The 277,403-nt window shown below is 37.9% G+C and overlaps 39 protein-coding genes across 77 annotated transcripts in view; 23 read left to right on the top strand and 16 right to left on the bottom strand.

Moving 5' to 3' along the window:
* Nucleotides 1–9,791, bottom strand: part of LOC103986568 (beta-adaptin-like protein A) — a 10,472-nt gene extending 681 nt beyond the window's left edge. Inside the window, exons 1-10 of the mRNA XM_009404588.3 lie at nt 9,617–9,791; nt 9,001–9,517; nt 8,740–8,864; nt 6,570–6,768; nt 6,205–6,433; nt 5,928–6,094; nt 5,608–5,817; nt 3,251–3,361; nt 2,953–3,129; nt 1,156–1,599 (exon numbers count right to left, since the gene is read on the bottom strand). Of these exons, the coding sequence (XP_009402863.2) occupies nt 1,156–1,599; nt 2,953–3,129; nt 3,251–3,361; nt 5,608–5,817; nt 5,928–6,094; nt 6,205–6,433; nt 6,570–6,768; nt 8,740–8,864; nt 9,001–9,517; nt 9,617–9,672 (2,235 nt within the window). The 5' untranslated portion in view covers nt 9,673–9,791. The remainder of the gene's footprint in view (nt 1–1,155; nt 1,600–2,952; nt 3,130–3,250; nt 3,362–5,607; nt 5,818–5,927; nt 6,095–6,204; nt 6,434–6,569; nt 6,769–8,739; nt 8,865–9,000; nt 9,518–9,616) is intronic.
* A 2,950-nt stretch (nt 9,792–12,741) lies between these two features.
* On the top strand, nt 12,742–14,357 carry LOC135628490 (mitochondrial import inner membrane translocase subunit TIM17-2-like). Its single transcript, XM_065135167.1, has 2 exons — nt 12,742–13,574; nt 14,013–14,357. The coding sequence occupies exon 1, from the start codon at nt 12,873–12,875 to the stop codon at nt 13,566–13,568; it is 696 nt and encodes a 231-aa protein (XP_064991239.1). The 5' UTR covers nt 12,742–12,872; the 3' UTR covers nt 13,569–13,574; nt 14,013–14,357.
* A 1,651-nt stretch (nt 14,358–16,008) lies between these two features.
* Nucleotides 16,009–17,007, bottom strand: LOC135628491 (late embryogenesis abundant protein Lea14-A-like). Its single transcript, XM_065135168.1, has 2 exons — nt 16,583–17,007; nt 16,009–16,498 (listed from the first exon to the last, which is right to left on the bottom strand). The coding sequence occupies exons 1-2, from the start codon at nt 16,786–16,788 to the stop codon at nt 16,222–16,224; spliced, it is 483 nt and encodes a 160-aa protein (XP_064991240.1). The 5' UTR covers nt 16,789–17,007; the 3' UTR covers nt 16,009–16,221.
* Nucleotides 17,008–19,634: 2,627 nt separating this feature from the next.
* LOC135628130 (UDP-glycosyltransferase 88F3-like) lies at nt 19,635–21,341 on the top strand. The gene has a single exon (XM_065134606.1). It carries the CDS (start codon nt 19,673–19,675, stop codon nt 21,104–21,106), a length of 1,434 nt encoding a protein of 477 aa, XP_064990678.1. The 5' UTR covers nt 19,635–19,672; the 3' UTR covers nt 21,107–21,341.
* Nucleotides 21,342–23,694: 2,353 nt separating this feature from the next.
* On the bottom strand, nt 23,695–24,658 carry LOC135628546 (late embryogenesis abundant protein Lea14-A-like). The gene is made up of 2 exons (XM_065135281.1): nt 24,235–24,658; nt 23,695–24,150 (listed from the first exon to the last, which is right to left on the bottom strand). The coding sequence occupies exons 1-2, from the start codon at nt 24,438–24,440 to the stop codon at nt 23,874–23,876; spliced, it is 483 nt and encodes a 160-aa protein (XP_064991353.1). The 5' UTR covers nt 24,441–24,658; the 3' UTR covers nt 23,695–23,873.
* Nucleotides 24,659–26,898: 2,240 nt separating this feature from the next.
* On the top strand, nt 26,899–28,609 carry LOC103989463 (anthocyanidin 5,3-O-glucosyltransferase-like). Its single transcript, XM_065136034.1, has one exon. It carries the CDS (start codon nt 26,957–26,959, stop codon nt 28,361–28,363), a length of 1,407 nt encoding a protein of 468 aa, XP_064992106.1. The 5' UTR covers nt 26,899–26,956; the 3' UTR covers nt 28,364–28,609.
* A 3,839-nt stretch (nt 28,610–32,448) lies between these two features.
* LOC135628467 (UDP-glycosyltransferase 88B1-like) lies at nt 32,449–34,199 on the top strand. Its single transcript, XM_065135128.1, has one exon. The coding sequence runs from the start codon at nt 32,519–32,521 to the stop codon at nt 33,950–33,952; it is 1,434 nt and encodes a 477-aa protein (XP_064991200.1). The 5' UTR covers nt 32,449–32,518; the 3' UTR covers nt 33,953–34,199.
* A 1,972-nt stretch (nt 34,200–36,171) lies between these two features.
* Nucleotides 36,172–38,010, top strand: LOC135628920 (hydroquinone glucosyltransferase-like). Its single transcript, XM_065135907.1, has one exon. The coding sequence runs from the start codon at nt 36,237–36,239 to the stop codon at nt 37,695–37,697; it is 1,461 nt and encodes a 486-aa protein (XP_064991979.1). The 5' UTR covers nt 36,172–36,236; the 3' UTR covers nt 37,698–38,010.
* Nucleotides 38,011–42,097: 4,087 nt separating this feature from the next.
* Nucleotides 42,098–45,543, top strand: LOC135628588 (uncharacterized). The gene is made up of 4 exons (XM_065135333.1): nt 42,098–42,427; nt 42,944–43,304; nt 43,974–44,101; nt 44,813–45,543. Exons 1-4 carry the CDS (start codon nt 42,344–42,346, stop codon nt 45,245–45,247), a joined length of 1,008 nt encoding a protein of 335 aa, XP_064991405.1. The 5' UTR covers nt 42,098–42,343; the 3' UTR covers nt 45,248–45,543.
* A 2,825-nt stretch (nt 45,544–48,368) lies between these two features.
* LOC135583446 (DEK domain-containing chromatin-associated protein 4-like) lies at nt 48,369–56,474 on the top strand. Of its 2 annotated transcripts, XM_065137029.1 has the most exons (5): nt 48,369–49,403; nt 52,243–52,885; nt 53,729–55,097; nt 55,205–55,291; nt 56,029–56,474. In XM_065137029.1, the coding sequence occupies exons 1-5, from the start codon at nt 48,752–48,754 to the stop codon at nt 56,407–56,409; spliced, it is 3,132 nt and encodes a 1,043-aa protein (XP_064993101.1). In that variant the 5' UTR covers nt 48,369–48,751; the 3' UTR covers nt 56,410–56,474. The 2 variants fall into 2 exon arrangements, with proteins under 2 accessions (XP_064993101.1, XP_064993102.1); XM_065137030.1 differs by lacking the exon at nt 56,029–56,474 and having other exon boundaries at nt 55,180–55,291.
* Nucleotides 56,475–58,415: 1,941 nt separating this feature from the next.
* Nucleotides 58,416–62,488, bottom strand: LOC135583442 (protein SPIRAL1-like 3). Of its 3 annotated transcripts, none has more exons than XM_065135388.1 (3): nt 62,359–62,488; nt 59,523–59,762; nt 58,416–58,731 (listed from the first exon to the last, which is right to left on the bottom strand). In XM_065135388.1, the coding sequence occupies exons 2-3, from the start codon at nt 59,742–59,744 to the stop codon at nt 58,651–58,653; spliced, it is 303 nt and encodes a 100-aa protein (XP_064991460.1). In that variant the 5' UTR covers nt 59,745–59,762; nt 62,359–62,488; the 3' UTR covers nt 58,416–58,650. The 3 variants fall into 3 exon arrangements, with proteins under 3 accessions (XP_064991460.1, XP_064991462.1, XP_064991459.1); XM_065135390.1 differs by lacking the exon at nt 62,359–62,488 and adding an exon at nt 62,209–62,288; XM_065135387.1 differs by lacking the exon at nt 62,359–62,488 and adding an exon at nt 61,228–61,387.
* A 709-nt stretch (nt 62,489–63,197) lies between these two features.
* Nucleotides 63,198–71,724, top strand: LOC103986654 (alpha/beta hydrolase domain-containing protein VTE7). 10 transcript variants are annotated; one of them, XM_065135514.1, is made up of 11 exons: nt 63,198–63,434; nt 64,649–64,743; nt 65,182–65,279; nt 65,433–65,482; nt 65,995–66,090; nt 69,000–69,089; nt 69,273–69,368; nt 70,271–70,366; nt 71,090–71,155; nt 71,284–71,385; nt 71,522–71,724. In XM_065135514.1, the coding sequence occupies exons 1-10, from the start codon at nt 63,270–63,272 to the stop codon at nt 71,365–71,367; spliced, it is 936 nt and encodes a 311-aa protein (XP_064991586.1). In that variant the 5' UTR covers nt 63,198–63,269; the 3' UTR covers nt 71,368–71,385; nt 71,522–71,724. The 10 variants fall into 10 exon arrangements, with proteins under 10 accessions (XP_064991586.1, XP_064991587.1, XP_064991585.1 ...); XM_065135515.1 differs by having other exon boundaries at nt 71,507–71,724; XM_065135511.1 differs by having other exon boundaries at nt 63,199–63,434; nt 71,245–71,385.
* Nucleotides 71,725–73,312: 1,588 nt separating this feature from the next.
* On the bottom strand, nt 73,313–85,228 carry LOC103986677 (uncharacterized). 3 transcript variants are annotated; one of them, XM_009404753.3, is made up of 8 exons: nt 84,913–85,228; nt 79,787–82,452; nt 79,573–79,694; nt 76,974–79,115; nt 76,808–76,856; nt 76,478–76,725; nt 76,152–76,259; nt 73,313–73,816 (listed from the first exon to the last, which is right to left on the bottom strand). In XM_009404753.3, exons 2-8 carry the CDS (start codon nt 82,034–82,036, stop codon nt 73,588–73,590), a joined length of 5,148 nt encoding a protein of 1,715 aa, XP_009403028.2. In that variant the 5' UTR covers nt 82,037–82,452; nt 84,913–85,228; the 3' UTR covers nt 73,313–73,587. The 3 variants fall into 3 exon arrangements, with proteins under 3 accessions (XP_009403028.2, XP_009403046.2, XP_018682899.2); XM_009404771.3 differs by having other exon boundaries at nt 79,787–82,030; XM_018827354.2 differs by having other exon boundaries at nt 79,787–82,018.
* Nucleotides 85,229–89,967: 4,739 nt separating this feature from the next.
* LOC103986700 (pentatricopeptide repeat-containing protein At1g26460, mitochondrial) lies at nt 89,968–94,793 on the bottom strand. Of its 2 annotated transcripts, none has more exons than XM_009404788.3 (7): nt 94,044–94,793; nt 92,329–92,545; nt 91,664–92,143; nt 90,777–90,983; nt 90,526–90,663; nt 90,253–90,441; nt 89,968–90,100 (listed from the first exon to the last, which is right to left on the bottom strand). In XM_009404788.3, exons 1-6 carry the CDS (start codon nt 94,658–94,660, stop codon nt 90,259–90,261), a joined length of 1,842 nt encoding a protein of 613 aa, XP_009403063.1. In that variant the 5' UTR covers nt 94,661–94,793; the 3' UTR covers nt 89,968–90,100; nt 90,253–90,258. The 2 variants fall into 2 exon arrangements, with proteins under 2 accessions (XP_009403063.1, XP_018682906.1); XM_018827361.2 differs by having other exon boundaries at nt 89,968–90,133; nt 94,044–94,784.
* Nucleotides 94,794–96,323: 1,530 nt separating this feature from the next.
* Nucleotides 96,324–99,834, top strand: LOC103986708 (F-box protein At5g39250). Of its 2 annotated transcripts, none has more exons than XM_009404809.3 (2): nt 96,324–96,489; nt 98,893–99,834. In XM_009404809.3, exon 2 carries the CDS (start codon nt 98,997–98,999, stop codon nt 99,723–99,725), a length of 729 nt encoding a protein of 242 aa, XP_009403084.2. In that variant the 5' UTR covers nt 96,324–96,489; nt 98,893–98,996; the 3' UTR covers nt 99,726–99,834. The 2 variants fall into 2 exon arrangements, with proteins under 2 accessions (XP_009403084.2, XP_009403076.2); XM_009404801.3 differs by having other exon boundaries at nt 96,325–96,489; nt 98,910–99,834.
* A 3,854-nt stretch (nt 99,835–103,688) lies between these two features.
* Nucleotides 103,689–106,277, bottom strand: LOC135628338 (tyrosine-protein phosphatase DSP3-like). The gene is made up of 5 exons (XM_065134956.1): nt 106,060–106,277; nt 105,843–105,936; nt 104,188–104,245; nt 104,022–104,065; nt 103,689–103,919 (listed from the first exon to the last, which is right to left on the bottom strand). The coding sequence occupies exons 1-5, from the start codon at nt 106,275–106,277 to the stop codon at nt 103,689–103,691; spliced, it is 645 nt and encodes a 214-aa protein (XP_064991028.1).
* Nucleotides 106,278–109,043: 2,766 nt separating this feature from the next.
* Nucleotides 109,044–110,773, bottom strand: LOC135628517 (signal peptidase complex subunit 1-like). 2 transcript variants are annotated; one of them, XR_010492887.1, is made up of 3 exons: nt 110,618–110,773; nt 110,064–110,424; nt 109,044–109,871 (listed from the first exon to the last, which is right to left on the bottom strand). XR_010492887.1 is itself a non-coding variant. In XM_065135227.1 (2 exons), exon 2 carries the CDS (start codon nt 110,422–110,424, stop codon nt 110,140–110,142), a length of 285 nt encoding a protein of 94 aa, XP_064991299.1. In that variant the 5' UTR covers nt 110,618–110,773; the 3' UTR covers nt 110,005–110,139. The 2 variants fall into 2 exon arrangements, 1 of the variants encoding a protein (XP_064991299.1); XM_065135227.1 differs by lacking the exon at nt 109,044–109,871 and having other exon boundaries at nt 110,005–110,424.
* A 563-nt stretch (nt 110,774–111,336) lies between these two features.
* On the top strand, nt 111,337–116,322 carry LOC135628516 (ABC transporter I family member 11, chloroplastic-like). The gene is made up of 10 exons (XM_065135226.1): nt 111,337–111,605; nt 111,823–111,877; nt 112,311–112,390; nt 112,487–112,538; nt 112,635–112,768; nt 113,629–113,743; nt 113,963–114,049; nt 114,156–114,204; nt 114,498–114,582; nt 115,958–116,322. Exons 1-10 carry the CDS (start codon nt 111,520–111,522, stop codon nt 116,034–116,036), a joined length of 822 nt encoding a protein of 273 aa, XP_064991298.1. The 5' UTR covers nt 111,337–111,519; the 3' UTR covers nt 116,037–116,322.
* Nucleotides 116,323–118,280: 1,958 nt separating this feature from the next.
* Nucleotides 118,281–118,646, bottom strand: LOC103986752 (protein RALF-like 33). The gene has a single exon (XM_009404848.3). The coding sequence runs from the start codon at nt 118,644–118,646 to the stop codon at nt 118,281–118,283; it is 366 nt and encodes a 121-aa protein (XP_009403123.2).
* Nucleotides 118,647–121,446: 2,800 nt separating this feature from the next.
* LOC135629707 (plant intracellular Ras-group-related LRR protein 3-like) lies at nt 121,447–125,239 on the top strand. The gene is made up of 3 exons (XM_065137516.1): nt 121,447–122,266; nt 124,240–124,406; nt 124,481–125,239. The coding sequence occupies exons 1-3, from the start codon at nt 121,547–121,549 to the stop codon at nt 125,127–125,129; spliced, it is 1,536 nt and encodes a 511-aa protein (XP_064993588.1). The 5' UTR covers nt 121,447–121,546; the 3' UTR covers nt 125,130–125,239.
* Nucleotides 125,240–125,864: 625 nt separating this feature from the next.
* LOC135583422 (uncharacterized) lies at nt 125,865–127,567 on the bottom strand. Its single transcript, XM_065137517.1, has 3 exons — nt 127,390–127,567; nt 127,174–127,302; nt 125,865–126,222 (listed from the first exon to the last, which is right to left on the bottom strand). Exons 1-3 carry the CDS (start codon nt 127,426–127,428, stop codon nt 126,043–126,045), a joined length of 348 nt encoding a protein of 115 aa, XP_064993589.1. The 5' UTR covers nt 127,429–127,567; the 3' UTR covers nt 125,865–126,042.
* A 325-nt stretch (nt 127,568–127,892) lies between these two features.
* On the top strand, nt 127,893–132,000 carry LOC135628181 (cytochrome b-c1 complex subunit 7-2, mitochondrial-like). Of its 2 annotated transcripts, XM_065134720.1 has the most exons (5): nt 127,893–128,069; nt 128,158–128,315; nt 129,192–129,239; nt 129,836–129,903; nt 131,772–132,000. In XM_065134720.1, exons 1-4 carry the CDS (start codon nt 127,973–127,975, stop codon nt 129,860–129,862), a joined length of 330 nt encoding a protein of 109 aa, XP_064990792.1. In that variant the 5' UTR covers nt 127,893–127,972; the 3' UTR covers nt 129,863–129,903; nt 131,772–132,000. The 2 variants fall into 2 exon arrangements, with proteins under 2 accessions (XP_064990792.1, XP_064990790.1); XM_065134718.1 differs by lacking the exon at nt 129,836–129,903.
* Nucleotides 132,001–138,396: 6,396 nt separating this feature from the next.
* Nucleotides 138,397–149,730, top strand: LOC103986819 (4-coumarate--CoA ligase-like 7). Of its 7 annotated transcripts, none has more exons than XM_065135988.1 (10): nt 138,397–139,470; nt 143,990–144,176; nt 144,278–144,423; nt 144,498–144,565; nt 144,946–145,048; nt 145,132–146,051; nt 146,156–146,255; nt 148,565–148,761; nt 148,836–148,921; nt 149,336–149,730. In XM_065135988.1, the coding sequence occupies exons 1-6, from the start codon at nt 138,433–138,435 to the stop codon at nt 145,255–145,257; spliced, it is 1,668 nt and encodes a 555-aa protein (XP_064992060.1). In that variant the 5' UTR covers nt 138,397–138,432; the 3' UTR covers nt 145,258–146,051; nt 146,156–146,255; nt 148,565–148,761; nt 148,836–148,921; nt 149,336–149,730. The 7 variants fall into 7 exon arrangements, with proteins under 7 accessions (XP_064992060.1, XP_064992057.1, XP_064992056.1 ...); XM_065135985.1 differs by having other exon boundaries at nt 148,459–148,761; XM_065135984.1 differs by having other exon boundaries at nt 148,134–148,761.
* Nucleotides 149,731–150,232: 502 nt separating this feature from the next.
* On the top strand, nt 150,233–154,007 carry LOC135628954 (receptor protein kinase-like protein ZAR1). Its single transcript, XM_065135981.1, has 2 exons — nt 150,233–151,868; nt 153,181–154,007. Exons 1-2 carry the CDS (start codon nt 150,284–150,286, stop codon nt 153,861–153,863), a joined length of 2,268 nt encoding a protein of 755 aa, XP_064992053.1. The 5' UTR covers nt 150,233–150,283; the 3' UTR covers nt 153,864–154,007.
* Nucleotides 154,008–156,125: 2,118 nt separating this feature from the next.
* On the bottom strand, nt 156,126–168,297 carry LOC135628955 (uncharacterized). The gene is made up of 10 exons (XM_065135989.1): nt 168,121–168,297; nt 167,823–168,007; nt 166,953–167,061; nt 164,989–165,391; nt 161,694–161,763; nt 161,529–161,596; nt 159,429–159,544; nt 159,243–159,349; nt 158,566–158,705; nt 156,126–156,873 (listed from the first exon to the last, which is right to left on the bottom strand). Exons 1-10 carry the CDS (start codon nt 168,199–168,201, stop codon nt 156,605–156,607), a joined length of 1,548 nt encoding a protein of 515 aa, XP_064992061.1. The 5' UTR covers nt 168,202–168,297; the 3' UTR covers nt 156,126–156,604.
* A 458-nt stretch (nt 168,298–168,755) lies between these two features.
* On the bottom strand, nt 168,756–169,695 carry LOC135628835 (calmodulin-like protein 3). Its single transcript, XM_065135764.1, has one exon. It carries the CDS (start codon nt 169,420–169,422, stop codon nt 168,970–168,972), a length of 453 nt encoding a protein of 150 aa, XP_064991836.1. The 5' UTR covers nt 169,423–169,695; the 3' UTR covers nt 168,756–168,969.
* Nucleotides 169,696–171,173: 1,478 nt separating this feature from the next.
* On the bottom strand, nt 171,174–178,952 carry LOC135628834 (flavin mononucleotide hydrolase 1, chloroplatic-like). The gene is made up of 7 exons (XM_065135763.1): nt 178,669–178,952; nt 177,382–177,457; nt 175,086–175,137; nt 172,929–173,043; nt 172,784–172,854; nt 172,149–172,236; nt 171,174–171,455 (listed from the first exon to the last, which is right to left on the bottom strand). Exons 1-7 carry the CDS (start codon nt 178,890–178,892, stop codon nt 171,332–171,334), a joined length of 750 nt encoding a protein of 249 aa, XP_064991835.1. The 5' UTR covers nt 178,893–178,952; the 3' UTR covers nt 171,174–171,331.
* A 1,511-nt stretch (nt 178,953–180,463) lies between these two features.
* On the bottom strand, nt 180,464–185,346 carry LOC135583399 (protein FAR1-RELATED SEQUENCE 6-like). Of its 4 annotated transcripts, none has more exons than XM_065136782.1 (7): nt 185,236–185,346; nt 182,331–184,459; nt 182,084–182,194; nt 181,650–181,760; nt 181,392–181,460; nt 181,151–181,261; nt 180,464–181,064 (listed from the first exon to the last, which is right to left on the bottom strand). In XM_065136782.1, exons 2-6 carry the CDS (start codon nt 184,437–184,439, stop codon nt 181,220–181,222), a joined length of 2,442 nt encoding a protein of 813 aa, XP_064992854.1. In that variant the 5' UTR covers nt 184,440–184,459; nt 185,236–185,346; the 3' UTR covers nt 180,464–181,064; nt 181,151–181,219. The 4 variants fall into 4 exon arrangements, with proteins under 4 accessions (XP_064992854.1, XP_064992856.1, XP_064992855.1 ...); XM_065136784.1 differs by lacking the exon at nt 185,236–185,346 and adding an exon at nt 184,928–185,225; XM_065136783.1 differs by lacking the exon at nt 185,236–185,346 and adding an exon at nt 184,979–185,224.
* A 509-nt stretch (nt 185,347–185,855) lies between these two features.
* Nucleotides 185,856–189,497, top strand: LOC103986877 (uncharacterized). Its single transcript, XM_009405016.3, has 2 exons — nt 185,856–186,120; nt 189,117–189,497. Exon 2 carries the CDS (start codon nt 189,129–189,131, stop codon nt 189,324–189,326), a length of 198 nt encoding a protein of 65 aa, XP_009403291.1. The 5' UTR covers nt 185,856–186,120; nt 189,117–189,128; the 3' UTR covers nt 189,327–189,497.
* A 1,108-nt stretch (nt 189,498–190,605) lies between these two features.
* LOC135628425 (F-box protein SKIP16-like) lies at nt 190,606–194,329 on the top strand. Its single transcript, XM_065135061.1, has 5 exons — nt 190,606–190,886; nt 192,061–192,780; nt 193,526–193,738; nt 193,877–193,983; nt 194,103–194,329. The coding sequence occupies exons 1-5, from the start codon at nt 190,674–190,676 to the stop codon at nt 194,179–194,181; spliced, it is 1,332 nt and encodes a 443-aa protein (XP_064991133.1). The 5' UTR covers nt 190,606–190,673; the 3' UTR covers nt 194,182–194,329.
* A 2,072-nt stretch (nt 194,330–196,401) lies between these two features.
* LOC135628637 (uncharacterized) lies at nt 196,402–203,292 on the top strand. Its single transcript, XM_065135432.1, has 5 exons — nt 196,402–196,863; nt 199,617–199,726; nt 199,810–200,181; nt 200,809–201,523; nt 202,883–203,292. Exons 1-5 carry the CDS (start codon nt 196,620–196,622, stop codon nt 202,951–202,953), a joined length of 1,512 nt encoding a protein of 503 aa, XP_064991504.1. The 5' UTR covers nt 196,402–196,619; the 3' UTR covers nt 202,954–203,292.
* Nucleotides 203,293–205,128: 1,836 nt separating this feature from the next.
* On the bottom strand, nt 205,129–209,665 carry LOC135628219 (uncharacterized). The gene is made up of 2 exons (XM_065134785.1): nt 208,800–209,665; nt 205,129–205,950 (listed from the first exon to the last, which is right to left on the bottom strand). The coding sequence occupies exons 1-2, from the start codon at nt 209,567–209,569 to the stop codon at nt 205,305–205,307; spliced, it is 1,416 nt and encodes a 471-aa protein (XP_064990857.1). The 5' UTR covers nt 209,570–209,665; the 3' UTR covers nt 205,129–205,304.
* Nucleotides 209,666–211,813: 2,148 nt separating this feature from the next.
* LOC135629680 (probable glycosyltransferase STELLO2) lies at nt 211,814–216,286 on the top strand. 2 transcript variants are annotated; one of them, XR_010493304.1, is made up of 4 exons: nt 211,814–213,898; nt 215,252–215,378; nt 215,466–216,002; nt 216,093–216,286. XR_010493304.1 is itself a non-coding variant. In XM_065137422.1 (3 exons), the coding sequence occupies exons 1-3, from the start codon at nt 212,157–212,159 to the stop codon at nt 215,940–215,942; spliced, it is 2,346 nt and encodes a 781-aa protein (XP_064993494.1). In that variant the 5' UTR covers nt 211,814–212,156; the 3' UTR covers nt 215,943–216,286. The 2 variants fall into 2 exon arrangements, 1 of the variants encoding a protein (XP_064993494.1); XM_065137422.1 differs by having other exon boundaries at nt 215,466–216,286.
* A 3,330-nt stretch (nt 216,287–219,616) lies between these two features.
* On the bottom strand, nt 219,617–221,550 carry LOC135629455 (serine/threonine-protein kinase-like protein At3g51990). Its single transcript, XM_065136824.1, has one exon. The coding sequence runs from the start codon at nt 221,468–221,470 to the stop codon at nt 219,845–219,847; it is 1,626 nt and encodes a 541-aa protein (XP_064992896.1). The 5' UTR covers nt 221,471–221,550; the 3' UTR covers nt 219,617–219,844.
* Nucleotides 221,551–225,272: 3,722 nt separating this feature from the next.
* LOC135629454 (protein CLT1, chloroplastic-like) lies at nt 225,273–236,464 on the top strand. Its single transcript, XM_065136823.1, has 10 exons — nt 225,273–226,087; nt 226,971–227,116; nt 228,201–228,238; nt 228,327–228,442; nt 229,542–229,641; nt 229,721–229,756; nt 229,892–229,942; nt 230,011–230,134; nt 232,461–232,586; nt 236,138–236,464. The coding sequence occupies exons 1-10, from the start codon at nt 225,288–225,290 to the stop codon at nt 236,296–236,298; spliced, it is 1,698 nt and encodes a 565-aa protein (XP_064992895.1). The 5' UTR covers nt 225,273–225,287; the 3' UTR covers nt 236,299–236,464.
* A 3,009-nt stretch (nt 236,465–239,473) lies between these two features.
* LOC103986941 (protein STICHEL-like) lies at nt 239,474–248,826 on the top strand. The gene is made up of 7 exons (XM_018823956.2): nt 239,474–241,975; nt 242,544–242,763; nt 243,563–243,806; nt 243,880–244,070; nt 245,890–246,640; nt 248,218–248,287; nt 248,379–248,826. The coding sequence occupies exons 1-7, from the start codon at nt 239,996–239,998 to the stop codon at nt 248,478–248,480; spliced, it is 3,558 nt and encodes a 1,185-aa protein (XP_018679501.2). The 5' UTR covers nt 239,474–239,995; the 3' UTR covers nt 248,481–248,826.
* Nucleotides 248,827–251,919: 3,093 nt separating this feature from the next.
* Nucleotides 251,920–253,927, top strand: LOC103986949 (zinc-finger homeodomain protein 4-like). 2 transcript variants are annotated; one of them, XM_018824046.2, is made up of 2 exons: nt 251,920–252,863; nt 252,947–253,927. In XM_018824046.2, the coding sequence occupies exon 2, from the start codon at nt 252,996–252,998 to the stop codon at nt 253,773–253,775; it is 780 nt and encodes a 259-aa protein (XP_018679591.2). In that variant the 5' UTR covers nt 251,920–252,863; nt 252,947–252,995; the 3' UTR covers nt 253,776–253,927. The 2 variants fall into 2 exon arrangements, with proteins under 2 accessions (XP_018679591.2, XP_009403385.2); XM_009405110.3 differs by having other exon boundaries at nt 251,938–252,347; nt 252,670–253,927.
* A 2,421-nt stretch (nt 253,928–256,348) lies between these two features.
* Nucleotides 256,349–271,813, top strand: LOC135629321 (uncharacterized). Of its 10 annotated transcripts, XR_010493195.1 has the most exons (14): nt 256,349–256,672; nt 258,727–259,542; nt 260,329–260,489; nt 262,138–262,312; nt 263,390–263,501; nt 267,132–267,322; nt 267,435–267,529; nt 267,619–268,035; nt 268,749–268,857; nt 269,234–269,508; nt 269,633–270,003; nt 270,952–271,082; nt 271,155–271,234; nt 271,671–271,813. XR_010493195.1 is itself a non-coding variant. In XM_065136523.1 (13 exons), exons 3-12 carry the CDS (start codon nt 260,470–260,472, stop codon nt 271,074–271,076), a joined length of 1,890 nt encoding a protein of 629 aa, XP_064992595.1. In that variant the 5' UTR covers nt 256,349–256,672; nt 258,727–259,542; nt 260,329–260,469; the 3' UTR covers nt 271,077–271,082; nt 271,155–271,512. The 10 variants fall into 10 exon arrangements, 8 of the variants coding, with proteins under 8 accessions (XP_064992595.1, XP_064992594.1, XP_064992590.1 ...); XM_065136523.1 differs by lacking the exon at nt 271,671–271,813 and having other exon boundaries at nt 271,155–271,512; XR_010493194.1 differs by having other exon boundaries at nt 256,350–256,672; nt 270,952–271,234.
* Nucleotides 271,814–272,524: 711 nt separating this feature from the next.
* Nucleotides 272,525–277,117, top strand: LOC103986996 (RING-H2 finger protein ATL58). Its single transcript, XM_009405169.3, has 3 exons — nt 272,525–272,976; nt 273,063–273,148; nt 276,535–277,117. The coding sequence occupies exons 1-3, from the start codon at nt 272,722–272,724 to the stop codon at nt 276,920–276,922; spliced, it is 729 nt and encodes a 242-aa protein (XP_009403444.2). The 5' UTR covers nt 272,525–272,721; the 3' UTR covers nt 276,923–277,117.
* The last annotated feature ends 286 nt before the right edge of the window (nt 277,118–277,403 follow it).

Below are 277,403 nucleotides of genomic sequence, written 5' to 3'. Positions count from 1 at the left end.
AAATTTTGAGCCATTTCAGGTGTTAAGCACGAGAATCTACAGAACATAATGGATCGATGGAACTCAATGGAGATTGCATATCTAGCAAAGTCTATGCTACTGATCGATTCCCAGGTTTAGGTCGTAATCAAGTCAAAATTCCAGAATTTCTTTTGTCACCTAATGTCCTGTGGATCTTTTCCTCTAATGTATCCATTTATGTCGGAGAATCAATTATAAAAACGACAGCACAATGATTCACAATCAGGTCACAACTTGGAAGTGTAATAAAATGATTTTGCAGTCCAAGTGAAAGGAAAACAAAAAAACTTAAATGGAGTATGCAAGTGCAGCATTGCAGGCAACTTTCACAAACCCAGTATTTTTTTCACAAAGAACAACATAAACCAGTGTTCTTCTAGTAAGCAAAACATACGTAGCAAAGTAAGGATCCAATGCCCACATGCAGAAGTGCATGAAGCTTATTCAATGAGAAAACTAACAAATATCCAGCAAATACTCAATTTTAATTTTCTGTTTTTACAATAATATATAGAATGCTAGAACAAAAAATTACAGACTGTTGAAATCGGGAGCAGTTAGTATTTTTCTCAAAAGAAATAGACCACTCAGGCTAGGAGCAAAGGATATGTGCTTTAGGAAAAACAAGCTGTTGTATTGTTAGACACGAATCAAGTAGGAACTTGGATCCATAGCACTCTACCGGGTTCAAGTAATATGCATTACTCTACAAGGTTACAGTAGTTAATACTCTACCGGGTTACAGGAATATACATTTTATGCAACCCTCAACTCTACTGTGTTAAAATAATAACTTTTCAATGTATTTGCTAATCAAGAAAATTCTTCTTTTTCAAATTTTTTCTGTAGAACATACCTACAGTGAATATACTTGAAGCAACAAACCTTGCTAGAGGTTTGTAAATTCACATCACCAGAAGCTTCAACTAACCTTCTATCAATATCAATAAATAATCAAATCATGCAAGCTATATGGCTAGGATGAGAAGTAGCCAGTATGACTGTGTACTAGTTATACTATTTATACAAAATATTAATCAATCTTCACTAGAGAACTCTACTGGAAAAAATTGAGAATAATATATTACAAAGGGCTTAACTTAAAATCAAATTTAAAATTATATAGGAATATACCTGTGAGATGGATACTGCAAGTTGGCCCCACTTCCTCTGGAAAGTACCAGGATCCAAGGCTGCTTTTGGATTAAGCTTCAAGGATGGAGGAGCAGGGGCAGCAGACACACTCAACCCAAGAAGATCATCAATGGCAAGGGTCATCTGAGATGTATATTTTGGCATGCCAGGGTCTGAAATTGCTGTCTCAGATTGTGTCTGTGAACTAAGAGAAACTAAGGAACTGTTATAGTCAGTTGGAGCACTATATCCAGAAGCAGCAGGTCCATTGGTACTTGGACCCCCATTTTCTTCTCTTTCTGATGTACTTAGCAAAAGATCTTTGTCACTCTCATCATATCTTGGAGAATTACCAACAGGCTCTTGCCCCAGAGACAAATTCCCAATTTCTTCTGAGAACTCAAACGGTTCTCGGTGTTCCTTATCGGTAAACATGTAAGACGGCTGCAATTTTACTTTGATAATCAGATATGAGTTTGAATACATACTAGTAATGGGAAACCAGTCCAGAAAACACAGAAGAAAATGCTCAAATATGTAACACATCAAGCATTTTTTTTAAATCCAAGTGTTCATGAGAAGCCAATACATAAAACATGGAAGCCAGATTGATAAAAGGCTTTATCATTAGATACTTGAGACGGAAATTACCGATGTGTGCACTAGTGATCCAAATTAGTTATGCATACTGCAAATTTATATGGCATTTAGGATAGAATCAACCATTGCACATAGATCAAAAGCATTGCTATGTATCAACCCCCTGATAGGATTAACCTTTATCAAAATGTTTTTTAATCAAATATAAGAGACTATTTAGATGTCCATATTTGATTCATAAGCATCAAGCTCTAGAAAAGCTTAAAAAGGTGGCAAATTATCTTGTCGATTAAGAACTAATAACATTATTAAAGAAGGCTTCCATGAGCTTCCTCTATCAGCTACCTTTTCTCTTTGAAGTGTGGAACTATGTTTGCTCCTTCCATCTCAGCAAATGCCATAATGATTCTTCTCTTTTGTTGTTTGCCAACCACCTGCAACACTTGTATTCAACATCTATTCCTTTCAATTTTTCATTTAACATTCACCTATCATCATCTTACTCATAGTGTTCCATATAACCATCATGTTTTATTTTGAATTCACCTATTATAGTAACATTTGAGATCCTGTTTAGTCCAACAACACTATTTTGCCCAGAGATTTTTGGACCTTGTACCTGGTATTTTAGCAGTTATTATCCAGATTTTATAGGGAATTTAAATGTGTTCATCCACATGAAATTTTAAATCATGCTATGCCTTCAATGCCTTGATAATCATAAATAATAGTTCTTTTATCTGATAAAATTGATTATAAGATTTCTCCTTGGTTCAATCTGACGCATGAAAACTAAAATGCATCTATCAAATTTAGTGTTCTATGTACCCAATAAAGAACCGAAATAAAAAGGAAACTGATATTAGCACTGGAAACTGGAGATGCAACACCTTTTAAGTCATGGAACAGTCATTAAAAGAATTGGAAAACACCAGATTAAAATAAAATTCAATTGACTGGATTCATTATTTGGATCTGTTCGAACTGAAATAGAAATGTTTCTTTCAGATTGTATTTGGCTGGCCACAATACTGGAGACGTTCAAATAGCAAATTAAAGAATCATCAAAATGACTAACAGTGACTTGATGCTCGTTAGTTTGAAATTATTAGAATGAAATCCACTTTGCTTTACGTTCATATGAAGAGAACCAAACAAAAAGATAAAACAACCAATTCATGAGGAAACTTTATGTACCTTCTGATAGACAACAGACAAAGAGTTGAATTCATCAAATATACGATCCTTGATTTCACTGCTCTGTGTATCAGCAAAGACTGAAACAGCTTGCTTGGGAGGGTTCACCACACGTTCTGCAACTGACACATCATATTGTAAAAGCCTGTAGTAGAATAAGGCCCGATCATGAACATCCTGCAATCAATTGGTCATTCATGAAGATTGAGGCAAGCTCTTCTCTAACTTATGTAACTTGGAGAAGCTCCAGCTGGATAAAATTTTCAGGCATTGAAACATCATACAAATGAAGCCACACCTGATGGGAATCAGCCAGACCAGCAGCTAAAGCAGCTCCCAAGGCCTTTTGTGTTTCTGGTGGCCTCTTGAAGAAACATTTCATTGCAGCAGTGAGAAGATGCAACCTAACCTGTCAAAAAACAAAAAGTCAATTATACATAATATGACCTTGCACTTAACTGTATATGGGATCAATGCAAAATCAAAGACAAAAAAGGAAAATTTTCCATTCATAGAAAAAGAATGAAATTTGTCTGTTTCTAAGTCGACCAACTAGCTACGAAAATATCAAACATGCAATTCACGCAGTTCTCTTGAAATACAATTTTTAGTCATGAATTAAAATTTGTGCAGGTACCCAAAAGTTAATATCCCATATGTAGAATGACCAATAAATGTCCTAATATTGAATAAACATTTATTTTTTTATAATTATGCAGTAATTATTCTTACTACTAAGAGTGTCCTTCACAAATTTATTCAACAGATTATCCTAAAATGATACATGAACTATCAATACTAAATATTCAAATGTACTAATTGGGAATGATTTATCACTGGCCCCAAGTATCAGGAACACAATTTCAGTAGCTCCTGAAACCAACAGGGAAGCTACAACAAAAAGTCAGATAAGTTCTTATGCAGTAAGAAGCAGATACATGGCTTACTGCTTTGCTCTATCACAATTGCTTGCTTAACTGAAATATAAGGTTTGACTGCAAAATGGTATACTATCATGCATCTCTTGATTGAAGTTAGATTTAGAAGCATAAACAGGACATATAAATATAAAAGAGATCCATTATCTATATATCTAGTTTGCGACAACAGTTGCTTCTGTTTCATATTTATTCTAACAAGTGCAGATTTATGAAGATCAAAGCAACCATTTGGAAGGATTTATGAGGTTGCAGACATGTGAACAGATTTGAAGCATGAAGGATAATAACTATAACCAGCTGAAATAAGAGTCCAATAAAAAAGGCACCATAAGGAGAGCAACTACCACCTTAAGAATCACAATCACCAGCCATGTATATATATTAAAAGAAAATCAACCTTACAAAAAACACACCACTGTCTAAATGGCAGGTTGATATCAGTCGAAGCTTTCTCATTTAATTGTACCAGTTGTGTATTATTAATTGGCAAAGCTGATTAATTTCTTGAGAAAAGACAAACTTAAAAAGGGAAAAAATAACATAAGTTTATTAACTCCAATCTCAAATGAGATGTGAAGGAAATTGTACTTGTATTAAGCCTGAAATTTGCAGAAATAATCTATCATGAAAACTCTTCTTTAATAATTTTTCCAAAGATGCAAACTCAAATACAAGACCAACTTTAAGTCAACAAAGAATGCAGTCTACATCTTACCAAACATGATTTCTAAATCTACATTTAGTAAGTTCAAGTTTTTGTGGACTTTCTTGAATATAATTTGTAACAACGAATAACAAAAACTACAAATTCATAACTAAAACATAAATGAATAGGTTCGAATCCATTGCATCCAAGGTGTCGAAGATTCAAAACATGGAAACCAGCCTATATATTTGCAAAAATAAGGTTCAAACCAACTTTATGCATCCTTAAAACTTTTTATATATGTCTCTTTGTTATATGGTTCATAATAGGCCTCAAAAACATACATAGATTCATCGTTTAGGCAATAAAAATAAATTTTAATAGCATTTTAAGGATTAAAAACTAGTACTACTGGTATCAACGGTGGCAGCCATGCCAACACATGGTATGATTATCATCCTGGTCCGACCGATGCCGGGTATTGGTACGGACTGAGATTTTAAACCTTGTTTAAACCATTTCCTACCCATGGCCACCTCAACTTTCTCATCACTATTTGTAAACTAACTTTTAATCAGTAAACAATCCTTATTCTATAATTGTGAACGATAGCAACCACAAACAAGAACATATGCCATGAAATTGTGACAATGGTTTACTTATCTATGACCAGCCATAATACGTGGGCTCCTTCGGACTAAAAATTATGGGAAAACCTCCTGAAAGCTTATTATTCCTTTCCAATAATAGTAATGGATCAACTCTCAAATGTCAAGCAAAGATTCAAGTTAAAAGTATATCTTTCTTCTGGAACTAAGGAGCTAAATCAACCATTCATAAAGAATATTGATAGCTATTGTCACAAGATTGAAATAACAAAGAGTTATTTGTATGCTAAATTTACTTCATGTCAGTGTCAATAGGGATACCATAAGTACAAAAATTTCAAACAAAACTTACAAGCAATAAAATATACAGAAGCAATACATTATTTGGCATTTTAAATTCAAGAGGAGATATTAATCCACACTGATAACAGAAATAGACTTGGCTGTAAAATTCTAATACCTCAGCAGCATTCTCCTCATCCCAATTTTCAATAAGACTCTCCAGGATGTAAGGGGCATCTGGCATGTCTTGGGAGTACTCTCCCAACATCCATATCAGTGCTGCTTTTGCTTTTGGTTCTTGAACGTTTTTGCTGCTAATATTACCAACAACAGCAATACAGTCATGACTCCACTGTGGATATTTCCTCAGAAGATCTTTCACAAGAACCTGGTCGATGATTTGATAGCATGGATAAGAATCATAAGCCTTTCAAAATCATCTGCAAAATCAGCAAATTTGCAGACATACAGAAATTTTATGCCTATTGACATACTAACCAGAGTTTCAGCAGTCACATAGTCCTTCTCCATCTCCAGAAACTGTAGAAGCCTGTCGACGATAGCATTGACATCATACTGCTGCAATGCTATCTTTCCAACTGCTCGAATAGACTCCCTCGCAATGGGTACATCAACATTTCCAGCATATTCACACAACTCGGTCACTGATGAAATAAGCCATTAATTTAAAAAATGTTTTATTAAAAGTATGTAGCAGTCAAAAACACAGTGAGGACGAGAGATGAGAATTGAACTTAGAGAATAATGATCATACCAATTTCATATGTATTGCTCTCATTGGCAATGGCAGTCAACATCTCAAGTTTGAGTTTCTTAACATATGATGGATCACTAAACTGACAATAAAAATGTTTGTAGTCAGAAGAGAACAGCATGGGAGCACGCATAACCAATAGATGCAGGTGACTCAAAACTGCATATGATTGTTCAGAACTTCCTGATCCCACTAAAGTGAGTAAAGGTGCCTTGATGCGCTCATAGACCTAAGAAAACAAAATTCAAACAACTGAACATGATTAGCAAAAAAAGAACTATGGTAATCATTCAGAAAGGTCGATTTAAAATTCTGGACTTGGCAAAAAGCCAAATACAAAACAAAATGAGATTGTTGATAGGCACCTGCTGATGGACATCAGTCATTGACATTGTCAAATGCAGAAACACCTTGATTGTAGCTAAGACAACAGCTCCATTTGCATGCTGAAGTCTGTCCTCAAGAAGATTCATTATATCAAATATATCATCAGTATCAGAGGGTATATACCTTGCCACTAGCTCAAGAACAAGGCACTGTGCCCATTCATTGAATTCTTTGATCCTGTAAAATTAACATACCATGATTAGATAGTATCCCCCAGAATGAGCAGAAGATAAATGATCAACAAAATGTTAATTCGTAGAGATAGTTATTCTTCCTAACAGAAACTTGTAATAGACGTTTAGAACATCTTAGTACATAAACATGGAATAGATGTTTATGACATCATTGGGCTTATTTGCTATCAGAGAAAGATAACTATAAACAATTGATTTACATTTGAAAAAGACTAAAAACCAGCAATTTGGTGCCGCAGATATAACAATAAGGAACTCAAGAGTTCAGTTGAAGAATGATATACAACTCATAATGAATTGCCAAAAGTGCAAGTAACAAAAGGATGGGACAGGATAAGACTATTTCAAGAACATCTAAAACCACCATCAAGAGAAATATTATATACGACAGCATAAACCTATAATCTCCACAGTAACAATTCTGGAGTATGTGTGTTCATCTAATTCCATCCGGTTACTAAACTACCAAATTGGACATGTTCAACTAATACAACTTGCTATCATGAAATACAACTACAAAACACACTAATAATGCAATGCATCCTCATCATTTCAAATATTTAAAGAAATCAGAAAAGAAGAGGAAGAGGTTGCCACTACTCACTTGTCCAGTAATCCAATAATCCCCTAATAACAAGAAGGGGAATAGTAAGTGAATAAATCTGATATGTTACATAGAAATGCCGGAACAGTATAAGACAGAAAAGAGAGATCATCTTTCCTATCAACTTCCTAATCCCTTGCAGTAATAACATCATCCATAAGATCTAAAGATGCTTCCAGCCCTCCAGACACATTTTGTTTACGAGGCCTCAGTTTGAAACCCCAAGTACTGTGATCTCAATGTACCAACACCTTTTCACCTAATGAACTTATCAAGTAATGCCAATATACAACATTAACAAAATGCAACTTTATAATGATCCATAAGTATATTTACCTAATGATACACAATTATTAGGAAAAGTGGTGCAATTTTTATAGTTTTTAAGATCTTGTTGATGAAAAAGAATAGGATTTTACCAAAAAAGTGTTTGTTGTATCTTCCAACCAATCAAGTTTAACTGCCTAAAACTTATCTTCAGCACTTACTGTTTGAGAAGTCATAGCATTATCATTCATGTAGCCCAATGAATCACTGTGTTCCAATTATGCTACCAGATGCAATCTTCCATATCAAACATCCTGATAGAGTTGATAGGCATCTCAGTCTTTTCATTTGGAACTGGATCGCTAACCACATCAAAGAAAATGACCCTCGAGAGTGTTCTAAACAAACACTTTGCAGTCCTTCCACCTCCCCAAGTCATTAGAGTTCAGATATTTGCCAGCTTTTCATCAATCACTATCATTTCAGCACAGTAATGAGCAAACAATTGAAGTAATTGAAACATTAGGCTTCTACTTTCCTACCCATTTAGAGAAGAATGTCCATCGAGTGAGGAGGTAAAAGGTCAAAGTGATGTCATCAAGGAGTTCTATTACCTAAAAAGGTGAGGCAGTTCTTAGCTTCCAATCATATGTTCGGTGTTACTATTAGACAAGAATATATTTGTTTTATCACTTCCTAAGCATACATTATGCAAACAAACCTCCAAAATAAACATAACATTGTCCAATAGTTTGGACTGCAGAACAGTGGAAAATGTAATAGAAGGATTTGCAAGATTGACTCTACAATAACTCGCAAACTGGATCTTTTATTGTGTAATTTTCCCAGCTGCTGGTGTTCCCAACAACTGTTAATCAAACATAAGATGATCAAGCTAGAAGGCAAAATAATTGAACAAACAGAGCCATTCAGAAAAAGAAAAGAGAGAAGTCTGAATATCCAGTCAGATCCAAGCCATTCTGAATGATGCAAATTCCCATATGGCTACTCGGAAAGCAGTGAAAGAAAAGTTGGTCACTAAAAGATATCAAGTAACTCATAATTAGCCAACTAGGAGCATACCGATTCAGAATATAGTACACAATCTTCTTGCTGAGAAGGGTTTCTCTTTCTCTGGAGGCTTCCTCTGACTTATTGGCCTCCAAGTTCCATATCTCCTGCAATACAAACAGGCAATTCGCAACCACCTGCCAAGAGAAACAAACAGGTAAATCACACTGGAATGTAGATCGTAAACAGTTCTTTGTTCAACGAGTGACATCACAGGATCCCATTTTTCCACCAAAATTCATTACAGATCTAAGCGTGTGATGTATATCATACCTGTGCATCGGGATCGGTGAGCATAAGGCTCTTGAGCACGGCAGGAAAATCCGAATCTAAGCAGGTAGCAGCCGATATGTGATATAGCTTGAGGACCCCGACAGCGGCAACCATCCGGACATAGGAGCTGCCGTCCTTGAGCCCAGCGCCAAGAGGGGCGACGAGGTATTCCACGAGGTTGGGGACGCGGAGGGAGCAAAGGCTGCGGAGGGCCAGGCCACGGATCATGGGGTCCTCATCGTGGCAGTCCTTCTGGAGGAAGTTGATGGTGAGAAGGGCGAGATCAGGGTGGCACCGGGCGTAGTTGCCGACGTAAAGGTAGCACATCTTTTTGAGGACGATGTCGGAGGTAGCAGAGCACATGACCATCTCACTGAAGGCGGCCGAAACGTCAATCCCCACCGTCATGTACGAGATCACGCGCTTGAAGAGGTCGCGCTTAGAGTCGTCAGCGCCCGGGGCGCGGCTGCCGGCGAGCTGCCGCAGCTGCAACTTGAGGTCGGATACCTCGCTCTTCCTGGATCGGAGAGATCGCGATTATCCAGAGCTAGGATTAGGGTTTGGCGAGGTCACGCCGTTGCGGGGCCGTAGAGGGGGAGAGAGAGAGAGGACTTACCCGGAAGGCTGGGACGGCGAGGGGGACTTCTGCGGTGGAGCGGGGGGAGGAGCCATGAGCGGATCTTCAAAGGCGGACGACCGAAGACGAGACTGCGACCGGGCTTTCGATCCAAGGAGGAAGAAGACGACTCCCTACTCCCTCCTCTCTCAGGGTGAAATCGAGAGGACAGACGAGGCATATGTTATCGTTGCAAACGTGGTCAACCTATGTTATCTTTACAGGAAAAATTACTCGATTGATGATTGGGCAGAGCGGTGGAGCCCATGTGTGGCTGTAACCTTTATGCAGGTGGACACCGGGGGGCAGAAGAAAATGGTTGCTCTTTAGATTCTGCTCGCTAGCGGGAGGAGTTTTATGTGACGGCAAATGCTGGTCACGCAGTTAATATTTTCTGCCTAATTTTTTAGAAGTTTTGGATCTAATTTATTTTGAATTTGGGTTGATATTGAGATGAAGGCCTATTTGATACAGTAGTAAAAATATATATGTTAGTTTAGATTATATATCAATTTTGTTTCAATTTTATTACATAATATAAACAAAAATATTATGAATTATAATCTCATAAATAATTAAATGATCAAATACCCCTTCAAATAATGAATTTATCCTTCCAACAACTTAATAAACAATTAATTAAATGAAATTATAAAAAATAAACAAATAAAAATATATGGTTTTGGTTCCACTTGCAACTGATTCAGTTTTGATTCTAAATTTTAGATTTTGGAAAATCCTGATGAGGCTACGTCATACATTAAGTCAAGATGAAAAATATGGATTGTATTTTACTTGTTGCTATTCAATAATTAAATGATAGCGATAATGAATTGGACTTTTTTATTTTTATATTTGCTTGACGCACTTAAATTGGATTCCATTTGTGATGCCTTAGCTAAATCGCACACTTCAAATGAGAGAAAAATTATATGAGTTTAGAAGGTTAGATGAGCATATTGCTTAATTTGAACTCAAGCACTTATTCTAGTATGGTGAAATTAATATGCCAATTCTTCCATTGAATGAAAACATATGACAATTGGTTTTAGAAAAAATTTGATTAATAATCAAGAAAGGTGGTCTCACATATTGTGTAATATATATGATTTTATTATAAGAAGATATCATTCACATCCTAGTTAGCTTAACACGGTTCTAACTCAAAGTAAAAATCCTAATGTGTCACATGTACGGAGATCGAGGTCGAAAGAGATTTTTCAATTCGATCATTTGAATGCCTAAGTTAATTTTTCGAGAATGATAAAAAATGATCATTCTCCGTAATTATATTAAAAATAAGTTTTTATATATAATCATAAAAAGATAAAATATTTTATGAAATATTCTATGGGGAGATAAGCCTCAATCCCTTTTAACAATTTTTCACTTGCTTTCAACAATATGAGTAGATATAACTTAGACCCTTATCCACATGGACAAACTAGTGGAGGATAGCATCTATCTCTTTTTTCTAACTAAAACGTCGTTTGAAGGTCACATATCGATAAATGATTGATAAATGATATTCTCCCCCATCAGATTTTAAGTTATGAACCAAATATTAGACTTTGATAAAAATAAAATATTATAATATTATATTAAATTTGATGTTTTTATTTAATTAATTTAGATAAAATAGCTCGTCCTAGTGATTATGTTTTAGGTAAAATATGAATATTGATTATCTTAATATCTAGCCTTGTTAGTATATCATTCTTTCAAAATAATAAATTATATTAATTAATTTTAAGATAATTTATTAGGAAATAAAATTATTTATTTTGATAAAAATTTAATTAACATCCTTTAAAAAAATAAAAAATATTATCTTTTAGAAAAAGGGATGCTGCAAGAATTTTTGAAAACCATAACACTAACTAAAAATTTCTCAAAGTTACATGGTTTTTTCGAAACTTGCTCTTAATTTTAATTTGTTCGATATATAGTGTATTGAAATCATTCCTAGTTGATCCAAATATTTCCTATGGAATCCTGTCGGTTCAATCAAACACCTTATAGATTTCCTATGTAACATATCAAGATTTACAAAATTTTGAATGTCCCACTGAAATTTTTACACCAAATTCAAGAGAGAGAGAGAGAGAGAGAGAATTTTATTTTGTGTTAGGCATTGAATCTTTATTTGAGACAGCGTTTGAGATTCCAAATCGCCGGACCAAACCGGGCCCAAAGAAAGCTGGACCGGACTCGGGGCAGCGGTTGGGCCACAGGTAAAGAACGAGGGGGTCGTGCGTGGTGTGACCGTGGCGGGCGACGTGAGCGTTCTCTTCCTTGCCCAACAAGTCAAGAGAGGAGGGCGATGGCACAGTTTTCTGCATCCATTCCTACCGAGTTTTGAAATAACGAAATTAACCTTATAAATTTATTGCAAAATGTATATGCCTTCAATTATTAAACATATAAGAACCCAAATGGACAATCAGTTACTTGAATTTTAATATTTTTTATAAGATCGCAATAAAGATTAAATATAGGAAATATTTTATTTTTATCAATATAAGTTAAAGTAAAATTTAAGAAAACTCATATTTAAAATATTAATTTGATGATAATGTACTAGATTCATAATTTTATTTGATATTTTACTTTAAATATTAATTTAATAATAATATATCAAATTTATTTATGTTATGTAAATATATTATTAATATCCTAATAAATTCGAGGTGGTCTTATTCCCTGTGCGTGATATTGTTCAATATGAAAATAATAAGCTCATAAGGTGAAGACTAATATCAAAAGAGATTTCTTTGACCTAATTTTTTTGATATCTTAATTAATAATCTGAAAAATTGAGTATAGTGATGAGCAATAAATATTGATCATCTTTAGTAATTATATTAAAAATATAATATTATGTGAAATATTTTAGACACTCAACAATTGTTTGTCTTGTCCGCATGAAAAGATCTATGAGAGCAAATCACATTATATCAAAAATAATTTAATGTATTTTTACATGTAAATAATCATACATCATATCTATTTATTAAATAGTAAATATTTAAAATTTCATTTAATATATTTTAAAAATATTATCTAGCTTAGTTATTATGCGAGCCGCATCGATGTCTCATATCGAACGGTCAGGAAACTCCAACGCCAGCCATGCGGTGATACTGAACTCCGCCCACGGGTTTCGATTCCTACAGTCAACCTCGGCCGCCTGTCTCCCTTCCCCTTCCTATTTACCGCGGCTGGGGGTTTGTCCTCCTCGTAATATTCTTGATCGATGGCGACGCCGGAGACCTCGAGGGAGCCGTGCCCGGACCGGATCCTCGACGACGTCGGCGGCGCCTTCGGCATGGGGGCCGTCGGTGGCTCCGCTTTCCACTTCATCAAGGGCCTCTACAACGCTCCCAACGGCGAGCGTCTTGCTGGTGGCGCCCAGGCCGTCCGCATGAACGCCCCCCGTGTCGGCGGAAGCTTCGCCGTCTGGGGCGGTCTCTTCTCTGTCTTCGACTGCTCCATGGTCTATGTCCGCCAGAAGGAGGACCCATGGAACTCGATCTTCGCCGGGGCTGCCACCGGCGGCTTCCTCCAGATGCGCCAGGGCGCCCGCCCCGCCGCCAGATCCGCCCTCTTCGGGGGCGTCCTCCTCGCCCTCATCGAGGGCGCCGGGATCATGCTGAACCGGGTCCTCAGCTCCCCGCAGGACATGCCGATGTTGATGGAGGATCCCACTGCGGCGGTTCCGCCTACCGTGGCGGCGGCTGCAGGAGCCGGAGTGGTCGGTGGCGCCGCCACGAGGATCTCTGCAACACATGGTGCGGCGGTGGAGGATCCTGGAGTCTCTTCATCTTCTTCCTGGTTCGGAGGAATTTTTGGAAAGAAGAGGCAGGATTCAGCGGCTGGAGGCGAAGGCCGCAAGACAGAGATCTTAGAGAGTTTCGATTCACCACCAATCCCTAGTTTTGAGTATAAGTGAGTTTAGGTGAGCTTCTGAAGTTTTACAATACAATCAGTGTTTCCATATCCTATCAACTTGATTGATTGTTTTATCGTAATGCATGGTTTGATTTGATATCCTGACAGGATGATTGTTTAATCACATATGAGTATCACTGGTTAGTGGCTTTTAATTGCTTGTCAGACTGATGGAGAAGATGCATTTTCATGAATGGATTGGGAACTAAGACAAACATGTTGCTTGAATTATAACAAGTGATCTAAGAACAAGTTTTTGTGTTTCTCCCTTCCTCATCTTTGATACCATATGATAGTTGCATTGGTCTAATCTTGATGCCATGATAGGATGATTGTTTAATATTTGAGTAACACTTGTTTGCTTGTGCCTTAGTTGGGTTTTCAATTACTTATTAGACAATGTTGGAGAAGATGCATATCATTTTTTTCATTGTTTTGGCAAAAGGTAAGTGGTGAAGGTGGGTTTTGAATCCGGGACCTTGTGGGGATTGACAAAGCCAAGCGAACTAGCACCTTCAGAAGCTGGATATCATGAATCGCTTGGAAACTAAGACAAACATGTTGCTTGAGTTATATCAAGTGATCCAAGAACAACTTCTGTCTTTGAAACTTGTCATTTCTTCCTTTTTCATGTTTAATGCTATACAACAGTGGCATTGGTCTAAATTAGACTTTAAAATATCTTGACAGCATGATTGATTTGTTTGGATCTAAGTTAGACTTTTTGATTACTTAGCAGATGGTTGTTGTAGAATATGCATTATGAATGGCTTGAAAACTAATACGAACATATTGCTTGAGTTATATAGTCTGATCTGAGAACAACTTTGTCTTTGGAACTTGTCATTCTCCCTTTCTCATGTTTGATGCTATATGACGGTTGTATTGGTTCAAGTTTTGATATCTTGACAGGATGATTGTTTAATAACATATGAATACAACTTTTTTTAAATCGAAGATGCACTTTTTAACTACATATCAGACAGTGTTGAAGAAGATGCATATAATGACTTGGAAACTAAGACGAACATGTTTTTTGAGTTGTATCAAGTGATCTAAGAACAATGTTTTTTGTCTTTGAAACTTGTTGTTCTCCCTTTCTCATGTTTGGCGCTATATTACAGTTGCATTGGTCTAATGTTGATATCTTGACAGGACAATCGTTTAATCACATGTGGATAAGACTTCATTGTTTGCGTCTTAATGGGGCTTTAATTACTTGTTGGACAATGTTGGAGAAGATGCATGTCATGAATGCCATAGAAACTAAGACAAACATGTTGCTTGAGTTACATCAAGTGATCTAAGAACTTCTCTGAAATTTGTCACTCTTCCGTTCTCATGATCATGACAGTTGCATCGGTCTGATTTTGACATCTTGATAGGATGATTGTTTAATCTTCATATGAATTACAGTTGTTTGCTTAGATCTAAGTTAGGCTTATATTTACTCGTCAGAAAAATGTTGGAGAAGATTCATGTGATGAATGGCTTGGAAACTAAGACAAACATGTTACTCGAGTTACATCAAGTGATCCAAGAACAACCTTTTGACTTTGAAACTGGTTAATCTTCCTTTCTCGTGTTAATTTTGATATCTTGACCGAACGATTGTTTAATCCCATATGAAAAAACTCTTGTTTGTTTGGGTCTAAGTTAAGCTTTTAATTACTTATCGATCAATGTTGGAGGAGATGCATATTATGAATGTATCGAGAACAAAGTGAAACATGTTACTCAAGTTATATCAAGTGATCTAAGAACAACTTGTTGTCTTGGGAACTAGTTATTGACCACAGTTGCATTTGTCTAATTTTGATATCTTGAGGGGATGATCGTTTAATCCCATATGAATAAAAAAAACTACTAGGATACTAAGACAAACATGTTGCTTTAGTTATATCAAGTGATCTAAGAACAACTTTTTGTCTTCCTTCCTCTCATGTGTGATGCTATATGACAGTTGCATGGTTCAATTTTGATATGATGACAGGATGAGATGCATATCATGTTAGACTTGGAAACTAAAACATGTTGTTTGAGTTGTTTCAAGAACAACTTTTGTCTTCCAAACTTGTCTTTCTTTCTTTCTCATTGTTTAATGCTATGTAAGAACTTAGAAGCAAACCAAATCTTAAATCTAGCGAATTTATTTGTAGGGTAATTGATATGCTGTCTGTCAATAATTTACATTGAGTTGTTGCTCATCATCACCACTAAAGTCTCACTTTTCTCTACCATTCTTCTTCGTTTGATGGGATTAAACACTTAATTTAGCATCGGAGTAGTTTTGTTGGACATAATCAAAATATAGTCTTTCACAATGTTATGTATTAAAGGTGCACTTTTCTCCATCATAGTCAATAATAATCACAATCAAAATTGATACTAACAACAATACATAATACATAAAAGAATAATATAATAATGTGGGAAGTTAGTTGATTGATAAAATATCAAAATATTTCATCCAAATCAGATTCGAAATTAATATTCATTCCAAATAGGCTGCAATAACATGAATTATAAATATAGTCTTTCACCATCCGATTCATATCGGATACAAGTGACCTAAAAACAACACTTTTTTAGCGTTGACTTCCATTTTCTTAATCACATTAACCAAACGGAACACACAAAAGATGGAAGCTTGCTTAATCATCTCCGCCGCCGCCGCCGCCGCCGAAGAGGTCGGAGAGGGTGGGCAGCTTGATCTCGCCCTTGGTAGAGAGCGGGATGGTGAAGTCGCCGATGATAGGGAGGTCGATGGTCAACCCCACCTGCATCTCATAGTCGATGTCCCAGTCGCGGCCGATGTCTCTCATCAAGCTTATCAGGAAGTCGTAGGGGACCTTCACCGAGACCTCCAGCTTCGTCTCCGCGCTCGCCGTCAGCGACCCCGGGTCCGGCATCGTCCCCGACGCCACCTCCCTACAAAGATACACCATCATCGTGAAGAAGAAACGCCAAAAGTTGGAGGAAGAAAGAGTAGGAAAGGAAGGAAGAGACGGCAACCTGCCGGCGCTCTTGAGAGCGTAGGAGAGCTGGCAGATGGGGATGGAGTGGGAGTAGGGGTTGAGGACGGCGACTTCGCTGTGGAACAGGATGGAGTCGCGGGTGAAGCTCTTTATGGACAAGCTCTCGAGGGAGGCCTCCGGCTTCGGCATCTTCGCTATCTTCTCTGCCACGAACTCCTTCGCCTTGTCTATCAAACTCGACATCGCTCCTTGCAAGGATTTAGACACACACCGAAGCAGAAGCCTATGAAGACGAGGCGAGGTCAGCCTTCTTTGGCTCGTCTACATATATATAGAAGGAAGGAGAGAGAGAGAGAGTTTGCGTGCGGGCAAATCCGGATCGCGGGGTGCGCCGCCTGTGGAGGACGCCAACCACGATGGGAACGTCGAGAGATCCCATGCCAAAGGGGTCGGTGCCGGACGCGACGGGGTGGAATCTTCATATTAACTCATTCGAATAATGTCAATAAATAATTTTTTTTTATCTAAATCGTATGATATCCTTACGATATATCTATTAATTTAATATATTCATAATTTTGATAAAAATATATTTAAAAAATAATTAATGATGAATGAACGAACACAATGATAATCTCTTGAACAACGCTTTATTGACAATGTAAAATCGAATGATCAATAATGATATTAGTGTCATGGATTTAGAAAATATTTTTTTTCAAATAATTAATATTTATTATTAATTATTAAGAAAAAATAATTTATATATATTTCTCGATAAATAAATAGAATTTCGAAAGAAAATATTTAATGTTTATGAACGGAGTAGAATGAACTTAATATAATATTCATTTTTAGAATGAAAAATAAATTTGGATGAATGATTGATATTTAATATTTTTAAGAAATAATTAATATTTAGTTTTTAGAAAGAAATAAATCAGACGAACAGATTTAATTTTACAAAGAAAAAAATTAATAGTATTTTCCAAATCAGAAGAGAAAAGAAAGGATAGAATGAATGGCGTTGGATGGCGGATTCGTGATTAGGTGATCTACGTGTCAATTGTTATTTGGTTGAGATCCACAATGATTTGGAGGAAAAATGAGAGTTTATGGGAAGAATGTTGGAAAATAAGATGATTACGCTCTGAAAAATAAATAGATATACACAAACCAATCGAGCATATGCTTTAGCTTCCAATGGAATCAGAGGAACAGGTAAATGGATTCCCTTAATCTATACTAACTTGCTTTTTGCAATCTGTCTTTCTATATGGAGTGGGAGACAACGAACAATCTAAAGTATAAAAAAATTGTTTTGTTAATAAAGATCTAAGGTGCAAAGAATTGATCTAAAGCACATGATATGTGGCATAAGATGAAAGTTATATTCATTGGAAGGTAAAAGGGCTCGTCATCATCATCTCGCATTTGTTTATGAATCGACTTAGCTATGTTTAGCTATCGTATGGCTGTCAATTTAGGGATTTCCCTTTAGTGTCGGGTCTTATCTTCATTGTTGTTAAGAGAATTTTTGTGTACAATATGAAAGTGGAAGGAGGATCAAAAGAATAGTTTCATATTGTTAATGATCGAAAGAATCAAATGGCATATATTGAGTTTAATATATAAATTTAATACACTTATTTTTTATATTTAAATTATTGAATTGTTCTACATAATTATGTTAATTTTAAATAGTTTGATTGATATAGTTGAGTTTTTATAATTTGATTATCGATTGATCTATCAACATACCTTATATTAAACGACTATAGCATAATCCTAAAAGATTTTAATGAGTGTTAGGAGAAAATATTATTGACGTCTGAATCAGCCCGATGTGGTTCGGACTCATATACGTATGAATGTCCGAGACATCTCTAAGGTAAAAATACAATGCTCCCATGGTGAAAATTCTATGATCTCGAGATAAAAATATCATGTTTATGAGGTATCACATGCATGAAGACGAGATCGAGATAGGTACTTGATTCCTCCAATGTATACGTTAGTAATCCAAGATTCCTAAATGTGAAGAGTAGTTTCAAAAAGGAGAGAGCTACAGTCTGCTTAAAATATATCTTTATATCTTAAAGATTTAAATAAAATTTGTGATTATATTTGTTGTCGTAGAAGAAGAAAAATGAGTTTTCTTGCTTGTTAAAGATAATAATAAAATTTATGATTACATTTCTTATGTTTTCTTAAATCTTTATCAAGTAGGCTAATGACTTAGATCTCATATGACGATCCTGTATCGATTGACGATAGATTTCTTGTAAAAAATAATTTATCTATAAATATCTTCTTGCACTATTTCCTATCATATGTCATTGCAAATGCAATTGTCTTAATCATATCATGCATATTTGCAGCTTTATATCTCACCTCCAAGTTTAAAGAGACAAATCTACCCACGCAACATCTAGAAACTTTGAGATCCAAATCATTCTTCCATCAACAAGTAATATTTATCTAAGCCCCCACCACATAATGCAATGTTTCATGTATTTCCATTATTTCCATCATTCATTCTTATCACATTTGTTCTCCGCACTGTTTGACTCCTCACAAAATGATCCTTTGCCACCGACATACACACACACAAATTTATTTTTTAAAATATTAATTTGAATTTTTATATAAATATATTTTACTTTTATTCTAAATAAATAATTGATAAAATATTTCTCATGTTAAATATGATCGATGTGCCATTATTTGATTCATCGGTCAATGTTTATTCCAATTATCGTTGTCATCACCATAGGCGACGACGAACTCGATGACATCTTCTTTTATGTGGCCCAGTGTTGACTGATAGGTGATTGAATCATGTGGATGTGATGGAACTCAAAATCAAGTGGCAGTATTGACCTCTGTGCTCGAACTCGTCCGGAGTCCGATTTCTTAAGGCATATGTGAAGATGAGGTAAGCGCTTCTGTCATCCACCTCGACGGTGAAACCACGACGGTCGGTGTCGCTCTTTCCCACACGACCATATTCATCAACTGAGTCATTTCCACCACCCGTTGGTATAAAAGTGGCCTCATATAATTCGAAGATGTCGCTTCGGACCAGAGAGAGAGAGAGCGAGAGCGAGAGGGAGAGAGAGAGGACATGTTTCCTGCGGAAGAGAGGAAGCGGGGAGGAGTGGTGCTGTACCCGTCGCCGGGGATGGGCCACCTGGTGTCCATGGTGGAGCTCGGTAAGCTCTTCGTCCTGCACGGCATGGCCGTCACCGTCGTCACCGTCGACCCACCTTACAACACCGGCTCCACCGCGGCCTTCGTTGCCCGCGCCTCCGCCGCCAATCCCTCCATCACCTTCCACCGCCTCCCCTCCGTCGCCCTCCCCCCCAACCCCTCCCCCCACCAAGAGGCCCTCGCCTTCGACCTCCTCCGCCTCTCCAACGCAAATCTCCTCAACTTCCTCCGCGACGCCGCCCCCAGAGCCATCGTCGTCGACATGTTCTGCAGCTTGGCCCTCGACGTCGCAGCTGAGTTCTGCATCCCCTGCTACACCTTCTTTACCTCCGGCGCTAGCGTCCTCGCCACTTTCTTCTACATCCCGACGTTGCACTGCACCACAGTCAAGAGCTTCAGGGAGCTCGGCAGCGCCCCGCAGCTGGTCCCCGGGATCCCTCCATTGCCCGCCGACCACATGCTGCTCCCAATGATGGACCGCGAGGACGAGGCCTACAAGGGGTTCCTCCACGTCTGCTCCCGCTTGCCGGACGCCCATGGCATCATCGTCAACACGTTCGACGCGCTCGAGCCGCGGGCGCTCGAAGCCATCGCCGCTGGCCGCTGCGTCACGGACGGCCGGGCGACTCCTCCCATCTACTCCATCGGACCTCTGATCAAGTCGGACGGGAGGGAGAAGGCCAACAGGGCGGAGTGCTTCGAGTGGCTCGACGTTCAGCCCCGACACAGCGTGGTCTTCCTTTGCTTCGGCAGCCTGGGCTTGTTCACAGCCGCGCAGCTGAAGGAGATCGCCGCGGGTCTGGAGCGAAGCGGGCAGAGGTTCCTGTGGGTGGTGCGGAGCCCGCCGAGTAACGACCCGGCGAAGCGTTACGAGAGGCCGCCGGAGCCGGACCTGGACGCGCTACTGCCGGAAGGTTTCCTGGAGCGGACAAGGGAGAGGGGTCTGGTGGTGAAGTCATGGGCGCCGCAGGTTGAGGTGCTGAGCCACGATTCGGTGGGGGGGTTCGTGACCCACTGCGGGTGGAACTCGGTGCTGGAGGCGATCGTCGCCGAGGTGCCGATGGTGGGGTGGCCACTGTACGCAGAGCAGAAGATGAACAAGGTGTTCCTGACGGAGGAGATGCGGCTGGCGGTGGCGATGGACGGATACGAGGGGGAGATGGTGTCCGCAGAGGAGGTGGAGGCCAAGGTTCGTTGGCTGATGGAGTCGGAGGGGGGCCGACAGCTGAGGGAAAGGACGGCGGCAATGAAGGAGAGAGCGGCGCAGGCGCTCAGAGAAGGCGGCTCGTCGCATTCGGCGCTGGCGAAGTTGGTGGGCCAATTGAAAGGCGACGTGTGTGGCAGCTGAGTAAAGGTGGACCTCGGTCGTCGTCAAATACTTGCCGTTGTCTTTGACGGTGACAATGGGTTCAGTCCTACCGCAGCGAATAATAATGTGGTAATAGTCATTGGATTTTGGGTGGCTGTTGTCGTTGTTCCGTGTTTACTGTTGTCCATTTGATCTGTGTACCGGTTCTGAAGTTGTGGTCCTTCGTATGAAGTTGCGGAACCTGTCGGTATTCAGACAGCGTGCAATTATTCCATACACAATCCAATGGACCATGATTCCTGACCAAAGTAGACGCAGTGCCGCGCTCGGCACATTACACCCGTACTGGGTGTCTGCTGCTCTGGAGGCAACAGCCGATTACCCATCGTTCATGCTATGCCAAAGAAGAAACGGCGACATCAGAAAACGAAACACCGTCCACCGTTCGATCTGACGGTTCTGATCGCATCTCCTCAGCCTTCGCACTTCTGATCCCTAGAAAAGCGTATTGGTACCGTTGCAAGAACCATTATAATTATAGTAAATCTTAATCCAACCACCTAAGCTATTATAATTAGAAACTTTGACACGCCCAATCGTGAATCATTCAGACCCAACCTAATATATTTCTAAGAAGTGAGTCATATATTGTGCTGTCTTAAGTTTCAATGGAGCAGAAAAGATGTATCGTAATGCCTGGAAAGGGTACATTTTGAGCTGCAATGGGACAGGAAAGGTTTTCTGTTCTTCGTAAGTTTTGACTGATTCCATCATGAGAGCAAACAATCGGAAAGAGAATCCATGTTTTTTGGATGTCATTTAAAGCATATTATCCACTTTGTAGCGTATGTATAAATCGACATCTTTATGTCGAATCTTCAACAAATGTAGCTCTGAACAGCCAAAAGGGAAATAATTTAATGTCATGCAACTCTTATCCAACATGCAAACCAAAGGAAAGAAAGAGTGACAAAACATGGAAGAGAGATGACACTCACAAGTTTCTCCATAAAGCAATGGCACTGTACATGGTCTTCATCACCATCTCGATCTTCTTCATGGCCTTCTTCTCCATCCACCCTTTGAGCTGAACTCCCTAGGCTCGTCTGAGAGATTTGGGAGCTGCTGGAGAAGGGCAGCACCATGACATGCCTGTCAAGGATGTGGCAAAGGGAGCTCAGCTCAAAGGAGTCATACAATACAATGGGCTTCTACAGTCCCAAACAAGCAACTTCTGCTTTTCTTTACTTTTTCTCTCTCTCTATATAGCTCAAAACGAATTATCCTCTTTTGGTCGACTGATTGAGTCGCCACGATATCTTTTCCTGATTGACGTGAGAGAATTGGAAAGGTAGGATCGAATAGACAATTCGATTGGAAACGGTCTTATAGATGAGGACCTGGTTCGGGATGATTGGGTACGCAATTTATGATCTTTCTGGATGCAAAGTTTTTTTCTCGAGATCGGATCGTTCGAATGTCCCCGAGAGATAGTTTGTCTCGTGTTTATGTGGTTACATCCTAACAATGGGGTTGTCTCTTGACAGCCAATGATCCTGCATGATATGACAACGTCACGAGTCCGACACACCCCTTCGATGTTTAAGTTAACGAAAAGGAAAAGAAGTAATGTAAACTATGCAGTTAGATTAGTGTGTCGAGAGTTCCCCACACCCCCCCCCACATTGCACACTAACGCGATTAGGTTAGTGTGTAGTGTAAACAAATGTTATCAACGCGAGCTGATGGATTCTTTTTATACTTGATCACAGAGCCTTCTTACTGATAAGTTTGAGATAATATTAGGTGAACTACATTATCATTCTCCGATGTTGATAAGGTAATGTGAGAATGTGGAGTCCTGCTTAGATATCGACCTCGATGAGCATATGAGCTTACATGGAGCAAAATCGTCCATATCAACTATGATGGTTCTGAGAACATATGAGGTTAAATTGGATGATTCTATAGTAAGGAGCGAAGACAAATTACTTATATATTTTCACTCAATCGTATTAAATTTTTTATTGGTTGCTCGACTTGAATATCCTAATCTCCGTAATTAGAATCTTGCAGGTGATTTACATACATCTTTTATCATGTATATAAACTCCATATTGAGACAGTTTCTATCTCCCAAAGAAATGAGTCGGTACAAGAAAGATGAGACCAGCATCATTAAGCATAAATGATCAACATTTATAAATAATTAGATTTAAATTACTTGGATAAGTTATAATTAATCTTGGTGAATTAAGATTAAGATTTGGATTAAGAATCTAAGTTGGGAGAATGGTTATTGATGAATTAGGATTTGCTCTAATTAATACATTCTCAATATTGTGATGAGAGTAAAAAAGTAAAACAAATAATTAATATATTCTTGGAGTTTTCTGCAGTAGATCTAAAGAAGATTGAGAGAAAAATTCTTCATGATTTATCTGAAAAAATATATAATGATTTTTGAGACTTTATTTTGGATTAGTTCAAAAGAGAATGATTATTTATATTTTATTTTTCTTATATAATGAAAAATTCGATATTTTTCAAGTTACGCAGAGCACATATCGGTTGATTGATGAAATCAAGTTAATTGATTGATAAAATATCAAAATATTTCATCCAAATCAGATTCGAATTTAATATTCATTCAAAATACGCTGAAATAACATGAATTATAAACATAGTCTTTCACCATCCGATTCATATCGGATACAAGTGACCTAAAAACAACACTTTTTTAGCGTTGACTTCCATTATCTTAATCTCATTGACCAAATGGAACACACAAAAGATGGAAGCTTGCTTAATCATCTCCGCCGCCGCCGCCGCCGCAGAAGAGATCAGAGAGGGTGGGCAGCTTGATCTCGCCCTTGGTGGAGAGCGGGATGGTGAAGTCGCCGATGATAGGGAGGTCGATGGTCAACCCCACCTGCATCTCATAGTCGATGTCCCAGTCGCGGCCGATGTCTCTCATCAAGCTTATCAAGAAGTCGTAGGGGACCTTCAGCGAGACCTCCAGCTTCGTCTCTGCGCTCGCCGTCAGCGACCCCGGGTCCGGCATCGTCCCCGACGCCACCTCCCTACAAAGATACACCATCATCGTGAAGAAGAAACGCCAAAAGTTGGAGGAAGAAAGAGTAGGAAAGGAAGGAAGAGACGGCAACCTGCCGGCGCTCTTGAGGGCGTAGGAGAGCTGGCAGATGGGGATGGAGTGGGAGTAGGGGTTGAGGACGGCGACTTCGCTGTGGAACAGGATGGAGTCGCGGGTGAAGCTCTTTATGGACAAGCTCTCGAGGGAGGCCTCCGGCTTCGGCATCTTCGCTATCTTCTCTGCCACGAACTCCTTCGCCTTGTCTATCAAACTCGACATCGCTCCTTGCAAGGATTTAGACACACACCGAAGCAGAAGCCTATGAAGACGAGGCGAGGTCAGCCTTCTTTGGCTCGTCTACATATATATAGAAGGAAGGAGAGAGAGAGAGAGTTTGCGTGCGGGCAAATCCGGATCGCGGGGTGCGCCGCCTGTGGAGGACGCCAACCACGATGGGAACGTCGAGAGATCCCATGCCAAAGGGGTCGGTGCCGGACGCGACGGGGTGGAATCTTCATATTAACTCATTCGAATAATGTCAATAAATAATTTTTTTTTATCTAAATCGTATGGTATCCTTACAATATATCTATTAATTTAATATATTCATAATTTTGATAAAATTTATATTAAAAATATAATTAATGATGAATGAACGAACACAATGATAATCTCTTGAACAACGCTTTATTAACAATGTAAAATCGAATGATCAATAATGATATTAGTGTCATGGATTTAGAAAATATTTTTTCAAATAATTAATATTTATTATTAATTATTAAGAAACAATAATTTATATATATTTCTCGATAAATAAATAGAATTTCGAAAGAAAATATTTAATGTTTATGAACGGAGTAGAATGAACTTAATATAATATTTATTTTTAGAAAGCAAAATAAATTTGGATGGATGATTGATTATTAATATTTTTAGGAAATAATTAATATTTATTTTTTAGAAAGAAATAAATCAGACGAACAGATTTATTTTTACAAAGAAAAAAATTAATATTATTTTCCAAATCAAACGAAAACAAAGGATAAAGTGAACGGCGTTGGATGACAGATTAGGTGAAGTCAATTGTCATTTCGTTGAGATGCATAATGTTTCGAAGGAAAAATGAGGGTTTATGGGAAGAATGTTGGAAAATAAGATGATTACGCGCTTGAAAACAAATAGGATATACACAAACCAATCGCGCATATGCTTTAGCTTCCAAAGGAATCAGAGGAACATGATTCCCTTAATCTATACTAACTTGCGTTTTGCAATATGTCTTTTTATATGGCGTGGGAGACAACAGACAATCTAAAGTATAAAAAATTTGTTTTGTTAATAAAGATCTAAGGTGCGAAGAATTGATCTAAAGCACATGATATGTGGCATAAGATTGAAAGTTATATTTGTTGGAAGGTAAAAGGGCTCGTCATCATCATCTCGCAATTGTATATGATTCGACTTAGCTATGTTTAGCTGTCGTGTGGCTGTCAATTTAGAGATTTCCCTTTAGTGACTGGTCTTATCTTCACCGTTGTTAGGAGAATTTTTATGTAAGATATGAAAGTGGAAGGAGGATTAAAAGAATAGTTTCATATTGTTAATGATCAAAAGAATCAAATGGCATATATTGAGTTAAATATATAATTTTAATAAACTTATTTTTTATATTTAAATTGTTGAATTGTTCCACATCATTAAGTTAATTTTTAATAATTTGATTGATATAATTGAGTTTTTATAATTTGATCGATCAATCCACATATCTTACATTAAAAAGGGTTAGGGCATAATCCTAAAAGACTTTAACGAGTGTTAGTTAAAAATATTGTTAATATCTTGATTAATCTGATGTGGTTCAGACTCATATATACCGGAATGTTCGAAATATTTCCGAGGTAAAAATACCGTGCTCCCTCCAATGTGGAAATTATAAGCTCTCGAGATAAAAATATTATATTTTCGAGGTATCACATACACGAAGACTAGATCAAAACAGATTTTTCAACTTGATCTCTCCAATGTATAAGTTAGTAATTTGAGATTCCTAGATATGGGTTAGAATAGTTTCAAAAAGGAAAGAGCGAGAGCCTTTTTTTTTCTTGTTTAAAAAATATATTTTATACCTTAAAGATAAGAATAAAATTTATAATCATCTTTTTTGTCATAAAAAAAAGTTTTAGATTGTCTTTATCGTTAAAAATAATAACAAAATTTATGATTATATTTTTTATGTTTCCTTAGATTTTATGAAGTTGACGGATGATTTAGATCTTATATGGCAATCACATGTTGACTAACCTTATATCTCACTTCCAAGTTAAAGAGACAAATCTACCCACTCAACATCTAGAAACTTTGAGATGTAAATCATTCTTCCATCAACCAAGTAATATTTATCTTCGTCCCCACCACATAAATAATCCACGCAACATCTAGAAACTTCGAGATCCAAATCGTTCTTCCATCAACCAAGTAATATTTATCTTCGGTCAATGTTGCTTCCTATTTTCGTTGTCATCACCACAGGCCACGACGAACTCGATGATCTTCGCTGACGTGGCCACGAGTTGACTGATAGGTGATTGAATGATGTGGGTGTGATCGACTTCAAATCAAGTAGCAGTATTTACCTCTGCACTCGAACGCAGTATTTACCACTGCGGTCGGTGTCGCCACCCTGTGCTATAAAAGTGGCCTTATATAATTCGAAGATGTCGCTTCGGACCACAGAGAGAGAGAGAGAGAGAGAGAGAGAGAGAGAGTGCGAGAGGAAGAGAGAGAGAGAGGATATGTTTGCTGCGGAAGAGAGGAAGCGGGGAGGAGTGGTGCTGTACCCGTCGCCGGGGATGGGCCACCTGGTGTCCATGGTGGAGCTCGGTAAGCTCTTCGTCCTGCACGGCATGGCCGTCACCGTCGTCACTGTCGACCCAACTTATAACACCGGCTCCACAGCGGCCTTCATTGCCCGCGCCTCCGCTGCCAACCCCTCCATTACCTTCCACCGCCTCCCCCCCAACCACGAGGCCCTCGCCTTCGACCTCCTCCGCATCTCCAACTTAAATCTCCTCAACTTCCTCCGCGACGCCGCCCCCCGAGCCATCGTCGTCGACATGTTCTGCAGCTTCGTCCTCGACGTCGCAGCTGAGCTCTGCATCCCCTGCTACACCTTCTTTAACTCCGGCGCTAGCGTCCTCGCCACTTTCTTCTACATCCCTACGTTGCACTCCACCACAGTCAAGAGCTTCAGGGAGCTCGGCAGCGCCCAGCAGATGGTCCCCGGGATCCCGCCATTGCCAGCCGATCACATGCCGCTCCCATTGCTGGACCGCGAGGACGAGGCCTACGAGTGGTTCCTCCACGTCTTCTCCCGCTGGCCGGACGCCCACGGCATCATCGTCAACACGTTCGACGCGCTCGAGCCGCGGGCGCTCGAAGCCATCGCCGCTGGCCGCTGCGTCACGGACGGCCGGGCGACTCCTCCCATCTACTCCATCGGACCTATGATCACGTCGGATTGGAGGGAGAAGGCCAACAGGGCGGAGTGCTTCGAGTGGCTCGACGTTCAGCCCCGACACAGCGTGGTCTTCGTTTACTTCGGCATCCTGGGATTGTTCACAGCCGAGCAGCTGAAGGACATCGCCCTGGGTCTCGAGCGAAGCGGGCAGAGGTTCCTTTGGGTGGTGCGGAGCCCGCCGAGTAACGACCCGGCGAAGCGTTACGAGCGGCCGCCGGAGCCGGACCTGGACGCGTTGCTGCCGGAAGGTTTCCTAGAGCGGACAAGGGAGAGGGGTCTGGTGGTGAAGTCATGGGCGCCACAGGTGGAAGTGCTGAGCCACGATTCGGTGGGGGGTTTCGTGACCCATTGCGGGTGGAACTCGGTGCTGGAGGCGATCGTCGCCGAGGTGCCGATGGTGGGGTGGCCACTGTACGCAGAGCAGAAGATGAACAAGGTGTTCCTGACGGAGGAGATGCGGCTGGCTGTGGCGATGGACGGATACGAGGGGGAACTGGTGTCAGCAGAGGAGGTGGAGGCCAAGGTTCGCTGGCTGATGGAGTCGGAGGCCGGCCGGCAGCTGAGGGCAAGGACGGCGGCGATGAAGGAGAGAGCAGTGGAGGCGGTCAAAGAAGGCGGCTCGTCGCATTCGGCGCTGGCGAAGCTGGTGGAGCAGTTGAAAGGCGACGTGCGTGGCCGCTGAGTCCAGGTGGACTGGCGTCGACCGCCGTCCTGATCAAATATGTGCCGATGAGTCATTGACGGTGACGATAGTTCAGTCCAACCATTATGAATAATAATGTGGTAATAGTCGTTGGATTTTGGGTGGCTGTTGTCGATGTTCCGTGTTTTTTATCGTCCATTTGATCTGTGGACTAGTTCTGAAGTTGTACTTGTTCATTTGGTCACCGTTTGAAAAAATTAAATACCATTCCTATTATTCTCAATATATTTTTTTTTTCTGCACTCACAATTATTCTTTCATTCATCTATTTTAGAGGAGAAATATATGTCTTCAGCATTGTTAGGGAACCTCAGGATGTGGCCAATGGATCAGCATAACTTGGTTAAATCTTAAATGCACAAGATCGCCTATTTGATTACTCAAATGGAGGCATGTTAGGTTTGGTCCGGGCTTCGTCACCAAAATAGTTCCGAGATAGAGCAAGGAGTTGCGCTTCCTCTCCTACCAAGTTGTTGCTCCTTCCTCGTTAAGTTCCTGCACACAAGCCGAAGTTGAGAATGGGATTTTCCGACTCAACTCATCTGAAGCCCAAGTCAATGTTGAGTGGTGTTCGAGGGAGTTTGAGTATTCAAAGTCTCACCTTCTGGCTTGTACATGGTTTGTTAATGATCTGTTAATAACTATCGACTCCTCGGGTAACCGACTCATACCTTCTCTACGAGTCCTGATCGACATGTACGGATCGACGCCGTGTGACACCATTCCCAACTTTCTGGAGCAACTCTGTACTATGCTATACTATCTTGTACGACCTCGGACAACGCGGGAACAAACGATCGTCCCATCCAAGTTTGAAGTATCGCATCAACGTAATGTATCATATCAGTCTTGAGAATCCACGTTGTCACCGATGTAACTACCGATCGTTGTTGTGAGAGTAATATCAGAATATGTCCTATCAAACTTTAAAAAAATATTTTTAAATGAGTGATATAATCATATTGTACCGTCTTGAACTTATCATAATTCCTGAAAATGTCCAATTTGAGCTGTAATGGCACTGGAAAGGTAAATTTTTACTAATTCAATCATGAGAGGAAACAATCGGGAAGAGAATCCATGTTTTTTTGATGTAATTTAAAGCATATTTTATCCACTTTGTAGCATATATATAGATCCACATCTTTATGCCAAATCTTCAACAAATGTAGCTCTAAACAGCCAAAAGGGAAATAATTTAATGTCATGCAACTCTTATCCAACATGCAAACCAAAGGAAAGGAAGAGAGAAATCACTTGGAACACAGATAGCTCTCACAAGTTTCTCCAGAAAGCAATGTCACTGCACATGGCCTTCATCTTCACCTTGATCCTCTTCTTGGCCTTTTTCTTCTCCATCCACCCATTCCCCAAAACTCCCTTCCCAATCAGAAACTCCTTGGCTCATCTGAGAGGTTTGGGGAGCTGCTGGAGAAGGGCAGCACCATGACATGCCTGTCAAGGATGTGGCAAAGGGAGCTCAGATCAAAGGAGTCATACAATACAATGGGCTTCCACAGTCCCAAACAAGCATCATTTTCTCCCTTTTCTATTCCTCATCTTTCGTTGTGACTTCTACTTTTTCTCTCTCTATGTAGAACTCAAAACGAGTTGTACTCTTTGATCGGCTGATGAATCGACTGACATAGAGATTTTGTGAGGTGAGATTGTATGGGCAACCCGATCATAAGCGTTCGTACCAGTGATGACCTGATTTGGGATTATTGGGTAGGTAGTCTAGGATCTTTTTGACTGCAAGGTTTTCTCTTGAGTTTGAATCGTTCAAATGTCCCCGAGAGATGGTTTATCTTAACGTAGTTACGTCCTAACAACGGGATCACCTCCTGATCATCTATAATCCTGCATGACCGATATCGAGAGTTGCCCGACATGCTCCTCTAATGCTTAAGTCAGCGATGAGGAAAAGATAATAGTGTAAACTACGTGATTAGGTTAGTGTATCGAGAGTTCCGCCCTTTAGTATGAGCTGATGAGTTCTTTTATATCCGATCCGAGAGTCTTCTTAATAATTCGTTTGTGATAAGATTAGGTGAATTGTATGATCATTCTTTGATCTTGATAAGGTAAGATGGTAACCTAGAGTCCTACTTAGATGTCGACCTCAATGGGTATATGATCTAACATGGGTCAAAATCATCCCTATCAACTATGATGGTTCCGAGGAGTAAAGACAAATTGCTTCTATATCTCACTCAATTAGATTAAATTTTTTTATTGGTTGCATAACGTGAATACCGTAATATCCATAATTAGAATCTTCGCAGGTGATTTATATACATCATTTAGCTTGTGATGGTTTCTATCTCCTAAAGAAACGAGTGGGTGCAAAAAATATGAGCCCAGAATAATTAAACAAACACGATTAACATTTATAAATAATTAGATTTAAATTACTTGGATAAATTATAATTAATCTTGGTGAATTAAGATTTGGATTTGGATTAAGAATCTAAGTTATGAATGGAGTAGAATGAACTTAATATAATATTTATTTTTAGAAAACAAAATAAATTTGGGTGGAGGATTGATAATTAATATATTTTAGGATATAATTAATATTTATTTTTAGAAAGAAATAAATCAGACGAACAGATTTATTTTTATAAAGAAAACAATTAATATTTATTTTCCAATTCAGACGAAAAGAACGAAACAGAATGAACAGGGTTGGATGGCGGATTCGTGAGTAGGTGAACTACGTGTCAATTGTCATTTTTTGAGATGCACAATGTTTTGGAGGAAAAGTGAGAGTTTATGGGAGGAATGTTGGAAAATGAGATGATCATAATCTGGAAAATAAATAGGATATATACAAACCAATCGCGCATATACTTCAGCTTCCAATGGAATCCGAGGAACATGCAAAAGCCTTCCTTTCATCTATAAAAACTTGTTTTTTTGCAATATGGTTTTTTATACGAGTAGGAGACATATTGTTTTTTACAATATGTTTTTTTATTTAAATTAGTAAATTATTTCATCGTATTATGTTAATCTTGAATAATTTTATTGATATAGCTAAGTTTTTCCAATTTGACCGATCAATCTGCATATCTTATTGTTATACCTTAAAAGGTTAGAGCATAATCATGAAATCTTAACGGTGTTAAAAAAAATATCATTAACGTCTTGATCATTTTAATGTGATCCAATTGTATGTATGTAAAATTGTTCGAGATACATTTGAGATAGAAATAAAAATACTGTACTTCCAATATATCACTTGCATGAAAAACGAGATAAGAAGAGATTTTCAAAACAAATTTCTCTGATATAAAATGGGGAGAGCATAAGTTTTCTATCTTATTTTAAATATATTTTTTATACCTTAAAAAATGAAAAATTAATTTGTGATTATCTTACATATAATAAAAGAAGAGAATAAAGTTTGATATTATCTTGTCAAAGAGGATAAAGTTTATAATTATATCTTTTGTTATAATAAATAATATTTTTTTATTTTAATTTTTTATAAATTTTTTCTTGCACTATTATTTTTTATCATATTAGCAAATGCAATTTTCTTATTCCTATCATGCATATTTGCAGCCTTATATCTCACTTCCAAGATAAAGAGACAAATCTAGCCATGCAACATCTAGAAACTTTCTGATTCAAATCATTCTTCCATCTAACAAGTAATATATATCTTCACCCCCACCACATAATATAATGTTTCATGTACTGTCATCCATTGCCACTGACACACACACACACACAGACAAAAAGAGGCATCAATTATTGGTCTGAGGCATCAATTATTGTTAGCGTTTCTTTTTTCTAATCTTAATTTTATTTTTGAGAAATATATATTAAATTCAACAGTAATTACTTGTGTACTCGAACTCGTCCGATTTCTGAACGCACATGCGATCATCGTGTGAAGATGAGGTAAGTGCTTCTCTCATCCATCTATACGGTGCAACCACAGCGGTCGGTTCGCCTCTTACTGACACGTCGTGCACACCTTCCCAAACACGTCCACATTCATCGGGGTTCAGGCAAAATCGCCAATTAGACAACGGAGCCATTTCCACCACCGGTCGGTAGAAATGTGGCCTCATATAATTCGACGATGTCGCTTTGGTAAAGAGAGAGAGAGAGAGAGGGGATATGTTTGCTGCGGAAGAGAGGAAGCGGGGAGCAGTGGTGCTGTACCCGTCGCCGGGGATGGGCCACCTGGTGTCCATGATGGAGCTCGGAAAGCTCTTCGTCCTCCACGGAATGGCCGTCGCCGTCGTCACCGTCGACCCACCTTACAACACCGGCTCCACCGCGGCCTTCATTTCCCGAGCCTCCGCCGCCAACCCCTCCATTACCTTCCACCGCCTTCCCCCCGTCGCCCTCCCCCCCAACCCCTCCCCCAACCACGAGGCCCTCGCCTTCGACCTCCTCCGCCTCTCCAACGCAAATCTCCTCAACTTCCTCCGCGACACCGCCCCCAGAGCCATCGTCGTCGACTTGTTCTGCAGCTTCGCCCTCGACGTTGCCGCTGAGCTCTGCATCCCCTGCTACGCCTTCTTTACCTCCGGCGCTAGCGCCCTCGCCACTTTCTTCTACATCCCGACGTTGCACTCCACCACAGTCAAGAGCTTCAGGGAGCTCGGCAGCGCCCCGCTGCTGGTCCCCGGGATCCCGCCATTGCCCGCTGACCACATGCCGCTCCCAATGCTGGACCGCGAGGACGAGGCCTACAAGGGGTTCCTCGACGCCTGCTCCCGCTTTCCGGGCGCCCACGGCATCATCGTCAACACGTTCGACGCGCTCGAGCCGCGGGCGCTCGAAGCCATCGCCGCTGGTCGCTGCGTCACGGACGGCCGGGCGACTCCTCCCATCTACTCCATCGGACCTCTGATCACGTCGGACGGGAGGGAGAAGGCCAACAGGGCGGAGTGCTTCGAGTGGCTCGACGCTCAGCCCCGAAACAGCGTGGTCTTCCTTTGCTTCGGTAGCCTGGGCTTGTTCACAGCCGCGCAGCTGAAGGAGATCGCCGCGGGGCTCGAGCGAAGCAGGCAGAGGTTCCTGTGGGTGGTGCGGAGCCCGCCGAGTAACGACCCGGCGAAGCGTTACGAGCGGCCGCTGGAGCCGGACCTCGACGCGCTGCTGCCGGAAGGTTTCCTGGAGCGGACAAGCGAGAGGGGTCTGGTGGTGAAGTCATGGGCGCCGCAGGTTGAGGTGCTGAGCCATGATTCGGTGGGGGGGTTCGTGACCCACTGCGGGTGGAACTCGGTGCTGGAGGCGATCGTCGCCGAGGTGCCGATGGTGGGGTGGCCACTGTACGCAGAGCAGAAGATGAACAAGGTGTTCCTGACGGAGGAGATGCGACTGGCGGTGGCGATGGACGGATATGAGGGGGAGCTGGTGTCAGCAGAGGAGGTGGAGGCCAAGGTTCGCTGGCTGATGGAGTCGGAGGGGGGCCAACAGCTGAGGGAAAGGACGGCGGCAATGAAGGAGAGAGCGGCGGAGGCGCTCAGAGAGGGGGGCTCGTCGCATTCGGCGCTGGCGAAGCTGGTGGGGCAGTTGAAAGGCGAGGTGCGTGGCCGCTGAGTCAAGGTGGACTAGTCGTTGACTGCGGTCCTCATCAAATACTTGCCGATGAGTCTTTGACGGTGACGATGGTTCAGTCCAACCATCGCGAATAATAATAAGGTAATACTTATTGGATTTTGGGTGGCTGTTGTCGTTGTTCCGTGTTTTCTATCGTCCATTTGATCTGTGTACTATTTCGGATGTTGTACTCGTTCATTTGATCACCGTTTGAAAAAATTAAATACCATTACTATTATTCTCAATATATTTTTTTCTTCACTCATAACTATTCTTTTCATTCATCTATTTTGGAGGAGAAATTTATGTCTTGAACATGAAAAAAATTCTTTTTAAAAAAGAGACACTGTCATATTTGTACTATCTTGAGCTAGTACAATATATCATGATACCTGAAAAGATCACGATTTGAGCTGTAATGGCACTGGAAAGGTTAACTTTTACTAATTCAATCATGAGAGGAAACAATCGATAAGAAGATCCATGTTTTTTTGGATGTAATTTAAAGCTTATTATCCACTTTGTAGCATATATATATATATATATATATATATATATATATATATATATATATATATATATATATATATATATATATATATATATATATATCCACATCTTTATGTCAAATCTTCAACAAATGTAGCTCTAAACAGCCAAAAGGTAAATAATTCAATGTCATGCAACTCTTATCCAACATGCAAACCAAGGAAAGAAAGAAAGACATAACTTGGAAGAAAGATGGCTCTCACAAGTTTCTCCAGAAAGCAATGAAACTGTACATGGCCTTCATCATCACCTTGATCCTCTTCTTGGCCTTTTTCTTCTCCATCCACCAATTCCCCAACACTCCCTTCCCAATCAGAAACTCCTTAGGCTCATCTGGGAGGTTTGGGGAACTGCTGGAGAAGGGCAGCACCCTGATATGCCTGTCGAGAATGTGGCAGAGAGAGCTCAGCTCAAAGCAATGGGCTGCCACAGTCCCAAACAAGCATCTTTTTCTCTTCTTCTCCCTTCTTCTCTTTCTTGAACACCTCTGCCATCTCTTCTACCTTTTCCCTATCTACTATGTAGAGCTTAAAATGAGTTGTACTCTGTTGATTCTGAGAGCATATGTGGTTGGTCCTTTTGGAGTGAAGACGAATTGTTTCTGCATCTTATCTCAATTTGCCTAACATGAATACAGTAATCTCAGGAATTAGAAGCTTAGCTGATACGTATATCATTTAGCTTGTGATGGTTTCTATCCGCCCAAAGAAATGAGTCAGTGCAAGAAACAACGAAGCATGTGCCCATCGTCATTAACCATGAACGATCAACATTTATAAATATTTATATTTAAATTATTTGGATAAGTCTAATTAGATTCTAAAATATTCATGAATTAAGATTAGGATTTGGATTAAGGATCTAAGTAGGAAGAATATTATTGGTGAGTGAGGATTTGTTCTATAAAGACATTGGTAATATTGTGACGAGAAAAAAAGTATAAAAAAATATTTTGAGTATTTTTAGAGTTTTCTGCAGTGGATCTGAGAAAAAAATTCTTTATGATTCATATAAAAAAATATATATAATATTTTTTTAGATATATTATATAATAAAAGATTTAATTTTATTCTAATCATGCAGAGCTGATGTCCATATTTTTTAAATTTAAAATATTTTTATTTGATTAAATGCTTCCATGTGGTTGCCCAATTGTGAGGAAACATGTTGCCTTTTGTAACCTTATTCAACTTGCTCACATTATCATCTTCCTCAACATCTAGTATAATAACATGCCCATCTACCTCTAATTCTATGCCAAATGATGTCACTGATAGTTAAGAAGATATAATTTTCCATTTATCAGCTTCGACCAAGTCAAATTTGATCCTCATCTCTTATTGACCGAGTACATAATAATAATAATAATAATAATAATAATAATAATAATAATAGTAATAGTAATAATAATAATAATAGATCATATAGTTATCTTTATGGCTCATTCTTCAACATAAAAAATCGATAGTTAGTCAAAAACAACTGCCGCAAGTTGCAATGTTTAAAATATCAATATTTTCAAATTGTGACGTTATATATATAAATATATATATATGATCTTATAGACAATATGATCTTATAGAATGAGCTACAAAGTGCAATGTGCTAATTAATTAGATAGATGTCTCGTTCGAGATACCGTGCGTTGCGCGCACGCCGTGAGTGCATTGCAATTTAGTTGTTGGGTCCATTCGGTGCATATAACCGCAACAATAACGGAGGTGTTGGCTCCACGATGACGAGCCAAGAGAAGAGCCTGGAGAAGCATCAACAGCCAGCAGCAGCAATGGAGGTCGAAGTGGAAGCGGAAGTGGAAGGAGGTGTCGATCTCTCGCCCCACGTAGTCATGCTGTCGAGCCCCGGCATGGGCCACCTGATCCCGCTCGCCGAGTTCGCGAGGCGCCTTGCCGTCCATCACGGCTTCTCCGTCACCCTCATCGCCACCGCCGACTTCGCCTCCTCCTCCGTCCACCGGGTCTTCGTTGACTCTCTCCCGCCCGGCGTCGCCTTCGTCACCCTCCCCCCCGTTGACGTCCCCGATGGCATGGACATCACCGCCACAATCTCTCTCACCATAGTCGAATCGCTTCCCGCCCTCCGCCGCATCGTCTCAGGGCTGAAACGGACTGCCCGCCTCGTGGCGTTCGTCGCGGATCTCTTCGGCACCGACACCTTCGACCTCGCGAGCGAGTTCGGCATTCCTCCCTTCATCTTCTTCGCCTCCAACCTATTCCTCTTGTCCTTGTCCCTCCACCTGCCCGCACTCCACGAGACCATGCCGCGGCTTCCTGACCCCGTCACGCTGCCAGGATGCCTCCCGATGCATTGGGCCGACCTCCCGATCGTGGTGAAGGACTGGACGACCGAAGAGTTTACGTGGCTGTTGCACCATCTGAAGCGTTACGAGAAAGCCGAAGGGATTCTGGTGAACAGCTTCCAGGAGATGGAGCCGGAGACGGCAGCGGTGTTGAAAGAGAAGAAGCCCGGCCAGCCGCCAATCCACCTGATCGGGCCGCTCGTGCAAAATGGGGGGTCGAGTTGGAGCCCGGAAGAGTCGCTGTGCTTGAAGTGGTTGGACGAACAACCAGATGCGTCCGTGGTGTATGTTTCTTTGGGTAGCCTCGGAGTGTTGAGCCGCGAACAGATCAAGGAGATGGCTCTCGGGCTGGAGATGAGCGGCCATGGGTTCCTCTGGGTGGTCAAAAGCCCAGCAGCAGAAGAGGGCGCCGCCGGAGGCAGCAACGCTGACCCGGAGAGCTACTTGCCCAAATGCTTCTTGGAGAGGACGAAGGGAACGGGGTTGGTGGTGTCATTCTGGGCGCCGCAGGTCCGGATCCTGAGCCACCGGGCGGTGGGGGGCTTCCTGACACACTGCGGGTGGAGCTCGACGTTGGAGAGCGCCGTGCACGAGGTGCCCATGATCGCGTGGCCGCTGTACGCGGAGCAGCGGATGAACGCCCTGATGCTGGCGGACAGGCTGAAGGTGGCGCTGAGGGTCAAAGCAGGGGAGGACGGCGTCGTCCGGAGGGAGGAGATTTCGGCGGCGGTGGCCGAGTTGATGGAGGGGGAGGAAGGCCGGGCGGCGAGGGAAAGGGTGAGGCAACTCCAGGTGGCAGCCACAGCGGCCGCTGCCGTAGGTGGGACTTCCCACGAGGCCCTCGCGGAGGTAGTCGCCAAATGGAAGGATTCGTCTTGAGAACCTCTCCTCTGCTCTACCATCACAACGACTCCAGTACCGTTCATCTCACTTATATTTTCAATGTCGTCCGTTCATTTATCTATCAGATCAAACGTACGATTGGAGATTAAGAGAAGCAGTGACGTGGGCACCACTCTGTAATTTATGCAGGTTCATCATTTGTAATAATTCGCTTGAAATTTACGAATTCACCACAATAGATAATATCAAGTGGTAGCATCAAGTTTGACTTTAATGTACATTTAATGAATGGTAGCCTTTGCTGAAAATTTATTTTCTGAAATAAAAAATGTTGACAAATGTTGAGAAAGTACATTTATTAATTTGTCAAGTCCAATTCAGTGGTTATGGTTGCTTGAAAGTCCAATTGAGTTGCGTATGATTCAAGTCGTTGGTTTATGGTCAAACTTTCTAGAAAAATACTTTAAAAATTGTGTTTTCTTTAGTTTGGAGTATATAGTAATCCATATCCAACTTTTTTGGGTATCAGAATCTTACATCTAATGTATTTAAATCAAATTCGATTTTTTTTCTGTGAGTTTGAAAATAATTGAAAGGAAAAAGAGTAAATTCTTAAAACAAATTATTATTTTTTAAATCTTTGATTTTTTTAAGATATAATATTATCGTTATCCTTCACTATCGATCATCGCTTTTGTCTCATCGGGATCATATTCGCGTCACAATGAAATAATATCTATAAAATCCTACATAATATTTTAAAATATAACATAATTTTTGTTTGAAAAATATATACTGTTTTTAAAACAAAAACATTCTGTATAATAAACAGAAATTTTTTTTGGATTTACGTGAAAAAATACATATAGTTTTTGGAGATATTTTTGAGATAGGTGATGACTATTTGAGAATTATGAAAAGATGTACCATAATTCTCAAACTCCACTAAGTATAGATCATATAAAATCATTCAGTTTTGGAAATTGAAGTCTCTAATTTTAAGTGCTTACACTCGAAAATGAATTGGAACCTACTCAAAATGTATATATTATATTAAAATATATCAAATTTAATAGTAAAATATTCTTAAATTATTTAATATAAAAAATAATAAAACATGTATTAGTATAACATTTGACTTGATCAGGGAACCTTCGTATTATTGAGTCAAAAATAAACTAAGATGTATTCGACTGTATATTCCATCTGAAAATGTTAGTGTAAACAACTTTGAGTCGTGGCCTCTGGGCTGACGCGGCTCGGTTCGAGTCCGGAAGACGGGGATCTCCCTGGGGGCGCTCCTCGAGCCCGCTGAGGAGGTCGGGGCGATGTCCGATCGAGACGGTGTGGTCGTCTTTGCCTGCGGGACCGACGGGGACCTTCGGATTCACACCTGCACAAAGGTCGAGTCAGGATGCTCGACCCGACCCCTCCGACAATCAAGTTAGATGATGTGGAGGGGGTTTCAGGAGAAGAAGTGTTTCAGTGTGTCTCGCTGCCCCCTCTCTCTGATGAACGAGAGGGTATTTATAGAGAAGCTTACCGTTGTTTGATGTGCCCGCCTACAGGAGGCAGGCTGATAGCGTCTGACATGTGCATTGGTGTGGCGTGAAGAACCGAGCCTGAGTAGGCGTTAATGCGCCTCGATCGATGTTCCGATTCGGTTGACCGAGTACAATCGCGCTGATCGAGGCGTGAGGCGTCGGCTGACGTCAGCCGAGCCGAGTCTTATCGTAATTACTATCCATATCAGAAAATATACTAAATTCATAATAAAATACTCTAAAATCATCATAAAATAGAAAAAAAAAACTACATGAAGTATCAATATCATTGAGCACATACGTTGAAAGTTTTAGGTGGTATTGAGAAACTTCAAATCCTTACAATAAAAAAAATACACCGATTAATGAATTCATCTAAAAATTTATTAAATTCCATTAAAAACCTATAAATCCTCGAAAAATGAAAGATAATATTTTAAGTGAATTTTGTAATCGAGTATATTTCAATTTATATTCAAGTGTAACAACACGAAGTTCTTCTAATACTTCTTCTAAAACTTTATTGGCACAAAACATCTATTTTTCACATACTATTTATAATTAGTTTTTCTATTTTAGGAATAATTTAAAATTTTTATATAAAATTTGATATATATCCAAGTTAATTCGATAGTCGAGGATACCACAGTTTATTTTCAAGTACAATAAAAGAAATATTATATAAATATTATATCTATTATTTTTTATTTATGATAATATTTAAAATTATTAAGCTTTAAGCATCCTGAAAGCATTTCGTCGAATAAGTAGATGGAGTTCTCGTGAAGCCATTGTAGGTACAACCCTATATCTTATTATATAGAGAAAGACAGGAGGAGGAAGAGAATACAAAGAAAATTCTTGATATTACCGTCCATACGATAAAATTTAGTAGCCTAATGGACGGAGAAGAAGAGAGTAAAGAGACAAAAATGATGAATAGTCAATCGACTATGACAAAGTCTATGAAAGCTTTAGGTATTCATCTACCATTATTTAATTTGGTTTATTCTTTTAATTCGGATTAAGTCACAATCAAACATATTAAATTATATAGTAAATCTGAAAAATCATGATATTATCCACTCAAACAAAAAAAAAAAGATAAATTCGAGTGATAAAATATTAAAATTTAAATTTTGATAATAAAACCAATTAATAATGTTATGATCTAATCTACGTTTTGACTGATGTAAGACTAGCTTCGATCAGGAGAGATAAATTGATTGAAATAGGAGAAATCAAATATTGGGCCGGAGTGAAACATGTCAGAAGATTGGACGTTGAGCTGCAGGATCGGTAGAAGGCTTCATGTCATCGGTTCGGGCATCGAGTCAAGAAACGAGGAAATTGTACCAATGAAATCGGAGTTGTGGAGATCAACTAGCTGATTCGTCAATAGGTCGCAAGAGAGGATGATGCACTGAATGATTGGATAAAGCACCGATAAACCAATGACATGCTGAACAACTTAGTATTCTTGCTTGTAATAATTTGTCTAGATCGAGTTAGTTTAAGTCATAATTGGATTTGTTTAGAACATAATTAGGCAAACTCAATTATAGGTCAATTGGGCTCAAGTTTGGACTATGTTGGGCCAAGTGAAAGGCTCAAACAATGACCCAACTGATAGAACAATCGATGACACAATCTTCGAGAATATCAGGCGGTACAGTCTCCCAAGCAGTGGTTCCACTCAGCATAAGCGATGGTACCGTTAGTACCCGGGAGACCCAGAGATGAGACAAGTTTTGGCTCCAAGTTAGAATCCATTTAGAGCCTATAAATACCCCTCTGCTCAGATTACACAATAAGTGAGAACACAAATTGGGAAAAACACTATTGTAATCTTGAGAGTTTTCTTCCTCTAGCTCTAAGTTTAGAATTTTGTTTAGGGAAGAATAAGTGAGGGTGTAAAAGTTCTATCTGATAAGGCATATTTTAGGCCCTAGTCACGTCACAACCAACGTCGCATCACGCCTATGCTAAGTTAGCACGAGGAGTATTTCTACGCACCAAGACAGGATCCATATCGAGGCACCTCTTGGTACATCCCGTCTCGGAAAGCTCGGGAGGGTGCCGCATGGCGCCATTCCGTGCATTCCAGGACGACGACCGCACAAAGGTACCACTTTGCCACTCAGGGAACGACCGTCTCGCCAAACCTGTGTACAGCCGATCCTTGCACAATAGTATAAAAGCCCTTGATCGGCATCCGACCAGGGGAGAGAAAAAAAGAGGAAGAATTCAATCACTAACTTAATCATCAATGGGCCAAAGTCGGGAACTTCCTGACGAGGGCCTTCTGTGCAGGAGTGCTGTCGCCCCCGGAAGTGCGACTACCCCGACCGAGAGACGCCCTCCCCGAAGACGACGCTCGTGTTCCGACCGAGAGGCGCTTCCTCTCAGACGACGTCGACATCTCGACTTGCGGACGTAATCAGCCTCGGCGTCTCACCTAACCGATCATGAACACCCGACATCGACCTACGGACTAAGCCGTGCTGATACATCGGCCATGATACACTCATTCATCAATATTATCCTCAACTATCAAAAGAAGAATAGAGTTATAAGAAGATGATTGGTCTTTGGCCATTGAAGGAAGACCGTTAGTGGATGCTGGTGACCTCGACGGAAAAGGAATCAGGAGTGGATGTAGGCCTTACATAATTTTATTTACTGTATTAATTGACCCCCTCTTGGTGCCGACTCGATCGTAACATAAAATATAATATATAAATTTTTTTAATGTACTGTCGAATTATATATGTACACTAAAATCATCTTAAAGGATAATTACGTAAAAGCACGTCAAATCTTTAAGCGGCCTTTCCTCTAACGAAGTCCTCTTCCGTTGCTATTATTCAACGTCCATTCCACACATACTCTCTCTCTCTCGTACGCACAAGCCGACAAAGGGGGAGGGTGGGGAATCAACCCGCTACTTACGGTGGACGCAGCTCAATTCGGTCCCCTCTCCGGGAAAGAATAGCGCATTCCGAAGAGAAGATCAATCCTTCTTCTCTTCACGTCTTGATTTCTTGCTTCGGCAAACGATCTGGATAATTAGGGTTCCGATTTGGAGGGGAAAAGGTGGTTGCTTGTCGCCCCCTTTTCCCGAGAAGCGAGGACGCGATGAAGAAGGGGGCTTGTATTCTTCTCGTCGCTCTTCTCTCCGTGGTCCTCCGTGGCGTGGATCGATGCGCGGCCGCAGTAGAGGTCGGTAAGATCGCGATTTGAGCTGTTCTCTGGGTTTTAGATGTTAAGCGTATGGCAATGCGAGATGAGCAACAGGTGTCGGAGTCTGGCCCCTTCTTCTTGTCTCGCTTTGTTCTTACGAAGGGAAAAAATCGATTTTGAGCACTTTTCTCTTCACGGTATCGTTCAATTTTTCTTGATCCTTCGTGCTACACTGAAAGGTACATTCCTTTTTATGATGTATTGGCTGCTCTAAATATGCTTTCATCCATCATCGCTTATTGAGGGGATTTGTCTTTCTTGCATGTTTTTTCATGTCTTTTATGCACCCGATATGGTCAATACTAGACGCTAACGCAGTGTGGTTTCATGATCTTCTCAAAAAATTAAGTTTTTACGGAGAACTAATTTCTGATGAACTATTGATGCTTCATCTTACTTGTTTGTAGATACGTATTCGGCACGGGCTGGATCTGTGTTATGTATTTGTAAGTTATGATGTTTGGTGTGTCTAATGCCCAGAATCACTGAACTCAGGTCGACACAAACGCGACTGGTACCAACATCCCAGTTGCAAATTCTGTCACAACTAAGGCAGGTCGTCCTCGGTTAAACAATGCTGGTGAAGAGAGGAAGAGTGCTGAATTGGGCAAACGACCCTTACATGAAACCAAGAAACCTCATGATACGGACACAAAGGGGAGTTCAAATGAGACGAGAGATAAGCCATTGGAGGTGCCAAAAATAAAGGATGCCAATGGAAACCAGAGTTTGGAGAGTGGATCAAATCCCAAGACGCCACCCCTGGAGGATTCCCCTGTGGAAGGCTGTGATCCATCCAATAGATGCATTGACGAGAAGAACAAGTTTGTTGCTTGCCTGAGAGTACCTGGTAAAGGTAGGAAGTATTACAGTTCACTTTATATAGATATTGACAATTGATATATCACACTAATCTTTTACATATGGCGAGCGAGTACCTAACTTTCGATGACTCTTGAGAATTATTCATTGTTATTTTGCCCATGATATTTTCTTGACTTTACTATGAGATTGAAATCAGTGTTTACTTCTGTTAGTTATCCAATGGTTTCTAGTATTTTTGAATTATCTCGAAACTGTCCATGCATTGGCATGCTTTTCTGTGCCAGTCGAACTGAACTTTTTGATGTTCTGCTTGTTAAAATCAAAGCAAGGCACCTGTGTATGATATCTACGCGTGTCTTCTTCACATTATGCTCAAGAGAGTTGAAATAAACAACATTATATCATGCAGTGTTCAAGCAAATGGCTTATTGACCTGAAATTATCTGACAAAGAATACTGCACCCTCTGAATTAAAAAACTTGCAAAGACAAATAAACTGTAGTGAATTTGGGAGGGAAGAAAAGAAACTGGAAATTGTATTATAGCGATTCATATATGATGTACTTGATTTAATAGCCATTACTTTTTAATTATGGGAATAAACTGCTCATCATGACATGGGCAGTGTCATTGCAAGTTAAAGCTTTTGTATTGCTTGTCTTGTTCCCTCTTTTACCTACTTTTGTTTTCTCTTTACCAGATTCTCTATATCTTTCACTTCTGATAGAGAATAGAGGGACAAAAGCCCTTGATGTTAAAATAGTTGCTCCTGATTTTGTCAACCTGGAAAGAACTTCAGTTAAGCTTCAAGCAAAGCGAAATGAGGAGGTATGTATTTTATCCTCTTGTGTTTTATGTGCTTCTGAAACAAATATCAGCATGTGAATGCGTTTTCATGCACAATGATATAATGCTTGTTTATGGTTACAGTGTATCAGCTATCTCACATGCCTGCTTTCTCTGCCATTTATTCAGTAAATTGTTTAACACAACTATCAAGAATAAATTTTCTTGCATGGCCAGATAATTATGATATTTATGAGAACAAAATTCTCATTTCAGTTACATGCCTGCTCTCTATGCCTTTGAGTAGATTGTTCAACACAACCCTAGAAGCAAATTTCTCGCATGACCAGGTATTTATAATAACACAAAACCTCATTTGACGAGATTTTCTAAGTTAGAAAAAGTGAGTCATATGCCACCTTCACTATCATGGAGCTTTTTATGTGAAACTTACAGATTTTTGGCCTAATAGAGAACCTCATTGACTCAAATTATTTGTCCAAACACAGTGTGGTTCATGAGCCATCCTTCAAATTTGCTGTGTATGTCTCTGGAAATTTAATCCATGTCGGGGCATGCAATTAATCAAAGGATACGATTGACGGTAATATTTGAAGCATGTACTTGTTGAAGTTGATCTTGCATATCCCTTAATCAACATACAGACCTTTGTTGAACAAACCATCTCAAATTTGAGGATCTTGCTTTTATCTTGAGATTCTCTCAGTTCCCTCTCCAATTTCAATAATGCAGGTGAAGGTTTTTGTCAAGGATGGCGCAAATGACACGACAATTATTTTGAACGCAGACGATGGTAATTGCAGCCTCAATTTGCGGAATATGATCCCAACATCTGTCAGGGGCGAAACATCCAGATACCTCAGTTTTCTTGCTCGAACTTTATCCATCAGCTTGTTTCTCGGTGTAGTTGTTTTGGTCGCTGCTGCTTGGTTATGCATCAGATTATGGCGGACATATGGCAAAAGTATTCCCAGCTACCAGAAGGTCGATATGGTGCTGCCCGTTTCAACAGGAGGAAGCAAGGAAACCGATGAGGCTGACGGCTGGGATAACAGTTGGGGAGATGATTGGGATGATGAAGCACCAAAAACTCCACAACTTGTTTCAACTCCATCATCTAAAGGTCTTGCTTCAAGGAGATTAAACAAAGATGGTTGGAAAGATTAATTTAGCTGTGCAGAATCCAGATCCAGAATGAAACAAGGTTGATTATTCCATGTTGTCATGTGCCAAATGGTGTACAGTGCTATGTCTCTTTTTCCAGAATACTAGTTTTCTGTCATTACATGGCGCAAGAATGTACTATCAGGAAGATATGCAGTAGGTTCACAGAACTGTGTGCTTATGATATCATCCTGGTTTTTTGAATCAAACAGCACAGCACCTTTTCATGGCCAGAAAGTTTTCCAATTCATCAATATCAAGAACTTTGTTGGAAAAATTCAAATATCTTTCCTTTCTCAGCTTTTTGAAGGTAACTTTTGTGATGCATAACTTTTGTGATGGTCAATTTCACATCAACCACACTCTCTATGTCATACAAAAGTGTGATCATCATTTGACTTCACCTGATTAGAGTTTATATTATTGTTTGTTTGTGTAGAATTGTTGCCAGGTATCTATAGCTCGCATTTTGGCTTTAGCAAATTAGACTAAATTCCTGGTTTAGCCCACAAAATAATTGAGTTAAGAAGAATTAGACTGTTCTGGCTGAAATTATTTACCCTGTCATGTTTAAGTTGAAGTGATTTGTGGGTTGAAATTATATATATTCACATATATCCATCATTTAGCACTCTAAAACAAAAACAAAAGTGTTGGGGAATCACCTAAGAATATAGAAAGTATATCTATATGGAAGTTGTATTTCTTTCCTAATTATAATATAATTATATTGTTATGTAGTTAGTTATATTCCTAAATAATTCATAAATAAAATAGTTGAGTGCAGTTGTATTCTTAATATATTAAGATAGTTATAGCATTAAATCTTCTCATTCAACTTCTTATAATCACATAAAACATTAAATCTCCTCATTAAACCTCTCATAATCGCATAAAACATATACACTCGAGAAGAAACAAACATGAGAGTTCATAGACATACCACAAGAGAAGAAAAACAAGGGAATCTCGGGGAGATCTTTTTTCTTTTTACTAAGGAGCATCTTTTTTACTTTTGTAGCAAAATTCAATATCATCCGAGTCTTCTCGGATGATAAGCTAAAGATCTTGATTTTCTACGTTGAAAAAAGGGATCTTGATTTTCTAGCAAAAATAAGTATTCATTTTACTTGAACATGGAAGAATGATAAGCTAAAGAGAAGCAACTTGCTGAAATAATAATTAAAATAATCAACATGCCTGAAACTATAAACCGAGTTGATTAGGGAGATCATTACACATCATCTTTCGATCTATGTTAAACTAGATGGACATATTATCCGATATGTCATCTTTTCTTGATCAACATCTCGATCCATTCAATCAAAATGACGTATATACCTGAATGCATAATCGTCCACAACAGTGATAATGACATAGAATTCAACGATTATATATATATATATATATATATATATATATATATATATATCATATATCTAATTCACTCTAATATTTTTATGTCTCTATATTGAATTGAATCCTAAAACAAATCTAAATAGTAGAGGAATCTTTTCACACGTCTCCTATGCAATTTACAAGATTTCGATTGTGGTGTTTTATTCATCCAATACTACCCTATCTCGAGACAGATTCGAAAAAGAATCTCAGTTGACTTTGACTCACTCGTATAAAAGATGATGCTATGGCTAAACATAACATATCATTTGCAATTAGTATATCCTAAGTCGATTCATGTACTCATCTGTGAAATCTCATCTAGACGTAGATTACTTAAAATACCTCAACGCTTCACCTATATGTTCGAAAACAAGGTAGAAAAACTTCGGCGAGTCAATTCATGCAATCATCTTTGAAATCTCATCTAAGCATAGAAACCTACGCAGACTATACAGAAGATCAAATTTTCAGCTATTGGACATCCATTGGAGGAAACCTATTGACTTGTAAGAGTGAGAAACAGTTAATAGTCGCCCAATAAGCTGAATTTAGAATCATGACATTACGAATATGTGAACTAATTTGATTAAAATCAGAGCAAGTAATCCTATGTTGTTGTCGAATAAATTATTACCCACAACTCGGATTATATGATAGAACAAAGCATGTGAAAATAGATCGATATTTCATCAATAATATTTTTTTTATATTTTATTTACTAAACAACTTGTTGTTGTATTTAAGAAATGTTTGTGAGGTTCAATTTTCCATAATCACCTAAACTAAAGAAGCTATATGAATATAGAAACTATATTTCCCAATTAGAATATAATTATTTTTTAAAATATAATTATGTTTTCAAATGGTTATATTCCTGATTTAATAAAAAATATTGTTCAGGGGTTTACAGTAGTCCTAATATATTAAAACTGCTGTGACATTATTCCTAATGCAATAGGAAAATTATACTTTGCTTATTTAAAATTAAAATTACTTTTATGAATTTGTAAGCTCATTCATGATGAAATAATGAATAACATTACTCATTCTACAAAAATATATTGAAGTTAATCAAAGTAGGATCATTGTATCCAACCCAGTTTTCTTTTAGGGTTCAATAAGCTTTCCATGATTAGTTCCAATATAAACAGAGAGATAATCGCTTACCCATCAGTGGCGTCACCGTCTGAACTTTGAGGGGCAGCCCGAAGGTCTTTGGTTGGGTCCCACGGGGGACCACTCCGTTTCTTCAGTTAGATTACAGGTAGATAAGGTGGGCAGAATTGTTGGCGTGTTACTCTTATGCAAAGTTGCAGTGCGAAGGTATCGGAACGGGTCCCAGCGGGGGGACCACCATCTTTATCCAGTTAGACTATGGTAGACAAAGCAAGTAAGTCCGAAACGGTAGGAAGACGTATTAGCTATTTCCAGTTTTACTACTCGTTGAAAAAGGCCCGGTAAGTAAATGTCTAAATTAACCCTAGACTGACTCTACATTTACCACCGTTAAACAGTGGCTATTCGCATAAGTGCAAGGATAATTATGTCATAGAATAATGCGAGAGTGCAAGGGTTTCTTCCGGAACTAAATAATGATGCGACATTACTGAATTGGTCCTATAAAAAGGGGATATTACCGCCAATAGGTGCACGTAAGTTCGTATGAGCACAAGGGTAGTTCAGTCATAAAAGGAAACCAAGGGGCGGACCGCTTCGCCTCGAACCCCATCTCTTCGTCACGCACCCGGTCGCCTCTCTTCATCCAGTTCCCCTTCCCTCTTCTTTTCCTCTCTCGTGTCTCCGCTGCTGCCCCACCGCCGCGCCGCCACCGCATGCTCTGCTTCCCTCCTTTCTCTTTCGATCTCCTCCCCTTTCTTGGAGCTGATTTTGTTCTCTTCGTCTGCAATCTCTCCACCGCGGGGGCCGTCGATACGCTCTCTCGCGGCCGCCGCCTTGGGGTTTTTCTTCTGATCGATACGGTTTGTTGTGGAGATCGCGGTGGTTGTGAGGAAGACGTGTTTCTTTAAGGGCTTTGCTGACTCGTCGGAGGATTCCCACTGCTCGATCGGACATTTATTGGACTAGGGTTTCTAGGGCTTCGCGAGGATGCCGCGGAGCTCACGGCACAGATCCCACCGGTCGCACAAACACTCCAGGGACCGGTCCGACTCCGACGAGGATGAGAACCCGCGGGAGAGGAGGACCACGGAAGAGGAACTGGCTGCGAGCTTGGGAGCCAGGATTTCTAGGGATCCGCAGTCGGAGAAACGGAGGTCCTCGCATGAGCATGCTGCTAAAGAGCTGGTAGATACTGGCAATGGGGACACCTCTGGGGAGAAGAAGCGTAAATCAAGGGAGGAGGAGGAGGTGATGGCTGCTGATCGATGGAATGGTGGCGCAGAGAATGATCACAAGAGGACGAAAGCAGAGGAATTTGGGCCGGTGGAGTTGGACAAGTATTCTAGGTCGAAGGCTGCTGATTCCAAGGGCAGGTCAAGCAGTAGGCATGAAGATTCGAATGAAAGGGATGAGTGTGGTGGGAAGAATGAGTCGGTGAAGGGAAAGTCTGATAAAGATTCAAGCCGGAGAGGGAGCACTGTTCAGTATAAGGATGGAAAGGAAAGGGACACCGATAAGGACAGGGAGGCCCAAGATTCCAGGCATCACAAGTCTGATGATTTGGGGGGCATTAAACCTGGTTCTCAGGCTGTCGCAGACACAGAAGATATTGCAAAAAAGAAGCATACAAAAATCAATGGTAAGTTAACCCATAACCTTTTTAATAATTTGACCTATTCCTTTTTTCCATTGTTAAACAATATGCTTATAGGGGGCATTCATCTTGTTCCAGAGCCACCCACCAAAAGATTGAATCATTTGAAAATATCAAGCTTACCACCTATATTTCTATGCATAAACTAGTTGACCAAGTAAAAAACTTCACACATTATTTTTTGCTAAGCAACCATTGTTGTGGCCTAATGACCTTTATTACCTTTCTTCTCAAGAAGAGGGAATAAATCTTGTCTTGGGAAATTCAATTTGATCAAATCATAACTTTGCTTTGGTTGAATGGTGCATCTTAGTTTCATGGATATGATTTTTGTTTAGTGGATATAGGTCATTTTACTGTTCTAACTTTAAGGTTGTTGGTTTGTTGCACATTTTAGGCACACTCGAATACGAAGTATTCTTCAGTGGCTGCCTTATGGATTTTTTTACAAAATTTGATGATCCACTTCATGCTTAGGATATGAGGTCTTAGGAGTTGGACTGACATACATGAAAAGGGGCTTGAGAATATTGGTGTTGTATCATGTGAAACATTTGATGTTGGTATTGATTATATCTGATTGCATAACTGGAAAATTGTGACATGTAGAAAAAATAGTTTGTTTTTATGACGGGAGAAAAACTCAGAAGAGTTTTAAAAATTTTAATGAGATTGCTGAGAGTTTTAGGGGTGAGAGTTTGGAATTTGAACAAATGTGTTCTATGGTAATTCTGGTTGCATTGGGATTACGGAACTTCCACAAGAGTTCTTCCTACTATTTTTGTTGCACGAATGACCTCTTGAAGAAATTAAAGTTGAAATACTACTGCTTTATTAAAGCAGATGACCAGGAGATTAAGTTGTTTAATTTGGAGTTTAAGCAAGTTTGAGTGGAATTAGCTGGGAAGAAATAATTGTAGTGACTTTGATGAGATCTTAATTTTAGAAAGGTATCTTTGAATCTTACCAAGTTATGATGGATGGATGCCGATTGTTAAGAGTGGTGGAATTTTTAACTCATTATTCACTGTTGGTCTGATGATTATTTGCACTCAATAATTTGCCTTTTGGATTAGAGAGACAGAAGTACATAATCAAAGCCGGAATTAGTTTCAAATGGGTTAGGAAGATGGCGAGAAGGCTGTTTGTAGTTTGGTTTTGGTTTTGGCTTGACTGATGTGACTTTGTATATTTTTATCATTATCAGGAGGGTGCTATTGCAGTTCAGATGTTAAGGAGTTTAATGATAACCTATTTGTGTATATCATGGCATTTTGCACCTCATACTGTCAAAAGAAACTTGATTTAATGTTAATCGGCTTATTTAGACGATGCATTGGATTTTATTATGTGAATTAAGTAAATTTGCTTATTATAGTTGGAACTGGGAAGAATTAGTTCAGTGGACAATTGGCTTAACTGGATGTATGATACGCCACCTTGGTTAAGATGATTTTTTTTGGTTTTTTTAGTCCTACAAATATATTGATGCTCTGTTCTGGTTATTATCACTGTTCTTTTTGTAGCTGATGTCTTTTTCGAAATGAATTTTCTTTCCAATTTGTGACCTGACATTTGTTTTGCGGAACATTGGAATATATGTGTCTATTGCTTAAAATTACATGGATTTTGTGATAAAAATTTGATTTGAAAACTTGATTTTCCATGATTTTTTTTAAAAAAAAATGCTTGACATGATCTCTGTAATAGGTGACTGGTAGTTCCATTTTTTTTTATCATATTAATGGAAATGTCTCAGGGATTACCTTTCGGCACTCAAGACATTTTAGATAATCTATAGTGTTCCACAGTTGGATCCATATTTACCAAGCAAAGCATAAACAAATTTCTAAAGGATTCAGTTTTGTGCCCTTATGCAAATCACACAAATTGGGCTCATGTCATATTCTTTATCTGAATGAAGCATAAGTAGAAACTGTCTGCACTTTGAGTCTTCATATATTGGACCTGAAAGTCTCTCAGTGTACTTATTCTTTTAACAAGTTTTTATATTTCTTGTTATATTAGGTACTTATGAACTACTTTAATATCATCTCATCATCTTAATTCCCAAATAGCTTGACGATTGTCATTGATCCCCCTTGAAAAGTTCAGTTTTGTTCTATTCATGTGTGTGATTCTGTCTCTTGCAATTTGTACAGATCATAGAATCATATTGACTTTCAAGTAACTAGATTTCTTTTGTAGTTATTTGCAATATTTAGATCATAATTTATAATTTTAACATAGAATCTCTGGCAATGATACCTCTTCAATCTCTGAGTCTGGCGCGGCCTAGTGGAAAATTATTACATTGCTCTTTTTCATTAACTCCAATTTATGTGATGAATGTATCTATTGTTGATCTCATGTTTGCATGAGAAGTTAACTTTATTATTGACATTTTCTGATAAATTGCTGTTAATAATATCAGTACATGGCACCTCATCAATTTATTGTCATCTGAAAGACTTATGATAAAGTTGATCCCTTAATCGTGTCTGTAACCTCTATTTTGTAAGTTTTTAGTTGGGCGAGAGTATATGCTATTTTACCATTAAGTGTTATCACTATTGTAGGTGGTGTGTTTGCAATTTTTTTGTAGTTGTTCTAAGTGTGTTGTCTTTTATGATTATATTGGATACAATAAGTCTGCTTATATCTTTTCAATGTCACTATTTGTGTCCTAAACAACAACATTATTTACTATAAGTGTGTTGTCTTTTATGATTATAGTATGTATTATATTTTTGCTGACTGGTACTTTCTACTAGTTGGTGATACTCTGATTATTAACTTGTATCTTCCATCTATCTGGCAACAGAAAGGTTGCACAGTGCTGAGGCAGAGAAGGGGCTTGAGAAACACATGAAGAGAGATGACTCTGAAGATAAAGATAAATGGCTAGATGAGAGTAGAGATTTCGATGAGAAAAAACAATCTTCTAGAGATGATCTTAGTAAAAATAGAAGCTACAGAGATGAAAAGCATACAGGTGCGAAGTACAGAGGTAAATATAGGGATGAAGATGACAAGGATCGTAAGCATCGCGATGACAAGTACCAAGATGAGTGCATATCAAAAGATCACATGAACGATAAATCTGACAAAGGCCATCTTAGAGATGAAAACAAACATCCGGAGAGTCATTATAAGAAAAGTAAACTTCAGGATACTGATCACGATGGGAATTCTTATGTTGATGATCATGACACGAGGCCCAAAGATAGCAAGGGAAGGAAAAGGTATTCTGATGAAAAAGAGGATCATGGTAATCTGAACCCAAGAGGTGCAAAGGAGCGACGTGAAGTTGTTGATAAAAATGCATCCACTAGTAGGACTGGTTCTCGTAATGATAAACCTAGGTCAGAGCGTCAACATGCTGAGAAGGCTGATTCAAGTCCAAGATATAATCGACTGAAAACCTCCACCAGCTCCAGCGCATATGCTGCTAAAGATCATAACAGGTACTTTTTTTTAATGTAATTCATTTTTTCCACTGACTTATTTCCTTCTAGTCATGGTGACACTTGGACAGTTCGGTCTCTGTCTTTGGCTCCTCTCTTCTAGATGGTTTATTGAAGCAACAATTTGGTGCCACTAATATGAATAATCAAGATAACATGTTTGCAAGTTTTTGGAACTTGTGGAATTTTTCGTGCTTAGAGATTTCTGTTTCTATGTAGAAAACCAGGCATCTGGGGGACATGAATTTGAATTTTCGGTTAAGAGATTTCCGTATCTATGTAGAAAACCAGGCATGTGCTGGAAAGTTGCTTAATGTGTTGGCCTTTTAGTTTGACAGGATCTATCAGCAATGTGCATTTTTTTGGAATCTTGTGTTTCATTAAAAAGATCTGTTTGATGGTAGTGACCCATAGTTACCTACCTTCATTTCCTACTGGGCTAGACAAGCAACTTTAGTACCTGATTATGATTGTCAAAATATTCTATTTTGTATGTACTTCTCATGTTTTTTATTGTTCTGTTTGGTGGGAGTGGATTCATGTTCAAATAATTTGGGATATTATGGCTTCTTATTGTTGTTTATATACTCTGATTACTTCCCTTTTTGTTATTTTCCTGGTGGTTGATGATGAATAATCTGGTTCTGAGCTCATCCTGCGTAAGCCTTATGGATCTTAAATTCAGACTGACATGAGCTTATCCTGCTTAGGCCTTTCAGGTTTTAAGGGGCAGAAAATGGCCAGGCTTTTTTTTTTTTATTTAGGGGTCAAGCTAGACCCCTTGTAGTTTGTTTTACAAATGTCTAGTGTCCTTAGTGAATGATTTAATCTATGTTTTTGCAGGGATGTCTCGAAGGTTGCAGAATCTGCACATAGAGAATCAGCACCTGAAGAGAGACTGCGCCCTGTTAGAGCATCTAAAGGAGATAGTTTGACTTCTTCAGGACTTCGTGACAGAAGTTCTGGTACTCGATCGGCAAAGCTAACCCAGAAGGATGATGTAGAAAGTGCTGCTTCAAAGTTTGATAAGACTCTGAAACCAGATCATCGTGCTTCACCGAACCATTCAAAGGGAAGATCTTCATCAGCTAATAGTGGTCGACGGTTTTCAGAAAGATCTCCTTCAAAGTATGACAGAACTACCAGGCAGCGCCTTGATATTGAAATAGGACAAAGGAGTAGTAGTTCCAAATATGGAGACAGAGGAGAGTCGGTTTTTGATAAGCCCATCCTAGATGACATGGCTCAGACTGATGTTTGTGCTAGGGAATCGACTCCTGTTGGTTCATCATCTATTAACCGAAGTGGTTACCTTTCTGATCGTTCACCTAATCACCTCCACCCCCCACCGCCCATGAGGCTCCAGATCGACAGTCCTTCAGTTTTGGGCCCATATCAAGATGATAATAAAGCTCAGAGTAGTGATCACAAATCCTATAGTCGTTACAAAAGGATAGGTGATCTTGGATTTGAAAGAGGACATGGAAATGCCTGGAAAGGTGCCCCATCTTGGCCTTCTCCAGTTACAAATGGTTTTATGCCCTTACATCATGGTCCACCTACCGCTGGATTCCCTCCGCCCATGTCCCAGTTCTCAGCTCCGCCTTTATTTGGCATCAGACCTTCCATGGATATGACCCATGGTGGAGTTTCTTATCACATGCATGACATGGCTGAGAGGTTTTCTGGTCATGGCCAGCCATTTGGTTGGCATAATCCAGTTGACCAAATATGTCATCCTCATATGCAAATGTGGGACAGAAGCAATGTTATGTTCAATAATGAGTTCCATATCTATGCGAGGCAAGAATGGGATGATAATAATCAGCTAATGGGCAGCAGGGGCTGGGAAACAGGTTCTGAGACGTGCAAGGGGGAAAATAGTAACAATATGGACACTCCTGTACCGAAGAAAGAACAGGAATCTACCACACATTCTCCTACTGATGAACTTGCCCAATTAAAATGTTTGCCGAAGCCATCAAATGATACACTCGCTACTAAAAGTGCTGTTGAGTTCCCCCAGAAGGCCATATCCAAGAAAACACCTGAGCCTTTGAATATGCAAGGCGATAAGATAGCCAACTACCTTTCCAGAATAGATATCTCGCCTGATCTTGCAGGCTTAGACTTGTACAAAAGGTGCACATCCCTATTGGGAATGTCAGATGTTAATTGTGCTGGCAGTTTGACTGCTTACAGGTTTATCCAGGTATTGAATTCTTACATATTTTCAAGATTAAAAAAAAAGTATTTATATATTTGTTTTATTGCTCATACTATTAACTTATCAGTTTTAATTTACTCATCTTGTTTCAGAGTAACAAAGATGACATCCTAGTGAAGAAGAGCATGGGTTCTGTTTTGAACTCGTTCTTTCCAACTGCAAAAGAAGTTATTTTTAAGGTATAGCTTTGTCTTTGATAAATTTTACACCGTACGCACAATGAAATTTATTGATGGACACAGAAAACAAACTTGATTATTGATAGTTTCTTTTCTATTTTTTAACAGAAAATCTTCCTATTCCCACCTAACCAGTTGTTAGTTTATGCACTGAATGTTTGACTTAATGTATCAAATCCAATTCAAATTTGTAAAGTTTCAGATATCTGATTGCTATCAGTATCTCTATCAAAGAGATATAGTTACATAGTTTAATTTTTATTTATATAAATATCCAAATTCATGAAAGTAAATAAGGACTTAAGTTTTCCAATATTCACTGAATACTGAATCCATTTTCAATGAATGTTTGACTTAATGTCTCAAACCCAATTCAAATTTGTAAAGTTTCAGATATCTGATTGCTATCAGTATCTCTGTCAAAGAGATATAGTTACATAGTTTAATTTTTATTTATATAAATATCCAAATTCATGAAAGTAAATAAGGACTTAAGTTTTCCAATATTCACTGAATACTGAATCCATTTTCACCCACAACCGAGATATGTATATTACCACCTATTTGGAAGCATATTGAAGCATGTAATTGTGACAACTGACATCTGAATCAACATGCACACTCTAATGGACTAAAATGTGAGATCGAGGGTGAGCCTTGGTGCCATGGTAATGCTTCAACATTTGAGTTTTATTAGTTTATCACTGTCTTCAACTCATTTTATGACTGTTCTGCAGAGAGCCATGTCATTGTATCAGAAGCAGAATGAAAGGGTAAATGGGAAACACGCTTTGTCGGCACCTGTCTATTCTGAAGAAAAGCAAAAGGAGCCTCCCGAAGCTTCTGATAATAAGAAAACACATGGTTGTGCTGATCATCACTGTTCCTTGGAGAAACCACCCGTTGATGATGCTGATGCTGCTAATAACATGAAAGCAGGAAACAGCAGCATCGCACAGGATTCTGATTGTCCTCCCACTGTAAAGGTTCAAAAATCTGATCCCGTTTCTGATCTAGCTGTTGTTTACTGTAATGGCTTGGAAGCTAGTGAGGATTTGATAGAAGAGTGTGGGGCAAGTCCAAGTCTGGCACCTAATTCTGTTGAAAATACACATTGAACAATTTTGATTCTCTTTGCCAATGCCATCGCCAAGGTCATGGTTCCTTGGTATGTTTCTTTTGATCTGCATGCGGTCATGCTCCATATGTGTTCTTTTCCCCATACCTTGTTTCCTTGCGTTTCCCGTGGAAGTCATGGGTTCTCTTAGCATGCTTATATTTTCTGCAAGACGAGTTGACATCACCAAAGGGTATGTTGGTGCAGTCAGGTATCTTTGCAACGTCTGTGTAGAAATAGGCTGAGGATTTCTTTCCCTTTGCTTCTTATTTGATATATGTTTTCTGTTTCAGGGAGACTGAAGGATGTCCTGCAGGATGGTGGGTTATGTAAAGGTATGTAAAGGTATCTTTTTTTTCTGACGTGCATATTTGCCTGTATAAATTTTGATGTGCATACATTCTACAGTTTAGTTTTTAATCATATTGAGTTTTTAATAGGCGCTTAGCATGGTTTGTAATATCATATCGCTCCGTACGGGTGGTATATACCGATTCAATAGAGGACTGGTATGGGTGACATATTGGTATATTTTAAAGTATCATGTGTCGGTATGTTACGTATAATAGTTGATCGATACATATTCGGAACCTTGGTGCTAAGATCATATAGCAGTCAAACGATAATTAACTGAGATTATTCATGGTGGCATACATGCAAGTTTAGGTTTTTTTTACTAGTATGTCAAGCATAGATATATGCAATTTTAGTCTCCTTTCATGTACGTGCAATCATAATCTAGTGTGGCTTTTTAAGGTATGTTACCTTCCCTAAGGATTGTACATCCATATCCCATTATGTTCATTGAATCTGGTTCGCTTATTTCCGGTTAGATCCGTGGAGTAAAAGGAAGCTGCGCCTTCTACATTCGTGGGCTCAATTCCGCTTCGGCTTTGTCGAAGTGTTGGTCTCTTGGATAAAAGCTGATCCCAGCATTCTGTCTGGATGAAATGACTCATAATAGTTTACTACCCAACTCGACTTATGGTTTCTTTGCAAATTTATCGAAAAATTAGTTGAAAATAATGAAAATCTGAAAACCTAGATACTTGTTGATATAAAAAGATAGTTTTGTGGGATTTTAATGTTTTAATGTCTTTCGATGATCAGCTGACGGAGATTGATAATAATTAATTTATTTATACGTAGAGCATTGACAGCCATGAGGAGTGAAAGACACCACCTTGGATGGGCGGGAGCTCGTGTGGCAAGATGTCGCTATTACTGCTGAACACTGATTCATTATGGTTCGTTTTCATGTGCCACCACGACGATGATGACATCTAAAGGCAAAACGTCAAGTATCTGACTACCCTCAATACCTACGGGTTACGAAAAGCGCTCCGCCGTCTAGTTGTACGTGTTAGTGGTGGGCACAACTCTTACTGATCCCACAGATTGTAGGACTAGGTAATATGTTTTACTACGCTTTTTTATTTTCGTTCTTTTATTTTGTTATTTTCATAATGTTTCAAAATAACATATTTACTTACAGGTAAAATTTTCAAAAAATAGTCCCGAAGAATTTTTTTTTGTTTATTCTCACATAGCGTCCTTTATTTTTTAAAGCATAAGATTGCCCTTAAATTCTACCTCATCAATAGTCGTCTCCGTCTCGTTGCCTCTATGTGTCGCACTTTCCATTCCGCATGACGACCATCGTGAAGCAAAAATGACCACGATGGGGTGTTGAGAAAGAATTACCATGACCACTTGAACGTGGAGGTGACGCTAGCAAGAAGAGCCCAAAGTTTGCCCTGCACTCATGTCCCTCTAAAGTTGTAATATCCTCATCCTCCAACAACTATATTCCGCTCACTGTTTATCCAAAACACACGGAAGCAAGCTAGTTTGAAAATTAAAAAGAATTAACATGACAAACGTAATTTAGTATTCTTACCATGGTGAGAGCAAACAATTGAATTCTCAAGACATTAACGAAACTTCCTGTATGTTTGTGAACCTCGACACTACAAATCCTTTAATAAAATCACAAGTATGCATGTGTAAAGAAACATGGAAATCGAATAAAGAGGTATTAGTTAATAGTGCAGACTACAAAGCCACTTGTCCAAGGAACACCTACACTCATAAACTTCACTGTAACCATTTCAGACATGAAGCTAATAAGTTAAAGCATTTACCAACTCCAAATTGCAAATATAGTCATCCCAAAAGTTGCAAGCAGCAATAACATAGTTTCGGAAGTTTCTCACTGACTTCAGCAGCAAGAATAACATCATCAGTTGCCACCACCCCCGAACAGGTAACCCAGGGAAGAACCACCACCAGGAGCAGCTTGCACCTTCGTTGAAGGTTTATCCTGCAATAAGAGGGCTCAGAATTAGCTTCAAAATGTGCAAGTTATTGTCAGCATGCGCCAAATAAGCATTAATCTTCACAATCGCCAATTGATAAGTTGTGATGATTGTTACATTATGATAGCACAAATCAAACAGGTTCTTTTTTGTAGAAAATTGAAGAGGGGGATACTTAATTTACCACAGTTGTGCTTGTAACTTGAGAAAGCCGACATGCAACTACTTCGATAAAGAAAATAACTTCGAAAGAAAGCTAGAAATCAATATGATTATGATATTATGGTTCACATTGATGCCATGCTACAATCATGATCAAGTTCCAACTTATTTCAATTTATTGCAACTTGACTTCCGAGATGTAGACTATTTAGACATACTTGAAAACTTGAATTTCAAGATCAAGTTCAGGAATGGTTTCATGTCTCATTAGAACAAATAGCTCTGGGTCAGAGTTGTAGAAGGGTGCCAAGAAAGATGCAAAATTGAAGTGAACAAATCATAGAGTATATACCATGAATCATCATATATAACCCACCAGGTAATATCATGTGTACCATTTTAGAACTAAGTTATACGAGTAGATAGATGCAAGTGAAGAATCTCATACTCAGGGCCACTTGGGAGAGGAAGGAATTGCTGCTGGTTTTTTTCACAGTGATATAGTTACACAAATGTGAATTCACATGCTGAACATGTTTCAAAGAAATATCATATGCAAAGTAAGATATTAAAGAGAATTCAATGACCGAGAGGAGCCAGATGAGTCTGACAACCTGAGCCAGTGGATTCATACCGTGATAAAATTACCAGTGTTCTGCCCATCTGCTCGGTGGTAGTTGTTTGGTAGGCTCCCTTGGATACCTGCAGGAATTTGCTTGCTGTTTTCAACTGGTGGTGGAGGAGCTGGATTATGAGCTGGTGCAGCACTCTCTCCAGTAGATTTAGGAGCCTCATCACCACCAAATAGGTAACCCAAAGAACTTTGACCGCCTCCACTGCTTACTCCGCGACCCATCTTGACAGGCTGCAAAATCTATGAACTCGCAAGCATGTATATTATCAATGTACTGTTGATTTAAGTGTAAGCAGATGTAACAAAAGAACAATAGATATGACAGGGTAAAATTAAACTGTAGCAACATGATACCCTAATTTTGATGACTTTTGGAGGCGAAGGTGTTCAATAATTTCACAAAAGAAACTGAATTGTTTAGCAGTAGTGAAAATAACTCATGATGCACCAAAGTTCCTAACAAGATCCTAACAGTGCATAAACAGAGTGACCCTAAAAGAACCAATATTTGTTATGCTCCAACCTTTAGCCACCTACTTGGTTTAGGCAGTTCTCAAGTTCTCTGATTGGATGGATATTCTCCTACCTTTCAAGGGGTTGACTTACATCAAATTTTACATATCAACATGGCATAGATTTCCTAATTGACCATTAAAATCAACAAAAAGAAAAAGACAATTCCTAGAATAGTCCGATCACCCTAGGCAGCTATCTAGAATCAAAATGATGCAAGATCTTGACTAGAAACACAAACCACATTCTTCAAAGACATTTTCCTTGCAAGATAAAAATTCATATTCCATCCCTATTTGATGATGAAATTAAACAATTCCAAAACATAAGAATAAAAAACAAAAAGAACAACATGAAGAAGTTAACTAGAGATAATGAAGAATCATTAGTGTAAAACAAATGATGTGTCTTTGACATGCAAAAGAAATACCGCTGAAATGCTTCATGCAGAAAAAAAGAACTAAACACTTGTGGTTTACTAGCCTAAAACAAACATATAAAATTTAGAAACTGATTCTGTGGTGTGATGAAAGAGATTGTGGCATACTAAAAGAGAAACATTGGTTTAATAAAGTATCCATACATAAGATTTATATGTGTACAAAGTCTGCATTGAGTTTGGACACACTAATTACAAGTTTCTGGATTCTAAAATCGAAGTTCCTAAAGGCTCAAAAGATGTAGAAGTGTCAAAATCCATAAGAACTGACAGTAAAGCACCAGATGCAGTCCATGCCACAGGGCAAGGTTGACTAACTCAGCTTAAAAGCTTCACAAAAACTTATAAATGAATAGCTATATATTCAGGTACCATTCACTAATATCCAAAGAACCAAATAACAAGTCTGACTCATTAAAATCATGTTGCAAAATATAAAACACAAAATTGGTGAAGAAAAGGAGAAAGAGGTTAGCAACAACAAGAAAAATAAATCAGCAAGAAGAGAGAGAGAGAGAGAGAGAGAGAGAGAGAGAGAGAGAGAGAAGAGATGAGAATGATGGTTAAGTCCTAGATAATCTTTTGTCCAATCTATTCTCCATTGCCAATGAAGAAAACCACTTCATCATTGGTTGGTCCTTTTCCCTTCAACAACTAAAGACCTTACCCCTTTGACATATAAAAGTAATTTGATATCTTACGAGTTGATTCAAGCCAATGAAGGAATCATGTTCTAGAAATGGTGAGACTCACAAAGTTTGTTTCTTCATGAAGCTTAAAAGCCTCAAATGGTGAGGCCATGTCACTTGTCCAGGCATGAATTACATAGTTCATCCAGAATATCGCAGTGCATTTTTTTTTCACATGAACTCTGATGCTGGCATAAATAGAAATCAACTAAACCAAATCATGGTAGTTTCGCTGCAAAAATTGTACATGCTTGCATAAGCATATATGTGTATGAAAAAAATAAAGAATATTATGGAAATATAGTCAAATAAAAAGAAATTGCATACTATAAACATATATAATGTAGTCATGTTGAATAAACCAACAAGCTCAAATTGTTGAATCAACAGATCAGATCATGGAGGATAACCTATACACAGCACGCCAAAGATATTTAAGTAACCATATTGATTTCTAATCATTTGTCAAATGTGACATTCTGGACATATTGTTCTTCTTATACGATCTCTACTCACTGCAATCTGTACAAGAGATTATCAGACATAGAACTTCCAATTCCACAGTTACGTGCTGCAAAATCAGAACCGAATCTTCTTTCCAACTTCTCATAAAGTCAATATAAACACGCATTCATCTTCTAAATTTACCCCCATTGCCTTGTGCATATCATATTCAAAATTCATGAAGGTTAGCATGAGATAAAGTCCATAAAATTGTGACAACACGTCCATACTAGTTAACGTATTTCAACCTTCGCTACGGAGACAGCAAAACTGAGTGGAAACATCAAAATAATATCGGTAATACTGAATCCGATCTTGTTGTCATTGTCGCTCCAACCCACTAAACTTCTAAAGAAACACGTCAATGTAGAACGCGAAAAGAAAATACATAGTGAAAGGGAAAACTAACATGAATAAAGAAATGAAATCGCTACAATCTGATACCAGATTCTTAACACGTAAAAACACACGCGATCCATTCGAAATGCCTCAATGGAACGTCAGATCTGAGGCAAGCACGATCGCAACAACAACAACTGACCTAAAATGGGTGACGATCGGCGCAGGGGAACCTCAAAACTTCGATTGCCACACTATTTCGAAGGATACCGATGCCTAAAATGCAGCAGAAACGCAGAGACACGAGGGATTCAAGCGATCAAAGCACAGATCTAAGTTTAGGGTTTCGTACCTCCCTCTTCTTCGCAGAGGCGAGCGATTAAACGCAGGGTTGGCAGAGAGCGAGTGAGAGGATGGATTTAAACGGGAAAGCGAAACCGATTCCCTTATTTTACGCTATTTAGTGACCAAGAAAAAACAAAACATTGCAAACAGAAGGGGGAAAAATAGATGATATCCGATCGACCTCAACCTTTACCCACTTAGTGACCCACTAGATACGTTCGCGGCCCCACAAAAGGGTCCCGCACGAGTTCTCTATTTTGTTCCATTCATCTCACGAGTACAAAGTGAGTATACTGCGGATCCGTATCTGAGACATTGTTCATGGACGGCCGCAAGTTGTGGGTCCCAGATGGCAATTGGAATTCCATCTCCAATACTCGGACAGCGTTTTCATATGCGGCCAATTAATACTGTCCGTTGATTTTATCCCGATGATAGATCGGGCGGTGATATCTGCATTATATTATCGTGTAGTCTGAGTAGATAGATCCAACATGGTCCAGTGAAACCCAGACCGAACCACGGTTCAAATGGCCCCTTCGGCTCGAGCTATTGCACGCATTCATCCCGCTGCTAAGTAGATACATCCCATCTCAATAGAAATTTGATGGATCGATCCATCTACACATCTTTTTCTTTATTATTATATCCTGAGTTACTTCACCTATTTGCTTCATATGAAAACGGATAATAGATTAAATTACATCTTTTATTAATAACAGTAAATATTACTGTGTGATGTCAAGGCAATTAAGGTGATAAATAATCTTATACATAATGCGTGTGATATGTTTATATGAACGGTTGCGTATTTGTGTATGCACAGTCTCCCGCTGATAAGATAAATAGATAATAGAACGATACGCGGCAATCTCCCGCTCTCTTCTGTACTTCCCCCCTTCTCTCCCGCTATTGGGAATGCCGTCGCTTCTTGTGACGTCGACGACGAGCGCCGCGATTCCGAGGGGTAGCATTAGGGTTTCGGTGAATGGCTTCCCTTCCTTCCTCCCCAAGGAGGTGGATAAGATTAGAGACCCTTTCGCCCGGGACATGGCCAAGAGGATCGAGCGGCTTCCTGTGAAGGTAGGCGAACGAATCCCCCATCCATAAATCTCGTGTTCCGATTCGTGTGTAGGTTTCATGTTATGCAATGCCTTTGTAATTGGTTGCTCGGATGGATGATCCGGCATCGTCATGGAGAATTTGGGCGGGTAATTCTCTTTGGTTCCTGTCCTTCTGATTAGTCGCGTTGGGTGCTTGATTAGTAACACGGTTTCGGTAGGCGTTGGGAACTCGGTCCAGAAGTGGAGGTAAAGATGAACTAGGTCTGCAAAAGAAGATCTGAAGACGAGTTATGATCTGTATAAGAGAAACCTCGATTTGGTGCTCAAGATTATTATGAGATTGCTATATCAGGAGATTGCAATTGAGAGGATAGCCATGCAATTGCCAAAGGCTCTACCAGGAACCACTAGCAAACCTAATCATTTTGGCCCCAGCCCCTCCGAATTTGTACCCTCAAATTCACTACCCACCGGACCCCATTTGGCCATCATTACAAAAAAAGCGGTGTGTGATAGATTTTTTTGTTGCATATGCAAAAAGAGGTTGGGCATTATGGGAGCGAGATAAAGTCTTAAAGTATTAAACATTGAAAAATGAGGATGCTCCCTCAAATTAGCTTTCAGCACAATTTTTGGCACGTGGAGAGATGAGGAGACACAAAGGTATCTTCCATTCTCAAATGAGATTCTTGTTGTTTGCTTATGAATGTTGGATCGGTAACTGCAGCAGATTGAAAGCTGACAATTGGGTTTATGTTTATAAAACCCATAAAATGGGTATTGGAAGAGATATTGGGAAAAATAAGAAGACACAATTCTTACCAGGTATTTTGATTTTAGTCAAAATGATATCACTCTTCCCATCATCTGGTTATTAAGCCATGACTCCAGTAATTTGGTTGCATCGTACCTAATTTGCTGTTTCCTTAACAACTACCAGAGAATGCATCATCAATTCAGGATGATGTCACTTCTAGATTGTCAATTTTGTATTAATAGTTTAAGAAACTATCGTTGATATAATGGCTGACCATTACACACCAAGAGATTGCTATACGCGCTGTTGCATATAAATACCATATCAAGAGTTTTTTTTAATTATTTACGTACTGTCTGATCTGGGCTGGGAGAATAAACTGTCAAAACTCTACAACTGAGAGTTAAATGCATATATTTATAAATCTTAGCAGACAGTAAACTGGAAATTCTGTAAACAATGTTGTTGCCTTGCAGATCAGCTTCTCAACAAGCTCCATTATGAGTAGCTGCGTTAAGCCACTACAAGAGCGGGGAACAGAGCCAGTTGTTCTCCTACATGGATTTGACAGGTACACCTTTTTTTTTTATCACATCTTGGTTATTGCTGGAGTAAAAGGATGTCAAATCTTTCTAGGTCCCTACTTGGTTTTATCTCACAGTCTATAACTGGCTGCACTGACAGGAAAAGGCTTGAAGTTAATAAATATGACATGCAAGTTTAGCATATATTAGACGATGTAGGATATGTAGGAAATGGCATGAGAATATTGTTCCATTAATAGTTTGTGGTCTGTGCTCTGTGTAAATTCCTTTCAGAGGTCAACTAATCTTTTTTGGAATTCTTTTGAATACTTTTCTTATATATCTGTATGATCACAATGAAGCTATTTGCGCTTAGAAATATAAAAACAAGAAATATACAGTACTGATTTTGTCATTTAGCCTTTGGTAGTTAGATTACTTGCCATGCTGCTTGATTACTAAACTATTGGAGTTCTCATCTACAGCTCTTGTCTAGAATGGAGGTATTCATATCCATTGCTTGAGGGTGCTGGAATTGATACATGGGCTGTGGACATTCTTGGATGGGGATTTTCAGATTTACGTACATATCTCTCTTTAAGTTTATTGATATAATTTTAATGGGTTAAGTGTAACTAGTAAGGGATGCATGGGCCTAAATATTCAATATGGAACTTTCATGTGGATTTATAATACCTATCTATATCAATATATTTCACCTATTGCCATGTATCAGAAATGCTTCCACCATGTAATGTGGCTGCCAAGCGTGAGCACCTATACCAGGTACTTTGTTTTTATATTCGTGATTGTTTTGGCACTTTATCCTACATTATAGGAAAACAGGTCCACACGTACTAGAACACATGGCCAATCTTCATGCCGCTAGGATTCTGAAGGATTGCCTGTTAGAAATCTTTAATTTTGGACAGAGTAGGAAGTATTTTCGAATTTCTGATCCAGTTTGAGACCGATGCTGCCCATTCTCTATCTCACATAACTATTTGATCCCTAGATGGGTTCACCTTTTGGTTGATTATGTTTTTTACTTTCTGCATATTTATCCTTATGATTTTATGTTATCTACAATTAACTAATATATGCTTGTATCTGAGATTCAAGTCTTTTAATGAGTAAATGCTGCACAAGAATATTTCTCTTAGGAGTGATTGAAAATGCTATAGGAATCAATAGACTTAAATTCTTGAAACTATCATGTGGAGTCACAGGAAACAATTTGATGCATCATTTCTTATTGCTGATAAAAGACACTACTTCATTGCGTTATTTTATTGTAGCTTTGGAGGACATACATAGCAAGGCCCATGGTGTTAGTCGGACCTAGCCTTGGTGCTTCTGTTGCCATGGACTTTATAGCCAACCATCCAGAAGCGGTACAATATTCATGGCACTTAATTTGTATACACTTTCTATATTGGTCTATGAATCATTAGATCATGACCTCATTATTATTTAGCCTTTTGTATGCACAAACTACAAATTATTATTTAGCCTTCTGTATACACAAACTAAATTTTTTTCCCTTTTATGTAAAGACCTATTTTGAATTGTTTACAAGGACCTAATTGCAAATCTGAGGACCTATTTGTAAATATAAATAATATAAGGACTGAATTGCAAAAGGTACAAAGAAAACAAAATATTTTTCACCGCCTCTATATCTCTGCCTTCGTCCTTAAGAAACTTGAGAAGACAACAATCGGTGGAGAAGAGAGGGAGAAAGGGAGAAGAAGAAGTAAAAGGGGAAGGGTTTGGGACTTAGGGTTTTGGCTCAAGTCTTCTCATTTGGGATATATTTCTTCAAAGACAAGTGTTTTAATCCTATCCTACAGCAATCTTAATCTTTGTTTTCATCTTAATTTTGAATAATTCGAAGGGTTTTAGCCTAGCACATGATATCCCTCTTGTTTAGATGTAAAGTTTTGAATATGGAGTTTTCAAGATTTATGACCTATCTGTCTTGTTCTTGTTATAACTCTTTGTACCGAGTTCTGATTTGAGCAAAACTTGCTTTATCTGAAAATAGAGTCGTAAATATTTTTTTCTATACTTTGATCGAAAGATTCGAAGTTAGTTAAATTGCCCAAACTTCTATTTCGATTGACATTGTGAATTCTGCAAAACAAAGACCGTAATTTCTGGCATTTCGATACTAAACTGCTTATAACTCCCTGTAGGAAACTCTGATTAGTGCAAAATATGCTTTGTTGGAAACTAGACTCGTAGATCTATCTTTTAGTACCTTGATTGAAAGATTTGGAGCTCAAATGCCTATCCAAACTTCTATTTGAATCGATCCTGTGGATTATGCAAAACAGAGATGCTGCTCTCTGACCTTTTGGTACTATATTGCTTGTAACACTGTTGGAAATTGTAATTTGTATGAAACACAATACTTTGGAAACTAGATTCGTAAATCTATCTTTCAGTACCTTACTTGAAAGATTTGGAGCACAAATCCTTACCCAAACATCTATTGGAATTGACCCTATAGATTCTACAAAAGAAAGATAATGTTCTCTGACTTTTCATTATTAAATTATTTATAACTCTCTGTTGGAAACTTCGATTCATATAAAACTTGTTTCATTTGAAAGTAGATTGATATATCTTTCAAATGATAACTTTTTTGAGTAAATTGGAGCATGATTGATTATTCAAATAATTTATGCAATATGCCTCACAGAATCTGTCAGGACAGCCAATTTTGCTTATTCTTGTTTCATCTCTTTGAAATTGAATTCATTTAGAATTCTTTCTTCAATTGAGCCTTATGTGATTGCTTTGAACTCTTGTATGCTCTCGTCCTTAATTTTTTTTATATCTGAACGCATTATACGAAAGTTTATGTTTGCATCGTATTGTTTCATATAGGCACATGTATATTTTCGTTGTTTCGCATGTACTTCCGATATGTGTCTATTTTATTGCTTGCAATGTCCTTTTGTACTATAGTGTTTATGGGATAATGTGAACCTTTTTAAGAAATGGGAAAGAATTTTATGTTTAAAGCCTGCGATGCTCTGTCGGCCCCCTTTGACTTCACCCAAACGTGGGTAGATGGAGTTCCCAAACGTGGGAGACTTATGTTTGGTGGTCATTCAGAAATGGATGGACCATTTTATATTATGATCTCACTTTACCCTCTGTGTTTTTGATATGATATCCAAAACATTGCTTATTAGTTTTTATGTGTGCTTTGGATAAGAATGAAATGAATGCAACGTCAAATATGACATTTAAGCTTATGTTTCTTATTTATTCTTTCGATATGCCCCGAAATATTTTATACGCCATTGATATGCTCCGAAATATTTTACATGCCATTGAGATGCTCTAAAATATTTTATATGCCATTGATATGCTCCAAAATATTTCATACGCCATTGATCTGCTTCGAAATATTTCATACATCAATGATATACTTCAAATCTTTCAATCAAGGTACTGAAAAATAGATCTACGAGTCTAGTTTTCATTGAAGCATGTTTTGCACTAATCAGAGTTTCCAACAGAGAGTTAAAAGTAGTTTAGTATCGAAAGGTCAGAAATTACAGTCTTTGTTTTGCAGAATTCATAGTGTCAATTGAAATAGAAGTTTAGGCAGTCAAACTAACTCAGAATCTTTCAATCAAGGTATAGAAAGAAATATCTATGAGTCTCTTTTCAGATAAAACAAGTTTTGCTCAAATCAGAATTCGTTACAAAGAGTTATAGCAAGAACAAGACAGATAGGTCATAAATCTTGAAAATTACAGATTCAAAGCTTTATATATAAACAAGATAGGTATCAGGTGCAAGGCCATAATCATTTAAATTATCCAAAATCAAGATTAAAGCAGAGATTATAATCACTGTAAGAAAGAGTTAGGACACTTACCTTTGAAAGATTTTGATCCCAATGAGAAATTAAGCCAAACCCTTAGCCCAAATCCTTCTTCTTCCCTTCCTTCTTCTCCTCTTCCTTCTTTTTCTTCTTCTTCCTCTTTTCCTCTCTTCTCCCCCAATTGCTGCCTTCTCAGCTTCCTTAGGATGAAGGCAGAGATAAGAGGTGGTGGGAGTTTTATTTATTTTGTAAGTACTTGTTTGTAGTGTAAGGACCAGTTTTAAAATGTTTATAATGACCTAATTGTAAATCTGATGACCTATTTATAAATATAATTAATATAAGGACAGTAGTATCCAACCAAAATATATATTAGCTTGTTCCTTTTGAGATTTTAAATTAAGCTCAAATTTTGTCATCTACCTTCTTACACTTTCCTACTTTTAACCCTTACAGGTTAGTAAGTTAGTCATGATCGACGCAAGTATTTATGCAGAAGGCACCGGGAACCTAGCTAAACTACCTAGAATAGTAGCTTATGCTGGGGTGAGAATTTTTTTGTGTAAAACATTTCATGTATTTGGATATATGGTAATCCTAACTGGTCTATGAATGCTGTTTGTTTAATATTTGTTACATCAGAGTGATTCATTTTAAACATTACATATTATCTAATTGAGTTAATGTGTCTTGTATTAGTTCTTTAAAAACATCCACTTTCTTCTTTAGCAGGTTTCCGTATTGAAGAGCATCCCACTGCGGTTCTATGCAAATTCCTTGGCCTTAAATAAAGTCTCATTGCAGTCATCCTGGGACTCTATGAATGTAAGAAATAAGCATTTTGATTTATTTTTCTGCACTTGATAATTGATATATGTAAATAGGTTCTTATGTGTGCATGTGGCTGGTTAGAAATATACATTTTGATTTTTTTTTTTGCACTTGATAATTGATATACATAAATAGGTGCTTATGTGTGCATGTGGACGGCTATACAGACAACATTTCTTTTGTGCGTTCCTAATATCTGCTTAATGCTTTGTACACAACACACACACACACACAAAGGTACGGAGTTCTTACAATAAGCATATTGATATTTAGATTATGTTTTGAGGTGTTGTTCAGTTAGAAGTTTGAGGTGGAAGGGAGCTTGCAAAAATGCAAGCTTGATGTTAAAATAGGGCCATAGGTTTTAGCATTTCTTTCATTTCTTTTCCAGTATGGTCATCCTTTGCATAATAATTTTACCTGATTGAAAACAAATCCATTACCTACTCATTTTGTTACATACCATGCAACAAAATGAGAAAAAAGTGAGTCATTAATACCATATCTCCACAAAAATGTGGTGAATCTGATTGATTGAAGGTGGATATATATATTCATTGCAGTAACAAGATGCCAAATATTGGGAAGATCTCACAAATGTGCATGGTGTTATTTTTATGGTCATCATCTTCTTGACAATGTTTACTGTCCCTCAACGATATTTTGCTCACACTAAAGTGAGTTTATGTTTGATATTCACCTTCGTCATGGTCAAATATGGAGTGGCATATTTCAGAAAGGAAATGTGGCATCCACCTTCATATGCAACTAGTATAAATAATGTTAGTCAGTAGTTAGTTAATATGCATATTCAATGAATGGTTCAATGAAATTCTTGAGCATGTTCTACATTGTATGGCTTTTATACTGATACTAACAATTACTTGTAACTTTAGGTGGGCCGATTGCACTGCTTACAACCCTGGTGGGAGGATGCAACTGTTGATTTTATGCTTAGTGGAGGTTATGATGTCCGAAATCATGTAAAACAGGTGAGGGATATTTCAGTTAGTCAGCCATGTCCTGCAGCTCTGACTTGTTCATTCTGTCATTAAGGGTTTTCCAAAGTCACATTTGTGCTTGAACTTGAACTTTCACTAGTACATAAATGTGATTAGAAAATGGAAAAAAAGAATCAGCAGAAATCTGCAGTTCTTTTAGTTTCTTGTGTAGAAATTAGATTATTAGAAAGTTACTTTATTGTTTATCCATGTCTTTTTCAACATTATGGGGTCAATTCTAGAGTTAGTAGCCGATATAATGATCCACCTTTTGGTTATAGTATAAACTCATACGACAAGAAGGTCTCAGTTGTTGAACTTGGAAGATTGGGCATATGAGAAGCATTGATGACACATCAATTTTGATCATAAGCCTCAAAAGCATGATTGATCCAATGAACCAACAAACATGCACAGCATCATGTGTAGAGCAACCACATGCAATAATCTTTGTGGAACAATATGTTGCCAATCAGCCTTCTGTAGCAACTCGGCCCAGTTGAAGGTTTGGTCATGATTTTTCGTGCAGTGAATAAACGTGTGGCTTCATTCTAGCAAACCATACTTGCAGGGTGAAGTAGATTTATGCTATCACAGAGAAGTTGAGAATACATTTACCATGCATGTCGATGCCTACTGTTGATTGGTATTCTGTATGCCAGTAGGTTGCAGTTTCACGTCTTTACAGACTTCTCTTGCAAATTATTTCTACAGATAAAACAAGAGACTTTAATTATATGGGGACAGGACGATCAAATTGTTAGCAGCAAAGTAGCACTGGTATGTTCTCTAGAATTCACCTGCTACAAATTGTTCATTCCAGAGCATTAAATTACTGCATTCACTTTGGAAAAAACATTACCATGCAGAGATTGCATCATGAACTGCCAGATTCTACCTTAATTCAGATTCCAGGATGCGGTCATATTCCTCATGTAGAGAAGCCAGAGTTGGTGGTCCAGTACATTCTGAAGTTTATTCGACATGAATGATAAAGTTTCCAGATCATTGTGAGTCCAGAAAAATTGTTTTCCAAGCTCAACTAGTTCTCAGATACCACACTATATATGTAACCATGTATGATTTCCATTTGATGCGTCTTATGATGAGCGCTGAGAGTCAAAGCTGCAGATTTATCGTTGTTAGGGGCAGGGGGAGCATGTGGATGATCAGTAGCTGGCCGTCAATTACTGCCAAACATCATATGGTATGTGACTGTAGCGGGAGCAAATGATGTGGCCCTTCACCGGCACATGATCTGCTGAGACCAATCTCAGTGTGCTCATCAAAGATACATAAAGATTGATAAATTCTTTAAAAAAAAAAACCTTTAGTTTTTTTTTCTTTAAGAGTGATCTTTTTTACATAGCACTTCTTATTTTAGAAATAAGATTATTCTTGTGATGGGCTAATTACATATTATCCCATATAGTTAGATCATTTTAGTATCTCAATTTTTAGATTTTAAAATTTTATATTAAAATTTCGAAAGTGAAATATTTAATTTTATTTATTATAACGTTATCGATTTTATTGATGAAAATATGAAAACGATAAGTAAAAATATAATTTTAATATTTCAGTTATGTGTTTGGTAATGGTGGATGATAGTCTTATGAGTAGTTGTTGTGGATGAGGAGAGAAAGTGATGGTAAGAGGTGAAGCAAAGAGAAAGGAGGAAGAGGACGATGCAAATGTCAGTGCTTTGCATTTGCATTAATATTGCTCAGTAATTGTGTCGATGTTAATGTAGATGCAGAGCAACAAAAGTGTTGTTCGGCATTTGCATTGGCATTAACGTAGATGCAAATATTGAGTGGCATCACTTTGCATTTGTGTCGACGTCGACAATGATGTGAGGAAGGATGATGTTGTTTTGCATTTGTGTTGGCATTGATGTAAATGCTGAGCGTCTCTTTCATTACTTTGCATTTGCGTGGACGTTGACACGGTTACCAAGTGATGCCAATGTAGATGCAAAGCATTTACATCTACGTCATTTTCTTCCTCATCTCCTTTTGTCTCATCTCTTATCGTCATTCTTCCTCATTTTCAATTGTCACTCATAGTCTTCAACGATGTTATCATCTATCATCATTGAAAATATAATTAAGATATTAAAATTATTTTTTCATTATTTTTATGCTTTTGTCAGTAAAATTAAAGATGTTAGAATAAATAAAACTAGATATTTTATTTTTATAATTATAAATTTTTTAATATAATTTTTTTAAATCTAAAAATCAGAGGCTAAAGAGATCTAACTATAATAAGGCAATATGTTATTAGCCCTATTGTGACCTTCTTATGTCAGTTCCAATGGCTTTTGATACAGGAGAGATCAATGCAAAAGCTAACTGTGTAAGTCTGCACCAACCGGATTACGATATCTTTTAATCGGATTTGAAACCAGTACGAATAGAAATCGACTCTTTTTAGTCGAATTAAGATACTGATCGTATTTAAAATATGTTCAGTTAAAGAAGTAGGAACCCAACTCAGTTGGATTTGAGAACGTAGGTTGCTAATTAGGCTCAAGGCAGAATTGCTTGATTCAGTCTACAATAGCGGAGCCCCAGTCATTGCCATTAAGAGTTACCACCAAGGTAGAGTTGCTTGATTCAGTCTACAAATTGTTGCACAACATAAATTTTGAACGAACATACATACACTTCATTTAAAATGCTCATCATTCCATTCAAGTACATTGTCTGTCCTAACCACTAGGAACTTAGTATGAGAAATTACAGGCTCAACTGAGGCTTTACCTGCCAAGGCCAGTAGTGATGATGTTGTTGGTGGGGAAAAGAAGCTTATTACTCGAGTTAAAACATATGTAACCATGCTAATAATACTCTCCATTTGTTAGAAAAAAAATGATGCAAGCGCCTAACCTTCTAGATCTTAATTGATATACAAAGGCCTATATACTTCAGATTGAAAGAAAGGAACCACCACCAAGGGTGCTCATTTCAAAGATCAGCACCCCATGAGGTTGTTTTGTCTTACAATTGACAGAATAGCCCCCTCTGATTCATGTTCAAGTATGTTTCTTACCATGAAAGATGTATTCTCTCTCTCTCTCTCTCTCTCTCTCTCTCTCTCTCTCTCTATCTTTTCTTTTTGTTTTTTTTTAGGGGGGCATTGAATAACATCAAGGTTGATGGTGATCATAGGCATTTTAAAAGGAAAAAAATCAATCGATAAATGATCTAGAGTGAGAGACAGAGAACCCCCTCAGGAAAATTTCCAGTAGCTGGCAGTGCGGTTATGTATCGCTGTGGAAAGAGTTTGCGATGGGCTGTTTGAGAAGTGGAAGAAACCTCAGTGCCATCTGCACGAGTCCGACCATGAAACTTGCCTAACTGATTGACGATGGAGAAATTCTCCAGTTCCTGGCACTCCAGTCGTACATCTAATATCGAGGCCCTCTTCTCCAACCTGAAATATATAAATCAAATGAAAATAGAAAGATCAAGTACATGATATGGCTAGGAAATTTTTTACTATTAAGATAGCTTGCAAGGGAATAATAAATCCAAAAGGGCAATCTGACCAATCCAAGTTTTTCCATATTAAATGGAGAAAATGCAGAGGAAATATTTAAATGCAATGCCAAAATTCTAAGCTACATGACCTAATACGCAGGGGAAAGCATTTAGCAGAGTTGTGACAAATAGATACAATAAAAACAACCATTCTAACAGCTGAAGACGATCATTAAGTTTCATTAAGCATTTCATAAGGACATTCAATTGTGCAGTGTCAAGCATACAACTCTCCTGTTTCTCACTAAAACCTCACCTTTGGGCAAAGAATTTTCAGACCCAAAAAGACTAACAAAGAATAGTGTCTCCTCTTCCAAGAATCTGGAAGTTGAAAAATAAAGGGTTCCCAAATTTGCAATGTTCATAATATTTGATGACCAGTCTCTCAAAATGAATAATAGAGTAAATGAAAAATATACATTGATTATCATGACTAAAATATTTTCCCAATTTGCCTCCTTGGACCTTCTTGCCATGCTGGGCCACAAACTACTATTGACTATAACAGTTATAACTGAGACAAACCACTATTGACATTAGCGGTTTATGTGTGGAAAACAACTAGTGGTAATAGCAGTTCCTGATTGAGGCTATAGTTGGCTTTCTTATAATCAGATGTAGAAAGTTAATGAGATAACTGCTAATGATGGTGGCTGTTCCATACCTAAGGAAACTGTGAGCCCCCATGGCAGTTATCCCATTGGTATAAAATCAACCTATCCCATCAAGTTATTTTTCTTAAAATGCGAGTACTAGCCATTAAAGGCTCATTCAGGCAAGGGGTCTGCAATTGTCACTGCTGACGTGGAATGGCTACCCAAAAGGATATCTGAACTTCTACACAGACCAATAATCCATCTAAACTACATAAGGAACAACATTTGCAGCACCTAGAGTTGAGGAAGAAGCCTGCTCATCTTAAATTTATGTGCCTAGGAAAATTCTCTTCATCTACTGTGCTGGTATTTTGACTTCTTCATTATGTGTCCACCGTCTCGAATTTGAATCTAGATATGTGTCAGCCTGTTTTAATAATGAACATTCACTTTATATTCTCAAATTCGGCTACATCAAGTTTCTTTCAGATCATACATGTGACATCCAAAAGAATATCAAACTTCAAGATTCTGTGATCAGCTTATAGCAGAAACAACTAGCACCGCTGGTGGCAATTGGTGAGTAGCCTGCGATAGCTCCTATTGAAGTTAGCTGTTGCACAGAAAAGAACCACTAATGACAGCAGCAGTCTTTTCCTAATAAACTGCTAGAGTAGTACACAGAAAAGTTCATTGATCCTTGTTACATCTCCACACAAAAGCCTCACTAATGAACTGCTATCTGTAGAATATCTTCAATGATAAATGCCATGTAGATATTAAAGACAATTTAAATAATGTAGAATACTGCTCATGGAAGAAACTTGTAGCAAAATGCCCATCCGAGGGAAGCTATATGACTAGTGCTACTGGGAGATCCTAGTAACTGCACTAGCATACTGGAAATCTTAAGTCATTATTTCTTAAGAGGAAAGTTGGCTAATGGTGATATAGGCAGGCCAAGCAATTCTCCAAAATAAACAGATCGCCTTGTGGTTGTGGATGAAAAAATAACTAATTTTGCTGAGATTAATAATGGGTTCTAAGTTTAATTGATTTGTTAATTAGACCCTCAAGACAATTATATATCCAACCTCCCTAAGTTTTATGTTCTTTAACTTTCAAGTTTTGATCTCAGCAGATACTATCTTCCAACCAAATGTATTTGTGTAGCCATCTGTAACTAGCTTACAGTGCGAAGAAAAAAGGACACCAAGGAAGCCAGTTGTAAAAATATTTGTCTGAGGCTAGTGTGGAAATTATTTTTTTTTTAAAGGCTGATTCAGGGAAAAAATTCACAGAAATGTACACCTGCTTTCAATGGTAATTTTTATCCGGATATATGGAAATATAAAAGAGTTAAAACCTTTAAACAGCCATGGCCCCCAATAGTACCTTTAAACAAAGTCATGCATCTGAATGTGTCGAGTGCTAGGATGGTAATAAATTCAAAAAGGATCACAAGCATGTAATAAATATATATATTGTGACCTCAACAATCGACACATCCCTGTTGAATATCACATCGTTAGCACTTCGTGCAGAGTGAAATCAAACAATAAAGAATGAGTCAAACAAGGGTAAAGGCAAAAGAAAGATCCTCCACGAAAAATAACCAAATACTGCTCATACCTTGAGAATTCAGATTCAAGTTTCTTAGATCTACCAACAAAATCTTCCATGAGTTTTGAAAAAGTATCATCCTCCACCTTCTTGGAAATCTTAAGCTCTCCAGAAATCCTATAGTGTTAAGGTGGAAAAGATATTTGATTTAGAGGATAGTATTGAAGATTTTATTGTAAGAAACAATTTAATTGTAGGGAACAGTATGCACCCGCATGATATTTCCCACCCGTAAAAGGCAGAAAAGTAGCATCCTCTACTTAAAAGCTAAAGAGAAAAAATCTGATATTTAATGAAACATAATTTTCTTGAAGAAATTCATGGGCAATCCTTACATATTTTCCTTTCCCAACAGCACATGCAAATTGCTTTCTGAGGAAGAGATTAGGTTGCATGCGTCAGAAAGTGCCGATTTGGCAACAGAGAATATCACACTTTCATAAGCAGAAGTTGCATCTCCTTTAAACAGCACAGCTGGTGCTGCTGGAATAAGTTGATGCATCAGCTGAGTTGTCAGGATTAGCCTTCGTCGTGACTGGGGCGCCAATGGGCCATCCTCCATAATTTCAGATTCATCATCCACCTATTAATAGAAAAATAAGGCTAGTTACATTCATCATTAAGTTCTGAAATTCATACCAGGCAAATTGGGCAAATGAACAAACCTTCTCAACCAATCTATTTGAAGTATGAGCCCAGTCCAACTCTGCCATACTGAAAAAAAATAAAAAAACAAGTTTATCAGACCAATCCATACAGAAATTGTGTTTTCAAAATAACAAAATAACAATGGAACCACTAAGTGAGCAAAAGTCCATTAAGAACGACAACCTGATGCTCAGCAACCTTTGTGGTTCTGTGACTATCTTATGCCATGACAGATCTGTAGTGGTTTTCCGCTTCTTTAATCTTACATTTATATCATGATCCATGGTGACATCAGGAGGCAGCACGGAGGGAGATGATTCACTGAGAGCCATCTTGGTCGCTAATGTACCTTGCCCATAGCTATCAAAGTGGCTGCTGTCAAATCTTTGTTCCACTACATGGGAATTATCCATCCTTGCAGGAATTTTCTGAAAAAAATTTTGCTGAATAGCAGCTTTTTCACTTCTCTGGGCATCAAAAACAGCCATCACTGAGCCCTTTTGGCAGGTTTCAGGATGATCAAACCAGGAAGGAGCCATTTGAGGACTAATCTGGGTGCGCTCACTAACTCCCATTATATTCATCATGGAACTTGCACTGACAGGACAAGTGTGAGTTTGGACATCATGCCATCCAGTTGTTGATGGGCTTGGAATTCTTTCTTCACTGTCATTTGAAGCAAAGCTCAGCATTTTGGGATCTGGCGGAATTGAAATCTGAGAAGTTGCACCAGCTTTGCCATCTGTAGGTGTTCTGGAGACTGTACTCTGCCAAAGATCAAACCTCTTATCTGCATTGAGTTTCATCTGAGAAGCATTAGAACCAACTGCTTTTGATACCTTTCCTGTCATCTTATTTACATCAGAATCGGAAGCCTTCATGGATTGTACTTGATAAAGTAGTGAATAGTTTTGTTGAACATCCGAAGGCTGTGACGTGCATCCAGATATACCAATATCACAGCTAGAAGAGATATTGCTTGTTAAGGGAGGACGTAATACTGAAGAGCTAAGAGCTGGAGCCTGTCCATTTGTTGCCTTGTTAATATCCTGCTGATGCAGATGGACCAAAGATGAAATTGGCACACTAGGGCCTCCATCTAAGGGTGGTCTTAAAACTGCTTTTTCTCCATGGAATGCACTTGTTGACTTATAAGCATCACCCGTTTTTTCAGTGTATATCAGATTCAAGGATTTGACCTGAACTGGATTACCTTCATCTCGTGACTTAGCAGAACTCGTACCAACATCAGGAGTTGCACTTCCTTCCTTGTGTACTTGATCACCTGGCTTTGGCATGCCCTGAAAACTTGTATCTCTAGCATTGTTTATTATGGACTGAAGTATGTTTGGAGTGAGATTCTGAGGACTGATACCAGCTTGATGTTGTTGAGCTGATACATTTGCCCAGACATTGTGCAACATCTTTGAGAAGGCAACTTGCTGAGACATACCAGATATGGAAGATTGTGAAGCTGACTTTGTTTGCATAACAGGTAACTGTTGGCCAGAACTTGAAATTTTAGAGCAGCCTGCAAATAGCGACTTTGTATGATCTGTCCCTCCAGAAGAAATTTGTGAACCAACAGGTACATGAGTTTCAGCAAATGAAGCAACACCTGAAGTTGGAAATCTACTAGCAGGAGGCAATGATGTTTGAATAGATTGGCCGGGCACAACACCATCATGAGAGTCACATGGTTGCGTCACAAATGCACTTATGTTTGTTTGGTTGCCAAAAGAAACCTTGAGAGATTGATCCAATTCTTCATGAGCAATTGTGTCAGAGATGTTTTGTTGCTGCCCTTGCTGCTGTTGCCGCACTAGGTGATCTTTTGCACTAGAACCGTGTTGTTGAAGCTGATGATGGTGTTCCTGTAGCTGACTTACAGCTAAAGTAGATTCAGAAGCAGCTGGTGATGAGAAAATAAAATGCCTACTTGCTTCTGGGTGTTCCTTTTGTCTCTGTCCAGATAAGCTGGACATCTTATCCCAATTTTCTCTTCTAGATGATTCATCAAGGGGTGGAACAGGTCGAACAGAAGACAGAGAATTAGAGCATGGCTGATCCTGATATCCTGCCTCTTTGTCCAATTGCCTATTGTTAATATTATTAATGTCCGTCTTAGAGATTGGTGCATAGTTTGGTAGTGGTTGAGATGGTGGAGACAATTGCAATCCAAAACCTCTCAAGTTAGAACACCGTTCCAACTGAAGATGAGTAACAGAAATATCAGCAGCAGCTTGTGCAGGTAGATCAGTTGCATTTATATAATTCCCGTTCCTTGACTGATCAAACTTCTGAAAAAGCTCAAGCATATTATAGCTGCAACAAATTATATAGATTCAAGCATTAGAAGTATCCAAATGCATATGCTCAACAACGGCAAAAAGAGAAATCTTTTTGGCCATCAAGCATGGTAATAGCAAGATGGCTATCTTAATAGAGTTGGTAACTACCATACAATGGCATAGAGAAAAAAATTTAACCAAGTTGGGTAAAATGGCATGCAGAGAAGTTTGGAAATTCAAACTTGAGGTTCAACACTAGGTTTGCTGATTGATCCATCAAAAGGTAATTTAAGGGATAGGTAACTGATCTTTTGTTAGTCTTAAATGTCATACAAGCAATGTTTAAGTCATAGAAGAAAGCACGGGCAGTCCCTACCAGCTGTCCCAGCACTACATGGTAAAGCATATGAAGTGCCATGGCACGCAATTCCTTACAGAGAAAACTCATGATAAAGCTATGGAGCTAAATAGATAACCAAACTAAGATGTACCTTGCTTGAGAATTCGTTTCAGTCTGGGAACATTGAGCAGTTGACTCACCAAAAGAACTGTGAGAGGCACAAACAGGCATAGTATTTCTAGACTGCAGTTCCTCGGATCCCACTGCAGTCCTCTGTAGAATAAAGAAGTTTCCACATGAAGCATCTAAAGACAGATTAATGAGTAGGCATAAAATCAAATGATTCCAAGAATAACTATATTTACCTTGGACACAATTGCAGGACTGTTCATAACAATGTTACCAGCAAATTGTGTCTTCCCAACAAACTTTTGCTCCCCACTACTTGATCCCTGGAAAAATGAGTTGGGCAGGCCCTTTAAGCTTAATGGGTTATCGGATGGGAGAGAAGGGTCCACAGTCCTCAAACTTCCCAATGAATTCTGTAACATTTTAGACTCTACAATATGTTGGCCAGACTGAATTGAGGACTTTTGGCCTCCAATCACAAAAGGATATTGGTCATTAGCAGTCGACAAAGACTTCTCTTTTGCTGTATTTCCAACATAACCTTCACCTACAACCACTCTTCCATTGTCCCTTACATTCTCATGGTTCTCACCCAATCTTTTCACGGACATACTTAAGGATGATTGCCAAGTTTGTGGTCTTTTGCTTGGTCGATTCTGGTTTTTTTCAACATCCTGAACACCTTCGGCACTCACACATGTGTTAAGGGCAAAGTGTCTCTCTAAATCAGTTTGCTGAGTATTAATTACCTGCTGTTGCACATCCTGATTCAATCTTAAGTTGTTAGGTTCCCTACCAGAATGAAAATTGCCAGCTAAGGAATTTTCAGCTTGCCTCTTGGGACTTCTGATGAAGGATTTAACTGGTTGCAATTCAGAATTTGGATTCGCATGATTATCACTAGTCTTGCACAAATTGCCATCAGTTTCATGATAATTTGAAGTGATGTCTTCTCTAAATGCTACTGGATAATTTGTGTTCCAGCCATTTAGTCTACTAATTGACTGAATAGAAATATTAGACAAGGGCAGGTTTTGTTGGTTACCCCAACCACACCCTATCTCCTGTGAAATAAACCGTACATCCTCAAACCTCTTATCATTCTGTTCAATGGTCTGCCCAGCCCACACTCCACTAGTTGAAGGCTTTTGAGCTTGAAGACAACCTTCTGCTACATGAGATTGACTCTGATTCTGATGGAACTCAGTGTTACTGGCTCCTCTAGAGGATGATAACAAAGATGCATCGGGTGCCTCAGTCAAAACCTTATTGTTCTCTTCATGAGCAGACTTAAAAGGATGCCGATCACTAGGGGCAGTGGAGTAGGTTGGGGTTGCATTAGCATCACTAAACAAAGGAAAAGATGATGCAATCTCAAGATTTCTATCATCCCAAGCAGGTGGCCGCTTGCCGTTGTCACTCGTCGTGATATGAGGCTTTACCGTCAGTTGCTCTGATTTTTGAACACTCAAGCCAGCCCACTCTTCCTGGAGCCCCTTGTCACTACCAGAAGCTTGTACAGCTTCTTGCATAAGAGCACTCCAGCTCCCACTATGGATTGAAGGAAATACACCATAATTATCATTCTCTGGTGAATGCCCATGCATATCTTCACCCATGCCAGATATAAGACACCCACCAAATGAAAATCCAGAGTTGTTGTCATCAGTGCCAAACAAGAGCTCGCGTTCTATAGGATCGAGACTTGCAACACTGCCAGAAGTTCCTACTTGTGACATTGTCTTTTCCTGTAGGTTACCAGATGAATCATCTTGTTCTTGCCTACCATAATGTTCCTGAAACTGAACATTATGTTGCAGACTGTTCATTTGTACATCATGACCTAAAACTTGTCCAGGTGAATTTTCATAGAAATGTTTTCCTTGAAACTTCTGTGAAGTAGCCGAAGAATTATCCTGTAAACAACCTTGTGCAGCTAATCGCCGATCAGTTTGAAAAGTTCTAGATGAATATGATGCCTTTTCTACCTTGGTTGCATCTGCTCTATTTATCAAATCAAGGCAATTATTAGATGTTCCCATGAAGAGAGAGTATTGATTTACAGAGCTGGTGACAGGAACAGGAATGCCATGAAGAGTCTGATTAATCTGTTCTGAGTTGAATCCCCTAGCTCGCATAGCTTCACCTTGATCATTCAATGCAAACCCATTTGCAAGATTGTGCATGGAAGCAGAGCACCGGGACTGCAATGAGTTGTTGTTGTCAGCAGTAAACATTTGAGATTTACTAGGTAAATTGGGCATGCCTCCAACAAAATTATTTGGCCACATGTAGTTATATGCACCATTGGCATGTATTTCATTTAATGTTGAAGGTGACTGATTTCCTGTTGCAGGTTTTGGCATAGAAGACAACTGGCTAAAAGGACTTGTCTGTCGTGCTCCATGATCTAGTTGCTGAAGTTGTTGCTGTCTCTGAAGCTCTTGGAGCTGCTTGTACATCAATTGCTGTTGCCACAACTGCATAATGTTCACACCAAGTATTTTCGTGGACAAGGAAGCATCGCTCAAGGAAGATAATTCATAATAAACAGAGATTAACTACCAAAAGAAGTCCAATATTAACAGAAATCCAACAACTTCTTGCTTCTGAAAAATCTGTATGCGCGGACAGTCCTTTTGAATATTTTAATAGCCAGTAAGAATACACAAAATGAATGTTTGTTTCAAAACAACTCCAAGCAAAGCTTATAAGATAATTGAGCTTAATGTCAAATTGCAATTTTGAGGATGAACATCCACTTTCTTTTCTCAGATCTCTAGACAAAAATCCTAGAAACAAACCATATCGAGCATGAGAATCAAACTTCCTAATGAGTAAACAACTTATATTGTTATCAGGCACCATGTCAACTTCCTTTTCCATTGATTTCCATGATTTCCTATAAGAATATAAAAATATATCGAATTAGTGTTAGATCAAAATTTTAACAGTAATTTGAAAATATATGGCTGTCTTCCTGTCTAAATTCTTTTCTGGGGCTGTTAAAATGTGTCCTTTGGAAGGCAGATTCAAGATAAGAACCAACAGATATGCACCTAACAATCGAGCACTGGAAACTCTTCTGAATTGAGATTTACAAAATTGTAAGTAGACATTTAACTACCCCGGCATATTCTACATTAATGGACAACTTCCAACTTCTTGTGACAACTATAGTGTGAGTGTGCCTCCTCAAGGAGATTCTGAAGCTTACCAGAATCTCCACTCGTGGCATAAAATCCAGTTTGCACTCACCTAGATTTATAACATAATCTCTCTAATATTCTGTAGACACAATCTCCTCAGAAATGGAAAGAAATTTCCACATATCATGATGAATTTCCTTGTATAAAAGTAAACACTTTGTAAAATAAACTGATACATATAGAAGCATGACTCAGGAAACAAAAGGACCAACATATAATAATAAGCTACAAAAAAATGCCAAACAGTAAGCCAAAATGCATGCCACTCTTATAATATATCTAGTTATGCACTTAAATCAAGTTAAATTGGTAAATGATAAGAACTAAAGTCATGTTCTTTCTTGTGATCATAATCAATGAACAAAGAATATAATTTATTTTATTCCATCCAAATAGAATCATGATTGCCAACCATTTTGGGGAAGGAAAACATATAGCTTCCTAACAGACTAATTAAAGCATCTTTGATCACTCTTCTGACCAAAAGTATTCTTTTAAGAATTTTTATTTTGCTTGTTGCTGCCTCCCAAATTATAAAACATCCAGAGAAGTAATTAACTATGCATTAACAGTTCATTCAAAGATGAAAAGTTAGTTTCAACTGCCAGTTCTTTTGGTTCACGATTGAAAGGTGTACATTACTCACATCTGTTCTTAACTCCCTTGTTTCTGTGGACAAAACTCCCTGTAGAGGTGGATTCACATCCTACCATACTGGAAATAAATGAACTTAGATTTCCACTTGGCATTGACCTAATCATACTGAGCAAGATGTATATTTCACCATATCTCAAACTGGAAAACAGTAACTCAGATAACACTAGCAATAAAAAGAAACAAAAGTGGTTGATGGATTAAATGCAGCAATCACATATAACTGTTGCACCAGCATAGGTGCATGATCACAAGAGAGTTCCTTCAGGAGAAGAAAACATGCTTCATGGATGTATTTAACCTGGTATCACACAGAAAATACCCCAAGAAAACTACAAGAAATCTAAGAAAGTAACAAATTCTGAGGCCTCAAAGAGAATGCCTGGGAGGATGGAAAGCAGATCAAAATTCTACAAGATATTATGGAACCTTTTAGACAGGAACGGGGGAGGGAAGCTGGGATTTGAGGCCTTGATGAAGGAAGCTTTCATCTTATAGTATGTGAAAAACAAACCAAGAAATCTTACAGTATACACACTTCTCAATTCTCAGGCAACTTAGATATTGAGTTTCTGGAGTACTTCAGGTGCCCCAACCCTCGAATCAAGGATTTATTCTCTGAAATCTATACTGATTTCAAATGACCTAGGTAATGTGTCCCAACTTCATCCATGAACAAAAGAACAAAAAAAGAAGATAGCAAATAAGTAAACATAGAACACGCATTAAACTATGGAACTAAGAAAGGCATGACAGAGAAAGATAGAGACAAAGAAGCAGCAGATGATATGAGTTGTATGTTTAAAAGAGTATATTTGAAGAAAAATCAAAGAGCTTCTATATTATCCTCATCCAAAGCATCAATTATCTTGAAGATGTTTCTAGTTCTAAAAATTAATTTATCCATAGCCATTCCGTAGTAGGCACACCTATTGTTGCACATATCCAATAAGATGACCTCCATTCATCCCCTAACGAAAAATACCTTTATCAGCAATAGGCTGTGCTCAAATAACAGCTTAGCTACATCTTTAGAGAAAACAAGGGAAAAAAGGCAAGTCAAGCCCCCAATTTCAAATCTCCATTTCAGAAATTACACCCAAGTTTGCGCTCAAATGAGCACAAACATGCTCTTAATCATCAGTTCTCAGGCAAAATAGTCCAAGATAAAGTTAAAGAGAACAAAGACCTAAATCGTACTAAATCTGGAATCCTAACGATGACTCGAAGGCCTCTGACTCAACCCAAAACACACCATAAGATGCAGACAACCAGAAAAGTATGGAACTGCTACTCCGTAGCCACCGAACTCCCCGCGCCCCAAACCCAGTCCCGACACCTAGTAAGACGAGACCCACCAAATCTAGGAGCTCTCCGCGACATTCCTCTTCGAATCGGCAAGTAGCCCACACAATTCCGGGCCTCGACCGGTAAATCAAGAACCAACCAGCCCAGCAAAACACAGAAGACAAAGGAGAAGAAGAGAATCCAGAACCTACCACAGCGCAGGGCACCGGATCGACGAACGGATGGGTCCGGGAGGGGTAGAAAACCAACCAGTGGGCGCAAAACTCGGGGATCTCTCCCGGGCGCTTCGGCTCAGCGAATTGACGCAGGTCGCGGACCGAAATGGTAATGGACTCGATCGTCCCGGAAATGGAGTTAGGGTTCCTCCGCGCTCAGAATCGGTGCTTAGGGTTAGGGTTCTGCGAGAAATGAGGGCACGATCACCCTAATGGATCTCTCTCTCTCTCTCTCTCTCTCGTTCTGTCTGCGATAAAAGGGGGTTTTTTTGGGGGAAAAGATAAAGTGAGAGAGAAAGAGGCGTGTGTTACGAAAACTTCGACGACGGGTCAGGGGAAGGAAGCACCTCGCTCGGATCCGAAGCAGTGCTTTGGATGGCGCTCCGGAACCGAGCCGGAGACGGGCCTTTTTGCGTTTAAACGTGTTATACTATAGCAGTCGATTACGACCGATCTCATCCGTTCGTTTCCCAGTTCTTCACTGTGTGCGGATCTGAAGCGTCCGATGGGCATCTTCATCAAGAAATTGGCGGGAAATGGGGGCCGGGGTTTTGACTCCCACGTATTTGGCGCATCAGATCACACCTTAGGACACGAGACAAAATCAAAGTAGTGTAGATTGGAGGAAAAAAAATGTAGAATGTCAATCTCTTTTCAGAGAAAATGACCAAAAAGAAATGAGATTTTTTTGTTTGAGAACCATAAAGTTTTAAAAACTATAAAATATGTTTATTAGGGATCCTTAAAAATTTATCAAACATGTTTATACTTTCAAATTGAATTTTTCCGCTACAATTATCAATCACCATATTGTTTTGTATAATATTATTTATAAATTTCTTATTGAATTCCTTTTAAATCATGTTAGAAATCTTCTTCTATCATTAATAAAAAATAGTTTACTTTTAATCTTAGATAAATAGATAACACGCGTAAATAATTTAATATTTAGTTGAATCTTGAGAATGCATATGATAAATTCTCTTGGTTACTACTCTGGTTAAAATTATATTTTGAAGTTCCAAGTTTTTGAGTTAGATTAAAATTTATATTACTTTTTTTTTATTTTATTGTAGCGTTTATAATGATTTATCCTCTAAATGGTTTAATGCTCGTAAGCGAATTCATTGAGATAGCCTTCTCTCCCCTTAATGTATTATTATTTTTATTATAATTTATCCTATAATATATTTAAGCTTATATGTTGAGACAAGATAATTAGTTAGTCCTAAATATTTTGAAGGTATTAACCCTTTAAGGCTTTTTCACTATTAAAAAGAATATTGTATGCTAAATTTTTTTTTCACTACTCAAGAAAGATAAAAACATCTTCTAAATGCTAAATATGATGTTCATCATCCCTGCTGCTTTTAATCTAGAAAAAGGCTTATGCCTTAGAAATGTTTAGAATACTTGTGAGATTGAGAGAATATATTGATAGATAATATTTCTTTTTAATAGATATCCAACTTATGTTAATTAATGTAAATAAAAATAAAAATAAAAAAGCTTTGAAATTATTTTAGAACTTATTAGCTTGAAATGACAGAAGTTTCATTCACCCATACTCTCATAGATCAAATTATTTATTAGTATATTCCCACCCTCTTAGTAAAGGCAACCTCTAGTTTACCTATCATTACCTACAAGAAAGACAATCAAATATGACTTTAGATTAGAGGGTTTCAAAGGTGGTGTGGGTCTTAAGATTGACATCAAAATAAAAATGTTGTAGAAGTTTTTATTGAAAAGATTATCAACTTTGGATTAATTAACTAGCATTTTGTACTGTTATGACAATCATTATCATGTCTCTCACATGGGGAGCATTCCTTGAAATATATTTTATTAGATTATTCCTTAGCTTGTTCCTACTTACAAGAAATTGGAGTCAATATGCTTCCCTTCAGTTAATTACTGGCTCTTAAACATAGACTGATGGTTTTTGTCATGATCATTAATTATATATATAATATACTGAGTTGATCTAAGAGGATGAGGGCAAGAATAATATCTATTATATATTGGAACACCATAACTCTTTTTCTTTTATAAAGATTTTTGTACATCTTAAAACTAAAGTATTATAATCTTCCTCACCTCACATAAGAGGATTTGATTTCATCTTCAATGCTCTTCATGTCATGACATATTCTTTGACTCTGTTCATAATTGATATTTTCCTACTTGAGTCATCTATTATGTCAAATATTAGATTAACTATGATACTAATCATTATCACCCAATTTAATATGAGAGTGCAAATGCTAATAGACTTATGTATAATATGAGAGCATTTTTCATGTAGACTTGGCATGATTTAAAGCTGCTTTTGCATTTTATTTGAGATGTTATTGTATTGTGATATCTTTTACTAACTCAAAGAATTTGCTAATTAGGTGACATTTAAAACCTGTTTGAGACAATTTTAATTATCATGAATCATGTAAATTTCATGCATCTTTGTGCTGAAAACATTAAAGTTATTTTTGAAAAAATAGTAGGAGTGTTTCTTCTTACTGGGAATTGGATGGTCTACCACAAAATAATACTTGCACAGGTAAGTTTGGACTTCATTTTTAGATTTGGCTACAACAAAAATATTGTAATATACAAAGAATATAAATGATATTTCATCTATTGGCTTAGGCTTTTCCCTGTGTCAAGAGGAGATCTTGAGTTTGAACCTCCATGTTGAACTTTGTTCTCCATTTATATAATGAAATTGAGGTATTTTGTTGGTCTGTGTATGAGAGGAAGTATTAAAATATAAATAATAAATATAAAAGACTATAAATGCTAAAATATTTCAGATAAGAATGGAAGAGTTGACAGAGGAATAGAAGACTGATAATTCAGAAACCAACATAAGTCTTAAATGAAGAAACAAAAATCCAATAAACTCAACTTGTTTGAGGAGATTTTAAACTTCAATTTATCCACTGAACCAAACTTTTTGTCTTGGTGCCTGTTGATTGGATGAGGACATGCATGCTGAAGCTTCATGTAGGAACAAGCTGCATGGCACAAAAACATCTTTCCAACAAATCAGACCTTTACACATTGGTTGGTGAGCTTCTGCAGGAAGTTTTAGACATCCCAAACTCTTCTGATGGCCAATCAGACTTAGCCCTCGTAAGTTCGAAGACAAAAGTGGCACACCATTTTTAATGGTGCAGCACCTGCCCAAGAACCGCCACCAAACAGCCGCCAAAACCAAGCACTTATCTGCATGGTGGCGCTGTTGCCATCACATCCCTTCGATGGAATGTTCTCGGATTGCCTTGAAAGAGTACAGACATGGGAATCATTTGACTTTGAAACAAGGCAAAAGATCCTTATCATTGTGTCTACCAAGGATCCTTATCATGTAGGAACAAGCTGCATGGCACAAAAACATCTTTCCAACAAATCAGACCTTTACACATTGGTTGGTGAGCTTCTGCAGGAAGTTTTAGACATCCCAAACTCTTCTGATGGCCAATCAGACTTAGCCCTCGTAAGTTCGAAGACAAAAGTGGCACACCATTTTTAATGGTGCAGCACCTGCCCAAGAACCGCCACCAAACAGCCGCCAAAACCAAGCACTTATCTGCATGGTGGCGCTGTTGCCATCACATCCCTTCGATGGAATGTTCTCGGATTGCCTTGAAAGAGTACAGACATGGGAATCATTTGACTTTGAAACAAGGCAAAAGATCCTTATCATTGTGTCTACCAAGGATCCAAAAAAAAGGAAATACTGCCGAAGAGAGAGAGAGATGCTGCTTGTGGAGTGGATCGAGTGAGAGTACTCTCCAAGAATATTGGACACTGCACCATCTTTTCCCTTTCAGAAAAAGACTACAACTTGACACCTTAAGCTAATGACAACTGGACCATGTTCAGTCATGCATTTCCTCACTGCTCTCTGCCTTTTCAGTCAAACATATGAGGGTTGGGGAATGTGTTGACTCAGATCATTTTCATATCACCAGTCAAATCATGAGGAGTGAGATCCTCAGAAGCTGACAATTCTAAGATCACATGAGTGATTCAAACGGGAGATGATTAAGATATCTGATAAGGACATAAAGTTGCATTCATGGGAGATTTATCATCAGCAGCCTTCTTGATACAACACAATCCAAACACTTGTGTCATTTGAGTTGCCTTTTGACCAGCTACGTCTACTCTCACAAGGCTTTAGACCTCTTACATGAAGAAACCATGCCTTGTGTACAGGCACAACCAGCCCCAACAATAAACTGGGCTTCTGCTTACTTTAAGCTGGTTCAAATTCCCATCTTGTAGTCAGCATATCGCTGCACAGTTGATAAGTATCATATTTGAATCTATATACAATTTACATAATAGAAATTCTCATTATGTCATCTGTCATGAGATAATGATACATATTCATGAGTTGGCTAAATCCCTATCATTTTTGTGCTGCAATCGTCAGTCATTCGGAATGAGATATAGTCGATTTACTCCATGCCAGGCAAGATTATATATATATATATATATATTCTTCAAAATATGGCTAAAAATAAAGGAAAACTGATGCATTTTATTATTGTAAGATATTTTGTCTTTTCCTTTTTCATTTGGAATTATTGCCAGCCACTCACTTGTACATAAAGAGAAATATATGTTTTCTTTCGTTATTTTATATTTTTGAGCCCCTTAAGTGGAAATAAGTCGTTGATAAGTTAGTAAGCACCTTGAATATTGCCATTTCTAGGACTCTTCACATTGGACTCCGAAAGGGACCAAAAAAGGCAGCACATTGTAATCCTTCGACTCCACTCGAACCTGGGCCGCTGTAGCAGAAGGGATGCCCGTCAAGCATCAACACACGGCGCCTACATGCAGCATCTCACACCATGGTTAAAGAAGATGGAATGAACATTATAGGAAACAAAAGTGTAGCATAAATCAACGACGTAGTGTGATCCTGCAAAGTTAAAAAACCTTATTTTGAAGAACTACAACAAATTCGTTTTGACAGACGAAGCCCAGTTTTAGTGACTAAGTTGCAACTGAAAATGAAGCAAACTGCCAACATGTTGAATATGATCCTACCACGGTTTCTCATTTCGTTAAAATTTGATTACAAACAAGAAATTTACATGAGCTTGAGTCGTTCTTCATCAGCCAGCCATCAAAAGTATCCAGCAGCCTGGTGAGTTCGAAAGAGATCCAGGTTATGATTCTGCACTTCAACCAGACAAGCAAACAGCTTGTTGCCAAAAACTAAATTTTCTATCTCGATGCTGATATTAGCTGCCCAAGCAACCAAAGCATCAGTCTAGGTCGGAAAGTGAAGAGTACCTCTTACTAATAGTTGGTGCTGTACTCGAGATTATAGAGCATCTCTCTACGTGATTCATTACCCATTCTATACTTGAACCTTTGAGCAAGAGACTGTAGCCTTTCATCACTATCAAAATCTAATTCCCGTGAGCAGCGTCTTCGAACCCTTTTTAGTGTTTCCTTTGATGGTGTGAAGCCTGCCTCGACCTGAAACATAAGCAGGAAACCAAAACCCAAGTTGTTTCCTGATTGAAACAGCATCACTAGAAGAGTTTAGAAAGAGGGTCATACCATCGCATCAATTACTGAGAGAGCAGCTTTTTGATCCCGATTGACAAGATGAGTATCAACAAGCAACGAATATGTCGTTGCATTTGGTTTCACACCCAAGCTCAGTAAATGCTCAAACACTTTGCTAGCTTCAGCGGTCTGTCAGGCAACATTCTTTCAATTTTCAAACAGAAAAGAAAAACAATGGCAACCACACGGGAACAAAGGTAGATAATTATATTCAAGAACTAACATGAAGCAAGACAAGTAACCTTTTTGAGCTTTCCGAATGCAGACATTAAAGCATTATAAGAATGTACATCAGGTGTCATTCCAATCTTTTCACTGATGGCCTCAAAAGTCTCATATGCTCGATCAAGATCCCATATGTTTGCACAACCTAAGATCACACAGTTGAGAGCAGCAACAGACTTGTAAGGGGGATCGGCACGGCTTAAATTCTCCAATTGAATATACACCTGAACGACATTTTCACAAAATAGGTTAACTAGAAGATCATCCACTCTTGCAAACAGTAACAGTATACACCACATGACAAAAGTTTAAAGTGTCAAATTTTTTTGGTGACCTACGGACTGAATAAAATCAACTGGCCAAAACCAAATTCATCTTATGGCCATCATTTGCCAACTGTGTACCAATTAATATCAAGATTCTGAATCAGTGTTGATGCAGTCATCCAAGGCTAAATTCATCATTAAGCATGAAACTGGAATTAAGTTGCAGTGATAGTTTACACTGAAAGATTATTAATAAGACACGGATGATTCGGAAAAACAAAATCCAAAATAATCTGCAGGGTAGATGTTCCAATGTGTTTCATGGACAAAAAAGGCGGAAGCTTTAGATAACATAAAATACGAAGACTTAAGGATTCAGATTCATTAATCTTCATGCTTGTTGATTGTGCTACTAATCCACAAGAAAAACCACTAACATAGCTCAACTCAATGGTAAGATGAAGACAAAAAGTTATTATGCTAGAACCAAGACAGAACCTTTTTCAAGCAGGTCTAACACATAAAATAGTGGTTCACCAGATCAGAACTACTGTGTTCCAGTTGCACATATTGAATAATGTGAAATTCATAACACTTGTGAGGCCAGGGTATTCAATTTTAATAGTGTGCAACCATACCGAATCCAAAGTTGAGAATCCATTCGTGCAGCAAGCAACAACCAGTGGATATAAAGATGTAAAAGGTGAGAACAGCTCCTGATCAACTTCTTCAGAATTCCCATACACAGTTTCAAATTCATTGAGGCTAGCAAAAGCACGTTGTAACTGTCCCAACGATGAGTGTGCATATATCTTTGCAAGGTAAGTCTCTGGACTTGGGGCCCTTTTCTGACGCAGTGAACGTCGCAAGATTGACCATGCAGCATCTAGAAGAGTAGAGTTGTATGTTCTACCGGCAGCACCAAGTGCTGAGACAACTAAACCTTCCTCGGCTGAAAGCAGAACTGGTGGCCTAGCAATCTCACCACGAGCAATCCATCGAGCCAAAAACTCCAAGGAGAAATATGCCAATTTGCTATGATCTGCTTGCAAAGCAACATCTGCAATATAGTTACACAAATTCCAGCTTGGGCATAAGGCTTTGTTTTGGTCTGTTGTCTGAGAAACACCCAAACAGGGAAACCAAATCAAAACTTAAAAAAAGATGACAGAACAGAGTTAACTAATTGTGAAAGACGAGAATCACTACTCCCAAATGCAACTATACAGAGGGGCATCGCAGACAGTGGCCATAAATGACAAAGTGTTGGTAATCGTAGTTATTTGCAAAACTTGATCAGTACCTTGCATTTCTCTATGATGGATGCTAGAGTGTCCAGCTTTCCAGCATTTACACAGCTCCGTACACAATCCATAAAGACACTTGACGATATCATGTAACCTGATTTTATCGTCAAATCCATATATTTCAATGCGGAATCTATCTGGTTCATAAGAATTAGAAGGCCGATAACCAAATTGTATGATTCATCATCTGGTGTGGTGCCTGTCTGCAGCATCCTGAGGTCAATCAATAAACAATCAATCAAAAAGGTAAAATGCACATGCTATAGAAAATTTACAAGATTTAAATACCACATCAGCTGTCTCTTACCAGCCGTTTAAGATTAAAAGGTATCCTATACAAGTTTCTAATCAACTACATCACTGCCCAATTTAACCATCTAGATCCAAATTGTACCTAGCTTGTCAATATTATGAGGACCATGTTATACATCTTGCCTTGTAGGTACGCAGCTATGGGCCTCCGGCATTAACTTTGATGCTTAGGATCAAGATCTCCATCATGTCTGATTCTTTGCATGTGCACTCCTCAAGAATGAGAGGTCACAAGATTCAGGGACATAGACTAAAGAGAGGGAGGACAAGAAAGAAAAAGAAAAAGAATACAAGGTGCCTACAGTAAAGTCCCATGATAAACTTTAACATTATACCCAGTAAAGTCCCATCATTCCATGGTCTACAGTAAATTCAAATAATAATAACCGTAGGTACTAACAAAAAGTAAGGGAAAAATCATAGGGCTAGACTGGTTCAACCTAAGCGTCGTCTCAACATACCAAAAGCCAATCTGGTAGTCATCCAAATAGAATAATTTTCTAAAGAGATCCAACATCCAATGTAGTAGTCCAAAATAGAATAATCACATGAAACATTTAAAGTTAAATAACACTAATAGAAAGATTATCATAGATGAAACAGTGTTCACAAAATTAGCAGAGAGAACAAAGAACAAAAAGAGAGAGGAACGAAACAAGACAATAAGCACATCTGAACTTAGCCTTCATGAAACAATTTTCATATATGAAATCAGTTGTAACCTACATATTTTCAGCAAGAGGTACCACAACTACCCCACTCATTTCTACATCCTCTCTTTCTCTATGTGTGTGTGACAGTGAGCTTGAGACGTTTTACTGTCACAAAAGGTTTACTAGTGCCATCAACTTTAGCACTAAGTTTTAAGACCTGGCTATGATACTACGAACAGTACATTCTATTTTCAGATAGAACAAAATTAACTAATCAATCAAAATCAACACTGAACTGTTATCTAAAATCAATAATTAGTTATTCAATTTGCAGATCATACCATATGAGCCTAAAGACCCCCATCTCCCCACATGTTATAACATAAACATTATACATTTTGATATTGCATAGGTGGCCCATGCAAGAAGTGAAACGCCGGTCTACATATGGTTACAAGAGGTCCAAAAAATTAATTCGATTATATCATCAACGAATCAGTTAACGAGAATCAAATTTGCATTCAGAACTCTTCCAATAAATCGTTATTAATAGAGGCACAAATTAGAAGCTCAATGATCTCTTTAAAGTTTCACGCCCAATTCCTAAGCCCCCTTATTGCTGACACAAGCTTTCCCTTTTGGGTCATTTCTTCAAAAAAACTTAGCTACATTTATTGAAAACAACAATCCACATAACAAACCACAAAAAATATGAAACTAAGCTACAAGAGAATAATGTTCCTTACCGATCGACCAACTTCTCCGCTGCCTCACTCTCCCGCGCCTGAAACATAGCCTTGAGCACCAAGTTATATGACGCGGTGTTGGGTGCGATCTGGTACTCCTGCATCTGGGCCACCAGATCCAAGAGCTCTCCCGCCGTCGCACCCATCATCAGATTAGCCCTAAGATAGTGATTGAAGAGGTGGACGTCGGGCTTGTTGGGCTTCCCGGAGGCGTCCAGCGAGCGGATCCAGAACTCGAACAGCTGCTTGACATCGGACCAGCGTTGCGACGTCATCCAATCAGCGAAGACATTCATGAGGCTGGAGACGTCCAAGGTCTGGGAGAAGGCCATCATCCGGGCGGTGGCGGAGGGCCCCATTGGGACGAGCGACTGGCCGCCGACGAGGGGCCCGACGCCGGGGGCGGGGTTGGGGCTCCGCCAGTTCTCCTGGTAGAAGGGGCTCCCGGTGGAGGGGCTGGGGGGCAGCGGGGAGGCGGATGCCGTGGGCGACGAAGGCGGTTCCTCGAGTTGCGGCTCCTGGGAGAGGAAAGGGAAGGCCGAGATGGAGCGGATAAACGGGGCTGGGGTGAGGGGCTTGGGGAGGAGGAATCGGGAGCGGAGGAGGATGGCCGCCATGGACGGGCGAGTTCGGAGGGAAAGAGGCGAAGACGGCTGGTTAGGGTTAGGGTTAGGGATTTAGGAAAGGGGTGCAGATTGAGGCTTACGGTTCAGGAATTTGAGCGTTCCGATCGCGGTGATGACAGGGACGATTAGGTAATTTTGGCAATTTCAGCAACAGATTGGTGATGCTTCGATTTAGACTGCTGATAGAGGCTTTTCTTTTCCCAAAGACCAAAATAATCCATTTAGACTATATTGATTTGGAGCAGAACATAACCTTAATTTTCGATTTACACTATATCGATTAGATTTTTCAATCAGTCTCAATTCTTATCGACCTTTATTATTAATTTCATAATAAGTTTTGAGATCTCGTAAAATAATTTACTTGAGAGTTTTTGGATGATTCTAAATAAAAATTATAATTTTATTTATATATCTTAAAATAGTTAATGATAAAGGTGATTGAGCATGTTTTTAACTAATAATCATTTGCCATGGTTTAATGATCATGAGGGAATCATCCAATCAGAATAAGTTTAGCTTCTCTTGAAAAGAAAAAATCATATATACGAATATATCATCATCACATTTCATATTGATATATTGTTTATTTATTTATATGATAATATATTGTTACAAGATAATGTCAATGATAATAATTTTTTTAATTATTTATATTAGATCATTTGCTATCATCTAAGTAAATATACAAATATCAATAGATATATCATATTATTGAGATATTACATATCTTATTGAGAGAATACATGTCCTCTCTCGTCTCTATTTTTATCTCTGAATCATCATTCATAATAATCCTATGAAATATAGGAAGAAAAAAGAAATCGAGTTTAGCTTCATTCTTTCTTACGTAGATTAACGATGTATAAGGATCCCAAGACCCTTATGTTTTTCTTTTATAAAAAAATATATTTATTTTTAAGAATGAGCATAGATGACAACTTAATATTTTTTAACATAGCATGAAAAAAAAAAAAAAAAAAATGATAGGAGGTTAGTCTTTGTTCTTTATTTGTTACTTCATTCTTGATTCTATTAGAACTTATATATACATGTTTTATTTACTTTTTTCATGAAATTACTTTTCCATAATGTATCCTAACCAATAATATATAGCCAAATATGAATATAATATAATATAATAATTCATATACAAACATAATATATACATAAAATTAATTGCTTATGATTAAATGACCCATCTTTTTATAAGAGTGTACCTAATATTTTTGGTTGATTGGATGCTGAATAAATATATAATATAATGATTAAATTAATTAAATTATTATAATTTTGAAGTTAAATCTAAAATTTGATGTTTCTATTGAGACACACGATTGATCAGTACATTATTCAGTAGGTGATAGAACTTAGGTTTCAGGAAGTCTCTTATCTATAATTTAATATAATATATATTTTCTTTTTTTAGCACGAGATTCGATTTGATACAACAAAGAAAGAATGAATATACATATATATATATATATATATAAAATAAGGAAATTATTTTTAGGAAATAAAAATATGAAACAGCAAATTTGAAGGGCAGATATGTCTTTTTGAAAAGTTGAAAGGATAGATATGTAAAATTTGCAATACTTTTCCACAAGTTCTGCCACGTACAACCGTCCTGTCCCCACACCAGGTTGTCTCGATTTGCCAAGTAACCTCTCTGTCTCTCTCTCTCTCTCGTGTTAAACGTCGCAGACGCCCAATTCCATACGACTTGCAGTCGCGAATCAGGAATCTTCGCCCCTTGATTTGAGATCGTCGAGTCTCTGCTTCGGATTCGATCCTTCTTTGCATTGATCCGTCGACTGGTGAGTTCTTTACTGATTCTTCATGATCGATTCCTTTCTCGGCGTGTTTTTTTACTCGAGAAATGATGTCTTTTGATCCTGAGAGTTCCCAGGATCTTGTATGATTTCCGGATCGACTGAATGGATTCTTGGATTATCTGAACCCTCTGAGTATAGTTCTGTTTACATCTTCCTCAGGTTTTATTTCTTCCTTGTTTTTTTTAATTATGTTGATAACCTAATTCGTGCTGAACTGAAACTTTGGTCCTATCTGTGAGAAGTATCGTCTTAATGATTTGGAAGATGGGAAAATAGTTATTTTTAATTTATTTTAGTTAATTATATATTTTTTTTACTAAGAGTAAATGATGAAGAAAAAATTCGCATACTATCAATATCATTACCAGCTAAGCCAACTGATATATTTTAAAATTTATCGGATAAGGTTTTGAACCCTCCTATTAAACCTTTAGTGCTAGAATTTTGTGCACTACCATCATATTAATGTTATTGGTGTAATTTAAATATTCCAAATATATTGGATGAAGTTTTGATTATATATATGTAAATATAAATATATATATATATATATATATATATATATATATATATATATATATATAATTTTTTTATGAAGAGGTGTCAAAAAATTATATATATATAAATATATAAATATAAATATAAATATAAATATATATATATATATATATATATATATATATATATATATATATATATATATATATATATAATTTTTTTACGAAGAAATACATAGTTAGATTAAACAAAAGCAGTTAGTTTCAGTCTGGTTTTATGGGCTTCTGCCTCAAGAAATTGTAACACAATGGTTTAATGCAATGGCCTTAAAACATTTTTATTGGTTTTTCCTGCTAAAATTTATGTGCTACTTGTTACTTGATAGTGTTCAAGCTTCACCACGCTATTGATCTTTATATGCCTGAGCTGCAGTATTTTTCAAATTACTCAATTTTCTGATCTTTTTATATCTTTACCTATTCTAATTGTAGGACATGTTCACTTGAAATTTATTTGTGACACTCCAACTTTTAGTGGATGTACTTTCTATAACCAAATTCACATGCATACAAGCTTCACAATGACCATATCTTCTTTCAGTTTGCTAGAGGGTTAGGTGATGTTTACATAAGACCCCATTATCACTCTCAATTTTACTTTTTACTCCTACCATGATTCATTTGCATGTTTGTTATAAGAGGCATGATCTTAGTAGGTTATGTCTTGGCTTGTACAGCTATATTCTTGATTCAACCACACATTTGTTTCATTAGATACCGGTTGCTTAAGAGCTTTCTTAGTTTCCTTAGATACTTTACCTTTAGGATACATGTTTCCTTAGTTTAGTTTCACAAGTAAGCTAGTGGCCTAATATTCATGCCTAGCACCTGAAGAAAATTTTCATATGTTCCATTAATAATTGTACCACAAGATCTCTTATTAACACCATCTGATTGTTACCTTTTTTATGCTACAAATATACCATTTAAACTTTATCAGCTCTCATGCATTTTGTGCTGCACCATTGCTTGTTCAAATATTTACTAATCATTCTTTAAGTCCATTAACTAAATTCACTTAATTTTCTATAAAATTCCAGACATCTTTCATTGCTTTCCATTTAGTCTTAGGAAGATTTTTCTGTCATTTTAGGGATATTACATTCTTCATGAGATTAAACTGACCTAATTGTTATTCATATGCATCATTTGCACAAGTGAAAGCAAAATTTGATTACTCCATATTCATAAATTTATGCTGTGGTTTGAGGAATGAAGATTTCATAGTAGTTGTTATCCTCTGCTAGTCAACCATGTCTCACACAAGATATGAATATTTTCTTTGTTCTTTTTTCCTAGTGGGTTGAGAAACCAAGATTTCATGATAGTTGTTATCCTATGCTAGTCAACCGTGTTGCACAAAAGATATGCATATTTTCTTTGTTCTTTCTTCCTAGTTTCATTTTTCTTGTACAACTCGATGCTTCTTTTCTGTTCTTCATTGTGTGGTCCTGAGTTTTCATTGCTACATGGCTATTTTATTTAATAACCATTATTAATCTTTATTCACTTTATCTGGCCCTTGGCTTATTCATTATGATCGGTCCATACTACCACAGAGTTTACTCAATTTCTCGTCATCAAAGCTGAAGCTGATCAACTTGTGATTTCTAAGAAAGCCTGTTTGTATTCTACTTGTCCTAGTCAATTATTGGTGGCTTGTAGTGTAGAAGGAACTTAAGTTTGATTTTCTCTGTCCTCCCTGGTGCCATGTTGTCAAATCTTGTATGGTCGTTCTCCTTCCAGTTTGATTCTCTTCTATTACAGTTACAATGTGCTTGGTTCTCTACATTTACCAGTTTGGCCTTAAAGCTTATCTGTGATACAGATTTTTTTTCTGTGCAGGCAAAACTTTCACTACACCATGTAACTGCACTCGGCGTGACAATGCTTCATCCTTGTTCTTGTTGAATCATCCACTGGAGGCACAGAATGACCAGAGATTGGTTACATGGTGAAGTTTTGAAGGCTGTCTTCCCTTTACTTGATGGCAAGGACCTAGCTTCATGCATGCTGGTATGCCGTCAATGGAGAGATATTGCTAGGGATGAATACCTTTGGAAATGCATCTGTGCCAAGAGATGGCCTTCTATATGCAAAAGACCACCTCCAGCCATAAGCTATTACAAGCTTTTTGTAACCTTTTCCAGGTCCCAATTCAATCAGTCTCTTCCCCCCGCAAGACTATCCTTTGATGATTTGGAATTTTACATCGATGTCTGGTTGGAACAAACATTGGTATTCTCTGAAGCTGTCTCGGGTGCTGCGCTGACGACAGGGATAAAGAACCCACTTGTCGATGGTGCTGATTACAAAATGATAATGCAAGTGGAACCAAGGTTCGCTCTCTCTTTGGGGCAGAGAATCAGCGTGTCTGTTCTCCTGGCCCGCAAAGACACAAACGAGATGGCATGCATCATAAACCAATCAGTCTTTGAGTATGTGGATGCTAATGCTTTTCAAGCACTTGCCTACGACTATCTAAGATTTTCAGCTGGACATCCATTCATATCTGGGGTCAGGGCTTGGGTGTCCTTGCTATTTATGGCGAATAGCTACAATAATGTCGTAGATGTTTTTGGCATCAAGATAGATTTTTGTGATGCTGCAAACTCTGAGAATGAAGTCTTGTGGCTTCTAGACATGCTAGACTGGAAATAAATGTCTCAGATCTACGTCGAGTGTAAATGGGTACAATCATCAAACTATGTTTCGGAGTGTCAGCGGAAATAATATACAGTATATGTGGCACATATTTCTTTTTATCTTAGTGCCTGTGTGTCTCATGTCCCCTTGCAACTTAGTTTCATCTCTTTGTTCTCTTTTTTATTTTGTGACCTTTTAGTTCAGTTTTCTGATAATGATACTTTTGTCGCTCATCTTAAAAGTGCTTCACTTAATTGCGTCTTGATTCAGCCGTTAAATCCTCTACATGACAACGGTCGAGTCGATTCATTTATGAACTGTGAGTCGATTCATTTATGAACTGTATGGCGCAGCAATTGGCCACCTGAACTTTGAGTTTTTGGTTTGCTGTGATGCAAATGTTTCTTTTCATTTGGGTTGATTAAGTAAAGCCTTTGCCTTTCATGCATATATTAGAAAACAAAGGTGGAACTGTTTCTGGACTCACATCGTTTGGTCTGTCCTTTGCCAGCAGAAGAGATCCCATATGTATTCCGGTGGGCTCAAGAAATCAAAGGAAAAACTTTTATAACTGAACAAAAGATGTTTCTCACATTTTTGCACTTCAATTATTTAGATTTTTTTTCTTCAAAGAGTAAACGATGAAAATGACATTTGAACTTCGCCATTAGCGATTAAGACTATTACTTAGCCTTCGCCGTGGTTCCGAAATCATCAATTTCACCATCCAGAACTCATTTTAGAACTAAAATTGTTGATTTCGATTCGAGCGATTCCGATACCAGATTGAACTATTAATTTTTTTTAATTAAACATAATTTTATTTCTAAATTTTGAAAAATAAATGTATAACTATAATGAGTGTACTGACTTAAAAAAGTTAATGAAAAATTAATATTTTTAATCAAACTAAATGACTATATCAAAATTTGAACTCATATTAATTGGTTTAAAGCTTATGATTTGACCACCATAACATAGACCTTATTTATGCTTTATATTTATTTTTAATCATATTTAATAAGTTTGAAATCATCAGATTGAAACTAGAATCGTTAGTTTGGAACCGAAATTGTCTGTTTCGCTTTTTAAAATCAGAAATTAAACCATCACCTGAGCTAATTTTGAATCCAATTTTAACCTTAGAAAAAAGATCAGCTTCAGCCAAAATTTCATTTTCAATTTAGCTTCAACTCAATTTCATAGCGATTTTAGTTTTTGGTTCAATTTTAGCCTCTTCTTATTATTTCTTTTAAGTATTTAGATGAATTAGGAAAGTGCTTCATGAGACCAATCAACTCAATATTTTAAAAAATCATCAGTCAAATTTTTTATCATTAAAATACATAGTTAAGAGAAAATCCAATATCTTGAATAGTACGTGAGAGACGATTTGTCTTCTATGTTAAATAGTAGTACAATTAGTGCTATAATAATTTTATATAATTTTAAGATTAGATCAATAGATCTGTATTAGAAATATGTTTCACCAAAAGTGCGATGAACGGAGTAAATCAGTAAACAATATCAAAACAAAGATATGAGAAAAGATGCGAATCGATTTAGAGTAGTTTGGTCTTTCGGACCTATGTCAATTCACAATTCTTCTTTCCTTAAAATAATTAATTTTTATTATTTATCTTTTTTCTAACGGATGATTAAATATCCTTATTATAATTTTTTTTTTTAACAAAATTAGGAGAGAACATTCATACTCTCTTTTTTACAAGATCTCTCACTCCTTACACTTTAGAATCATCTCTAAACTTAAGAAGAAGGAAATGATTCAAACACTTCTCAAAAACATAGTTTATATAGACAGTACCACCATCATAATAGGGCCACGAATTAAGAATCTAGTGGTATTATCATTGGCCAAGGTAATACTACTGTTGACATAGGTGATAACTATAGTAAAAAAAAAGCACAAATAGTACTTTTCAACTTACTCAGACGGTACCATTGCCAAGCCTACTTTAGGTCACTGATTTGATCTTCTAACAAGTCTTATTCGGTTTTGGTTCAAGTCTAATGGGTTCCTTGATAAGTTAGCATCGTTTCAATCCAATACCAACTCAATTTGACCCAAAATATATCGATCAATATTTTAACAATCCAACCATATATCCAGCATAATTATGAAGCTTTTAACACATTGTACGCAATTCTGACATATCGTTTGATCTTCCGACACTTTGTCATTTCCTTCAACATATCGTTCGATCTATCGGTATATCGATTTTCCCATGATATCTTATTTTTTGACATAATACCCGATCTTTCTGGTATGATGTCCGAACTTATAACACAATCTAATTTTTGGCATGTCGGTTAATCCTTTTGCTCGATGTTCAAGACATGATACTTTTTTCAGCATAATATTTGATTGTTCTGCTTCAACAATTTACCCTTTGATGGTTTTAGCCTATGATCGAAGTATTTTCTACGTCACTTATCTCAAAAGCATATTAGTCCATAAAATCATCAATTGATTTCATTATCAAAATCCAAGATTCAACGGTTAAAATTTAGGATTAGGTATTTCATACTAAAATAGTTTGTGATAGAGTAGACAAATTTATTATTTTAATCTAATAACAGTTTGCAAAAGCACCTAAAATTAACAGAAAGAACATGAGATGTCGATGTGCTCTAGAATAAGAGAGAACAAAAGACCGGAGAAGCTACGAGAGAACCGGCATCGAGAGGATGTTACGTAGAGAGAACTTACCGAGGCTTTCAAATTTGAGGTCACCTTGTTGGAACTGAAACCTCAGCGTTTGGAACTGAGACATCATCGAAGGAGGACTTCGAATGAAATAGATCAACATCGAGGGTGAACTAAAATGAGAGATAGCATGGTAATTGATACTTGACATCACTTTCATGTGAAAGGTTAAGGGAAAGTTCGTCGATTCTTTTAAACAATATGTTAATTGAACTCATTGTAAAAGGATAATTTAAACAAATAAAAAAGCATCATATAAAGTAAAAAGAGAGATTATGTGAGTAAAAAAGAAGTTTTACGAAAAATTTCCTTGCCGTATGCTTTCTCTCGATCCTCCTCCTCTTTCTCTACCGTCGTATCCTTTCCAAAAAGTATCCAAAAGAAAAGGAACAGAATAGGTCGTCAATGTTCGTGCGAATCCCGAAGCACACAGAGATCGCTATAAGCGGGATCCACCGTTTTATGAACCAACAAGGATGATCACCTGTCCAAGACATTCCAACTTGTCCTCGGAATGCGAAATCCTACTACTTGCTACGTACATCTCGTCCCTTTCGCTGTACGTTGGATGACACGAGGGAGTTTTGAGCCTCTGCCCTGTCGAAAGGATACCAAGAAAAGAAGTCACGTGGCACATATGATAAAATATAAGTAAACAAATAACTCGAGATATCTCTATCCATACCGGATGATTCTGCATGAACAAAATTTACAAAGGAAAAAAAAAAGATTAATATGCATAAAGAAAAAAACAGATAAATTCTCATAAGCTGGATTGACGAATACATACCAACATTAATCATCCTGCATCACAAGAAGAAGAAAAAAAAGTAAACTGCTATATCGGAAAAGAACAGAATTTACTTACATTGCTACACCACCTTGTCGTATAGGGATAGATCACAAATATTTGTTTCAGAAAACTATTTATAAGCAAGCAACCGAAGACAACGAGGTAAACAAGGTTTCGCAATTTGCATTTTTAACGACAGTTGATAAGAGTAGAGCTTAAGGTACACTGTCGTAACTAATGAGTCAGAATTTTATAGTTTCAGATCTCAGAAAAATGGGTGAACAATAAATGTCTCGTTAACCCATCAACAAGTGTTGTGCTGTGATGTCTAAGTTGCAATGGGGGAAACATGTATAGGGCGCATGATCTCGGACAGGAAAATGCTTGACTTCCTGTCAACTTCCTCGATATGGATGCAGCAAAAAAAGGCAAACGAGGAAGGAGATAGGATTGGCTGTCATGAGGAGCTATCTTGGTAGACCAAGCGCTTGACTCGGGAACCATATCCATAGAAGCGGTAGATGATATAGAGTACACGCAGCTTGTATGAGACATCGAAGTTACTGATGAAAGCCAGATCTGATGGTCGAGCTTTGGAAGCAGCAAAGTGGTTATATTCCTCGAACACAGAAGAGAGGGGCCACTTCTGTAGCTTTCTGAAACAGCCCACAAGACACCCTGTTCGATGCTGAATTAGCATTCGCATAAGAGAGAAAAACAAGTATGTTAACAATCCGCTAAAGGCACTTGTATGACTTTCATGTGTGTGTTAGTGTGATTTTATTTTTACCTTCCCCTTTTTGCAGTGAATCAGAATAGGGTGATTCCTTACGTCTGTAACAAAATAACATTAAGAGATAGGCTAATCAAGTGAATCTCGACGACCATAATCAGCTGATAATTTAAACAAAGAGAATAAAAAAAAAAAAAAATTGAGCTTTCGACTATTTCTGTACCAAGTAAGATTCTGAGAGCCATCATGATGGTATCTTTTGGTAAGGCCACAGTAGGCTCCTACAGATGCAAAACCTTGATTACAAGAATAATAAAGCATGTAGAATTACGGAACACAATAGATATTAGCTATTCCGGTATCAAAGAGTTAAAAAAACCAGAAATATTTATATAGAGAAAGATTGCTAATATTATAATTTGCACTTCAAGAACATTATAGAGTATTCTCAATATTCTCAGACACAGGTCAATTTGATCTAATCAACAAAACTCATGACCAACTACATGACCTAAGGGTTCCAGCTTTTCCCTCTTCAGGACCAATTTTTCCTGTGACTAAATCCAACTTGAACCCTCAATAACAACTGTGACATTTCAATGCATTTATAATGTGACATCTTTCATCACATGTCAATACAGGAATTGGGAAGTTAACTGGTCAAAGATGATTATCCAACAGGGAAGAGTTACTGACATAAAGTGCTGGCAACAACTGTGTGGTTACCATTTTTATTATGGAAGGAAAGACAACTCTTTTTAGGTATTGAGTTTTACAAAGAACATGATGTGCCTCTATCCAGCAACTTCGTTATACTCAGATTCCATGTCATAATTAACAAAAAAGTGCCTTGGAACAAAACAAAGATAGACATAATTTCTGCTAAAGCTAATCAACTAAGAGAAGGTGGTATAACAGCAGAAAAGTCTAAAGTGACCTACAATTTTTCACCACAAAATGGAGGATTCATGAAACCAATGCAAGGTACAGATGGAACAGAAACAACAACACAGCTAGGACCAACTACCGGCAGTCTATATCTTGTGATCATTACAAAGATTCTTCTGGAAAAAAATATGGCTTTCTATTATAACATGGGATAAAGAAAATAGATGACAAGATAATGACTAGAACAATGTAGGTCCTAATGAATTCAATAAAGAAGATGATTGGCTTACAATTAATGGTAATGCACAACGGCATAGGTTTAGGAAATGATGACTACATGCAGAGAATAGGCAACGATTACAATACCATGTACGTTAAACAAAGAAAAGTGAAGGACTATAAATGTGCAGTGGCCTGTACAGTGAACTCTAGCGACTAAGATCTGGTTCAACTTATGATTCCATTAAATACCTGAGTGACGATAAGGGTTCAATCAACTGTAGAACATTTCAGATAACCTAGGAAATAGATAAAATATTTTCCTTCAATTCACAAATGCACAAAAATTGATAAAATTCTAATACATATATCTAGATTATTATTCCTAGAGATGAATTTTCGACATTCATATAATCCAATGTCACATCCAGACGCCTCAGATTGTTAACTCCAATCTTGTATGAAGGACGTGTTTTTGATGGGGAAACACTCGTATGCTAATCCTTTTCACTTCATCACATGCCGTACGAAACTGACATCTAAAATAGATGCCTCTGTTGACCAGAAACCCTCTCAAAAGAGTTCCTCATATAGGCTTGAGAAGTATTACCATAAAATTCTAATGACGATGATTAAACTCAAATTTATCAGCGTTGCATAAAACGCCGATCTTCAACCAGAAATCACATCAAATTCGTTATCTGCCTTCAAAAGAATGTCTTGAGAAATTGGTCTCTAAACAAAAATTACGCGAGAAGAATGAAGATTTACCTTGCTTCCTTCGATCGCGAACTGGAACAGACGAATTCCATGGGAGCGCACGAACTCCGTATTAACCTCCGGGTAGGGCTCCGGGCACAAGTACCTGCAATCAAATCCCCACTTCATCTGCACCGACCATGTCACCCCGAACAGAAATGAAGGCGACAACCCATCGAGAAAACAACTTCAGACGCGGCGAAACGAAAAAGGATCACGAGCGGCTCACACGATGGATCGAAGTTTGAGCCCTTCTAAGAAACGGAAATTGTTGACCGCGGGGAACCCCGAGCGGTAGATCCCTCTGTCCACAATGCCGAAGTTGGAGGGCCGAACCAAGAACGAGTCCTCCGGTACTCCTCCCGATCCTCCATCCTTCCGCCCCTCGTCCTCCCCCTGCACGTCTATGGATTCACCCCCGTCGCCGCCCACCGATCGAAAGATCATATCTCGGTGATCTTATCGATCAACGAGATCAAAACGGTCGCTGCTCGTCCCTCGCGAGGGTTTGGTACTCGGAGTTCGTCTCCTAATCTTGCCCACGCCGTTTCGAGTCAATAGAATCCTGTTACTCGCACAGATCCGGGGTGGGTATTCTGTCTTTATATACCTCCTCTACCACGGTACGATGTGCCTGAGGTGATTTAATGGGGCCGACGTGGAGGCTGTTGATCGGTTAATATGAGTGGGTCTCTTTGTGGGGGCGGGGTTTGGCGGCCAGTGGGATCTCCGAATGCGCAAAGGAGGTGACGAACTTGGGCGCATCAGAAACGTAACCGGGGGAAGTACGCGTGGTGGCCAGGAGATTCACTGGTCACGGAGGTGGGCCCACGAAGGATCCGGACCCCGCTCTTTGAAGGTCGTTTTGATGGTGGGCCCGCCGATATCCGAGGTGGGGCCACGGATCAAAAGCTCACCCATCACCGTCGGGTGTTTCGGCGGATGCACTTTCCGTGGTATGTATCACATAAAATATATATATGTATATATATATATATATATGTATATGTATATATATATATACATATATATATACCAAGTGAAATAATTAGTTGTAGTACAATGATTAATATAACATAATTATCTTTGAGGAAGCTCCAACTTAAACTTGAATGTAATATATGAAAAAATAATTATAAAATTTAAAAGAAAAACAAGAACTATATGTAGATAATATATGTACTTCTCTCATACATCCATGTAAATAATGTCGGAAATAATCTACTTTATAAGCAATATAAATTATGTCTTCATGTGATAAATTGTTTGATATGAAAAAATAAATATTATATATATATTAATTAAGTGTCAGACAAATATGAACACATGTTCTACTCTCGTATCAAAATAAATATTATGACTATTTTATAAAAAAAAAATGATAACTTATGGGGAAAGAATCATATCTATCAAACACACGAATGCTTTTAGTCAAAAGGATTACGAGCATTGCATTTGGCGCGAGAGCTTTTGGGTGGCTGCATTTCTTGGCCAAGATATCCTGAGGGCCTGCATCCTTGTTAAAGTTGACAAGGTTGACGTACCTGATAGAGCATTTATCGAAAATAAAATATCATAGCTTTACTTTTAAGTCATTTTTGGGAGGTGCATTTCTTGTCGAGAGCAGGGCATAACACCATCGACAAAGGAGGATTAATACGTGGATAATACGAGAAAACGTCATAACCCACTAAGCATCTCATGGATTTGATGTAACATCTCATTAGTCCCACATTGGAAATGGGTAATGTATATTATTAGCTCATTAGGCTATAAGCCAATATTAATCCTTTTAAAAAAATTGACTTCACTTCTAAAAATATGGAATCCATATCCACGTATGTAATTATGTCATGTCCTGAGAATCCTCTATGTTACCTTCAAAATCCAAAAATACTTAAAGATCATAAAATCAAATTTATAATTATAGACATTCATTATTCTTACAATGCTATCCTATCATTTGGTGATCCACTCTCAATTGGCTCTATATGGTGGTGTTAATTTACTACATGATACTAAATATCTCCAACAATGGAGGATTTAAAGAATTTTATAGCAACCCACGAGGATCTCACCTATGCTACTTGATAGGGAAAATATTCTTCCTTCTTAGCGGCTTAACATATGGTAACAAATGACAAGAGCCATGTGGACATTAATTTAAAGTAGTAGTTAAGGAATATTGGAATATTTCACTAATACCTTAAAATGATAGGGAAAGGAATGTTCTATGAAATATCATCCTTAATTAACTGACTCTTAGATATTATCTTAGGTATAAAAATTAAGACTAATTACTTTTATTAAATTTTACTCCATCATCTTCGGTTACTAACTTGAGTGTTGGAGAGACTAGGTCAGAATACTTGTTCGACCTCAATTTTCCTACATGAGAATGCATTCGAGTCCACCTCAATCCACGAGGAGCATCTTAGCCTTCCCTTCGATCACCTTAGATCTTTTATACACATGGACTTGAACTAAGTGAGGTTGATTCGAACATTACCAATATTTTTTTCCTCATGTTGGCATTAGAAGGAGGGCTCATGTCGTAAAAACATTATTGAGCTGACCTACTTGCTCTAGCGAGGGTGCTCTACCCTTGACCTAAAGCACAACTAAAATGATTTGAGGCGCTTCCTATGATAACAATACAACCAACATAACTCAAAGCACTCTCTATAACAACAATGCAATTGAAATCGATAAAAAGTGCTTTCAACACAACCCAAAACACTCTTTTACGATAATAGTACGATTGATATGACTCGAAACGGGTTCAATGTTGATGTGATCAAATCACAAACGTCAACGTTACTCCTAATGACTAACATCATATGGCTACATGCACCTCAATTTGGGTTTTCCTTAGTTGCATTGACAAGGTCATTTTCATTGCGAGTAATATTGATATTCTATACGATGGAATCACTAACATTAGACAATGATATGATTGAATATGATCATTAAGCACCATCTAATGATGATGCATGATTGAATATGATCATTAAGCACCATCTAATGATGATGCAGTTGAAATGGTCACAAAGCATCCCTCGATGTAAAATCTAACCATTAAGCATCATTTGATGACGATATGACTGTGTCGAACGATGAATATGGAATCAAATTTGACCATTAAGTATCCTTGATGAAGATGTAAATGAGTACGGCTACGAAGTGTCTTGGCAATAATAATGTACTTGAATCTAATCATAAAACACTCGATAACCCTACGATTGAAGTCAATATAATAATGTTCACAACAAATGACATGGTCTAATTGCTCGTTAAACAAGACATCATGACCAAAACCTTTTCATGTGTCGAAACACTCTGGAGGGGCCAGGTGGATAACTTGAAGATACATTATGTCCCACTAAGCACCCCGTGGATCTGACATGTCAATCGCACCACTGATTTCACAATCATGCTGACTCGTTATCATTGAAGATGTGCCAACATTTGCATACAATACTCTTTCCGAACTTCTACTTCTCTTATACGTCGGCATAGGAGAGAGTGGAAGACCGATTCTTGTTTTCTAATACTTAGAACAATATTCTCGTGTTATATTTCGTCAACTCCCTATTTAAATTCATAACATTTTAATGGTTTATGTTTTTAATTGGAACTTAGATCTTATTCCTATTTTATAACATGCTGATACTTTTACTTAAAAAGGTCTGCAAATATTGCATGGAGACCAAGCAATCTCCTCCACTTTGTACCCCTTCTCAGCGAGGCCAACTGATGCGAACCTTTCCCTCACTTCCCACTCTGCTGTTCTCCTGTACTCCTTGAGGCAAGCTCTGGTCAGCAACTGGATCTTCTCCTTCATCCAAGCTCGTCGAACACTTCATTCTCATTGATCCTGCACCTGTCGGACATGGTCCGAGATCTCTACGTGGGGCATCCTTGCTTCGACCATGGCGAGATGGGTGGAGGTGAGTGTTGGCTGATGCAGGCAGTGACCCTCTGGATCACCATTTCCATCAGCTTCCACAGGTAATGCTGCTGCTGGTGGCTCAGGCATTGCTATCCTCATTGATTTAATGGAATATTTTTCGTCAATATAAGATAAATAAAATTATTTATTTTATTTTTAGAATTATATGAATTCCAATGTAAATTAACTCAAAATTAAGAAACAAGAAAAGAAAATAATAAATTCCTTCAAAATTATAATTAATTAAGCATATATGAGAATAAAGTCCTTTGAGACAATACCTCGGAAAGCATTAGACTAAAGCATTTCCGCAACCTTAACTTGAACGATGTCAACTGAATGCTAGAAGACCTACTGCTATTTGTGCTTGGGTGCCTTCTTCTTGGAGGCAGCAGCAACATCGACCTGCGGCTTCGGATGGCGTTCTGCTTCACTCGGATCCAGCCACTTCAAGGGGTGGCGATTGAAGAAGGGCCAGTTGGGCACAGTGATCAGTGCGGTAAGCACGACTCCACCGGCGAATGTAAGCATCATCGTCGGAAAGGAGCCGATGGTGTATCCGGTCCCCAAACCAGCGATCGCGAACACGACGAGCATGATCTGCATCACAATCTCCGCGCCCTTCTGCCCTTGCCAGTCCATCTGAAATCAAGAACAAAAACAGAAGATGTTACATAGATTCGAGATGGGGAAGCAACTTCGTCTGAAACCCCCAAACAAATCCAATTCGAGATGCCAGAGATCATCAAACAAAATGCCGAATTCAGGAGAGGAATCGAGATCTAAATTGAATTCGACAAACGAAAACCCTGGATGGATCAGAAGAATCAAGAACCTGAGCGGATCGAAGGGAGAAGAAGGAGACTCGAGCAATCCTGGCAAACCCTCATTCTGATCCCCAGATCTGCCCTTTTTTAGCACCGCCTTGGGTGCCCGGTCGGGGAGGTAAGCTTACCGTGAGCTGTGGCACGGGCCGGGCTGGTGATACCTGACCTCAAGCCCAACCTGATACATCTAGTTTCTAAACTGGCTCATCGTAACTGGATTCGTGCCATTAAAATAGGTTTATTTTCGTAAGAGGATTGATTAATGTAATTTTCTTGGATTCATACTAATAGATGAAAGAATCTTTGTCCCACAAAAATTACACCGATAAAATATTTTTGACATTTAGATTCATAAAATAGTCGAGCTATTCATAAATCAGAAATGATGTTTACTGAGATTATTTGATAGGATCTTAGAAACACATTTAGGACTCTTTTTTGTTATATGCATATTGAATATAGTTCTGGAACACTAATTAACATCTTAGGGAACAAATCAAAATGCAAAAGATCCAATTAAAATTTATTACTCGATTTAAGATTCTTGGTTTTACAATACATCTCATTGATTTAAGATTTGGATCCATTAAACAAAGGTAGCTAATTAGGATTAGTGAAGTGAACCGGGTTTAGTTTGCGTATCCAAAAGTTTGGGTCGGGTTCGGATTGATGCACATCATCAGTCATAGATAAGCTTATAGGATCGAGAAATATGATCCGAACCCTAAGTTTCGGGTCGGATCTTTGGCTCGTCGATTCGGGCCCCCTCTTCTTAATACGGAAAGGAGCGATCTTTTCCCCTCGGTTGTCCGCTGCTCAGCCGGCTACGGGCCTGCAGCCTGCGAAGAGACGAGCTGCGAGCACCGTCCGCCGCCGAAAGACAGCAGCCGCCTCCGTCAATTCCGCTTCTATGGCGTTCTGCTATGGCTCTCCCTGCTCCGGGTTCCGCCACAACAAGTTATGCGCGGCCGAGATGGTACCCTCCGCATATCGGAGGTGAGGTGCTTGACCAATTGCTTCTTAGAAACTTTCTAGTCTTTTGTGCGGTGTATATATATATATATATATATATATATATATATATATATATATATATATATATATATATATATATATATATATATATATATATATATATATCTCCGAATTGTGCTTTGCAATGCCTCTAAAATATCTCCTATTACCAATTCCTTCATTTTATATTCTTACCAAGGGTTGCTACCAAATCACGAGCACTTCGGATCTCATCTGACCATTCCTGCATCGAAGTAAGTCCCTTTCCTCTGCCGATTAATCTTTGTATCTTTTTTTTGACTGTTGGATTGTAGGGGTAAGTTAGCTACCACATTCGATGACAGAAACCGGTGATTGATGTGAAGAGAGCTGGTTTCGATACGTCAAAACTGGAGAAGATGACCATCTTCTCTCCTTATATTATGATTCTTTTTCGGCCGGATATATAATTAGCAAAGCTGATTGGATTGTTCATAGGATGGCACAGTTTGGCATGATGTTGCATTCGTTAGGAGTTATAAGTTGACAGCTTGATCTTCACATTTTATCAGCCACAGTTTTTTTCCAAAGTTTTGTGCAAATTCTGAGTATCTATTTCTTCTTCTAATACGTCGCATCTATTAGAAATCTTTTGTGGTTCCGAACATTGTCATCTTTTGTAATTATGCAGTTGATTTTTGTTTTAAGGTAAGGAGAGTCAACTATCGGCCACCTGGGACTCAGCACAACCTCTTGAATGAAGTTAGTTTGTCCCTTCGTGAGAAAAGGTACGTGAGCAATGACCTAATCCACTTTTAGCCAGTAAAATTGCAAATTTGAAAAGCTCCTTGTTCATTACTGAACTTGTTTGTTGGTTCCTGCAGCTTTGGTTTGATATTTGGACGAAGCGGAAGTGGAAAAACTACTCTCTTGCATGTTTGCCTCCAGACCTAGTGTATTATTATTCATGGACACTGATGGTCCACTTGAAGCCCCTTTCTTTATTTCACTCTTTTTGATTCCTTAATGCAGCTGCTGGCTGGATTATCCAAACCTACATCTGGGTCAATCATTGTGCAAAGATATGGGTATGATGGAAAACCAAGTGACTCCCCTGAACCATTAGCACCAGAAAGGGTTGGTATTGTGTTTCAGTTTCCTGAGAGGTACTAAATGGTTCTTGTATTGTTTTCCAATCATGAAACTCATATGTGTCTTTCTATCTTACTTTAAATAACAAAAGGATTTCAATTAATATCTTTTCCTGTCAGGTTTTAGATTTCTGAGAAGTTCTCCTCACGATAATCTAACCTATATATAGTTATATTACTATTCCAGTTGACAAGAGAACAATATAATTGGCTTAGTGGGTTTGATTTCTAGGAGTTCTTTTAGTATATCCCATCATTGTTGTCTGAAAAAACAAGTGCTTTTGATTTTAGTGTGCAAGATTATATTCTAATAAATTGAAAGATCTATTGGTTTTAATTGTGCAAAACCTGTTAACTTGGGAAATGAGGGACAAAAATGCTTCAGATTAAGGTTGCTATTTGCTCTTCATGCTAACATAATTATTCTAGATCAACTGTAATAGAATATAAATTTCTCTAATGGAATACCTACCTTCTCGTATTGTTCAGAAGTGCATCAAGGAATGTGTTGAGTTCAGAAACTCTCATAAGAATTAAATTTGCTTGGTCATCTAGAATGATTATATGATTTCAATGTTCTACTTTAACATTATCTAAGAAGTATTTTGGCTCCTAATATCAGAACAATCGTTCTGCAATGATAGGCTTGATTAATTATTTAGGAGCACAATAGGACTTTCCAGTTATTGATGAACCACTTTAATTGAACCTTTAACGTTGGTCTATCTTCACAAGTCAATTTATATGGTCAAGGTAATTTTATCCATTACATTTGATCCCATAGAGATAAGAACAAATAAAGATGCTTTGTTTTATTCTTTATAGCAGCGATTGTTGTTTCTTTTCCTTACTAGTTTGAAATTCTAATACATTAGGTACTTTTTAGCTGATACCATTCTCGAGGAAATGACCTTTGGGTGGCCAAGGCAGAAGGCAGATTTTACATTGAGAGAACAACTTGCTTTGAATTTGCAATATGCAGTTAATTCGGTAAACATTACTTTCTTATTTCTGTGTGAAGTTCGTATGTTCTAGATATTCCAACACTGTTCTGTTTTAGAACAGAAAACTTGCTACCTGTGATATATTTGTCAGTATTACCCCTAAAAAATGGTTTCATGTTAGAGCTTACTAAGAAGATTGCATGACCTTTTGAGAAATTTGGAAATTACAGTCACTGGTTCATTGATACTTATGCTGGAATTCCAGGTTGGGTTAAATACAATATCTTTGGATGAAGATCCTCATTCTTTGAGTGGTGGCTATAAACGGCGCCTTGCCTTGGCAATCCAGTTAGTAAGAATTTTTTTTGGGATGCTGGAGCGAACAGGAATTTAGTTATGGCTGATGTGTGATCAAATAATTGCTCCTTTTGTGACATGCTATCTTCTATGATTTTCAGGTTCAGACACCACAACTACTGTTACTAGATGAGCCACTTGCAGGTCTTGGTATGATCAATTATACCTGTTAAACAATTATGAAGTTGTTGTTGATCTCCTCAACATCAAACTTGCTTGCACTAAAATAATTTTAGAATATATACCGTTTTATCTTGTTTTGGATGTTATAGATAATTCTCCTGTGAATTGCTTTTTGAAAGATGATACAACATTTAACTCTTTATGGATGGTTTCTTGAGTTCCTGATTTGTCCCCTTTACTTTTATATATACATTGTTATGTTTTATGAGGATAAAAAAATTTGTTTCTACCTCATTTGTTGTGATTCTTCTTTTAACCAGATTGGAAGGCTCGGGCTGATGTTGTGAAGTTGCTAAAGCATCTAAAGAAGGAACTAACAATACTTGTCGTCAGCCATGATCTAAAGTGTGTTTGCTTTTTCTGTTTGTTGTCTTCTGTTTTAGGAATATGCCATCTTTTTTTTTTTACATGTGAAAGAAAAGTACTAATAGAAATTTAGTTAACACCTGTCACATCATTTTTTAAAGCAATATTGGGACAATAATTGTTTTATCCATAGAGTAATTTAACTGCCAATTTATACTTTATTGCTTGATTATCAAACTCTTGTCCTTTAAGAAATTTGTCTTTCTAGATATTTGGATTATTTCAATGATAGATGAAACAATTCAAGGTGCAAAGATATCATCAAATTGTCATGGTGAAGACAATGTTGTCAATAAAATTCTGAACTTCTTTGCAACTAATGAGATATTTGTCATCTGTGTCCCTATAATCTTGCTTCCCTTGGTAAATTTGAAAAAGGAAAAAGAAGTTGCAATGGAGATGGTGCTAATGTTTCAAGTAATTGCAATATTTTTGTTAAAAATGATAAGAATCTTGGTATGTGTGCTACACAATTCATGTCTTTGCATCTAGGAAATCTCCACTTGTAATAAAAATTTGGTATGTAGCCATAGGGTTATAGACCTTGTGAAATTTGCTGATGTCATTGTACTGTGTGTTGAAAAATAAGAGAGTTTGCAATCTACAAGAGCAAAGAAGTAGAAGTCTATCATAGTTAGAATTTTGGTCAAAATTCTTTTTTATAAACCAAGTGGTTTGGGCATTATATATCATCTATCTAAATTGTTAGTCTAAATGCTTTACTAATAACCAGATTACTTATAGAGCATATGTTGTCATCCTGTTAATCATGTTTAGTTTAGGCACTGTGACTCAGCATCAAAGCTAGGATAAATGTCTTTTTTCTTGTAGATGCCTTTATTTATCAAATATATATTTTGATTTTTGGGTGCTTTGGATGTTGTAGATCTTGGTTATAGTTTATCTCCATTTACATGATTTTGTAATATAGTTTTATATCCATAACATGAGAACAGCCTTGTTTGTGTCACCTATGTCTGTGGGTACCTGCAATCAAAATAGCTACACATAAGTTAAATAATTATGATCAGTGTTTGATATTTTCTTAGTCGTGGTCATTCATTAAAATTTGGATATTTTAATGTCTCAGATAAGTACTGACTCATGTGTTGCATATATCAGATGTGGACTACAGATATTATAATGTTTTTGGCACCATTCGCTATTGTGATTAGCAAGTTAACTATTGTCGACTTATTCACCACACTAAACATCAATTCGGCAACTGCTTTTTGTTATGAAATTTCAATAAGCAAACCCTCAATGGTGTGTTATCTTATTGGAGCATCTTCATTGATGCATTTTTGTTTGCATGGATCTGCTGATGTAGCATACTCTTGTTATCCCTTTTCAGGGAACTGTCATCTCTAGTAGATATATCTTGGAGGATGCAAATGGGAGGAATTCTCAAAGAAGAAGCATTTCCTCTTTAATCAGCCTGTGTATGTTTATCAAGGTTGGTTACTTTGATAGACTAATATAATGAATTTTCTGGATCAGCAAGTGACATCTAACCATCACATTTCAAAGATATTATGCAGTCTTTGATCACTCGATATGGTAGTGGAATAGTTCATTTCTCCATCTTCCGAAACATATAGTTGACAGTCTCTAAACAGTGTGCATCCTGCTTATATAGTGTAATTTATACAACTAACAGCTAAGAATATGTATGATTCATCTCTTGATAATTTCAATTGGTTTTAAAGAATTTTGACCTATTCTCATTTTAAAAAAAGGATGATTTTTGTCTGTTAATTTCCAAACTCTTTGAAGACAAACTGGGAGAATCTGTCTAAGAGATGATTTGAGGTCTACCTTTGGCAGAGTAGAACAGCTCCACAAGCATATTAAAAAGATAAAATAAAAGGCAAGAAAAAAAAATTCTGAAAGCAAGTTTTCCTTTTTATATATTTTATTACTGTTGTATTTTTCTGGTGATAAATAAGCTATGCCTTTTTTTCTTGTATTGGAATAATTAAATTACATTTCTCTCCTGCATTGCCATTGGAGAATATATATATATATATATATATATATATATATATATATATATATATATATAGTAGATTTTTTTAATCAAATTTTTTTATATTATATATTTTTATATAATATAAAAAATATATTATTTTCTGTAGTTAGATATTTTTAACATTTCAATTCTTATATTTCAAAAAGTTATATTAGGATTTTTTATATTTACGAAAATAAATATTTAATCTTATATCTCTCTACGTGTCAATTATGTTGATAAAAATATCATATGTTCAGTGACAAACGGAAGTGAGATAAAGTTAGCATATGTTTAAGTTTAAGGATCTTAACATAATTTAAAAAAAATATATAAAGATTAAAATATTAAAGATAATTAATTATATAAGATAATATGTAATTAATGCTTTTTCGATTCTCTTACCAATTACTTCCCACTTGTAATTCAAAACTACAATGCCAAACTATTGAGGCGGCCACAAGTACTTCTCCAACAAAAGTCATTAATGCTTGTTGTTCCACATCTCTTCTTCTAAGAAACACTATTCCCTTCCCCTTCTCTTCCGAGCAATCTGTCCCTACGCCAAGAGGACCACAGCAACACATTACACAAGGAAACAAAAGAGAAATGACATTTCTTCTACTGCAGTTCATGTTCCGGGTTATTGTCTCGTTGGCAGCCCTTTGCAAGTGCTGCAGTTTCTGTCACGGTAGTCTTTGGCCACCTCTTTAAGACCGCCGGAGAAGCCTACTACGATGCACTCGAACTCGCCCGCTGTTTTCTTGTGTCCCTGTTGCAGTACGTTGTGGAGCTCCTCAAGGACATGGTCATGTCGAGTGATGAGCGTTGCGACTGGGCCACTCCAGCTCACAACGTCGGCCATCGCCGAACTACTGGAAGAGAGCAAGATAGCGCTCGGCGGACTGGCCGCAGGCGTTCACAGGGGCGCCAGAGATGGTCGTCGAAACAGCTGAAGTATTTGGAGCAACTACAAGGATGCTGTGGGGTACATCATAACGCTTAATTATTCGATTCTTGTTTCTTCACTTCATTAGTTTAGCCGTTAAAGCAAACAATTAGGAATTCCATTAACATTTTAGACAAAGTATGATGCCTTACAAGTTTGTTTTTATTCCCCTGCTAACATTAAAACACTTCTTTATATATCCATCCAGTCTAAATTAATTTGATCTGACTTGTATGTCGAATATCGTCATGTCGAAGTCGTTCAGTATTCAAGATTCGAACCAAAGAAATTTTTTTTATGTCATGTCTTTTGTCTCACTTCAATTCGAGGGGCTAAAGATATCTATGTCCAATATATCAAATCGTTTTCCTCTTCTTCCAACCCTCTTAATTTCCTTTTCCTCAGTATCTAAAGTTGTTCTTTGGGAACAAGTTTTGTGCATCATCAACAGGGAACAGAGTGCTTCTCATGTGTAATGGACACTTAACAGCAGGTTATCTATCCATAGATCGCAACATACAAACATCAATCAACTCCAAACAAGCATCTGACTTGAGATTTTTATGATAGCCCAAAGGAAAAGCAAATAGCTACTAGTGGATGGATCAATTGCATCCCTTTGAAGAAGTAGTAACGATGGTGAAGCTACTACATCCTGAGCAAAACACTAGTGACATGGGGGAAGCATCTCTCACCTGAAGCTTCACACCGTTCCTTCTAAGGGCTGTCACCCCTGCAGCCACTGATGACCTGACAACCTCTGTTGTAAGGGTTCGCACTTGGGAAGGAGTGGCAATTGTAGTAAGGGACTCCGAGCTTGGTGCAGGGCACCACATCCCCCTTGAGTGCCTCATAGCTGATGTACTTCTTCCCTGAAGCAGCCCACAGCAGCCTCCTGGTCTCCTCTGTGCTCATCTCCATCTCCATCTCCATCTCCATCGCATCCTCTTGTCCACCGTAAGGCATCTTCTTCTTCATCACCATCACCTGCCTCGAGGTGCTGCTCTCCAGGAGGAGGAAGAGAAGAAATGCCAGGGAGATCAGGCCTCGCTTTACACTGAATCCCGAGAAGGGATCTGCCATGTCTTCTTGGCTTTGGATCACAGAGCTGGTCTTTTGTTCCTGTGGGTGGGAGGCTTTAATGAGTTGTCAGCCACTCCACCTGCCTTGGCATTGTGGTCAGTGAAGAGAAGGGACCAGCAAATGACTGTAGGCAAATGAACAGGGGAATGCCATCTCCATCACATGTGGAGGATTTAGAATGTAGTAACTCTGGCTTTTGTCACTTCAATTGATTACTGCTGCAATGATTGTACTACTAAGAACAGTAAGGTTTCACTCATCTTGTGAAGTTGGGGAGTAAAAATCCTTGAATTTTCAGAGGACTCTTATTAGCTGGAGGGAGCCATCATGCAGTAGAAGAGCCTTCTTCAGTGGTCTTTGATATCCACATTATGTATGTGGTCCTATAGATGTAATCTATAGTTATACTATAAACATTACATAAACTTAAGATTACATACACATTTTAAAAGCTGATAATTCTTTAGATGTAATCTTTAGCTATACTTCAATCTTAATCCATTCTAACAAATAAAGATTACCTGATGCTAACAACTTAATATCATGGATCGGGAGTCTATACAACTTTGTCTTGTCCCAAAAAGATAAGATCATCATGAAAAGTTCCTCTGAGGGCAAAATAAAAGATAAAAGTTGAATAAAGATCGAATTATTCCGATGTGATCTATAAATCTTCGGGGTTATCTCAAGATAGGACTTCGATGAGCTCGATCTCTTTAGCACCTACACAATAGAGGACGATCCGGAGGTGTCGACTGTCAGTTCGATCATCTTCGACATCGGGAAGATACATCGTTATCTCCTACCTCACCTCTTTAGTGACTAACAATTGATATTATGATTGATATCGGAATATTTCCTGTCACCTCACTTCTTCAAACCTTCCATCATATGAACAGAGATAGTTTTACTTTAAAAATTTTACTTTCTCTAAAAGAACTTGAATATCAAGTTTTTACAGCACTCTCATAATAATATGGCAGCCACAATAAAAAAATAATAATAATAAAGATTACATGCTTGCTCACAATGTCATAGATTTGGGCTCCATGTTGACTTTATGAAAAACCAAAAACCTCAAACAAAAGCCATTCTTTGGTATAGTATCTGAGACACTGAGAAATCTCTTGCGACTTGTTCAAATTTGTTGGACCACCAAAAAATAGTTTCAGCAGCAGGCGAACTTGCTTGAAGTCTGCTTTCTCTCATCATTCCCATCCCTGTAAGGCTTACACTGTTGAGAGACAATTCTGGTTTGTATGAATCAGAGTTCAGAGCCTTCCTGCTGAGGTTATTATACATGTCCTCGATGACAATCTCAAAGGCCTTCTTCATATTCGTAGAATCAAGAGCAGAGGTCTCAATAAGGAACAGCCCTTCAGCTTCTGCAGAGCTTTTTCCTTCATCGACAGATATATTTCTGATGTTCTCCAAATCATATTTGTTGCCGACCAGCATCTTTGCGACTGTGGCGTCGGAATCCACTGCATCATGTTTTGAATCAGAGTTAAGATGCATAAGAACATTGTTGTATTCAATAATGAGCAACAAGAGTCATTTGGTGATGATCTGAAGATTTTTCATTTCAATAACTCGACAGATAGAATCTAAGGTTTTAATTTTCAGATTCTGTTTGAATTTTAGATAATAATATTGATCGAAGTCAACTCGAAGTTGATGAGAACGAATGAAGAGACCAATTCAGACGGCTATTTCCGATTTGTCGATGAACAATCAATCTCATATAAGCGATGGTCTTAGAACTTTAAACTACGTCATGATTGACTTCAAATTGACTTGAATGAACACAACGAATCAAAACACGCGTATGAACCTGAAACCTTTCAGAAGAAAACAACGTTCTCATGCAACGTGTCAAGATCATCTCAGCGACCAGAACCAGGACAACACAGAAGTTGCAGTTGGAGAGACAAGACGAAGAAGAAGAAGAAGAGAGAGAGAGCTGTGAGAGTTGAACAGCAGCTCGGACACAAGATGGAAGAAGAAAAGGAGAGAAAGGAGCCGAGGAGGAGGAGGAGGAGGAGAACTCTACGACAGAGAGAAATGGGTTAGATCAAGGAAGAAGAAGAGAAGGGAAGGATGAGAAGCCCCGAGGCCTCCCTCACCAGCAAGTTCCTCAGCCTGATGATCTCTACAACGAACGGCTGGAGCAGCTCTGATTGAATCCACTCCATATCCGACCGTACGATTTAGCTGCAACATCTCATTTCTATTCTACGCATAAATATTTTACATGATCTCCATAGTCATCGCTACTCTCGCTCGGCAACATTAGCAGCCATTTGGCCGAGCGTTGCAGGTAACGTAGATTGGCTTCTGTTCTTCGTCAGCTCTGTTGATGGTGATGTCGTTGTTCGTCGTAATCTGCAGTAGTCGTCGTCTTTTGTTGTTTTACTACTTTGGTTTTATTCCATCAGTAGTATCTTTTTTGCACTTCGTTTGTGATTGGACATTCCACTCGATCGAGGATGAAACTACTAATTCAGGTGTTCTATGTGTAGATTCGAAGAACACACTCTCACGGAAACTTATATAGAGACGAGAAAATATAATTTGATTCGAAGAACCCCAAGTATTTTTGGACAAAATCTGATCCTTCGGGGCTGATGGCTGATGAGAATGGTATATATATACTCGATTTGATTACGTACTAAATTAGGATTAAAATATATATACCGAAATTTGTGATCAACCATCGATGACGAAGACGATTATGGCTTTGAGATTTGTGCAAGCGGTCCAGATTGTCCCACAGAACCGGTCTCACTCTTACCTGTCGCTTCTTGGTTCCCATCTATTGCTGCAGGACGAACAGAGCTGCTCACCCCAATTCTTTCTTTCTGCTTCTTCTCTGGGAGATCGAGATCGAGATCGAGGCCATGGATCCCAACCCCAAATCCTTCCCCATCCTATCCTACGTGATGTCCCGCCTCCCTCGGATCGCCTCCTTCAAGGCCGGCCAAACCCACATCGGCGACCACGACATCGAGCAGCCGCCCCACGTCGACGTCGATGTCGAGCTGGTGGGACGGATGCCCCGCCTCCAGCACCCGGCGCTCCTCGCCTCCATGGCCACAGTCATCGCTGACGTGGCCCAGACCCGCTCCGTCCTCGGCGTCCTCGCCGACCGCCCCGACCACGAGGCCGTCGACGCCGCCCGCGCCCGCATCGCCGAGATCGACGCTGACCTCTCCGAGCAGCTTGGGGAGATCGTCACCGCCTCGTGCCCCGAGGGGACCGATCCGCTCCAGTGCCGGGCTAGGGCCGAGCGCGAGAAGGTCGCCCTGCGCGCCGTGGTCCAGCTTGACGAGATGCACGAGGCGTACGAGAGGTTTCTGAGGGACGCGGAGGAGAGGCTGGTCAAGATGTATGGTTCTGCCGCCGAGGGCAGCGAGGCTGTCGGTGTAAGGGAGGGTCCTGCCGTGGTACAGGAGGAGGGGGAGGGAGTGACTGAGGAGGTTATCCGAATTCTGCAAGAAGGATCAGGAAATTGCTTGGAGAGAGTGGACCTCTCTGGCCGACAGCTACTGTATCTTCCCGAGGCATTTGGCAAGCTGCGAGGCTTGGTCTCCCTCAACTTGTCCAACAACCAGTTAGAGGTCTGTTCTTGACTCCTCTCTAGCTTGCATTCTTTTCCTTGTGCTGCAAATTATCTTGGGAAGCTTATTTGTGGTCATAAAGGACTGGTACAAGCGTTGTAGCGCATGTACATGTTTTAGTCATTTTCTATTTTCCTTTTCAATTTTGAACATTATGCACGATATTTGGTAATTTAAAATCTAGTATATCGGAATTTATGCTTCGGAACAACCAGTCACTTGAGCTGTTCTATTTGTAGGAAGGATATTAGTTCAACCCTAACAAAACATAACTTTGATAATGTGTAAGATGATTAATTTATTGTTTCCCATTATTGCTGTGAATGGTTGATGCTTTTATTGGTTATCTCTTTTGTTTTTTTAATTTGTTTTACTTTGAAGGGTCCGCAGAAGTAAATTGTTGCAACTAAGTTGCACCAGTCTCAAATTTCTATACCATGGCAACTATGCAAATAGTTTACAATAATAAGAACACTAATAATTAGGGACTGACTTATCTAAATGGTATTAGAGGATACTTTGCTTTTGCAGGTCTAAACAAGTTGGATTCACAGATTTGGTCATATATTATCATTTATTATGAATGTTGTTTTAGTTGGATGGGAATGATAGTGACAATATATCATTCTTCTGAGAAGGATGTTGAGATTGATTTGTGCTACTAATAGAAAAGACACTGAAAGAAAATATGTGCGCTCTCGAAGAAATCCGGGAACCACCAGTCAAGGATAAAATGAGTAAAACACCGTTAAAGGTGAATTGGCTATGCCCAAAGAAGATATAAATTGCCATATGATAATATTTTTTATCTTTATTTCCTACATTGCTAAGGATAAATTAAAGGAAGTTGACGAAGAAAAAGGTGGAAGAAATCAACATTTGGTATGGTTGAAGATTTCATTCTCTATAAGGAGGTCCCATCATTCTATAAAAATGAAATGAAATAAATAAGATAATTGACATATATAATAAAAAAGGCAGATTATTTACCAAGACAAGTCTCAAAATTTATCTTCCTGAAAAAAGGAAGAGACAAATGATTTATTTGCCTTGATGTAATTATAATAAGTACTTTCTCCCACAATGTGTGGAGTACTGCAAGGCCGTAACCTTCGTGAACTAAGTTCATAAGATTTTGAATGAGTCCAAGAAATTACTTGTTTTGTAATTTTATTTTCTCTCACCCCCAGGTATCATACCATTTAAATCCCACCATTCTGAAATCCCTAATAACCAATCTATTTGCCATCCTAGAATTTCCTTTGACCCTGCATTAACCCCAAACTGCAGTGAAACTGTTGATATTGGAGCTCCCCATCATTAGAGACTGGTCAATCAACCTCAAAAACAAATAAAGCTAGTCAAGAAAGGTGGCATCAATTCCTTTCTGCCGGCTCAAAGCTGGTTTGTGTTCGCAGCAAAGTTTTACATCTCGACAGTAAAAGCTGGTACAAATATGTATTTACTGGTTTGATCAAGTACCAATATTGAAACATCTAGATCGATATCAATATAATACCATTCTTTTTTTTATTATTTTTTTATAATATTGAATGGTATATATTAGTAATTTAGTTATTTTATGTACAATAGAAATCTTAATTCATGTTCAATAGTAGTGGTAATTTAGTTGTTGGAGTTTGGAAGAGCAGATCAGTGATAATTGAATTTAGTTTTACTTTTTCTGGATGAGGATTTCGATTGATGACATTGTTTGGTTTGGTATATATTATGTTTTTAAGCTTTAAAAACTGTGAAGGAGCCTCCCCTCATGTTTTGCATATACACTATTTTTGTTAAACAGGCTTTAATATTGTGGCCAAACAAACTGTCATAAACTAGCTTCCAGACAAAAGATGTTTATCTGTTAGTTTTTCGTTCTTAGCTATTATCTTGCTTGTGAATATGCCTGCATGTTCTGGTTGCATCTGGAAATTCATTCAACAACACGGATCTCTTTGATTCTTTTACAGGCTATTCCAGATGCCATATCAGGGTTAGAATGCCTAGAGGAACTTCGACTTTCTTCCAATAGTCTCCTTTCATTGCCTGATTCCATTGGGCTGTTAATGAATTTAAAGATCCTTGATGTATCTGGTAACAAGCTCAAGTCACTACCAGATAGCATCTCAAAATGCAGGTATTGCTTAAGAACTTTCCACCTTAAGTATTTATCAGATTGTTCTTGGGGAACTCATTTTTGTTTATGTTCAGGTCACTGGTGGAGTTTGATGCAAGCTACAATGAACTAACTTACCTGCCAACAAATATTGGATTTGAGCTGCAGAATCTGGAAAAACTTTGGATCCATCTCAATAAGATACGATCTCTTCCCACATCAGTCTGTGAGATGAGATCTTTGTGGCTTTTGGATGCCCACTTCAATGAACTTCGAGGTTTACCATATGCCATTGGTAAACTCACAAATCTCGAGATTTTGAATCTTAGCAGCAACTTCAGCGATCTACAAGAGCTTCCTGCAACATTTGGCGACCTGATCAGTCTTAGGGAACTGGATCTTAGTAACAATCAGATACATGCACTGCCGGACACATTTGGTCGGCTAGACAAGTTGACAAAACTCAATTTGGATCAGAACCCACTGGTTGTTCCCCCATCGGAAGTGGTAACTCAAGGAGTTGAAGCAGTTAAAGACTACATGGCAAAAAGATGGCTTGACATCTTGTTAGAGGAAGAGAGAAAGAGTATGGCTGAAGAAACCTCACCAGCTCAGGTTGGTTGGTTGGCGCGCAGCACGTCATGGCTAACCAACTGGGTTTCTGGAGTTTCTGGAGGTGTTGCAGAGCACCTTGGTGCTGGACAAAAGCCTTCTAGAGATCCCTATCTTGATCAGCAGCTGTGATTAGATTCTCATGACCACGATATGTTTAGGACTTCCTATTTTGTACAGTTACTGGGCATGGAACATCCATCTCATTTTAGTATGTGTGACGTTTCTCTTCTTTTGCAGCAGTTTGTTTGTGCGCTGGTGTCAGTTTGTTTGCAGCATGATTCCAAGTTCTCTGATAAGTGGAAGGAAATGACAGTAAGCTATCCACATCCAGTTTGTGTCCAAAGCTCACATTGTTTCTCTCTCTAGTGCCTACACTTTCCAGTGTTCTTGTTTAGGACTTGAGTACCAATTAGACTAATGCTTATTGACTGGTATTATCAGATGGAATAAGTTTTGGTTTCAGAACATATAGTCTGATATCAGTGTCTATATAATTTAATTTCAATTTTTCTATTAGTTTCTCCATCTATATCAGACAGCTTGATAGAGACCGAAATCGGTATTAAAATTCTTGATCTCTGTTCTTTTTGAATTAGGGTTGTTGGATGCTTGATTAAGTTACCACAAATCCCAAAAGGATAAGTTGTTAGGGAAGAGATCAATATACTTAAGAAGTCTTAACACATTGATTTTTGTTCAAACAGCTAAATGCAATCAAATCTAATTCTAGTTTTCATTCTGTCTGCAGCTAAGCTAAATCATGAGCATTTTGGTTCATTTGCTGATGCACTCGGACAACTGTGCATCAAGATCACATTCCAGTTCCCAGTTGAGCCACCTCAGTGAACAAGCAGCAAGGCAATGTGAAATCAATCTGAATCTACATGTTCACATGTTCCACTCTACATCCAATTAAAGGAAACTATCATACAAATTTTTGGTGAATCAAATCAAGATGGGTTTACATTTGTGGTCACTCATCATGGACTTCTACACAGCTTCTGTCGTTTCTTTACTGGATCACCCTTGTTTCCATTGGACATCAAGATTGCTCAAGCAGGTTCTCCAAGTACAAGTTCAAAATGTATCTGCTGGTTGACTGCACATCAAGCCTCTTCTCCCTTGGTTCATATTTTCCTTTGCGCAGCTGGTACCTGTGAGTCACAGCAGAAACTGTGTATGTCTGGCCTTCTATTGTCACACTCTCTCCGCAGTGTATGTTCTACATCAACAAATAACACACACATTATCATGCCAGTCAAACAATTTAAATCTCGATCCATCTTATATTGGTATGATTTCTTTCGTCAAACTATGTACAGAATTTCATATTGTCTTTTGTTCATCAAAAAATTGAAGAAAATATATTTTAGCTATGATTCAGAGAGGAATATGATGAGTGTCAATAGCGTCTAAAGATTGAAATAAATTTGAAGAACAAAAGACAGAATGCAAATACCTCCATGTCCGATACTACAACACAAGATTTTTATCGTGAGACAATTCCAAACTTGCTGAATATATTTGAAGAATTTGGAGAACCATCTTTTCACTAACATTTCTCACTTGAATTTACTGATTAATGTGACATAAGAAGATGAGTGGAAAAAAGGGTCAAGTCTCCTGGAAATATCTAGAGTTTCATATGGGGCATGAATGATTAATTCTTCTTGATCTGCAAAAGCTGAACTTTAGTTTACTGAATGTGATTGAGCTGCTAAATCCACAAACAAAAAAAGATGCATGTTACATGTTTCACATGAGGAAATAAACCAGCAGTTATATTCTGAGGCCAAAATGTCACAATCAAAAGCAATATTAGTCCCATATACCTCAGTAGTTGAGATGAGCAGATGTTTTTGAGTCTAAAATTAGGGGAAAATGTCTTAAGAGTGCTTTACTAAGAACATGAGATCCCATTTGTAAGAACACACAGTGTGTTGCACTTGGTAGATCTACTGGAGGGGAAGAATGCATTAATTAAGCCTAAATAGTTGATAAAGGCCTTTCTACTGGATTATATCTCCCATATTGCGGGATTTGATGTCATTACTTGCTCTAAGACCATGATAAAATGATCACATCGGCAACGAATGCTCTCAGTATCTTAATCTACCAAAAAGCTATACCCAACAAGGAGCCAGAGAAAGAGGGAGAAGGCTTGAAGCAGTACCGAGGGAAAGCAGCGGACGCCGAGGCTCCTCGGTGGCGGGGTGATCTCGACTACCTCGAAAGGGTGGTGATGATCCCTGTCCCTCTCCTTCTTTCTGCACATTATCCGATGAACGAAGCCACCCCGCACCTGCCAATTGCCCAACATCGTCATCCTCATCATTTGGAGTTCCTACCGAGCACATTACAGAACATGAATCAACGACATCCTTCCCACCCTGCGACAGGAGAAAGAACTGGAAGCCATGGCCGCCATTTGGTCTTGCGCTGAGGAAGAGAAGAGAGAGAGGCAGTGGAAGAAGAGGAGGCTGCTGCCGTGTGGCTCACAGGAGGGAAGTTGGAGAGAAAGATATTTAGTCACGTCTGGTGGTTGGTATTGGCCGCAGCGGCTGCGTAGTCTCCATACACAGAATACAGGATGTGGTGGCTCTTTTGCACTTTAATAGTGTCGTCAAACATAGTACTAAAAATAAAGTGGAAATTTGTAATAAATTAATTTTACATAAATTTCAATTTATATAAAATACTTTGTGTTCACACGAGCTCATACGCCACGGACGCACCCGTTGTGGCCTTTTTATACTACCTCCTTCTTTATTGGCGGAGGGATGACCCCACATTCTGTACCGACCTACGATACGGGTTTACGCGAGGGTAACAGGAAACGGGTGGGAAAAAAAGTAAGCGGCAAATTACTCTAGGGATCTCTAGAGGTTCTCGTGTAGACGTAGTTGGTTTCGGCAGCGGTAGCGAAGGTGTTGGTGATCGTTCTATCGGTCGACCGGTCGACGGATCTGACGATGGCGTCGTCGTGGATGCAGTGGCTCACCAACCCCCGCCGCAACTGGTTCGCGGCCCAGCACTACAAGGCTCTCTCCAATCGCCTCAAGAAATACGGTAATCTCACCCTACCTCGCCGTCGTGTTTCCTCGATTCGAGCTTCTGGTATCGGGCTCTGGGTATCTCGCGTTTTGTTTCGGTGCAGGGCTGCGCTATGACGATCTGTACGATCCGATGTACGACCTGGACATCAAGGAGGCCCTGGCGCGGCTCCCGCGCGAGGTGGTGGACGCCAGGAACCAGCGCCTCAAGCGCGCCATCGATCTATCCATGAAGCACGAGTACCTTCCCGAGGACTTGCAGGTCTGGCCGGAACTTATTGCATTCTCTCTGTTAAGAATCAGACGGATGTGGTGCCATGTGAGATGTGATGCATTCCGATCTAGGAGTTTAGATTTTGTTTTATCTTAGATCGACAGACAGTGCTTTACTAAATCAGAGTGTCTTTGGTATCAGTTTAAGTTCAAATTCCATTGGGAGAGTGAATGTTGTCTGCACCTCTTTGGCGTTCACTCCTAGCATTCTATCTTTGGATTCTGCTTCTAACATTATTCTTTTAAATTACAACTTGCATGAATAATTTACAATGCGATCCATGCTGAATATGAATTCAAAGATCATGAATTGATGCATCTCATCTAAGTATTAAGTTTTTGGTTTTTCTTACTTTACAATCGATTTTACTTTTTTTAGGGATCTTGAAGTTATTAATTACTTTTTAGATGTTGATTTTGTGTAGGATAAGATTTATCTCATAATTGTCCTAAAAAGATGAATCTTGAAGAACATATGATAGTCCCCATGGTTAAATGATATCTAGTCTTCGTAACAGTTGAATGGTTAATCTATCATATATGTATATGGAATGAAGGAAACGTTTTATTGTCTTTTGATGGATTTCTTAGAGTGATGAATTCCTAAGCCCTGTTTTTCTAGTTGGACTCCTTTTGAGTGGTTGTATGTATCCCTTGAATTATTTTTGTTGGGCGTTGAGTTTGTTTATCTTCCCTTCAATCTATTCCACTTATTTAGTCTCCATCCCGTCATCAAATTTTTATTAGAGCTTCTCTTGTCATCAACAACTTTTGTGGTTTTTTTGTGTGTATAGCAATGTACCAGAATTTCTTTTCTCAATACTTACTTTCATTATCATTTGTAACAATATTATATTTTTCACAGGCATTGCAGACACCTTTCAGATGCTATCTTAAAGATATGCTGGCTCTTGTAAGTATTACTTCTAAGCACAATTTACCTGGTCTTGACCTTAGAGCTTTCCGTTAAGCTTGTGGCCATGTGCTAGAGGTTATATCTTTGGAGTTGGTGTGTTCATTCTCATAATCAGTAATTCTAGATATGGTGATCAGAATTGTTCTATATCTGCCTATTAATTGCAATTTCATTTATGTGAATTTTTGTTTTGCACAATCTTGTATTAGCTTGACATTATGCCAAGGTGAAGAGCTGTGTATAATATATATCCTATTTTAATTGTTTTTAAGTTGTCAATGATAATACGGACAATAACTTGGCGAAATTGTTTCTTATCTCATTAATTTTACTGGTCTGGATGATGCTACAAGTATTTTTGTATTTATAGTGGTGTAATTTGCATATGCTGTAATATTACTTTATTTGACCTGTACATGTTTTTGACCTTGTCCCATAAGCTCCAAAAAGTTTTTTTCTTTTGAATAAAGGAGGAACCAGAGTCTAGCTCTATATCATATTAAGTGGTTGTTCAAATTCTTTAACAAGGCCTGTACCTCCTCCCTTGCACTACTTAACAATGGTTTAATATGTTTTTCTGTCTCCTTGTTCAGCTTGGTGCAACCCGACTGCTGGTCTAAGGCTTTCTAGTGTAGTCCTTGGTCCCTTGCATTGCCATCGTGTATGCATCCCTCTGTTCTTGGATCTCATTTTTAAGTTTCACCATTGTTTTCAATTTTGGTCATAAATTAGATATCATAATCAGTCATTTTCTATTTCTCTGATTATATATATATATATATATATATATATATATATATATATAATATTTTCATGTGATTGTTATTTTATTTTTTTCTGATTCTTTGAGATATCTTTGACAGTTGACTGATTATGATATCAATTTAGTTCCCAGAAAGACATACATATTTGGAGAACTAAATATGTATATTCAGTCATTTTATTTTTCTTTTAATGCTTGGGATGGGAAATCTTTTCATTGATGCTAACTTTTATCTACTAGTCTTATGTTAGTTTATCATTATCCTTGGCCATCTTTCATCTCTAGGGCATTGGTTAAGAAATTTTGGGTTTGGTAAGTTCATCTATGAATTCACATCATGCTCAATTCCAAATTAGTATCTTGTCAAGCTTTATATTGTTGCAATAAGGACTTTACTAGCCTCTCTATTCTCCAGAACCACATGATGTTCAAAGCAAGTGCTTAAAACTGTAGTTAGTAGAAACAGGTTTCTCCATATTTCTAAGGAGCCAACAGATGATATTTGACTAAATGTCTAATGTTGCCTTTATAGTGATAAAAAAACCCTTCAATGCCTAACCATTCCTACACACTCCAGATTGCTAGCATAATTGCCAATAAGACCAATGAAACATGGGAACGGCAAAAGGCATGCCATGCCCAAATCTAATCCATGATATTGAACCTTGGTAATCCATGATATTGACTCGATTGGCATATCCTCTCTTTTTTCTGGTCACTAGAAGCTCTTCACACTGTTGGCATATATTACAAAAAAAGATAATCAAGTGCACTGCAGGACATGGCTTAGTCCAGGATAATCGAAAAAAACTTTTTTTCTTCAGGAGCTCAGAGATGGTCCTGATTTTACATGTAACGTCGTGCACTCAGAATACTGGGATAATTAAATGAAATGAGGGATGTAGCGTGGATGTGTGGAGGGATTTGATAGAGTTTAGGCTTCAATAAAATGAGGAAATAGACAAATATTTGCTGGAATTCTATAATTATATCCAAATTTATTTCAAAAAATATTGGTGAGGACTAATTTTAATGGAAATTGATGTTGAGTACAATGATAGCAACAAAAAGAAAATTCAAATAGAAAGGTTAGAAGGAAAAAGAGGAGTAAGATTACTGGAGACAAACTAGAGCTATTTTTTATCAAGACTGTACTGATTCTGAAGCATAATATCTTCAATCATTAAATCACTTAACAGCCAATTACTATCTTGAACAAGTTAATATAAGCAATCTGATGTTTTTAGAAGGCCATTCAAGCAGTCCCATCGTGAGGAAATTCGGATTGGTAACCTTGGAACTCTTTCTACTTTATGTACTTTCTCACTATATGGTTCTTTACAACTATACCTTAGAACTTTGTGATATTATTTACTAGATGGACTCTGATATCAAACACTAAACCATTTTCATGGTTTGGGCATGCATGTCTGTCTTTAGATTTGGGAATGAAATGGAAGATGGTTATTTTGTACTTGTTACTGCTGTCTATGCTATATGCAGATCTGCTGCTTTCTGTTTCTATCTTTTTTGTAAACATCTGAATAATTATCAATAAGTTAATTAGCCAATCTCACTAGGATGATTCATCGTACTTGTGATGATGAAGTATATTCACTGATAATTCTTATAGCAGTTCATCTTTCAGACTAACAGCTAAGATTTGTTTTACTTCTTGGGGAATGGCAATTAATTAACCTCTAAGTGGTTCAAATTTCATTTTTAGCATGTCAGATCCGACAAATTTCTGGTTCTTCTCTCTGCAGGTGAAGAAAGAGAATGCAGAGCGTGAGGCACTGGGAGCTTTGCCTGTTTATCAGCGCACAATTCCATGAGATATCAAGCAAGATCGTATTTCGTCAATGATTTGTGACGGAATACAAGAGCAGTGCTCGAAGTTATTAGTGTTATCTGTAGCCTTCTACAAGTTTGTCGCATAAATTAGATGGTGTGATGTCATTAACTTAAATTAATTGATGGTCTGATTGCTGTTAATTCTTTGGACTTGTTGTTTATATTGCATTTACGCTTAACAGTTTTCAGAGAGGTGTTAAATTTTAACAATTATGGAGTCTTCAAAAGGTTTTCTTATCTCTTCCAGTCATATCTCATGGTAGTAAACCTAATTGATCTCTGCAAGCTGCATCAACATGGACATGATGTCAAATTCTTAGATTCTGATGGTTTGAGTCTTAAAAATATTTAAAATTTTAAAGGTATTTTAACTCTTGCCGAGGGTGTTTATATCTTTTAATTACAAGGATAAGAAGAAGAAAATTTTATAGTATTTATTAGTCATCTTAAATGTGTTTGTCGTCTTTGTCCTCAATCATTCTCTTTTACTATTGTGATCTTTTTATTAAGAAGAAGAAAATTGACCCTTGTTCCTATTTGCATATCTTCGTGTCGTCATGCTCATGTTAGAGACACATGTTTGGTGCAATTGTGAGTCATCATTTTGCTGGCCTACAATTGGCCCCATGCTCTTTGCGCAATAAGGTTCTCCAACTAAAAATAGATACTCCGAGGATTATTGTAGTGCCCCCCTTACAGTATTCTTAAATAGAAACTTAAGATAAATAATTTCACCTGCCGAATGTAATTCGTATATCATGACCAATGTGGTAACTAACGTGTAATTCATATGGTTAAGCATGACTCAACTCATGTGATCGAGCATGGTCTAACCCATGTGGTCAAGTATGACTGAAGTCATATGATTAGGCATGTTCTAACCCATGTGACTAAGCATAATCCAACCCATAAGTTAATCGTGGTCCAATTTAGTGGTAAGGCTCAACCCAACTCTTAAGCAAGGCTTAACCTAGCCCGTGAAGCTAGGCTCGCTTAACTATGCAACTAGCGTTAGACATGTCATTGCCCCTTTATCTAGCCCATTATATCTCATCCCAATATACTATTTGGGATAAGCATATATAACTCACTTGACCAATCTAAGACTCAGGTGGGTTAATCTTGATTAGCAATATGCAACATGGTCTAATTTTTTCGTTAATTGACTAAATAAAAAAGGTTTGATCTCTTCAAGCTAGTTTATGATGATTTCATACCAACTTGACTAGTTTATTAATCAAATCTAAATTAGATCGATTCTATAAAGATTTGAGGATGATCTATTAGGTCATAATTGAATTGAGTTTGGTTTAAGTCAATTGAGCTAAAATTCTAGTTGATTGAAAACTATAAAGAGATTAATGCCTCATGTTTTTAAGATTTGATAAGTTAAAATTTTTATCTAAAGATATTATTTAAAATAATTATTGATTTTCTCTTATTTTTTAAGATTAAATTGATAATATTAATGTGATTATTACCATATAGTATATACGAGAGTAGTTCACATTGAAAGTGCAATAAGTGAAAAGAGCTACGATTCTATCATGGTACAAAACCACCAATTGACATAATCTAGTACGCCATACATCAAACATGATTTCCTATAATATTTTATCATACTTTTTCTTGGATGCATATATAAATAAATAAATAAATAAATATAAATAAATGGTCATAATTGACTATGTATCCTTGCTTAGGATGGGTAGGGTGATTCCCTTCAAAGATTAATGGGTCATTAGATATAATTAGATAATTCCTCCATGTCAAAAATATGTGTCTCCACTTGGACAAGTGAGATATATTATTTTTGCTATTATGAGAAATATGATATTATCTCGATCTACTATTGGGAGTATGCACTGTCGAAATGTGATGTGCATCTTTATTATATAACTATTATGTATGTCATCAAGATATGTTACATATAACTGATGCATGATTTTGTTTATTGTATAAGAATTATCATTATTTTTTTATACATGAGTTTTATAATGAATTGATATATTATCATTTTATATTAATTTATTTATATTTATATATGTTTTATGAATATTGATTATTATGTTTATAATTTTTTGAAAGTTATTACAAGTGTATATATATATATATATATATATATATATATATATATATATATATATATATATATATATATATATATATATATATATATATATATAGTTGTTGATGTGTGTTTATTCTATATTTTATCTTTAAAAAAATATTACTTTGTAATAGATTTGAGGCTTGTGTGGAGAATATTTTTTTTTTATCCCTTAAGACCCCTATTAGGAAGATATGATATTTTTTTAGTTTTGTAAAAATAAAAATTTGAATTCAAAGATAAAGAAAGATAATATTTTCTAAACTATGAATAATAAAATAATAATTTATTTTTATAAAAATTTGGGATGTGATAATTTAATAATTTTATTTTTTTGCTTAAGTGGGGATGAATTTAATCATTGATATTTTTTTCTTTCTTAACATAAATTAATTATCATAAATAATATATTACTTTATTTAAATTATTAACTTCCTTATTTATATAGTATTGTTAAGGAAATAATTAAAATTGATTTCCTTATTCATGTGGATAAGTTAAGAATTTTATAAATTAAAGTTATTAATTAATTAATTTCCTAATGAGTGATATAATTTTTAGAAAGTAAATAATTCAAATTTTTTTTATGTGTGAATCATAAGAAATAAATATTATAATTCACGAAAATAAAAAAATAAAAATAAATTAAAATAAAATTTTAATTATTGCTTACCTTTGGGAAAGAATTCATCTTCTCCTTATATAATGGGAGCTCTCCATCTCTCATAGTTAACATTGGAAGAAACGAAGAAAAGATTTTTTTTTGGAGGAAAGGGTCTCTAAGGAGAGGTAGTATCATCTATTTGTTTCTTGTCAATTTTAATTTTAATTTTAAACTTTTATAATAAATAATAATAATAATAATTAAATTATAATGTTAAAATAATTAGTTAATTTAATCTAGTTCTAATTGATTTAAATAGATATATAAAGAATTATGCATGATTTGTTTTATGATTTAATCAGTTTTAAATCTAAAATCATGAATCTAAATGAATTAATTTATGAAAAGAATGTATCTATGATTAATTGTTATTTTATAATATTTTTTAATATTTTTAAAATATTAAAATTTAATTAAATAAGATATATCAAATTAAAGTCTAACTTGAGTTAAGTTAATTATTCAGACTAGCTCATATGACTAGGTATGATTTAGTATATGTGGTCATACATAATTCAGTCCACTTGATCATATATATGACCTATGTTATTTTTCTAATGGAGTCTGAGGATAATTATGATTAAATATATTTTCTTGTTTGCTGTAGCATGATTTATGATTAATTTGTTTTTCTATGGAGTCTAAGGATTTAAAGGGGCAAATTTGGCAATATAAAATATAAAACATGGATCGAAGGCCCTGATCATGATTTAAATAATAAAGAATACATGGTACTTCAAGAGAAAGCTGGAAAGGGCTGAGATGCTGGATATCAAATCTATCAAAAATAGTTGTGTCGCACTCAATCTGGTGGACTCCTTTGTTTGAAGTATGATCATGCCAAAAATTAAATTAAATTATTACTTTACTTTTATAAAGATTTAGATACGCATCCAAGTAACGTTAAAGATTTATAATGGAAAGAGATTGAGAAAATATTTAATCAAGACCTCATGATCAGATTGGGACAAGTAATTTTTCTATCATTAGGCTAATTTTCAGTAGATATTATCAAGAAGACTATCATGAGTATGAGTAGAGGAAGACAAGCGTTGAGTGTAAGAGTGATTGTATTTAGACTTGAGGAGAAAGTATATATTATTTTTAATATGCAGAGGGGTAGATTTGAAAAACCAAAATTTTGATTTAGCAGAGTTGATGCGTTACTTGGTAAGATGTTCATAAGTTGAAAAGATAGGTTTTATGGTCAGTTAAATCTTCTTATTGACTCGAAGGTACAGTAAACTATGTCACCAACAGCAAACAAATAACAATTTAAACGAAAATGAAAAGAAGTAAGTTGTTTCTTTTTGAGCTGTGACTTAATTAAGGGGTGATAGGAAATGTATTAATGGTTACATCACTCGAAAGTTATCATAGAAGAAAAAAAATTTAAGTCACTCTTTTGTCCATGTGGACAAAGGTCTCAGATAGATTGTTCGGAGGTATCTCCCTTTTTATCATTCATGTAGATAAAATGTTAAGAGAAGGATGTTGAAGTAGTTATAGGTTGTCCCCTCTAAAGTCAGATATAAAAGATAATCTCCAATGCTACGTCAAAGTGTTCTTTTCCCAAAAGAAAACCCTTACCTAGTATAGACTTAGACCACTAGCTTAAGCGTTAGAGAGATTGGGTCAAAAAATTCTCTTAATATTAGTCTTAGTGTAGGTAAGGCATAAATCGATCCGTATGAGAAGAAATCTGTCACGATGGAGACACATGTCAAATATGCTTAAGATGTGCGAATCGGAGAAACTCGACTCGTATAAGAAAAAATCCGTCATGGTGGAGGCATAGGCTGAGTATGCTTGAGATGCGTGAGTCGAGAAAACTCAACTTGCATGAGAAGAAATATGTCACAATAAAAGCATAGACCGAATGTTCCCGAGATGAGTGAGTTGAGAAAACTTGACCTATGTAAGAAAAAATCCACCATGGTAGAGCCACAAAGCAAAATGTGCTTGAGGCATGTGAGTCAAAAAAACTAAACCCATGTAAAAAAAACTCGTTACGATAGAAGTCACAAGTCAAAGAAGCTTAAAGTGTATGAGTTGGGAAGCTCGACCTCCATCTCTGCCCGAGGCATGGATGTCGAGAAGCCCGACCCTTGCCTCTGCTCAAGGCGTGGAGGTTAGGACGCTTAACCTCTGCCTTCGCCATCATGTGAGGTGTGGAGGTCGGGATGCCTGACCCCCGCCTCCGCCCGAGGCATGGAGGTTTAGATGCTCTACCTTCGTCGTCTCATGAGGTGTGGAGGTCAGGACACTCGACCCTCACCTTTGCCCGAGATGTAGAGGTTAGAATGCTTGACCTTCATCGTTATATAAGGTATTGAGGTCAGGATGCCAGACCTCTGTCGTCGCAAGAAGTGTTAGTCGAAAAAACCCAGCTCTCAAAAAGAGATTTCGAACGCTCTCTTGTTGGATGAATTAAACGTCATACTTTGAGCCCTTTTAACAAGAGCCTCGAAATACGCTATGGGGTCAAATAATAGGGAATACATTAATAGTCAACCATCATTCGACACGTAAGCACCACGTGAAAGCTATAATGGAAGGAAAAAGATACAAGTCACCCTCGCTCGTCTGCCCGCTTGGACAAAAGTCCAACACTAGTTGTTCGGGGTTGTTGCTCTAAATATCCCATTCGAAACTAAATATAAAAGATAATCTTTGACTCTACGTCGATGAACTCTTTTCTTAAAGGAAAACTCATACTCATTATAGACCTTGATCACTTAAGCGTTGAAAAATCAGATTAAAAATATTATTTAACGTTAATCTTAATACCGGTACGGTGCTGGAAGATCGATAACTCAATCTTAAGGAGCCATCTAGAGCAGGCGAGATTTTGTCGATGAGTTTCCCTAATAAGAGGTTTTGATAGATTCACTTGGACGATTTGCTTCACTTAACATGTCCTTTCCTACTTTGACATTTCTCCTCCAATATTCGGTAAAGATGACATGTTCTTGTTGCCATAATCACCCCTGTCACCATCTACAATTATGTCAGCTTGTGGTGTGCCTTTGGAGTTGGGACTGCCCACTCCACCACCACGAGAGCCTTTTCAGCACCAAAGCTTTTCAACTATACTTCGTTTGTGGAGTCTGTCATCAACATTTTTAGTAGATTATTTGGATTGGGCAACATAAGGGATTGGAAGATTACCTCTGCATCCACTATGAACATTCTAACACGAATAGCGGAAGAGAGTTCCCTCGAGGACGCCTCCGATGGCCTTCGACGTGTTGTGTCAGTGTGATATGGTACGCCAAATTAATAATGATATGACATTCGGTATTTATGGGTTGAATTCACCTTATCAGTAGTCCTTGTGGATCCATCTAAAGCCTTAAAATAAGAAATATTTTATATATTTAGAATAGTGTTTCTCATGTATGAGTTAAGAATTGAGCTATATATATATATATATATATATATATATATGATATGATATAACCATACAAAAATTATACCCAACAATGAATTATAAGAATATGAAAATTCTTAAAATTTATTATTGTGTAATGTAGAGTGACACCCAACTTAAATTTACAAGATCTTGTTCATCATCAATTAAACAAGGAATAAAAATATTCCAATCATTTTAAGCCTATTAATGACATTTATAGAGATCCTTCCAATGTTTTGGATTGGCATATATGTCCCTCTAAATTAAATATATCTCGACATTTGAGTCAAATCGGACTAATCGTATGTACGTTTTTGGCCTTTTCTTAGACGCTCGCATATAGACCTTCGTAGCGCAAGCAACTCCACTGGCTTTCCATTTGCGATGGAGGAAAAGGCGGTCACACCTACACCGCCGTCGACGTCGCCGGCAATCGATCCCAGGAGTGGTTTCGACGCCGTCTCCAGGACTTTCCACAGCCTCCGTCCGTTCGTACCGTTGCCGGCCCGCGATCGGCCGCTCTCCTTCACCTCCTACGCCGTCTCCCTGCTCCCATCCCCGCTCCCTCCCCTCCCAGCCGTCGTCGACGCCGCCACTGGGGATGCGCTCTCCTTCCCCGATCTGCTGTCCCAGATCCACTCCCTCGCAGCCGCCCTCCGCACCGAGGTCGGCCTCTCCAAGGGCCACGTCGCCTTCATCCTCTGCCCCGCCCGCCTCGACGTTCCCCCACTCTACCTCGCCCTACTTTCCCTGGGCGCCGTCATCTCGGCTGCCAACCCCGCCTCAACTGCCGCCGAGCTCGCCCGGCTCGTCGGCCTCTCCAAGCCCCGCGTCGCCTTCGCCACCTCCGAAACCGCTGCCAAGCTCCCTGGCGACGTTCCGACGATCCTCCTCGACTCCCCTCGGTTCCGGTCGTTCCTCGCCGGCAGCGGAGGGGAAGTGCCGCCGGAAGAGGAGGTCGGGCAAATGGATGTGGCCGTCATACAGTACTCGTCGGGGACGACGGGAATGGTGAAGGCGGCAGCCCTGACGCACCTCAACTTCATCGCGATGGTGGCAGGGTTCCACGCTTCACGGAAACTGCCGGCAGAGCGGAGGCGGCGAGAGGCGCCGGATGTGACGGTCGTCGGAGCGCCGCTTTTCCACTCTATGGGGTTCTTCTTTTTGCTTAAAGGAATAGCACTGGGGGAGACCACCGTTGTCATGGGCGGCGGCGGCGGCGCGAGGGAGATGCTGCGCGTGGCGGAGAAGTACCGGGCGACTTCTTTGACGGCGTCGCCACCGGTGGTTGTTGCGATGGCAAGGTGGGAGGAGAAGATCGACCTGGCAGCGCTCGAGTTCGTGACCTGCGGCGGAGCGCCGCTACACGAGGCGGCGGCACACCAGTTCATGTCTCGATTTCCCGATGTGGAGCTCCGTCAGGTAGTGAGATTTATATTAGTACTTCTCTTTTATTTGTTTATATTAGCCTTTATTTGCATGAGACAAAAAAATTTATAAATATAAGTTGAATTTTTATAAGCGAAAAAAGGAAAATAATAGTCTAAAATTGTTACGATAAAAGTGTGGCAAATAATTATACAGCTCTTTTCCTTCCTAAATAAAAAATGCGGTGGATTCAAAGCTCTCTCAGGCCATTGGCTGAGAGAGGCGGGTCGCACGTGCGGTTGTCCTCCTACCGCCAATAGCACGACACGATGCGACGCGTGCGTCAAACTTGGTCGTCGTCGGGGTGTTGATTGGAAGTCCAACCCCTGTCGCTGCATTAAATCATGGGGGATAACAGAGCCATTTTTACTAGGTAATGCAATAGTACACTCTTTGAGTCATCAGTTTCCTTAGGTCTTTCCTTGCAATAAATAATCTAGTAATGCTTGTAATAATTTACCATGGCCAGCTATGATTGCTGGCACTGTCAGCTTCCCAAGACACAGTTAGGCAATTGCTTTGCGTGTGGCCAACTGGAACAGATCTCAAGTTTATGGAATGTTGTCTCTTGAATAAACCTGGATAATGAGATCCCTTGGCTTTGAAGGAAGGACAAGACTGATGCATACGATGTTCTTATTGTGGCCCTAAAAAACAGCAATATTAGGTACATTAAAGGCAGCTGTTGCATTAAACTTTTCTTGATATAATAGATGCCGAATGCAGAAATTTTCTTTTTTCATCTGCCAAATTCCAATAGATTCTGATGCTATATTGTGTAAAAAAGCTTACTAATATTTTAAATGAACTGTAAGTTCACCTTCCATCTTGTTTTGAGCCCCTTCTTAATGGTGGTCATTTCATTTTTTTTATAGCAGTCACTGCATAGGATGAGTTCACTTAGTCTCCCTTGGGTATAATAATAAAATGATGGAATAAGAAGTTATTTATCACTCATCCTGAGCCTTACTCATCCAGTCAAAACAAATATAGTAAATGGAGTAACCTATCAGGTTAAAAACACAAAATAATTGACTTTCTTGATTTTTAGGTTTATTTAGTAAACTGAATGAGATTACCGGAAATAGATTGTTTTGGTAGGATAGGAACATGCAATCCACAAGTGTACAGTTTCACCATGTTCTCAAAGTAATGCATGTTATTTTCATGACATTGGTACACGAACCAAAAGGAATTTTAGAAAGTAGTACTGTATCTTCATTGAATAGACCATTGCTTGACCAAGATGAAACCTTAGAATTTTTCATGTTCAAACTGAATAGAAGTTGCTACAGAAGCCAAACCAAAATTGAAAGAAACATTTTAATTTCAGCTTGGGTATATTTGATAAGAATTTACCATGCCATGTAGATATTTGATTACTTGTTTTATTTATTTATTTAATTTTTGCTTTTGCGATTATATATTTTAAAGATTATTCCCAAGAATAAATGTCTTCAAAAGCATCTAAGATAGATCTACATCATCGGCATGAGGAATATGCTATAATAGATCAACAATAGATTTAAGATCCCATAGTTTGGGACTACCCACATGTTATTCAAAGTATAGAAATTTAGTTTCCTTTATGAAAAAGAGATTATTATTTACCAGGGTTCATCTTATTGATCCGTATCAGTATACTAACTGGCTATTGATATGGTATATATTGACCTGTACTGATGTATCGTGTGTAAGTATGGCAATACGTACCGATGACACGAAAAAATGATAAAAAATAGTTTAAAAATTCTTAAAATAGAAAATTAAAGATTTTTAAGTTAGAAATAAATTTAATTTTAGTATAATTTTAGCAAAAATAATCTAAATTAGGACTGAACAATGATATTTTTTTTAGCTTTGAGGAGTAGCTTTGTGGTATGTTTTGGACTGTCCTTCGGTTGATATTGAATTATCCGCAAAAAAATGATTTGAATTATTAGATTATTTTTTAAACAATTTAAACTTTAAGAGTCAAATAAATCAAGCAATCAATCGATGAATATACTTGGTTCTACCATAAAAAATAATGACATGACTTCATGGGTGATGAATCGAGGTCCTCAAACCTATGTATCTGTAAATCAATTTGAGATGTTTGTTGGACCCAATCTTGAAATAGATCTTACGACATAATATTGATACATCATATGTTATTGGTGCGTTGATATGGTGATTGTTGTAGTCTGATCGTCGTGAACCACACATGTTCAAAATGGCTCTTAAGGCAAGTATGATTGTAGTATATATTGGTGCGGAGTATGGAGAAAATCAAAACTTATACTTTCATCATTGATTTACTACTCTGTATCATAAGATCGATCGTACTACTGTTTGGAGAAGAATAACCAACTATCATCATACTGCTATTGGCTGTAAGATTCTCCATAATATGACAATTGTGAATACGAAAAGCTTTGCTCTATGTTTATGTCATGTAAGCTTTGTTGTATCTACTCAAAATCATCTATTATCTTTCCTTTCTCCTTCTATGTGTAAACTTGATCAGTACCTCGTCGAGCTTCATGGTATGAATCTTGGGTGATATGTAAAATACTGCTCCTTGATCCATGCACCACTCTTAAACTGTGTAAACGGGACCATCAACTCCCCAATGTCGTAGCCATCATTAGTTGAGGCACTGTTGTTAACATTGTTACTATGTTTTTAAACCTAGTGGGTTGTTAAATGCAATTAAGAATGTGTCTTGTCACCCAACTCAATTCTTTCCAATGATGTAGTTGATGCCACTACCTTCCCCTTTGCCTTTGCCTTTGCCTTTGCACGCTCGGTGGACGACTATGAAAGTTGTGTGTCTCTAGTTTCTTGAATAGTTTAACTCGATGTTGGCCGACCCCTTCTGCCATGTTTTGACCAAGGGAGATCTTCAAATTGTTGAGGATATACATCCTTTTCTTTTATTACCTCTGTAATAAAATATATTAATTAAATATATTAATCATAACATAATTAAATACATTAATCATAGTATTAACATATTTAATTAATCCCTAATTAGTCCTCTTTTACCATTATAAACATATTAAATACCCTGATAGGTATTAAAGACATTAAATTGACCCAAAATAAGTCAATTCAATAAAATCATTATTTAAACCACTAATCACAACATTAAAAACTTAATTAAAACATAGCTAAACCTATTATACCATCACATAAATCACTTAGTATGCAAAATATAAAGATTTGACCCATTATCTAATTACAAAAAATTAGTATTAATCATAACATTAAAGACCTTAATTACTCCTTAATTAACACTATTCTATTATAAAAAATACATCAAATAATATATTAGACATTAACCACATAGAATAGACTTAATCATTTCATAAATCAATAAAAATCTAGAAAGAGAATACATACCTCTCGATTAGAATGTTCTTCTTCTGAATTAAGTATTAATCCAGCTAAATTAGCCTCTTGAATTTGATCTAATCCATAAATCATTGCCTTGTTAAGTTTAAAAGAGTCCAAATGTGAGAAAGAGATGTGAGTGAGAAAGAGTTAGAGAGAGTGAAATCAGTCGAAAGAGGGGAAGGAAAGGGTTTAAAAACCATTTCTATTGGTTCAAATGGTCGAATTGACCATTTGAAATAAGGTAATTTCAACCCTTGATTGGTATTAGTTAAAATTTGACTATTACCGATTGATACAAGTCAGTAATGATCGGATTTTGATCGTTCTAATGGATATAGACCTTGTATCGCTAGATACAGGGTCATGTGATGTATATTGCTCGGTATAGGCCGATCCACGTACTGGTCCCATGTCGAACTGGTACGTACTGTTCGTACCAACATCAAATTTACTATTTATAACCTATTTTAATTTTTTTAATATTTCTAAGTTGAACCTTTGCAAATAGACATAAAAATATCATCTTCTTCTTCCTCTTTTTTTTCTCGTCCTCCTCTTCTTTTTCCTCCTCTTTTTCTTCCTTCTTGGAGGATGATGTCAAGGGGGTGATGAGCGGGGTTGGATGGCTTTGAGCGACGTTAGCAATGGCGGTGAGCGACAATGATAACGAGGATGAAATAAGTGCTTGTGAAAAAAAAGATAAAATCAGAAATACTAGGGCTTTAAATAGTAAAATAATATATTATTATTTTAAGGGATTGTCAATAGTAGAAGAAACTGAATAGTAAGCATATATTAAAATTGAAATTTACCTTCCTTCTTGTATAATCAATTGCAATGATTTCAATTTTGGCTGTGAATCCTGAGCCAGTACTTCTTGGCCCTTGGTGGACTTTAGCTTCATCTAAAGAAACAGGTGTTGCAATTTTTTGTCATCTTAAATACAGCCCAGTATGTTAGAAGAAAATATTTGGTCAGTTTATGCATATTTGGATGGATAAAATTAAAAATCATGCAACTTTTTCTATGAGATAATAATGATGATTGAGTAAAACATTTTCTACTGATCCTTCATTTAGCTCTTTGGCTTTGAAAAATCAACTGATAAGATTACATCCATTCTACATGTCAGGGTTACGGATCCACTGAGGGTGGTGGTATAGCAAGGATGATAGATCGTGAGGAATGCCTCCACCTGAGGTCTGTCGGTCGCCTGTCACAGAATGTTGAAGCTAAGATTGTGGATAGTGTCACAGGTGAGACCCTGTCAATTGGCCAAACTGGAGAATTATGGATTCGTGGCCCTTCAATCATGATAGGTAATGTAGCATAATGCATTCTTACTTGTCTGAACTCAAGTGACATGAGCACTCAACCAAAAGAAAGATATTTGGTTGCTCATTGTTTTCTCTTATGTCAGGTTACGCAGGAGATGAGAAAGCAAATGCTTCCACCTTTGCTCCCGGTGGCTGGCTAAAGACAGGTGATCTCTGTTACTTCAATCAAGATGGGTTTCTTTTTATTGTGGATAGGTTGAAGGAAATGATCAAGTATAAAGCTTACCAGGTCAGTGCAGAATTCTTATCACTGAAGTAAATATGCCAAGACTTCTCATCTGTTGCAATGTGGACGTTTTGCAGGTTCCACCTGCTGAGTTGGAGCACTTGCTTCTATCACTACCTGGAGTTGCTGATGCTGCTGTGGTTCCGTACGTATCCAGTGATGCAACTTCAATGCACTTTATTTATACGCTGTTCATGCATCATTATCATCAGTCGTTATGAATTTTTGGGCTAAATACTCCATCAATCAATAATCACAACTAGTTTCATTAATCTGCACTCAGACTATTTCTGCATTGAAACATCAATGCAGTATTAGTACGTTCAGTATTAACCTATTAAATCATTTGATATTTTCTGCAATCAAGAAGGAAGTACCTTGAACTGTCTGTAAATATTGACAGCTTAGTTGTTCTTAAACCAAGAGAATAAGAACATCACTTGTTCATTAAGGATCCTCTTTGTTGATTAGTTTGAGTTTAGATTCTACCCTCTTCTTCCTTAATGATTGTTTGCAATATAACAGTTATCCTCACGAGGAGGCAGGCCAAATACCTATGGCATTTATTGTGAGACAGCCAGGAAATAACCTCAAAGAAGCAGAAATCATGGATTTCATTGCAAAGCAGGTATCTTTGTTTATGATTCTGCTTCAGTGTTTTTGTATTTTAAGAATTGAAGCACAGAACGTGATTTTTGTTTTGTATTATAGGTAGCACCATACAAGAAGATTCGCAAAGTTGTTTTCACCAGCTCTATACCGAAAACAGCATCAGGAAAGATCTTGAGGAGGCAATTGCGCAACCATGCAGTTTACAGTTCCATGTCCAGACTATAATGTGCGTCGAGTTTTCTGCACCATATCATGATCATGAGTTTTCAACCAAAGTCCCATTTTAGCATCTTTGTCAAACTCTTTTAGATGATCTGTTTCACCTACAAAAATCTGAAATGACCTCAGGATATCATCAGTCTACAGTATTTTCTGATTACTGTTCTTTGCATCTTGAGCTTTCAGGATGCTGTAAGTTATTGTTTTTTTTGCATCTTAGCTCTATTGTTGATTTCATTTGTTGCCCAATGGCTGTTTGGCTCTGAATTATTGTTCTTTGCATCAATTAATGTCATGGGCTTAAGCCTGTAACCCATTATGTGTCAACCAAGTCAACAATAGTGGCATCTTAATGTAATTTCATATTGAAAGTGGGTGAAAATGACTCAAACGCATCAAGTTAATGGAAGGATAATTACATTGGGCCGATTGATATGTATTGGGATGGGCCAACCATATGTGATTTGGGTAGACCCGATTAGGTTCGGGTCGGATCTTCTCCTATTTGTGTTGCCCTTTCTTCCTTCCCAAGCCGGCGTGAATGAGTTTCTCTTTGCGTCGTTGTCTTCGTAATAAGCCTTTCTTTGCCTCTTTAGCTTCTCCCTCCTCCTCTCGATCTAGGGATTCTTATCACTTCTTCTCGCTTGTTGATTCGTCTTCCGCCATCGTCGTGTTCGTGAATCATGAAGCTCGACGCGAGTGGTCTCCAATACTTCCCTTCGGTCACCGGAGGCGGCGTCGACGGTCTCGGCGAGGACCTCTTCGCAGCCCCTTCGTTCCAACTCCCGGATTCCTTTGATGTCTGTTTCTGATGGGTTTGTTGGTTATTTGGTATGATGACGGGATTGTTGTGATACTCGATGTATTGATTTGTTGCCACATTTTGTTGTGATACTCGATCCAGATGGTGAAGCCTGCGAAGGGGACGACCACGCTGGCTTTCATCTTAAAGAATGGCGTCATTGTGGCCGCCGATTCTCGAGCTGGCATGGGAGGATATATCCGTAAGCATTTAATACTCCATGTCATTGGGAGATTATGCTAGAGCTGTTTGCATCTTGTGTGTGCCTCTGGTTGCTTGATGATTAACTATTAAGCAAACAAGAAACTCGTGATATTTGACACAGTGGAGATCAACTTAGCGTGGAGATCTTCATTATCTGATAGTTCACCTAGTATTGTATTAAGGATCAACTTGTGATGTATGTCCACAATTGAGTTTGATAAAAACTTCGAAACTAGTTTGATCTTCTTAGACAGATATTTCTTGTTAAAGTTTTGACGAAGCAAGTGGAGTTATTTGCTTTTACTTTTTCTCCTTTCTTAATCACAAAAGGATTATAGCATTATTGTTATTATGTGAACTTAAATGAGCATAGAGTGACTCAAGGAAAATTAGCTGATATATTCATTTTTGAGAAAGCAAATGAAACTGAGGTTAAGATATGAGTTCTTTCTGTATGCTAATCACGATAATATTGGCATGGTTGACACAGAACTAAGATACAAATGACATCATACTGATGCATATTCGCAGAGTTCAGTGTTTTCAAAAGGTGTTTGGCCGTTGACCTAGAGGCTCAGGCAAGGTGAGGTGAGTCTTGAGCACCTTGCAAAACCTTGGGGCGAGGCATTGCAACGAAGCACTGCTCAGGTGCTCACCTGAGTCCAAGCGCCGAGCACTTGAGCTTATGGTTCGATTGAACGAGTAAGTTAGTTCAATCAAACCAACTAATGTACCCTTACACCTCCCCCAATCCCGTGCCCAACCCAGTGAAAGCAAAACCCTATGTCCGTTGCTACAGCTTCATCTACCGTTGTTCGCCACTGCAGCTTCGGCCATCGCCTTCTCCTTCCCCTACCTTCCTCCACAGCCGTCAGTTACTTCTCTTCTCAATTCATTCTCTCTCATTTCAATTAACTTGCTGCACCATATTGAGATGGTGCTTACTCACTTTGTTAGGAGTTAACCCTATTTAGTATCATATTGGAAATACTATTTAGCATAAGTCTCCGTCAGTAGAACCTTTGTTTAGCATATCATTTTTATTTGATATGCCATTTTTATTTTTATGATCATATTTATCAATCATAATATATTTTTAATTTTAATATTCTAGAGTGCCTCGCTTAGTTCGCCTTGCACCTTGGTTGTTTTGTAACCTTGGCGCATAGCGCTTTTAAAAACAATAGCAGAGTTACACTACTGCCACAATTTTCACCATTACCATAAATTTTAGACAGAATTGCAGAACTATGATTGATTGAGATAGACTCATCTAAATCTGCCAAACTAGTAGGTAAATCAGTATACAACATTCATTGACTCTCTAGCACCTTCTTGATTTATTGTTCTACATCATCTGTTAAATATTCTGCATCGGTTCCTGTATCTCTGTCCATAACAAGAATTATTGCAAGCCCATGAATATAGAAAGAGCTTGATTCTCAAACTCTTGGCATTTGAATGACTCTTCAATGACTAAGAAATGATTTAAAAGTTTGCAATTCTATTAAGGATGGTGGTGCTGGTAATGTGGAGCCTCACACTAGCAAACAACAAGAAGTTTCTATCCTCAAACAAATTCTTATTGCCAGTAATACAGTCTCAGCAGTAACACTTGTATTGTTGTTCCAAACAAATTCACTTCCGCTAGGTGTCTACGATAGCTAAGTATTGCTTCTTCAGCTGCTTATTGCTTTTGCACAACCAGGAAGTATCTCATGCATCCACATCTTGAAACTGTTTTGCACAGCCAGGTTTGAACATTGCATTGTCATCTTTTCAATTTCCACAATTTGCAGTATCCATAGGGTACACCAACTTAATATCTTCCTTCCAAATGTGAACTGGATTTTGTTCTGCTTTCACATAATGCCAGGATATATGAAAAGGCACACATAAACCAAGATAGTGACTCTGGTACTTATCACTCCCATGATATCTTTCATCATCAACTTCTCTGTGTTAAGAAAATCATCTAGATCAATCCATATATGCTCGGTACAATGGCTGGTGGTGCTGCAGATTGCCAATTCTGGCACAGGAACTTGGGCATCAAGGTATAGCTGTGCTTTTACTCATCCATGCATATTTGTGTGCATTGTCCATTAGTTGATCTGTTTAATTTAGTGGAATTCCCACCTTAGTTATGCTATCATTTGCTTATGGAATATTTTACTAGTTATCAGTTTCATCCTATACAGTACTGCCTACAATAACTGGCAAACAAGAGATGGATCTCAGTCACTAGTGCTTCAAAGCTATTAGCAAACATGCATTACTCTTACTGTGGAACGGGCCTTTCGATAGGGACCATGATTGCTGGATGGGATGAAATGGTATACTCAAGTTCCAAATCAGTCCTTTTCTTCAGCTGTTTGACCTGGTCTCTTTCGTCTTGGGAACCTGGATTGTATTATGTTGACAGTGAAGGTGGAAGTCTCAAGGTAACACACTTTTCAGTCGGGTCAGGGAAGTCCATGAGCTTATGGTGTTCTGGATAGTGGGTAGGCATTCGTTCTGTTGCTGTATTTTGTCATGGTAGTTTAAAAGCAATTAACTCATGTTCATTGTCACTTAGTTATCACTATGACACGACACTTGAGGAAGCTGCTGAACTGGCATGTCGAGTCATCTACCATGCAACATTTCATGATGGAGCTAGTGGTATGCTTATTTCTTTTTCTCAGTTATTGTACATTCTCTAGCTACTGCTAATGATAAACTTCCTTTCTTCACTCATGGTGGGTTCTTTTTCAACTAAATTTCTTTGATCGAATCTACCTACTAGTTTGAACTACTTTTTTTATCATTATCACCCAAAAATGGTACAATTATGTCCAGAAAAACATGTCAGACCTGTTCTCCTAACTCCATTGATTAGAGAATTGCCTGTTGCCTTTGATGTTATAGACAATCAGATCAATTATATTTTTACTGAATCTAGATACTGTTGTTTGTGTTAGTAGAATAATATAAAGTAACTTATTTTATGAACATTTCGATTTAAGTTCTGCATTCATGACAATGAAAGCAATCATTCTATACTAGATGTCAGGACTGTGAAGCTTTTTCTTGCAGTTTTTCATGTCGGGCCTGATGGTCGGAAGAAGCTTTCTGGAGATGATGTTAGTGAGCTTCACCGCAAGTATTATCCTGTCGTCCCAACCTCTGTTGAGCAAGAAATGGCTGAAGCTCCAGCAGCCTGAGAGACCAGCCTTATTGATGTTTGTGTATCATCGAGATTATGATTGACCACTTCCGTCGGGGTATATTGCAGACGAGGCAACTTGATGTAAGCCACGTTCTGCTATCCGTATAACTTATTTGCATCGTAACGACAATTCTGTGCCCAAAATGAAGGGCCATCAGGTAGTGTTCGAAAGTCGCTTCTGCCTATATTATCAATGTTGATGTGACCACCAATTACTATGTTTCCAATAGCATATAATATACGTCATGTCCTTTATTCATCCCATCGATCTGTCGCTCATGCCCCATGTCCTTCTTCTACTCCAATTTACTCTCGTTCGTTGCTCCACCGGCAAAGGATGACATCCACCACAATGGATCGCTCATGATGTCCCGTGTAGAGTGTGTCCAGCTAACAAAACAACCTTGGCAGCCAACAAAGCACGAACATGTTCGTCCACGTCCAAACGCTTCTTCTCTAACCCCAAAAAGACGCATAAACGTAATACCCAAGATAAAGCAATCACACCCCACCCCACCGCACCCCCACTCCGCTCCTCTCCTCGCCGCCTCTCCTTTTAACAACAGTAACAAAAACAACCCCCACCAACGCTCAAGCACATCATTTCCTACGCCTTCCCCCCTTTGCGTTGCTTCTACTGCTCCCTTCCCACGCGCCTGCGCTTCCCATCGGGCCCCCGCGATTAAGTATCGCCCGCACCTCTCTCTCATTCCACAAATGCATACGCATTAACGCGCGCACTCCCTCCACCTCCCGCTCCTCACTCTTAAATACTCGACCACCTGAAACCAAACTGCTTCCACCACCACTACTGCATGATGATGAGGAGGAAGTTGCATCTGTCGATCATCTTCTTCTTATGTATAGTTTACGCGATTGCCCTGGCGAGGAGATGCGGCGCGTTGTCGCCGGATGGGCTGTCGCTCCTCGCCTTCAAGGCGGCGGTGTCGGAGGACCCGTCGTCGTCGCTCGCTGGGTGGAGCGAAGGCGATGAGGACCCGTGCCGGTGGCCGGGCGTGTCGTGCGCCAACATTACCGGCTTCGCATACCCGCGCGTGGTCGGCATCGCCGTCTCGGGCAAGAATCTGTCTGGTTACATCCCGTCGGAGCTGGGCACGCTGTTATTCCTCCGCCGGCTTAACCTCCATAGCAACCGCCTCTCCGGGCCCATCCCCGCACAGCTCTTCAACGCCTCCTCCCTCCACTCTCTCTTCCTCTACGACAACCTCCTCTCCGGCCCTTTCCCCGCCGCCGTTTGCGACCTGCCCCGCCTTCAGAACCTCGACTTCTCCCGGAACGCCCTCTCCGGTCCCCTACCCCCGGCGATTCGCGGCTGCCGCCAGCTCCAGCGACTTCTCCTCGCCGGGAACAGTCTCTCTGGCGAGATCCCCGCCGGGATCTGGGCTGAGATGGTGGGGCTCGTCCAGCTCGACCTCTCCTCCAATGAGTTCGAGGGGCCCATCCCGCCGGACCTCGGCGAACTCGACTCCCTCGGCGGCACCCTAAATCTCTCCCACAACCGCTTCTCCGGCGCGATCCCCAGCACGCTCGGCAACCTGCCGTCGACGGTGAGCCTCGACCTGCGCTACAATAACCTCTCCGGGGAGATTCCCGGGGCAGGGTCGCTGGCGAACCAGGGCCCGACGGCCTTCCTTAACAACCCGGGGCTGTGCGGGTTCCCGCTACTGATCCCCTGCGAGGCGCGGACGGAGCCGGCGGCGGAGGCGCCGGGAGGGAGGCGGGGGGCCGCGGCGGCCGCGTCGGCGTCGGCTGGCGGGGCCGGGGCAGAGGCGGCGGCGGGCGAGGCGACGGGGGGGATGAGGGCGGGGCTGATAGTGCTGATCTCGGTAGCGGACGCGGCTGGTGTGGCGCTGATGGGGCTGGTCGTTGTGTGCGCGTACTGGAAAGTGAAGGATCAAGAGAAAGGGTGCGCGAAGCTGGGAGGCGAAGCGGGACGACCCGGCCGGCGGTGGGGTTGCACGTGGTGCGGGGCGGCGGGAGAGGACAAGGGGGAGCAAGGGTTGCCATCGTCGGAGGACGAGGAGGAGGGTGTCGCCGGGGGCGGCGGTGGTGCGGAGGGGGAACTGGTGGCGATGGACAAGGGGTTCAAGGTGGAGCTGGAGGAGCTGCTGCGCGCGTCAGCGTACGTGCTGGGGAAGGGCGGGAAGGGGATCGTGTACAAAGTGGTGGTTGGTGACGGCGCCGCGGTAGCGGTGAGGCGGCTGGGGGAAGGCGGCGGCGCCGGAGGCAGGTACAAGGAGTTCGCGGCAGAGGTGAGGGCGATGGGGCGGGTACGCCACCCCAACCTGGTCAGGCTCCGGGCCTACTACTGGGCGCCCGACGAGAAGCTTCTCATCACCGACTTCATCTCCAATGGCAATCTCACCGCTGCACTCCGAGGTCAGCTCTCTCTCCCATTCTTCTTCTTCCGCACATCATTAATCAACTAGTTAATTAATTAATCTTAAACGAACAACTAAGACGTCAACATTATTCATTCCCATCTCATCCTCCGAATTAGAACCCAAACCCAACGATTTGACCAACATTAAGCTAAAAGCCGACACCAGGCACAGCAGTGTTCTGTTCGGGGAATCTTCCAAGTGAAGACCGGAGAGACTGCATTCGTCCTCGTCTCCTGCCGCCTTTGTCGTCAGGGCGCAGGCGACTTCAGTTGGGTTGGGGTGCGGCGCGGTGGATCACCGCTCAATTAATTATTCCCGAGTACTATATTCCCCCATTCATCAAATATATTATAAGCATTGTTACATATACAATCCTTCCCAAATTAATGATTTCCTTATTTACCGTTTTAAATTGAAGTTCCACATGTGCACATATATCCTGCAAAAAGCTAAAATCCATGGTATCAAATTAAAAGTAGTATATATAGAACTCATCTGGTACTTAAATCTTATTTTTAATATATGTTGAAAAGAAAGATATGTAGAATCCAATATATTTTAAGTCATCTACAATCATGCACACGAGGAGCATTACCTCTTTCTTTTTGTTCTTAATTCGGGATTCAAATGTTGAAAATGAATGATCTAAACATTAGCCGAAGATACCTTTAAAAAATCAAATTGTTTACCTAATTCTCACCGAAGGCTTTTTTTTCTTCTTTTATATTTTTTATAATTTTTTATTATATTAAATTAAATTTATCAACTATACTTATAGTGTTTTATGCATCAGGATATTTCTACATAAATAATTAGGGCAAGGCAAAAGGTGTAGAAAAAGAGCCTTAAGTTGGGAAAAAAAAGATATACACAAATAATTGTACATCATTAATTGCTTTCTCATCAAGTATAATTATGGGTGACACTCATAATGGGATAGACTAGCCAGAGGAAAGGGGAGTAGTACACAAGTTAATGTGCGACCTAAAAGGCGACGACTTCCGTGTCCTCGAGGCAATCTCCGTTTTACTGTGGTTAGTCAAACAGCTCTGTACCGTCAAATACACTCTCCACTCGCATCTTTTGCACCGTTTGGACGCCCACTTTGATTGAGACATTAAAGTCTAAAGACGTTTAATCTCATTTTAAATAATATCATAAGTAATCCAAAAAAATTATTTTCCTGCTTATGTGAAGCTCGTGAAACCTTTTCTATATTGTAGATTAATTTGGGAAGTAATTCCACTTTTAATTTATAAATGTGAAAATTGTGGTAAATTAAGAAGACGTTAAATAATGTTGGTCAGGGCGGTCGGGGCATCCGAGCCTGTCGTGGCCGGTGCGAATGCGGATCGCGCGGGGAGCTGCCCGCGGCCTCGCCTACCTTCACGACTGCAGCCCCCGAAAGCTCGTCCACGGCGACCTCAAGCCCTCCAACATCCTCCTCGACGCCGACTTCAACCCCCGCATCTCCGACTTCGGCCTCCTCCGCCTCCTCTCCCTCGCCTCCTCTCCCTCCTCCTCCTCCGACGCCGCCGCCCCTTCCTCATCCACCACCGGTCTCATCGGCGCCGCACTACCCCAATCCGCTAAGTCCACCCACCTCGACCTCCCCAGCCCCTACCGCGCTCCCGAGGCGCGCGCCGCCGCCGCGTCCGCCGCGGCCCTCCCCACGCAGAAGTCCGACGTGTACTCCTTCGGCGTCGTGCTGCTGGAGATGCTGACCGGGAAGCCACCGGAGATGTCGTCACCGTCGCCGTCGTCGTCGTCCGGGGAGCAGGTGCCCGGTCTCGTAAGGTGGGTGAGGAAGGGGTTCGAGGAGGCGAGACCGCTCTCCGATCTGGCGGACCCGGTGCTGCTCCGCGACGTGCACGCGAAGAAGGAGCTGGCGGCGGCGTTCCACGTGGCTCTCGCGTGCACCGACGTCGATCCGTTGGCCAGGCCGAGGATGAAGATGGTATCGGAAAAGCTCGACAGGATCGTCTCGTGAAGAGGGTGAGAGAGTGAGAGGAGAGAGACAACACTGGTACGGCCAAATCCCGCTCTGAGTTGGAATGCTTTTATGGGGAGCAAAGAACGTTGTAATGTAACGTTGTGTGATAATAATAGGATTACAAAGGGCAAGCTGAAGATATGAAGTGTTTGCTAAAAAGATAGATAGTTAAATATGCCTTCTTTCAAACATTGCGTCTTTAAGTTGGGAGTGAAACGATTATATATATGATTTTCTTGAAAAAAATCGTTTTTGGAATTTTCTCGGAATATGCTTTTAGTTTTTAGTTTTGCCATTTGAGGATCTTTATTCGCTTTCATCCCATTATAGTTATCATAGCCACATATGCTCCATGATGATAGTGCGATCGAAATGATAAGGAATGTGATAATGAGGTGCGTAGGTAGTCATGATGGAACGAAAGCATAGAGCCTTACATAGGGAAAAGAGGTGATAGGGTCAAAGAAGATAGATGGAATTGGAATGACGAAACCGATAGGGTGTAGGTGACCACGACAAAACGGAGGCGACGAGACCTCGTGAAGGAAAAGGAGGCGGTAGAGGGACAAAAATAATGAAACGAAGGTGGTCAGGATGAGTAGAAAGCGATGATCGACGATGCCATCCAAATGAGAAGATTACGATGACGAGGGATATACAAGCCATGATTTCAAACATTAAAGGTGTTTTAGAAAAATCGAAAGATTTCTAAACATTAAAGAGCTATATTTTTTTCTCAGAGCTATAGAAAAATCCCACTAACCATAACTATTTTAATATATTTCAAAACCAAGCATGAAATTTCTAATTTTTCTCACTTTATATCAAATTTAGATCAAAATATCATAGAAATCTTTATAATATCTGAATGATAATAAAAAATATGATATTATCCATTTGCAACGTTTTAAGTTCAGTATCAAAAGCATTATAACTATAAATACTTTACATGTCTATTTGAAAAAAATTATAAATTATATTACAACAAATAGCGTACATGATTATCACAAATGCACATCAAACAAAATTTCTGTTACACCAAAACGTCTCAACGGAGACACATTACAACTCCATTCGAAACTACTGTAATATAAAAGAAAGTTTGTATCATACAAGGATAGTTTGTTATCTTTACATACGAAACATAGAAACGATGGTTTAGGGAGCTAATTATATATTATATGTAGTTAGCTATCTTTAGTATTTAGTATTCCATTCATGTACTTTACAAAGTTACACTGATGAAACATCTAGGCCCATTTATCCTAGTATTGTCGGTTTTATCAATATAAATATGAAAATAAATAGTAAAAAGATAATTTAAATATTTTTAATTGATAGTGGCGGACGACGTCGGTAGTGGTGGACAACGGTGCCGCTAGGGGCCGCGAGTGGTTGTTTTGGATGAGAAGCGAGGATTGCTCTATATCTGTATCGATACTAACACAAATGCAAAGTGATGAAAGAGTCATTCGATAACTATACGTTGATATTGACGCAGATATAGAATAGCCCTCACCTCTCGCCAATGCTCTCTTCATTTATAATAGTCACCCACAACTCCTAACAACGTTTTTATCTATCACCACTAACTGAAATATTAAATTATTTTTTTATCATTTATTTTTTATTTTTGTTAATAAAATTCATGATATTAAAATAAATGAACTTAGATATTTCACTTTCATTACTATAAAGATATCAATGTAACTTTTTAAAGTATAAAAATTAAGATACTAAAAGTAACTAATTACGAAAAATAATATATACTTATCCTAATTTTAGAGTGGTTGGCCGACAAGCTTATTCGAACCAAACAATGTGTGACGCATGTTATCTCTAGAAGTGGTAGGTAGGAGTAAAATATGTCATAAGAATATGGATATTGTCTTAATCTCCCAACATGTCACCCGAGACCTTATAGAAGACCAATGTCGAAGATAGTCCAACTCGGTCCCTCGGATGTCTAAATCAATCTCTAATCAATCATGTCAGTGATGTAGAAAAAACATAGGTGCCAAAGAGAGAGAAACAAAATGAGAAAACATGTTTAAACCCTAACTCAACTGGCCACTATGTGGTTACATATCGTAACTAACATTCTAGAAATGACGACCTTCCACTGCTAAGTGAAGGTCTCGATATGTTGGTCTCTGAGAAGGTTCATTTTATCCTCTACCAACTGTCACCTAGGAAATCACCCAATATACTACACGAACATCAAGTGATGCACATCTGCAATACCATAGCCAACAAATATGAAAGGACCAAAACAATTTGTTAAAACTGCATTTCGTCTACACACACAAATTTACAACTTCTACGAAGAAATGAAAACATGTTCACTGGTCGAAACAAAATAACAAGATTCCGCAGCACCCAAATCAAAAGAAAGCAGGCCAAGGGCAGTCAACAAATGGTTTAAGAACAACACCCTGACCATGAGATTAACATATTTAAATATGACCACATCTACAAAATTGTAAACAAAACATCACTAACAAAACTAATTATTCAGTGGAGACAACTCAACTCGATGTCCAATCTGGCTGGCAAATCTCACCCATTTTTGAAGTTGTCGTGCCTAATCAGTATATCCATAGTCTTTTGATGTGTCATCCCTTGGCATATATCCTTGATCAGTATCCCATAAATAGCATATCATAAAATAGCACCATGTGAATGCTTTACTCGTGCAGAATATGCACAATAGACCAACTGCTACCATATTAAGCATGTCATACAGCAGCACCGGGTGATTCTTTTGCTTGCATTTTCTCATCTGCATAACCTGATGCCCTGCCGGACCTGCCTATCACATAGGATTGAGGAGCCAGGTTTTCATATTGCCTGTTGAGACCCTGGTAGGAACGAGCTGCAAAAAATTCCGACCCAGATCTAGCAGCTCCTTTGAACATAATAGTATTAGGATGCTGGCTTTGCAAATTTAGTGCCTTCTCAGTGGTCTCTGCCAATGCAAGGGACCTTTCCTCATGTTCACCATTTTCTGTTAAAATGATCAGTTCTCAATTATCAAATTAACTATGAAACATAAGTTCAGTAGCACTAGCGTTTGACCAAAAAGTATCAAAAAGATACCATAAAAGATTGCATCAATAGAAAATTGGCATGAATTACAGACCAAATGTGAATTCAATTTCCCAGTGGAAATGCTGAACAATCTCACTGTTTAAAAAGAGCCATTAAAACAAGAAATATTAAAAGATTGTCAGCATCAAAAGAAGCCATATAATTAGATGTCAGCTAAAAGTCAATGTTTCAAGATGTACTATGGCAGAAGGATTGGATACTTGCGCAGGAGGATTGCATAGTTATCTCAAGTAATCTTCTAATCATCAATGATTAGCTCTCCCCTCCGCTGGCATTATTCTGATTATAAACTAACTGGAGAGCTATACTTAAGAAGGAATGTTACAGAAGTATGCTAAGAAATGACAGGAATGCTACAGAGTTATACTATATCTAGGTCTCTTTAGCATGTCCATACCTCCTTAAGAAATTACACTTGAATGTAGATCGAAAATGCATCTTCCAGTTCACATATATGGCCACATCGGAAAAGGTCATGCAGATCAACTGATAGGAAGAAATTGAATAACTGCTACGACTTGCTGCTTACTGGTGAAGGCATGACCAACTTAGCTCCCTTATATATGGGACATCTCTCTCAGCTCTCAGCTCCCTTATCAAATTGGGCATCTCTTTCAGTTGTCACAGGATCATATGATTGAAAAACTTGATTTAGTATCAAACTCATATCAATTTCCTAACATTGATCCCAGCAATACCTGCAAAATTTACGTTCGGATGTGCCCACATGACATTAGAAGAAAGCTGGTCGCACTTAATGATGAGATCATCGACCATTTAGCTCATCAAAATTCCACTGCATGTGGAATCCTTTGCTTTCTAAGTACAATAAACTTCTTGATCTTGTTAATTTTGAGCAATATTTTCCTTCATCAGAGACAGCACTATACAATAATGATCCCACACATTTACATGAATAATCAGAGAATCAGAATTTAATATTCACCTAAGGCTATAAACCATGGGTTTTTAATAACTTTAAGATACAACTTCTGAAATGTTAGATGCCAACCTAGTAGCAATGGGACACTTCAATTTGCCAGATGCAGTGTGCCTAGCACTTAACAGAAAATTTATAACTTTTATCTCAATATATTGATGACATATTGTCTGCTAATAATGACAAGGAACTTGTCAAATGCAATCAAGGAATAATCATCCTTAATTTTAGAATGGATGCATGAGAAGCTGCATATATTCTTGAAGTAAAAATCTATAGGGATCATTTTAGATAAATTTCCAATAGTTCCCATTAACTCTCCAATCTCGGAGGTGTGGCATTTGGTTCCAGAAGATGATGCATCTTATGTCTCATGATTTTGCAAGTGGCCCATGGCAGCAAGTGATTCGTTTTCACATACTAAATATCAAGTTCATTCACAAACTCCTAACAACGGTGTATTTATCCATCCAACCATCAATAGTAAAGATCAACCATAGTTTGATAAATCACAAGGCTGACTGTAGCCTGTTTGTTATCATAAATTACTAAATAAAACTCAGTGCACAAGGAGGAAATTTACTCTACAAGGAAACAGATGATGAACAAATAAAGAGAAAGTATCATGTTAAAACACATTGAAAATACCTTCAGGCTGAATATCTTCCATATAACCACCTTTGATAAAGGAAAACCGAGCTTCTTCGGTGCCACTGACAGCTTCTGGTCCACTAGAAACCATCAGATCGTGGAAATTTAAAACGTATTCTCCTGTCCACTGTCTTCCCCTAAAAGTTGGAAAAAGTCATTCAGAAACCTTTTCTTCTGATCAGATGTCCAGGAAAAGAAGAATGGTACACCAATCTAACAAAATAATTCAGTGGCCAAATTGCATATTTGTGGAGCAAGGATGCAGGGATAGACAACCAACCATGAATACATGTTCACAGCTGTCAATGACACTGCCAGTGCATTCATACAAAAAATTAGGAACAGGGTTTGCATCACAGGCATCAGTCCATAATGAAAAGTTAGAAAAGTTAAAAGTTCAGACATTAGAAAACCCAGTATGATGACATAGTTGTTTGGTGAAAATATGCAAATCACTTTGAGGTCTAAGTTGGCTACCTAAACACCATGGTATCAAAATAAATTTGGGTAAAAAACCATGAAATTTTACTCTCTGAGAGAAAGAGTTAACCATATTTAATCATCTTAAAATATAAAATCAATTTAAAGATAATAACAAAAATGAATAAACACATTTCTTTATCAACAAAAGGTAGTGAGTGTATGGCAGTTTGTGACAGTGCATGTCAACTTACCTGCCAAAAGCTAATGCAGCTTCAAAAGGAGTGATGATTGGAGCTAAAAATTCTTTGCTGTCCAGCAATGCGGTTTGGGCACAAGAGACATAGACAAAAACATCACACTGGCCCAGGATACATGATCAGATAATTCAACCTAAACAATTTAACAGAAGAAACTTACAGTTTGTGAGTAATTACTACCTCGGGAAAGTTTGCGAGTTTGGCAGAGTTTGGTCTTCCCATTACTAGTGTATAGGACTTCTTTCCAGCCCCCTTAATCAGTTCTTTCATTTGTTGGATGATACTAAGATAACCAGCTGTATGGAGCAGACAAAATTGACCATATGCTTTTAACAAGAATTAGCTTGGCAAATTAGAAACCAGAAACAGAAAAAGACTGAATATAAAGCTTCAAGGATTTCAGAACTCAAAGCCAAAGAGAAACTGAAGTGTTTGCATTACTCTCCAGACCCGGTATAGCATGGGTGTGTATCTGATGGTCTGACCAGCGGTCAGGAAGCAAAACAAGCCCAATCAGGTCCAAGACCAATACAGGGATTACCATCCAATAACCCACCCTGTAAATGGAGCTTACCAAGCAGAAGGAAAATAATTGGGTGCTTGCCTAGGTGCCCGAGCAAAGCGAGGCCCAAGTGCCTAGTAATAGGTCCAAGCAGGCACCATCAACTGGGGACAACCTAGGTGTCGGCGGTTCAGGCACAATCCTGAACCAAATCCAGTTGACTAGAACCTGAAACAAACCAAATTCGCCATGATCCGCTGATTCTGGTTCAATGGAACCATGTCAGCATGAGCCCAATACCTTCCCCCCGCACCATATCAGCGTGAGCCCAATTCCTTCCCCCCTCCCCCACTCTCCTCACGCACATGCACGAAACTCTATTTCTTTCCTTCGGAAAACCTAATCAGCGACAACGTCTTCTTTTCCAACAGCAAACAGCAGCAGCATCTTCCCCTCGAACGGCGAATGACATAGTCAACCTATAGTGAGAGGCTTCTATGCATTGAGTGGATCTCCGATGGGCTCTTCTTCTTGCAGTAACTCTCTCTCCTTCCCCTCCCCCTCATGTTGAGCCTCCCCGAACCCCGACAGCCTCCTACTCTCTCCTCCTACCCTTCTGCATTGAGCATCCCCAGACCCCGATATAGCCCGCTTCTCCCTCATCCTACTCTTCCGCATCAAGCCTCCTTGAACCCTGACAGCCCCCTCTCCTTCCTCCCCTACCTCCTCCCCAATAACTCCCTTCTCTCCTCCCTCCTTCCTCCTCCTGTCCTAGCTGATAGTTGACCCACCCTCCTCCGATAGCTCCCGCTCCCATCAATGATAGCTCCCTACTCCCTTCCAATTGATTTCCCCATCTCAATCCTCCTCAATAGCTCCCTGCTCCCCTACCAATTGGCAGCAACTCCCAATAACTCCTCAGGGATACAAATCAACTGAACAGCAAGATGATAACAAGATTGAGATTGTTGAGGATAATGAATGATCATTGATATTAATCTTGTTTTATTTTATCATTTTTATTATTATATTTGGACAATGTAATACTATGGTAGTTTGAATTAATGTAATTTGATGTTTTATTTTAAATTTACTGATCATATTTCTCAATAATTACATATTTCTTTAAAAAATTTCAATAGTAGCAAGTGCATGGCATCATTTAGACTTCGGGCAAGCACCTAGCACCTCAGGCATTTTGACACCTTATTGCCTTTTAACGCCTAGCACCTTTGACTATACTGCCAAGTGATAAGCCCACCCGACTAGTCGTATCTCAAGCGAAAGAGACCAATTGAGGTCTCTTTGGCTGGTTCATATCAAACCAATCCTCTCTCTTTCTCCTCTACTCTCCTTCTCATGCGCCCTCTCTCTCACTGTGATTCCCTTTTAATCTCCCTCAAAACTCTCCTAAATCACTCCAGAACATCTAAAATAGAACTACTTGCTCAAGAAGAAGATATTTTATTTTAATTCTCTTCAAATTCAGGTAAGTTTGAACCTAATCTCTAATCTAATTTCATGTAATTAGGTTAGGGTTTATGGTTTCTCTTATCACCCTAGCCTAGCTCTCTTCTACTAACTTGATTTACAAAAATCAAGCCTTGATTAATGTAAATTCACAAAGTAGTCATTGCAAATTATTTTTAGTTCAGCACATGACTAATAAGGTGCAACGTAAAGGACTAATTTATGCCAGAGATAGTGTAGAGATGCTGAACTTTAAATAAAATGCCAAAATGGTACATATATAAAATAAAAATCTGCTATGAACATACCACAACCTAAAGTGCCAACCAATATGCCAACAATGTTCGCATCCTTTGCTTTCTCCACAAGGTAATATCTACATGAATTTATGCATACATGGGCAGTTAATCCAGGTCAGTTGTCCATGAGACACATGATGTATTAAAAACATATGCCCGATGCACATTTAGTACCTACGCTTGAGAATTCTTCTCTGACAAGAGGTGTCCTCCAGCAAGCGTCTTTCATCAGCATCATACCTGACTGAATAAAATAAAAAACTCAGAACAGAAACAAATGTGCATTATTTAAAACTTCAATTTGCATTTCCAAATATCCTCAAGAAAAATGATATCATTACGTGATTTTCAATGTTATCAGCATCTTTATCATGCTAAAAAAAGTTAAATCATAACAAGAATAAGAGACTATTTAATGCATGCATTCACAACATGTCTAAAAGTTTGCTTGCTCTTCCATGTTAAATTCTCAAATTCAAGTAGTGAGAGAACTTTTGTTCCACCTTGACATTCTGAAGTGAGTCACACATATTTGTATCCTTGCAGCAAGATGATTACAGTGGTCCACTAGCATCAATTTACCACAGCATTGCAGTTCACTGATATGATAAATCATAGTGCATCAGTTAAAAGAGTTTACTTATCAAACTTGCAAAATAGCATCACTACTAGCTAAGTGGTCATGAAGAGTAAATTTTTGACACAACTATCAAATTGAGATTGCTATCGGCACTTGCAATGAACAAAGATATACAGCAGAAGGATGGATTTATCTATACTAGACAAGAAGTCATGCATGAAAATGGTCCAACTCCTTAAGTAAACTTCTGACACATCTCTACTGAAATCAAGACTACCAGTGGCACTTGCAACAAAGATAAATAGCGAGGATGGATAAGCTACCAAAGATACATAACAGAAGGATAACAATTAGCTTTCCTTTTTGTCATGTATACAAGCTTAATTGCCTTCACTTGAGGTTCTTAATGTAAAGAGTTCTAGACAAAACTTACAACAAAATTAATTGCACAAATAAAATATTCAATTAGTCCTGTTTTCAGTGAAGGCCAAACTCATGTAGCATAAGCTGTCCCTAATCTGTTAAATCAATTTTGTTTTCGTCAGTAGTGTAAAAGGCACCCCACAGAGTTGGGACATTATGGATTCAACCAAATTATGTACCTGGTTATGGACAGAAGTCAAGAAAGGCATGCTTAAGGAGCAACATCAAAGCATGATGGTGAAAACCAAATTTTGGACTGAAATTGCCGAATAATTGAGAATAGGAGTAACAATGAATGGTAAGATCAAGTGAATTTGATCCACTGAATTAACATTTTAACAAACAAAATAAAAGTAAGGGAGAAGCGCTATCACGTCATTGCTTAAGTTGTACACTGCTTACTAATATCACAAGTCTTGCAGACATACTGTATCTATCTACAGTTTCATCGTATCGAGGATCCTGATCAACCTGCCATGGACTCACATCAATCATTTTGGTAGAAGCAGGTACATCTTTTAGTTTTACATTAAATTTATTATGCATGTATATTAATTAAAACTCTTTCCCATATACATGTATTTTTTAGATATTGTTTTTTATCCTTATCCGATATATGTTTTAATTTGGTATTTTATTGTTTTCAAGATTGAAATCACTTTATTGTTATCAATTCTGAATGTATTTGCCAAGCTTAGGTGAGAAAGAAACCTAAGATTAGGTTTTTAAAGTTTTTTTGCAGATTTTCTTGCCTTTTTCATACACCACAGTACATCTCCACATATCATGTGTCTATGCCAGTACAAACAGGACCATACTGATCCAGGCCCAACCTTGTATGTGTTTGGTACCCTAAATTCAGTTCCTTGCAAAGAAACATTTATGCTAAATTACCACCAAGAATTTAAACTAAATTAGTCATTGTCTTGGCCTGTATTCTAATCTACCTGAAAATAAAAAATAAGACATCCTGACTTCAACTTATATCCAAGTTCAATTTTTCTGAAGTAGCTCAGATCTGTTGTAAATATTCTAGCTTGGTGATTTTTAAAAGTGCAGCTCAGTTCTGATTTGAAACAATCCACGAACTGCCTCATGTTTTTCTTTATATAAAGATATAGATTTACTAAGTTGTCCTTTTCCTATTTGTTATGGTCAGGAGTTTGAGGGAGAGGTTGGGAAGACCAATGCTGGGGTTTGGAAGAGGCCAGGGTATCACCCCTGCTTATGTGTCTTTTGAAGAAAAATTAGGGAATTCACAATAAATTGAACCAGCCCTCCCTCGTCCTGAAGCAATGAGTCCTAGTCCTGATTTAGATATCACCACTAACAATGATGATATGTGAATAATAAATTAGATGCCACCTCTTCCCTTCCTCATCCAAAAAGATAATAAAATAAAAGATACAAAGAAGACATATGCATAAGTCAAATGTCAATGTCAATTAGAGTTAACTGATACAGCTTGATCATGGCAAAATCAGCTGTAAGCAGTTGATCTGAATTGTTTTTCTCACATATTAATCAGTACATCCAATATCTACCACCAACCCTGCCATCATCAACACCATTCATTACTCTGTTAAGTCATCAGTCCCTTTCTATTTTTCTTCTTTCTTTCTCTTCTTGCTCTACTGCTACAGCAATTGACATGCTTTCATCCAGTTTTACATTAAGTGCAGCCCATGTTGCACCTCACACCAAGGCTCCAACAAATATTAGCAATTCAGTGTCCCTTCAGCTTTTTGGTACTGCCATTTCTGCTGGTCATCATCATATGGTATATCAAGTACTAAATATTAATGAGATCAGAACTCCAAAGTAACCCAAAGAGCAAGAATATATCATCTTGGCAACTAATATTTCCTTGAATGAAAGAGGGATATCTTGGCTATGGTAAAATTTTCACAATCACAATATTAAGCCTTTGAAGCATTATTTAGCCATCTGTTAATAACTATTGACAAGAAATGCAGCAAGCTCTTACAGCTCTTGTCCTAATGAGTAAATAGATAAAAGAATGACTTCCATTAAGTATGAAACACCGACAATTTAATTCAATGGCAAGTTTGATAGAAATTCTTTTACACTAAAACTTCAAGTGCTTGTAGGTAATTGACATGCAAATAATCCAATAATTGCACAAGACATAACCTCCATCTAAAAGTAACAATAATGTTACAGAAAAGTCAGTACTTGAACAGGGAAAAGAGTATTTTCAAATAACAACCATATCCTTTAAATAGCAACCAAATTGAGTATGAGTCTCAATCAACAGAATTATAATTGCAAATAAAATGAAATGGCACTAACTACTAAAAGGTCAATTATTGGCAACAATTGAAGTATCCAAACATCCTAAATTCAAGTTAAAATTCCTAGAATTTGAGCTTTAAACAGAAAAAGATCCATAATCTGACAATTAGTTAAAAGAAATATATCAAACATTTTCAGAATTTTACTTACTTATTTCACAGTTATTGAATGTAAGCACAACATTGGTAAATGCAGAATTCTCAGGTCCAATCCAGAATAATAAGTAGTCCTCTATCTTGTGATCTGATGGGATACTCCATGTCAGTCCTCCAAGTTCGAAGCAGGTACCATTTTCCATTCTTCGGCCATTACCAAACTTAAGGATCTTTTTCTCATCTCTGCCACTAGTGAATCCAGCATTAGTAATGGAACCATTTAGTGACCTAATTTGATCTTTCTCAGTTGTACAGTCCTGTGATGGGTTTATCACTGAACCAATGACATCTGAATATTTCACCATAGGGCCCCAGTTGGAGTGACTCAATACCAACGATTCAGCTACCACTGTTTTGAGATGCATCAATGCATGTGAATACTCCAGTCCATACAAGACCTACATATTAAATGTGGTGAATAAATAATTTAATAACAAACTTTAAAAGAGAAACAATATGCCATGTGAATACATTACATTCTACTTTTTAGTTTTGTACGCTGCAAGGTGATTTATTATGACGAGCATCTTATGACTAACTGATCATATAACTAAAGCCATAGAACCTTTTTTTATCATACTTATATGTCAACATGAAATCGCATGTACTCTAATGATTACATTATTTATAATGATGACAAGTCAGTTGCAAATGAGGATGGCCACATCATCTGTACAACATATTGGTATTTTAAAGCTAACCATTAACAGATAAATTGTTTGGTAAAGATTAACAAATTGTAGACCAGATTAGTCCCCATAAGGAGAGATGTCCAATGATTCCATGAAAGCCCAATTAATCCATGAAGGGCCAATGACACAAAAAGTAAAGGAACTTAAACAAGTAAAAAATTGTGTTGAAAGATGAATAGAGCATGAAATTAAAAGGCAACAAACAGATGGTTGATGTGGACAAAATTTTATTTCAAAAACAAAATATCATGGTTATGAAACATTTAGGAAACCATGCTCAGATTTATAAAAAGAAGTAGAATAGTAGAAACTAGGAAGTGAACAGCGTTACATAAGTCCCAAAGATGTACCTCACATATATTCTTGCAAAAATAAATGACATCACAAAAAGGAACTGAAACTTCAAATATAATGTATATCCCTTCTATAGCTAATATTATGGTACATACCACGATTGTCACATGCTTCTTTTCTAAATCTCAATCTTTAAGGGGTAAATACATAGTTATATACGCTCAGGACGTGGACAGGGGAAATTTTAAATGGCATACTTACATCATAACACAAGGCAAAACCAAAGGCAAGGAGGATTCATGACAACTGCAATACTAATAGTTATCACTTGTTTAGTTCGTGAAATTAAAGGATTCTTATATATTGGATTTTCAATCTAAGCTATAGAAACATGTTTATAATAACTTTCTTTACCTAGTTCACACCCCTAAAAAAACCAAAAAAAGAAAAAAGAAAAGAAATAATCGGTGACTCCAGCATGCCTATCAACAAGTAGTGTGATCAAAATGGGACATGCAATGTGTCAGCCAGCACAGTGTGCTGATGACAATGAGATCCTTATAAGATCTTATGATTTAGTTCAAGGTCTAATCCTTGATGGCGACAAAGCATTTGATTAACAAAAAGATGTAGGCAAATCATAAATCTACCAAAACACATTTTAATGTCTACACGATTGAGATTTGGAATCAGTGGCACTTCCATTAAAATCCGAATGTAGAGGACAAGGAACTCCCTGCATCACTATGTCTCTACAAGCATCCATTGAATTTATAACGAATATTTTAAGAAGCTTGAATAGGTTGCCATGCTATTCTGCCTCACATGTTTTAGCACTTGCATTTTCTCTTATTTAAGCAGCAGAAAAATCTTTCTTTAACCAATAGCCTTTTGCACATAACAGACAGATAGAATTTAATACAAAAAAAACATAGGTACCTATAATATATATGCATGTATAAGTGGCACATACCAGAATAGGTTTGTTGGTAGATGATAAGCAGTGACCTATTAGATCAGCGCAATCTTTTATGTCGATAGAAGCCTTCCCGAACACAAACATAGCAGGCAAAGTCGACGTTCTGAAAGTAAGCAATCAGGAATTACAGATAAAAAGGAACAATGATTTCAAAGCAGAAGCAATTTGTTTAAAAATCTATAAAATGGAAGACATTCAAAACCACCCAAGTAGGGAAAAAATGTGTCCTTTTACAAAATTAAGAAAACTGAGGAAAATTGAGACAATAGTACAGTAAAACTTTGATAAAATTTACAACTGGCAGATCAAAACCTGAACAGGTTACTGCATCACCAAAAAATTCTCGATTCAAGTGCAAAATTCCACCAAGAAAGAACATTAAAACCAATAATAACAGCACAAGGTTGGATGAGGTATCAATTTCAAGAGATATCATACACTGAACTGGTAAAGACCATTAAAAAAGGGACCTATAGATCCTACTCAAATCTGAAAAATAGCTCTAAATTCAAGACCATGATGTGCAACCCATAAAGAAGCAAGGTAGTGGAGCTGAAAACAGTCCAGAACGATGAAGTTATGATCTTTATGCTAAAATTAAAGCCTTAGAAGCTTAACCAAAACCGTCAGTTTCCAAAACTAACAGGCAGCGACCAGAAAATTTTCCCTAAACTGCAACATCGGGAATTATGCAAAGAAAAGTAGAATCATCGTCTGGATGATGGAGAAACCTAAGGCACAGGATGACGAACCGACATCTTTGATCACCGTCAAAGTGAGCCTTTTCATCAAAAGTACATACTTTTCCAAGTCCCCAGTCCCTAAAACCCAGAAACCTAAGTTAACATATCAAAGATAACTTACGGGCTCATGCAAGCGTGCCCATAGTGCACCACACACTCGGCATCCACATGCGAGGCCCCAATCTCATCCACGCAGCAGCTTCCATACGCCGCGTCCGCCATGACGAACAGCCGGACCCCCGCTCCGAGCTCGCTCCTCAGGGTCTTAGCCACCCGCGGCGAGTCCTTCAGCAGCTCGTCAGGAAACTGACGACAAAGATAACACTTCATAGATCATGCGGTAGAGCAAGATAAACCCTAGAATCGGAGGTTTCAGAAAGCCGAAGCTATTGGACCGAAACAAAGGACGGGACAAGGACCTGCAACGCGACTCTGGTGAAGTTTCCGGCGCGAAGGTAATCGACGGTGCGAGAAATTTCGTAGTTCAATTCGAAATCCATGGCGCAGAAGAAGAGGAGTCGGAAGCGCAGCAGCGGAGGAGGCGGTGAAAGAAATCGCGGCGATAGGGTCTATCGGAAAGCCACGTTTGGAGGGAGGGAGGAGCGATGGATTTGGGCCTCTTGTAAGCCCAATCAAATCTCTTCGTGTGAGTTCGATTTTTCTAGAAAATATATTTTCTTTTGGATCTTTTATTTTTTTTAAATAGGATCCTCTAATTTTTGAAATACTTAAATTACCTCTTAAAATTTTTCTCATCTTTATTATGCTTTGGTCTGTTATAATATTTTGACTATCAAAATAAAAATACTAAAAAGTCAATTTGAAAATATTATAAATGATTTAAATAGATCTATAACCTCAATTAAACTAATTATAAGTCTAAAGATATGATATTATAATAATTTATTAGTAATAATAACCAAAGAGATATGATATGAAATCATTTATAGTTTATAGAGCAATCCAATGGTTTCTTCCTGTCCAAGTAGAAGTCTTGTTGTCAACTTATTATCTATCCTTCAGTAGTAATATGGCATAAAGAGCAGAGTAGATGTGCAATCGAAGACTGAAAATGCCATCTCATAGCTAAACAAAAGGATTAACATTAATGAACTGATCAAAAGAAAAGCTCAATAAAGTGACATAATCTGTGGATCAAGCAAACCATGCTTTAATTATGTAGGTTGGGTTATCGTCTTATGAAGGATTCCTCCCTCAGCGGTATCTACAACCATGTTGTCTCCTCCACTGCAGCGATGCATGGCTAGCTAGGTCAAGGCCGCAAACCCTCCGCCCTTCATCATCTGCTTGAACTCCTTGAAGTTGACCTTGCCGTCGCCATCGACGTCAACCTTGCTTATCATCCTCCGGCAGTCCTCCACGGTGCGGCCTTGCTTGAGGCCGAGTGAGCCGAGAACCGTCCGAAGCTCCTCCACGGTGATGAAGCCGTCACCGTTCTGGTCGAACACGTTGAAGGCCTCCAACATGTCCTCATCCTCGTCCCGCTCGTCCATGATGGCCTGGTAGAGCGTGCCGAACTCCTCCATGTCCACGCACCCGTCCCCGTTCACGTCGATCTTCTCGATCATGGACGCCAGCTCCTCCTCGGGGATGTGGATCCCCAGGTTCTTGAGCGAGTCCTGCAGCTCCGTCTTGGTGATGCTGCCGTCGCCGTTGCGGTCGAACATCTGGAACACCCGCTTCAGCTCCGACGGGTCCATCCAGGCGCCGCCGCCGACGACGCCGGCAGCCCCAAAGGTTCTCCCTTGCGGCTAGGAGAGGAGGAGGAGGAGTCGGAAGCTTGGCGAGAGATGAAGGCAAGAGGAGGGAGGTGAGCTTGCTGGGGTCAGGAAATAGAGACGTAGGATGCTATGGAGGTGGTGGCCAACGAGGGCTCTTCTTACGATAACAGCTGGCCAGAGTTTTTTCCATTGCCCAACTTATTCGAGTGGTGCGGAGGAAACGAAGGTGGCGACGGTTGTGGATGGGCGGAAGAAGCCAGCCGTGGCTAATTTAAACGCTTCTCTCTCTCTCTCTCTCTCTCTCTCTCTCTCTCTCTCTCTCTCTTTCATAATGGCTTTGTTTATTCGGTCAACAGGGATGAGGGAGGGAGTTGGCGGGGGATAATAGGAGGGTGGAGAGTTGAACGGGAATGAGCTGTGAAAGTGGGTGGTGGCCAAGCAACGAGGCTGTGCTGCTATTGATAGGAAATTTGTTGTTCTTTTTCTGCTAAAAGAACAACATTCTCTTCATCTTCTTCGTCGTCGTCATCCTCTATATCGCCATCACGTTTACGTCTCCCTCTCCTTCGTCGTTCATTCGCCTCCCAACTTCTTTCTTTGTTTCCCCCCTCTCCTCCCCGTGGCATCGCCATCGCCATCGTCATCGCCGACCATCATTCTAACGTCTTCGAGTTCATATCTATTGTCATTATTAGTATTATCGCCCACCATCAGCATTCTCCAACAAGCTTTGCCTCCATCGAGACGCTTTGCCCCCCCCGAATGAGGTTGCTGGTAGCGTCTTCGACCCCTCGGCAACCTGTTGTAACCCTGCTCAAAGTTGCCACAGCTAATGCACCCTGTAATGGCAACTTCTCATCGTGTCTGGGATATCGCGGAGGTTAGGTTAGACTGACCGCGTAATCTCATTCGGAGGTGGAGACGATCCATCGAAACTTCACCCCAGTCTTGGCTGCCACTCTCATGTCCATCGTCATGGGAGTTCCGAACAGTCCTAACCACACTCAATGTTCTATTCCACGAGTCAAAGAAAATAAAAGAATTATTAGTCACTTATGAAATGAGTGACTAATTATCAAAGAAAAACCATGATTTTGTATAACTTGAACTCTAATTGGGTAGAAATTAGTGAAAAATATAATTTTAAATCATTCAAAAATCCAAAAATGCTACAAGTGTATAATATGCATTTACAGATTGTATGCTTCTTAAAATTTAATGTAATTTTAAATTGAATTACATTAAATTTTTAATAAATGATAAAAACAATGTAATACTATTCAAATAGTTTTATAAACGCATATGATATTGTATTATAGGCGTTTGATCCATGAGAAAAGTGACTAATTATTAAAAAAAACTCTAATTCTTAATTAGGCTAAAATTATTGAAAATGTCTTTTAGTTTCGAAAATAATTTCCTAAATTTTCAATTTTTATTTAAAACTCATTTTTTTTAAGAATTTCACATAAATCTGGATATTTTAGACTTCATGATATGAGTAAAATTGATTTTGAACGAGACTATCCAGATATTTTCAATGAGGGATAAAATCAATGTAACTAATGCTCAAAAATTCCTTTTCCATTGAGATTCATTTCAAAACTTCACAATAAACATATGAAATTATAGAATAGTAAAATGAGTGCTCAAAGTATGAAGTTAATAGAAAAATAACAAAGATAATCCAAGCCAACTATTTCTAAAAAATCTCACAGCGTACCATTCGATAAATCTAACGTAGCAATTTGATTCGCCAAGAAATCCTAGTTTATTCTACAAAGTCGTTTGGAACAATGTAATATCATGAACATACAACAATATCAATTGGGGGCCATTATATATAGGAGAACACAGAATCTATAAATTTTACAAGAATGAGGAGGCATCATGCCTTTTCTGAAATTGCGATTTCAATTCCCAAAGAAATCAAATCTTGTTTAAGAGCATCTGCATTCCTGAAATGTAAACCAATCATACCTGCATCCTTGGCTGCCTCAACATTTGTCATCCTGAAAAATGAGAGATCTCTAGTGTGTTAGAACAGTAGGGAATCACATCTTGTGTTCTTTATTTTGTTTATTATTTCATTGGATCACAGTTTAGTGGATTATTGTTCATGTAGATTGAATCAAGAAAAAAAATATTCAGGCAGTTGTTCCAGTGAATGGCATTATACTGTTGCTGAACATGAAGTTCGGCTTCCTCATAGAGAATGAATTTACTCTCGCCGACAGATAGGAGTAGCAATAAGTCCGAATCCACTGAGTTCAGGTTGGTGGAATCTGAGTCAGAATGTTGAAATGAAATTGCTTTATTTTATACAAATGCATGTTCAACCAGTAGCCAATCTAGTGAAATGATTAAGTGAAGCACTTATATAGACAAGTTACAGAACAAAAACAGGTACACTACAGAAAAGAAAGTTCAGAATATGAGTTTCTGGTTCCTGTTCTTTTTTGCCAGCTCAATTACCAAATACCTGCAGTATGTATGGGACAACAATGTTGATTTTGGGTCCATTTAGGAGTCACGCAACAATCATTTTACAATCAGGTTGGCATTGGGAAACTGTAACCAAGATGTGAAAGTCCAACATGAGCAAAATCCATTTGTACGCAATTTTAGACAGAAATGGGGTGATTCTGGTGTATGATCCACTAGCATAAAATTTAGAATTTGGAGACAATGACAGAAGAAAGAACCTGTCATCAACGAAGATACAGCTTGATGCCTCAACTCCAAGATGATGCAGGACTTCCGTGTAACAATCTGGAGCTGGCTTACGTTTCCCTATGCAAGAGAATTCTGCAGTTAGTTTCTTAAAAGAATAAAAGAGAGAAAATGGTAGTTTGAGACATCAGAATCCATTTTTGCATGTAAATGTCAGGTAGTACAGTAGCATTTCCCCAGTCTAATTAGAATAGGAAAGGACCATGAAAGTGAAATGTTTTAAATGAAACAATTCTATTTCCTTCAGGCTTATCGGATGGGCAAGTTGCATTCTTCAGGTAAATGCTCTAGCATTCTTGGTGGTACCTTCAAATGTGTCACAAAAAAAAAAGCAAGCAGAATGATATTTTAACTCGGAATACAACAACCAACATACCCAGGTTCTTTTTTAAATTAAGTGCAAGCAAAATTATTTTCTTTAGAATTTCACATAAAGGACAGGATGTCTTTTACAGTTGTTTTTGGATGTTAATGATCTACTGTTGGATAAAGAAAAGAAAAGAAGAGAAATCTGACTACTTAAGTTAACATTTTAAATAGTAAAACCACAAAATCTTAAGTCAGGAAAAAAAAAGGACAGCTTAACAGTATCATGCAGAAATATTACCAATTAGACAAGAACAAAATGTCCAAGACAAATACTTTGACAGTCTTAACTTCTCCTCGATCATCATGTACCTATATAACAAAGCTTGGAAATAAGTAAACTTAAAACTGATTAAATAATTATAAAGAAATTTAATAAAACTAACCAGATTGGATAGTTGGTGAAAGCATGTACTTCATAATTTTTTTGTTTTAAACTCTCGAGCAATGCTTCAATCCCATCGACATATGAGTATCCTCTTATCATGCATCTTTTGAGACCTAAAAAAGATTGGCCAAGTCATTGACCAGGTTAAACAATGGAAATAAAATTAAAGGATGGATGAAATTTAAAGAGCATATGTAAATTATAGACCTATGTAAGTTAACATCCTACAAGTATTGAGAGTTAGCCAACATATATAAATTATAATCCTTCTATTACAATAAATAAGAAAGCTGATTATTCTCATTCTTGTCAGTCTAAACCAACTGTTGCACATCAATGTAACAAGATAGAGGTCCCACTGGTTCTTGAATGATTTTATCCAATCTAACTAAGTTCTTAGACCTCTTCATCAAGATATATGCCATATATATTTATTGGCATGGGGGTTGAATGCCAAGATCTATCTTCCAAATGGATGACAACATGCTTTGCTAGCAAGAACATTGGACTATATGGGTTAGATTCCTATGGAACTTGAACCCCCTGGAATAGCCTTTCCAATGTCCTTTTTCTTCTCCTTTATGTAGGCATCTTCAATCTGTGTTTGTTTTGTTATCTATGATGGATAGGCTCTGGGATCTAAATCAATGACTGCTGCATATTCATACTGCAAGTTGATGGACCTTATCCCTTACGCATGTGTTAATGATCTAAGGAAGCACACTTGTTGGCGGCAAGATCCAAGTCAACATCAAGGTCATAACCTACTCATCACAGATCTGTAGCTCATCTTCTCCTGCAGTCATAGTGCTTTCCAAGCATCAAGTTAGTCTCTGCCGACATGGGAATGGGTTCCACCTTGCACTTCCCTATGCATAGCCACCATGATCCAACCAAACTAGGAAATTGACAAAGGCAACTAAATGGAGGGAGGAAACTGTAGTGTAGCTACACTTTGCAACAACATTTATTCTAGCTTTGTCCCAGTAGATATCTTAATTTAAATTGATGCAGAAAGGGAAAAGTAAACGGCTAGTTATAGCTAACAAAGAAATTTAATCTTACAGCAAGAAGTAACTAATATGGCTACCAGTTTCCCAGTTGGCACCAGGTGTCATGGAGCATTAGCAAAGAGTCACGTTCTCAATCATAGCTTATTTCAACATCTTCCTAGAAGTTATCATAACACTAACTTTGAGCACTGCCATCCTTCTTTGGGCATAGCCATCCTGATATATCATGCAGATACAGATCTTTTGGACCAACCAGAGATCAAATGCTTAAAGCTTAAGACATAGATTTATGTTCTAATTTTTTATGAAGTGAAAGAGTGTTGTCACATTGACACGGGCACTGAAAGATATCTCGAATTATCAAGTTCCAAAGGAGTACAGATAAATGGAAAGAAAATTCTTCATTAATAATCAAGACCGAGCAAAGATCCTAGAAGACCACAATCAATCAACGACAGTGAAAGAGAATTGTGCAGAACAAATATTTTAAAAGATTTTTTATATCTCTTAGTTACAGAGCATATCATGGTGGATGTCTATGTTCTGTTGGTTTTAATGTCAAAAGTCGAAGGTGAGAATCATTAGCTACTTAAGAGGATTGTTACTACTTATTGCTCCAAATTTGGTGTTTTATTTTAATAAAATTCAACCTCGTCATTCAAGAATTAGCATTTTCTATATCTCTTTGTTGTATTTAGATAGATTCATAGACTGCAATAGTATATTCTTATTCTTCTCTAGCGGATAAATCATCCTCCATTTCTAATTTGTCACCAAGGAAACTCTATACCTCTATTATCACCAAATGCAGAACCTGCCCAATGATGTGCACTAATGTGATCAGGAAATTCCAAGCTAAAAGATGGAGTACAGGCAGAATTCTCACCAAGATCTGTTCAAATGGTTGCATGACAGTTTAACAAGAATATTATGATATTAGAATTAGAAAATATGATCAAATGCAACTGGTCGAAGATAGATAACATTAGCAACAATCATGTTCAACTATTAGTAAGGTTATATGTGTTGTGAATTCAAAAAAATATATAATGAACTTCAAGGAACCATATCCACATTGTGATGGATTGTAGAAAGTATAGTTGACTTTGGGATTCCTATGGATCACAAATAATTATCCTTACCTTCCAAATCAAGAGGTCTTCCATCTTTGAAGAACTTTCTAGCAAGCTCATTCTGAAGGAAGTTTGAATTTGTTAAACGAAGTTCAATATCATGTTATTAGCATCACAAAAAATAACTAAAGTCAAAAACGGGATGTAACAAATCATGAAGACAAATGAAAAGATTACAGAGTTGTCAACACAAGGCATCAGAAAATTTGATATATTTGTAATACAGAGTTGTCTAACACAGGGCATCTATTGAAAAACAAGACAGAAAATTAGATACAATACAGTCCATGTTCTCATACACTTCTTATAAAAAACAATAGCACATGACAACCACTTATAGTACACATCTGAAGAAACAAATATGCAATGGAAGACAACAAAGATTATTTCGAACTGTATGAATGTAGTACCCCCTAAGAACCCTAAATTATCTGACCTTTTAGTAATTATTTATAGAATGGATATTTGCAGGAATCATCTGACACATCCTAGAAGTATCCATGTTTCACAGACTACAATTGATATGGCTAAACAGCTACAAGTTGGTGCTCAATCTGCACATAAAAGGTTGATTAATGGGTCTTCATTGCATAACAATCATCAAAAGCATTTGATCCTGTTGCCCTTTGGGCCTTTCAAACCACAACATGATATTAAAATTGATCAGTAAGAAACAGAATCCCAAGTCCTTTTAGGAGCATTTTCACTTTGGTTTTTTCAACTGTTGTGCAAGTTAAATCGACATTTTCCTTAACTAAAATATCACATACAGTTTAAATGGAAAACTTCAAAAAACAGGCCAACTATTAATATTTTCCTTAACTAAAATATCACATACAAGAACAGCTTTCTCATACGAATATCCCCCTCTATAAATAATCTAATCAAATACCTTCTAACTCGGACTTGTTAAGTCCTAAAATTAATCAGAGACATTAATTTATTGTTTGACTCCAGCTAGGACTCTTATGAGTTAAGAAATTTTGAGTCTTTGACACAATAATCTTTAAAATATAATGCCATATTATACTTTGAATGAACAGATTTTATAGTATTCTCATTAATCTCTTAGTTTTACCATGAATCAAAATTTCAGGATTCATTTCATGCTAATTTCAAGATTAATGCTAAGATGTTTATGTGGCAAATTATATCCCAATGGACAGCCCAAGGAGCCAAGAATTCAAAGTATTTTACAGAGCTACTATACACAAGAATCGATGAAAATTCTTCTCACCTTTTTAGTTCTTAGATTACTCTTAGTAATCCCTGCGAATTTTTAATAGATTTTTATTTATTTTATTCTTGAACATAGCGAAGAAATCAATCACACATCCTTAGAGGGTCGTTCCAAACCCATCACCTATCACCATATATCATGTCTTGTAAGCCAGAGGATAGAATGATTTGAATATGAGTATAGTTTGTTGAAAGATCTTATCCTTCTCATACAACTTTTATCTCTTTAGTTGATTACTTAGAATAGTGAGATCCTAAGCAGACTACTTTGGCTGATTTGGCTGATGAGAGTTATATCCCTTGGATGTTGTTATTAGATAGTGAGCTTGATTATCTTCCCTTCAACCCATTCCACTTATTTCATTTTCATTACATTATCATATTAGACTTAGATATTTAGTTGTAATTTTCATCATAATATGATATTTGTAACTAGCCATTTCTGCTAATAATTAAGCTAGAGTCATCATTTTGGTAAACCATGTGCAAGATTTATGAAGACAAAATGTTGTATTTGACTATAAAAGAAAAGGAATACTATAACAAAAAAAATGAAAGTTCTGTAACTAGCAAGAACTATGATTCACACCAACATGTTCGTATTTTTCATCTCCTTTTTAGCTTAAAAGACAATAAATTTGGCTCAATATCTGAGCATACAGATCACGAAGAATTTTTTGCATATTAAGAACTCATGTGCAACAAAATTTAATAAACTAAATAATCAATAAAAGTCATTATCTTCCCTATTTGACAGGAAACTGTAGCTGCTTGATATTGTTTCTTTCTCACAAATGAAGATATCATTGACAAATAGACTTTACATTAACACTTGATTCTCATCTAGTATCATACAATTTCTGGTGTAATGAATTATAAAATTAATACAAAGAATATTATTACAATGATTTAGCTAAGAAATAGAATTCAAATTTATCTCCAGGATTCTAATGTAAAAGGCACAGACATTTAGTATTTCTACGAAAAAGCTGATACAAAATCAAAAAGTAAGTCAATTATCTTTTTGGAGACACATGCTTTTCCAATCCAAAGTCACAGAAAATACCTCATCAATCACTCCCTTTTCGAATTCAGTCCATGCAGTGGGATGTTTTTCCGCTAGAAGTTCTTTCATAGACATTCTGTACAAGAAAAAATTCCACAAAAAATGAAAAATGAGTAAAATATGTTCCTAGTCGCAAACTCCAATAGATAAATATATTAAATGTGAAAACAATTGCAAGAACTAGGAATCACCAACAAATTATTAGGAACTGCAACAACACAAAGCATAAAAGATGCAAAACCAGGGAGTTGGAACCACTACATTCCAACATGTAATGTCCACCAGTCCTTTGACCTCAAATGAGATTTATCCTGTCATTTTTTCTGGCTATGAATTTTTATCACATTAGCTTTCCCCTTAGATCTCATCAAGACCTAAGTTGTTTTTACAATAATTTTCTGTCTAACACCTTCCTAACGAGGAGCAACATAACTACGTTTGAAACATATAATAAACAAATCATATATCGAACACAAATTTAGATAAATATTAAATTAATAACGAAAGGTTTACTAGTTATGGAAACAAAAGGGAATTTGATTATAAAAGAAATAAGTCCAAATGCGCAAAAGATTTCTTATGACAGTGAAACTTCAAGCTCTGATTCCATAAATAACACGAATGGTATGGAATTTATTGCATGACAAAAAAGACAATGTGAAGAGGATATACATCAGAGAAGGTTAGTAAAATAACAAATTGACCTAAAACACTACACAACCTTAGTAGCAGCAGTCGGGGGCAATTGTGGTTTGTTAATAATCAAATCAGCCAGAAAAAAAGAAAAAAACAAGTAATCTCCCAATCAAAACTGTATTCTCTATCGAAAGGATCATAAATCGATAGACGTATCAATTGGAAACAAGAAATTAAAAAGGATCTGACGGTCAGAGCTCTGCTTTTCTCTAACTTCATAATGTTAACGGTAATCGAAGCAATTAACTGAAAAGGATGAGTGAACGAGAACACTTTAAGGCAAGGAGAAGTCAAACAACAACGCTTAATTGCAGCAAGCCCAAGGGAAACGAATGTCTACCATGCAACAAAATTGGCACCCCTTCTCTTCATAATTTTGATCTCACAAGAAATGGATCAGAGTAATATCATTCGACATGATCTTACTATTGATAAATTCCGATCAGCGACGACAGGAACACGGGAACCATGATAAATCGAGACATTATTTCAAAAACTGAAGTCAAAACAACAGATGGGTAGAGGGAGAAAAGAGAGACATGGCATATCACAGAGAAAAATGGGCGAAAAAAACAAAGGAGGAAACTGAACTGGAAGAAAGCGGGGACGTCGTCGTAGAAGGGATCGCGGACGAGCGTGTCCATCACGTCGAACAGCAAGACGGGAAGCTTCCGCCAACGCTGCGAGGCGGAGGCGGAAGCGCAGTCGACGGTGGCGGGGCCGGCAGAGCAGGAGGCGGTGGTCATGGCTCGTCTTGCAGGGACCGGCTTTGGAAGAGGGTGGAAGATCGGAGGCCGGAAGACGGCTGCGGCCATTCACAGGAATTTGACGTTAGCAGGGAACTAGGAACTTCTATTTATCCTTTTGGCTCTCAAATCATTTCTCCCTCTACGGATCTTAATCATTTCCGAAATTTTCAATCTATATAGTGTTTTAGATATTTAAAATATGAATGTCATGAAAAACGTTTCATTTTGGGCTTTCCTTTGGTGCCTTCCTTTTTATTTTTCCTTCACATTTTTATATCCCAAAATATTCATGATAAAATAAGCCAAAAAATTATTTTTTACATGAGATCGATCCATAAAATGAAATGGTTTAGACATAGTATTTATGACTGGGTTATTATATATAATATTTTTGTCACCTCCAAGAAGACACTATAGGTCTATGCAAAAAACTTAATTTTTATGGGATTTCAAATATATATTTTTATTGTTATTGTTAAAGGAATATGGATTTACTAACTTGTCATCATTTATGGGATTTCAAATATATATTTTTATTGTTTGGGAACGAGAACATGTAAAAAAACTTAATTTTTATGGTAGTAATAATGTTTATTATATATACAAAAAATATTGTAAAAATTCATTTCACCTTATGGATTTCTAGTAAAATACATTTTGGAACTAAGAACAAAATACTAATGGAGAAAAATAAAAAGGAACATCTCGACAAAAACCCAGAACTAGAGATTTTTTTTTCTGAAAATTCATCCGTAACTAAATCTTAGCTAGATTTGCCACGCATGTGCTTCCTAAACATTATATTTCTATTCCTCTAAAGCTTAATATTATAATATATATTTATATAAATATATATTTTTCATGTAATTTCGAATGGTATCGTTCGATACGGACGGTACGTACTGGTCTGACGACATATCGATACGCGGACTGCCCGCTACTGGACGGATCGTGCTAACCCTGGTGTACCGTTCGATACGTCATGGTGTACCGCTCGGTACGCCGGTACCGTACCAAGCCAATCTTGAAACACCGATAAGATATGATATGATATTTTCCACTTATATTTTGTAGATATATCACTCACATTGGCTCAATAAACTTATTAATTAAGGTTTATTCATGAAATCTAGCAAACCTATCCATATTTAAGAATAACAAATTTGAATTTAAAATCATAAAATATAAATTATTAGTAGTGCCCTCACTTTCATTCATTAGTATCAACTAAGGTTTCAATGTCTCCACTTTAATGGCTTAGCAATAGTCATTTGAGGAAGATTAACTACAAGCACATTAATTCAAGTTTATATTTACATATGGATGTAGAATACAAACTTCTATTTAAAATTAACTCAACTTTAATATCGGACTAAATTGGTAATTCTAATCAATCAAATTAATAAGACAATTACTAATATCCTGATCAAACAGTACACAAAGTAAAATGAGAGAGATTCCAACATGAAAGTAAATTTACCAAAACATACTCTCACAACAGAGATTCCCTCTAATAAACACTTATAGGACGTCTTCTTTTGTAGTTTTCAAGATCTACAAAAGAAACCATTGCCTCGGTTACTTGTACAACATGCAATACCACAACTCATAGGTAATGTCATCAATAAAAATGAGAATGTACGCAACTTGAAAGACTAAACCAATCTAAATCTTGACAAGGATTTTTTTCTGTCTTGACATATATAATCGAGACCATTGTTCTCCGGGAAAAAGATTGCTTGTTATTCCAAGAAGATACTCTTTGACTTGTTACCATCACTTATATCTACCTGCAAGACACCATGTGCAGGTTTGTGGCAATTACAGTAGGAACACACGAGATCATCGGAGGAGTTGGGTAAACATATTTACACACCTTTCGAAACTTACTAGCTACAATGAGACAGAACAGGAGAGTTCAAAAGAAAAATCCTCTACTTCATTTCCTCGAGTTTTGTTTGGATGATGAAACAAAGCATCCATTTATACCACATGATCGTCAGCTTAGGAGGTAGGAAAGCTGAAGAAGACAGATGATGTGGGTACCCGGCCGATAATACCAAATTCCAATATTTTGGTGGAAGATAATTCACCTTATGAACATTCTTTGTATCCATAGATGTCAGCATGGATATAATAAGATGCCTTCCACCACCTTTCCAAAAACAACCATCCTATCAACATGTCAGATGCTTGGACAGATGATTCCAGCATCTGAACCAACTTCTGATAGAAAAGCTGCAATAAGAACCATATAGGCGATTAAAATTTTGAATAGTATGTTCAAGTATCATGAAATAAACACATCAGATAATAAGTAGTACTTTGCACAGCTCCTCAGGTCATGCAGAATTTACAGAGCATCAGCTTGTCTTTTGTGGCTGGTGCCCTTTCTACCCAGTCCATCCATTCGGTGCATTTGGCGACGGAGTCTCCTGCATGTCAATCACATTAACCAAATATGGACTACCCATTGTATTTCAAACAACCTTTGAATAGAGAGTTCATTATGAAATATCTAATACTAAAGCCAACAAAATGGAAGGAAGGCGGATGAATGAACACCTGTAGCATTTGCTGATAGATCCATTGCATCCTTGGTTGTGTTCCAACAGCTTGTTGGTCAAACTGGCCCTATAAAGCAAGAAGTACCGAATGAGACATGTAAGGGATATACAAAACTTAAAAAAGAGAAGTCATTGAAATCAATGCATTATTCAATATTGACAAGCAAATTAAAGTGATTATTTTATTTATCAATACCATGTGGAATTGAAATTGTAATTAGAAGATTGGATATGGTAAAAACACAGATAGACAAACCTGGAACATGCTGCCCAAAGACATCCTTGATTGATTGTTAGTTTGATGTGAGTGGTTCACTTGTGGTCCATAATGGCAACCAAGCGAGAAATCACTCGGGCTAATTTCACCCTGCATTATATTCTCAATTTTATGACCAAAGGAAGCTGAACGACCTCATTGGCCAACAGACAACGAATATATACAGAAGTAAAGAAATGTTGATCACTAAAAAGGCTTCCGAATGCACAAAGATCCTTGCTAATGCAGGATCAATGGAGAGTCAGATTATGAGGCCTTATGACTGTAAGCGATAGAGGCTGTTTCCATGACTCGAACCATGACATCTTAGTTACAAAGAAGCAACTTATGGTACTGCTAAGGCTCACCCTCAAAAAAATGTCTCTTACTGTTAACATAGAAGTCTTTTAAAAAGATATTGGCATTTTAAGTACCATTGGCGTCAAGCTTTCCTGAGCATCAATATCTATCCCTGCATTTGAAGCAGAAGGAATGACTAGATTGATCCCACTATGATTTCGGGACAGTAATGTTCCTTGATCATCCTGTGGAATGTGGATACTAGAATCAGAAATGGTTTACAGGAAACGTAGTACTTCATAAATAAGGAATTTGAGTATGCCTCACAACTCATATATCATTTTCCTGTTTAAATAAAGTGTGAAGTATATGTCAGACTACCTTTTTCTTGGGTGGCCGACCTCTCCGTTTAATTTGGGGTGAATTTTGGATTTTATGACCTGCAGATGTGACCAGGTGTTGCACAACATTTTCAGCATTCTCAGGTGTCCTTGAATCAGAAGGAAGAATCATAAAGTTTGCATTTCCAGAATTTTTATCATTTGATAAAAATTTCTCAACCTCTCCAATCATCTTGAGAGCAAGATGGTATCTGTCACTGGACATCATTCCAACTTCTACAAGTTGAAGGCAACTCATTACTAAATTGTCATAGCGCTCCAGTCGATTGTTTGCAACCATCTCATCAGTGGGATAAGATATTGTATTCAATAGTTTAATGTCCTTTCTCCAGCGATCAATTACGTATCGAGATGGAATCTCATACACCTGCTGTAACTTAAGCACAGATAAAGCATGCCTACACAAAATGCCTCTAAATTGGAAAGAACCACAACAACACTGGACCTCAAGTTCATTTGAACTGTAAAGAACTCTGAAATCTCTATATTCTGTGGGGTTACCATCTTCCAATAGAAGGGACTCCTTAATGTCATAAGTTGAAATTTGTGCTTCCTCTTTGACCAAGGAAACATTACAATACATTGTGGCCTTTAGCTCATCTTGGAACTCTTTGAACTTGTTATAAGTGTAAAGCTCAACAAGTTGTTTTTCCATATAAAATTTAGAGACCAAATTTGGGATTTTGTTAAAAGACTCAAGTTCAGCTTGCGCTTCCTTCTCATACTTATTATGTAAAGCAACCTCATAAACACTCAAAAATTGCTTTAAGGAAGTTTCAGGATATATAAATCCATCAAAAAAAGAACTCAAGCATGTGCCTCGATCACTACAAGACAATCCTGCCCAAAATGTGTCTTTCAAATAAACAGGAACCCAAGAATGTCTATTCTCATATAACCAATTGAGCCATTCATTAGCTTCTAGTCCATATGCTTCAATCATGTTTTTCCAATCCTTTTCAAACACATCAGTTTCATACGAGTCAAAGACTATCTTCTCCAGTGCCTTCCTGATTGAATTGCAATTTTCATGTTCTATAAAGCGCAGTGAGATCCTCTTCATTATTTGCCAAAGACATAGACGATGACGAACACCTGGGAACACCTTCGTCAATGCATCCTTGATGGCCTCACATTCGTCAGTTATCAGAGAATTTGGGGGTTGTCTTGACATGCATGCTAACCATGTCTTAAATAACCAAAAGTAGGTCTCAGCAGTCTCATCTGATAGCAAGCCGCAGCCAAGCAGAACCAACTGGCCATGATTGTTAACTCCAACAAACAGTGAAAGAGGTATATCAAAGTCACCTGTTAGGTAGGTTGTATCAAGTAGAACAACATCCCCAAAATGTTTGAATGTGGCCCTTGATATAGCATCAGCCCAGAATACATTCCTCAGGCGGCCTTCCTCATCCAAATCCATTGAATAAAAGAAGTTTGCATTTTTCATTTGCATATGTGTAAAGAACTGATAAATAGCTTCAGCATTGCCATCATGAAGCATCAAATGCCCTCTTTCATCCAAGGTTCTGATGTTCTTTTCACCAAAAGGTATGTCCTCGACTAGTTTGAGCACGGGCGACTGAAACCTCTTCAGTCTTCGTATCATAATCTTCCCATTGTTTTCATCATGCTTTGGCAATGCATAAGACATCTTTTTTCTGCGCTTCTTCAATTCAATCTTTGATGGATCCATAGGATGGTTGTGCTCTAGAATAGCTTTCTTTACATGTAATAATCCATCAGCCCGCAACTTCAACAGGATTGTGGCCTGACAGTTTGTTTTAGCCGTAGGCCTACACAAGTAGCTAGGATCATCTGCCCGTCCCTTGCCCCCCCTAGAACAAATAAATTCCACAGATTGGTATTGGCCAAACTTATTATAATTCGTCCTCTTCAGACGTGCACTAAACCCCACGAGCCGAGCATACTCTCTATAAAACTCCAAAGCTTCCTCATAGGACTTGAATTTCATTCCGACAGTAGGAGTTCTATCATCCACTATGTTTGTTTTGGCATCCCCACCACAAGCATCATCGTTGTCTGTTTTCTCATCTAATGCACTGGCCATAGCAAACTCATCGTCCATCCCCTCCAACAGTAAGTTACCTGCAATATTGTAACAAAATGCCTTCTCAAAAAGATAAACAAGACAAAAAAATATTTGACATAAGAAATAAATCAAGTTGTAAAACCCAACATTTCCAAATACTAAAATTCCACCAACATCATTGAAGAAAAAATTTAACAAAAGTCATAAATGAAAAACAAGTACATTAGTTTAAAAAACTATCTCTAGCTTGGTACTTCCAACAAAAAATTCTTGTGTTATGGAAAAAGGTGTGAGAGTCCGGAACTGAAGGTAGTTTAAGGACTAATTGATATTAATAGTGATCATCATTCTATGAATCTTAATCACTATAGGCTAATTGGCTACACCAAATGAAGCTTAGAGATAGAAATTAAATCTAACACAGCGCATGGAAGCCATTTGGATTTAAACTTGGTAATGGGAAGCTACTGAAGCTTTGGTACGATAAATGGTCGTATTTTGGATGAAACAGGGAGATAACGGGCCTGAGTACTATGGATGTCGATTCTGATGTACCCCAAGACACGGTATCTGACCTAATCATCGATGGCAGGCTATGGTGCCTGGACTCGGCACGTCGCCCCCAATTATCCACGTCGATACAGCACGATATGCATCCCGGTGTGGAATAAGGGCCAAATTCAGCCGGGATCGGTAGAAAACCCGCAGGGATCGATTCAGGCCGATTCCAGCAGATCTGTCGCCATGGGGAAGAAGAAGGAGAGCAGCAGCAGCAATTGGCGTGGAAGGAGGAAGAGAAGGATGAGGGGGAACAGGAACAGGAACAGGCTACCTGGCTCCGGCCGTCAGCTGCTGTTCGCCGCCTGCTGGGTGCCCGCTTTCGTCTGGTAACGCTGCGTAAAAGAGGGTGAGAAAAGAGGTCGAGCGTAAGAGGGAGGCTGACGGGACTGAAAACATTTCAGTTCCGGATTTAAATCTGTTTAAAATCCGTCTACTGTGTTTAGAGGTTTGACGGCCCAGCCCAATTTTAATCGGCCCATCATAGGCCAATGCTGGGTTTATCAACCACTTATATATATATATATATATATATATATATATATATATATATATATATATATATATATATATATATATATATATATATATATATATATATATATATTCTCTAATTTTACATCATAGGCCAAAGCGGTCGTTGTTTTACATCACTGAATCATATCGTAAAAACATCACGCCTTAGAACACTAATGTCAACTCAACGTCGAGTCGTATACCTAATCTAAGATGCATGATCAACACACAAACCTAACATTAATGCTTGACGATTCGAACAGACTCTTCACACATTAAACACTCGATATTTCAACGAAGCTGTTCACACTGACAGTAACCACCCAGTAAATATAGATGGTTATGTGTTTCACATATAAAAGCTCCAAGTAAACTTGTGGAAACCTCTTTCGTTCGTAAGCTTTCAATACATATTACCAAACACTAGGGCTTAATTTTCTATTCCTTTGTTAGATCATCGTATCTCAAGACCAATCTTGTGATGAGGTAATCCGAAACCAATTTCTCGAAACTTGATTTGGTGTTGGTCGGATTTTACGGCCCTGCGTACGAGATCTTTGTCAACGAGTTCACTGTGATGTCGCCGTTCTCCCCACAATAAACATTCTCGAGACGCATAGTAATCTGATCTCTTCTTCTGCAGGTTTGCCTCTTCTCTCCTATTTTCTCCTTTTTGTTTTTGTGTGGCACAGAACCGATGCTTCTGATCCTCAATCGGCCTAAAGTCTTCCGTCAATCCTTTGTTGGTTGCTAGAATTAGGGTTTCAGTTTTCCACGATGTCTTTCTTTTCACCTTGTGAGGTTTTCTTGATCTTCACTGCTGTTGTTTTGATGTATAATGTTATTCTCTCCTTACCAACAAAAAGTAGTTTTGATGTTTCTTCTAGGCAAGGAGTGGCGTAGGAGTTTGAGGTGATTTAATCGCCTGTTGATTTCATTTCCCAATATCGATACGTTTATCATCAGTGGCTCGATCTCTTCTTTTTCAAGCTTGCCTCTTCTCTCCTGTTTTCTTCCCTCTTTCGTCAATATGCCCAAAAATTTTCCTTCAATTCTCTGGGGATTCTTAGAATTAGGTTTCTATTTTCTTCATGATTCTAGGGTTTTTTTTTTCTTGTTTAGTGATGCTAACCTAATCTTGATCCTCACAACTATTAGTCTGATCGGTAATGTTATTCTCTTCTTGCCAGCTTTTTTTGGTTGGCTTTCGAGTAGTTTCGATTTTCCCTTTAGACAGGGAGCGGAGTGGGGGATTTTAGTTGCCTCGAGACGCTTGTGGTGGTTTAGATTATTGCATCTGCCTGTTGATTCTAGGAGCTCTGGTGTTTCAGCTTCTAGCCCATTTTGGAGGGTGCTTATAGAGATATGGAAATCAGTGGCTTATTTTGGTGGTCTATGATTTGTGAAATGGACTTACTGAATATAATTATTGATAATGAAGAAGGTTATCATTTTTGGCACCCTCTTTTGTATGCCACTTTACTATAGAATCTTCAAATGTCTTACCATAACTCTTTTAGGTTTTTGTGGTGGTTGTTGGTTCGCCTACTATAACCTGTATCTTCCTGAATCGAGTTGGAAATTTGATCGTCAAGTGAAGTTTGTGTCAGTATATGTTTGATAATTGTTTGGTACTTTTCACTGAGGTGATGTAAAGAGAAGTGGACAAAAAATTATTTTATTTTGGTGAAATTTCTTCAGTTTTCCTCAGAGGAAAATTCCAATATTAAATATAAACTAAGACATATCTGGGCAACATCAACATGATACTGTCAATATGAACCAATGCATATCTTAGTGTCTGTTTGTGGAAGGGTGATTTAAGGCAGTCAAGAAGGTGTGGTATAAACTAGCATTTGGTTGATGCTCTTATATTTGGATCTGAAAGACTCAACATTTCTGTGCAAGTGATTGAAGTTTTTATTCTAGCATGGTAATTGAGATCCAGAAAAGGAAAGCGTTGCTTTCTTTTGTGACAATAAAAAGGAATCTGTGGACGCATAATAAAGGAAAAAAATCACAGATATTTGTGCCACCTGATACAGTATGTTGACAAATCATAAATATTTGCACCACCTGGTACCTAGTAAAGGATAACATAAGTTCTCTGCTGCAGAGATTTGATTGAGCATTGGTTCAGAATAATCCTTGTAGGACTGGAAATTAAATAAATCGATTGAAGGGGGTTAACAGGGAATTAAGTGAAATAGAAAGATTAAAGAGAAAAAGTAAGTGAGGGAGTGAGAGAGAGAGAGTGTGTGTGTGTGTGAAGGCAGATGTTTGGGCCTTTGGGGCTTTTAATAGCCCCCATAACCTTTCTAACAGCTAACCACTGACTATCCGGGTAGTCTCACCCTTTAGGTAAAATTACACTTTGGTAGGGACATATCAGCCCACTGCAGGCTGCAGTTGTTTGCTCCTCGTATGTAAATACTGCCTGCACCATATCAACATTGTTACAAAAGGTGGCATATGATAGGATGTTTTATTTGTTTTTTCTTTTGGCGTTCCTTTCTTTTTTATGCTGTTATTGTGGAGAGATGTGAGATTGAGTTGGGTGATATCTACAGCATGAATTGTCGTCTAGTATCGACCATGTGTACCAATCCTTAGCCAAACGCATATGTACCAACCAATACCGATGCGCATGATAGTGAAGACTCAGAGGAAAAAGAATGAGAACAGGAATGAACAGGAGGAGGGAGGATGGAATGGAAAGGAAGAAGGGGACAAGTGAAGAAAGAGGAGGATAGTGAAAGAGAAAGCAGGAAAAAGAAGAAAGAAGAGGAGGTAACAAAGGAAGAGGAACGAAGAAGTGGAGACATTGGAGGAAGAAGAGCAAGCGGTGGAGGAAGAAAGAAGAGGAAGAGGAAGGAAGGAGAGGAATAGGTGGTACCGATCGATATGTCCACTTTGTATAGGTCTAGGGGAAATTAAAATCCTTGGTACTTGGGTCCTTGTGAGAAGAAGAGATATATATACCTTGACTTTTTTGTTTTCATTTTTTTTTTTGCTGTTTTGATTTTTTTTTCCCGCTGTTTTTATACTACACTAGAGAGGGAAAAAATCAGATTCCAAGCATGGAATGGAGAGACTCAATGGAGGAGAGGCGCTGTGATATGGTGAGACCCATGTTGATGATGGGGCAATATTTTGCATGAGAAAATAGCCTCACATGTGAAGAGAGAAGGGTGGAGGACCTGCCTGAGTAGAAGAAGGCATAGTGGGAGTTTGTGTTCATGTGGTGGACTGTCTCTTGTTTCTTCCCTCTTCTGCATACTCCGTTCCCTTGTCTCTCCAGTCACATCAAGGTAGAAGCGACAATAGTGACGGAGATAGGAAACAAGACGGCAATAGTTCTTTCCTTTCCTTTTTTGTTGTCTCTTTAGAAATTATTCGATTACACAAATAACTATTGCTTCTAGGAAAGCAAAATGATGGGAATGGAGAAAATAGAACTAACCATACATGACAAAACCTTGCTCCAGAAAAATGCAAGACATTAGTATGTTTGGAGAACAAACTTCTCTATTTCTCACCTCAACACTCTAATGATCCTATAATATAGATACCTGTATTGTTGATTATGAAACATTAATGCTTCATTGTGTTCTTTTATTGGTCTTGCATTCTTTGCAGCTGCATTCCCTAATGACCAGATTCGGCAGCCTTGCACCAAAGACCAAGAACCTGATTGTTGCAGGTGGGTTGTCAGGCTTTGTTCTTGGGGTTTACTACTACACCATGAGAGCAGTTGGGGGCACAGATGAGCTGCAGGTTGCTATCGACAAGTTCGAACAAGCCAAGAACAAAAAGGAGGCTGAAACAACATCCTCTGCTGGCTCCTAGTCCTGTGCAGTTGTCATTAATGTTGGAAAGGTATAACTCATTAGAATGTTGTAAAGACTTGGTAGCTGTGAGATTATGGCCTGGTGACATGCTTTTGGAAGATTTTTAGTACTTAATAATGCGGAGTTATGTTCTATGACTCCTATAGCAATATGAAATATTCCATGTGAATTCCCTGTTCTTTGTTATTATTGTTTCCAAGCCATTGAAGCTTATTCTCAGTTACCTTGGTTAAAGGAAGATAAAGCTGGAGTCTCCGAAATTTCCTTGTTTCTTATGATATCTATATCTATTTATTAACAGCGCTATATGGTGCTGCCAATTCTGTACTCGGAAAATACTCTTGGAGCTTTACACTCAATTAGTCTTTCTACTTTTATTGCATAAATACATGACTTTTCAGTTCTTTCAATCACTGCTGTCGCTGTCCAGAATAAATTTTGAAATGATAATCTGATATGTTTGTTAGTTTTTTCTTCAAAGATATTTATGATTTTGCAGTGAGCTGATGAAGTCTTTATACTACTTATGTTGGATGAAATTTTGAACTAAGTTGGTTAAATATATTATCATCAGACTTATGTTTTAGATTAAAATATCAGATAAGATTTTAAACCTCAAATTTTGAAATACTATTCTGATATGTTATGTGTGTTTTTTTTTTAGTGAATTTTGATCAAGGATCTTAGGGTGATTTGATAAAAGTCTACTAGCCTTGGATGAGATTTAAAATATATCATTCTCAGATTAATATTTTAGGTATAAAATTCATTAAATGAGATTTTGAATCATCAATCTTTGATAATTAGGATAGGTATACCATCACAAGATTAGTATTTTAGGTATTATGTTAGGTAATATTGATGATGTTCACAAATTTCATCAAGATAAGTCTTTTTATTCAAAAACCTTAACAAGTCATTTAAATACAATCGCATCACTTCCGATCAACCCGCTAATTTGCTCCCTTCTCAGATCTTTACCAGGATCCAAATACCCGTCAACTTTGCAACCGAGTCCGGATCACTGTGCCCTAACAATTAGCGGATCGCATTCGAATTTGGACTCTGACTTTGAGTCGGATCGACATCTCGTATCCTGCCACGTACGATCTCTTCCTCCCCACGCATCGAGAGACGTTTCCTACTCCGCCTCAGGTACCCGGATTATTCTTGAAATGTTAACGGAGCGATGTGGACCCCACTTTAGAACCACAGTTTGATCAATAAAAAGTAAGGTAAAGAGACTCGCAGAGATGGAGGAGTCAATAAATCATTTTGTTCCACACATATACCGACTCAATCGCGAAATACAGGAATCATTTCAGTTCCCAAAGAAGAGCAGGGAATGGCGGCAGTGTTGGAGGGATTGGGGGTACCGGTGCTGGAGACCATCCTTTCCAAGGTCGCTTTCAGCGACGCTGCCGCCGCAGCCTGCGTCAGCACTACGCTCCGCTCCGTCGCCTCCGATGACGCACTCTGGCGCCACTTCTGCGCTCGCGACCTCGCCGTCTGCGATCAACCCCTCGACCCCGACGGCAACCCTTGCCACTCCTTCAAGGTCTCCCTCTTTCTCTCTGTCTCTGAATCCGTCCATCTTACTCACACTTCCATCGATTTGTTTTGCGGTGCTTCATTCGGTTCTACTGCCGTTTATTAGTCCCGAAACTTCTGCTTTGGTTAGCTGAGGGATGGGAATAGAAATGGTGGATATGCGGAGGGATCGGGGTAGAGAGTAGTGATCCGTTGGAGTCTGGTGGAAAGTTGCCGACTCGGGCTTTGACTCTATGAGGGGTAAGATGAGTGCTTGCTTTCATAGAGTGGGATCGAGGAGGCGGCTGGGTGGTGATCATGGTGATGGACCGAGAATTAATGAGTCCGATTTTGGGTTTCTGGTAGAGAGATGGAGAGGAATGAGGATTTAGCCTGGACAGACTGGTGATTTGCGAAATCTTAGTTTTTTCATGATAAATTCTTCTTCAGAATTGAAAGTTCAGAAGAGAAGTGGAAAAGAAATGCAGATTCTTGGAGGTTTAGTTCGAGCTTGTTTTGGGTGATCTGAATGGGGGCAACAGAGATAACATGAGAATTCTTTTTCTTTGTTTTTCGTCAAAATTTAATGTCCCGAGATCTAGAATTGCTGGCGGCTTCTGTCGTAAAATTTGAAGTACCTTGGAAAGGGTGAAAATAATTTTGAGGAAATTGCTAGAGGAGAAGAAAACATTTATAACAGAGTAAATTCTAATTAGATGATCAGTGAGCTAGTATGCTTAATTTCAAGAGGAGGTAAAATAAAAATCTTAAGTTTTGCTTACAGACATCCGTAGTGCTTTAGGATGTTCATGTATTTGCATCACGAGATGATCTGCAGTAAGAGAAGTTGTTGTCATAGTAAGAAGGCCTACCTACCACTATTGATGCAATTTGACCTTGAATAATATATGGTAGACTAATTATACTTCATATATCCAAGTTTTCCAGTCATATGATTTAATTGTTTCTGGGATCTCACCATTTGGTCAACCTTTTCTTGTGGTGTGGTGACCTGAGGATAAAATAATGGTAAACGATGAACAACAAACTAAAGTCTGGTTGCACTTAAAACTGAGAGGGCCTAGTTAATATCCTCCTTTATTTCCTCTTTTATATGTAATCCTGGATAGGTTTCTTTTTTCAACTTTCCATTTCCTACCAAATGGATGTGAAATTTGACTAAATATCATTCCATTATGCAGGAGGCGTACAGAAGATGGTTTGAATCTTTTGGTATGTACCCATTTCCTTTGGTAAGGAGAGCAAAAGAATGTTGGAGTTCAATTAAGAGTTGGATGGCTGTTAATCTTCCTGAAGTCAATGACACTTTGAGGAAGGGTGCTTCTGAAGCTGAAATAAAATCGGCTGAGAAAATACTAGGAGTCCAGTTACCTATTCCAACCAAGGTTCTGTATAGGCTGTGTGATGGTCAGCAGACATTGACTCCAGACCTTGTTGAAAACAGACTTCTGGCTCCCTTGGGAGTTATAGGTGGCTATGAATTTTATGATTATATTGTAAATGTGCACTTGCTGCCTTTAAGGCTGGTTGTGACAGAAACCAAAAGAATTGCTAGACAGCTAGGTTTCCTGACTAGATCCAAGTCTATTGTTGTGGCAGCTTCCTACTACATGGAGAAGTTCTTTTTCCTAAATTGCACCAGTGGCCAACTTTATGTTGGCACAAGGAATTTGAGGGAGGATGGGGAAATGATGCCATGTGTCCCTCAGTCATTGATAAGGCCAGCAGTTGATATCGGTCATGATATGCCACAAGATGCGCTTTTGTTGTGGTTAGAAGAACATTGTAGACGTTTACAAAGTGGTATGATCAAGACTCGTGAACTAAAAGATTGTCGGAGTATTTGCATATTTCCAGAAACACCTCCTTATTGTTCTGTTGCAGTAACTAATGGTGTTCAGGTATGGAGAACTAATTTTTGCATTATAGTTTGTTTTCTATGATAGATGAAAGTCATGTTTGCCACACTAAAAAAATAAAATTGCTTGCATCACAGTTATTATCCTTTAAGCTACATGTTAAATACTCATAAGTTGAAATTATTCTGCTCATAACATGTGAATTAGTTTTTCAATGTGCTTAGTTAGGTTTGGAGAGTAGGGAGAAGAAACAAGCACTAGTATTTGAGCTAGAATCTTGCATGCTTAATCAGTGCAAAGAGTGAACGGGTGTGGTTGGATTGGTTAACTTGATAAACCATTCTCTTCTGTAAAATAATTGGAGCAGTTTTATTTTGAAACCTCATGTTACCAAACAAAGAATACCATATTTGACTCTTGGAATCTCTTTTCTCTTTGTGATCTTTTTGAGTGCTTTCTCCAACTTACAAATGACATTACCATTTCTAGTAATGTATCTTAACCAAGGTTGATAAATATCTGAATTTCATTATGGAAAATCACCAGTCTATGGACCTTTGCACAATGATATAATCAAGGCTGTATCATTCCCAAAGGAAGGTGAAAATTAAATCACTCCAACCATTTGTCATTTGCATTCCAAATGTTTATTACTTCATGTGGATGTGCCTTATGAGCTATTATGTCCTTTTCATGATGGAACTTTTATAATGATAGATTTTCCATTTTCTTTTGAAGTTGTTTCCAAGCTGCCAGAACCTAATTTTGCAGGCTTTGTTATCTTCAGGTTCGTTCCTCTGCTATTTTTGTGCCGGAAGCTTCTGAAGGCAATGGAGGGGACTATTATTATTCTTACTCAATTCGCATGTCTCTCCTGCCCGAGGGATGCTTACTGGATGGCACATATTACTCGTCATGTCAGCTTTGTTCACGTCACTGGATTATCCGTTCCAGGGATATCATTGTTTCCGATGTGGGTGGAGAAGCTGTGATAGGAAAGGTATTGTTTCTATTGTTTCAGATGCAGTTGAAATGGGACAAAGATAACTTCCAGGGTTTGAGGATTTGCATCGTATAATTTCCATGCATTAGATCAAACAACTACTCATCTCTGATCGTGTACTTTTGGCCTTTGCAGTTTCCTCTACTGATTCCAGGTAAGGAAGAATTTGTTTATCAAAGTTGCACTCCTTTGCCAGGTGCTCCTGGATCTATAGAGGGCTCCTTTACATTTGTTCCTGGCAGGTATTTCCAAATTATCACGCATCTTTCTGTCAGTTTTTAATGTTCGACTGAGATTATTCCATGCTGACGTTAGCATTTCCTATTTTCTTTTCAAAGCTTACCATCTCTTTTGGCTTTAGGATAAGCAAGCCTGAAGGAAGACACTTCGATGCGAAGGTTGCACCTTTCATCCTTGAAGAACCAGAGTATATTTTCTAGTTGCTCATTGAAGATCCATTATTATACTTGATTGGTGTGTGTACCGGATTGTTTTGTGTTCAGTTTGCACAAGTAATCCAGAGACTAACTATATCCAACATGTAATTGGTTATTAGTTCTAATAATCAATGGTATTGTTCATATGCAAGATAGAGATTAACATGGAAGAGGTTTGTGTAGCTTGTTGCACTGCACAATTTTTTTTTGCCTATTCATATGCTTGTCATCCCTTTTGATCAATAATTATGCCAAGTGCATGATAAGTGCCACATTATATTTGTGCATATTTATTTGCAGGAAAATTTTTATGTTAGGTTTGTTGTAATTTTGAAAAAAAAATCTAAAATTTGCAAGTTTATCTTTACTTAATTTAGTTTATTGTCATAATTGTTATTATCTTTAGTTATAATTGTTGCCAATATTATCTTTATAGATAGTATCATGGTATTTTATTAAAAATATCTTAATAGATATTATAAATAAAAATTTAGGTATTTTGAGCTTAATTAAATTTATAATTTTTTTTATAGATTTCAATGATAGTAAAAGATTCATATACTTGATCTCAAATTAATTAGGATTTATCATTTTATTATATTATATATCGTTATCATCATCCTCATCATGTGTTATGATAATATGTAATCACTTATCAAAGAAAATAAAAAAAACGATGTAATTACCATAAACAATAGAGAATGAACTCTACAACGAGAGGATCGACATCACTTTAATACCTAGGCTTGTCATTCCATTTGAAGAAAGGAAAGTATGATAAGGGTTCAACAAAATTAAAATACTCGAGGAATGATAAGTACTTTACATGTTCCATAGCATCGTAAGGCTCAAAACCTTAGCATTGCAGCAAAGGTATATGCAGACTTAGCTGAAGCTTATCAGTTTCCTATATCCGGATTGTCTATTAAATATGTCAATTGCAAGGATTTTATGCGACTTTCTATATTTAATTATAATTGTAGTTTAGAAAGTATGCTAAATCTGGCTATTATACTGTATATTAATACAATGTTTGGTTCCAACAAATCTTATGAACCCAAACCATGATTTCTCCAAGGCTTGTAAAATTTGTTGGTGTAACATCTCGTATTTGGGTTCTCACGATTTAGATACGAAATGCTACACTTAGCCTATAAAGTAAACTGGATACAGAGACCTCATTCATTTTCAGACAATGTGACAGTGTCCTACAGTTATTTTAGATTGAAATCTCATCCTATAAACTTTTTACATATAAGAAAAATATATTTATATCATTTCTACGATGGAGAGTAACCTGACCGCGACACCCCTTATTATTGCACATGCGGTGAGCAAATAATTGCAGCCGGTATAAATTGCCACTATAAATGCAGATAATTATTATCCTGTGGACATCATCATGCAACGTGGGGGTCTTAAAGCACTTGTAATTTTTACCTGCATCGGACTCAATTTTGTTCGCCGACTACAAGTATATTTGTTTTTTTCCCGACAATCCCAGTCAACATTTGGTCAAAATCAAAACAACTCATTTCCCTATCTAATCATCCCAGCAGCAACCATCACACCGAAGAAGGTTCCGATGGCCGAATAAACAATTCATGAAATGACATAACCAGCCCTCTTTTTCACTCACTGGACCACAAGGGGAAGAAATGCACATTGAATTTGCATTGACTTTTTACATAATACTATAGAAAATCTAAACTACTAATTTCTAATTTTAAATATTATTTTTTAAAAATAATAATGAATTTAATATAAATTAGAACAATAACTAATAATAATAATCGACAAAATATTAATTATAATGGCATGCATAAATAAGAATAATTCGTGCCGGTGGTTATGTCATTTCTGTACCCATCGACATGTCAATGATGTTGGGACCCACCAACTCCATCCACCGACGCCTCGCACAGGAGAATGGCGCCGTCGTAATTTGTCCGCCTCTGTGATGTACGTACAACCTTCTCACCTGTTAGTGATTATTTGCACTAATATCCCTTCTAACATTCTTAATGTTTCTTATACCCTTTTTTTTATTTTTCACAGTTATGTGTTCTCTTCTTTTTAATTATTTTGAAATTCTTATATTGTTTTTAATTTTATGTAAATGTTATTATTATAAGGGCGTAAATGTTAAAATAACAATCCTTTTTTACATTTTTAAATCTCAATACACAAAGAGAAGTTAAAAAAGCAATAGACACAGTGCTGCCCACCACTAAGCTCCAGCTTAACTCTCCCTCCCTTCCCTCTCTCCTCGCCGCCTCATCTACGCTCCTCTTCCTTCCTCTCTTCTTCTTCTAACCCTAAGCGGAGAGACCTAATCTTGGTCTTGTCCTCGAATTCTCGTCTTTCTTCGCGGCAATGGGCGTGTTGGAGGAAGCGCGCGGAGGAGGAGATGCGGACTGAGGAGATCTAGTGGGGCCGCGATGGGGAAATCCCAGGACGAACATCAGGCGCCCGCGCCGCAGATTTTCCCGCCGGAGGGTCACGAGGGTAATGCCTGCGACGGTTGCCCGCGCTGCCGCTCGATCGGGCGGATAGCGCGGCCTCGCTGCGTCACCACGCTGGTTCTCGCCGTTGCGATTTTGCTGTTGGTCGTGTTCTGGTTGCCGCCGTTCGTGAGGCGGTACGAGGGCGCTGGCCGTCCCGATCCGGACCCGCGGTTCTCAGGTGAGGTGGTGGGATGGTTGGATCTTGGGCTGTTGTCTCCAGCCATTTCGCCGTCGGCTACATTGGCCGATGTTGGTTTGATTTTTTCGTTTTCTCGTTAATAATAGTCACTTGTTGTTTCGTTTCAATCGATGCATCCATTCCGCCATTCCCTTAATGTGTTCTTGCGTCTGTTAGATTTACTGATTGAAAATTCCTTCATGGGGGGACTGTCATTTTAATTATGCTGGTATGTCTTATCTCGATTAAATATCATGGTAGATGTTTTCCTGTGATTTTGTATTAGATAAAATAAATGTCCATATTAATGGAGTTGGTTAATAAAGCTTTAAGAACATGTTATCAGCAACTCTTTATGCTGAAACTCTGTTTTGTTCCATGTCGCAAGTTAATTTCGCACAACAGCTGCTGTTTCTTGTATTAGATAGATGCACAATTGAATTCATAAATGTCGATATTGACGAAGTTGGTTAATTAAGTTTCAAGAACATGTTATCAGCAACTCTTTACGCTGAAACTCTATATTGTTCCATATCACATGTTAGCTTGGCTGGACTCCTGCTGTTTCTTGTACTAGAAGATACATGTTCAATAGAGTTCATGGTTGATTGGTTGCATTTAGTTCTTGGATGGTCCTGTTCCACCTTCGATATCCTCAAGATTTATTCTTATACCCAAGTATGTGTCTGTTTCTACAACTAATGACACTAAAGGTCTATATTAGGTTTCTATAAATGGATGGTAGGCTTAATTAAGAAGTTACAGAATTGTTCAAATATATGTTCTGTATTTGGATGTATTCTGCAATGGACATCTTAGATGTAAAATATGCCAATTGTATAGCATGCAAGATTTGTCATTGGTTTGAAGTTTTTCATATATAGAGGAAGAGTATTAGCAGCCCATTTTACTTGATCCATATTGCTTACTTTTTCAGGTGCACACATGTCATTTAACTGTATGAATGGGCATGTCTCTATATTCTAGTACCTTATGTAATCTAATGTTAGAGCTAACCTCTAAAATATACCAGTTACTGCAGTTATCTCAGTGCTTTTCTTGTATTTTCTAAACAATAGCATGCTACTAATTTTGTAATCAGTTTGAACTTTATTTTTTTCACTATTAATTGATCTGTACTCCTTTAATTGAATGTTTATCGAGAGCAATGACATGGAACAACATCAACATTAAAAAAAAAAGGAGCAAAAACAAGAAGCTATGATGTCTCGAGCTTTTGGGGTTGACTACTAGGATATCTTTTTATTCTTGCTAGTAATTAAATGAAGAACAGTTTAATTCTAATTATTGTTCATAACTAAATTTTCTTATGTCTTCTTATACCTCTCCTAGCATCATTAATCGTAGTTGACTCACCTCATTTGATCAGACAATGGTTTAAAATCTGTCCGGTGCCGATGCAAGTTGGCAACTGGATTGATACAGTAACAGGAAAGATTGAGTAAAAGGATAGATTGATGTATCAACACCCAGTACGGGTTAGTATCATTGAGGACCAGAGAGAAAGAGATAGGGAAGGAAATGGAGGAGAAGGCGGAGCAAGTAGAGAAGGTGAAAGAAGAATATGAAGATGAGGTGGAGGTGGCAGAGGAATAGGCAGACTGGTAGGAGGCTATGTCCCTTAGAAGGAGGCAACAATGATGAGGTGGCAGGAGAGAGGATGAGCAAGAGGCAGAGGGTACAGAGAGATTATACTAAAAAGCGAAAGAAAGGGGCTGAGAGTGTGTGAGGAGAGAAATAATTTTATAAAAAAAAACTGACAGCTATAAGAAGTTGTACAAAAAAAAAAAGACAACTGTATCGGATGGTAGGCTTACTGTTCCTCCATTTCAACAATTAAAATTAGACGGTATATCCAGTAAGGTAACCATACTGGTAGGATGACCCCTACATTAAACAAAAATGAGCAAGAACCAATGGTCTGCATACCAGTTCACGTCTGGTCCAACCATGAACGAGTATGATCAGTTTCTTATACCTGGACTAGGACATCTGGAGATCCCCTTTGAACAAGCAATCTACCATAAAAAATGGCCTTAACTCATTTTCTACTCTAGTAGGGATAAACATAATTTGTCGGAAATGAAAATACTTCTTTTTCTTCTGATAATCTCACACATCTATTGCAATGTTTTCTTCTCTGCTATATAGTACATGTTTCTACACTAGTCAGTATTTGATTCATAAAGCATGACTAGCATCACATGATAATTGCACAAATCTTCTGCTCAACCACTTCAATCATCTTGCTATTATTCTATGATTCCTGTTATATAATAGATCTAAGATACCTAAAATTTTTTGCTTGGATACTTTTTGTTTATTCACCTTATCTACACCTCTTAATTTCTCTTTATATGTTTCACATATTCAATATTAATCCTATTTAGTTAAAAACGATTATCTTAGGAGAATTCATGGATGCTTGATATGAAGTGGTTGAGTTATACAGATCTCGAAGCCTTCATTGCTTGAACTCAACAAGATACTAGTCTTTCTAGTTCATGAATTCTTTGCTTTAGTGCAACAAAGCGACATGGATTATTCTTTGTCATTTCCACATATGGCAACATGCTTCTTAGTCATGATTGGTTTTAAACATCTTACGATGATCAATAGTCAGATCTGTTTGTCAAAGTTAGGAGATTAAAGCAGTATATTTTTTGCCGTATTAATTTCTTTCATTGTTTTTCAATTGGAGATTTATTTTCTAACTGACTAATTTATTCCAGCTGATGTTGTTGCGAGTTTTAAACTGCAAAAACCTGTTGGTTTACTAAATTCCAATATCGGAAAACTGCAACTTGACATCTTTGAAGAAATCGGTGTTCCTGATTCCTCGGTACACTTCTTTTTACTCTACCATGTGTTTTTATGTTTATATTAAAATAGATGTGCTTGTCTCTATTGCTTCTATTTAAACAGATAGCTGTAATTTATCTGGAACCTTTGGATGGATCAAATTGGACAAATGTGGTTTTTGGAGTTTGGCCTTATCGAAAGAACTCAACTTTGTCATCAACTGGGCTAAGCATTCTCAGGTCTTCCTTCATGTCCTTGGTCATTCAGCAGTCAACTCTTCACTTGACTACAACACTGTTTGGGAACTCGTCGTTCTTTGAGGTGCTCAAGTTTCCTGGAGGGATCACCATAATACCTCTCCAAAGAGTTTTTCTTTTGCAAAATGTGCAAATGCTTTTCAATTTCACTTTAAACTTTCCTATCTATCAAGTCCAAGATAAAGTCAATGAACTGAAGGACCAGATGAAGGCTGGGCTACTACTAAATTGGAATGAGGTTTGACCACAATGTTCCATTCTTGGCTTTCTTTCATTTGAGAGATTTGTTTCTTTTTCAACTTTTGTCCTTTTCTTTTGGTTTACCTGTTGTTTGTTGCATGATGTCTGTTATCTTGAGTAAATTATTGGAACCATGACAGCTTCCTTCTGAGGATTTTAAAAGTCCTGTAGCTTGCATGACAATGAAGAATCAAATATCCTAGATTCTGATTAAAAATTTGTCTTAATAATCTTGGCTCTAGTTCTAAACAGTAATTGTGCTTATTGTTTAACCAGTACAATAACTAGTCCCCAGGTGATTTTATAGGATTGTTTTATCTCTAATAACCATGGTTTGGACAAGATGAGGTCCTGCTAGTAATTTTAGAAAATCTAGTATGACATGTTAGGCAAGGATTGTTGTACCATGCGATGAAGAAAGAGGCTTCACGTCAAGTTAGTGGAGCTGTGCATATGACCGTCCTGTGTAATGTGTTTGGCAACACCTAATATGTGGCGCTGGTTCCACACCGTGTCTAGCCTTCATGGAATAATGTGGTGGTTCCAGGGGTAAAATTAAAGGAAATATTACTTGCTTCATAAACTGTTACTTTTCTGATACTAATTTTCTCTTTTCGTGTTGCAGAATCTATATGTTCGATTGATAAACTTGGAAGGCACAACAGTTTCTCCTCCAACAATTGTTCAAACATCAATTGTACTTGCAGTTGGGAATCGGCGGCCCTCCCTTCCACGGTGGAAGGAGTTAGCTCACACAATCCAGAACTCTTCTGTTGGAAATCTTGGACTAAATCACACAGTATTTGGTAGAGTAAAGCAAATACGTTTGTCCTCTTTTCTTCAGCATTCCTCAAATAACGGAAGCAATACCAGTTCACCACATCCATCTCCTCAACCAAACCATCATCTGCACCACCATCATCATCACCATAAGCACCATTTTCCTGTGGATAATGCACCTGGTCCTGCTCCTCCTGATACTGCTCCACGACATGGTTATGAAATTTCACCTTCTGGTTGTGGATGTGGATTTTCAAGCAAACCAAAAGGCAAGGGTTATTCAGCTCCAGCTGCTGTGCCTGTTGATGCTCCAAAGCATTCTGCTGCACCAGCAGCTGTTCTGGGGTGTTCTTACAGGCCTGTGGGTGCTCCAATGAGTGCTCAAAATCATTTACTTGCTCCTCGTGCACATGAAAATCCGCCTGTTCCAGCTCCAAGCAGGATTTCAGCATCTCCTTCGCCTGCTGTTTCTTTTATGCATGTGCCACCTCCTAGTAAGAGTGTAAAAGATACTGAGCCTCCAGATCGTACGCCATCAATTTCACCTGCATCATATTCATGTGAGTCCCACAAATATGGATCATGTTAGCTTAATATTGAATTTTAACAGTAACTTTTAACATAATTTAAATAACTAACTAAAAAATTTGCTAACGAGAAAATATCAGACATCAAGATCTCGTCTCTAGACAACTTGAAATACTTTGTCATATTTTGAATAAATACTATCTGATTGGAAGTAGGTCAAGAACATGTGGTACTAAGTTTTTGTTGCAATATCATTCTGAAAATATTTTCATGATGTGATCCCAAGCTATAATTGGAAAATGGACAGAGTATATGAAAGTAATATTGTTTCGGAGTCCGGTTTATTATATTTTGTTTTCATTTTTATGTACACTTTGATGATCAACTTTATTAAACCAGAGTCATATCACAAATTAAGAAGCATAACGTATCTTTACATTATGATGGTGGCATCAAGTGTTATTTGTATTTATCTTAAGCTTCCATGTCTTCACTCATACAGGCATCATGTATTGTTATGTCTAGCCTTCATGGTCTTTATCATTTCTTCTCATTCATTGCATAATTCATCTGTCATGCATAAATTGAATATCTGTCCATACATTTGTTTTTATCAGTCAAAAACCTGGGGCCTGATATGGCCTGAAGTTTAACTGATTCCAATTCAATCTTTTAGAATAGACACATGTCAATTGATCTCTGTATATATTGTATTCTTGAATCAAATGGTGCCGTGCACTTTCATGTTTCATGCATGCACCACTTCTTTTGTTCATGACTGCAGATGGTCTCATACTTAACGAATGGATTTATTAGTTTGGCCCTGACAAAAACATGTGGTTAAGTGGATGATGGAAATAAACAAAGTATGTTAGTTGTCTTCTCCTGTCGTTATGGTACTAAATATTGCAGGGAATGGTCAGTTCATTTATCAATATGTTGGCCTTGTGGGTCAGTATGTTACATGACATGGTGCATATGGTTTTGCAAGTCGAGGCTAAGGTTTATATTCTCGTCGAGTAACCATTGCCACTTTAGAAATCCTCCCATTTGTTTGCATTGGGTTTCACCTTCTACATACCCTGACAGATTTAACCCCACATTGCACATGCTTTGATGTCGCTTTCAGCATCTGTCGACTGTCTTAATAAGCTTGAAACGGTGTCTATGGATACCTTCTTTCAAAGAAGTGTCTAGTCGTCTAGCATGTATTTGTTTACTTAACCACATTATCTTATAGGTTGGTTCTATTTTGTAGCACTGTTTTCCTATTCTTCATATTATCACCAGTTATGCCAATGCTTTTGTTACCCAAAACCGATAATCTAAGTTGTTGCCCATGCTATTTCTGTTACATATAACATGTCAATGTAATTTTCGTTTATGTGCAGCTTCTGGGTCAGGCAAGTCTTTTGCCCATTTGGTCCTCGTGCCGTTGTTGTATTTATCATCGAGTTTGTAATGACGGAGGATAGCTCTTGCTTTTGCGGAACGGAATCAGACCAGTCGATCTACAAGAAGCTGAGAAAGTGGGCTGCAGCGTGTGATACCAGACCAGAAATCAGCATGTGGATGTCGCACAGACTATGCGCCATGTATTCAAATGGTGGCTCTTATTAATGTATATATATGGATAAACGGAGTTGACAAATATGTTCTCCGGTCAAAGCCACGGAGGTGGCAGGCCATGGTTAGGTATGTTGTCTTGCTGCTATGTACTATTCCCACGAAGTTAAGAAATGTAATTTTCTCCTAATAATTTCTCAAATGTTCTCATTTTATTGGCTGTCGAGTGTTCATCCTCTTTGGAGGCAGCATACATGAACTAAAAGGAGCGTTTTTTTTTTTTATTTGATTTGGTTTTTTATCATTTGATGTGATTAAAGGCAAAGGATGTTCCCTTTGGGCCGAGTTTGAAATTTTCTAGGTAATTTTCCCTTTGATCATTTGATGTGAATTATTTTTAGGTAATTTCTAATGTATAGTGATGTATGCATATAGATTATTAGTGTCAAAATTAGTTATATCTTTAAGATCATATCTATCTAAGAGTGAGTAGGATATTCCTTCAGAATAATTCCCTCAAGATACACCTCTTGCTCAAGATTGTGTGCGCAAGTCCAGTCGATATGAGGCTCGATGTCAGAGGTGAAGGAAAAGCTTTAAATCTCCGAGCATACATGGTGAAGATAATGATAAATGAAAATAGGGTAATGGTAATATTAGATCATAATAATAATGGAATTGATAATAAAAATGATAATCATAATAGTAATCCAATAGTAATGATAGTGGAATGATATTGAAACTAGCAATTGTAATTGTAATGTCGTAGCGACAATGATAATGTTCATAATCATAATGTAATTTGAAAATCATAATGATAATGATAATAATATTGATAATGACAATCATAATCAGAATGATAGCAATAATAATACTGATAATCATAAAAAAAAATCTTACTGGCAATGGTAATTATAATGGCGATGTTAATGAAAATAATAATAATAATAATAATAATAATAATAATAATAATAATAATAGTTTGTCGATCGTTAAGCATTATATCGCTATGATTTGCAACATCTAAACAAAAAAATATATAAGTTAATTATATATTACTCCTTGTAGTTCTACTTTTAGCATCTCGATCTTTATATTTAAAAGGTTACATTGGCATCGTCAAAATGACAAAAGTGAAGCATCTATATTTATTTACCCTAACGACACCAGTTTTCTCGATGAAAACACGAAAACAAAAGTTAAAAATGTTAATTTAACATTTTAATGGTAACAAATAGCATCGGTGGTAGCGGACGACGATGTCACTAGCATCAACGCCGATGCAATTGCCTAGCGATAAATTTGCCATTCTGCATCTACATCGTTGCTCCATCACCGTAGAATCGAAGTCCACTACCAAAGCCATCGTGAAAATCTGTCATCTATTAAAGCAAGATCGGGAGATGCACGCCCCCCTCATTAGCGTCGTGCCCCTCCTTATTGCTCGCCTCCTTAACCACCACTACCACCACTCGTCTGCGACCTAGGAGAATGTCATTGCTGCCCTCCCCAACCTCTCTTCGCTCGTGAGGCACTCATGTGCACCCTAGGCATCCTCAACGCCTTGGTGGATCTAGTTTAGAGTTGGGGGGGGGGGGAGGGGGTTGCATCTCTAGCTCCTACTTCAATAGGTGATGGATCTTTGCGATAGTTTCGACAATGACGCCATTTGATTCCATGACGACGAAGTGCCAACACAAATACAAAATGACAAAAGACCACTCGACAACTATGTCGGTGTCGACACCAACAACGCCATCGTCCGCCACCACCAACATTATCCGCCGTCATCGAAATATTAAATTTTTTTTTTACTTTTTATTTTTATATTTTCATTGATAAAACTGACGTTATCAAAATAAATAAATCTAGATGTTTTAGGAATAATATGTAATTAACTTAAAAACTACCAACCTACTTGGGACAATAATCTCAAAGGACGTTGAGAAGAGTAGAAAACATTAAACTGCCACAATGTGCATGTCTGATTTCATAATGTTTAATCTGTTGAGCTGATGCAAGATTAATGAAAGAAGATGCACCAGCTTTAATTAACTTACAAATCAGTGAATTAAATAAACAAGGAAACCTCTATTTTTCGATAACCAAAAGCTGCTAAAGAAAAATACAAGAGTTAAGTTAAATGCAATGCAAAGGATATAAATGGGCATATCAGCTCCTGTCCATTTCTAGTACAAGCCAGTAATACAAGAAGGAAGGCAAAAGTCCATTTCGACCCAAGACAAATCAAGACTGCATAGATTCAACTTCTTCACCCACACTGGGCACTTCATTAAACATGTACTGGTTCTGATATTCCATAAGATACTGCGTGGATCTCTTCACATCAAGAAACAACCGGTAAACTCTGCTTATGTCATCCATCTCAACCATCTTTCCCTTGCGCTTCAGAGAAACCAGTGCAGCCGATGTGATTAGGTGGATGGCATATCTCAGGGATGTCTCGACCCCAATCTTTGTTAGCAGGAGCTTTGCGTCCTTGGACATCTCAACCTCTTCTTCTTCACACCTGATTTCAATAATCTTGCCAATTTCTTCCTCTGTATATGGCTGAGTAGTTACGATGAGGAGGCGATCTAAGAAATCAGCAGGAATTCCATGAGGTGATCGGTAGTTGGTTCCACGGATTGTAGTGATCCCGCGATTTGTTGCAATGACCAGTATTGGAGCCATCTCATTCTCCAATGCTCGGTTGAGAAAGGAAAAGCACTCAATGTCCAGCATATGAACCTCGTCGATGAACAGGACACCAGGTATGATTTCAGCCTTTCCTTCCTCTTTCCACTCTGAAACCTTCGAATCAATCTGTTCTCTCACTTCAGATCGGATTTCACCAGTGTCGCCAGTGAAAAGTGCAAGAAAACCCTGCGTTCTGAAGTTCATGCCATAGCATGTTATAAAGAGAATGCTTAAGAATAAGCAGAAGAAGAAAATCTAGATAATGTTGAGATCAGAGTTGGATGTAAGACTGGCTGGTAGTCCAAGCCTAATTCATACTAATCCACTAAACAATCTGAGAGACCTTTCACAAGTATTGCTAAGAATGTACAAATAGAACACATGATACAATAGGTGTAAAAAAAAAATAAACCACTAGCATATTTATAATTTGCTCAAGCTCATTAGGACCCAAATGTTTTATACTCCCAGAAATTGTTTGTAAAGAACTTCAGTTCCATCATAATACTATATGTGCAAGAAGGCAGACTTACCAAATGCACAAGAGGAGAGACCTGATACCAAATACATGAGATGGTTTAAGTTGCACAAGGTTAACAAGTTACTAACTTATTTGGACATCATGCCAAGTAAGCTCATAATGACAGACCTATGCTCAAGAAAGGAGCCTTTTGTTGTGTATTATGAAAGTTCTGTTGCTGGGTCTCTATTGCCCTTTCCCTTCTTTAAATTGTCTTGACACTTATAGGGTGGATGTTCCTCAGATAGTTCCATGTGACTAACCTGAACAAGAGGATACTGATAGCATATCCTGGACACGTGAGATATAGCATCTGCTTGTGGATTTAAGAGTTTAACACATCCATCACATGAATTAGGCACCGAGTTTGATGCTAAAGTTATCCAGCGGCATTGATTACCTCAAGTAAACTATACCACTCGTGTTCATACATATACATATATGCACGCGTGCATGCATGTCTGCATACTTTTGTGTGTGCATCTGCATATGTGTCAATGGTCATGTTTATGTCTGATTTTGCATGTGCGCTGACAAGGGCCAAGTAACATTGACAGGCTATATAGAATATTAACCATCAGCAACCACTTCCCAACTATCATTATGCTTATATCAAGCTTCTATGTACAGAAAAGCATCTAGACCAATGTATTCCTTAATTCTTGAACTACAAATACTCTAAAGGCACACCATTATTTGACATTATTAACCTATTAAGCAATTGATCAAATGTTGAAATGCTCTACCACCAAAAAAAAATTTCGTTTGTAAAGTGATCAAGGCAAAGTACGACGGTATTAAACAAAATAAGTGATGCAACATCTTTATTTTAAGTAAATACTCCTACAACATTGCAATTAATAGATAGGCAAAGTTAATATTCACACAGGAATGAAATCTCAGGTGGCATGGAAATCACCAGTATTTACCAGTCCGACTAGTGGTTCAGCCTGATATAAGACATACTGAGCAAATTCGACTGTTACCGACCGGTACAAATTGATAATAGTCAGATTCTGACCGACACCAGCCCTCAAAGGTCAAATTGACAGTTGGGATCTCTTTAGGGCTTATATAAGTCCCTCTGACCGACTCCCTACCTCCTCTCTCACCGTACTCACACTCACACACTTTTTCTCAATCTTTTTCTTGAGTTTAGATTTAAATGTGTATAATCTCACTAATTGGCGTCCAGTGGACACTGATTTGCACAAAGACTCTTCACTGAATATTTTATGCATCATACTCGAAAGGAAATAAAAATATCTACTATTTTCATCTCATTAATTCTAAATAATTATTGAAGCTGCTACAACCTCTGGGACAGTGCAATGATTTATATTCCTTGATTAATGGTATTATGCATTTTGGACAATGGCGGTATTTTATCTGAATTACTGATGTTGGCGTCGAATGTAAGAAATGGCATTCACAGTTTTATAGATAAAAATAACTAAATAAGAATAAAGTACAAGTTAGACATTCCTACTTCACAGTACATTTAAGAAAACCTTGAAACAAGCAATTGAACAAAAAATCATATAAATCAAGTTCACAGCTTTTAGGTTATCTACTGCCCTTTTTTGCAGCATTAAACATATAGCTAACAACTCAACAAAACTGAGATATATTAGCTACTGCAGTAAGTGACAAAATAAAGTGGCTACGCATGTAGCATGACACAAAATAGCGAACCAACTAAATGCACTCCCCTCACAACATGAACCACGCTAATTAGTCATATACCTCTGCATCTGAACTTTAGATGAAAAGTTCCAGATTCTAGCTCACTGTAGTTCTAATCAGATCATTTAATCTGAACTTATGAACATGCACTTAACATTAAGCTTCACACCTTTCAATAATTAAATATTAAATAGTACAAATACTAGATATGGAAGAAGCAGAAGTTAAGAATAAAATAATATCAGTTCAAATGACCCAAACATACCATTGTCAAGAATAACACTATGACTAAATTTGTTTTCTTATAAAGTGAAGCTAAAATTACAAATTGCACTTCAACACTGGAACAATTTCTAGCTCTAGTATCAACCTGCGGAAGGAACCTCCCCATTAAACTTGCATTATTTCTTTCATATCTCAAGCTCTGAGTGGACTATCTAAGTTGGTAATCTTTTTTAATTTTACAATGGTCCTAGTAGGCCCATTGTTCTCAGTCAACATCAAATTCTAGTGAGAAAAAGAACAAGCTTTTTATATCACTAACAATATAAAAGTAAATTAAGGTAAATTCCTATAAGCAAATAAAAAACACACAAACACCTTAGCAGGAACTCAGTTCATATGTCATCTTTATTTGAGACCCATGGTGAAAATCTTTCTTCACAAAGGAAAAAGGCAAAACATAAAGTGTATAAAGTTCAGAAAAGGCATTCTCCAGGAATTCAATAATGGCAGCACTCATGGAATCTAAGAAGATGATATTTTACACTAATGTAATATAAAAAAACAGAAGCATATTACAAACTAAAATATGGACAGAGAGGGCAATCCTATACCTGCTATTGATGACATCGATCTCATGGAGGGTGACACAATGCACAACCTCCTTCCTCTTTTGCAGCTCTCCTTCTGGGCACCTTACAAACTTTGTGCTTGGGCCAGTGGCATCATAGTCCCTCGAGCGTGTGATTGATCGACCAAGCTTCGTGACCTTTCCAGATGCCCTGTCCAGAGATATCACGTCCCCACTCTGAACCTTCTCCCTACCCAGAGCCTCTATCATCTTCCCTCCAAGCTCGTAGACCGTCTCCATATCAGTAGTCTTCAGGGTCAATTTTCCGGTCTTTGAAGAGGACTGGCCAGCAGACGCCCCAGCGCCGGCGGCAGGTCGGTCGATGGAGATCTCGACGACCTCGCCCTCGATGATCTCGGCCTCCTCCTTAATGCGTACGCCAATGGCCTTGCGGAATGCCTGGGTGAGGGCCTCGGTCTTGGACATCTCGAGGGAGAAGATCTCGGAAGCAGAGACGGCGGCGAAGGGGGTCTCGGCGCCGAGGGACTTAGCGAGCCCCATGGCGACGGCGGTCTTCCCGGTGCCGGGCTGACCGGCGAGAAGGATGGCTCGGCCAGCGATCTTGCCTTCCTTGATGAGGTTGAGGATCAGGCCGGCGGCCTTGCGGGCGGCGCACTGGCCCACCATGCCCTCCGACACGGCACGAGCCTCGAGCGCCGCGTCGAGGCCGAGCCCTCGGATGTGGGAGTGCGCCCCGATGCGCTCGATCCGCGTCAGGTCGCGCGCCTCCGATAGCTTCTTGAGCTCCGCCATCGACGACGATCCGGAGAAACAACGATTAGGGTTTTAGCTGCGAGGCGACCGCTTGGCCGAGGGTTTTATGCCTCTTTGGGTTATTTGCAGATGAAACTTACCAACTCACATGAAACCGGGCAAGTTCCCTTTTTATATATATAAAAAAACCCTCAGTTTTTTTCCTTTTTTTATTTATTAGCGTTTCATTTTCGATTTATTTTCGTAAAACAGTTTTTATTAAATAATAATAAAATAATAAAATAATAAAATTACCCATCGGCCTCACTAGCCTATTCATTATATCGATGCACCATTAGCTTTCTCGTAGAATTAATAGTTATAGACAATATGAAAGAGGATACGATGTGAGGGCAATAATGATCATAATAATAAAGATAGGTGAAATGAGATAAAAAAAGATGAGAGGAAAAGCGACGATGACAGGGCCTTACGTGTGATGACAATAATTGATCACGATGACAAAGAGGAAGAGGAGAGAAAAAGTAAATATAAAATGAAGGTGATGGATGAGAAGCAAAAACTATGTATGAAGATTGCCGCAACAAAGTCGAGGCAACGATTGATAGAGTGAATGCTAGATATAATTTCATCTTTTAGAAACTAAATGTTGTTTTGCGAGAATAAATAAAAAAAAAAGTTAGATAAAAAGTGAAAAGGGTTTTTTAGAGAAATTTATTTCAAAAAACCTCCTTTTTTTATTTTTATTTTTTTTATTTTCGAAGGTCTTAACATATTTTCCTTCAAAGTTTTGAAATATCATACATACTCCTCTTCTCTAAATTTAATATATATTATATGTATCCTTCCAATTAAATATTACATATTTATCCTTTTTAAGCAATCAATATAAACGTGCAACTATCTTGGTTTTGAACAATCTAATCAAACTCAATATAAAAAAAAATCCTATATGTATAAAACCATTCTCATTAAGAAAAAGTATTTAAATTTTCATATAACTAAAATATATCTTATCAATTTCACTAATTATTTTTTCTTTTTCAAACTTAAATTTAAAGGAATAATTTAAATACTAAAAACAAAAAAAGAATATGTATCCTCTTAAAAAATTTAAAAATAAAAAAAAAAATATTATACTAAAATGAAGTATATGACGTTCATAATCAGATCTGAGACATATGCTTTATGTAATAATATACTAATCAATTCGAATATCTCAATATTTTAAAAAAAAATATTACTATATCATTCCATTGTTAGGAAATCAAAAGGAGTATCAGGATTAGTAAAAAATTGACTTGAGAATTTATTACCCCATCTTAATGGAGCTAGCTCTAGATGTGTTTGTTATCTTATTTAGATGTCTATTTAAGTAGCAAAATTTTGAGATAAGATATTGACTCAATATTTTTGTATATGTTATATCTTAGTTAAAACAACTCATTGGCTAAATGATAGTTTATCTATCATGGAGTTAGTTGATTTTGCCTAAATCATACGGTATTTTTACGTGTCCATTCGTAAAAGTTAACCTCCCCGAAACCTCTTATGGTCCTTTAGGATCTACAAAATAGAAAACGGGTTAGAAAAAATACCTCATTTGGGATCCACAAATAAATATTTCAAAAAACACCTCATAATCAATACAAATTATAAACAAATTTTACAAACTCTAAATAATCGTACAATAAAAAATCAAAATGATCCAGAAATTAGATGATGTGCAATTTTATCACCCCTAATTGCCCAAACATTTAGATTGGGTACGAGAGAACACTATACTTGCAACTCGAAGTCAAAATAGATCCATCAGGATGTTCTAAAATGTAGTTTGAGCCCACTGGCTGACTCCCAAAAGTCACAAGTGGCCAGTGACTGAACATTATGTAGCTTCAGTTCAAAGTTGCCTGTGAAATCCCTCAGGCTTTCCTTTGTAACAGCTCTGAAAAGGATGGATATTAATTATATTGGACTAGTGGTTAGTTTTTTATTAGGTAAGATTTTATATAGCAAAAATATTTATTAGCTAATTTAATTGATAAAACTTCAATTTAATCTCAGACTTTCTTTCTTTTCGAGGTGTAATTAAAGAGAGGATAAGAAAAAAGAAAAGAAAAAGAGAAGATGGAATGATTCGATTAATCAGTTTAACATAAAGTGAAAGTAATATCAAAAGTATATTTATTTATTTAAGAAAAAAAATTCATTTGTAATTTTCCAACGGAAGGATGTCATATGAATTAAAATTCATTTGCAATTTAACATTGATTCCCGAGTTTGGACCAGCCAATGAAGGCTGCAATGAAGATCTCAGCGACTGCAAAGACGACTCCGATCGGATAGGATACCAGAAAGCAATTTGCGAGCTCACGTCGTAGGCCAGAGAAAGCGACGCTTGAACTGCAATCTTCCGTCTGTCCGCAGCAACAACTGCCTTGCCTCCGCCACCCTACTTTAGCCTGAAGCCAAAGGGAGATCGGAGGAGGAGGAGGAGGACGCGGAGGCGGAGGCCATCGCCATGCCTTCTTTGATCTGTCGGTAGATCTGCGAGATCTTTGGCCTCATTCCCATCTGCGCTAAGCAGGCAGTTCCGTCCGATTCGTACCCAATCGGACCGAGTCAAATGCTGGTCCAAGACCGGTCCGGCCCTAAGCCTCCCAAGCCCCTTTCCTCGCCGCTTCCCGCTTCCGACCGTGACCACCACCGCCGCCGCCTCGTGCCTGCCAAAAGCCTCGACTTCTCCACCTGGGCGTCCGACAACCTCTACAAGATCCTTGCCGTCTGCTTCCTCGTCGCCACCGTCGCCGCCATTTTCTTCCTCAGAAGCGCCGGCGACACCGCCGCCCTCCTCTGCTTCGAGAAGACCACCCGTTCCGCTTCGTCCGCCGCTTCCCGGATCATCTATCCCCAAATATCGTGGAACTCCGTTCCCCCGATCAAGCCCCTCGATCCCTCCGCCTCGCCCTATGCCTCCTTCCGCTCCGACCGGTGGATCATCGTCTCCGTGTCCGCCTACCCGACCGGCTCCCTCCGCGCCCTCGCCAGGATCAAGGGCTGGCAGCTCCTCGCCGTGGGCAACTCCGTCACTCCGCCCGACTGGTCCCTCAAAGGCGCCATCTTCCTCTCCCTGGATCAGCAGGCCAGACTTGGCTTCCGCACCGTTGACTATCTCCCTTACAACTCTCACGTCCGCAAGTCTGTCGGCTACCTCTTCGCCATCCAACACGGCGCCAAAGTGATCTTCGATGCGGATGACCGCGCCGAGGTCCTGGGCGGCGACCTCGGCAAACACTTCGATCTGGACCTTGTGGGCGAGGCTGCTGCTGCCGCCCCCAAGCACCCTATCCTCCTACAGTACAGCCATGCAGAACCCAATCGGACGGTGGTGAACCCTTACGTCCACTTCGGGCAGAGGTCCGTGTGGCCAAGGGGGCTGCCGCTGGAAAATGTCGGCGACGTCGGGCACGAGGAGTTCTACACCGAGGTGTACAGTGGCCGGCAGTTCATCCAGCAGGGCCTCTCCGATGGTCTCCCCGACGTGGATTCCGTTTTCTACTTCACCCGCAAGTCCTCGGACTTTGAGTCGTTCGACATCCGTTTCGACGAGGACGCCCCCAAGCTTGCGCTGCCCCAGGGCCTCATGGTGCCTGTCAACTCGTTCAACACCATCTTCCACGCACAAGCATTCTGGGGCCTCATGCTCCCCGTCTCTGTGAGCTCGATGGCTTCGGATGTGCTCAGGGGCTATTGGGCGCAGAGGATGCTGTGGGAGATCGGCGGATTCGTGGCCGTCTATCCGCCGACCATCCACCGGGTGGACGAGGCACAGTCGTATCCTTTCGTGGAAGAGAAAGACCTCCATGTGAATGTTGGCCGTCTCATCAAGTTTTTGGTATCCTGGAGATCGAGCAAACAAACACTGTTCGAGAGGATTTTGCATTTGAGCTATGTGATGGCAGAGGAAGGATTTTGGACAGAGCAGGATGTACAGTTCACGGCTGCATGGCTACAGGACTTGCTCGCCATTGGATACCAGCAGCCAAGGCTGATGTCCTTGGAGTTGGACCGACCTCGAGCAAATATTGGGCATGGAGATACAAGGGAGTTCATTCCCAAGAAGCTACCATCTGTGCACCTTGGGGTTGATGAGGTCGGGACAGTAAACTACGAGATTGGGAACCTTATAAGGTGGAGAAAGCACTTGGGAAACATTGTTCTTATCGTGTATTGCAGTGCGCCTGTGGATCGTACTGCTCTAGAGTGGAGATTGCTCTATGGTAGGATATTCAAAACAGTGATAATTCTATCAGAACAGAGCAACCCAGATCTTGCTGTGGAATATGGTCAGTTAGCTGAAGCTTACAAGTGAGTTCTACTTCTAACATACTAATTTTATCTTATTTTTTGTATTAAACATAAAATGTTAAACAGCAACATAGCTCGATGTATTACCTTCATCTTACTAGCACTTTCTCAATTTGAATGAGCAACAATTTGAGCTCGATGTCTTTTCTTTTTTGCTTTTAAAATTATAGATCATGGCTGCAAATTCCTCCATGCTTTTATGCTTGTCACTTGTTTATGATTTTGTCAGCTAATGCGTCATCGAATTAGTAGCATCTTTATCATGTTACTAATCAAGACTTATTAAGAACTTGACATGGATCCACCTCCAACTCTAACATGACAATCCTTCTGGTGAAAATTGTTGCTAATAAGGTATAATGTATAATTTAACTTGTAAGTCTACCTTTACAAGTATTCCAACTGTATATTGGTAGTATATGTAGCATGTAGTCACTCCAAGACATTTAGAAATTTCTTAGGCATGTATTGTGACATATGGTATACAATTAGTCTTAAAAACATATTTTGATTAGGTTATTGAGCCAAAAGAAAAACAACTAAAATTTAGGATTTTGATTATACTTAATCGGCCCAGAACTTGTTCTGTTGGTCAAGAAAAACAACTAAAATTTAGGATTTTTGTACCATGCTGGTCTGGCCATCAATTAGTATTGGTGCTGGTCCGGGATTTTGGTCCTTGCTTGGAGATGACATGCAATTGTAATACTCTTTATAGCATAGGTAAGTCTTCATAAAAATGGCAGATCATTAACCAATGGTTTAAACCAGCTTCATATGATAATTCTAGCCAAGAATAGTTTGTCTTGCAACTTCATAGTGTTCTTCTTAACTATTTTCTTGGAATATCTGATTAGAGCTTCTGTTCTTTTGGTTGGTTTATAAGAATCCTTTATCACTGTGTGACAATCATAGCATGATATCATGGCATCTTATAATTTCCCATGTGCAACTGTGGAATACACTCGGTCATCTTTCTATTCATTTTTACATTACAGAATTATCTTAGGTAATTGGTTTTTGGAAATTCCTATGCCATCAGAATAACCTGGGGCCTTGGTAGTACATAAATACATCAGCAACGCCATAGCATCATACATGTATTTTTGCACTGAAATGCCCCATTATCTTAGACTTCTGGCAAACTTTTTCTTTGGTATTCTTAACCTTAAACAAGATTACTTGTTGTGATATCTTGAAATAATAATCTATTATGTAAGCCAAAAGTCTGGTCCTGTAAACTTATCTATTGTGGTGCTTGGTTTATATTGATGGTTTTCTTCTTCTTTTGTAAAGTTTTTCCCTTTCTCCTTTATTTGGTGTCTTGATCCGTACTGTGTGATTATCAAATAGGTACTTGCCGAAGGTGTTTAAAAAATTCCAAGATGCAGAAGGATTTCTCTTCCTTCAAGATGACATGGTTCTTAACTATTGGAACCTGCTTCAAGCTGACAAGACAAAGCTTTGGATAACAAACAAGGTAATGATCTCTTTCAATTTGTTTCCCTTTGTTTGTTATGTTCTCAAGGGATGACATATCAACTGGACTTGCGTATGCTACCTTCAGGTCCCCGAGTCATGGGTATTGGTTTCTACCGAAGGAAATGTCTCAGAATGGCATCTAAATCAAGGAAATTTAGTCAAGACAATTGTCGACAACTTCCCAGTTCATTTTCAGACAAGTTACAAAGAAAGTACCACTGATGGAAGGCTCGTCATCTGCAGTAGCGAGATATTCTATGTTCCTCAAAGACTCGTTACAGATTTCGTCGATCTTGTGGGAATCGTTGGAGATCTACAAATTCATCACAAAATTGCTGTTCCAATGTTTTTTCTGGCAATGGATGCACTGGAGAATCTCGACTCAAGTGCTCTTGCCACAGTTGTTTACAGAACAAACCTGATGGCTAATGATTCGATCACGAGCTATTATACTGCTAAGGTTCCTGCTGTTTATCCACTGAAGGTGCAGACTGAGAATGATTTCGTAAAACTAGTAAGACTCATGGCTTCAGGCGACCCCCTTTTGCTAGAGCTGGTATGATCTATGGATAAACCATCTGGGGGTGGTTGGAGGATGGTTAAAGAGAACAGTGCTGCTTCTGTATGTTGTTCTTCCCTTTTTCTTTTCTTTTTTCCTTTTTGTCTTCTGTGTTGTAATATTAATTTACGGACAACTTACTGCTCCTTTCAGTAACTCAATTTCTGAATCCACGGTGAAGAATCTTGTGGACTACAAGAGAGAGAGAGATATATATATATGATGAAACTGCTCGCTTCACATGAACTCCGATAACAATTTAGATCATGTAACGTATTTGGCACCTTCTACAATAACAGCTCACTTTTTTTTGCCAGTGCTTTGTAAAATTCCTATCATATTCCTGATGGTGCTTTCTTGACTGAATTGTGTTTCTGTGGTCAACCCCATCTCGGGGGGAAAACTCTGTGGTCAACATGATCAGGATATTTCTAAAAACGTTTAAAACATCAAATATATATATATTTGAAGGTTGACCAGACGATGATTTGATGGTTTCAAACTGAACTGGAATCAGGTTCTGATGACTGAATTCCGAACCGATTGTATAGAGAAAAAAATTAAAACACAAACCCAAGTCCAATTACTGATAATTTTGAAACCTATTGTACCGGAGTTTCGAGATTCTTTCGGTATGGTACTAAGTGATATACATTTCATGACGATTGAATTAAGATGATAACGGGGCAAAAACAACACTAATTAATGATACTGTCCAAGTGATCCGCATAACGGATCCGTATGTACCACTCGGGTGGTATTATTCGAAACTAAAATCCTTATCCGAAACCAAAACCGACTAAAACCAATTTGATTTTGCTTCCAAATTTGGTAGAATCTGAGTCGCCGATTCTGAAACTATGATCAAGTTTATTTGAAAGCAATCAAAATAAGCAACAGATCCAATTAAAGAAAAATGTAGGCTAAACCTTTCTTAAACTTGTAAATACGACACCACTCAAGCTTAAAAACAAGAGTCAGCCTTATACATATTAAGCTAAATCAGGCTACACACGTTAGACTCGACGCCTCCTCATCTTAAAGATTTAGATTCCAACAAAGAAGAAAAATAAATTAATGATCAGTGATACGGAATTTAGTTTGGTTCAAACTACATTGCTAAAACTGTCGAAATAACAACATAATATTCGTTCTCATAAAAACCAACTTGATGATCAAAACTAAATCCGAAAACAGTGATGTGCCATTGTGGTCGTCTGATCTTATAATCCCTATTTACATCTCATTCACTTGCCTCACTAACAAGAAACATGTAAATCATCCATAAACTGTCATCTATTGATGCGGTAGAATGGCATATATATACATTCATTTTTTCTCAGGAAGAATTAAATCATTAACAATAATTACAGGAACCTAACAATTGAATCACTTACCATATCAGCTCATGATGGAGACACCTTTAGCAATAGCCTCATTTACTGTTCATAATCCAGATCATTGAAAATTCATGGCTGGAATGAGTGAATTAACTTGACAGCCATAGTGATGCAATAGAAATACCACCTGATACAGCTTACAATGCAATGAACATCCTTCATTATATTTTGTTAATTGTGATAATCAAGATAGACCATGCTGCAAATGAATGGCAGTAACAAATTGCCAACCAGGAATTCATGTGTAGCACAATTACTTCAAGGCAAGATAATGACCGTAAAATTAAACAAACAAAACAGAGATTAAAAGAGAAGATAAATTCATAAGCATACTCGGTAAGGACAACCCAAAATGAATAACAAGGACTAACTGCTGGATTCATACAGTAATATATAAACTTTTCCATGTATTTTTGTCCTAGCATGTTCAAACTCATGCCTACAAAGAACCTGCAGCAAGAAAACTAGATAATGCAATGGCAAGATGCACAAAGAAAATGCAAAATCCAGATTAACACTAGAAACATACTCCATCCAAGAATTACATATGTCATTTTATGAGGCAACCTTCAGGATCACTTGTGTGACAACAAAATGGTGTACTCAAACCTGAGTCTCCAATTCATGCTGGAGATTAGATAAATATGGGCTAGTTTCAGCCATGTGCTGGCCGGCCTTGGTAAAATAAATAGATGGCCCACCTTGTGACTCAGCATGGCAGCTAGGACATGAGCTAATTACAGATTATTCCTTGTAATTAACTACCATTAGCATCTCGATCCCTACACTCTCAAAAGTTTTATTGGAATATCTATACTTCCGAAAATAAAATATTTAACCCCGTTTCTCCTCACGTTGTTGATTCAGCTGACGAAAATACCACAAGTACTCAGTGGTAAACCTTGCAGTATTTTTGTTAGTAAAGTCGACGACGTGAAGATAAACGGGGTTAAATGTTTCACTTTCATAAGTATAGGGATCCCAATATAACTTTTGAAAATATAAAGACTATAATGCTAAAGACAACTAATTACAAGGGAGAATTCGTAATTAGCCCCTAGGACACTTGCAACAAGTGCTTGCCACTATGGTGTCCTTGGATGGGCATGTGGCACCCAACTCAGTGCTTGCAGAGACCTAATTTAAACTGGACTCAAGAAACACTGACCCATGACCCAGACATCTTGTTTAAGATTGAACCGAAAAATAATTAGGATTCATTAGGCAAACATGGTCTGATCCTATGGTGCAGAGGATTTCATACGGAATGAACCCTAGTTGTAGTATGAGTGTTCAAAACTGATTTAAAACCTTCATGACACACGCAAAGGAAGGAGTCCTGTTAGGCATCAAAGTCATACAAAGGCCAAAGGCAGCAACTGGACTTGGTTTTATATTAAGTAGATTGGCTCAAGTTAGAGATTGGCAAGCCTCCAACCCACCAAAGAAAAGAGCAACCAGATTTGTGGTGATTGGCAACCACTTTCATAAAAAAATATATGTATATGATTCACCTAGCCCTGTGGCTCACTTGTCATGGTCACAAGAAGAAAATAAAGAACAGAACAGGTCTTGAAAGGGCCAAAAACACTATGCTTCAGCAGCAGCAGTGAATGGAGGAATTAGGTGATTGATTCCAGTCCTTAACAGCAAAATGTCTAGTTAGAAGACCTATTTTAACAAGTTACGGCTATTGATATGATAAAATACTTCAGGAAATTAATGTAACCTTTGTTAAGTAGGTATCAAGGCACCAGTAACCTATAAATATGAACACCGTAAACCAAAGAGGCATATTGGATGATTGTTATATTTCTTTATACACCAGATATCTAGTTCAATTAGCTTAATTTCTCTCTCTCAAAGTGGATCAAATCATATCATGCCATCAATAGAAACTATCAATCTATTTTCTCAATGATAAAAAAGGTTCATAAACAAACAAAGATCACTCTAAGTACCAAATCAAGAAATTAAAAAGATCAACCTTGAGAATTCTAAAGGTTTTGATGTAACTATGAGCCATTGGAATCATATGGTCATAGAAGCCTGGAAGGTAAGTCTGGCATGTATATAGATCATGAGCTCAGAGAGAAAAGCATGATGCTAAATTCAAGTCAAATTAAAATGGGTTAATTCCATGTACTTAAAGAAGAAACCAAAAGAAATATTTCCACTTCTACTCAAGAAATGCATGAATTAGCTACAGTCAACAAGAATGATAGTTATAGGTAACATAACTAGCCAAATTATAAACAACTACAAAAGAAGTTTCCATTATGAAATTATATCAATGCATAATAAACTAAATTAGCAAGATCTGCAGAAGGGAAAGCCACCAAGTACAATGCACATACGAAAGAATAATTCCTACTCTATGCAACAATAGACAAGTTACAACAGAAATAATAATTTGTTTCACCCTAGAAAAAGAAAACTGTTCATTCGACAATGGCATAAATAAACCATAACAAAACCAAGTGGTGGTCATAGGAGATCTCTGCTTCAATCATGAGCCTTCTCATTAATAGTATCAATCTCATTAAATCTCGAAAATGATTTCAATGGCTCCTTTGTCAAAGATCCATTCCTCCTCAATTGCAAAATTGCATCACTGCCATGGAAATCATGAATGACTCGCAGAGTCCTTGCCCTGCTGATAGTAGGACTATTGTTACTAGTCACACCAGCTGCCAACGTTTTAAGTAGCTCTTGATCAGGCTGAGCCATGAGATCCAACAGATTTGTACTTCCTCTTGTGTCCTCCAAGAGCACCCTCCTTGCGTTCTTCGAGGAACGAGATTCCTTTATAATCGAAGAACGAGATTCCTTTATAATCAAAGGGGGCTTCTTCACATTAACAGCCATGTCTCGATCCTTGTCAAGTGGCTCATCCTCTCGATGAAACCTTGAATCTGAAGCTGGACTCCGGCCCCGATTGATACTAGTAGAATTCAACTTCGTCAAGGGCCTCTCCACGTCAACCACCGAGCATGGGTTTCCGACCGAGAGCCCATTCCAAGCTCTCGACAGCACTGTCTTGCTCAACACATTGAGTTGCTCCACGACCTCCTCCATGGATGGCCGCATTTCCTTGTATGACCGCACGCAGCTGGCAGCCAGTGCCGCAAGCTGCCTCCTCGCCACTGGGTCCTTGGGCGGCCCAATCCTTGGATCAAAAAGCGTTGAGACCTTCCCCTTTCTCAACAAGGGGACGGCCCACTCCACGACCGACGGCGGGGAGTGGGCAACATCGATTGCCTTCCGGCCGCTCATGATCTCCAGAAGTAAGATCCCGAAGCTAAATACGTCCGTCTTGGTGCTCAGGTTCTCAGGCGTGACGTAAGAGGGGTCGAGGTAGCCGAGCGTGCCTGCGGGAGGCGTGGAGCGGGCGGAGGGGAATTTGGTATCCTCATCGTCGCGGAGGGCGAGACCGAAGTCCCCCAGCCGAGCGTTGAAGCTCTGATCGAGTAGTATATTTGCCGACTTGACGTCGCGGTGGATGACGGGCGGCTGCACGGAGTGGAGGGTGAGAAGGGCTTTGGCAGTCTGGAGGGCAAGCCGGATGCGGCGAGCCCATCCGGGCGGGCGTGGATTGGAGTGGAGGAGGTCGTAGAGCGTGCCGTTGGGCATGAACTCCACCACCAGAAGCCGCTCTTTCCGATCGGAGGCGGAGGGGGTGAAGCCGATGAGGTTGACGAGGCGGGGGCTGCGGATGCCGGCTAGGATCTCGATCTCGTTCTCAACCTCGTCGCGAGCAGTAGCCGCGGCGACGGAAGCCGCCGGCAAGGGGGAGCAGAGATGGTGGGGACGGCGGGAGGGGCGCTTGACCGCGACCTGGCGCCCGCCGCTGAGGACCGCCTTGTAGACAGCGCCATGGCTGCCGCGGCCGAGGAGGACGTCATCAGAGAAGTTGCCCGTGGCCGACTCGAGCTCTCGGTAGGTGAAGTGGCGGATACCGGGGTGGTGGGCGAAGTCGCCGGCTTCTTCTTTCGGTGGCGACAAATTTGTGAGGCTGTTGGTGCTGTGCTTCTTCTTTCGGAGGGGCTTGTGGGAGCTTACGTCGGAGGAGGAGATAGAGCGGCAGGTGGCGACGGAGGAGTCAGCACGGCACGAGAGGTAACCCATCATCGAGAGGGAAGACGAGGAACTGGATGGGGCTTTAGACGGCCGTGACGGATGAGCAATACAGCAGCAGGAAAGTAGAGGCCAAAACAATTTAGTTAAGGCAGGCAAAAAATGGGAGAATAAAATTAAATATTATATATATATATATATATATATATATATATATATACATATAAATCATAAATAACGCTACAAAACCTATAATTCTAATTCGCACTTTGTAATTATCGCTAATACGGGTTTAATGATTCATTATTCCTTAGTTAACGAGGATGTCGATGACAAATAACAGTGCGCCAGCTGTCCCACATTGGTTTCTAGTGTATGTTCTTTTATTGATGGACAAGAATCTTTATTGTTATTATGAAGTGGAACACATTGTTTTCTGATGAATATTTTCCCAGATAATAATATTTTTATTAAGAAATAGAAATCAGAGAAAAATGTTTTGGTAATTTGAATTCCACTTTCTCTGCGAATTAGTTCGAAGCAATTTACTAAATATTTTTAACCTGAAAAAGTACTTTTACCTAAAGTCTTTGGAGGCATATTTGCCGAGATCATGAATGCCATTTTTGCTTGCTGATCCTTTCAATAGTTCACTTTTTCAGTGTGAATTACAAAATAATTCTTTGAAGTTATCTTTTTCCACTCTATTTTGGACTTTCCCATATGGAGAATTTTTTTTGTAAAATGTATTAAAATGTTGATCACATTATGTTATGACAAACTTATGTGAAGTGTTTTTGGAATTTTGTATTTGAAGTTGGCTATGCTTAAATATTAATTTTTTTATATAAATGCTATTGTTGATAAATGAATCTGATAGTCTTTTGTGAAATTATTGTGATGTATCCCAGCGGTTGTAAAGTATAATCATAGATAAATCATCTTATATATTATATAATTTATTATTGTGGTTGTCATCCATGCCATAAAATATAATTATTTTTATTATAAAATATATTATTATAATTATTTTATATTTATTACTGTGATTGTTTATGCAGGATAAGTATGATTTATTACTGTGGTTAGCATTATTGATTGTTGGGTTAAATAATTTAGAGCTAATTATATATTGTCTCTTAGTTAATTACCTTTACTACTTTAAAAAGTTATATTAGCATCTCTATAGTTACATACAGCATCGGTAGTGACAGATGACAACATCATTAGAGGGTCACAAGTGACTATTATAGATAAGAAGAATGTCAATAAGAGATGAGAATCGCTCTATATTTACGTTTGGATTGATACAATTGTCGAGTTACGAAAGGATCACTGATGTAGATGTTGAGCAGTATCACTCAACAACTATGTTGACGCTAACAGTGATGCAAATCAGTGCCACTTGATAATTATATCGGTATCGATGCAAATGCAGGGTAGCCTCACCTTTCTCTTTATTTACAACAATCACTTGCGGTCCCCAACAACGTCGTTCGCCACCACCAATCGGAACATTAAAATTATTATTATTTTTAATATTTTTATTAATAAAATCGATGACATTAGGATAAATAAATCTAGACATTTCACTTTTAATTAGTAATTAGAGATATCAATAAAATTTTTTAAAGTGTAAGGATTGAAATACTAAGGTAACTAACTAAGCGAATAATATTTAATTAGTCCAACAATTTATTATTATGGTTGAGTTACACAGTAATAAGTAAATATTTACTTAAAATTGTAAAATCATCTTTTCACGGTGGCACCTATTGCCATTCTTCCTCACGCAATAGTTCTTAGTAATATATAGGTAAGAACCACAAGAAAAAAAAAAAAAATTTACCGTAGTGTTTCTTCAAATCATTTGAGGATGCTTGAATAACTCAACAAATTAGAACATGTATAGGGGATGGAAGAGGTATAAGAAAATTTATTGGAATCAAGGAAAGAGATGAAAGAAGAGTGTAATAGAAAGAATAAATGATGGTTATGGTAAATATATTTTATACTCGTATGTTTGTCTTTCCCTTCTTATAAAATCGTCGCATATAAGATAATTATAATTATGGTTTTTAAAAAGTATAGTTAAAACTTGAAGTTAAAATGATATTTTTAAAATACAATAATTATTGTTTTTTTAAATTACAGTTACTTAAAACTACTACAAGATTATTATTATTGAATGTAGCATGATAGTAATTGGATAAACTTGGCCTACAACGATTTTGGCTCCGACCAACATCGACGATGGAATTCTTTATAATTATAATCATGGCAGAGATATAAACTAGTGCATGCATTAATAGAAAAATAGCACTCATGTTGATTTGGATGATGATATGGCCTTTTATAATCCTAATTATATAAATGTCAATTTAATTATCAAGTGTTGGGAGGCAAAACTAGTAAAATCCTACTCAACTCAATAAAATTCCGATCCACAATTGCAAGAAGAAAGAGATGCCATTGATATGTCTAAAATTTTTTTAAGATTCAAGATGAAAGCGCTCGTATATGTCATGAGATAATCCGTAAAAAAATCATGATTATTTATGAGTTTCTCGACTCAATCTTTATGATACTCAAGTTAGTTTTAAGGTAATGGATTTAAATAGTAAAAAATATATGGTATGGACTGTTATATTGAAAATAACTTTTATACTGAATAAAAAGGTTAAATATTTTATAAAATAATTTTATAGGGGATAGTCCGTAATCATTCCTTTTGAAATAGGATATATAGTTCACGTAAGTTTTATCCTCCCGATGTCAATTAAGTGTTCTGAAAGTTTTATCCTCCCTTTTGAAATTATATATATATATATATTTATTTATTGATAATTTTTTTCTCTAAGTGTTCTGAAAGAAAACCCACTTACTAATTTACTACTTCACCAGTTTTATTAAACCACCTGATACACTCAAAACAGCCCTTTTATGCATGAGTGTTAACCTAAAACAAGATATATTCCAAAGTGTTTAATTTGATCATAATGACCAAAACATTACCTAAGACAGTTGCCTAAAACAAAAAAGGTATCCGAGGCACCACTTAATCACTTTCTAAATTAGGAAACAACGGTTATAGTCTCGAGACAGATATTACACTATAAAACAAACAAAACCTTTAGCTTGAAACACAATAAGGACAGATGATTAAGATTTATTTTAAATATATAGATCTAAATTTAAGATTAAATGAGAAAAATAAATATTTTGTTATCGTTTATTTCAAAATATGCTAATGTATTCCTAATCTTCATTTAAAACAACTCACACTTTAATATAGTAAAGTCAATAATTAAGATTGGTGGGGTTTTAAACCAATTAAAATTCAATTATAATATTTTTATTGCTTATAGTGTTTCGATTCATTGACTAGATGAACCCAAATACATGTATCTTTCCGTGTGCATTTTTGACTCAGTCTTAGATTCTTCAACTCTCTCACTTTCTCAATAATATTAGATTAAATAATCATCATCGATACGAATTTATTATATTAAGATTTTTTATAAGAATTTTTGTCCTTCTTTATTTTTAAATGTGTCAAACCTTCACAATACTCATCCACTCAAATCCCCACATAAATTATCGTATAAAACCTATAATCTACAATAAAAATTGATAATTAAGTGTGGTTAGATTCCAAACTAATGAAACCTCGAGTTTTCTTTTTTGATCATTCTGGGAAAATAAAAAAGATTTAATCGGAGAAACACAAAAGATTTGAGGTTCTTTTTCTTCCCAAGACAAATCACAAACGACATTTGCTTGCAATCCCCACCACCCAAGTCCGAAGGCAGCCCTGCCGTGCCCACCGCTTACTGTCCACGGAGCCGCACCCGCGCTCGACCTTTCAGCGATGGGAGGCGTCCCGAATCTGACCGGCCTTTCCTTTGAGCATTCCAACGCGGCAATTCCACGTCGCATTAAGCCCGACGTGACGGTCGCGAATTCTCTTCCTCCTCGCCGACGAACCGACAATCCACACGTGTCTCTTGAAGTGCCGTCACCCACGTGCTTTTATGCCGTGTCGCTGTCACGCTCCTTCAGCGCCTGTTCGCTGCTCCGACAAGAAACTTCCGATCCGCGCAACACCGCACCGCGACAGAAGGGGGCGTCGTCTTCAGACTTTTTACCGTCACCATCGGACCGAGATAAAAGTGCGTTCGAGGAGACCGGGGTGGACAGTTCTCCCTCGCCCTCCCCCTCCGCCTCCCTCCCTCTCGACCCAATTCCCAGATCGGCGATGTCTACATGCTATCGTCGGATCCTCAACACCTCGATCTCCCCACCATCCGATCTCTCTTTCCGGCGGCCACATCTCCGACCTGTGTCCGTCCGCTCCGCACCGAGCGATGGGATCACCCGCGCTCTCCGATCGACGAGCGTGTCGTGGACCCCAGAACCGGCCGTCGACCGTTCCCTTGGCGGCCGAGGGACGCGCCGGGGGAAGGGATCTCCGGCGGTTATGTGCCTCAGCGCCATGGGGGAGATGATCGGCGAAGTGGAGGTGGAGGGGCAGCGGAGCAGGGCGGCGGAGGTGTTGGCGGCAGCGGCGGTCACGGTGGTCTTGGGGACCGGCAATCGAGTGCTCCAAAAGCTTGCGCTCGTACCGCTCAAGGAGTACCCGTTCTTCCTCGCCCAATTCACCACGTTCGGGTAGGCGAACCTTTCGCAATCTCCTCCCTTGATCTTGCTTTCACTCGGCGTTTTCGCCGTCGGGTTCGCTCGCTGTCAGTTATTTTGGGTTGGGAAGTGAGCGGTGGCAGTCGATGCGCAATTGTTGTTCGCACGTGCCAATGATGGCCGGCCGAGTCGGGGGGTAGCTGTCTCAGTTGCTTTCAGCATGTGGGCGTGACGTTGAGATTCGTGCAACGGTCCCCTTTTGTTTTTTACGCTCGGTAGCCGCATACGGTCCTGGGGCCGATGAGGAGGGCAAATGGGTCGGGTGGTTCTGGTTCAGATACGTACTCTGTTGCTCGATACAGGCTGTAGTCACCATTGGAGATCGTAGCCCCAGGGCTCCTTCCCATGTAAGAGATAGGGCAGAAGGCAGAAATGTGTGCGGGGCCTCAGTGAGTAAGGCACATATTAGTGTATTAGTGGAAATACTCTTCTTTGTTAACATCATCTTGTATATTAGTGGTATATATCACTATTGTTAAATTAACTTGGTTTGTTATATCCCTTAGTAGTATTAATATGTATAGTGGAACAGGCTTTGGAATTCTAGACTGGTACTGGTACTAAAATATTCTCGGACCAATGTTCAATTTGCTTTTGTACCCCAATAAAGAGTACAAAAAATTTCTTTCATGTAGTAGCACCCAGTAATACTTTTGGCACACTGATCTATCAATTTGATATCAAACCAGTACACCATTGTCGAAACAATGGTATTCTGAAATCATGTCTAGGAATCTACATGTCCCTGGTTAGATGTCATTTGACCTAAAATTCTTTATTTTTTTTCAGCTACTCTAGTTTACATAATGAGCTCTATGTTGTTATTGATCAACCGATGAATCATCCTTTTGATCAGATACTTGGTGGTGTACTTTTCTATCCTTTGCATTCGTTATCATACTGGCATTGTCACCGATGAGATGCTATCTCTACCGAAGACCCCATTTTTGGCTGTGGGACTTCTAGAGGCTTTGGCAGCAGCATCAGGAATGGCAGCAGGAGGTATGCTAGCATATGAGAATTACTACCTATTGCAGCTTATCTTGTCAAGCGATATATCTGTTAAACCTGTTACTGTGTGCATCATTAGAATTAGACAAGTACTTGGTGCTAGATATCAATTATTTTCTCTCTGATTTCTTGAAAATACTTTCTCAGTATCTGCAGTTGTCAATTGACTTATAATGTCTTTGTAGTAGTTAGTAAGGTGAGCATGTTACGGGATGGAAATTCACTTATATAGATTACTTATGAAATATTCCAATGAAATGAGGGACTGGAGTATCTTTGCAAAACTGAATGCTCTGATTCATACTCTTCATAAGTCCTGATTCTCAGGATCCTTCCTGTGATTCTAATTTGCATTAACATTTTTTAGTCTAATGAGCACCCAACAACAAAAGATGACTGAACTAGGCCCATGTGGTGCACACTCTAGAAAATTCACTATCTGATGGCTATGAGCATGCCAACTTATCCATAATGTCATCTCATCTTTTAATCAGATACAGGTTGGTTCTTTGCTTCCTGTACTTTTCTCTAGTAGAAAATTTTTGTTCAAGGGAGTATATTAACCTGACTATACTAAAAAGTGTAATCTCTTTAGTTACACATTGCACTCGTACAAACATCAGAATAAATTCATCTTACTAATTTCATGAACTGTATGAAACTATATATAAAAGTAAACAAAGGAGAAATTTACTATCATGAACACATGTCTCTGTGATCTTATATTCTTATGTACCTTTAATTTAGATAAGTCAAACAAGTGGTTGAATGCTCGAATTATACACATGATTTTTTCAAATGTTATGCCAGAAATTTAAGCATGTTATGTTAAAGCATGTGATACAGCCAGTAACTTCAACATTGTACCTACTCTATCATTCTATTATTTTTTGTGTACAACATACTAATACCCTTATATTGATGTTACTATTTAGACTGCCTCTTTGTTTCTTACATAATAGGCTTCTCAGTCCTTATATTTTAGATATTATTACTAAATGGAATCTGCATACAAGGCATTGACTCATAGAGGCTACACTAATATATGTTGTTGGTTTGATTTTTGTTAGAGTAGCTGTTCTTTCTGGGGCATCGATTCCAGTACTATCTCAGGTAATAGAATTAACTGATATATTTATTTTCACGATGCATTGATGAAATAGTCCAAATCAAATAACATGTTGTAAATCTCGTTTTGCAGACATTTCTTGTTTGGCAGCTTCTTTTTTCAGTTATATTTCTTAAGAGGCGATATCGTTTCAACCAAATACTAGGGTGCTTGCTTGTGATGGTTGGAGTAGTAATCACTGTGACAAGGTATCTTTATCATATAGATATTAAAGACAATTGTTTTGATGTTTTATTTGAAATTAAATGAAGATTTACAATGCATGGACAAGGGCATGGGACGTAAACATGACAAGATATAAATATTATGACAAAAGAAATGGGTACAAGATGGCATAAAATATATTATAATTAATTATTAGTATGATTTCATATATGATTTGTATGATTGGATAGTATTTGATTGTCTTATGCTACTTGAGAGGAGCACAACAATCATTTTTACATACAAACACACATGGAGATTAACATATACATTGTATGTCCCTTTATGGCCTTAAAATGGAGGTCTAATGGTTGGGTTTGAGGTTGATTGGTGATTTTGGGATAGTAGTCTTCTATGCAAGTTTCATATATTTCTCTCTTGTGATTTGTGAAAGAACTGTGTTTGCAAGTTTCAAATTAAATAGACCTTATCTTCCAAGTCTTACTATGAATTACATATCTTTCGTCAAGATTTCCAAATCAAATAGCCCATTCAAAAATCTTATGAAAGAAAGTAGAATACCTACCTTTAGGACTAAAAATTAAAGATGCTTATGAATTTAGATGAAAGATCTATGAAATAACATATTGATACGATGTTTCGCTGCCGCATGACCGTTATCAAAAAGCTCAAAGTAGTTGCATGCAAAATGATAGAATTACAATAGTGTTCTAGGGACCTCCTGGGCTAGTTATATTGTTCTCACTCTAATGGTGCATTTGAGGATGATTATTAAAATCTCAGTATATGGTATAAAAATTACTACTATATTATAATGGTATCAAGATTATTCATCAAAACCATTTCATGGTTTCAAGCAGCTTTCTGAGGATTTTTATTATAATTGACTTGAATGAAGCTAGGTACAATTATATTGCCCATAAGTGATGATCAATATTATTTAATGAAATACATTTTGTTACAGGCCTCTGTATTTAAATGTGATGATAATTCTAAAATAATTGTGGTACTAAAAAATCATGATTCATCTTTAGTCCTTCCATTTTGGTAGATTTTTTCTTTTCAATAGATAAGTCTTGTATTTAACAGTATAAGCCAACAAAATCTGATTGTTTTTTGCAGTGGGTCAGTTGCTGGCATGTCATTGAAAAATGCTGGAATATTTTGGTCACTTCTCATGATAACATCATTTTTATTTCAAGCTGCTGACACCATTTTGAAGGTATCACATTTTCTGGTAGAATGTCACAAACTTATCAATGAAAGAAGTGTATAATAATTTGGTATTTTTGTACATGCAGGAGATGATATTCTTGGATGCTGCTAAGAAACTAAAGGTTCATTTACTGGGAACATTATATTTTATTTGCACTAAGATGACATTAATTCTGATCCAAAAGATATTCTAATTATTCTTTTAGTGTATTTTAATGGTAACTTCTTGATGGAAATGTTGATTCTTCATATGCCAGGGAGGTTCGGTTGATCTTTTTGTAGTGAACTCATTTGGATCTGCTTTTCAAGTAAGATTACTTTTGATTAATTTTTTTTCCCAAAGGTTATACACACATCTTATGACCATATGATGCAGGCACTGTTTATATGCATTTTAATGCCGTTTTTGTCAAAGCTATGGGGCATTCATTTCAGTCAGTTGCCCTCATACATTAGGGATGGAACAGCCTGCTTCTTAAATATTGGTTCACTGTCAAAAGGTATATCAATTGTATTTTTCTGCTATTACATCATGAAGCAGTTTCATTTTTCCCAGAATGCTTATAAACTCCTAGTCACGTAAACAGTAAAGCATAAATTTATTAAAGTCTGTCTTATGCAATGTCTTGTGTCATAACTGGCTATAGTCAGCTCAAATGTTTGAGATACATAACTGGAATCAACTTCTGAACTTTTTATTGTTTGGTTCTTGTCTTTGCCAATAAAGATGCATGTAGACTTCTTAGATCTCGTTCTATCAAGAGTGTTGTTTGTATTATTTTTTCAAAGGACACGAGGTTGTGGCTGAAGAGTAATGATTGCGTCAATGTGACCATGTCCTGGTTAAAGCTTCATGCCAAGATTTAGGATCTTGGTCCTGTGTCTAGATGGGGTTGGCAGCCAGATTGGTATTACACCATTACAGATCGCTACCAGCAAGATAAAGGGAGAGAAGATGGGTGGAAGAGGAGGTGACGAAGAAGAAGATGAGGAGGAGGAAGAGGCGTATTGGAGGAGGTGGCGACTCAGACTAGTGGGGCAGCAGGGTGTAGCGAGAGAATGCATGTGATAACATGGAGAAGAAGGGCAGCAAGAGGAGAGAGAGAATGCTTGAGAGAATTAAAAGGAGAGAGAGCACAGTGAGAGAGAGAAAGAAATAGAAACCAAAAAGGAAAAATAATTGACAATTGACAAATAAAAAATTGGTACAATAAGCTTACTGCCTAATATAGGTTGGCACCGGATTCCTTGTTCTCCTGGATCCAATCACATTTCACTGTTCTAGACACACTTTCAAGAATTTCCATATTACCATTCTATGTCATTTGACATTCTATTACCCCCTTGAAGTTGCCATTCTGCCCTGGTTGTTTCAATTGTTAGAGTGTAGTGGTAGCCAAGTCCTGGAATCTCCTTCATCTTTCTTCTTTCATCCTGTTTTCATTTCTCGTGTTTCTTTTTTTCATTCCAATATTCTTCTTTTGCCATCTCTTTTATTTTTCCTCCAATTCCTAGTGGCTGTGTTTAGGTGGTAGTTGGAGGTGCTTTGGTGCTTGCATTAATTCGAACTATGATTATGTTTGTACTGCATTGCTTCTTCCTCTTCTCCTCTTGTTCCTTCCCTTTGCTTCAATAATCTTCTGTAGTTTCATAATAGTTGCTGGTTTCCCTTTGTATTCTGCATATCTTTGTTAATTTTTTATGAATTCATGAAATATCATTATTTTTCTTGCATCTCTATGGTTGAAGTGAATAACCAATGATAATTTTCTTCAGCTAGACTCCTACAAGCTTTAGTTTCCTATTTGCATCAAAGTCAGCCTTCTAAATTTATTAATTTGCCTTTAATTCCTTCAATCTTTGTTCTTAGCCTTATTGGATATGTATTTATTCCTAAATTTTCTTTTCTAAAACCCTTGTAATAGGAAAAATATCATAATAAAAAATCAAGCACCCTAATTTTTAAACCTTGATTGTGGGTATAAATAATAAGGCAAATGTATATTGCCGGTTTCAAATAGGTAGATAATCAAATGCAAAAAATCAATGTGCATTTGTTTTCCAAAAAGGACACTCTTGGAAGAAGAACAAGCAAAGCATTAATATTCTATAGAAAAAAAACATGAGTTCCAGGCTGAAAGATTGAGAAGGTTAACTTTCAAAACAAGATAGATAGTATCAAGATTCGCAATACCATACCGTACCGGTATTTCGACCTGGGCTCGGTACCGATACGGTACGGTATACCGAATGGTGTACCGAGTACACCTAGGTGTACCGAGCGGTACACCCAGGTGTGTAGAGTACTGCTACAGTGTTACAGTGCACTGCTACAATGCTACAACCTGTCGGACCGGTACGTACCACCCGTACCAGGCGGTATGGTTCGGTACGGCAGACCCTGGATAGTATAGGGTGCATTGTTAACTATCAAGAGTCCTGTCAGAATGGTAGTTGCAATTCCAAGTATTCTGGGATATTAAAAATGGGTCTAAAAATGCTATTAGCTATTTATTACTTCAAGACATGCCTCCAAGAGTGGAGAATTCATATTATAACTTTTCATATAGGGTTCCAGCATTTTTCATTTTGATTGATTACATGTTGCCTTGGATTATATTTATATATATATATACACACACGCGCACATAAATATGTATATGTATTCATGTCTTATGTTAATTTTGTATGTACCATTATCCCATGATATTTTTCTTTCTACAGTACAAGCAAGGAAGAATTTATGTATGTACTGTCCATCTATCTCACTAGTGAACTGTGTTCAGTTAGTTAATTATTTTGACAATAACTCTTAGCTTATGACAGGATGTGAGGGTGCACCAATTTTACCAGTATTGTTTGTGATTGTTAACATGGCCTTTAACATATCATTGCTACATCTTCTGAAGATTTCTTCGGCAGTAGTCTCTTGTCTTGCATCCACTTTTGCAGGTTCATTTCTATCTTTCTTACCAATATTATATGTTTGCAGTTAGTCTATTAAAAGATTTCCTTAGTTTCATATCTAATGGTGTTCTTGTATCCCTTTTTGCTTTTAATGGTTGTCCTATAGAAAATCTCACATGAATAGCTGTTTCTTTAACAACATTTTACACTATTAGGTTGTGACTTGATGAAATTTAACTTCATTGTACATGTCCCACAAAGGAGTTGTATCCAGAGACCAGCAAAGTTCCAAGTCTAGTGCATAAACTTAGCATCTGCAAATTGAATACTGTCTCAACATAGATTTACCATCTACATAATGGCACATTTTATGAATGCTAAGCAGTCAAGTTTTCAAGACACTGCTTGTTTGATTAACAAGAAATTAAGAAAGCATTTAAGTCAAGTGTGCTTTCAGACATTGATTCATAAAAACAAGATGAGTTAAACGTATCTTTTCTATATCAAGTGGTAAAAGCTTTTACCTTCATGGTATCATTAGTAAGCTCTTTTACATGCTCTATAGAACTTAAAGAGTTTAAGTTTTAATAGTTCCATTCTAACTTCAATAATTTGAACCAAGGTTTTTAATTTCCAATGATACTGCTCGTACCGGGTGGTACGTACCGGTTCGCCAGCAGACCAGTATGTAGACTGCCCGCTACTAGGCGGAACCATCGATTGGGGCTATTTCTGCCCTGTTACCACGCGAAATCGATTGGTGACGGTCGATTTCGATCGTTGCCGCCCGCTACAGGGCAGTATTAGCCGAGGGAGAAGGAAGAAGAGGGAGAATTTGGAGATCTGGCGTTGCTCTCCCTCGACGATCCTGATTTGTCACCGCCCTCTCTCGTCGGACGCCGTAAATGAGATGTCGCCTCCTCATCTGAGGCGATGAGACCTCGGTGCCATTAGCGACTTCTTCTCATCCGCGCGAGGAGAAGAAACGAGGCGACGTTGCCTCGACGAGATCACCCTTTTATATTTTTTAAACTTATTATTATTATTATTATTATTATTATATACCAAGCGGTACGCCAGAGCATACTCGCTTGGTATACTCGTACCGTTCGTACCGAGCTGAGCTTGATACTTTAGTATGGTACGAAATTGCGAACCTTGATTTGAACAAAAAACATCTAACTGAGAACATCAAGAAATAAAATTAAAATATCAAGTATGTCACCATGTATGCTACTTACATAATTCTCTATGTAAAACACAATTTAGATCATATGGACTTTGCAGAACCACCTACCACTATCAATTCCTCATGCTATGGATAAGATCCAACTATCCATCACTGGCAAGCAAAATATCCTCCTATGTTGCATCATTCATATTAAAAATTAGTCAAGAAAAACCAGGATACAATTTTTATGAACATAAACATTTATCATATTTCAAAATGATATTGTTAAATTATGATATTCATATAAGAAAATGTTAAATTTGGATGCAACTTTGAAGAATTTATGACGCTGATATTGTTAAACATTTATCTCTAGCTGCGATTGTAGTCAAGAATTTGGTACTACAATGTTAAAGGAAAAAAAATTTGAAGAGAGTACACATGGGATTTAATAATTAATCTCAAACCCCATATGTTTCTTTTTCATGACATCTCTAGTTGAGATAAATACTAGTTTCTCTCCTTATCTATCCTTTTTGTTGTCTAGCATGATGTCACATTATTATGAACTTAGCTTATGCAAGTCAAGTCATGTGACATTCGTTCACTAACCTACATGTAAGAACTAGACATCCAACAAAAACTAGGGTAAGTAGCTTATTTATCCCAAGGTTGCAAGTTGAAAAGATTGACATGGGGCACCATGATTGCACTAAAAAAATGTAGGAATTTTGTTGGAATGTGGAAAATCATACAACCTAACCATGGCCATTAAAGTTAGAAATAGTGATAGGAGTGGATGATCTTACAACATGACTATGGTATGAAGGGGTTCCTATGTGACCAGGCAACTCAAAAACACTTTCATCACAAAATCTTGCGAAGGCACATGACACGGTATGAAACATATCATGACATGGCAACATATTCTTCTGATGACAACGTAAAATTTTGAAAAAGGATGAACCTAGATCTGGGAAGGTCAATGTACTAACCTTATAAGTTGGGTGCCGAAGACCAACATGGGCGCCTACTGCAGCTTGGTGCATCTAGAGGTAGCTAGCATTCAAACTATCCAGGATCATGACAAAATTATAATTCTTTGGTTAAAAAAGGCCTCACCACCATGTAATGCATGAGATAAAAAATACATATTTTTTTTGTGAGGAAGTTGATTGTGTTTGCCGACGTCTTCCCTTTTTATGACTTTAAATTGCATGCTGGGGGAGCAGCTCTTGTCCAAGGGTAGGAAAGGAAACACAGGGTTATACAGTGACCAATGGCCCATTAAATGGCATGACTTCAGCATGGATCTTGTATAGGGATTTCTTCAGGCACGTAGCACAAGTCTGTCTTAGCTGTGGTTGATAAGTTTTCAAAAATGGTTCATTTTAACCCTTTAGTGATATTGCCAATGCTTCCAGTGTGGTTAAGCTTTGTAAGGATATAGTTTGATCTGATGGGTTGCTCATCAACATTGTCACTTCCAAGGATGTAATGTTTATCCAGTTCTTTTATGAAATCACAGTATTGATGTTGAAGTCTCAAATTCATCCATATTATCCACAAATAGATGGACAAAAGTGAGTAATAATTAAGAGTCTATAGTATCTTCTTAATCATCTAGTTGATGATTGTATGACTAGTTGTATTTAAACTGGCTGAGTTTTCACATAATAGTTTTGTCTGTAGATGGTCTGTTTGAAATAGTCTTCAGCTACAATATTGATTTGGATGGTTATACGAATAATTATAGAAATTTTTGGTGAAGGTCAACTAATTCTTTGCAAAGTGCCTTCACTGTAAGTGTTTAACTCGAGTTCATTTCGAACCAATTATAAGGCATTTTTCATAAAGCTTAGGGATGTATGAGATCCTTGTGTTTGCAAGCTGCTCCACGCTCACACTAGCACAACCATACTGATGGTCCATCATGAAATCGGGACCTTGGTGCTAAGTAAGTATATTATCCATTTTGGTCGACCTTGTTTTAAGAAGCTTTCTTATTTCCTAACGCCAGATGATTATTCTAATTCAATGATTACAGTTATGAACCTAGAATAAAGCAGGTTGCTATTTTTAATTTCTATTTTGGTACAACCAGTGAGTCTAAATTGGTACACACTTAATAGAAAAATGGTATTAAAAAATCTACGTTCTTGTTGTCGTCGACTTCAGTACTTGAACGATGTCTATTGCTGTTTTCCTGTTATTACCATTCATTTCTTTTTTAGGCACAGAAATATCCTGGATATGCATATCTATAATGTTCTCATTGTTTACTGCACATGAAAATAATTCGAACAATGATGTGAGCAAAACTAATACAAAAGTTGCTCAACAGAGCTTTGTTTCTTTCTTGTATGCTTTGACACGATGGTGAAGTGCAGCTTTGAAACTTACGGTTGGCATTCACTTTTTTCAGTTCCTCTCGCCATCTATGCCTTCACACTGCCATTGCCATACATTGGAGCAGCTTCATCGCTACCCACAGGCTTCATTGCTGGAGCAGCAGTTCTTGTGTCTGGTCTCCTCCTCTATTGTTGGGCTCCATCTCGAAGCCCCTCTCACACTAAATTATCCTGACTCTCCAAATGTTAGAGATGTAGATCTCTCCCTTTTCCTCATCTTGTATGTTTTTAGTTTGTGTTTCCTACTTCCATGGCTTTCTGGATCTTTGACCTGAGAACCAGAAGGAATTTTGTTGTCCTCTTTGTTCACCGATAGCAAGAAAAAAAATGATCATCCATCACTATCTGTCAAATCAAAGTTTTTATTAGTTGAATTGGTCAGCACATTTAAAAATATAATAGATGCTCCAATTATATTTATTTTATGAAATTATATCGAGAAGTTATTCTGTAAGGAAAATTTCATAAATAAATAAAAAATCCTTTAGGATATTAAATTTATCTGTTGTAAAGAAAATTTTTATTTCAAAGATCAAGCTTTATGAAGGTATTAATATTATAAATTGTAATTTCGTTCGACTAGAACATAATTGGAGGTTATTCTACTGGATCCAATAATAAAATTACGAGTTAAAAAAAATTATAACATGGTGAATGATCGTAAGAGAATTCATGCTCCAAAGATTTGTAAGTATTTTTACTTGAATCGAAGGCATTCAAATCTCTATCTATACTTATAACTACGTTTTCTTTTATTAATACCAATTGGTGTCATAATATTTAATTATGTCTCTATTTATACTTCTCTTTTGAATATATTCATATCATCTTATATATTTTTTTATTTTATTATTTATCAATACTATGATTACTTTTTTCATGAACGAAACTAATTGATTATTTCGTTTCTATCATTTTGTTCTTTATTACCTTTGTTTAATTCTTGCACAAATTGGTATATAGAAATCGTGGCAAAGTAAATAAAAAATCAAAATTTGGTGCCAAAGACTCTCAAATTATACCTTTTAAAGGATTAAAAAAGTATTAAATATACGAGGAGGAGTCTTATGAATTTGAAAAGGGCGCCCAACGCCATCTGCCAATGAAGGAAATGGAGCCGTCTGCCGCGTTTGGGGGGAAACCTTTTTAATTTTGAGGAGTGTAGGAAGGTCCCCTCTTCAAACCCTAAAAGATGATTTCTTTTGGGGTCTCGTATGGATCGATTCCCGTGTAAGGTGTAAATTTCTGCTGGATCAGAAGGTCTCCGCTTCTCCGCAGATCATCCGAAGCTCTCACTCTACCGCACTGTGTAATTCCCTGCTTGCTCTGATGGTTTGAAGATCACTTTTTGAACTTTTCTAGCTGTTGATGGTTTGATCACCAGTAATGCCGCCTTCGGTGCGCCATTTTAGGTGGATTTACGCACTTGTTTGATGCTGGATCTCGGGATCGCGCTTTTTTTGGTATATGATCGAGGAAACCTTTTGTGTCTGTGCCAAAAAATCAAATCTTTTGGCTGTTTAGGTGCGATTGTTTGGATATATATATTTTTTCCCAAATAGAATATCTTTCGCGTCACTTCTATTTTTGGTGGACTTTTGCTATTCGTCCTGAGAAGTGGTTCGATACCAAGCCCATGTTGTTGATTTTTCAGCTTCATTTCGCTTAACATGAGCTTTCTATGCTTCACCTTGATTTGTTGTTTTGATTATTCCATCTAGGTGCTGATTTTTCATCTACTTGGTGTCTTTAGTCTTTCTTATACGCATGTTTATGATTTCTATAGTTCTATGCCTAAAAGAAGAATGATTAGGGACATCGTAAATCTAAGAGTTTGAGATGGTAATTTGTTGATGTTTAGTTCTAACTTGCAATGTTTTTTTAGTTCTTGTTCTTTGGTTATTGTTAATGGTTTTCTACACCATTTTGTCTTTCATTCACTGATTGGTTCCTTTTACATGAGCTTTTTTTTGAGCTCGTCACATTCTCCTCCAGGTTAAGTTGATTTATCAATGTTACCCCAGAAGTAGTTAATACAGCTGGGTTGGTCATTTCCTTTCAGAGTACCATCCCAGTAGTTTAATGTCTGTATTAATTACTTCATTACCTCATCGTTTTTCTTGGTGTAGCAAATGGACTTTCTGTATTTCTATTTGCCCCCTCTTGATTTGCCAGTTGAAGAACCTGTAATTCTATTGTCTAGGTAGGTTGATGCCGTGGAGTCTCTCCTTCTCTTATTCTAATTCTTTTCCACTCATTTTGAGGGAACTAAAATGGACATAACCAGAGAAAGTTGGTATCATCTTATACTGTGTATCTGCATTTATTGAAAAGAAATGTCATGTTTCTAACATGGATTTATCTTTTTATCCTTAAAAATGGAAAAAAGTAGGTGGGTGGCTGGCAATTTCCAGCTTCACACAGTACAAACAGATGTTGAGGTGGAAAAATAACCTTGTCCATCTTCAACAAATTCTCTTCTCCTTTATACCTATACCAAATGTTTGCTTGGTACAAATTTGTATAGCAGGCCAAGTTGACTCTTGTGGGTGCTTAACTTGGCCCTATCCTTACACATATCCTTTCAATTTTTTCATTTGAATGGTTTTCCTATTTAAATATTAATTTATCCTTATTGTCTTATGCACTTCCTGTTAATTTACTTTGTCTTTGAAGTCACTGTTAATTTGTGTGGCATCAAATTATTACTTGTAGACCACTAAGATATAAAATAATTTTAGCCGTTCAAGGATTATTTGGGATGCTAAATAAGTGACTAAAACAAATTCATTTTGACATGTGTTTTCCTTGTCATCTCGATTTCTATAATCTAACACAACAATTTCTGAGCACAATATAATGCATAATGTACTCAAATTGGAAATTCCATATTGATACTGTTAAAATTTGTAACCATCATTTGAGCATTTATGTTTGTACTTATCAATTTCTTTTTGTCCTTGATTCAGTTTCTAATACATTGAAGTTTGTAGCAAGTTCGGGGTCCTTATTGGTTAATGAAATTGTTTATAATGGATTAACAGCAACCAGTGGATAATTATTACCACAATCTTCATTTCAGCCAATTTGTCCATCTTATGTAGATTATTAGAATATTATGGCTAAAACAGTTTATTTTGATCTTTTGTTGTTTTCTTTTACAAGCATTCTGGAACTGTTTTTGAGATGCCAAATGATTTGCTGGTGTGTACATGTTCCACATATTGAGAGAGCCGAATGTCACAAGTTACAGAATTAGTAATAGTTTTGCATGCTTGTTGGGTACCTCTTTTTCTGTGTAATGAAACCGTAAAGATGGTTTCTTATGGTTTTGCATGTTAATGTCATTCCTTCTGAAATGCATAGCTAACATTTCTGGAGTGGTGGTTCAAAGTGCTGGAAGCAAAAGTAATGCTGCAAAATTAAACTTTTAGTTGGGATATACATTGAAGTTGATCCTTCAAACGTTCATTTGTTGCATTTTAGGATATTTTTACATCAATAGCTTTTATTCTCTCTGCTCGTGGCACTTATTTGATCTTGATGTTCAAATCAGTGGATCATAAATTTCATGAATTGTATCTTCAGTCTGATTTGAGTTTCGATTGTTTTGCAGGAATTATCTCCATTTGATTAACAGAAACTAATTGCTGCCCGTTAATTGCGATCATTTGTTTATGTAACCACATTGTGCTCACTAGAATATTTCTCATACAGCGATTTTGCATGGCTTAGCTTGTGTTATGGTTTAAAAATGATGATTCTGGTAGATTTGTTATGCAGCTGAATACAACTTAGGGACCAAGTGCAGTGCATTCTGACTATATCACTTGGTCTTCTGTGCTTCAATTGAAGCTTTGATTGTGAAAAAAATGTTGAAGACTTCTGTTGGTCCAAGTGAACTTCACTTAAAGAGGGAGCTTACTGCTCTACAAAGGGCACGCTTCTTACGCGACCCCGAAACTTGTTCATCTTGGAGGTCCCCTTTGAGTTCCAAGTCATTTGTTGCAAATTCTAAGGTAAAAAATGGAAATGGAATGATGGAGAACTTCATTGGAGAAATTAACTATAGCTCACCGCTCAATGTATCTTTAAGAGGCAGAAACGGAAGGCAAAATAGGTATCTCTACAATTTGAGGCATCATACTACTGAAAGAGTGCAAAAACTAGATGAGGAAGACAGAGATGACTTAGTCAAGGGAAGTCCAAAAGACAACACTACCTTAAGCAATTCTCTTATTGAAGATTCTAAGAGTGATACTTGTCTTGGAATTCCTGTAAATTTTCATAATGTTACAAGTACATATTCAGGAAACCCAGTTAGAAGAAATATCCGAGAATTCAGAAGAACAATTTCAGTTAGGGGGATGACTAAGCATCCAACTGTATCAAAGCTAATGGGCACAGCATCATGCTCTTTAGGAATCATTGACTCAGGTGAGCAATCTGATGATGGTGAAGATTACAGCTCTGAGGATTTGCAGCAACTGGTGCATGAGCTGACCCAACAAGATGGTTATATTTCTCACTCGTCTTCACCCTTATTGTATGGATCTGGATTTGGTAGCTGGTTATCTTCCTCCAAATTCCATAGAACTAGTAGAAGATTGCTATCATCTCAATCTTGCACTCCTGCTTCTACTAGCTCTTACTATAAGTATGGTGGCCGAGACACCAGTACTGTTGGTTCTTGTAATGGAACTGTTGCTTCCTTTGATGTTGATGAACTGGATCAACCAGAGTTATCAAAGGTTCAAAGATGTGGCATTCCTTGCTACTGGCCAAAGAGAACTAAAGATATGGGAGTTGGAGGTCTTAGTTCTCCTTCCCTGTCAGATACTCTAAAAAAGAGAGGCAGTGGCATTCTCTGTGGGAGCCAGCATTCCCTAAAAAAGAAATTATCTGGTTGCCACAAGCAAAGTTACCTGGCAAAATCTTCTCAAGGTTTACCTTTACTGACAAATAGCTGTGACATAGGCCAATCGTCACTGGATACGACTAGTGATGAGTTGTCAAGTAAACTTGGGGAGCTTGATTTGGAGGCAAGAAGCCGTTTGGATGGAAGGAGATGGTCTAGCTGTAAAAGCCAGGAGGGACTGCAAATAGATATGCCTGGAGGAGCTGCATTTGATATAGTAGATCAAAGATCCTTAAGCCAAAAATACCAGCCTAGGTTTTTTCAGGAAATAATTGGGCAGAATATTGTCATCCAGTCACTTGGTAATGCCATCTCAAGGGGAAGAATAGCCCCTGCTTACCTGTTTCATGGCCCTCGCGGGACAGGAAAAACTTCAGCTGCAAAAATATTTGCTGCTGCTTTAAACTGTTTATCTATTGAAGAGAACAAGCCATGTTGGTTTTGTAGGGAATGCACTGCTTTTTCTAGTAGAAATGGAACAAGCCTGAAAGAAGTGAATGCAACAAATAAGATGAGCATAGATCAAGTTAGACATTTGTTGAAAAGCCTATCATTGGCTAAAACAATTTCACAGTATAAAGTATTTGTCATTGATGAATGCCACTTGTTATCTTCAAAGAATTGGTCCATGTTCATGAAATTCCTTGAAGAACCACTGCCTCGTATTGTCTTCATATTCATAACTATTGAACCTGGCAGCTTGCCTCATTCTATTATGTCACGGTGTCAAAAGTACATCTTTTCGAAGGTCAAAGATGTTGATATAGTCTGCCGGTTGAAGAAGCTTTCTATAAAAGAAAATCTTGATGTCGAATTGGATGCTCTTAATTTAATTGCTTTAAATTCAAATGGTTCACTTAGGGATGCAGAAATAATGTTGGATCAGTTGAGTCTGCTTGGCAAAAGAATAACTAGTTCACTTGTAATTGACTTAGTGAGTTTCTTTTGCATTTTTCTTTATTTACAGTCTTTATGTTTAATAATTAATATTATTAATTTTTAAACATTTAAATATTCATACCTGTCTCACTTAGAAGCCTTGAAAATCAACTACATTTATTGGTACCTGGAAGGCATTTATCACACAGAAAATGCATCTGTATTTTTCAATTTGCAAAGAGAATGCATAAAGGTTGATGACACAATTCATTTCTAAGGTTTTTAATTTTTGCACTAGGATTTTTCTACTGTCATAGAAAAGCTTTCATTTGAGTTTCTTAAATTTTTTTCTTGTGTATCGTTTTACTAAACAATTTTGGTTCCTTTTCATTTCTCTCTTGATGTCATCTTTTAGAAAGAATGTTTTTGAGTTATTGAAGACTGTCTTACTCAGATTGTCTTGAGCTAAAAATATAGTGTTCTAGTCATATCAAAATAACATTTTTTTTCTTTTTGTGAACATTTCTGATATAGACAATCAAACAAATATACATGTGTTTTTAGATAAATAATTATATTTCTATTACCCCGGAAACATGTCCTCTTATTATGAAAACTTACAGGTCGGAGTTGTACCAGGTGAAAAATTGCTTGAGCTTCTAGAGATTGCCATGTCATCAGATACTGCTGAGACAGTAAAGAGGTCTAGAGAGCTGATAGATTCAGGCATTGATCCTATAGCCTTGATGTCCCAATTAGCTGGACTTATAATGGACAGAATTGCTGGAACATATCGAATGACCAAGTCAAATTCTGGTGGTACAGCTCTCGGTGAGCAAAGTTGTGAGTGCATCCGATCATGTTCTTTCATGCTTGCCATTGACAGGATGACAATCAACAATCTCTTTCTTATTCAAACTTCTTTTTTTGTGCCAATGCAATGTGTTGGTTCAAGAGAGCTAAGTGAAGGAGAAGATAAATACCTATTTATTACTAGTTTGTTATTATTATCATAAATATTATATTTGACTGATATCTTGCTTTGATTTCTTTGGAAATAGGGAGGAGTAAGCACACTAGAGCAGTGGTTGCTTGAAATTTTGAAACGGAAAGAAAGTACAAAGTTAACAAGAAATTGAAAAATGTAATAATTAAATCAGAAATAACCATCAGTCTGAACTGCTGCTTTTTCTGTGTCAATCATTTGCTCTCTTATTAATTCTTCAAATATTGGTGATTGAGGTCTAATCAGTCTTATTTGCCACTGATGATTAAATCTCTAGTTTGTGACTATTTCCTCCTAGTTGATCCTTTATTGTCTACTCAATTTTAAATGATTGGCAGCTAAGTTTGTGTAACCTTCATAATATAAATTTTAGCAATGAACAAAATGTTAGGTTTCTTTCTTTCTGTTTCTATTAGTTTCTAATTATTAATAACACCTCTATATTCATGTAGCAGTTCATGAAGTTTATTTATTTCCTTCCTAACTACTTCATAACATCAGTTGCTGAGGATTTTTCCAATCCTATGCATGCTTATGTGTTACTGGCGATACATGTTAATCATTTGTCACTTTGAATGATGCTGGCTGTTTCTTCTAGTCCTGACTTTATTTCATTTACCTCTAAAATGTTTCTAGTAACTGAAGCTGAGTTAGAAAGATTACAGCTGGCTTTGAAAATTCTTTCTGACGCCGAAAAGCAGCTGAGACACTCAAGCGAGCGCTCAACATGGTTCACTGCTGCTCTATTGCAGCTTGGTTCTGCTCATAATTTGGAACTTAATCGAATAAGTAGCAGCAGCACCAGCAGCAAGAGGAATGCCATAAAAAATAGTAACACTGTGTCTGGCATGGAGAACAACTCCCCGTTTTGCGAAAACAGGTCATGATAATTTATTCCTTACATATACTTCTCATCATGTATAACTAACTTGTAAAATGTTGCCTGAAAGCAGGAGATCTCATGAAAGAATATTAATTGATTCTGGTCAAACAAATGATGCTACTTGCAAGGAAATATTCAGGTCTGCTAACCCAGAAAATCTGGATGAAATTTGGACAATGTGCATCCATAGATGCCACTCACAAACGCTTAGACAATTGCTTTCAACCAGTGGAAGACTTCTATCAATTACTGAAAATGAAGGTAGATAATTGATTTTTTTTCTTTTGAAATCATGACATGTTCTCGATTTTAATATAGAAACTTGTTAAGATCTACTATCATATATTTGCCACAACTTTTTTGCTTTATATCGGTTTAAAACTATCTTTTTCTTTTAAATTGTTATTTCCAACAATACAAACTATAACACACAATAAGACATCAGACTAAAATATTTTTGGATATATTCAGTCATTTTATTATTCGTAAGTTTGGTGTAGTCACCAATTATTTTAGTTTGATCAACTTGCCAATGTTCCCGACAGTTGACATTTAAAGGTGCTCTATGCATTAATTATACCCTTCTCTAGTAGAAATAGTATATATAATAGGTGAGTGCAAGGTTTTCAGCACCAGACTGCTATCTGTCTGGTTCATTGCCGGTATATATAGTAGGTCTCTGGCTGAACCAGCACAGATCTGGTTCATGTTGGCTACCATGTGTTGGAAGATTGATGGGGTGGGCGGTCCGACGGTGCGAGGCTTGAGTGGCTTCTTCTGGGAGAGATGTGATGGGGTTCTTGTGTCTTTTTAAAAGGGGTAGATTCAAAGGAAAATAATAATGGACCAGATTGGACCACCTGAAAAGGGGTGGATTGTGTTCCGGTTGATACCTGAACTAGTAAATATTTGTCATTATGTACCGGCACGGACAAAATGTTAAGTTCTATCCAAGCATCCACTGAAGTAACATTGCCCTAAGGTAAATTAGAGGTTTAGTGAGTGTTTTGTCATTACACGATTAAGATGCCCTTTTTGAAAAATGATTTAGTGGAGTCCCAATACATAACAAAGATAATGTTTCCCTCATTATTTGGTCATGTAGATTCCTTGTAAGAAATTTTGAAAAATGTGTCATGTCTGTCTTCCATATCTGTAGCCATGCTTCATAAACAGATTATTGCTTCTGGGAAGGGATCAAGCAATAATACATGTCTTTTTCATGTCTCAGTACATTATGTAATTATTCACTATTAGGTTGTGAAATAAGTGACAGAAACAGTTTACATATTAAAAACATGTTAGGTAGTTAACATCCAACTTTGCATATCAGCAAACAACGAGCAGAGGTCATAATTAAGTTTTTATTTAACAGAATATGTTACAATCTTTGAGATATGCAAAATTTTGCTCCACAAAGATTAATTTTGCAACAAATCCCCTCCAAGGAACCTATGCTTACAAGTATGCTGGCCATGCCTAATTATTACTGACATGAGATATTTGTTTATATATTTCAGCAGATATCATGGTATCCTGTATCATTTTTAGGTATCATACTGGTCCAAATGTGGATCAGTATTTAGTATGGATCGACATTTACATACTTGTTTTATATGATATGTTTAAGCTTTTATTTTAATTAAGGTTGTTCATGCCACATAACATGCTGGTGCATACTGCATAACGTGCAGACACGGCACCAAACCACATTGCATTGCAGTTGTGGTCCAGTTATTGTGGTAGTATATGCTGTTGTATGTTGTCCTACATTTGTGCTTTGTGATTTTCCTGAAAGCCAAGCAAACTACTGAGGGCAGACAAGACAAACTTTATTATTCAGAATTGCTGCAGGAATTTCACTTGGTCACTAGGAAAAACTGACACTGAAACTCTATTGAGAAACTCGCAATTAGAACTAAAACATGTTAAATCTGTGGTCCATTTTATCATTGTCAATTTTATATTCCAGAGGAACTTCATGTGCAATTCTCTTATTGAAACTACATTGTCTCTTATATTCTCCTTGTCATATTAAATTTGATTTGCTTACAAACAAGAACTTTACTACATTTTGCAGCCACATTGATCGCTTTCATTGGATTCGAGGATAGCATTATTAAATCAAGAGCTCAGAGATTTCTGAGCAGCATCACAAACTCAATGGAGATAGTCTTGAGACAGAATGTAGATGTTAGATTAGGAGTTGTACCCGAAGGATTACGATCAATGCCATCTCTGGTAAGCAACCAAATGGAAAATGATAAGCAGAGGAAGGTGGACTCTGATAACCTTAGTAGCCATTCCAATCAAAAAAGGATCAATGGCAACAAAATTTTGGATTCGTATGAAAGAATTTCAGAAAAATCTTATGAACAATGTGACAGATCTGCACCTGGAGACAGCAACGATGCTGTGACAAGCATACCCATGTTGCTGTCAGAAATAAAAAATGGTTCATATAACAACAAAGATAAAGGGCAGGAGGTTTCAGCCCAAGGGCCTCTAAAAATGGGGCCTGATGAGCAGAGGTTGGAGACTGCATGGCTTCAAACTGCAGACCCTAGGCATGTAAATCAGTCAAAACTCGATATGAACCAAGTTCTTCCACTTAATGGTGTCAACCATCAGTGTGTTAAACAGTCCTCAATAGTAACAGTGAAATCAACAAGGCATTGGGACGATGAATTGGATGACAAGGTCAGGTACTTCAAGGTCAGTGCCACTGGGGGCCACAACAAGAAACAAATTGAAGAAGCCGATCACTATGCCATGTCTCCAAGTTTATTGCACCGTAATAAGAAGTCAGTAAACTGCGAGAAAGAGAATAAGTAAGTCTTTCAGCTTTCGATGAATATGTGAAGTAATTGTAGCCAACTGTTTCTTTTTCATTTCTGTTGCATATTAATTAGAACTTGTTGTAATTAACTTAGACTCTGGATATAGTAACCTAAGATTTATTAAGTTGATAGGCATGAATCGCATGACCCAATCTGGTTATTCTAGGTTAGTAATAGTAGACCCATTAGCCTTATATATGTCATAACTATCCTCCCACTTATAGGTCATTACAACCTCCTTTAATTTAGGCTTTTGTCAAAGTTCAAGATCAAGTAATGGTTTCATGTTTGAATTGCCTCCAGCCTCGTCACATGTAATCCTTTTCATACTTGGACCCCTCATCCTATCTGTACGAGTTATGCTATGATATCAATTGTCATTACCTGTCCCAGTGACAATTTGCACCAATTAACTTGATAAACTGAAACCACATGACCTGATATGTTCAAGTCATAGTTGATAAAAACCCATCTAACCTATATTCCTTTATAACAGCCTCACATTTCCAATGTGGAAGCAAATTAGGGTGTCACAAAAAAATTGATGAATTTTTACAAGGGTATTTTGTATTTGATTGCTTTCTCCATATTCCGTAGGCTGACAATAATAGATGCTTGTCTCTACTGCAATCTAGCCAGTTGACTCAAGCTTTGCTTTGTTCAGGTATGTGTCGACTTATTTCAGGGATCTTTTGACTTGAAACTTGACATCTTGGGATAAGGATTCCAAATAAGGTTCTTTTCTATGAAATAAAATATCTAAGTTTTGAATCTAAAAAGAGTTGAGTTTTTGGTGTAATTTCTAGAGGAGCAGTTATTTTCGGGAATCGATTGTTTTACATCACATTTTTAACAAGAAATTGTTTTCAACTCCTAACTCAGCGATTAGAAGTAAGATTTAGACTATCTCAAAATCTCTCAAATGCCAAATAACTAACAAGTTAGATGGCAAGCCTAGATGAATCAAGTTGTCATGTTCAAGCTTGGTTTTTTTAACAACCAAACTTTGGAATGAGTAAAGCTAGTCCATTGACATTGTGAATGAGTTTGAGCAAGACATTAACGAGCCAAATAACTAGCTGCTTGCGAACAATTGACTCATTTGCTTACCTGATGCTGAGTTCCTATGTAGTTGACATATTTATTACTTTTTTCGAAGTTCCACATTTTATTTTAAAATGCACATGTCAGATCTATCCAACTGAATCAGTTTATATATTCACACCTGTATATGTTTTTTACGCTATTTTAGTGTGAGAAAGGGATGCCTAACTCTTGATTAAAATGCGAATACCAGGTACTGGTATGGATAGAAAATAACAAATTCGAACACTTTGCATTTGTATGTGGATCGGTGGCTGATCTTGTTTCTTGCTCGTGGTCTCTTTTTCAGTCAAATAACTTTCCTGGGCCAATTGTAGTGCATAATTCTTAGTAATAAGACACTTGCTGAAGGGTGATTTTTTTGATGTTACACAATAACACTAGGATCTTACAACTATGACCAGGTGTTTGTATCTACCTTGATTTAATCCATTCCTTGCATAATGTGGCATGATATATGTTAGGGAATACAAGCCAAGACCTTGTTGCATTGGCCTCCACTGTTGGACAACACCCAAAAACCAAGAAAAAAAGGTAGCAATCGAGCTTGCACTTGCCTTTTTCTCGTATATATAGATTTTGAGGTTTAAAAAGCTCAGCCTTTCTTACTCTTGGTTATTATCAGGTAAAGCATGGAATCCGCGTGCAATCACCAAAGGCTAGTCATTTCTTGTGTCTTCGACAGTGTGGTAAGCTCAAGTCAGCAGAAAGTAAATTCAGAAAATGAAAGGGAGAAATATGGATGCACAAAGCCTTTTCATTCTTCATATACTAAAGGTACTTAGGGAGAAGCTGCAGTGTCCTAATTAATGCTACCAGGTTAAGCCATTTTGTTATCCAAGGAAATAATAGGTGATGCCTGATTCATCGATGGTTCATATCAGTGTTCATTGCTAATTAGCTTTATTTTCTGAAAGATAATACGCAGTTTACGAGCTAACAGACGATTGCATAGTATAAAACCGACATTTTTTTTTCTGTTTGTAACATGATAGATGTCATATGATCACAAAATCATGAAGAAAGGAAACAGAGCATTTTTATTGTGTTGGCACGGATAAATAAGAGCCTATCAGTTGGTAATTATGCTTTTGAACTACACAATTAGGATCATAATTATGTTCTTATTTTGTTGCTTGAACAAGTTGTTTCTGCTGAGACTAAAACCAACTTAGATTTGATTTCGCCCCCACAGTCATGGTAGATTAATTTAATTATAGCAACTTGTTAATCTGAGGCCAGCTGACCTGGATTTTATATTGCTTGTGCATCATAGAAAAGCCTCAGTTATTTTTCTAAAGATTAGATTTAGCACTTGGCATTTTTTCTGGATGATATCATAAACAATTATTCTTGTTTGTTTATGTGCTTCACTTGCCACTATCAATGTCTATTATAATTTGGAAGGTTGGTGATGATCTTTTGTCTAATTTTCTTAGAAGCTTCACCATAGAAATAAAAAGAGGATGGTGAATAAACATCAGCTGAGGTAAGTTCCTCAGATTGAACTTAGAACTACCATGAACAGACAAAAACAACAATTATTTCTGACCATATATGTGATCTTGAAGGTCATCAAACCAAAATAAGCTGCTCAAAAAATCATGTTGTTGAGAAAAAGAAAAAAAAAGCTTGAAAACTTGAATAAGAATTAATAGCATACACCTAAAACATTAGTTTGGTGGTGACACTTATTCAAGGTTGAAAGTTTAAAATTTTTTCTAACATATTTTTTGCTTAGTTAAGACTTTATGAGATCTCCACAAAGTTTTGAGATCGAAATATATTTTCACCATTTATCTTTTATGAAAAAAAACTACCATCTATAGTGGAATTATGAAATTTTTGATAAAAGAGAGAGATGTCAAAGTTTAGTTGGTAAAGATTTTTTTCAGATCATCTTAGAGTCCTACAGATCTTTTCTTCATTTATTCTATACCGGAAAAAAAAAACTAGCATCTAAAACGAAATCATGAAAATTTTGATGAAGGAGAGATTCTAATACCATAGTCAAGGAATGGTTAGATAGAACATGATGACTCAAAATTACCAGAATTACCAATATGATTAGAAAGATTATTAATGTGTAGTGAATGTAGAACAAGTTGATCATAAATTAAAGAAATTTGATTTAGAATAAAGCAAGACAAAAGAGAAAAATATGATTTAGTAATAAAAAGATGATGTGATTGACATTAGATACTCTTGTTGAGTTCTAAAAAGAATAGGGTAAGCTCATTTTTGCTCATTAAGAATAGAACCTAAATTGTTGTTTGACTTGCTAATGTCCATCGTGGGACCCCACTAATTCTTTTATTCCAACCTTTTAGATTGACGAGGCAAATAGATGAAGCGATAATGACCTTATGGCAGTGTCTTTTTTGTGGTTGAGGGGTACACTGTAGAGGAACAAGAAGGGATAAGGGGATAAGATGAGGAGGATTATTTCTTGGCTGTGTCAGATGATTGAGATGAGGCATATTTGGCTGAGAAATCAAGGTTGGATTTGCTTGGGAGCCGACGACTCGCGTGATCGCTGTGACACCAACAATGCATTTAATTTGCTGCCACAACTACCAGCTTCCCCCTTCCTGCAGCAACCCAAATTTATTTCTCTCTCTCTCTCTCTCTCTCTCTCTCTCTACACACCAACAAGCACACGTTCATTAATGAAATTTAATATGTGACTGTACCCATATGAGCTTATTTGGGTTAATTATAAATTGTCTTAGGTAGCTAAATCTTTTTAGTATTGCGATATTTAGATTTAAAAAAATTACGTTAAAATTTTATAGTTAGAACTTTTTAGCATTTTGGTTTATATATTAAAATTATATGAAAGTGAAACATTTAATCTCAAATACCCTAACGTCATTAGTTTTATCGATGGAAGATACAGTGATAATATATGCATGACACAAAAACGATGGACAAAAAGATAATTTCAATGATAGTGACGGACAATGATGTTGTGGGTGACTGTTGTGGTGATGATCGATGAGAATGACATGATGGTTAACGTTATCGATGTCACAAATGATATGAAAATAATAGAAAAAGATAATTTCGACTCGATCTATATCTTCTGGTAGTAAAATAAATGACATTAGGGTAAATGAGATTAAATGTTTAACTTAGATTTGAATGTAAATTTTTTAAATAGGGATAGATGCTAAAGAGGTTTAACTATAGAGATTTTAATATAAATTTTTTAAATCTAAAGATCGAGATACTAAAGAGATATAATTACGAAGGATTATGTAATTAGTCAGTTTATTTATATAATTAATTATGACAGATGACTATGGTGATATGCTTTGTAAAGTGAGTGCTTAGAAAAAAAAAATTGAAGAAGACAACATCAACTGTTCCCTCCTCAAGGATGATCTGTCAATTCTGAAGCAAATTGTTGTTGTTCATTAAGTTCTGTCTACTAATTTGTGATTACCACAAAGTGAGGCTGATAGAAGGATCTCCGGGAATAAAGAAAACAAAACAGTATTATAGGGCTGCAAGAAGGATTCAAGAAAAGGATAAGCTGACTGAAGGAGGTACTGAAGAATAAAGCAACATGCATGTAGAAGATGCAGACATGGCAAGAACAAGGCACTGAGCTTCTCATGCTGACTTCCACTTTGAAAGTTTTCATGTCCTCTTCTTCAGACGTGTTCAAGAATCTCATCTCGTTCTAAAGCAAAGAAAAAAAGCTCTGTGATGGAGAATATTTTTCAACATCTGGGAGATATTTGGTCACTGAAAGCTAAAGATGATGAATCTCATGGGCCATGTTATCCACCTTTTTGAATGACAGTCTCAATTGAAGAGATTAAAATGATATTTCTTGGCTTCCATTTTCTAAATTCAATACCTAATCACATCATAATTATCTGATAAGGAAATTAAATAATTAAGTTTACGGTGATCAATATATTACTCCATGTAATTAACAATCTTTAGTATCTCGATTCTTATACTTTCAAAAATTATATTGACAAAATAAAATATTTAATCCGTTGCTTTAACAAAATCTTTCTTTTTTAACATTGTGAAATTACTCTTTTAACTTTATATAGGGATCTCAATATTTTGTTTTCCTAAATATATGGATCTCTTTTCCTAAATATTTTGATACATGTATGTGCCATTTTATCTTCTTTCAAGGGGAATTTGGTGGCTAGCTTTCCTCCAATTCATTATGTGGTCTCTCACTGTGTGCCTCTTCCCTTCTGACACTACAGTGAGCTCCCTTTCTCTCTTTGTCATCTCCCTCCATCTATAGCCTAAGCTTGATTCCTGATAGTGCAAGCAAAGCAAACACCCCACACTTTATCTTTGTTTGGTCACAGCCCCCCTAAGCCTTTCTCTGTTCTCCTCCGTCTTGTTCCAACCTTTTTGCTCCCTCACTACTGCTGTAAGACCACTATTTAGTGTCTCACAACCACAACCATTCTACCAAACCACTTCATTTCTATCCTTCCAACCCTTTGGCCTCGTTTGTTTTCCTTCTTCTTGCCATGGGAAGCACAATGGAAAACACTCTGAATCTTCCTATGAAGGAAGCCAGCCAGAGCTTCTTGGAGTAAATTGCAGTCAGGTTTTTTCTCTCCCATGCTCTCACGCGTTCTGCTGCATTGTTGCATGAACCATCACGGAGTATTTCTGCCTACATTCTTGAGGTGTATACTCTGAGACAATGAAGTGGTCATTTGAATCAGTGGTTCTTGTTGGTTTCCTCATGGGTGGGAAAGACTAATCTTCCACAACCAACAAGACTTTAGTCAAGTGATTTTTGCCTTCTTAGTGGGGGAGGTCAGCACCTCCGCAGATACCAATGACTGTTTGGTCTTATCGCAGTTCCTAAGTTTCTTCTTCTTCTTCTTCTTCTTCTTCCTCCTTATACCAAGTTTTCAAAGCAGTCATTTGGAACAAACACTCGAGTCCTCGAGCATCTCTTCCACTTCTGGTGTCTCCTACCTCCTGCTGGGTCTTCTGGTTTGGAAGTGGTGGAGGTGTGTCTCTGGATAAGGTTCCCCTGAACCATGGAGCTCAAGTTTTCTGTCAAAAGGGCAAGGAAAAGCAATCATTAATAGCTGGAATTTTGGTTCTTAAGGTTGGTCTATTTCAAATTCTCAATTGTCCTTCCTTTCAGCAAAAAAAGAAATCTTGAGCTTGACCTGTTTCCTTGTTGAGTAGAGGTCAAAAAGAACACTACAAAAGGAAATAGCACAAATATTGAGAGAGAATGGATCTTTCTGGCCATGAAAAAGAGATCCCAATCCCAATAAACAGTTCATATTTTGGTGGTCACGGCCAGGCCCCTGGCCACAGCAGCATCCATGACACCCCTTCCATCCACCACTCGTCCAATGGCACTGCTTCTCCCGTCTCCACTGACACCAGAGAGGACCACCACAACGCTAAATCCTTCAGCACTAAGAAAGGGGTGGTGGTGAAGTACAGGGAGTGCCTCAAGAACCATGCAGCATCCATCGGTGGGAATGCCACTGATGGCTGTGGTGAGTTCATGCCAAGTGGTGAGGAGGGAACTCTAGAGGCCCTGAAGTGCTCTGCTTGCAGCTGCCACAGGAACTTCCATAGGAAAGAGGCAGAAGGAGAGCCCTCATGCGACTGCTTCCAACCCATTAGGTGGAGCAAGATGATGGGTGCATTTGGTTACAGCCCTGCAAGCCGTAGCTTCATTCCAAGGGCTACACCACACAGCATGATCATGCCTTTGGGTGCCATGCAGGCCTCTGAGTCTGATGAGATGGAAGGGGTGGTGGGCGGGGTGATGGCAAGGCCTCCCATGGTGAAGAAGAGGTTCAGGACCAAGTTTACCCCAGAGCAGAAGGAAAAGATGCTGAGCTTTGCTGAGAAGCTGGGGTGGAGGCTTCAGAAGCAGGAGGAGAGTATGGTGCAGCAGTTCTGCCAGGAGATTGGGGTGAAGAGAAGGGTCCTCAAGGTGTGGATGCACAACAACAAGCACCACTTGGCAAAGAAGACCTCCCTCCAGCTTGACTAACCAATGATTCCCATCTCATCATCTCACTCCTATTCTTCTGTTAATTTAGTGTTTTTTTTTCTTCCAGGATTTGCATGTTAGCTTGTTATAATTATTTTTGTCTTGTGTCACTCAGATTGGAGTTCATTAAGCTTAGATGTTGCTTATTTCAATGCTGATTGGTATCATGGTTTCATGCATTTTACACAGCTAAAGAATAAGATGCCCAATGGACTTTAGGCTAAAGAAGAACATGGAATTTAGGCTTTTTGCACCTTCTGTTATGCTTCCCACAAATTGTTTTTTGTGTGTTGCCCTGTCTTATGATTCTTTCTCTAAGAACCTTGAATTTGATTAAGCTTCTTGGTGGAAGTATCTCTTAAATCTAATATTGATGGTGGGAATTGTTTTCTTATTGTCACATCAACTATTATTCTGTTTTCTCTCTCCTTTCAGTCTTCATTTTTCTCACTCTAATATTAAACCATGACCACAATTTTTTTCTTGCAGCTATTTACATGTTTCAATTTATTCTGATCCACTTACCCACAGACTTGCTTGAGATGAGGCTTTTAAGCAAAACACATGTAGAAAAAATCTCATGTGCTTTTTCTTCCTAGTAAAGCTTAATGGCTGTGAGCATTTGGAGCTCAAAAATGGATAATACCAACAGGCTAATCTTCTAGAAAAGATACATGGAATCAGGTTGGACTGCAACAATTGGCAAATCTATGCCTAAAGGTGCAGTTATAAAAAGACCAAAAAAAAAAAAAGATTCAACAAAAATCTTTTATTTCAACCAGAAAAAAAGAGATTCAACAACAGAACATTTTTTCTAACATGGCTGAGGGGAAGCTAAACACATATCTTCTTCCTTTGTGTGAAAAATGAAGAGCAATCTTTTATCTTTTTCCTTTGGATAAAACCATAAGATAGATGCATCATCATTGTTGGTTTGAATTAATAGAAATCACAAGACATTTGCTGTCACCATAAAGCCAGTCCTCACTAGTGTAATAACTATGCCATTTTGTCTTTTGTGATTAGGCTTCTCCAAGGCCACAGCATTCACTAAATCACATGACCCTCTTTAATGTATGTTCTGGACAAACTTTGTGCACTGCTGTGAGACAAAGGTCAAGTGATGCAGTTAGTCCCAGAGCTTCTTTGATGTCAGCTGGAAGTGTGATTGCTCAACAACACTTCATCTCAATAGATATTGACATCTGTGGTTGAAATGTCTCTTACAATTCATTCCAAGAAATATCATTTTGTTCATTCCTTCCACTGCTCTGGTTTTGTGTTTCAAACCTACCACAGAAGGAAATTTAACATAGCAGTCCAATTAATCTACTGCCATTCAATAACAAAGGGCACCCAATTTTTGTAGCAGCTATTTTGTTCAAATGTATGTGCAATTTATTCAAAGATTTGAGCAATATATGTTCTCAAGGTGCACAAAAGTTGCATAAGAATCTACACAACCATGGTTAAGTACTGGTTATGTGTATTTTTTTTGGAAACACAGGCTTAATATTGCTTTGCATCTTTATCATTGATGATGATGAAGAAGCAAATTAGGAAGGACATGCCCAAAACATTGAATTCCAATACTCTGGTTGCAGAAGAAGAAGAAGAATCATGAGAGAACTATTGGAGACATGATTATATTGGCAGAAGCAGACTTTAAGTTGGCTTCATGTGCACATAGTACATGTATTATATTAGTGTAACATACAAGCATGAAGAATTGTATGATTGTGTTAGGGTAGTTGTTCATAGGCTAAGGAGTGTTCATCATCATATGAGCTGGGATTTATAGGAAAAATGGTAGGCAATTAGTGACACTCCTGTGTTCAGCACTCTATGACTGGTGATGGGTGACACTAATGTTTCTCCTTTGCAACCTGCTTGACAAAGTTTGAGTCACAAAAAAATCTTTATTTTGCTTTGCAACTTTGACTCACCTTTCCCAAGTCAGTCTCTTTCAGAGCTAAGATGGATCTGAACTAATTTCAAGACTAATGTACAAAAGACTAAGGTCTGGTTGATTTTTCAATCCGATCTTTTCGACGATCAAACATAAATTTAGTAAATGATTATTGATCTTGATTATCATAATGAAGATAATCTTTTACGATGGATTAAAATAGAAAAAAAAAAATTTCATGAAATGTTCTGGCACAGAACATTCCCTAACTGCCTTACTATCACCTTAGAAGCTTACATGCAGGAAACAACATTTCAAGGGACTTAGGGACTTTGATATATGCTTGCTTTTATTTCAGCTCAGATTAGAATTGTTGCTAATCTTTTAGATTAATTATTTAAATTTAATAACCTATATATATATATATATAATACTTTAATATTAAAATACAACTGTTGAACCGAACCAAATGGTGGTCAGATTCCTATTATTTCTTTCTATTTGCTGAAGTATACTTATGGACGATACCTGCGTTGTGATTGGAGACATCACGGGGTCCACCATGGTAAACGATCTAAAATTACTGACCCTAATCAACCGTCCGATCGGGAATTGATGGTGGATCGATCTATCGCCCGCCCTCCCGCGGTACGCTTCTCCGCAGGCAAACAAACCGTAGAGGCTGTCACCAGCCCATCCGCCTTCCGCAACCGGAACCACGACACTGTCACCAGCCCATCCGCGCCGCGACGCCTCACATTTCCGGCCCTCGCATGTCCTCTTTCTTTCTCCCTCTCTCGGTGCTACCCAACTCTTTTTCCCTTTGCTCTTCCGTGATCTCGTGCCTTTCTGCTCGGTTCCTGATTCGCCGCTGCGAGAGATGCCCTTTGAGGTCCCGATCGCCCGATTTGGTTCTCCCGCGGTCCCCGGAATAATTTGTCCGAAGAGACAGCCTCGATCCGATGCTCCTTTTGTGATGCTTTTATAGGTAATTTCATCAATTTATTTTCACTTATTTGACTATTTGGCTTTTGATTCGTCGGAAATTTTCTGATGATATCCGTGTTGCTAGACGATGTAAATGCTAATAAACAAACGCAATTATGTTGCTTTTCTTTACTACCATTCTCAACTGTTAGTGAACAAAAGTACCGTGGCTGATGAGTAAGCACGGTTAGGTCCGCGGGCCGACGTCGGGAACTTACGGTGGAATGAGTAGGATGAGTAGATAATGAGGTGGCTACGCCTCTTGAGCGTCTCGGGCGAGGGTCGGACCGGCGGGGTAGATTGAGTCCTCCTGAGTGGGTGGGGGTTCGTGCTCCAAGTCCTGTCGACTTGAGTGTTGTTTGTGGCGGGTTGAGCCCTCTCGTTTCCGAGGTGGTTGGCAGCTTTTTTTTTCGTGATGTGGGCACGCCCTTGGGAAGGGGGTGCAAACTGGCGTTGGTCGGGATCCGGGCCGACGGGCCACCCTCCTCTGTGCATCGGATGACGGCTCCGGAGTGAAGACACCCGCCGCTCAGGGGTGCCCACCTTCATGCAAAATGGTCTTCGTCGGGTGCTTCCCGACTTTGGCCCCTTCGACGAGCAAGTCAGTTCCGTCCGTCTTTTTTTTTTTTCCCCCCTCTTGGCCGAGCGTCGGACATGGATTTTTATACCTGCATGCAAGGGTTGGTTGCACCTCGGTTCGACGTGGCCGTTGACTTTCATGAGGGCGGGATGACTTCTCTGACGAGATGGCGTCTTTGGAGGTGTCCGAGCGATGTCAGACGGTACCGCCCCGGGTTCTCGGAGTGGTCAAGTCGCACAGTGTATCGATACCGAACCTGACGTGGCATGCACCCCGCAGTTCTGACGGCTTGTGGCGTCGGGTTCGCGACTGATGGCGTGTGACGTTGCTGTGATTCATCTAGGGCCAAAATATGCCCTATCACCAACCTTCTTACTATTAATAATCCCTTAGAAATTAATAGAATAATACTTTACTGTTTGCAGTCCTCCTAAAGTTTTATTTTTTATTTTTTCCCTACAGCCCTCACCTGCACACCCTATTGCCTCCGGCTCTCCCCCACCGTCCGTACACCTCATAGTGCAAAGGTCTGAAATATAATATCGTTAATGCAATTGATGATGATGTCTTTTGGATTATTACAGAATGCACATAGCCTTATTTCTCACTGTAAGGTTAAATCATTGTAACAAACTTCAAAAGCTATTTCTAATCTCCTCCTCTTCGATCTTTAGTTTGTCCCATTTCATCATCTATTTTTTTCCCGTCATTTTAGTTCACATTGGGCGATTAAGAGGAGGAGAATGGGAAAAAAAGGAGAAGAAACAAGGTTGTAGATAAGGAGTGAAAATATTTTATTAAAATTAAGTTATAAATTAAGGTTATATATATATCTATTTATAAAAAGGATAATTTAGGAATATTCAAAGTTCTTAACATGGGATTGTAAATAACAAAAAGGGGATTGCAAATAGTAATCTCCTTAGTTAAAGATGATATGGTGTTCATATTGTTGCAAAAAAAATTAACCTTAATGCCATGCTTTTATCAACTTATTCTTGTTCATGAGTTGTAGCAGTAGTTTAGTTTGACCAGTAATCTTCTGGTGTGGCTATGATATTCTACCTCTCAGATTGAGTTCATATGCTATTACTTTGAAGCAACTAAATTTATTGTCTTTAAACATTTTATTGCTGCTGCATTTGAATTCTGAATGTGGGTTCAGGTGTTGAATTTAAATATCTTCTACTGTTATCCTGATTTTACTTTCTCCTTTGTAGATCCGGAACTGTATGTTGTTAGTTACTGAAAAATAGGTTAATATTGTGGTAAATTCAGTTTTGTGAAAATACTGTCTAATTGCTTAATCTTAGGGATAGATTCTAGATTAATTGTACCTTCAATTAGCTATTCTAGAACAAGGCAACACTGGCATTTAAATTCTTAGGAATTTGATATGGGCTACTGTTAATCCGAGGCATTGTTTTTTTCAAAAAGATAAGGAATTTTGATTATGTACCTTTTATTGCATGCAGGTATTCCACATGTACTGCTACCATGTGTCTTCCTTGTTGATATGCAGAAGCTGTTCCCTTTATCATAACTCAATTGCCTTTCATGCTGTTTATGAAATTCTTAAGTTCCCTTTCACTCAGAGGATGCTAAAGCTATTAGTTGTTGGCAATTGTTGCTTTATGATTTTTGTCAATGGAAATATGTAATCTAAGCAGTTTTCCCTTTGGTCTCTGTATCAAGCTGCAGGACATCACATTTTCTTTGCATTTTTTGACAGTTATCATGGCTGGATAGACCTAATTTGATTAGATCATCATAAAATGTTTTAGGGTTGCTATGAGTAAGATATCTTTGCTGCAGAGAAAATTTATGTACACAAACTCTGAGGGCCATCTTAGATCCAATTATAGCAGATAGCATGTTTGGAATCTTTCTTTCAGGTGATGCCCCCGACTGAGTCTTGCCACAGATGCATTCGGTGTATCGACCATTTTCCTTGTCTTATTGCTATTCTTGGTCTCCTGTGCATTTCTTATTTATTATACTTCAGTTGTGTATCAGGAGAAGACATTATCCACAGCTGAGCTACTTTAATGGGCCTTGGATTAGCCGTATCATCCTGATTCTAGTCTGCATTTGGTGGGGCTTTGGGGAGATATTTAGGCTGAGTTTCCTGAAACCAATTATTCTCCTTATCTCCTGGTTTATCTGACAATTATATAATCATGAAGCACTAGTCTAATGAAGATAGCCTTGTGAAAGAAGGCAATAGCAACAAGTTATGATGATCCAGTTCAGAGCAGCTTCATCAGAGCTTAAGTCGGCTTCCAAAACTGGTAAGATGTGGTGTACAAATATGACCGGATTTTGCCTTTGTAAGCTGTGATTTTTAGTTTGGTTGGTTGTACCGACCAACATATAAACTTTGTGAGCACCACTTGGTTCAATTCTCACAGCCACCATTTTTCTTGCTTGGTGGCAGCCTCAGTAACAGAGCGGATATCCTCAACCCACTCGCTAGCATAAATCTGAGTCTTGTTCACTGGTATAGATTGTTAATATTGAAAGCCAAGAATTGAAGCCATTGGGTTCATCTACAGCAGCATCGAGATACCCTGGGGAGGCTGTTGCTTTTTTATACATGTGACATAATTTTGCCTTCTTGGTTTTGGTTAACATGGGAATCAGAAATCCTTGAAGTACTTATACTTTTTATTCAGTCGAGTACCACATAATGGTTCTCTAGCCAGATGAGCATGTGAATGATATCTTATCTCTTGGTTTATCAGCTTTTCTTTATGGTCATACATAGTCTTAAATTGTGCCTGATATGATGGATGAAGAAAAATCAACTCATAGTCTTATTTAGGATATTAAAACCATATATCATAGTTGCATATGTAATTGCTAGCAAAAGGTGAATATTGCTCTTTCCCCTTCTCTCATATGTTGCATTTGCATGGGCAGATATTTAAATAATTGCACCTGCTAATTGTAGCATTTGCTTATTTACAACTATTATTTTCAAGCACTATTAGTTGCAAAAAATCAAATGGCTGCTTATTTTCTTTTTTGCAAGATCAGATTTATGGTCTTCATTTTCTAACCTTCTTTTATCATAGATGACCAAGGTGTGGATGTTGGATCTTTTTTCCTCCGAGGATAGATACGAGGAAGTCACATTCTGGTGGTAAAGGTGTGTACTGAGGTCTGAGGTATGAGTTTTGCTGGAAGCATCTAGTACGCATGTCATATGATCTTGAATGATAGAGCAAATTATAAGGTATTCTCCTCTTTCTTTCAAGTCCTCTTCCAATTTGTCTTGTTTTTGTGATAGCTTTTGGGTTTCTCTTATATGATCTGACGATGATTCTTTCTTCCTTGTTGACTGGATCTCAGACTCCTCACTGAATGTGACTGTAATGCATCACAATATCAAAAAAATGAACTTTGGTTTCGTTTATTTGCTTTGTGGTTCCATCCACATGAACCCATTGACAAAGTAAATAATCATATCTTGTTCTTTTGTATTTGGACAATGCAGTCTCGTTTTCCAGTTTATAATGATCTCTTGTTCATATCTGAAGCATATGTTCAGATGAAATAAGTGCTGGATACTCACACTCATCAGCTGCATCCAAATCATAAATTGCTGTAGCAGAAAACTAATTCACATACAACATATAATATGACTTTATAGATTTACATGTTATTAGTTAGATTCTGAGCATGATCATCAAGCCTTCAAAATTAGGTATAAATCAAATTAGAAAAATTGATTAAGCCCCTAAATTAAATCGATAAACTATGAAATATGGGTTCGGATTTACCTCATTTTGAAGAGACTAGTCATCGGATCTTCGATTGGAATGTTCTCTTTGAGAAATTAGATTTCTACTTCGACAAACTATTTAGCATGGAAAGGGTTTTGAGTGGAAGGGATAGAATACAGGAAGAGAATGGAAATGAGAGAAGGAAAAGAGCGTCGATGATGAACTCATACAGTAAAACCAAGTAGAAGATCTCAAAACCCGGTTTAAGTGATCAGGAAGATTGGTTTATCCAAAGGAATCTGATCCAACTTGACTCGGTCGACCTGGAATTTGAACCCGGTTTAAACGGATTGAATCGACCCAGATAGACCAAGAAAGCCGACCCGCTCCCCCGGCTTCAATTTGCCTTGCTTACCCTTTGGTCTTTACCTCGGGACGAAGCTCCACCGCGAACTCCTATTTATACCTGCTCACCTGCCTGTCTCCGCCGCTTTAGTTCTCGTGTCCAGAATCTTCGACTCTGCCTCGAGCGAACGTGGCGTTTCCGTCGGTAATCGAATCCGTCCCTGGGTTTAATGGTGCTCAACCTAATTTGAACGCTTTCCCATTGGATTTTGTTAGGATCGGTGCTCGTTATTGCGCTCGGATCGTATTAGGGCATGTTACTGCGCTGAAATCTTGTTCATTTCTTTTTCCTTTGTGTTTTCTGTCGTGATCGTGCTTTGTTCTGTTGTTGGGGGAAAGGAATCTGAAGTTGCAATGGTAGTTGTGTGCTGAGCTTCTGGAACTCGGCATTTAATTGATAATGAGAGAAGCATGGGTGATATGACCAGATTTTCCTGTATAGCCTTGCCATGGTGGTCTTGGTGTTTGTCTATTCTAGATTCTGCGCATGATATATTCAGTAGGCTTTGCAACAATAACTGCAACCATCACGAGTCACTTACGGGTTTTGTATTGCTACATGTTGCCATTAGTAGTTTCTTTTTGCATAATAGAGTAAATTTTGTTTTTCTTTTTGGTTTATCTTACTCAAAAACAAATCTAAGTATTTGTAGGTGTAAAGCTAAATTTTTATTAGTCAGAATGAAATGTTAAACTGGTTTTCTGCAAAGTTACAAAGAAATTGGTAGCATGAATAAACTTCATTTTGTGCAGCACCATCTACACTTACTCTGCTCGACACCGTCCAGTAATCATGTTTAAAAAGCCAGTTGAGGCAAAACTATCACAACGCTTGTCGGGAGCTGACAAGAAGAAGCTGAGAAGAACAGCAAGGGACAGGTTTCCACTTGCTTCAGATGCTAATATTGATGAAATCCTTCCCCCTAAGGTAAAAAGTGCAAGCAAGTACATGGTTTGGTGAAAACTTGTATTCACGTATTCATGAAGGCTGCAACATGTGATAAAAAGAATAAATGCACTGCATATGATCCTTTTGTCTTGTTTCTTACAAGAATTCTTGAGCACAATCAGATCCATGCTAGCAGAAGCTAAGAAAACAAAAAAGGATAAAAGCTTTAGTTGGTATTTGAACTTAAATTAACAAGTTCTTGTTGTAACATTTTCTAATCTGTCCAAAAAAGAAGATACTTGACCATGATGGTCAATATGTGAATGCACAAAATTTTAGATTTTATACCTAAACAACTTTCACAAACATAGGTAATTTGTTAGTCATGCATTGGTTTTAAAATCCAAATGACATTATAGACTTGAAAATTTTTTACATAAAAGCTTGCATCTATGCTGGGATTGCAGGATGCATAACAAGTAGTGCTGTTTCCTATATGTTCAGTAAGAATAATAAATGTCAGCCGTAAAAATTTTGTTGAACTAGTTCTCTATCTTCATGAATTTTATTATAGAAATTGCATCTTACTGAAGCTATAGTTGATCAATTCGTATATGCTTTCAGTTCTCACTTAATTATGACATTTGCAATTTATGCAGTATTCCAGAACTCATTCTTTATTGGCAAGCCTAATAGATGTATTATGTTCATGAATCTTTAGTTGACTACATGTTCAAATTCATTGCTTGCTTTCATTCCCTAGAATTTTCTTGGGCCCATAGTTTACTCAGTGTTACTTTATATCTTGAGACGATGGTTTACATCTTATAACTCAAACTATTAGTGTGCTTTGTAACTTATTTTCCTGTGGAACTCAAAAGTAACTATTATCAAGACTGTTGTTTATTTAATCGATTATTTATCTTCGAAACATGTAAGAAGTTGATCCCATCAATAAGAGACCAATCATTTTTAGTATAAATCCAAGGCTATTGAAAAAACACTTGTATTTGCTCTATTTTTGTTTTTCTCATATTGTATATTGCTATATTTTTCTTTATCTATTTTGCTACACCTTACACCATTTCTTTTTCTTTTTCCATCATAATATGTTAGGCTGAGATAACAGTGGCCAAGTATTCAAACAAGGTTCATGTATATGTTATCGAAGGCGGGCTCCCAATGCTTTTTGACATTGATGGACGAGGCACTGAGATATATCCTACAGGTATTTGCAAATTATTATATGCTTTTACTCATGTCTACTTTGCCATTTCACATTTCAGTACTATGTATGTTACCCTATTAGGTATTTTTTCATGAATGTGTTGCTTCATCTCTTGTTCAACCATGATTGTGACGATGCTCTTTAGGACTTTGTTTCCAGGGGGGGAAACAAACAATGAACATTATGCTGTTTTTCTTCATTGATTGTCTATTGAGAAGTGTTTTTATGGTCCTTTATGAAGCATTTATGGATTGTATGCTGTAGCGAGGTCTTTAAGTTTCTCTAAAGGACTTGAATTTACAATCTTCAACCACTATTATTTTTGTTCCGCCTTCTATATTTTTTTAACAACCACAACATAAACCAAGGAGAACTAGAAATCAAGATAACTATGATCAATATTGTTGAATTGGGTTTTATTATCAAGAAAGAAAACCCTTTTCGGCCTAATGTTGTTAGGAATGTCAAATGAAGTGTGTCTTGAGGTTCTTGTTAAAAGATCTACCTTGCTTACATCTTTAAATAAATTCACATGACATAATCTTATTGATGATTTGTTTGCCTGTTAGATTGGCAAATAATTCGCTCGAGTTGAATTTGTCAGCTAGGCTGCATTGCAATTTCTGTTACCGTGATCTCAGTGGCTATAACAGAAAGGGTTTTACGGAAGAAAACCCTTTTCAGCCTAATGTTGTTAGGAACATCAAATTAAGTGTGTCTTGAGATTCTTGTTAAAAGATCTACCTTGCTTACATCTTTAAATAAATTCACATGACATAATCTTATCAATGATTTGTTTGCCTGTTAGAGTGGCAAATAATTCGCTTGAGTTGAATTTGTCAACTAGGCTGCATTGCAATTTCTGTTACTGTGATCTCAGTGGCTATAACAGATGTTTACGGAACAAAATTTGAATGGTTGAGATTTCACATCCACAAATGGTAAAAACTATTCATCAGATGGAACAGGTGATTGAATGACAACAAGAGCTGGTCTATACTCAAAATCATGGTTGCTATGTAGGTGATTAATTTTCGAACATTGTACAAATGGTTACTGATCTATTATAAAAAAATGTGCTGATTGGTTGCCTAGCTCACCTAAGAATGATGTAGAAAGGGAAGAGAGCATCATCAAATATGAAAATTTAAAGTTAATTCAATAAGCACTAGTGAAAGGACAATTGTTAAGGATAATTGGTTGAAGGATTTGCATTCCTTTTCAGCTTTTTTCTTTGTTTATCTCACTATACCTTATTGGAGTTTCCAAGTAGAGCTGTGTTGGTACTTTGGGCATTATCTAAAGAAAATAGGAAGTTTAGTTGAAAGAATTTGAAGCAAGTCCATGATGTTGAAGTCACTATATTTTTTTAATAATAAAAGATAAGTGATAGTGTAGTTTCCTACAACTAGAGGATTTCATGAAGGATAGTTAAAGTTGTTACCTTTTGACATTAGTAGTGAATGAATTTACTAGTCATATATTGGATTGATATACATGTTATATATTAGCAGATGATATTGGTTTGGTTGACAAGAATTTTGATGAAATTAATCATAAACTTGAGTTGTGGAGACAAATCATAGAAACTAAATATTGTGTGTTAAGTGGGTCTAAGACCGAATATATTAAATGTAAATTTAATGGTAGTAAAAGGAGGATTGAGGATATAGGTAGGATGAATGAACAACAATTTATGTAAATGAAAGATTTAAACATCTTGGATTGAAAAACTTGAAACTCAGTTTGAAATTGTTTCATTAATTTACAAGACAAATACAATATCAGTATGCTATGCGGTACACCAACCCATACTATCTGACATCAACAAAAGAAAAAACAGCAGTACTGAAATGGTTTGGTACCTGACCGGCATATACTGGCCGGTGCATACCATATTAATTGGTATCTGAAACCATGCTTGGATTTATTATTCAACAAAATGAAGAAATTTGTGAAGATATTACTAATAAAGTAAAGGTATGGTGGAAAGGGTCATTGAGGGTTTTATGAGTTCTCAGGTCCCTCTTACTCCAAAGATTTTTTTATAAAGTAGATGCTAGACAAGCTATGCTAAGTGTTGGATGGTTATGACTTAAAAAACATGTATAATAATTAGTGTGGTTAAGAAGTGAACACCGAGGTGGATGTTTAAAATTATAAATAAAGAACAACAAGTGTGACTCAGGCAGAAGATAAATTAGGGTGAATCACCTAAGATGGTATAAATTTGTTCAAAGAAAACCTATGGAAGTTGTGGCTTGACGAGATGAGTCAATTAGAGTTAGCGATGGGGAGAGGTATAGGAAGAAAGAAGACTTTACTAACCAGTGATATTGCCTTGTATGGAGCTGAATGGTGGGCAAATATCCATGTAAAAGACCCAAAATAGTTGGGATATAATATCTCATTATCATGATAGTTTAATTATAATTGGTTTTGAACTTGAGTTATAGAGACTAACAACTTAAACTAAAGGTTTTAACCTTTAATTTAAGTAGGAATAAATATGGATGTATAAATTTAAACTTTAGAAATGCTATATGAAAAACGAGAGTAAAATTAAGGTTGCTAGATATGACATCATTATAAGTAAAAGTTTTACGTATCTTGGATTTATTATTTTACAAAAATGAGAGATTAAAGAAGACTATATTCATTAAGTGAATGTAGAATGATTAAAAGGAAGAGGTGCATGGGAAACCAAGATGAGAGTTCCGAGATAGATGCGTAAGATTACTAGGGGAAAAAAAGAAAAAAGAACATGCCTACACTCGTGAACCAACAAGTGTTGTCCTAATAAGATAAAATAAATGAAATGCATTTAAGATGGTGTCAGTTCGCTCAAAGGGAGATAAAGAGTGACCTAACAAAACATTACCAAGCACAAAGAAGTATATTTGGTTTCTAGTTTGAAAACTAATATTGACATAAATGGGATTGTATCCATGTCAAAAACACTGCAACATACTGCTATCATACAGTAGAATATAGGAAGTATTACTGATAGTTTTACTTGCTTTCATTCTTATGTGATCTTTTGTCTTACTACAGTCCTCTATCTGTTTTAACTGTTATTCATCCATACTACTCGTGGGCTGCCAGTATCCTGCTATAATAATTATCTATGCAGGCCAGGCAGCGTTTTTGACATGGATACAATCGTGCAAGGATTGAATTTTTATCATTTTTTTCCCTAAATCGCCTGAATTTCTTGTGTTTCTCTGGCTGCTTTTTCTTTTTTTACTAGTCCTATGTTCTGTGTTTGCCTTTATAAAGACTTTAGTATAGTTTAGTGCATATATTTACGATTCTAAGTGTATTATATTTTGTCATATAAAGAATATAGTTATTCTGTGAGAATATACAAATTGAATAATTGAATTTGCTAAATGAATGCATCTTTCAGCAGAATTGCTTTTTTCTTGATGTATCATGTGTTATGCTTATACTCTATGCAGACTGGCAGTGGCATGACTGTAATTGTAAGGATAAGGTTCTAACTAATTCTAAATGATCTTGTTGATTTATATTTGCGACGGAAATTAAATGTTTATTGGATTATGTGGCTAGTGAAAATTCATCTAATTACTGGTAGTCTAAGAACATAACATATTGTCAAATTTGCAGTTTATGCATTGTGGAAAGTTCCTGAACTCTTACCATCCTTTCTGCTCAAGGGTGGTGAGGTCTCTCGTTATGTGATTGGAGGTGCTGATTTGATGTTCCCTGGCATTAGTATACCTCCTGAAGGCTTGCCTTCATTCTTAGCTGGGCAGCCATGGGCAGTAAAAGTTCCTGGAAATCCAGCACCAATCGCGGTATGTGGGCTTTATCTATAACAGTTAGTTTTCTTAGTTCAAAGTTCAGTTGCATTCTATATCCTGTTCAAACTTCAAACTATTGTTGTGAAGCTGTATCCAAAGTCTGCAGGTTGGAGCCACCACCATGAGTAGTTCAGAAGCCCAAAGAGCTGGTTTACGTGGGAAAGCTTTAAGGATAACACATTATTATCGTGATTTTCTATGGCAAGTATCCTGGCCAAAGAGAAGAAAATTTTTTAAAGAATATGTTATCAATATTATCTTACTCTTGTTTTTATTAAACTTCCACACAGGCAATCAGCCGAAGGTCATTATGTTCCAAATGCCGGTTTTTTGGTAGATGTTGTCATGGAGGATCCTAATCTATTACTGATTTCTCAGCCATCTGATGTACATCCAGATGCTTCAAATGATGAAGATGATATTAATGTGGTAGAAAGTGGACCTATTGCAACAAATATCCAGGGTAGCACAGATGTTGATGCTTCAAAAAACTTAGATGTTGGTGTTCAAACCTCTGAAGAAATGACTGCTGATATAAGTGGGCTAAAGTTTTCAGACAATGTAACAGCTGAAGTACAAAGTGATGAGAAGGAACAACAAACTTTGTCTGGTGAAGAAATTGAAGCCCTCCTGGACAAATGCCTTTTGCAAGCACTGCATACAACTGTCAAAGATAAAGACCTTCCCATGCCTGGAAGCACTCTATGGTAAAACATCCCAATTTTCTGGGCGTTTATCCTGGTTGTTGAAGTGAATCACTTTTTGCAAGTGCTTTGGTTCTTCTTATTGAAAATAAATCTTGCGTACTGGTTGAGTCAGCTAGTTACTAGTTAAATTTATTCAAATTTGTCATGTTAAAAAATGTAATTAATGTCATATTGCAGTACCCATCTATGAAAATGGTTCACCTTTCATCAACAAGGTTTAAGGCAGAGGTTCCATGTCCTAAAGATTTTAGTTTTTTAGTCTTTAAAAGGCCAAATATATCTAGACTCGCTTTCGTTATTCATATTGCCATTTGCCCCTTCTATCCATTGGAGTTATCTGTGCAACATTCTTTCCTGGAGCATGGAAGTTGCAAGTTCCTATCACTTTGTACTGGTTTTCTTGATAACTTCATCGAAATTTATTAAAATTGCTAAATCATTACATCATAAACTACTGTGACTCATCATTTTAGGATACAGTCACCGAGACTTATTGGTTTTACCCTCCATTTTCCTCGGAGAAAATATGTGACTTTATGACCACATATAATTCAATTGATGGACTTCAAAACCCTTAAGCTATCATTACCACGGCACATTTGATTTGTTATGTTTATAAATGTTTACTTCAGGTACATTGTGTTTTAAGTTCTGTAATTGTCCTTTTAAATAACTCAATTTTTCTAATGCTGTAATGTGCTTGTGATGCATAGGTCAAACCATATACTACCATGCAGACCTGCAGGCATTATTTTGGACATTAAAAAATCTTCTTATAAGAAACTTTCCAAGTGGTTGCAGTCCAAATCTTCTGCTGGACTGGTGAGCATTTATATAAAGCTTTTAAGTAATATTTGAAAAAGAAATTTATTACTTGCTGCTTATTTCTTCGTGTCAAAAGGTTTTTTAAAAATATTCTTTAATCAGTTTCTTGGTTTGAACTTCACATCTAATAATGGAGCAAATAGCACCACCTTGCAAATTGAGACAGTAACATGTGTGCTATTACTGAGAAAATTGTTTTAAGGTACAAGGATATAAAGAGGATGTGCATGATTGTAGTGGTTGTTGAATATCATTTCCTTCTCTATAGTCATCTGTATAAGTTGACTAGACAGGGATCTACAAGTTGTTAGACATATCATTTTTATAAGTTGATGCAAATACTTTCTTCTTGTTAATCATAAATTCTGAACAGATATCAGCAAAGGAAGACAGATATAAAAAAGAGGTCATGTTACTAGGCGTTAACCGTGGTCACTCAGACTACATGTCATTTAAGCCAGGGAAGCGGGTTCAAGAGAGTGCCGAACAAAGGCATGATAACACAGGTGAGGGTTCACAGATGAAACTCCAACTACAGGTGGTCGAAGTCTACAAACCAAGCACTCATGTAAATTCCATATTCACAACTCTTGGAGCTGACACTGGAAGTTTTTATAGTGCATCAGATGCCTCGGACATTGTCTTCAGGTGCATTTATTCTGAAACCTTCTGCATTTTGTGTCTTGCAAGTTTTATTGAGTTATGTGGCTTGCAAAATCTTTTTGTTATCACTTAAGTTTCATTTTATGTAGTGATATCCTGGAATTGTCAGGTATGTTGAGAAGGAAAATTTGGTTAAGCCAACAAATAAGGCAATGGTAGTTCTGGATGCTACATTGTGTGATGCTCTCTACAAAGGGTCTGTTAAAAAGGGCTCAGCTTACCCAACAGAAATCCACAAGAAGGATCTAGGATCAACTTTTTTAAGCAGGATGCAAGTTCATCATAGAGTATCAAAAGGGAATGAAGTTGCTGTCCGCAAAGGTGCTGCTAGACCCATTCAGATCATGACAGAACGACGACAAGGAAACAAGAAGGTTACGAGGGTCTCAGGTCTGGAAACTTTCCTACTGGATGCTGATTCACTGGCTACAGAACTGCAAAAGAAGTTTGCATGCAGTACATCAGTGGCAGAACTTCCAGGTTTGATCTTACTGAATGAGCATGAGGTTGATTCTTGTGTAATTGTGTAGCAGGACAAGAATGATTTCTTGGTTGACACAGTTGACTATTGCATGCTTATGTGGGTGCTTTTAGATGGTCCCCATTCAAGTCATGGTAGTTTCATTTGGTTTATTATTTTAGATAGGTAGTATGTTGACCTTCCAAATTAGGTGTCATGAGAGGCATTGAAGACCAAAGGTGTACAACAGTGAGAAAGTAGTACTGGCTCTTGGATTATCAAAAAAATTTGCCCTCAGCAGAGCTAAATGATTGCTGATGATGTATCTGTACGCCGTATAATTGGAGATGGTGTACTTGTTCACTCCTATTGTGGGTATTATGCTGCTATGATACTTAAAGTTTTGAAGGAATAACTTTCAAAATCCATTAAGAATAGTCTTAGGAAGTCTGGATATGATTGCTACCTCGATAAATGATTGCAGCTTTCCTCAAGATCATCTTGCTAGAAATACCATGCCTAACTAAAATAATCAAATAAATTCTAAACCCTCCTGCACAATATGATATTTTGACATGAACTGTTACTTTGGTTTAATATCATGTCATTTGTGTATCGGAATGTCTGTGAAATAATCAGTAAGCGTTATGGGGGTTTTTATTTTTAATATTGTATATAGAAATCATAAAAAGAAAGTAAGCATATGGTTGTTTCGGTGGAATGGTGTTCCAAATGGTAAGTGAAACTGGTAATGTTATAAAACTTCACTAGTACTGTATAGTTTTGGTGTATCATAATATTTGTGAAATCTTGGGTTATCTTGTAGAATCTAGTTGAGTTCCCTTTGAAGCCACCCCTTGATGTTTAGATTGTGAGATCGATGTTGTGGTTGTGGTCGTTTCTTTATGCTAGATTCTTGTTGCATGTTGTTTAACGCTTTCTTCATGTGATTTCTTTTTTGGTTTCAGGTAAGAAAGGACAACATGAAGTGCTGGTTCAAGGAGGTGTGATCGATGACCTGGCAAAGCACCTTGTGGACCACTATGGTGTTCCAAAGAGATACATTGAGGTGTTAGACAAAACTAAGAAGTGAAACAAGGTAATTAGAGGACCGAGCAATATATAATTGACAGAACCAGGACGTCACTACTTCTTCTCTCCTGGATTGTAGGAGCTGCTTGCAATGGGCTATACTGGAGGATAGCACGTTGATATTTGCCAAGTTACAATAAATTGATGAAGATGCTCTCGGTGAGTTGATTAGTAAGTTTCCACTCATTCAATATCGAGACTATTTGTTGTTACAACAAGAGTGAAAATTGGTTACATATCTCATGGCTGTTGAATTTTGCCACAACTAAAAGGATGTCTATATTTCTTCTTCCTTTCTTTAGTGACTATATAGACAACTGGTTTGGTAGACTAATCACGTTTTTCCCATGTAGTTACTCAAACTTATTGTGGGTATAGATTTGATAGGGGTAATCGTCTCCAGGGACTTAATAATCAGCCTATTATTATTTCGGTAACCTTCAGGATCAGTTTGATATTGGTGTATCGGACAGTATATCGTCCAGTGTCATCAAATAATATATAGAACAAAAATTATACAGCATCAGTAACTGCCTGATCCATACTGAACCGTAAGGTCGTGATGCCTCTGACATTTACTAGTTTGCTTGTGCAGGTTATCTATAGTTCAACAGCAGCTCCATGTACCTTCTAAATATTTCTCTATAAATTTTGTGGTGGATAATTGTGAATGTTGGACCAGCTATTTCAACTGGTCTTTGTTTCATTTATGTTGGTATCCAATTTATTTATGCTACATTCAACAAGTGAACGTATCCATGCTTAACTAATTTGGATACTTAGACCTGAATTTCTATAATTTTTAAAATGACTTCAATCAATTATGAAGATATAAGCAGTGAAATTATTCTCAATCCTGCAATTAATTGATATTTTTCTTGTTATATTTCCTACGATAATTTTAGGTAGTAATAAATCTTTAGGACTAATCCTAAGTCATATAGCCAAGCTGTAATTTAAGTTGCAAGAAGACTATCTATTTTTCTTTTATGCATGTATTTGATTCCTAGGACATGCAATGGCCAACAGGTTTACTAGTAAATCAGTGGCTTGATCTACTTATTATACATATAGTACGTATGTATATACGAAATTTGATGTATATTAATCCATGCACATGTTAAAAGATTATTGAAAAGTTATTAAATTACGGGATTCTTGAATGAGCTTTGTATTGTTTTTTATTATTAAAATAAAATATCATAAATTTATTCAAAAATATTATAATAACTGAGCCAGTTATATCTGAGAAAAATATTTTTAGAAAATCATATTATAAATATGTATTGTGTAAATTAAGCATTTTTATCCGCCTCCCTAATTCCACGAAATTGCATTGCTTGATGGGGCTCCAACCTATCGCTCTATAATGTTACCAAATCGCACGGGTACTTTCGCCCGACGTGGCCTCAGAGGGTCCCACTCTTCACAGCATGCCCATCTGACCCCACACATGTTGCCTCCCCTCCTCGCATCAGATCCATCTCTTGCCCATCCCCACAAGCGACGCCTTCCGCCCCTTCCATGAATCTAAGGACTCGATTTTTCCCCCAACAAAGTCGACCACAAACCCTAATGCCTGCCTCCTCCTCTTTCTTGGGCTTTTCGAGGGCTTCATCTCTCAAAGATTTGGCTTCTGTTGGTGTATGAACTGTTCCTGGAGTTATTGCGTTTGGGGCTTCATCTTGGTGATGTCTTGTGGCTCCTCAGACCCACCCACATACTGTTCAGCTGCTTCCCCTGAGCTCAAGCTCTACCAGGCTTTCATCTTTTCCGTGCCAGTCTTCTTCACATTCATCCTGCTCCTCTTATTCTACTTGTCCTACTTGCGGCGGCGGCGAGCGCATTGGCAGTCCTTGAGGCTGAGAGCCTCCCAGCTGGGTAGAGGAGACGTACCGAGAGTAAGTTCTTGTCTCGAGTATTGGTCACCGAGGCATGTTACCTGTTGATGTCAGTCTTTGATTACCGTTTGTTTATCGCCATCCAGAGTTCAGAATCGGGCATAAAAAAAGAAGTCAGAGAGATGCTTCCGGTCGTCGTTTTCAAGGAGAGCTTTTTGATCAGAGAGACACAGTGAGTTGCTCTTATGATGAACTTTGTGAATTCCCTCAATGTTTTATAGTACTGATTGCATGTTTTTTCCCTTTACTTTTTAGTTATACTTATTGCATATTGCTGCAAGATTTCTTTGCTATATGTGGGATCTCATCTGAGTGTACATTTGAAATTCTTTAACTTTTTGTTATAGTGACACCTATCGCCATTTCAATTTAGATTGTGCGAGTTAGGTGTAGTTATATTTCTTGATTCACTTTATGTTAATGGTTGTTGCTTAAATTTTTTATGTGCATTAGGTAACTTATTTTCTCAAAATCACACAGGTTCATATTTGGGCATGAATTAACTAGAATAGTTTCATAATAGATTATTCACTACACCTGATTTATATCTTCTGAATTTATGGATTAAATGAAATGAGTTCTCACTGGAAACTTCTGTCCTGGCTTGCTTGGGCCTTATATGTCAACAGCAGGGATCTTTGAATGTAAAGTCAGGCTAATTTTTATACACCCACTTTCTGCAATACCTATGCTGAAAATGAAGTACATTTATGTTTTATATGCATATGACATGAGGAAAAAATCATGAGCGATGGAACCAAAAGCCCTTAAGATGATTATTCTGCGTTTGATGTGAAAAGGTTTATAATATTCATAGTGCTCCAGCATTTGTATTTCTGCCTTGTAAACAAAGTTAATTTTCAGTCTGAGTAGAACAACATGTTTATTTTACTTGGACAATTAACAATCAGATGGTCTTTCACTTGGTTGGCATGTCTTTACCTTACTAGAAATGCCAATTCTAATTTTATATGTTGCCACATTACTTCTACAATTATGCTATTTGACCTGTTCGTTACAACGGAACAGTTAGGGTGCAATAAGTTGTCTATGGAAAAATATTCACTATATTAATTGTCTATGGAAGTGAGATGTTGTGGTTGCCGAACTTGAAGTAGTTGTGCTTGACGTGGGATTCTCGATGTGACTATTTTTCTATATGGACGACCTCGAAGCAGCATGGAGACATAGAGAAACTATTGCTAGGGCATGTCCAACAAGGCTCTTTCGATGCTCAATTAAAGACCGGCCCGACATGGGAAAAGAGTATGTTATGTAGTCTAATGTTCATGGCTTACCTATAGAGGGGATATTTTTTATAGTGCACTAGCCATAAGCATATATGCTTAGAGAAGATCTATTGTGTCAAGTTTGGTTGAGAAAATATTCCCTGTCACAACCAGCCATAACAAGGTTTGACTGATTTGGGTTTCATGTGTCATCTCATAGTTGGTGTAAAAATTCACTGTACCAATTGACATACTCCATGTGGTAGATGGAGAGTGTTATTCATGGATTCTCGACTAAATTTTGGCTGAGGGTAGTTTGCTAATTTTAATTTTGAGTTTTTGATGATTTTCTTAAATAGATTAGGAGTAGAATTTATTTAGATGATAGAGTTGGAAACTCATGTGACTATCAGTTGGAGGAGGATTAGGTTTCTGATCCGGAAAAAGGGGTGGTCTGCATCCATATTCCTCGTTGGACTGATAAATACCACTCAGTATGGTCCGGTTCGGGTAATATTTAGAACCATTCCTTGGTATACCTATCAAAATTTTATTCTACAAGTAGCATTTTAGCAGTCCTTTCCAACTTAAGTAAAACCATACTTTTGGGCCTTCTGTCTTATTGAGGATGTCATAGATAAGTAGGCACTCTATTGTGTAAAGTCTTTCAACAACACTATAAATTTTACACTGTTGATGATGCACTTCTTCAATCCTTCTAGGAGTGTACGATTGGTCAACTTGATTTGTCTGTTTGAACTCCTGTGCTTTGCATTGCTAAACTGAGTGTTGTTGTTGATTATGAGAACTTTTGGGACCCTCTCTTCAAATAATGATGTTTTTTCTATAAGAAGGCCTCGACCTGCGTCTCAGTATTGCTTACAAATGGTTCAACCTCGACCCATTGGCTATTAAATACTTGCATTGATTATGCTGGTATGAAGGGTCCGAGCAGGTCCTCTCCCTACTGTGCCAAAGGTCAAGCACAGTTGGTAGGAGGTAACTCTACTGCCAACTAAATTGACATTGATGGTGTTTCTGCATGTAGGTCAATGTGTCCTTTAGTGTTGGCCAGTAATACATTTGTCGTAGCACTTTAGATGCTAAGATCTTCCCACTGATATGTTCTATGCATATCCCTGCTATATAACACTTTTTCTGCTTCAGAGGGTCCGAGGCATGTCAAATATGACTGGTTAATTAACTTCGACATAGTTGACTGTTAACTAGACTAAATCAAGCAAGCTTCCCTCTGTAATCACTGAGATGCAACCGGATCAAGAGTCAACACACTAGTTTTTTTGTGCTCCACGATCTTGTACATCCAGCAGGGCTTGACAGCGATATTCAGTACTTTGGGAAGATCAACGCTTGGGGTCGTCAATGTTTTTATCAATATGTTGCCCCCAAAAGCCGGATATAATCGTGAAGTCAACTTGGATAATGCATCTACCTTCATATTCTCTTTCCCGAAGCACTTGGATAATGCATCTACCTTCATAGTCTCTTTCCCGAAGCACTTGGATAATACTAACGTTTGTTAATCCACTAGTTATCTCCTTTTACTTTCTGGAGATATTTCATCATGACCGGATCACCATAAATTTGGATGGCTTGCCAATTCAATTAGATTTTTCTACACCAAACTGGCTACGGGTCTCGATCCTGGTTTCTCTTGTCCGACCAATTGGTCTGGTCTGGATTTGATAACCATTCTTTTTTGTTCTTTTTTTTGGTGTTTGTTTTCTATGGTTTTTCTTGTTCTTTTCATATCTTTCCTTGTTTTTGTTTATAAGTGTGGGTTGACGTTCAGGGTTTGACCCAGCTACTCCTTGGTAGATCTCTGTTCATTATCTGGTCAAACGTTTTCAGAATCTATCGATAATAGTAGAATTTTTCTATGTTCTACTTAAAACCAGTAAGCATATAGGAAACATAAGCGAGAATATTATGAAATATTTGGGGAAAGAACATTTGTATTTTCTTATTCTGTTAGTATCTACTGATGTTACAGGACATTTTGAACAAGGTGGATAATGTCTGTTTCAAGTTGTAAATTGCAGGGCGTTATGTACAAAAGATCCTCAACTGTTTTCTCTTTTTTTAACAAACTTTTTTATGGGCAGGTTTATGAATTTTAGATGTATTAACTAAATAATCAATGTTAGTGCTGCTTATACATTACCAATGTTAGTTCGTGCAATTGACAATGCCAAAAGATCCTTATACAAAAATTGTTTCCTATACTTTTACAAGGTCAATTAGGAGTATGGTGTTGTTTCCTCTGCAGATGGATAAATCGGTTCTATTAACATTTTTGTTTTCGTAGATGCTCTGTGTGCTTGGGGGACTACCAGTCAGATGAACGCCTCCAGAGGATACCCCCATGTGGGCACACGTTTCATGTCGATTGCATTGATCACTGGCTTGCAACCAACACAACTTGTCCTCTCTGCCGAGTCTCGCTTCTTCCAGGTACCAAATCCACTGCTAGCGACTTCTCAGATCATGCAGTTGAAGTTGAACAAGGGAGCTTAGAAGAACAATCATCAGAGAGGCCAACCAATTCGGGATTTGTTAACTCCCAAATTGAAGCAGCTGAGGAGCAGAGAGATGGTGCTGATGACCTCATCTGTGTTAGAAGAGAAGCTCAACAACTTCGGCATGATGAGGAAGGATCGGTGTCGAATGTCATCAAAGCTGATGGCAGTGTTTGAGGTACGTCTTCAGTGTGTAAGTCCACTATGAAATGTATTTGAAATAAAGGGGCATTTCCAAATGTATCAACCACCACAACTGCGTGCTTTGAGTAGTGAATTATGATGTTACAAATCATATTTGTCACGATTGAAACAAGTTATGTTCCTGGGCTATATCGGCATTGTAGTTATTTAACTTGACATTGTTTTTTATTTTTCTTGGCTACACTTGTTCAGAGTTTTTGTTTCCATCTCTGTCCGTACCGCAGAAGATCTCTATTGTAATATTGTTTCGTAAGCTACGTGGGGGTTGATTTTGTTAGGACGGATGGATTATACTTTTTATATGATCAATGTAGTGTTCATAAGATTCTACTTTATTAATGTTTTGAATATAGTAAATTGTTTTTTGTATATTATACTATTGTAATATGTTCACTTGTTAACTACTGGTGGTGTCAGGGAATTATATATATATATATATATATATATATATATA

The sequence above is a fragment of the Musa acuminata genome, chromosome BXJ3-1 (assembly GCF_036884655.1).
Source record: "Musa acuminata AAA Group cultivar baxijiao chromosome BXJ3-1, Cavendish_Baxijiao_AAA, whole genome shotgun sequence".
Taxonomy (NCBI): domain Eukaryota; kingdom Viridiplantae; phylum Streptophyta; class Magnoliopsida; order Zingiberales; family Musaceae; genus Musa; species Musa acuminata.
The sequence above is the reverse complement of the archived record's forward strand: the minus strand, read 5'-3'. Positions and strand labels throughout refer to the sequence as shown.

Bases quoted from the DNA above. Each gene is read 5' to 3' on its own strand.
- LOC135628490 (XM_065135167.1), top strand. From the start codon at position 12,873: ATGGCGACGCCGGAGACCTCGAGGGAGCCGTGCCCGGACCGGATCCTC.
- LOC135628491 (XM_065135168.1), bottom strand. From the start codon at position 16,788: ATGTCGAGTTTGATAGACAAGGCGAAGGAGTTCGTGGCAGAGAAGATA. The intron at 16,499-16,582 runs GTTGCCGTCTCT...GTATCTTTGTAG, and splicing joins GCTCTCAAGAGCGCCGGCAG to GGAGGTGGCGTCGGGGACGA.
- LOC135628130 (XM_065134606.1), top strand. From the start codon at position 19,673: ATGTTTCCTGCGGAAGAGAGGAAGCGGGGAGGAGTGGTGCTGTACCCG.
- LOC135628546 (XM_065135281.1), bottom strand. From the start codon at position 24,440: ATGTCGAGTTTGATAGACAAGGCGAAGGAGTTCGTGGCAGAGAAGATA. The intron at 24,151-24,234 runs GTTGCCGTCTCT...GTATCTTTGTAG, and splicing joins GCCCTCAAGAGCGCCGGCAG to GGAGGTGGCGTCGGGGACGA.
- LOC103989463 (XM_065136034.1), top strand. From the start codon at position 26,957: ATGTTTGCTGCGGAAGAGAGGAAGCGGGGAGGAGTGGTGCTGTACCCG.
- LOC135628467 (XM_065135128.1), top strand. From the start codon at position 32,519: ATGTTTGCTGCGGAAGAGAGGAAGCGGGGAGCAGTGGTGCTGTACCCG.
- LOC135628920 (XM_065135907.1), top strand. From the start codon at position 36,237: ATGACGAGCCAAGAGAAGAGCCTGGAGAAGCATCAACAGCCAGCAGCA.
- LOC135628588 (XM_065135333.1), top strand. From the start codon at position 42,344: ATGAAGAAGGGGGCTTGTATTCTTCTCGTCGCTCTTCTCTCCGTGGTC. The intron at 42,428-42,943 runs GTCGGTAAGATC...CACTGAACTCAG, and splicing joins GATGCGCGGCCGCAGTAGAG to GTCGACACAAACGCGACTGG. The intron at 44,102-44,812 runs GTATGTATTTTA...TCAATAATGCAG, and splicing joins AAGCAAAGCGAAATGAGGAG to GTGAAGGTTTTTGTCAAGGA.
- LOC135583446 (XM_065137029.1), top strand. From the start codon at position 48,752: ATGCCGCGGAGCTCACGGCACAGATCCCACCGGTCGCACAAACACTCC. The intron at 52,886-53,728 runs GTACTTTTTTTT...ATGTTTTTGCAG, and splicing joins GCTGCTAAAGATCATAACAG to GGATGTCTCGAAGGTTGCAG. The intron at 55,098-55,204 runs GTATTGAATTCT...ATCTTGTTTCAG, and splicing joins CTGCTTACAGGTTTATCCAG to AGTAACAAAGATGACATCCT.
- LOC135583442 (XM_065135387.1), bottom strand. From the start codon at position 61,308: ATGAACTATGTAATTCATGCCTGGACAAGTGACATGGCCTCACCATTT. The intron at 59,763-61,227 runs GTGAGTCTCACC...GCGAGTTCATAG, and splicing joins TTCATGAAGAAACAAACTTT to ATTTTGCAGCCTGTCAAGAT. The intron at 58,732-59,522 runs GTATGAATCCAC...CTCTTATTGCAG, and splicing joins ACACTGGTAATTTTATCACG to GATAAACCTTCAACGAAGGT.
- LOC103986654 (XM_065135511.1), top strand. From the start codon at position 63,270: ATGCCGTCGCTTCTTGTGACGTCGACGACGAGCGCCGCGATTCCGAGG. The intron at 64,744-65,181 runs GTACACCTTTTT...TCTCATCTACAG, and splicing joins CTCCTACATGGATTTGACAG to CTCTTGTCTAGAATGGAGGT. The intron at 65,280-65,432 runs GTACATATCTCT...GCCATGTATCAG, and splicing joins ATGGGGATTTTCAGATTTAC to AAATGCTTCCACCATGTAAT.
- LOC103986677 (XM_009404753.3), bottom strand. From the start codon at position 82,036: ATGCAGTTGTGGCAACAGCAATTGATGTACAAGCAGCTCCAAGAGCTT. The intron at 76,857-76,973 runs GTTGTCGTTCTT...ATTTTTTTTCAG, and splicing joins CAAAGGTTGCTGAGCATCAG to TATGGCAGAGTTGGACTGGG. The intron at 76,726-76,807 runs GTTTGTTCATTT...TTCTATTAATAG, and splicing joins CAAATAGATTGGTTGAGAAG to GTGGATGATGAATCTGAAAT.
- LOC103986700 (XM_009404788.3), bottom strand. From the start codon at position 94,660: ATGGCGGCCATCCTCCTCCGCTCCCGATTCCTCCTCCCCAAGCCCCTC. The intron at 90,664-90,776 runs GTTACTTGTCTT...GTTGCCTGACAG, and splicing joins CATTCGGAAAGCTCAAAAAG to ACCGCTGAAGCTAGCAAAGT. The intron at 90,442-90,525 runs GTATGACCCTCT...CTTATGTTTCAG, and splicing joins TCTCAGTAATTGATGCGATG to GTCGAGGCAGGCTTCACACC.
- LOC103986708 (XM_009404809.3), top strand. From the start codon at position 98,997: ATGACCAGAGATTGGTTACATGGTGAAGTTTTGAAGGCTGTCTTCCCT.
- LOC135628338 (XM_065134956.1), bottom strand. From the start codon at position 106,277: ATGATCTTTCGATCGGTGGGCGGCGACGGGGGTGAATCCATAGACGTG. The intron at 105,937-106,059 runs GTGAGCCGCTCG...ATTTGATTGCAG, and splicing joins CTCAAACTTCGATCCATCGT to GTACTTGTGCCCGGAGCCCT. The intron at 103,920-104,021 runs GTAAAAATAAAA...ATGCTAATTCAG, and splicing joins TTCACTGCAAAAAGGGGAAG to CATCGAACAGGGTGTCTTGT.
- LOC135628517 (XM_065135227.1), bottom strand. From the start codon at position 110,424: ATGGACTGGCAAGGGCAGAAGGGCGCGGAGATTGTGATGCAGATCATG.
- LOC135628516 (XM_065135226.1), top strand. From the start codon at position 111,520: ATGGCGTTCTGCTATGGCTCTCCCTGCTCCGGGTTCCGCCACAACAAG. The intron at 112,769-113,628 runs GTACTAAATGGT...CTAATACATTAG, and splicing joins GTGTTTCAGTTTCCTGAGAG to GTACTTTTTAGCTGATACCA. The intron at 114,583-115,957 runs GTGTGTTTGCTT...ATCCCTTTTCAG, and splicing joins GTCGTCAGCCATGATCTAAA to GGAACTGTCATCTCTAGTAG.
- LOC103986752 (XM_009404848.3), bottom strand. From the start codon at position 118,646: ATGGCAGATCCCTTCTCGGGATTCAGTGTAAAGCGAGGCCTGATCTCC.
- LOC135629707 (XM_065137516.1), top strand. From the start codon at position 121,547: ATGGATCCCAACCCCAAATCCTTCCCCATCCTATCCTACGTGATGTCC. The intron at 122,267-124,239 runs GTCTGTTCTTGA...ATTCTTTTACAG, and splicing joins TGTCCAACAACCAGTTAGAG to GCTATTCCAGATGCCATATC. The intron at 124,407-124,480 runs GTATTGCTTAAG...GTTTATGTTCAG, and splicing joins GATAGCATCTCAAAATGCAG to GTCACTGGTGGAGTTTGATG.
- LOC135583422 (XM_065137517.1), bottom strand. From the start codon at position 127,428: ATGGCGGCCATGGCTTCCAGTTCTTTCTCCTGTCGCAGG. The intron at 127,303-127,389 runs GTGGGAAGGATG...GGCAATTGGCAG, and splicing joins GTTCTTTCTCCTGTCGCAGG to GTGCGGGGTGGCTTCGTTCA. The intron at 126,223-127,173 runs GTACTGCTTCAA...TTGTTGATGTAG, and splicing joins GCGTCCGCTGCTTTCCCTCG to AACATACACTGCGGAGAGAG.
- LOC135628181 (XM_065134718.1), top strand. From the start codon at position 127,973: ATGGCGTCGTCGTGGATGCAGTGGCTCACCAACCCCCGCCGCAACTGG. The intron at 128,070-128,157 runs GTAATCTCACCC...GTTTCGGTGCAG, and splicing joins CAATCGCCTCAAGAAATACG to GGCTGCGCTATGACGATCTG. The intron at 128,316-129,191 runs GTCTGGCCGGAA...TATTTTTCACAG, and splicing joins ACCTTCCCGAGGACTTGCAG to GCATTGCAGACACCTTTCAG.
- LOC103986819 (XM_065135988.1), top strand. From the start codon at position 138,433: ATGGAGGAAAAGGCGGTCACACCTACACCGCCGTCGACGTCGCCGGCA. The intron at 144,424-144,497 runs GTCAGTGCAGAA...GACGTTTTGCAG, and splicing joins TCAAGTATAAAGCTTACCAG to GTTCCACCTGCTGAGTTGGA. The intron at 145,049-145,131 runs GTATCTTTGTTT...TTTGTATTATAG, and splicing joins TGGATTTCATTGCAAAGCAG to GTAGCACCATACAAGAAGAT.
- LOC135628954 (XM_065135981.1), top strand. From the start codon at position 150,284: ATGATGATGAGGAGGAAGTTGCATCTGTCGATCATCTTCTTCTTATGT. The intron at 151,869-153,180 runs GTCAGCTCTCTC...AATGTTGGTCAG, and splicing joins TCTCACCGCTGCACTCCGAG to GGCGGTCGGGGCATCCGAGC.
- LOC135628955 (XM_065135989.1), bottom strand. From the start codon at position 168,201: ATGGATTTCGAATTGAACTACGAAATTTCTCGCACCGTCGATTACCTT. The intron at 161,764-164,988 runs GTAAGTAAAATT...TATTTTATTCAG, and splicing joins ATTCAATAACTGTGAAATAA to TCAGGTATGATGCTGATGAA. The intron at 158,706-159,242 runs GTAAGTTGACAT...TCCAACTTTTAG, and splicing joins GCTGCATTAGCTTTTGGCAG to GGGAAGACAGTGGACAGGAG.
- LOC135628835 (XM_065135764.1), bottom strand. From the start codon at position 169,422: ATGGACCCGTCGGAGCTGAAGCGGGTGTTCCAGATGTTCGACCGCAAC.
- LOC135628834 (XM_065135763.1), bottom strand. From the start codon at position 178,892: ATGGCCGCAGCCGTCTTCCGGCCTCCGATCTTCCACCCTCTTCCAAAG. The intron at 172,855-172,928 runs GTTAGTTTTATT...TTTGTTATATAG, and splicing joins TTCACCAACTATCCAATCTG to GTACATGATGATCGAGGAGA. The intron at 171,456-172,148 runs GTTCTTTCTTCT...CTCATTTTTCAG, and splicing joins TGTATCTTCGTTGATGACAG to GATGACAAATGTTGAGGCAG.
- LOC135583399 (XM_065136782.1), bottom strand. From the start codon at position 184,439: ATGGACGATGAGTTTGCTATGGCCAGTGCATTAGATGAGAAAACAGAC. The intron at 181,461-181,649 runs GTTTGTCTATCT...CTTGCTTTATAG, and splicing joins CTTTGGGCAGCATGTTCCAG to GGCCAGTTTGACCAACAAGC. The intron at 181,262-181,391 runs GTGTTCATTCAT...ATTGACATGCAG, and splicing joins TCTATCAGCAAATGCTACAG to GAGACTCCGTCGCCAAATGC.
- LOC103986877 (XM_009405016.3), top strand. From the start codon at position 189,129: ATGACCAGATTCGGCAGCCTTGCACCAAAGACCAAGAACCTGATTGTT.
- LOC135628425 (XM_065135061.1), top strand. From the start codon at position 190,674: ATGGCGGCAGTGTTGGAGGGATTGGGGGTACCGGTGCTGGAGACCATC. The intron at 192,781-193,525 runs GTATGGAGAACT...TGTTATCTTCAG, and splicing joins CAGTAACTAATGGTGTTCAG to GTTCGTTCCTCTGCTATTTT. The intron at 193,984-194,102 runs GTATTTCCAAAT...TTTTGGCTTTAG, and splicing joins TTTACATTTGTTCCTGGCAG to GATAAGCAAGCCTGAAGGAA.
- LOC135628637 (XM_065135432.1), top strand. From the start codon at position 196,620: ATGGGGAAATCCCAGGACGAACATCAGGCGCCCGCGCCGCAGATTTTC. The intron at 200,182-200,808 runs GTTTGACCACAA...TTCGTGTTGCAG, and splicing joins TACTACTAAATTGGAATGAG to AATCTATATGTTCGATTGAT. The intron at 201,524-202,882 runs GTGAGTCCCACA...GTTTATGTGCAG, and splicing joins TTCACCTGCATCATATTCAT to CTTCTGGGTCAGGCAAGTCT.
- LOC135628219 (XM_065134785.1), bottom strand. From the start codon at position 209,569: ATGGCGGAGCTCAAGAAGCTATCGGAGGCGCGCGACCTGACGCGGATC. The intron at 205,951-208,799 runs GTATAGGATTGC...CATGAACTTCAG, and splicing joins ATCGATGTCATCAATAGCAG to AACGCAGGGTTTTCTTGCAC.
- LOC135629680 (XM_065137422.1), top strand. From the start codon at position 212,157: ATGCTGGTCCAAGACCGGTCCGGCCCTAAGCCTCCCAAGCCCCTTTCC. The intron at 213,899-215,251 runs GTGAGTTCTACT...ATTATCAAATAG, and splicing joins CAGTTAGCTGAAGCTTACAA to GTACTTGCCGAAGGTGTTTA. The intron at 215,379-215,465 runs GTAATGATCTCT...TGCTACCTTCAG, and splicing joins AGCTTTGGATAACAAACAAG to GTCCCCGAGTCATGGGTATT.
- LOC135629455 (XM_065136824.1), bottom strand. From the start codon at position 221,470: ATGATGGGTTACCTCTCGTGCCGTGCTGACTCCTCCGTCGCCACCTGC.
- LOC135629454 (XM_065136823.1), top strand. From the start codon at position 225,288: ATGGGAGGCGTCCCGAATCTGACCGGCCTTTCCTTTGAGCATTCCAAC. The intron at 229,642-229,720 runs GTATCACATTTT...TTGTACATGCAG, and splicing joins CTGCTGACACCATTTTGAAG to GAGATGATATTCTTGGATGC. The intron at 230,135-232,460 runs GTATATCAATTG...AGCTTATGACAG, and splicing joins TATTGGTTCACTGTCAAAAG to GATGTGAGGGTGCACCAATT.
- LOC103986941 (XM_018823956.2), top strand. From the start codon at position 239,996: ATGTTGAAGACTTCTGTTGGTCCAAGTGAACTTCACTTAAAGAGGGAG. The intron at 242,764-243,562 runs GTGAGTGCATCC...AAATGTTTCTAG, and splicing joins AGCTCTCGGTGAGCAAAGTT to TAACTGAAGCTGAGTTAGAA. The intron at 243,807-243,879 runs GTCATGATAATT...GCCTGAAAGCAG, and splicing joins TCCCCGTTTTGCGAAAACAG to GAGATCTCATGAAAGAATAT.
- LOC103986949 (XM_018824046.2), top strand. From the start codon at position 252,996: ATGGATCTTTCTGGCCATGAAAAAGAGATCCCAATCCCAATAAACAGT.
- LOC135629321 (XM_065136523.1), top strand. From the start codon at position 260,470: ATGATAGAGCAAATTATAAG. The intron at 262,313-263,389 runs GTAAAAAGTGCA...ATAATATGTTAG, and splicing joins ATGAAATCCTTCCCCCTAAG to GCTGAGATAACAGTGGCCAA. The intron at 269,509-269,632 runs GTGCATTTATTC...TGGAATTGTCAG, and splicing joins GCCTCGGACATTGTCTTCAG to GTATGTTGAGAAGGAAAATT.
- LOC103986996 (XM_009405169.3), top strand. From the start codon at position 272,722: ATGAACTGTTCCTGGAGTTATTGCGTTTGGGGCTTCATCTTGGTGATG. The intron at 272,977-273,062 runs GTAAGTTCTTGT...ATCGCCATCCAG, and splicing joins GTAGAGGAGACGTACCGAGA to AGTTCAGAATCGGGCATAAA. The intron at 273,149-276,534 runs GTGAGTTGCTCT...TTGTTTTCGTAG, and splicing joins TTTTTGATCAGAGAGACACA to ATGCTCTGTGTGCTTGGGGG.